Raw genomic sequence first — 262,219 nt, 5'->3', positions numbered from 1 at the left:
CAGGTCATGATCCCAGGGTATTGGGATCGAGCCTCGAATTGGGCTCTCTGCTCAGCAGGGAGCCTGCTTCCCCCAATCTCTCTGCCTGCCTCTCTGCCTACTTGTGATCTCTGTCAAAAAAATAAATAAAAAAAAAATCTTTTAAAAAAAAATTCCATCTGGGAGAGTGCTTTGTGCTGAACTGTATGGTCTCCCAAAATTCGTATGTTGAAGACTTAACCCCAAGGACCTTGAAACAGGACTGTATTTGGAGACAGGGCCTTTAAAGAGGTGATTAAGGTAAAATGACTGGACAGCTTTGGTACTGCCTATATCTGGCAATTTCTGTGGTGGGGGCGGGGAATGTGCTGCGCAGTCTCACCCAGGTCAAGTGGCCCTTCTGGAGTCAGAGGGCTGAGTGGAGTCAGTGTGTTCAGAGCTATACAGCCCTCTAAATAGAAATCAGGCCTTCAGAAGGGGGAAAAAGAAATGTCATTAGAACTTCCTATTTCCTGGGCGCCTGGGTGGCTCAGTGGGTTAAGCCGCTGCCTTTGGCTCAGGTCATGATCTCAGGGTCCTGGGATCGAGTCTCGCATCGGGCTCTCTGCTCAGCAGGGAGCCTGTTTCCTCCTCTCTCTCTGCCTACTTGTGATCTCTCTCTGTCAAATAAATAAATAAAATCTTAAAAAAAAAAAAAAATGAACTTCCTATTTCCCTTTGCATCTATCTGCATGTCTGCTTCATTCTTTCAAGTCAGTGTCTCCACGGGGTAAAGAATGTGTCTGTCAAATGATAGCTGTGCTGTGTTATGCTATCCTAAGGGGGTAAACAACATGGTTGTCAGCTCCACTTAAAAAAATAAAAATCCTATGAAAGGATGTGATTGGCCTGGTTTAGGTCACATGCTCCCCCATGACCCCATCACTGTGGCCAAGGAGAGGGCACACCAGCCTGCCACAGCTAGGGCCAGACACGGACCCCACCTTGGACAGCAGCAGGTGCTGGGGTGTGTAGACAAAATAACAGGAAACCTCCATCATATCTATAAGGCAGAGTTGTTGCAAGAAAATACCTGAAGTTTCCTTTTTTCCTTTGGCATCCAATGTGTCTTCAGTTCCTTTTTTTTCCCCCCAAGGCATTCCCACCCTCACCCAGCCCTCCAGCTCCAAATTTGCCAAGCTGAAGAGCAGGTCCTAGGAAAACAAAACAAAACAAAAAACCCACAGGTGAGTTCTAAGCAGGCTCTGGCTCCCCTGTGCATATCTCTCTTGTTTGAAAAAAGTAAATCAAAGCAGAAGGCGCTTGAGTGAGCGAGCCACCATGTCCCTGAGACTTGGATTCATCAGTTATGAGGTGGAGTCAGTAACTACCCCTAACTCAGAAAGTCCTTGTGATATGAACTGAACTGACACATGTGAAATGGGCTTGGAACATACAGTAGCTACTTAGTAAGTGTCCATCTATAGTTTTAAAAGCCCAGTCAAAAGGCAATCTCACTAAAAATAATTGTCCAAGAACATGTAAAACCTCCCCAATAGCCAAGAAAAGACCACATCACCCTCTTTCCAGGGAGCACCTGTCCCTTGGTATCACCCTCCAGTACCTTCACCTGCAATTCTGCACACCCAGGCTGAGTCCCCTCTACACCCCAGTTTCTGAGAGTTCAGATCTGCACATTCCCCTCCCAAACCACCCTCCCCACCCTCCAGTCATCTGTGCTGCCCAGCCTGGCAAGCTGTCTGTCTCTCTAACACCTCACCTTCCTTATTATTTTATTTCCCCACTTTCCTCACTCAGAGAAGGGTGGGAGCAGGAAGAATCACACAAGGCAGGAGACCCTGAGACCAGATGGACGCAGCCCCTGCCCCCTGGTGCCATGCCCCTACCCACAGCTCCCACTAGCTCACCTCTGGCCTTCCAGTGTCCCCTTTGCTCCCCATGCCCTCCCATCACTCCCACACTGAGCAGCCGGTGCTTTCCAGTCCCCACTACTTTCCCCTCCCCCTCTGCCCAAGAAGGCTCACAAAGCCAGGCCAATTTCCAGACCTGCAGGTCCACAGCTCTGGCAAAAAGCCCAATTCTCCTGCCTGGCAGGAGTCGTTAGCTAGAAGATACTCTGAAATGGGTTGAGGGGCAGTGTAGTAGGAAGACCACTCACTGAGATTCCTGACCCTCTGCAAGTTTCAGGCTCACTAGCTCTGTGACCTTGAAATTATGCTCTCTGAGACCACCTATTTAGCTTCTCCCAATACATACTTCTTTTTTTTTTTTTAAAGATTTTATTTATTTATTTGACAGAGAGAGATCACAAGTAGGCAAAGAGGCAGGCAGAGAGAGAGGAGGAAGCAGGCTCCCTGCTGAGCAGAGAGCCCGATGTAGGACTCGATCCCAGGACCCTGAGATCATGACCTGAGCCAAAGGCAGCGGCTTAACCCACTGAGCCACCCAGGCGCCCTCCCAATACATACTTCTAAAGATACAATAACACCAACCCTTACTTCATGTGACTCTGTTTCCCCTCCTGGGAACTACGAGTGCAGCACAGTGAGTGGGGATGAGACTTAATCCTTCTTAGACTGTGTGATGTTGGACAAGTCCCTTTGCCTTTCTGTGGCTAGGTGCCTTCTTCATCTGTCAAATGGAATGATCTGACACCCGCCTCACAGGCTTGCTCTGAGAAGCAAGACAATCACAGGAAAATAGGAACATACTTTGTCAAGCTGTTGGTTGTCACAGAGGAAGGTTTCTTCGAAGATGGATTTTGAAAACAAAATAATGGAATAAAAAGGTAATGAACATTTCTGCTTCCAGCAAGTTGGAATAATGGAACAGATTTAACCTCCCATCTGACAGCAACAACAACAAAACAGTGAAAATATGAAACAACCATTTTCAAGACAGTGGATATAAAGCAACAAAGGATAATGACCCTTGTGGGAGCAAATTAATGAAGTGAGCCCTCCAGTTGCCTTACCTCACTGCATGGAGGGTGAGTCTAGGCTGTGACTCAGGGAGCAGGGAGACACCGGTTGGCAGATAACTGCACTGAGGAGACAAAGCTGAGAGCTGGGAGACACTTGGGGTCCACAGGACGAAGCACAGATGCCAGAGAGGAGTGAGCCCATGAGGAAAACTCTGGAGGCCCCTAGAGCCTGTGGCAGAGCACTGAGCCGTGCATGTGAGTGTGTGAGGAAACCTGCTGAGGCCAGAAAGCACTGGCTCTCTGACAGCGCTAGAGGGACAGCTGTGGGTCCTTGCACAGGCTGGGAACAGTGCCTGCTCCTACCATCCGGTCTGTAAAGCCTCAAGCTTCAGAGTCTGGGTAGAACACTCTCAGTCCTGCCTTCATACTGAGGAACGATTAGCCCTTCACTAACATGCACTCTGGTCCTGTGTAGTAATCTTGAAAGATACAAACAATAAACTGTTTTCAAGTAATTAAACTGCTTTCCAAAGTAAAGCTCGAGACTTTGGTAAAAATATTAAAATAGCCGCAACCAACAAAGTAAAATTCACAATGTTTGACATCCAATAAAAGATTTATAGGCATGGAAAGAAGCAGGAAAATATGACCTACAATGAGAAAAATCAATCAAAATCAATCTAGAACTGACACAATGTTAGAATTAGCAAAGAAGGACATTTAAAAAATTACTGTATTTTAACATATATTATATATATTACATTAGTACTTTATAATAGTCAGTATTATGTTAAAATATATATGATTTATACTTATGTATTTATATGTAATATAATAAACACAAAATATAACATAATGTATTTGATATAGTATATTTATTTTCTTAATATTCCATATTTTTACAAAGTTAACTAGGGACATGGAAAACATATTTTTTAAATATATTTTTAAAAGGCCCTAATTTTTAAAAATGGAAACTATAATATCTAATGAAAAATACACTGTATGAGATTAAGAGAAAATCAGTCATTACAGAAGCAAATATTAGTGAACTTAAGGATACAGAAATAGAAACTATCCAAAAATAAAACATACAAAGGAAAAATAATATTTTGAAAGATTTTGATTTTAAGTAATCTCTACACCCAACATAAGGCTTGAACTCACAACATCAAGATCTGGAGTCACATGCTCCTCCGATTGAGCCAGCCAGGTACCCCAGAAAACTAATTTTAAATAATGAAATAGTGTCAGTGAACTATGGAACAATTTTAAATTATGATATATACACACGTATATGCATATGTACATATTTATATGTGCAACTGGAATTCCTAAAGAAGACAGGGATGGACAGAAAACTATTTGAAGAAACAACAACCAAAATATTCTAAATTTGAAGAAAACACACAGATTCAAGAAGCTCAACAAACTCCCAAGAACAAGAAACATCAAGAAAACTATACCAGGACACATCATAATAAAACTGCTCAAAATAAGTAAGTGAGAAAATCTGAATACAGAGAAAAAAAGCACATAACCTATAGGAAACCAAAGATAAGAACAGACTTCTCATCAGAAACAATGCAATCAAGAAGACAGACAATGGACAACATATTTAAAGTACTAAAGGATAAACTGTAAACCTAGGGATATATCACCGTGTTACTGGGTTGGACTACTCAATATTATTAATGGTCAATTCTCCCCAAATGGATGCATATAGTCAACACAGTCCAAATCAAAATATCAGGAAGATTTTATATAAATTGACAAACTAATTCCAAAATTCATACAGAATTGCAAAGGAGCTAGAATTCTCACACACACATGCACGCACACACACAACTCTGAAAAAGAAAGTTGAAGGGCTAAGACCACCTGATTTCAAAAATTATTGCATTATTCAAGACAGCATGGTATTGGCATCAAAGTAGCCACAAAGATGAGTAGAACAGAAAAGAGTCAAGAAATACACCCACACATACACAGGTTTTTGACAAAGGTGCAAAGGGAATACAGTAAAGATAGCCTTCTTGACAAATGATCCTAAAACAATCGGATATTCATATGCAAAAAAAATTGTCGATCCATACTTGTTATCATCTACAAAAATAACTCATAAATGGATTACACAGAGAAAAACAAATACTATATGATCTTCCTTGTATGTGCAATCTAAAAAAACAAAAACAAAAACAAAAAAACTGAGCCTGGGGGACTCAGTCAGTTGAGCATCTACCTTCAGCTCAGGTCATGATCCCGAAGTCCTGGGATCGAGCCCCACATCAGGCTCCTTGCTCAGCGGGCAGTCTGTTTCTCCTTTTCCCTCTACCCCTCCCCCGAGTGTGCATGCTCTCTCTCTCCCTCATAATTAAAATCTAAAAAAATTTAAAATACACAGACACACAAGCTCATAGATACAGAGAAAAGATTGGTAGCGGCCAGAGACAGGGTAGGGTGGACTAAGAGGGCAAATGGAGTCAAAAGATACAAACTTCCAGTTATAAGATACCTACGTCATTGGAATGTAACGTACAGCATGGTGACCAGAGTTAATAATTTTATATTGCATATGTGAAAGTTGCTAAGAGAGTAAATCTTAAAAGTTTTCAACACACACACAAAAATGTTGTTGTAACTATGGTGAGGGATGTTAACCAGACTTACTGTAGTGAACATGTCATAACACATACGGATATCAAGTCATTATGTTGCACACATGGGGCCAATGTAATCTTGTATGTCAGTTATATCTCAGTTTTTATTTTTATTTTTTTTTAAAGATTTTATTTATTTATTTGACAGAGAGAGATCACAAGTAGGAAGAGAGGCAGGCAGAAAGAGAGAGGAGGAAGCAGGCTCCCCGCTGAGCAGAGAGCCCAACGCGGGACTCAACACCAGAACCCTGAGATCATGAGCCGAAGGCAGCGGCTTAACCCACTGAGCCACCCAGGCACCCTATATCTCAGTTTTTAAAAAATGGGTCATAGATCTAAAGGTAAAACCCAAAAATACACAGCATCTAGAAGAAAACATAGGAAAAAGTCTTCATGGCCCTGGGTAGCACAGCATATCAAAGAGTTCTTAGATCTAACACCAGAAGCGTGACCATGAAGATCAAATACATAAATTGGACTCCATCAAAATTAAGCACTTCTGTTCTTTGAAAGACTCTTTTAAGAAAATAAAACAAGCTACACACCGGGAGAAAATACTTCTGAAGCATATGTCTGTTATCCAGAATAAATAAAGAACGCTCAAAACTCAGCAGTAAGAAAACAAACAACCCAATCTTTAAAAATATGAGCAAAACATTTGAACAGACTCTTAACGAAAGAAGATATACAGATGGCAAATAAGTACTTGAAGAGATGCTCTACATCATTAGTCATTACAGAAATGCTAATTAAAATCACAGTGAGATATTATTACATGTCCATTAGAATGGCTTAAGTTAAAAAGACTGACCACAGCAAGTGTTGGTGGAGAGGTGGAAGAACCAGAACTCTCATGCTGGTGAAATTAAACATAAACTGATCATATGATCCAGTCATTCCATTCTTAAGTGTTTACCCAAGAGAAAAGGAAATAAATATCCATACAAAGAGTAGCACATATATTCATAGCAGCTTTGCTTGTAATAGCCAAAAACTGGAAACAAAGCAAATGACCATCAATAAGTGAATGGATAAACAAAGTGTGCTACATCTATCCAACGGACTACTATTTAGCAACAAAAAGGAATGTTGTTTATACAAAGATCACCATGGCTCAATCTCAAAATAACTATGCTGTTTGAATGAAGCAAAACAAGAGCTACATAATGCTATTTACCTACAACTTTAGAAAATTCAAACTGTGGGGCACCTGGGTGGCTCAGTCAGTTCAATGTCTGACTTCAGCTCGGGTCATGATCCCAGGGTCCTGGGATAGAGTGCAGTATCAGGCTCCCTGGGTCCTGGGATAGAGTGCAGTATCAGGCTCCCTGGGAGTCTGCTCCTCACTCTTCTGCCCCTCCTCACTGCTGGTGTGCTCATTCTCTCTCTCTCTCTGTTTCTCTCTCTCAAATAAATAAAAATCTTAAAAAAAAAAAAAGGGGGGGGGAGGAAGGAAAGAAAGAGAAGAAAAGAGGGGCGCCTGGGTGGCTCAGTCGATTAAGCATCTGCCTTCGGCTAAGGTCATGATCCCAGGGTCCTGGGATCAAGCCCCAAATCAAGCTCCCTGCTCAGTGGGAAGCCTGCTCTCCCTTTCCCACTCCCCCTGCTTGTGTTCCCTCTCTCACTGTTTCTCTCTCTGTCAAATAAATAAAATCTTTAAAAAAAAAAAAAAAGAAAAGAAAAGGCAAACTAATCTGTAATGCCACAAAGTTGATCAGTGGTTATGTGGCAGAAAGTTGGAGAATAGAGATAAAGAGACATGAGGAACTGATTGTAGGTGAGGAGTATGTTCACTACTTTAATTGTGGTGATGGGTTTCATGAGAGAATGCATATGCCAAAATTTAGCAAACTACACACTTCAAATATGTGTAGCTTATTGTATGGCAATATGTACATCAAAAAGCTGTAAGAAAAAAAAAAGATAATGCATATATAAAGGATTACTGCTACATCCAGTACAATTCACTTCAGGTCTTTTTTAATTTTTATTTTTAAATAATTTTACACTTACAGAAGAGTTGCAAAGATGGTACAGATCGTTTCCAAATATCATTCACCCAGCCCCCTGATGTTAACAACTTACATAAGCATGGTACAGTTATCAAAATGCACACAATTTCACCACTCTGTCTTCCTCTCTGGGGAGCCTGCTGCAGTCCAACAGACCAGTCCTCCCAGTTAGAAGGTCTAGGCCTTGGCCTCCAGCTTTATGCTGCTCTGTAGGCAATCAACACTCCACACATTCCGGACAGCTCACCATGTCCTCCCCCAGCCCCATCTCTCATTAGCTCCAGATCCTACAGCTAACTGTATCCACCATGTCTCCCCAGCTATCTCACAGATGCCTTAAAAGCAGCATGACTAAAAATGAATGCACCCCCTAAAAATCTTGTTCCTACGGTCTTGAACTTAGCAAAGGTATGGTCAAAACCCATCACACATCAGACATCTCAGAGTCTTCTCGGACTCCTCTCTCCCTTAAGGTCCACCAAAGTAAGAGACCAATCAAATTCTGCTAACTCTTTTCCTCCTGTCATTCAAACCCCACCCCTTGGGCCCCATCTCAACTGCCACATTTTCACTCGGGCCCTGATGTCAATTCTCTTAGGGCTGTCAGAACAGACCTTAAACATTCCTGTACTTCGAGTCTCTCCTCCTGACCCTATTGCCTAAGATGATCTTTCTAAACTGCCCAGTGCCCTAAGTTACTTCCTTCTTCCTAAAAACTACAGTGATTCCCAAATACCCACAGGGTAACACCGTGGCTTCAGGTAGGATATTCAAGGTCCTTTTGAAGCAGGCTTCAACATCCTGGCTCAGCCAGTTCACTCCTCGAAGAAACCGTGATGTTAAATGGAAGTCCTCCCCAACCGAAGCCCACCAGGTATCCCTCACGCTTTTGCCCTGTTGTTCCCTCAGCCTAGAAGGTTTTTTCCTATCTTCCCCACTAGGAAACTCCTACCCAAGGTGCAGCTCTATTTTCACACTCAGAATGAGCCTTCTCTGAAGTTACAGGAAGAACTGCAAGTCCCCTTTCGTATATAACCAGAACCCATCACACATACTTCAGAGGCAGCTTCCTGTGTCCTCCTCCACAATATGTGAAACCCCACAGAATTTTATTTATCTGATTTCTACTTATCTTGATCCCTAGCACCAGAACAGGACTGGGGACCATACAGACACACTGATGGCCACACAACTGGATAAAGAGATAAGCAGATGTATTATTCAGGGATAGGTGGACAGAAAAGGAGACTGACAGAAAGATGAACAGATAACGTATGGCTGGATGGATGGACAGATGAGATCATAAGCATTTCAAGGGCAGAGATTGCTTCTTTTGTGTGTGTGTGTGTGTGTGTGTGTGTGTGTGTTAATTTAATTTTTTTTAAAAACATATAATGTATTTTTATCCCCAGGGGTACAGGTCTGTGAATTGCCAGGTTTACACACTTCACAGCACTCACCATAGCACATACCCTCCCCACTGTCCATAACCCCACTCCCCTCTCCCGACCCCCCTCCCCCCAGCAACCCTCAGTTTGTTTTGTGAGATTAAGGGTCACTTATGGTTTATCTCCCTCCCAATCCCATCTTGTTTCATTTATTCTTTTCTTACCCCCCAAACCCCCCATGTTGCACAGAGATTGCTTCTTATTCAACTCATCTGCAGTGCCTAGAATAGGGCCAGATGTTCAACTTATGTTGCTGAAAGATGGAGTGAATGATTGAAGCACTAGGTTATTGTGGTAAAGTTTTGGACTAAGAGTCAGAAGATCTGATATCTGTCTGTAGTCTCTAGTTGTCTATGTAAACACAAGCAACTTAACTAAACACCTTCAATCTACTCTTCTGTAAAATGGGTAGACTGGGTTAAATAATTTCCAGGGTCTTTTCCAAACACTCTGTGTTCCCTGACTTGAAGCTGCCCAAATCAAAGACCAAGCTATGGGATAGGAGGAGGAGCTTCAGTTAAGCAAACGTGTTTATTTACAACTTGTCCTGATGCAGAGCCGTTCCAGATCCCTGCCAACGATGAGGGAGAAAAGTTAACACACTCCAGATTAGATTCTGTGCAAACTGTCTGGCTCAGAGCCTTGTGGGGGAAACGAAAGACAGGCTGAGTGTAGAGCCTGAGGGGTAATTAACAGGGAAACGTGAACCTCTCTGGGGAGGGGTGTACCCTCCCCGTTGAAAGGAAGGACTGAAGGGCCAGGCCTCACCACGCCTCCCAAGGCCCCCGCTGATGGCCAAATGCACTCTACACAGAAGGATGGTTGTTTGTTCCCACAGCACGTGGCCTGTCCTGCCGGAGGTCACACCTGGACTCCGAACGTGCTCTGGAGAACTAACTGTGCCCAGAGCACGGCCATCATTAGTTACAGACAGGCATGTGCCGGGCGCTGTCTACGTGTCCCCTCGTCACTTCTCCCAACAACCCGGGGGGCAAGAGCGATGGTCCTCACTTCAGGGAGAAGGACAACGTGGCCAGTGAGTGGCAGATGGAGAACCTGAACCCGGAGGCCGATGGCTGCCTGTCCGCAGACAGCCGCCCCAGAACTGGCTGGGCAGCCATGCAGTGACTGCAGACTTTGTGCAGCAACCGACTGGAGTTAACACCTGCTGGAGCTCGCCTGACCCTCTACGGGGTGCTTTCACACCGATCCCAGCCTACAGTGTGATCCATTGCTCCCATTGTGGGGACACTGAGACTCAGACCGACCAGTGAGTGAGCCAGTCACACAACTTGTAAAAGCTGAACCTGGGATTCCCTCTTTGGGAACCGGAGCCACAGACCAGGGCTCCTAACTGGTGAATATCTATTCCCATGTAGTAGCTGTAATGGACATCTGTGAATTTGCCTAAACATCCATTCTACCTGCCTCCGGTAACTACATGTAGATTTCCTTGGGGATTTACACCCACACCCCACCAGCTACCAACTCAGTCCATGTGATGTGGGCAGAACTATATGCCCTATACTTCCCAACCCCATTCCCAATGAATGCATGGGACCAAAGACATCCAATGAGACTAAGTCCCATGACATCAGAGCAAACCATTGAGAAAGTGGCACACTCTTTCTGCTAGGGTTTCTGAACTGGTAAAAGGGAAGCCAGAAGCTGCCAAGAGCCACCTGAGATATCGCAAAGAGACAGCCCACCAGAGGGTAAAGACAACCAGAGAAAAACAAACAAGAAGATGGGGAGACACAATTTTCTAAGGACCTATTCTGAAACCTAGATCCAGCCACACCTTAATATATTCAAGGTACATAAGCCAATGAATCACCTTTCTACTTGAACCAGTTGGAGTCAAGTGTCTCTCACATGCACCTAAGAGGCCCTGAGTCAATACAGCCCTTCATCACACTGAACTATCACTTGGGTCCTTGGCTGTTGACCAGTTAGACCCACGTCACTTGAGGGCAAAAGTTGTCAAGGCCACCACTGGGTCTCAGTGCCTGACTCCAAGCATGCCTGATGAGTATCTGTAGAATGAATAAAAACCCAACTTGACTCAATGATCCTTTGTGAAGCTGGAAGCACTCGGGCCCAAGAAGACTGACTCCACTGGCCTGGCCCAATCTTCCATCCTCCTCTACCCACCCATCTTTTTAAAGTCAATTCAAAGGCTGTCTCCAATGAAACTGGCCCACAGCCCTTTCCAACTACGAAAGTGCTCTTACCTGCATCAGGTCTTCCATGGAATGTTTCTACCTTATGCAGTAATGAGTGCCCATGACTGACCTCTCCACTCGACTGAGGAGTACTAAGTACAGAGTCTAAAATGGAATCATTTGGGGCACCTGGGTAGCTCAGTGGGTTAAGCCCCTGCCTTCAGCTCAGGTCATGATCCCAGGGTCCTGGGATCGAGCCCCACATCAGGCTCTCTGCTCGGTGGCGAGCCTGCTTTCCTCTCTCTCTCTCTGCCTGCCTCTCTGCCTACTTGTGATCGCTGTCAAAAAAAAATAAATAAAATATTTTTTTAAAAAATGGAATTATTTATACATCAAGCTGGAACTTGGTACCCTCCAGAGCTCAGAAAATACTTCCCAAATCCAGGGGCTCATCTCATTCCACAAGCATACACCAACCTCTAGTATATGCCAAGCACTGAGAATAGAGGTGAGTATAGCATGAAGGTTAAAAATAATGACAATAGGGACGCCTGGGTGGCTCAGTTGGTTAAGCAGCTGCCTTCGGCTCAGGTCATGATCCCAGTGTCCTGGGATCGAGTCCCACATCGGGCTCCTTGCTCCGCAGGGAGCCTGCTTCTCCCTCTGACTCTTCCTTCCACTCTGTCTGCCTGTGCTCGCTCTCACTCACTCTCTCTCTGACAAATAAATAAATAAAATCTTAAAAAAAAAAAAAAATAATGACAATAGTAAGAGCTAACATTTACTGAGTTATTTATTACCTTGTGCCAGGCACTAATCTAAGCATTTTGCATGTACTAATTCATTTAACCCTCAGAACACACTAGTGAGTTAGTTACTATTACTATCCCCCATTTTACAAGTGAGGAAAGTAAGGCTCAGATGTCAAAGAATTTGTCCAAGGTCACGAGACAGTAAGTGGCAGAGCCAGGATTTGAACCCAGGTTATTTGATTCCAAATCCCTACTTTTGCTATGCTGTGGGATCATGAGTATTTAGTAGGCTGTTTTGTCGTACGCCTGGCCTTTGCCTTCCTAATGCCTTTATACCTCACTTCTGGAAAGAGCTAAAAGTAGAACTGACCATAACCAATGCTGCTGACAGAAAGACTGGGATTCTGGAGTGAGACACACTGGTCTGAATTTTTAATAGTACCATTCTTTGGCCCAGTGTATCCTGGTGTAAAGTCTCTAAGTCTCATCTTCTTCAGGATTAATAATACTTCATGGGCAGTCTGAGGGTTAAAAGAGCAAATATGTGAATATCACTTAGCACAATCAATAAAAGCAGATTGCTGTCACTGATATCTTTTATTATTCTTAGAGAATAAAGCAACTCATCAATATACAGGGCTTGGCACAAGGTATATCATCAAATACTATAAATGTGCTTCTAGTTTTGTTTTGTTTTGTTTTCCCCTCCCTCACCACACTCTATGACCTTGAAAGAGCACCCACACTTCTCTGAAATGATTCAACCAGTGCTGTTCACCAGGCCCCTAGAAAGCCCTGCTTCCAGCCAGCCTTCAAAATGGATTAAGAATTTGGAATTCCCTTTATTTCTCCACCCACGGGATCAAAGGGTGCAGGCAAGGCCTGGGGAGCGGGGGAGGAATGCAAGATGGAAAAGCCAAGTTTTAAGCTGGCAGAAGAACAACTGTGGTTCATGCTAGGCTCTCCTGAGCTGCAGGGCCCAGGCCCCCATGTTCTGCTCTGCCCGTGCCCTTGAGAAATAAACACAGCTGCCAGAAAACAGGATGCTTCAGCTAGGACTAATCCTCAGCCACAAGACAAGCAGGAACTCAGAGGGGCCCTGCGATGAGAACCAAGTGTTTTCCAAAAACATCAGCAAATACACAGAGCAGGAGGGAGGGGAGAGCACAATGCAAACACACGATTAGGCTTCAGAGCACGAATAAAGGCTGAACACACAGACCAGCGCCAACTTTCTGGACGCCCACCTCCCTCCCTGCGGCCTTGCCTCCACTGCCCTCTAGTGGCCAGACAGGGACATGCCCGCAAGTTTAAACACAGTTCCCAGGGCTGAAAGGACGTAAAGTGGGATCCCAGGGCTTGGAGCCTCTCAGAGAAACCAGATCCCCTCCTCTCCATCCCTCAGCCACTGGCCTCGTTCAGCCTCTCCCTCACCTCTCCCTAGCACCTCTGCGACACCCTGCTCGCTGGTTTTAATAAAAATAATAAACAGCCTCGTGAATGCTGACTGCAGGCACTGTGCTGAGCCTTTACACACCATTATCTCACTGAATTCTTACAACACCCTTTGGAAGTGGGCAGTGTCCCACCTAGAGATGAGGAAACACACAGAGGCTCACACGAGTTTGAGGTCTTGGCCCAGGCCCTTTGGCTAACTACAAGGGGGAGATCCGGGCCTCAAACCCAGCAGCACCCTGGGCTGGAATCAGGGTAATCAGGTAACATACAGCTTCACCAGCAGTAGCAGCAGGCCTGGGGAATGTTAGAGCTTCAAGTTCTCAGGCTCCCAACCCCCCTGCAGGGAACTAAAACTCTGGAGGTGGGATCTAGCAACATTTGCTTTAACAGGCCCTGCCAGGATGGGGACACGTCTGCATTCCACCATGCTGCTTCAAGGAACTCTCCCTGAATCAAGTCGCCATGCCACCCCAGGAGGTCTTCCTAAAATACAACTCTCAGCTGCCTAAAGCCCTTAAAACCACACTGGCAGGCCTTGAGTCTCTCTTTAGTAGTTATGCTCCTTCACAGTTGTCCCCAGTCTGCCTCTCTAGTTCCATTCTTGACACTCTTTCCTTAAATACAGAGAAGGAGAGCAGGGTGGACAGCTAACTCTGATCAAGCACCCTCTGCTATGTGCAAGCTCTCCCCTAGCACTGAGCCTGCAGGATGATGCTCACTCCTCACCAGCATTAAAATCGAAGTGCCCAAAACTGGGAACCTAAAGCTCAGAGCAGTGTCAAGAATGCCTTTGTTCATGTAGCCAGCAAGTGACAAGGCCCAGATAAGAGCCTGGACTATCTGACACCATAGACCCAGCACTTCCAAGCCCGAAAGAACCAAAATGGTTAGGAAGCTGGGCTGCGGCCCCATGCTGGAGGCTCTGATGTCTCAATGGGTAGAGGCTTCCCAAACAGGTTCTGGTCTTTATTTAATGGAGCTACCAGGCCAAGATCCACCTCATTCTACCCAAAAGCCCTTCATGAGCAAATCCCAGTCTTAACCACCTTCTCTGTGACTCTAGTAATAGGAAGACAGGAGCTTGGAGTGGCCAAAACCCTGATAAGACCCTCCCGTGACCAGACCCAGAGCTGATGAGTTAGATCATGACAGACAAAGCACAATAGTCCAAAGGTTAGGTGAACCGTTTCTCCTCGGCACAAGGACTGTTAAAGGAAAGCCTATCCCACCACGGTTCCCCACTGCTGCCCAGGCTCCTTGTCAGCCACACCAGGCCAGAATGGTCCACGCCTCCATGCCTTTGGCAATACAGCCCTGCTGCCTCAAACCCTGTCCAATGCTACCCACTCCTCTAGGACCAAACTTGTATACCTTTTACAGGAAGCCTTCCTCCTCCACACTTCCAGGCACTCCTGGGCCACTCCTGTGCCACCATCCACCTTTCTGTAGTCTGAAGAAACCACAGGGCCTAGGGTAGCAGGACCCAAGGCAGCAGTTCTCAACCACGCAGGCTGTTAGAGTTCCCTGGGGAGTCTGGTTGGGGGTGTGGCCTAACCATCAAGGAGTTCTAGTGTATAGCCAGGGACCAGAAAAACTGACCTACTGGGCAGGACCTGAGCTTCTGAGTCTCACACAGAGGTTTTAATCCTGCTCCTCCACCAGAGAGCTGTACCATTTGAGCAAGAGAACCAACCCTCCCAAACCTGTTTCATCTGCTGTGAATTGGGGGTTATACCACCCACCTCTCCAGGTCACTGTGAGGGTTCAATGAGGACTTAACCTTCTTAGGCCCCCATGATCCCGCTCCCTTCCCTCCTCTGCTCTCCCCATAGGCCCCACCCTTCACAAAGGCAAGTATTAACAGCCTGGTTGGCATTCTGCCCAAACCACTTTCCCATCAGTCATTTATTTAATAAAAATGTACTGAGCACCTGCTTGGTAGTACTTGGCACCATGCTACCGAGGATACAGCAATGAATGTGTCAGAAAAGGTCCCAAGACACTGACAGGTTAGCTGAGGAGACAGTCACAAAGCAAGCAAATGAGTGACTTCTGAAGATAAGAAATACTCTCAATTTAACAAGTGAGAAGAGATTGGGCAATGGGACAAAGCTACCTTAAAGAGGAGGTAAATTAAGACCTAGACACAGAAGGGAACACAGACTGAAATGACTGGATCTGGGTAAAGTTCAATTGGAAGTTGCTGCAGTGTTTTCAGCAAGGGAGAGGCACGATCTGACTTACTCTTCTACAAAACCACTGTCACACTGAATTATCACCATCTCCACACCAGGCTGTGGGTTCCCAGGGGCAGAGATTGGCTGATCTTCATATCTGCACCTTCAGCACTCAGCCCAGGCCTGCCACAGGGTAGGCGCTAAGTGGCTGGCTGAATGAACCTCCTTGCCCCTCATGTGTTATTTCCCTTGGTTTAGCAAGCCAAACCTTTCGTCTAGTTTCTACCTATCAGCATCATGGCAGCTTTGCCACAAAGAACCAAAATGTTGATGACGGACAATCTTCTAAGACTCCCAAGGCTTTCTATCTGTGTGGTTGGCAAGCAACATCTAGATTGGACTGAATTTAAACAGCTGGAATTCTGGACCCATGTGCAGGGCTTCAAACAAATGTACTGACCAGGGGACCCGGGGCAAGTTCCCCAACCCTGAGCCTCAACTATCATCTGTAAAGTGGGTCCAAGGTAAACTAGTCTGACTTTCCCCTTTCTCACACAATGCCCAACATTCACAGGAAGCTCAGACATGTAATCAATCCAACAAAAGACTGCTTTCTACAAACAGGGTAAGAGGGCAGGAACTCTACTATGCGTTGAACAAAGCACTTCGCCACCATCATGGAGATGCAGTCCATCATAAATGTTCAATGTTCAAATGTTCAATAAATAAGCACAGGCTTGATCATCTTCAACCTGACCTCCATGGTGCCTATCTCATTTAGGAGAGAAACTTTTCTCCAAGTTAACTTTAATCCCCATTCTGGGTATAGTTGAAGAACAGGTACAAACGGGCTTGTGCCTAGCCCAGATCTCCTTTGGTCCTCAAGAACATCCTAAGATGTTCTGTCAGATTCCTTGCCCTACCTGCACCATTGCCTGACCTGTATCCTAACAGCCTCAAGAAGGTAAAAGGAAGCAAATCCATGGTGGCCCCAGTAGTCCCCAATGGCAATGCAGCCATGGCAAGTTACACCCAGTGTGCTATGACACTGCTGGTTGGACAGGCATGTTAGCATATTCTGCCTGCTCTGCCAAAGGGAGATCCTGGATGCCTTGAAGTTCATCACCTCGTGGATCCATGTAGCAACAATTTCAAACACGTAAACTCTAGTAAATTTGCAGCTATTGGCTTAATAGTTCTCAGTTTAATATCCCTAACTACCATCGGTCCTTAGCTCTACACATGAGTATTTAAAAATAACTGATAACAGGGTGCCTGGGTGGCTCAGTGGGTTAAAGCCTCTGCCTTCGGCTCAGGTCATGATCCCAGGGTCCTGGGATTGAGCCCCGCATCGGGCTCTCTGTTCAGCAGGGAGCCTGCTTCCTCCTCTCTCTCTCTGCCTGTTTCTCTGCCTACTTGTGATCTCTGCCTGTCAAATAAATAAAATAAATAAGAAAATAAAAATAAAAATGACTGTTAAGGGGTGTCTGGGTGGCTCAGTTGGTTAAGCATCCAACTCTTGATCTCAGCTCAGGATTTGATCTCAGGGTTGTGAGTTCAAGATCCACACTGCACTCCACACTGGGTGTGGAACCTGCTTAAAAAAGGTAACAATAAAAAATAACTGTTAAATGTTCATCTTCTCTAAACCCTACCCCATCCTACTCCCCACCTTTTAATGCACAGAATGTGATGTGCTTGGGAGACAGTGAAGCTTCATAAGGTAAGGAGGTTTATATTGCACACAAATTTGGCGTTAACACCTACATAATAGTTACTTCTTCAACATCCATGATGCACCAGGCATTTGACATGTGGCAAGTCATTTAACCCTAATAAGGTTTTCATTACTATAGACATTATAATCAAACTGCAGCTCATGGAAGGGAAGTAACTGGGCCCAAGTCTCCCCGTTAGTGACAACAGAAAAAGGATTTGAACCCAGCTCTATCCAAGTCTGCCCTACTCAGCAGGCCGCACTACTAACCAGCACAGACAGACATCACTGGAGCCCAAGACCCTCTCTCCTTTTCTCTTCAACCTCACCTCACATTCCACCTGACCACCTTCTCCACAGCCCAGAACTCAGCCGCCCCCTCCGCTTTCCCCCAAGCTGCAGCACCTTCTCACATGTCCTCCCCCTCCCCTTGGCCACACCCCTCCCCCCATTCAAGACTGGCACTAAGTCCTCCTCCTCTGCCTCCAATCCTTGCCCCGCCTTCTCCCCTCCTTTAGGGGAGCTTTACCCTCCTCCTCTTCTCACTTGTCCCTCTCAAGTGCACAGCTCTGAGGCTCTGCTTATCCACATGCACACAGCTCCATCACGGCCCCGAACAGACCGCAACACAAAGCAGATGCCGTGTTTCTCCTCTGAACCCCCGCCCCGCCCAAGTGGGACAGGATGAGCCTCCTCTCTTCCCTCTCATCATTGCAGAGTCGATGATGGACGGGCCTTGCTCAGCTCCGGCGTTGAGAGCCAAGAAAGCCGACAGAGTGCCGACATGTCTCTGCAGCCAGCCTCTGTGTTCTCCTGAAAAGCGGCTCCTTCTTAAAAAGAAGGGATGTGCTAAGCATCTCCCGCACGCCAGGTACTGTGCTGGACCCTTTACAGACACAGCACGTCCTTTGAGTCTCCAAAGGACCCAAGGACAGGAGGCTGTATCACCCGCACTTTATGGGAGAAGAAAGTGGGCTCAGGTCCGTCACTGCCGGAGCCAGGACTCAAAGCCCCATTCCGTTTGCCTAGGAAACCAGCCTTCTTTTCACTGTACGGCAGGGGCACAGGGAGCGGAGAAGGCAGCACTTACCCACACACAGGTGTTTCTGAGTGTGCAAGGCTCTCCAAGGTGTACAATCTCTACTCCCCTTCTGAAAGAGAGGACTTACCTTTTAACCCTGTTCATGGGCTTTTTCCCTTCCAAAGAAGGAAGCCGTTTCGTGGTCCCTTTTATGATTAAAACCCTTAGGGAGTAATATATATCTTTGAAACAGGAATAGGAGGAAGGGTTTATCTACCCCATTCCTGATCATTCTAAAATAAAAGGCCACTGACACATCACACCCCAAGCAGCTCATAATACACACACATACACACACACACACACACACACACACACACACACACACACACAGAGTCTTTGTTCTGGACCTCATAGAATTGGCCTCTTCCTGATTCCTTTTTTACATCTAATTGCCTCTCATCAAAACTCCCTGCACTAGCCTCCCAGCCCCCTCTATCAGGATGCTATCCCCACCACAGCTTAGGGCAGGGGGATAATCCTCAAGGTATACACATACACCTTACACAAGCTTTAACATTTGGCAGGTTTCATTCTTCCCTGTATCTCATGCCACAGAGAAACCAGAATCCTAGCACAAAACATACTAAAGGCTTCACTACCTGTTTCTTAGCCTGACTTGTAACTCAAGTCTTCACAGCAATGGGTCATTGGTACAGCAAATCCCAAACCTTCTTTACCAAATACAGCCTAGCTCAGAGCAGAAGTCACCACCTTCTTTTGACTTGCTAGTGTCTGGACCAGTAACTGTATAACATGGCTAGACTGATTGAATCCATCAATTGCTGGGTGACTATAAATGGCTCCCTTCTTGCTCTGAATCAGACAACTCACTCAAGCCATAAGGGCATCAGGTCTGGGACAAATTATACATTTCTCCAAGATGGACCCAACTTCTAAGCCTCCCTAGGACTCTGAAGTCAGGGCACAGAAATGTTGTCAGCAAGGCCCTGACAGTAAGCAAAAACTGCCACAAGCTCGAGCTCTTTCCAATAAGGGTTTTTCTGTCACTAAAAGTGAAAGCCAGCTGAAAGCAACAAATCTCCTAGTGAAAAGTTGAGCAGATCATTACGTTACACAACCGCAGAGGGAAAAAATCCACATGGATCAAAGAGGAGGGAACTGATCAAATACTAAGAGCTAGACTAAAACTTGGTGTCTGATTCCAATGCTAAGGAGGATATATAGAAAAAGAGAGCAGCAACTCCAGGGATGACAGATAACCATAAAAACAAAAACAGTGTGCCACGTTTACTCCCAGTGACATGAGCAACACTGAACTTCCGACATAATGAGGTGGCATGCTGGTTTGCAACTAAAAAGACCTTCAGGGAAGGATGCAGGCAGAGGCTATTCTGGAGGCTGAAGGAAACACTACTAAGCCTGAAGACTGGACTCAACCAATCACTAATTAACTTGGGCCAAAAGTCAACTTCTCAGAGTCAAGGTTTACTCCTTGGCAAAATGGGAATGGCAAGTGGAGACAGAATGGCCACTGCAAATAGAAGGGATATGGACCTCTAAGCACATCTAGATCTGAATACTGTCAGTTAATGAATAACACTGAGTTGAACTCCCTGAGTAGTAAAATGATGATAACATCCAACTGCAGAAGGCTATTGCAAAAATTAAGTGAAGTGCTCATTATAGTACCAAGCCTAAGGAAGGTCTAATTACTAAAAATTTCTATTAAGACTTTCTGAGTGTTTTTAATACTGCTTGACATGGTATTGAGCACTTTACATGCTTTATGTTGTCACACTTGATTTGTCTACTCTGCAAGATTTGTATAAACATGTTTCTAACATAAATACAACATAGGAAAACTCTTAAAAGGATGCACACAAAAATGCTAATAGTGACTATCTCCTGGGAGGAGAAATAAGGATTTTTTTTTTCTTTTCACTTACTTGCTTTTTCCAGAATTTTCAACAAACATCACTATTTCTGTATTTTTAATGTCAAAATACATTAAAATACAATGAAAATCAAGACATTGTTCACAGGTAATCTCCTACCTGAGCAACTTCTTTTGGAAGTAAGAGCTAACAAAGTTCTGCTTTCCCTGAGGAACTGGCATGTGCTCTGCTTTTCATTAAGAATTAACTGACTTCTGGGAACCCTGGATGGCTCAGTGGGTTAAGCCTCTGCCTTCTGCTCAGGTCATGATTTCAGGGTCCTGGGATCGAGCCCCACATCGGGCTCTCTGCTCAGTGGGGAGCCTGCTTCCCCCTCTCTCTCTGCTTGCCTCTCTGCCTACTTGTGATCTCTCTGTCAAATAAATAAATAAAATCTTAAAAAAAAAAAAAAAAGAATTAATTGACTTCTCCCTTCTTCACTTTGCCACCAGGGGGCACAGCCAAAATTTTAGTTCAATCAGTCAGGTCCTCATTCTTTGCATATTTGTTTTAATTTCCCCAATTTCAACTTTCTATTCTTATCTGTATGTCTTCTCCTGATTTTGGATTTGTTTATATTTTACAATGTTTACCATAAATTTATTGTCCTCAAATCTTTTGTAGATTAAGACAGGGTACACTCAAGCTGAAGAATTTAAGGCTTGCTATTGCACTTCATGCTGGGTCCCTGCATTTCACAGAATTCTTGGTTAGGACATTAAATGATAGAATGTCAACCTTTAATCCAACCTGAAATTTTTTTTAAATGCAAAACTGCAACATCTCCCAATATCTGCAACAATAATAACAAACATACCATAACTTTTAAAGTCGTAGAAGTCCCATAATTAAAGTCAGTTTTATTAAATGCTCAAATCTCAAAATTATATACATTTCTTTTTACTGTAAAAAATCTCCAACCCCATCACAGCTTCTTCACTTGCCCCACCCCCCAAGGTAGGTACTGTCCAAGCAGAAGCAAACCCAACAAAGTCTACCACACATGCCAAGGCAGGGAAGACAGGAAGTACCCAGACAGGAAGATATTCTGGTGTTATCGTGCAGAAACCTCCTGTGGAGGGGAAAGAACGGGAAGAGTTCACATAACAAGAACGGAACTGGAACAGGCAGACTGACAAGACTTACATAATTTATACCAATTTACAAACACTTCATGAGCCCATCAACTCCAAGAGAAGAGACCAAACTAATACACAAAGGAAGGCCTCTGCCAGCGTCTCCTCTCCCTGAAGGCCTCCTATCAGGAGTCATTAGGAAGCCCAAACAGCTTCACAGTTCCTGCTTCCCGACTGCTGTCATATTTGCCATCTTTGTCATCACAGGCAAACGCCAGCAGAGGCCTTTTGGGGTGCCAAGCCACGGTGAAAGTCGGGGACTCACACTGCACCTCCCATAGCTTGTCTCCTATAAAAATCAATATAGAAAAACGAATCAATACGTTAATAAGAAACCACATTCATTATGTGCTTGCCTACATTAGCTCATTTAATCCACTTTTTTTAGGATATTTTATTTATTTGAGAGAGAGCGCGCAGGAGCGAGGGGTTGGGGGATGGGGATGCGAGGGAAGAGAATAAACATAAAGAGGGAGAGTGAAGAAGACTTTCTGCTGAGCAGGGAGCCCAACATGCAGCTCAATCCCAGGACCCTGATCATGACCTGAGCTGAAAGCAGACACTTAACCGACTGAGCCACACAGGCGCCCCTCATTTAATCCACCTACTAACCCTACAGGACAGGTACAATCATTGCCCCAATTTACATAGAACATTGAGGCAGAGAGAGAGCACAAGCCAGTAGGTGGCAGAGCAAGATCTGAATGCAGAGCATATGAGCTAAACCTATTCCATACTCCCTAGGAAAACAGTACCAGCAGTTAGTTATTTGTTGAGCACCCCTTAGGAATCAGATGCATTATACTTTAGAAATAAAGTATAATCACAATGCAGCAAAGCAAGTAATGATTTTAAACCCCATTTTATAAAGGAACAGGTGAACAGTTAAGTCATACTCATAGGAGTCAGCATATGAAGTGAGTCTGTTTCCAGAGCCACAGGTCCTTCTTCTAAATCCCAAGGCTTTGCAAACAGATTTTTCCTCCAAAAATGTCACTCTTCTTACTTGAAATTAAACATGATTTTTCTGAAGCCATTATTCCTTTAGTCCCACTTTACTTTTATGTTAAGATTCATGTAAAGAATCTAAAGATTAATGTAATAAAACATTAACAATGCAGTGTTACTTTGAAGTTGCAGGATACATTAAATTATATACTTCAAACTGGTCAACTATACAGTAAATTATATTTTAATAAAGCTGTTTAAAATATATGTATAACATGCACACATATGTGTGTGGAGAGAGCGAGAGAAAGAGAGACCCTCTTTGTTAAGTAATCCTACTACAGGGACAGTTAAACATTTCTCATGATGCTAGTATCTGGCAGTCTAGCTATATGTCTGAGCAAATTTCTATATTACACAAACATAAAGAATACTTTCACAGGCTGCTACCCTCCTTTTACTTCTCTTCTGGCCTTTATGCCATCATTTGTCCGTCACGTGGGATTGGTAAAAATAAAATTTATACAGTTCAAGAAACTCAGAACAGACATGAAGAGGCCTCCTAAAATGTTTCCTAAATAACAATGTGGCTTCATAAAATTCAACATCTTGACAGTTTTATTGGAAAGTTTAATCTCTGAATGATAAATAAGGTGCTATCTGGGGCTGACATGACTACTCCAGATCACTGAAGTTCTAAAAGACTCGGTGCAATATGTATGGTGTGTCTAAAAAGCCAAAATTAAGTGGACTGTTAAAATACATGTTATCAGGGGCGCCTGGGTGGCTCAGTGGGTTAAAGCCTCTACCTTCAGCTCAGGTCATGATCCCAGGGTCCTGGGATCGAGCCCCACATCGGGCTCTCTGCTCAGTGGTGATCCTGCTTCCTCCTCTCTCTGCCTGCCTCTCTGCCTACTTGTGATCTCTGTCTGTCAAATAAATAAAATCTTTAAAAAAAAAAATGTTATCAGAAATAAAATTAATTCTTACTTTTACATTTAACAGTTAAAAACATGTAAAACACAAAACCTTACTTAACATATGACTTCACCTATACATAGTATAGTGTATGTATACACATACAGATGAATCAATGTCTATATATAATACAGATATATAAATATCTACATATGAAAAAAGATTGGAAGGAAATATACTAGTATGTTAGGAATTAGCTATCTCCAAATTATGGACCTATGTGTGATTAATTTCTCCTTTTAATGGCCAGCATTTTCCAAGTATTCTATACTGAGCATATATACTATTTTACAAACCAACATACAAAAACATGCTTACTGCATAAAATTTAAACAGCACTAGGGTACAGAGCAGCACTGGGAAACAGCACTATGATGGAAACATTCTACATCTGTGCTATCCAATACAGAAACCATCAGCCACATGTGGCTACTTAAGTCCTTAAAATGCACCTAGGGTAACTAAAAAAACGGAATTTTTCATTGTATCTACTTAATTTCAGTAATAATACTTAAGATTATAATTTTTTTTTAAAGATTTTATTTATTTATTTGACAGAGAGAGATCACAAGTAGGCAGAGAGAGAGAGGAGGAAGTAGGCTCCCTGCTGAGCAGACAGCCCGATGCGGGACTCAATCCCAGGACCCTGAGATCATGACCTGAGCCGAAGGCAGCGGCCCAACCCACTGAGCCACCCAGGCGCCCCTTAAGATTATAATTTAAAGTAAAATTTATCTTCTCCCAATCTTCTAAGTCTGAAATAAATTCTTTCAAAAGTCTTTCTACTAATTTAGCCTTAGTTTCTTTACCTAAGTGGGAACACATCAAGTGCATTGATTGGCTACTTGCTCTGCTCATTCAGTAAAATGCCTTGCCAGTCTTGCATTTCAGCGCATATGGAACTATGTTTTTCTCCTGACACAATGTAATATGGATGTATCACAACTTATTTAATCAGTCCTTCATAATGAAATTGAGATTATTTCCCTTTTATGTATGAAATAATGCTATAACTATAACTGTGCTTCCCTTTGATAGTCATCTGACTTTTAATTTTTAGCCTAGGTCATAGAAAAGATTAAAAAAATGTTAAAAGTATATGTCTGAACTACTTAGAAAAATTAATACAGCCATATTTGATATATTCCTGAAAGAGTATATGTGAACTAAATCATATTTTAGGAGCACCTGGGTGGCTCCGAGGGTTAAGCAGCCAGCTCTGGATTTCAGCTCAGGTCATGATCTTAGGATCCTGGGATCAAGCCCTGTGGTAGGCTCTGTGCTCAGCTGGATGTCTGCTTGAGGATTCTCTCTCCTCCTGTCCCTCTGCCCCTGCCCCCATCTGTGCTCTCTCTCTAAAGTAAATAAACAAATCTTAAAAAATAAAAAATAAGGGGTGTCTGGCTAGTTCAGTTGGTTAAGCATCTGCCTTCAGCTCAGGTCATGATCCTGGGGTGCTGGAATCAAGCCCCGCGTCAGGCTCCTTCCTCAGCAGTAAGTCTGCTTCTCCCACTCCCTCTGCTACTCTCCGCCCACCCTCACCCCAACCCACTTGTGCTCTCTCTCGCTCACAATCTCTAATAAATAAATAAATAAAATCTTTTTTAAAAATAAAAATAAAATAAATCACATTTTATATGTATTAGGTGAGGCAGACAAACTTGTGCCAGGACGACATGGGAAAAACATGCACGTGCATGCGTTGTTAAGAACAAACACTGGAATAACTTTTCTGTACATGGTTTGGTCCTTCACAAAATGTCAGTACCTTGGACTCAGGGAGCAATCCCACTTCACTGGTTTCCCCAAAAGGATGACCCAAAGTGAAGACCATAAGGAATATTTCTCACAGCTTTATTTATAATGGTGCGAAGATGAAAAGCCACCAAAGAGCAGAGCAACTGAAGCACCCACAGGCATAAATAAGTAAAGACCAGCAGTTTGAGAACATCCTGACATATTCAATGGGATTCAGGACTACATTACAAGCGGCAGCAGAGCTGACATTATGAAGCTGTAACATGCTCAGGTGGAACAGGCACAGCCTAGAGCAGGAGAGGATCCACACATCACACAAAGCAGACGCAAAGGAGCTGCGTATCTGAATGGCTGGACAACACTTAGAACAATGTCATCAACAGTGGCATTTTTAAATGGTGGAATTTCAACTTTTTTACTTTGCTCTTTGAAGTCTTCTATATAGTTTAAATGCTTTTACTAAAGCATCATGTATTTCCAAAAACAATAAAGCTACAATACAAAACAAATCTGAGGGTAATGACAAGATGGGAGAGTAGGAGGATCCTGAGCTCACCTCCTCCACAGACACACTGAGGCAACAAGTGTATCTATTGCAATTAACTCTGAAAATTATCTGAAGACCAGCAGAAGAGATCTTCCACAGCTGACCATAGAGACATGGCCACACTGAAAGGGTAGAAGGGGTGGAGACATGGCCAGGAACCAAACCCCTGTACAAATAACCACCAACGGGAGAGCCATCACAAGCATGGAGGAGTGAAGGGATCAGATCCCACACGGGGCAATCGTGGCTGTAAGGACCTATGCTGGGAAGACAAGTTCCCATCATGTCTGGCTTTGAAAATCAGCAGGGCTTAACTCCAGGAGCTTTAGAATCAGTGCTGCTTAACTCCAGTTGAACTGAAAGGCAAAAGAGCCAGCAGCACACTACTAAGTATCTCAGCCAGAGATGGCACTGAAGCTGCAGCTTAAAAAGCGCCTAGAGTATACATGAAGGCGATTTAATAAGTAATTTTAGGGTGTGTGCGGGAATGGCAAACATGTGCAGATTTCTCCAGGAATAAAAAAGTGTTGATGGGTGCCATTTTTCTTGCCCACCGTGAGCCTTGATAGCTAGATGCTTGCAGAAGCCAATTCTAACACTCTCCTTGTTAGCAACACATGCCCCACACCAGCATTCCCCTACCACCCACCCTACCCAGTCCATTGGCCTCCACAGGCACCCCTCCAAAGCAGCTCTTCCCCTGCCATATCCAGCAGGCAGGCCCACATGGGACCAGGACCCCACTAAAGTGACTCCTCACCCAGGGGACAGGGGAGATAACCCTATGCACCAGCTGCCTATAGTTCCTATAGCTGGCACCCCAAAGAACAAGGCCTGCCCTTGCATGTACCTGCAGCTGTCACACAGGCTAATTACACACAGCAGACTGAGTGCCAGCCCCACCCACCACTAAGCCCATGGCAGCTGCAGCCAGGCCTCTCCACAGTACGGGAAGCAAACCCTGCCCAGTGCGCCTGTAGCAGGCAAAGCAGGTCAGCGCAGCCAACTGGGCTGAAAGCCAGGCCCCATCCCTCACCGTCAGCATGCCCATAGCAATCACAGCTCAACCACAGCAGGAGGGTGCACATAGGTCATAGAGGGGACAGCCCTGGTTCCGGTGACATAGAGGGGACAGCGCTGGTTCCGGTGACCAAGGCAGATAGCATACAGGGCACCACAGGACCTCTTCTATGTAAAGTCACTACTTTCAAGGTCAGATGTAGCTGACCTACCTAACATGCAGAAACAAACACACAGTTAGACAAAATGAGGAGACTGAGGGATATGTCCCAAATGAACAAACAAGACAAAAATCACAGAGAAAGGACTAAACAAAATGGAGGTATGTGATATGACTGATGGGAAGTTCAAAGTAATGCTCCTAAAGATACTCAACTGGACTTGCAACGTGGATGAACTCCGTGAGAACTTCAACAAAGAGACAGAAAATGTAATACAGTAACTGAAATGAAAAATAACACCAAAGGAAATCAACAGCACATTGGGTGGTGCAGAAGAACGGATCAGAGATCTTGAGAACAGGGTAATAGAAAATAACTAAGATGAACAGCAAAAAGACAAAAGAATAATAAAAGTGAGAATAGGTGAAGGAACCTCTACAACACCATCAAGCATGATAACATTTGCTTCGTAGGAGTCCACGAAGGAGGAGAGAGGAAAGGGGGCAGGAAATGTATTTGAAAAGGTAACAATTGAAAGCTTCCTGAATCTGAGGAAGGAAACACACATCAGATCCAGGAAACAAAAGAAAGCTCCAAACAAGATGAACCCAAAAAGGTTCACACCAAGACACATAATAATTAAAATGGCAAAAATTAAAGATAAAGAGAGAATCTTCAAAGCAGCAAGAGAAAAGTTGTCACATATAAGAGAAAACCCATAAGGCTATAGGCTGATCTCAGCAAAAACTCTGCAGGCCAGAAGGGAGTGGCCATGATACATTCAAAGAGCTGGAAGGAAAGAACCTACAACCAAGAATACTCTACCTGGCAAGGCTATCACTCAGAATTGAAGGAGATAAAGAGTTTCCCAAACAAAAGGAAGTTCATCACCACTAACCCAGCCTTACAAGAAATATTTAAGAGAATTCTTTAAGTGAAAAGAAAAGGCCATGATTAGAAGAAAATTATGAAAGAAAAAATTTCACTAGTAAAAGCAAACATATGATTAAAGGTAGTGGACTAATCACTTATAAAGCCATTATGAAGGTTAAAACACAAAGCAGCAAAATCAATTACATCTACAAAAATTACTCAAGGGATACACAAAATTAAAAGATATATAATATGATAGACACATAAAATGTTGAGGGGTACAAATTCAGTGCTTTTTGGAATGTGTCCAAGCTTAAGCAACTAACAATAAAGAGTGCTACACAAATAGGATGTTATTTATGACTCCATGGTAACCACAAATCAAAAACCTCTAAAAGGTATTTAAAAAATAAAGAGAAAGTAATCCAAACATAACATTAAAGAGAGTCATCAACCACAAGGAAAGAGAGAGCAAGAGAAGAAAGGAACAAAGAAGAACCATAAAACAACAGAAAACAATGAACAAAATGGCAATAAATACATACCTATGAATAATTACTCAAATGTAAATTGACTAAATGGTCCAATCAAGATACAGGGTGACTGGATAACTGAAAAAACAAGACTCAACTATATGCTGCCTACAAGACTCACTTCAGGGGTGCCTGGGTGGCTCAGTGGGTTAAAACCTCTGCCTTCAGCTCAGGTCATGATTCCAGGGTCCTGGGATCTAGGCCCGCATCGGGCTTTCTGCTCAAAAGGGAGCCTGCTTCCTCCTCCCTCTCTCTCTGCTGCCGTTCTGCCTACTTGTGATCTCTGTCAAGTAAATAAATAAAATCTTTAAAAAAAAAAAAAAAAGACTCACTTCAAATCTAAAGACACATGTGGACTGAAAGTGACAGGGCGGTAAAAGATATTCCATATAGACAGAAATGAAAAAAAAGCTGGGATAGTGATATTTTTATCAGACAAAGGCAGCCCTCTCAGGTCCCCTTCCTCCTCAGGACCTTTGTACTATCACTTTGCTATTGCCCAATAAACTTTGCCTTGCTGCCCACCAAAAAAAAAAAAAAACAAAAAAAACTATCAGACAAGATACACTTTGCAACAAAGACTATAGCAAGAGACAAAAAGAGGAATTAAATAATGATAAAGGAATCAATCCAATGAAAGGATATAACAATTGTAAGTATCTATGTACCCAACATAGGAGATAGGAGCACCTAAAAACATAGAGTGAATATTAACAAACATAAAAGGAGCAACTGACAGTAATACAATAGTAGGGGACTTTAACACCATGCTCACATCAATGGACAGATCATCCTGACAAAATCAACAAAAAGCACATTAGACCAGATGGACTTTACAGATATATACAGAACATTCCATTCAAAAATAACAGAATATACATTATTTTCAAGCACACATGGAATATACTCCAGTATGGATCATATACAGTAGGCCATAGAACAAGTTGCAATGAATTTAAGAAGGCTGAAATTTTATCAAGCCATCTTTTTTTTTTTTTTTTTTTTTCTAGAAAGAGACAGCAAGAGACAAAATACAAGCAGGGGAAGTCGGAAAGGGAGAAGCAGGATTCCCGCTGAGCAGGGAGCCCAATGTAGGGCTAGATCCCAGGACTCTGGGACCCTGGGACCACGAACTGGGCCAACGGCAGATGCCCAAAGACTGAACAACCCAGGCACCCCTATCAAGCATCTTTTCTGACCCACAATGGTATGAAACTAGGAATCAATTACAAGAAAAAAAAAACTGGAAAAAAACACAAACATACAGAAGCTAAACAATATAAACAACCAAAGTGTCAATGAATAAATCAAAGAGGAAATTTTTTAAAAAATGAAGACAAATAGAAATGGAAACACAACAATCCAAAATCTCTGGGATCCAGCAAAAGCAGTTCTAACAGGAAAGTTTATGCCAATACAGGCCTACCTTACAAAACAAGAAAAATCCCAAATAAACAAATTAACCTTACATCTAAAGGAGCTACAAAAAGAACAAAGCCCCAAGTTAGTAGAAGGAAGGAAACAAAAAAGATTAGAGCAGAAATAAATTAAATAGACACTAAAAAAATTGGAAAAGATCCATGAAACTAAGAGCTGGTTCTCTGAAATCATAAACAAGTTTGATAAACCTTTACTAGACGCATCAAGAAGAGAGAGAACTCAAATAAATGAATTCAGAAATGAAAGAAGAAATAACTGACACCACAAAAATACAAAGGGTTATATGAGAATACTATGAAAAATTATATGCCAACAAATTGGACAACCCAAAGGACTGGATAAATTCCTATAAACATGCAATATTCCAAAACTGAATCAAGAAGAAAGAGAAAATTTGAACAGACCAATTACTAGTAATGAAACTGAACTGGTAATCAAAAAACTCCAAAAAAAACAAAACTCCAGGACCAGATGGATTCACAGGTGCATTCTATTAAACACTTAAGGAACAGTTAATACCTATTCTTCTCAAACTATTCCAAAAAATCGGCAAGGAAGAAAAACTTCCAAATTCATTCTATGAGGCCAGCATTACCCTGATACCACAACCAGGTAAAGACACTACCAAAAAAAAAGCAAAAACAAAAACAAAAAGCAAAAAACTGCAGGCCAACATCTCTGATGAATATAGATGCAACAATCCTCAACAAAATATATTAGCAAACCACATTCAACAATACATTAAAAAGATCATACACCATGATCAAGTGGTATTTATTCCAGGATGGTTCAATATTTGCAAATAAATCAATATGATACATCACATCAATAAGAGGAAGGATAAAAACTATATGATCATTTCAATAGACACAGAAAAACCATTTGACAAAAATAAACACCCATTGTTGATAAAAGCTCTCAACAAAATGGATTTAGAGGAAACACACTTCAACATATAAAGACCATATATGAAAAACCCAGATAACAACACACTCAATGGTGAAAAACTGAAAGCTTTTCCCCTAAGATCAGGAACAAGACAAAGATGTCTACTCTCACCATTTTATTCAACACAGTCTTGGAAGTCCTGGCCACAGCAACCAGACAAGAGAAAAAAAAAAAAAAAAGGAACCCAAATTGGTAAGAAAGAAGTAAAACTGTTAGTATTTGCACATGACATGATACTATATATAGAAAACTGTAAGGACTCCACAAAAAGTATTAGAAAAAATGAATTCAATAAAGTTGCAGGCAACAAAATTAATATACAGAAATCCATTGCATTCTATACACTAATAATGATGTAGTAGGAAGAAAATTTAAAAAACAATCCCATTTACAATTGCACCTAAAAGAATAAATACCTGGGAATACATTTAACCACAGAGGGGAAAGACCTATACTCTAAAAACTATCAGACACTGAAGAAAGAAATTGAAGGTAACACAAATAGAAAAATAAACCATGCCCAGGATTGGAAGAATTAATTTTGTTATAATGTCCGTATCACCCAAAGCAATCCACAGATTCAATGCAGTCCCTATCAAAATACCAGTATTTTTCACAAAACTAGAACAAATAATCCCAAAATTTGTATGGAACCACAAAAGACTCTGAGCAACCAAAGCAATCTTAAGAAAGAACAAAGCTAGAAGTATCACAATCCCAGACTTCAAGATATACTACAAAGCTATAGTATTCAAAACAATGTGGCACTGGCACAAAACCAGATATGCTAGATCAATGGAACAGGAGAGCTCAGAAATAAACCCACACTTAACATGATCATTAATCTACAACAAAGGAGGCAAGAATATGCAATGGAAAAAACAGTCTCTTCAACAAATGGTGCTGAGAAAACAGGACAACTACATTCAAACAAATGAAATTGGACCACTTTCTTACACCATACACAAAAATAAGCTCAAAATGGACTAAAGACTTAAATGTGAGATATGAAGCAATAAAAGTCCTAAAAGAAAACACAGGCAGCAATCTCTTGAACATCAGCTTTAGCAATGTATTTATGGATATGTCTCCTCAAGCAAAGAGAAACAAAAGCAAAAATAAGATACTGGGACTACACCAAAATAAAAAGCTTCTGCATAGCAAAGGAAACCATCAACAAAACAAAAAGGCAACCTATTGAATGGGAGAAGATACTTCCAAATAATAAATCCATTAAGAGGTTAATATCCAAAATATATAAGACAATTCTATGTTCAACACTAAAAAACAAACAAACAAACAAAAAAAGTAGGCTGATTAAAAAACGGGGTGCCTGGGTGGCTTAATCAGTTGAGCATCCAACTCTTAAGATTTCGGCTCAGGTCATGATCACAGGGTCCTGAGATTGAGCCCCATGTCAGGATCCACACTCAGCAGGGAGTCTGCTTGAGATTCTTTCCCTCTGCCCCTTCCCCCAGGCCCACTCATGTTCTCTCTCTCCCAAATGGGTGAATCTTTAAAAAAAAAAAAAAAAAAAAAAGGTGCGGGGGGAGGGGGACAAAAAACCTAGACAGACATTTTTCCAAAGGAGACACACAGATGACCAACAAACATGAAAAGGTGCTCACATCAATGATCATCAGGGAAATGCACATACATGAAATATCACCTCATACCTACCAAAATAGCTAGTATCAAACAGATAATAAAAAACAAACGGTGAGGATGTAAAGAAGAAGGAATCCTCATACACTGCTGGTGGGTATATAAATTGGTGCAGCTACTGCAGAAAACAGTATGGAGCTTTCTCGAGAAATTAAAAATAGAAATGTATGATCCAATAATTCCACTACTGGGTAATTACCCAAAGAAAACAAAATACTAATTCAAAAAGGTATGTAAACCCCTATGTTTATTGCAGCATTATTTACAATAGCCACAATATGGGAGCAACCTAAGTATCCATGGATAGACAAATGAATAAAGATCTGAGATATATATACACAATGGAATATTAATCAGTCATAAAAAAAGAATGAGATCTTGCCATTTATGAGAACATGGGGTAGACCTAAGGGTTATTAAGCTAAGTTAAATAAATCAGGAAAGACAAATACAATATGATTTCACTTGTACATGAAATCTAAAAAACAAAACAAGTAAATAAATAAACAACAGAAACAGATTCATAATTAAAGAAAACTGTTGGGTGCCAGAGGAGAGAAAGCTGGGGTAATGAGTGAAATATTAAGAGGTACAAACTTCCAATTATAAAATAAATACATCCTGAAGATATAAAGTATAGCAACAGGAATATAGTCAATAATATTATAATGATGTTATATGGTGACAGATGATGACTACCTTTATTGTGATCAATGACTAATGTGTATGTCTGTCAAATCACTGTCATACATGAAACTAATATAATATCATGTCCGTCATACTTTGATAATAAAAAATTATTAATTAAAAATAAGTAAAGCTAAGGAAATTCTTTCATAAAATGAATACTCTCCTCTCATTTTTCTATTTTCAAATTCTACTGGTTGTTTTTAAAGCAAATCACATGTATTTTGTTAATTCCTAAGATTATTTTAAGTTCACATACAGGCAAAATACAGGAAAAAAGTATACCACAACACTAAAAGAGATTGTGTTTAGAGGTGGAACCAAAAGTACCACTTTTTTCTTCCTCCTATTTTCCACATTTTAAAAATTTCATAACAGAAGAATTGACAGTTAATGAAATGCAAAATATTTTCCTAAATTCCTTTTTTTCAGACCTGCTCCTTTCTAAACTCTTTGCTCCCTTATGACCTGACTATAATAGTCCTAATAAACAAAGCTGTCTTAAGAGGAAAATTCATTTATGCTAATGCAAGTGAAGTAGTAATGTGAAGATAAACACACATGACAGGAAAAGTCTTAATGGCCAACAGATGACAGACAGAAGACTCACTATGGTAGTGAGGGTATCAGTTACCTGTCTCTACTTCAGCAATGTCAATAAAATGATCTTCCGAGGCTGACGCCAGCATTTTTCCATCGTGACTAAAACTAAGGGTCCTCACAGGCCAATCCAGCCTGTAACAGAGTGGAGACAGGACATGTTAGAATAACCCAGTAAGTGTAGGGCACAATTTCATCCAAAATAAAGTCAAATTAATTTATCCAACAAGGAAAGTGCCAGCAGAGCTGCTTACCTAGAAAAGCACCGAACACAAACCAACTCATCCACATCCCAGAGGCTGACCAAAGCATCCGCACTTCCTGTGGCAAAGTACTTCCCCATGGGGTCAAACTTGATACAGATGCAGTTGGAAGGATGGGCATTGATAGACTGCACAGGCTTCAGCTCTGGGTAGCTAAGAAACAAGACAGACAGCAATTAAACTATGGGAAGAGGACTGTGGTACTAAGACGACAACAGGAGATACTAAAGAAAATCAAAGACAACAAACCAAGTATCAGACTGTAATTCAAACAAACTTTCCTGGACTTCTAAAAAAAAAAAAAAATTATGGGGCACCTGGGTGGCTCAGGGCGTTAAGCCTCTGCCTTCGGCTCAGGTCATGGTCTCAGGGTCCTGGGAACGGGCCCCACAATAGGCTCTCTGCTTGGCAAAGAGCCTGCTTCCCCCTCTCTCTCTGCCTGCCTCTCTGCCTACTTGTGATCTCTCTGTCAAATAAATAAATAAAATCTTTTAAAAAAAAATAGATTATCATCAGACCTTTCTGACTGTAAGACTTTATGCCAAAAGAAAATGGGATAATATATTTAAGATATACAAGCAAGAAAATAGGAATCAAGGATTTTTATATCTAGCAAAACTATCAATTACAAAGAGCTCAAATGGTAAACACAATTAAATATCTGTAAGTTTTATAGGTATATAAGTTGTAAGCATGAACTTAAAGAATATTGTCCCGTGAACCCTTCCTGAGTAATCTAAAGAATGAACTTTGACAATCAAAATGACTAGAGACTTATCAGCATGGGACTGGTGATGAGCATTACATATACAGCTTCTTGTAGAAATTATAGATGTAAAAGAAAGGCATAGTACCTAGTAGCTCTATACTCTGATAATATAATATTTTTTTTAATTTTTTATTTTTTATAAACATATATTTTTATCCCCAGGGGTACAGGTCTGTGAATCACCAGGTTTACACACTTCACAGCACTCACCAAAGCACATACCCTCCCCAATGTCCATAATCCCACCCCCTTCTCCCAAACCCCCTCCCCCCAGCAACCCTCAGTTTGTTTTGTGAGATTAAGAGTCACTTATGGTTTGTCTCCCTCCCAATCCCATCTTGTTTCATTTATTCTTCTCCTACCCACTTAAGCCCCCATGTTGCATCACCACTTCCTCATATCAGGGTCTGATAATATAAATGATTTTTTTTAATCGAAGAAAAATTAAGAAAACAATGCAAAAAGCAAAATTTACTATTTTAAGTAATCACAGTGGTGGTGGTAGTGGGAATACTGTTATTCTGAGATACCTCTATGTGTAATATGGAGAAAGGTAATAAGTAACCATGGGATATTCTAATTCTATAATCCCAGTGTCCTTGAGAATCAGAATACTCAAATATTCAGTTTGGAAGGAAAGAGTTATTTATAATATAGAAAATGCTTTGTAGGATTCTTCTTTTTTTTTTTAAATTTTATTTATTTATTTGACAGAGAGAGAGACCACAAGTAGGCAGAGAGGCAGATTGGGGGCGGGGGTGGGGGAAGCAGGCTCCCTGCTGAGCAGAGAGCCCAACACGGGGCTCGATCCCAAGACCCTGAGACCATGACCTGAGCCGAAGGCAGAGGCTTTAGCCCACTGAGCCATCCAGGTGCCCGCAGTAGGATTCCACTAGTCCTGAATTTTAGTTCAATGTTATCAACATAAATTCACTATTCACATATTTTAATCTTTAAAAATAAACACTTACATGTCCTTGCTCTGTCCACAGGAAAGGTCCAGAAATAATGACCAAACCAGCAATATGGACATCTGTAGTTCCAGTACCTTTTCTCAGAAAAAGAATCCAAGGATTCTTAGAGAATTTTCTGATTAAAGGTCTGAGCCAGGAAACATACAAGATGAACCTGGCATATCCTGTCCTATCAGAGAGCAACAAACTGAAGACTACCTGCATTGTTAACAAAAAAGAAAAAAAGAAAAAAAGACTCAGGAACAACTTGAAGAGGCTCCCATTAGCTGAAGAAGGGATACTTTGAGTTTCCATACAGATAATTACTCCAATGGACTGAAACACATCTCCCATGCTTAAGTACAAGAGTTTACAGTAAGCCTTTTTTTTTTTTAATTTTATTTATTTATTTATTTGAGACTGAGAGAGATCACAAGCAGGCAGAGAGAGAGGGGGAAGCAGGCTCCCTGCCCGGCAGAGAGCCCGATGTGGGGCTCGATCCCAGGACCCTGAGATCAAGACCTAAACCGAAGGCAAAGGCTTAACCCACTGAGCCACCCAGGCGCCCCTACACTAAGTCTTTTTTTTTTTTTAAGATTTTATTTATTTATTTGAGAGAGAGACAGTGAGAAAGAGCATGAGCGAGGGGAAGGTCAGAGGGAGAAGCAGACTCCCCATGGCGCTGGAAGCCTGATGCGGAACTCGATCCCGGGACTCTGGGATCATGACCTGAGCCAAAGGCAGTCGTCCAATCAACTGAGCCACCCAGGCGTCCCTAGTAAGTCTTAAAAATAAAACTTAGCTATTGTGGACATTGCTGCTATAAACATTCGGGTGCATGTGCCCCTTTGGATCACTACATTTGTATCTTTAGGGTAAATACCCAATAGTGCAATTGCTGGGTCATAGGGCAGTTCTATTTTCAACATTTTGAGGAATCTCCATGCTGTTTTCCAGAGTGGCTGCACCAGCTTGCATTCCCACCAACAGTGGAGGAGGGTTCCCCTTTCTCCGCATCCTCGCCAGCATCAGTCATTTCCTGACTTGTTGATTTTAGCCATTCTGACTGGTGTGAGGTGATATCTCATTGTGGTTTTGATTTGTATTTCCCTGATGCTGAGTGATATGGAGCACTTTTTCATGTGTCTGTTGGCCATCTGGATGTCTTCTTTGCAGAAATGTCTGTTCATGTCCTCTGCCCATTTCTTGATTGGATTATTTGTTCTTTGGGTGTTGAGTTTGCTAAGTTCTTTATAGATTCTGGACACTAGTCCTTTATCTGATATGTCGTTTGCAAATAGCCAAACTATGGAAAGAACCTAGATGTCCATCAACAGATGAATGGGTCAAGAAGATGTGGTATATATACACAATGGAATACTATGCAGCCATCAAAAGAAATGAAATCTTGCCATTTGCGACAACATGGATGGAACTAGAGCGTATCATGCTTAGCGAAATAAGTCAAGCAGAGAAAGACAACTATCATATGATCTCCCTGATATGAGGAAGTGGTGATGCAACATGGAGGCTTAAGTGGGTAGGAGAAGAATAAATGAAACAAGATGGGATTGGGAGGGAGACAAACCATAAGTGACTCTTAATCTCACAAAACAAACTGAGGGTTGCTGGGGGGAGGGGGTTTGGGAGAAGGGGGTGGGATTATGGACATTGGGGAGGGTATGTGCTTTGGTGAGTGCTGTGAAGTGTGTAAACCTGGTGATTCACAGACCTGTACCCCTGGGGATAAAAATATATGTTTATAAAAAATAAAAAATTAAAAAAAATAAATAAAACTTAGCTAATCGTCTTTGGAGGTGATGGAGAACTAATTCATTATCTGATGACAAAGGGAATGAACCATTTATCCTGCCTTTCCTAAGTGAACTATATTATTAAATAACAAAACAGTAAATGAGAGGAAGTATCTTATATTCCAACAAATAAATAAGCATACAGAATCAGCAAAATCCAGACTAGGAGAATCTCTGCAGGTTAACAGTCTATATTATAAGTAGAAGAGGATGAAGAGCAACTTCATAGTTTAACACATTTAAAAGACATCAAATTTTTTTAAATAGACAAATCTAGAATGTCTAGAAATGCATACTTGGTAGCTAAAACTATGAAGAAATACTATAAAAATCAAAATAGTGTTTCCTTTTGAGGACTAGAACAAAGGACATGGAGGGACTTCTGGGATGCAGCAAATATTTCTTGACCTGGGTGGGGTTACACATATAATAGTTCATTAAGCTGTATGTTGTTTTAAAGACAGTTTTTTGTTTTGTTTTGTTTATTTATTTATTTATTTATTTATTCATTTGAGAGAGAGAAAGAGAGAGAGGCAGTGAGAGAGAGAATGAGATGGGAGAAGGTCAGAGGGAGAAGCGGACTCCCCACGGAGCTGGGAGCCTGATGTGGGACTTGATCCCGGGGCTCTGGCATCATGACCTGAGTCGAAGGCAGTTGCTCAACCACCCGAGCCACCCAGGTGTCCCAAGCTGTATGTTGTTTTAAGTGGTTTTCTGTGTATGTGTTTTATTTCCTAACTGAAAGGCTTAAAAAAAAAAAAATAAGCTATAGAACACCAACTTGAATAAAATTCAAGTTGCTAAGCACAGGTTTGCGGCCTTTTCTATAATCTGATCCCAGATTATATTTCAACTTTATCTTCCCATTTTCAGGCCATCTCTTCAGATACCTTATCTGATACCATTCTCAGCAACTGTGATCTACCAACTACTGTCCATACAGGCCATGTTCATTCACACCTTTGCCCATTGTATGGTTCCCTTCTGCTGATTCTTAAAATTCTACTCAGTTTTCAAGGTCAAGATCAGAAGATGCCTCTTTCAATCCCCAACTCCCATAGTCAATTTAAGTTTCTATCCCTGGGATTCCAAAGCAAACTCCATGCCTCTCAAAAAGAACCTATTTCACATTGCCTTGCATTGCCCACCCAGACAGCAGAAAGAACAGAGTCAACAGACCTGAATTTCAATTCCAACACTTCATTCATTTACAGAATAAATATTTATGGAGATCCTAACTCTGTGTAGCAAGTATTAAGGTAGGAACTAGGGATTCAACAGGAAACAAGTTACACATGGTCCCTACCTTCATGTCATTTATAGTCTAATGGCAGATATAGATTAATTAAACATTTATTATAGGGGTGCCTGGGTGGCTCAGTCAGTTAAGCATCTGCCTTCGGCTCAGGTCATGATCCTGGGTCCCAGGATCAAGCCCCGCACTTGGCTCCCTGTTTAGTGGAGAGCCTGCTTTTCCCTCTCCCTCTGCTGCTCCCCCTGCTTGTATACTCTGTCAACTAAACAAATAAAATCTTTAAAACAAACAAACATTTAATTATAATACAGAATGAGAAATGCTGCCAACAGGAAGTACATAAAATAAGCTTTTAAGCTGGGGAGGTAGAAAAGTACTGAAGATGGCTGCCCTGGAGAGAAATTTTAAAATATTTAAAGATATTTTAAAATATCTTTAAAATTTTTAAAATATTAAATATTAATTAATTAAAATATTAAATATTTAAAATACTAAATTTTTAATCAATCAATCAATTAATTAATTAATTAATTTTTAAAAAATTTTAAGAAATTTAAGCAGAGACTTTATGGGTATAAATTAACCATAATTCAAGGTGTACCTAGTTCTAGTGCTCACCTGTTGACTAATAATTTAAACTCTCTTGAATCCCAGATCCTCATCTGTCAAATAAGACTCAAATAACAACCCCTGAGAATTTCTGAGGACTCAGTAAATATAAGGTGCCTGGCTCAAAGGTGCTCAACAGAGGTTAGGATTTTTTATTACCATTTGTCTTTTAAGCTCCTTCAGGCCAGGCTTGCATCTAATTCATTCTGTATCTATGCAGCACCCAGCACAAAGACATGACAGTCCCTAAGCTAGAACCCTCTCACCTGAGGATGTTGATACAACCATTGCCATTTGTCAGGAAGAACATGTTGTTGTCATTATTCCAGGAGATTTCATTGACTTCAAACTTGAACTGCTCCTCCGCTTTGGAACGGTGTGTCTTGGCATCAATAAAGGTCACCACATCATCCTTGTTGCCTACAGCAATGGTCTGCCCATCAGGACTCCAGCAGATATTAATGTTCTCCCCTGGAAACCCAGATATAATCAGCAAGATACTGTTTGCCTATAATCCTGCAGTTAACTTTTTTTTAATACTACGAAGACCAGAGCTATCTCCAAACCTCATTCACCAAGGTCCCAGTCAACAGAAGGAAATGACTACTTACTCACCAATTATGAGTCCAACACTTTCGTCTACAAATTGCCCCTTATTCACTCTCATAACTCTCTAAGGAATACTTTATTATCCCCATATTACATATGAAGATATGAAAGATATGAGAGATGAGCCAAAGTGTCAAAGCCATGAAGTAACACACCCAAGTTCGAAACCAGATTTGACTCCAAAGCCCCCTAGTCTTATACCACCATTTCCCAAACTCCAGTCATTCACATGCCACTTTTCCAATTTTTGTCCTATCCATGTTGGCTGCATCTTTAAGTATATATATAAATATATATAGCTATATATAAAAATAACAGCTATATTTCTTTATTCAAGACTTTTCTTAAAATTGACTCAAAAATTTTCAGTTAAATAAATTCAGTTTCCATTTATCAATAAATTCTATGGGCTAGATCTTTTTTTCTGGTAGGCATTAAAATACATACACAGCCGGTTTTTAATGTTCATCCACGTGCTATCTAACTCATTTAAGAATCACCAGTTGTCTACTTGGAGAAAGCACTACAAGATTCCACCTCCAGGGACAAGTCTTGTCAACAAAGTCCAGTGGCCCACAGTGAACATGTCAATTAAAAATCTCACCAACTTTATCAATTCTATGATGCATATATTTTCACATTTTATTTTCTACAACATATCTTAAAATGCATTAGGAGGCATCTCGAAATTTTTGGTGTATGATGCTTATCTAGAAACTTTATTTTCCTTCCTAACAACGCATAAAATATTGGTGCATGTTATAATCAATGACACGTTAGTCAGTAAAACATAGTAAGTGACCTCAAGGTTTATAGGACAATACCTGGTGAAGAACAGATTCTACAAATGTACTATACAACTTCAGGTCGTCTTCTCCCAGACCACCAAGACTATTCATTCCCAAGATCAGTCATTCTGGCCTATCAGCAGTTTCCTAAATTCTCCATCTATCTACACATGAAGCGCCCTCCTAGAGCTGCACCCCACCCCTCACCCATGCACTGTACCCTGACCACTAAATCCCTATTACCTATTCTAAGAATTTACTCAAATTCCGCTCAAATGTCCTCACAGGCAAGAGTCAGACTTAAGCATTTCCATTCTAGGTATCCATCTTGTAGACTCTTCAGTGTAAGATGAACCATATCATATCACGTTAGGTTTTTTCGTTAACACATGTCTCTCTCCCTGCACTAAACCTAGTACAGGTCCTGGGAGCTGGAAATTGTCTTATTCAGCCCAGGATGTCCCACACCTAACACGAGGCCACACACAAAGAAGATACTTGGGAAATGCTTGTTGAATGACTATAAGCTGCTCATCTTCCTACTGCCCTCTCTCTCAAGAGTCACCTTTAGTGTTCACAGTGGCAATGCATTTTGTAGTCCTCACATCCCAGATGCGAATGGTTTTGTCTCCAGATGCTGTGACAAAGAGGTCAGGATTACTCGGATGCCAACAAAGCTGGTCCACACTATCCCCATGTCCCCGATAATTGTTTTCTTTGACCTGAAAGAACAGAATCCAAATGCTACTTCACACATAAGTACCTGCCTCCACATGTGACTTCTAAACCTTATTCAAACCAAGGTACCTTGTGGCAAAGAAAAAGCCAGAAAATTTAAAAGAATTTTTAAATTTTTAAACCCCTTCCCCAAAACTCTTCCCAATACCCTCCTCCCTTCCTCTCCAATCACTCTGAATTGTTCTGAGATTTGGATTCCACAGCAATGCTCTAATCTAACTCTTTTGCCCTCCCTGGCCTTCCTCCTTCTTTCTGGTTCTCCACATTTACTCCACCAAGGTTCCCAATCTTCTTGCTCACTCTCACAGGAAGCCTCCTTACCACCATAGGGACCCCACCATCACCACAGCCTCTAGCCACTCCTCACCACCACACAACTCCTTCATACCACTCCCATACACCCTCACCTCACTCGAATCCCATCTACCCTCCTCACCACCAGTCCTCATCCTCTCCTCGCCTCCACTCCCAGCTCATCTTTACACCTCCTTACTGCTACACTCCCTCACATCCCCACCTCCCTCTTACCATCACCATCTTCCTCTCTACCACATTCCTTCCAGATCCCTAATCATTACCCTTGTCATTCCCGCACTCCTCCAGCGTGCTCTACACAACCCTCTTTTCCCCACACCCCTCCCTTCTCCTCGCCTCCATCCCGCATTCTCTCCAACACCTGGCTCTCCACACCTGGCTTTACCACAGACCCTCTCTCTGGCCTGGGCCGGTCCCTGACAGCTTACCAACCGGTCCTTCTCCAGCAGGAATACGCTGGCCGTCTTGTCGAAAGACCCCGAGGCCAAGCGACGCCCATCGCAGCTCCAGGCCACCGAGTGTACCTTGGCGCTATGTGCAGGGAACTCGCGAGTCTTGCTGTGGCCGCGGAACAGCTCCTGCATTCCCAGCACGTAGCGTGTTGGGCCGCTGGTCACTGAACACCATGGAGCCATTGAACCAGGACCGCTCTGACCAAGCGCCGAGGGCCCCATAGCCGCCGCAGCTACCGCCATGGCGAGCTCCCAGGAGGCCGCGTTCCTACCGCCACCTTAGCGCAGTCAGTCCTGCCGCCACCGCCGCACGCATGCGCCTGGACGAGAGGCTCTTCCTGCACAGCCGCAATGAGGGCCATCCGAGCAGGGACTACAAATCCCGGCATGCAGCGCGCGCGCTTCCTTTTCAAACAGGAATGATTACTATTAAGCGTTCTTCAGTTAGTGATTCTGGAGGTTTAAGGGCCTATTTGTATCGTGCTTAATTTTAAAAAGGAAAGCCAACAATATCCTCCCAAACCTCAAATCCCATTAACAAAAGACCTTTTATTCAAGGGTTGATCCCCACCACTCAGTCTCCTACCTTAGAACAGAAGGTCCTCGACTCTCCGGCTGGAGAAGGACAGGCTGGTGAACTAGAGGTTTGCAGGGATCTAGAGTGGGGAGGAGAGGGATTGAGAAGGAGTCTTTTTTTTTTTTTTTTAAGATTTTATTTATTTATCAGAGAGAGGGAGAGAGCGAGCACAGGCAGACAGAATGGCAGACAGAGGCAGAGGGAGAAGTAGGCTCCCTGCTGAGCAAGGAGCCCGATGTGGGACTCGATCCCAGGACGATGTGGGACTCGATCCCAGGACGCTGGGATCATGACCTGAGCCGAAGGCAGCTGCTCAACCAACTGAGCCACCCAGGCGTCCCGGGAAGGAGTCTTGACATAGCTTTAAATAAACAAATTCTACGGTCTTGAAAGGTATTATTGATGAGGGACAGAAGCAGAAAAAAAATGTTCACCTTTAGGGGCGCCTGAGTGGCTCAGTGGGTTAAGCCGCTGCCTTCGGCTCAGGTTATGATCCCAGGGTCCTGGGATCGAGCCCCATATCGGGCTCTCTGCTTAGCAGGGAGCCTGCTTCCTCTCTCTCTGCCTGCCTCTCTGTCTTATTGTGATCTCTCTCTGTCAAATAAATAAAATCTTAAAAAAAAATTTTTTTTTTTAAATGTTCACCTTTAGTCTGGAAGCCTGATGTATAGCCTGCATAGTTCCAGTATGGATGGAATGCATAGTGGCTGCTACATTCCCTCCATTCTCTCTCTCTCTCTCTTTTTAAAGGTTTTTACTTATTTGACAGAGAGAGCATAAGTAGGCAGGGCAGCAGGCAGGTGGAGAGGGAGAAGCAGGTTCTTCGCTGAGCAGGGAGCCTCAGGTGCAGCTCGATCTCAGGACCCTGGGATTGTGACCTGACCAGAAGGCGGACGCTTATTGACTGAGCCACTCAGGCACCCCTGGTTACATTCCTAAAAGGTCTCATGACTGCCTGTGTATCTCGCCAATAGTTAATATCAAGCTGAATGATAAGCACCAGAGAAATCTTTCAAAAATAGTTTCATGAGTAGAAATTTTTTCTTTTTTAAATATTTTATTTATGACAGAAAGATCACAAGTAGGCAGAGAGGCAGGCAGAGAGAGAGAAAGGAGGAGGAGGCAGGCTCCCCGCTGAGCAGAGAGCCCGATGTGGGGCTCGATCCCAGGACCCTGAGATCATGACCTGAGCCGAAGGCAGAGGCTCAACCCACTGAGCCACCCAGGTGCCCCCATGAGTAGAAATTTAAAGAAAACATTTCTGATCTAATACTGCCTGCACATCCTGACCTCCTTGAGCAGTAAGCATGCAACCACCAGCTTCATACAGCAAAAGAGCAAATCTTTCTGCTCACAGGACCTACCACCTATGCCACTTAAGTAAATTTACTAAGTTGCACCGCAAAACACCTCAGGAATTCTTTCTTTACCATCATGTTCTGTGATCCCACAACACTACATGCACATGATTAGATACGCAAAAACGTAAAAGATACAGAACAAAAAGTAAATGTCCATTTGTGTCACACACACACACACACATACACACACACACAGATTATTCCCAACCTTCTCACTCCTACCTTAAACCACAAGTCCTGTGGTTTCTTGCTGAAGAAACCACCGATGAGCTGCCTGCACCAACCAAGGCCCTGGAGAAGGACTGTGGGCTGGGGAAGGGTTTTGGTGGTAAGCAGATAGCTAGAGAAACAAATTTTGGGGGGATGGTCTGGGTGACTCAGTCAATTAAGCATCCAGATCTTGATCTCAGCTCAGGTCTTGATCTTAGGGTCTTGAGTTCAAGCCCCTCACTGGGCTCCACACTGGGTGTGAAGCCGACTTTAAAAAAAAAATTAAAGGTAATATGAGCACTTGGGTAACAAATGTTAACAATACAAAAGGAAGGGGTAGCTGGGTGGCTCAGTCAGTTAATCAACTGCGTTCAGCTCAGGTCATGATCCCAGGGTCCTGGGATCTCTGCTCAGCAGAGAGCCAGCTTCTGCCTCTCCCTCCGCCTGTCTTTCTGCCTACTTGTGCTCATTCTTTCTCTGTCTCTCTCTCTGTCAAATAAATAAATAAAATCTTAAAAAAAAAAAAAAGTTTCTGAGCTGAAAGCAGCCAGAGTCTTACCAAAAAAAAAAAAAAAGAATAGAGTGAAAGTAAGTTTACCTCCTGTGCCCCCAACTTTACCTTCTGAAAAATATTAACTTTTTTGTGTGGTCTTCCAGAGATAGTTTAAGTGTAAATCAGCACCTCCGGGGAGGTGTATATCCTTACAGTTCTGTGTATATCCTTCTTACACCACCAGAAAAAAATGGTAGCCTTCCTTATGTAACTTGTTTTCTAAGGTAAACACACATGACTAATTTATCAGTATATGCAAATGTTTCACTCTTCTTAATGAATGTAGTCTTTTATGATATGCATGTATAATAATTTATTCAACTGATCCCCTTAATGGATATTGAATGAATGAGGATATTTAGTGTCCATGAATTTGCTTTTAGAACAATACTGCAGTAAATATGCCTATACAAACTTCATTGTGCACATACGCACTTTTTTATTCAAACAGATATTGCCCAAATATCTATGAAAGCATTCTAACAATCTCCATTTCCATCAGCAACATAGGAGAATGTCTTAATATCCTAAATACTAAATGAGGCCACATGTAAAGCATATGTGCTTTAGTAAATGAGGCCTTCTATTTCCCCATTTCCCTTCTCTACCCCACTGCAACCACGAATTGTTATAGACTTCAAAGCTTTTTAGACTCCACGGAATATCAATGAAGCTCACTAAAATCTTAGGGTAGGAGACTATTTGGTGTCTAGTTGTCCCTCCTTAAACTTTTATTTTCAAGTATTGTCTTCATATGCTAGCATTTTTTTCCCCTACAAACACAAAGGATTTCCATCTCTGGGTTCCAGATAAGGAAACTAAAGAACAAAGAGGCAAAATGTCCTGCTCCAGATCACATGGTTGCTATTGGACAGAGCAAATATTTGGTCAGCTGTTAATGACCAAATCTACACTCTGATTCTCAGTACCTGAAATCCCCATGTTATAAACATAATTCTTAGTATTTCTATATGAATTTTGTATTTTTTTTAAAGATTTTATTCACCCATTTGACAGACAGAAATCACAAGCAGGCAAAGAGGCAGGCAGAGAGAGAAGAGGAAGCAGGCTCCCTGCGGAGCAGAGAGCTCGATCCCAGGACCCTGAGACCATGACGTGAGCCAAGGGCAGAGGCTCAACCCACCAAGCTACCCAGGCGCCCCGAATTTTGTATTTTTGTACATTATGTGTGTTCTCTATTTCACTTTCCCTTGTGTTCTTTTTCTGTGTTCTGTAAACACAAATGTTGGAACCTCATTTGTGATAAGTATAACCTGCTGCTCTTCTCTGAGACAGGAGCTAATACAACTGTTTTGAAGTTAGAATAGCATATGTGTGGGGGCTCTTTGATTGAAGCCAGAGAATCTCAAAGGAGAGATAAAATTCAGGGGAACAGGCGCATGGGCCATTTTTTTAAACTTGTATTCAGAAAAAAAATCAAATTTACAGAAAAGATGCAAAGATAATAAGAATGCTGCTAGTCCTACAGCCCGGATTCACCTAATTTTAGCATTTTGTTTCACTCACTCTCTATAGAGAGAGCATATATACATATCTTTGGCCTAAATGTTTGGAAGTAAATGGCATATGTTATTATAGTCTACCCTGAAATTTTCCAGTGAATATTACCTAAGAACAAGGATATTCTGTTTCCTATCCCCAATATGGTTATCAACCTTGGTAACTTGAACAGCAACATACCTTAATCTACTGTCTGTATCTCAATGATTTGGCCAGTAATATCCTTTACAGCATTTCTCCAGTTCAGGATTTAGTCTAGGATCTGATATTGTATTAAGTTAACCTGTCTTCTTAGTCTCCTTGAATCTATAAAAATCCCCCAGGATTTCTGTACTTATGATATTCACATTTTTTTGAAGAATATAGCTGATGGACTATCATTATAGTCCCTTTGCCACCAAAAATTCTCTTTCAGGAACTGATCTTTGCTCAAACTCCAAAGAATATTTTTACATATGGGAGTCTTTAGATTTTTGTAGTCACTCAGGGCGGAATCAGGACATAAACAATAAAACTAGAGATGACAGGATATTTAGAGGAACTATTCAGAGGGTGAGGGAGACATACTACAGTGCAGGAAGAGTAGAAAAGAAAGAGGGGGGCTGGAAGTAGAAGTCCTTTGATAGTAGGGGACCTTGGAAAGCTGTTGTCACAAAAGGAAGGATCCTGTCATTCTAAGCAAAGCCTCAGCATGTAGGTGTGTATCAGTCAGGGTTCAACCACAGAAGCAAACTAGTGGAAGATACATATTAAGAGACTTATTGCAGGAATTGGCTAACAAGACCATGGGTAGAAAACAAACAGAAAAATAGCAGAAGTAATCTCTCCTTATAATTACTTTTTTTTTTTAAAGTAGGCTCCACACCCAGTGTGGAGCCCAACACCAGTCTTGAACTCACAACTCTGAGTTCAAGACCTGAGAGCTGAGATCAAGAGTCAGGACACTTAACCAACTGAGCCACCCAGGTGTTCCTTCCTCCTTAGAAGTAATTACTTTAAGTGAAAGTAGATTAACCTCTCCAATCAAAAGGCAGAGATTGGCAGAATGGATAAAAATATATGAATCGGGGTACCTGGGTGGCTCAGTGGGTAAAGCCTCTGCCTTCGGCTTGGGTCAAGATCCCAGGACCTGGGATTGAGCCCCGAATTGGGCTCTCTGCTCAGCGGGAACCCTGCTTCCTCCTCTCTCTCTCTGCCTGCCTCTCTGTCTACTTGTGATCTCTGTCAAATAAATAAAATCTTTAAATATATATATATATATATATGAATCAACTATATGCTGTCTATAAGAACTTATTTTAGATATAAAAACATAAATATATTGAAAGGATGGAGAAAGATATTCCTGAAAATAACCACCAAAAAGAAGGAAGTTGGCTTTATTAATATCAAACAAAATGGACTTTAAATCAAAAAAGTTTATGTATTAATAAAAGTTTCAATATAGCTAAAAGACATATCATAAACATTTATGCACCTAATGAGAGACCACCAAAAACATGCAGCCAAAACTGAAATCAATTTTATTAATATCTGTGAAAAATAAAGATATAAATCAAGTAAGAGATCCCTAGACCTAAGCTCCAGAACACACTGACTCGTTTTATCTGTTCTTCCTTTACTAAAACCTTTAGTAAAACTTTACTAAACCATTTGCAAAGATAACTGAGATGGAAATTCTTCCAAAATATTAAAACATCATCCTTCTAGGGGAACAGCACAGACCAGCAGAGGTTAGAGTGGCAACTAGGGCTTCTATTCAAAGCTCACAGTAAATCTAGGGGCTCCACGGGAACATCCTCTGGTTTCTGAGGTCCTGGATTAGGTAAATAAGAAGTTTGGAATTTGTCTATTTCTTCCAGATTGTCCAGTTTGTTAGCATATAATTTTTCATAGTATTCTCTTATAATGGTTTGTCAACAAATGGTGTTGGGAAAACAGGACAGCCACATGCAGAAGAATGAAACTGGACCACTTTCTTACACTATACACAAAAATAAATTCAAAATGGATGAAAGACCTAAATGTGAGACAGGAATTCATCAAAATCCTGGAGAAGAACACAGGCAGCGACCCCTTTGACCTTGGCCATAGCAACTTCTTACCAGACAAGTTACTGGAAGCAAGGGAAAAGAAAACAAAAATGAACCATAGGAATTTCATCAAGATAAAAAGGTTCTGCCCAGCAAAGGAAAAAATCAAAAAAACTAAAAGGCAGCCTATAAAATGGATGAAGATAAACGCAAATGACGTATCTGAAAAAGGATCAGTATCCAAAATCTATAAAGACTTTATCAAATTCAACACCTAAAAAACAAATAACCCAGTTAAGAAATGGGTGAAAATATAAACAGATACTTTTCTAAAGAAGACATCCAGATGGCTAACAGACACATGAAAAGCAGCTCAACATCACTCATCATCAAGAAAATACAAATCAAAATCACAATGAGATACCACCTCACACCTGTCAGAATGACGAAAAAGAACAACACAAGAAATGACAGGTGTTGGTAAAGATGCAGAGAAAGGACAACCCTCTTTGCACTGCTGGTGGGAATGCAAACTGGAGCAGAATTCTCTCCGGAGAACAATATGGAGGTTCCTCAAAAAACTAAAAATAGAGCTACCCTACAACCCAGCAATTGCACCACCAGATATTTACCCAAAGTTTACAAAAATAGATTCCAAGAGGTACATGCACCCCAATGTTGATAGCAACATTACCAACAATAACCAAACTATGGAGAGAGCCCAAATGTCCATCGACTGATGAATGGATAAAGATGTGGTATATGGGGTGCCTGGGTGGTTCAGAGGGTTAAGCCTCTACCTTCAGCTCAGGTCATGGTCCTGGGATCAAGCCCCACATTGGGCTCTCTGCTCAGCAGAGGGCCTGCTTCCTCCTCTCTCTGCCTGCCTCTCTGCCTGCTTGTGCTCTCTCTCTCTGTGTCAGATAAATAAAATCTTTTTAAAAAAGAAGATGTGGTGTATATATACACAATGGAAAACTATTCAGTGACCAAAAAAAATGAAATCTTGCCGTTTGCACTGACATGAATGGAGCAAGAATGTAGTTGCTAAATGAGATAAGTCAATCAGAAAAACAAATACCATATGATCTCACCCTGTGGAATTTAAGAAACAAAACAGAGGGTGCCTATGTAGCTCAGTGGGTTAAAGCCTCTGCCTTCAGCTCAGGTCATGATCCAGGGTCCTGGGATGGAGCCCCGCATCTGGCTCTCTGCTCAGGAAGGAGCCTGCTTCCCCCAATCTCTCTGCCTGCCTCTCTGCCTACTTGTGATTTCTGTCTGTCAAATAAATAAATAAAACCTCAAAAAAAAAAAAAAAGAAAATAGATGAACATATGGTGGGGGGCAAGAGAAAGGAAACAAACCATAAGAGACTCTTAACAACAAAGAACAGAGAGTTGATGGAGAGATGTGGGTGGGAGATGGACTGGATGGGGGATGGATATTAAGGAGGCCACTTGTTGTGATGAGCACTGGATGTTGTGTGGAAGTGATGAACCACTGAATTCTTCTCCTGAAATTATTGTACAGTATATTAACTAACTCAAATTTAAATAAAATTTCAAAGACAAAACAAGAAATTTGGAATACTCACAGCAGGACAGAGTCCTCAAAAACTTATTTTTCAGTTCCCTTCCCATACAGAATCTTGGTCTCTCAGCCAAGTCTAAAATGTAAAGCAATGATGATCTTCTAACAGCCTCCGAGGAGATGCCAAAAACTTGGCTCTAGCCTCCAGGACCAGAATCCTACCTAACAGAGCAAACTGCACCTCTACATCTAAGAATCTGTACCCTTCTTAAGGAGATGATAACTGACTGAAATGTCATTGAGAATCACATATTGAAAGCAGTTTTTTCACTTGAATATTTCAAAGAAGGATCAATAGAAAATATTTTTACACATTTAAAAAATGAATAACAGGGAAAGAACATAGAGATCCATGAACTCAATGCAGAAGACTACTGACATATTGCTCATGAATAATAAACAGCCCTCTTGTCTACAGAGAGGATAGTGTGATTCCCAGCTGCTCATTCTCTTAGTGTAAACACGGAGTAAAGAAAAGGGTGGCCTCATATGACCTCACACTCTTTGTGATGTCAATCTCTATAAGAACATGCAAGAGTGGGGACTTCCCACACCAGTGGAAAGAGCCACCCTGCTCTGGACAGCTGATTTGCAGAGACCTTTGAAGTAAGACACCCCAGATCCTGCAACAGAAGGGGCAGGCTCTTCACAAAAGTTAAGTTCAAAGAAGGAGGCATTTGCTTCAGTGGCTTCAGTTCAAGACAAAAGGCGAATGCCAACAAAGTCCTCTGAAAAAAAAAACCACATTGATGTTAGTCTTTGTACAGAGCTCAGGCCCTTTTCAAACCAGAACTGGTTTTATGGGTCATGAGGATACTGTCAAGGCCTGATTCCAGAAGCGAGACTGTGGCTTAGGCATGTGTCTCATGGGCAGAAGGAGAGTCAGAACAGGAACCCCAGGCCCAGGCAGAGAACATAGCTGGACATTCCTATGATTACGGAACCTCCTACCTTGAACAAAGCAATTAAGTGTCGCAGCCTCTGAAGTTTTGAAATCTCTAAGCAGAAGCGAGCCAGTCATAGAAAAAGACAGAAAATCTGAGAAAATTATGGAATTTAAAGAGCAGCAACTCCTTCCATGTTCCGGGGAGTCAAAGGTGCCGGGTTCCACATGCTGCGCCAGTCACTGCACTATGCTCCGTCTCAGGGAGTGTGCATCTGCTACACTTAATCTTAGCCAAAAGGCCGAGAAATGATTGAATGCATGTCTGCTTAGCCAAAAAGTGCCCCTCCAACCCCTCCTAGGGAGAAAATCTCCCTCAGAAATCGTTCACTCCCTGTAGTGCAATTGTCAAGGAAGCTGCTGGGAACTGATTCATCTCTCTGTCCCAAATGAAAAGGGTTCACAGGTTCCCTCCTACCCACCTCAACCCCAGAGAGAGCACAAACAGCTCATTGTGAGAGCATGAGAGGGAACATGCATGTAATGACCTTGGCTACTGAGGCCTGAGCACTATGGATCTCTGGGGTGGGGTGGTAAAGCAGTTTTCCTTATTCTTCGACCCTACTCCCACAAATGATGACAAAGGGGTGGAAGGGAAGGTCTTATCAAGGCTTGGAAGGGAAGAAAAATGTGCCTTATACAAGCTTGCAAGTCTCTTGCGTAGTCTTCAAGTCTTCAGTGGGCTCTCCCAGACTGCAGTGGAATTGGATTCAAAGCTGGAGGCACGAGTACTCACTCCAGTCTTGAGTCACTTCTCCCCACTTCCCAAACTCAAAACAGCGATTTTTTGCATTTTTGAAAAATTATTGAATGTCACACAGAGCCGAGGGGGTACATGTTTAGGGTGTTATTAGAGTAAGATCTGAGATGGTGAGAACAAGACACAGTGAAAGGGTACTTGCTACTTAAGGATCTTTAATGTCTGCAGTGTTAATACATTTTAGAGCAAATGTTCAACTCATAAGGAGACCTCTTTGTTTTATACATACTTTCTGTAAAATATTCCACGTAAGGACAACAGGATGACCTAGATGCCAATGGTGGCCAGTATGAGGGAGAACAGTAGCACAGTGAGTGGGAAACAAGGAAAATGACTGAAGGGAAATCAGAATGAACCAGAAGTGGGAAGAATGAGAATATTCATCATTTCTATCATACCCACCCCACCAGACACAAACACACTCATGCACAACCAGATCAATCCCACCTCTCTGTGGCAACTGACAGCCCTGGAGTCATCCCCACAAGAAATGTGTTTCGGGTTTATCTTTGGGCACAAAGTCAGTGTCTCCATGAATGTTGTCATATCTACGCTCTGAGGAAGGTGATCTTGGGGGAGCCTCAAGCTGTGTTCCATGACAATATCTAGGAATCTTGTATTAGCTTTCTGCCCTAACAAATTACCACAAACTTTGTGGTTTAAAACAACAAAATTATTCCTCACCCTTCTATTCAGATCAAGATGTCAGCCATACTAAAAATAGAAAACCCTAAAGATTCCACCAAAAAATTACTAGAACTGATAAATGAGTTCAGTAATCAAGATGCAGCAGGCTTTGTGTGTGTGTGCGCAAAACCTGACAGACTGATTCTAAAGTTCATGTGAAATGGAAAAATCCTAGAATGGTTAAAACAACTTTGAAAAAAAAACAAAATTGGAAAGCTCATATTAACTGATTTCAAGACTTATTACAAAGTTTTGGTAACCCAAACAGTGCGGTGTTGGCATAAAAACAGCAAATAGATCAATGAAGCTGAATATATATGTGTATATACAGTCACACAAACAATGGATTTTTAAAATATAGACTTCATGGGGCGCCTAGGTGGCTCAGTGGGTTAAAGCCTCTGCCTTCAGCTCAGGTCATGATCCCAGGGTCCTGGGATCGAGCCTGGCATTGGGCTCTCTGCTCAGCAGGGAACCTACTTCCCTTCCTCTCTCTGCCTGCCTTTCTGCCTACTTGTGATCTCTGTCTTTCAAATAAATAAAATCTTTTTAAAAAATAAAATAAAATATAGACTTCATTTATAAGAATGGTTTTAAATTTACAGAAAAATTGAGAAGATAGCACATAACGTTCCTATATGCCTCTCAACAATTTCCTCCATTACCAACATCCTATATTAATATATTTGTTATAATTAATGAACCAACATCGACACACCATCATTAACTAAAGTCCATCACTTATTCAAATTCTCTTAGTTTTAACCAGTATCTTTTTCTGTTCTAGGATTCTATCCAGATTACATCTCGTTGTTATGTCTCTCTAGGCTCCTCTTAGCTATGACAGTTTCTCAGATTTCCCTAAATTTTTGATGACCTTGACAGGTTTGGGGATTACTGGACAAGTATTTTGTAGAATGTCCCTCAATTGGGATTTGTCTGATGTTTTCATTAGGCTAGAGTATGTATTTTGAGGAGGAATACTTTAAACATAAAGTGCTTATGTTCTATCAATGTTATATACTGGCAACATGATGTATCTGATGATTAACGCTCCACACCTGGCTGAAATAGGGTCTGTCACTTTTCTCCACTATAAAAGTACTCTTCCCCTCCCCAATTTCCTATACTATACTCTTCAGAAGGAAGTCACTACACACAGCCCACAGCTGGGGAATGGAAAGTTATACTCCACTTACTTAAGTGTGGATAAATTACCTGAAATTCTCTTGCAAGACAGATTTTTCTCTTCTCCCTCATTACTTATTCAATAATTTTATCAGTATCAACTCGTGGATATTTATTTTATACATTAGGTTATAATCCAATACTACTTTATATATTGTTCATATTGTTCAAATTGGCCGTTGGGATCTCCTTCAGTTGGCTGCTGTGTTCTTTTGACAGAATCCCGTCAATATAGGATTTTCTTTTTTCAGCACTTCATTTCTGGGGCTACAAAATGCTCTGGGTCCATTTTGTATATTTCCTGCCCCAGTCTTAAAATCATCCACTTCTCCAAGGATCCTTGGATCTTTTTATCAACAAATGGTATTTAAAAAAAACAAGATTTGGGCATTAGGTGTGCATTCATTGCTAATGGAGTGAATATTTGATTTTAACAAAGATGCAAAAACTGGGGGCGCCTGGGTGGCTCAGTGTGTTAAACCACTGCCTTCGGCTCAGGTCATGATCTCAGGGTCCTGGGATCGAGTCCCGCATCGGGCTCTCTGCTCAGCAGGGAGCCTGCTTCCCTTCCTCTCTCTCTGCCTGCCTCTCTGCCTACTTGTGATCTCTCTCTGTCAAATAAATAAATAAAATCTTTAAAAAAAAAAAAAGATGCAAAAACTGCCCATTCAGTAGAGAAAGCAGCCTTTTCAACAAATGATGCTTAAACAATTTTCTGTATGTGAAGGAGGGAGGGAAGGAAGGAAGGAGCAGAGGGTGGGAGGAAGGAAAGAAGGGAGGGAGGGAGGAGAGAGAGGGAAGGAAAGAAAGGAAAGAAAGAAAGAGGAAGGGAGGGAGGTAAGGAAAGAAGGAAAGAAAGAGAAAGAGAAGAAAAAAGGAAGGAAGGAATAAAGGAAGGGAGGGGAAGGGAAGGGAAGGAAAGAGGAAAGAAAAAGGAAGGGAGGAAGGGAGGGAGGGAGGGAGGGATTGGGTCTATACCTTGTTCCAGGCACAAATTTATTAAAAAGAAAGATCCATAACAGAACAGATTACTGAGTTTGACATCAAAATTCATGCACTGTTCTTTGGAAAACACTATTTAAAGAATGACGAGACAAGCCACATACGGAGGAAAAAATATTTACCTGATAAAGTGTTTATTTGAGTAAAAAAAAAAACTTTAATCCAGAATTCATATTTAACTCTAAGAACTCAATTTCTTTTTTTTTTTAAAGATTTTATTTATTTATTTGACAGACAAAGATCACAAGTAGGCAGAGAGGCAGGCAGAGAGGGAGAGAGGAGGAAGCAGGCTCGCCATCAAGAAGAGAGCCTGATGCAGGGCTCAAACCCAGGACCCTGAGATCATGACCTGAGCTGAAGGCAGAGGCTTTAACCCACTGAGCCACCCAGGTGGCCCAGAACTCAATATCTTAGATGAACAAAAGATTTGCACACACCTTCCCAGAAGGATATATGGATAACAAATGAGCACACAGAAGATGCTTGCCAACATTTGTCATAGGGGAATAACAAATTAAAACTAGACCTATTAAAATGGATAAAATTAAAAAGACTGATAATGTAAAAAATCTGAAAGACTATGGAGAAACTGGTAGAAATATAAGAGGGTAAAAACTCATTGGAAGACATTTTAGCAGTTTCCTAAAACGTTAAGTGAATACAGACCATATGATCCAGCCATTCTACTCCAAAGGTGTTCAATAAAAAGACAAGTATGTGTTCATACAAAGACTTCAGTACAAATGCTTCTTATCTCAGTCCTGAGTACCAGTCAAAAATCTGGAGCCATATAGACACTCAAGAAATTCTAGATAGATAAAGATATCTATCTATATATCGATAGATCTAGATCTATCTAGATAGATAAATTCTAGATAGATAAAGAGACCAGAGGATGGACCAGAAGAGAAGTAGACTGGGGGTGCCTGGGTGGCACAATCAGTTGAGTGTCTGGCTCTTGGTTTCAGCTCAGGTCATGATCTCAGGGTTGTAGAATCAAGCCCTCCATCAGCCTGTACTCTTGGAGGGGAGTCTGCTTGACGATTCTCTCTCTCTCTCTCTGCCTTTGCCCCTCCCCGACTCACATGTGCTCACACTCTCTCTCAGTCTCTAAAATAAATCTTTTAAAAGAGAGAGAGAGAGTAGTAGTCTGGATGGATACAGGAACAGATGATAGGCAGGAAAATAGAAAGATGAATCAATTTGTAGATAAACAATGGTGAGATAAATGGAGAAATGAATGGACAGAACAAATGTATAAAAGAATGAAGATCAATGGATGGACATGAAGATGGACAGGAAAGGTAGAAACATGGGCAGATGGATGGATGATGAAGAGACATATGCATTAGATGGATGGATGGACCAATGGACAAAGGGTTCATAAGCACTCCAAGGGAAGACTGTACCTTGTTTATCTGTTTTTCCAGTGCACACAAAAGGACAACACATAAGTAGTTAGATAACCAGTACAAATTTTATGAATGAATGAATGAGGTACTGGGTTGTTATGGAAAGAGTTTTGGACTAATATCTGATTTCTATCTCTGTCTGTAGCCTCTAATTGTCTATGTAAACACAAGCAACTTAACTAAACATCTTCAATCTACTCTTCTGTAAAATGGGTAGACTGGGTTAAATAATTTCCAGGGTCTTTTCCAAACACTCTATGTTCCCTGACTTGAAGCTGCCCAAATCAGAGACCAGGCTATGGGATAGGAGGAGGAGCTTCAGTTAAGCAAACGTGTTTATTTACAACTTGTCCTGATGCAGAGCCGTTCCAGATCCCTGCCAACGATGAGGGAGAAAAGTTAACACACTCCAGATTAGATTCTGTGCAAACTGTCTGGCTCAGAGCCTTGTGGGGGAAACGAAAGACAGGCTGAGTGTAGAGCCTGAGGGGTAATTAACAGGGAAACGTGAACCTCTCTGGGGAGGGGTGTACCCTCTCCGTTGAAAGGAAGGACTGAAGGGCCAGGCCTCACCACACCTCCCAAGGCCCCCGCTGATGGCCAAATGCACTCTATGCAGAAGGATGGTTGTTTGTTCCCACAGCACGTGGCCTGTCCTGCCGGAGTTCACACCTGGACTCCGAACGTGCTCTGGAGAACTAACTGTGCCCAGAGCACGGCCATCATTAGTTACAGACAGGCATGTGCCGGGCGCTGTCTACGTGTCTCCTCGTCACTTCTCCCAACAACCCAGGGGGCAAGAGCGATGGTCCTCACTTCAGGGAGAAGGACAACGTGGCCAGTGAGTGGCAGATGGAGAACCTGAACCCGGAGGCCAATGGTTGCCTGTCCACGGACAGCCGCCCCAGAACTGGCTGGGCAGCCATGCAGAGACTGCAGACTTCGTGCAGCAGCCGACTGGAGTTAACACCTGCTGGAGCTCGCCTGACCCTCTGTGGGGTGCTTTCACACCGATCCCAGCCTACAGTGTGATCCATTGCTCCCGTTGTGGAGGTGGGCAAACTGAGACTCAGACCGACCAGTGAGTGAGCCAGCCACAGTCACACAACTTGTAAAGGCTGAACTTGGGATTCTTTCTCTGGGAACCAGAGCCGCAGGCCAGGGCTCCTAACTGGTGAATTAATCTATTCCCATGTGGTAGCTGGAATGGACATCTGTGAATTTGCCTAAACATCCATTCTACCTGCATCTGGGTTATTTCTGAGGAATCACATCCAGCATACTACACCACCTGTCACTTCAGTCCATGTGATTTGGGTGGTAGTGACATGGCCTGGGGCATGGGGGAGGAATGCAAGATGGAACAGGCCAAGTTTTGAGCTGGCAGAAGAACAACTGTGGCTCATGCTAGGCTCTCTTGAGCTGCAGGGCCCAGGCCCCCATGTTCTGCTCTGCCCGTGCCCTTGAGAAATAAACACAGCTGCCAGAAAACAGGACGCTTCAGCTAGGGCTAATCCTCAGTCACAGGACAAGCAGGAACTCGGAGGGGCCCTGCAATGAGAACCAAGTTTTTTCCAAAAACATCAGCAAATACACAGAGCAGGAGGGAGGGGAGAGCACAATGCAAACACAGAGCAGGAATAAAGGCTGAACACACAAACCAACGCCAACCTTCTGGACGCCCACCTCCTTCCCTGCGGCCTTGCCTCCACTGCCCTCTAGTGGCCAGACAGGGACACGCCCGCGAGTTTAAACCCAGTTCCCAGGACTGGAAGGTTAGCTGGGCTCCAGTAAGGGAGGATCGCCGGGCTTGGAGCCTCCCTCTCAAAGAAACCAGATCCCCTCCTCTCCATTCCTCAGCCCCTCCATCCCTCAGCCACTGCCTTCGTTCAGCCTCTCCCTCACCTCTCCCTAGCACCTCTGTGACAACCTGCTCGCTTGTTTTAATAAAAATAGTAAACAGCCTCCTGAATGCTCTCACTGAATTCTTACAACATCCTTTGGAAGTGGGCAGTGTCTCACCTAGAGATGAGGAAACACCCAGAGGCTCACATGAGTTAGGAAACTTATCAAATCCCACATGGCTACCTACAGGTGGAAAAGAGAATCAGGGACCACTGATGGGTCGAATTTTTTGAGGAGAAGGGAGAACCTATCTCCTTGCCTTTTCCAGCTTACTGAGGCTGCCTGTACTCCTTGGCAAGTGGCCTCTTCCTGTGTCTTCTGTGTCACTTCAACCCCCACCTCACATTCCACCTGACCACCTTCTCCACAGCCCAGAACTCAGCCGCCCCCTCCGCTTTCCCCCAAGCTGCAGCACCTTCTCACAAGTCCTCCCCCCAGTTGATCACACTCCTCCCCCCATTCAAGACTGGCACTAAGTCCTCCTCCTCTGCCTCCAATCCTTGCCCCGCCTTCTCCCCTCCTTTAGAGGAGGTTTACCCTCATCCTCCTCTCACTTGCCCTGCTCAGTGCACAGCTCTGACTCTGCTTGTCCACATGCAGACAGCTCCATCACGGCCCCGAACAGACTGCAACACAAAGCAGAACAGACCGCAACACAAAGCAGATGCCGTGTTTCTCCTCTGAACCCCCGCCCCGCCCAAGTGGGACAGGATGAGCCTCCTCTCTTCCCTCTCATCATTGCAGAGTCGATGATGGACGGGCCTCACTCAGCTCCGGTGTTGAGAGCCAAGAAAGCCGACAGAGTGCCGACATGTCTCGACAGAGTGCCGACATGTCTCTGCAGCCAGCCCAGCCTCCGTGTTCTCCTGAAAAGCGGCTCCTTCTTAAAAAGAAGGGATGTGCTAAGCATCTCCTGCACGCCAGGTGCTGTGCTGGACCCTTTACAGACACAGCACGTCCTTTGAGTCTCCAAACGACCCAAGGACAAGAGGCTGTATCACCCACACTTTATAGGCGAGGAAAGTGGGCTCAGGTCCGTCACTGCCGGAGCCAGGACTCAAAGCCCCATTCCGTTTGCCTAGGAAACCAGCCTTCTTTTCACTGTACGGCAGGGGCACAGGGAGCGGAGAAGGCAGCACTTACCCACACACAGGTGTTTCTGAGCGTGCAAGGCTCTCCAAGGTGTACAATCTCTACTCCCCTTCTGAAAGAGAGGACTTACCTTTTAACCCTGTTCATGGGCTTTTTCCCTTCCAAAGAAGGAAGCCGTTTTGTGGTCCCTTTTGTGATTAAAACCCTTAGGGAGTGATACACATCTTTGAAACAGGAATGGGAGAAGGGTTTATCTACCCCATTCCTGGTCAATCTAAAATAAAAGGTCACTGACACATCACACCCCAAGCAGCTCATAATACACACACACTCCTCTGGTCCCTCCCAAACTGTTGTCTCCTCCTTCTGCTGGTATTCCACATGGCACTCTGCCGCTGAGGAAAGCTTACCCATAGAACTTACTGCTTCCTGCTCACCGAATGTAACTGCCTCTCGCCAGTTCTCTGCCCTTCTGCTCTGGTCTCCCAGTTGCGCTCACCAGGCCCTCCGCCAGGTGTCTCAGCTTCACCCCCACGCAGGTTAGCATGAAGGAAATAATCCACAACGCACAGGCATGTATCTCATACCTCATATTTGTCAGGATGAATGATTCATCCTTTACTGGATCTTAGACTACAGAGATACTTGGGTCTCAGCAGAAGACTAGGAATAACAACAAAAAACAAAACAAAATGAAACAAAACAAAACGCCATCCCTCCTAGCTTCCTAGCTAAAGGTTTAGAGGGGAAATGATGGGGTATGCTTAGACTTACCAGTCAATAAATAGCGAGATGTGGGGTGCCTGGGTGGCTAAGCGTCTGACTCTTGATTTCAGCTCGGGTCGTGCTCTCAGGGTCATGAGACTGAGCCCTTCGCAGACTCCATACTCTGCAGGAGCATGCTTACGATTCTCTCATCCTCTCTGTCTGTCTCCTCACCCACGAGCTTTCCCTCTGCCCCTCCCTCTTCCACGCCCTCTAGCCCCCACTCTCTCTCTCTAAGAAGAAAATTAAATAAATAAGTAAATAAATAGCCAGATGTGACTGTGAAGAAATTGGACAACTGGGGCGCCTGGGTGGCTCAGTCGGTTAAAGCCTCTGCCTTCGGCTCAGGTCATGATCCCAGAGTCCTGGGATTGAGCCCCGCATCGGGCTCTCTGCTCAGCCAGGAGCCTGCTTCCTCCTCTCTCTCTCTGCCTGCCTCTCTGCCTACTTGTGATCTCTCTCTGTCAAATAAATAAATAAAAATCTTTAAAAAAAAAAAAAAAAAAAGAAAAGAAAAGAAATTGGACAACTGACCAAACTGTAGAATTCTGAGTCTGAGTTGCTGTAAATAATTTCTCTGGCAGAGTCTCAAGCTCCAAACTCTTTGTTGGCTGCTCTCTAGGGCTGCATATCAAGCCATCTAGGATTGTGTAGCCGAAAAAAGAGGGTGCTGGACCCTGACCCTGACAGCCACAAGTGCAGGTTTTCTTCACTGATGTGTGTATTAATAATTTTCCTATTGGTATATTTGCTCCTTTAGCAAAAGGTGATGGCTCTCTTCTTGTTTAAGTGAGAAGGGACAAGGTTTGCTACTTTTGCTTATCACACAGTCAGAAAAAGAAAATGAAAGAATCCATATTGATGGAAAATTGCTGTTAATAGATCAAATAATACCCGGACCAAACCCTTGAAACCACCAACAGAATTAAGTCTGCAGAAAGCCACATAGCCCATAGTTAAAGATTATTGGGGGGAAAAACACAGGATGCGTTACTTGAAAGAACAACAATGTAGCTCAAGAAAATAAGAAATTAAATAGACTGTACAGTCTTCAACAGTCACAAGGTGAACAACCTCTGCTTTTGCTGACAAAAATAGCACCACTGCCATTTCACGTTGTTGAGATGTTTTGCCCACCCAGACCGGGAAAAGGAACCCCTCACCACCTGACCACAATCTTGATGAAACCAAATGGACCAGCTCCGGAAAGACGACTCAATCAATCTTGAAGTTTATTCAATCTCTGACCCTTAGAAAAACCCGTGACACCAAGTCTCTTACTCTTGATTTTTGCCCTTAAAAATCCTCACTGGCTAGCTATTGGGGAGTATGGGACTGTTCTGGGTGGGGCCACACAGATACATCAGCCTATCCTTCTGCACTACAAAAGCTCAGGTCAGTTTGTTTTTGTTGTTGTTGTTTAAATTGGCTTCCTGCTCTTCAGCAAGACAAACTCTCCTTTGGTTTGGTTACACCCTTTGCATTTTCCAAAACCAAAGGGATATTTACAGGAATGGAACAATAGCAGCCATCATAATGGTGGATAACTGCAAAAGCAAGACAAACACCTAACAATTTCATTGGCCTTTCAGGGAAACAGAAGAGTAAGTGCTCCACCTGCATCGGAACAGCAATATCCTGCCAATATAAAATGGTCGTGAGCTAGTTTACAGCATTCTTCGGGAAAGGTAGGAAGGAGCTATTCTGCAAAGTCGGTACTCACAGACCAGAAACATGGCTCCAGAGTTCGTTAGCCTAGGCCAACAGTCAACTTCTCAGAGCCGTGGTTTACTCATCTGTAAAATGAGAATGGTCATACTTGCAGAGACAGGTTAACCCACTTCAATAGAAGAATATAGACTTTTGGGGGCACCTGGGTGATTCAGTTGGTTAAGTGTCCAACTCTTGATTCAGCTAAGGTCATGATCTCAGGGTCATGAGATCAAACCCCATGTCGAGCCCCATGTTGAGCCCTGTGTCAGGCTCAGAGTCAAGTTTTATGCTCAGCATGGAGTCTGCTTGAGACTCCCTCCACCTCAACCCCTCCCCCACCAAAAAATAAATAAATCATTTTAAAAAAGGATGAAGAATATACACTTTTAGACAAACCTGATTCTGAATACTGTACCTTACAATGTAACCTTTAGTTACTTAATTTCCCTAAAGTCATAAAATGGTGGTAACAATTGAGTTTGAGAGAGATAGATCTGTTGGGACAACTGGATGGCAGCTTATATAAAATGCTTATTATGATGAGGGAGCAGGAGGCTGGCTGAAGACAAAGCAAAAGTTGGCACTTTGCATCCCCTCTCCACTCGCTCCCCTCGGAAATGTGTGTGACATTCCTCACGCACCCCTGACTGCCATAAACGAGAAACGAATAGTTAACTTGCAGAGATCACATCCAGCAAGACAGAGTCTCCCTTGGTTTACAAATGTCCTAGAGATCTACAAACAAGTTACCTTATCAATAGCACAATTTCCAGAGGCAAATAACTCAGTTCCTTAAGTGCTAAATAAAGTTAAATTTCTTCCCCAAATCTCACTAACAAAGATGCTTGATAGCAGAAATGTGAATGGCTTGCTGAAAGACAACATTAATCAAGCCGCAAGGCCTCCGGTATCCCAGCACCCGTTACCTGGTAGGCCCTCTTTAGCATATGAAAGCTCTGTTGAAACCTCCCTTCCCCTCACCTTCCCCCAACTGCAAGGTACAAAACCTGCCATCTCTTACAATGCAGGGCCTCAGCTCTTCCTGCCCACAGGTCCTGTCCCCGTGCTTTAATAAACCACCATTTTGCACCAAAGATGTCTCAAGAATTCTTTCTTGGTCATCGGCTCCGGACCTCAGTCCACCGAACCTCACCTAGGTTCTAGAACTTCATCAATTATAGTCCAAGCACATAGGACATGCCCAATAAATGAAAATGGTCTACTAACAGTTACTAGATTTTTGCTTATATTTTGGCTACAGATTGCTTACAATTGTATTGAATACTTCCCACGATTTACCTTGTCATACTTGATTTGTCTACCCCTCAAAAGACAAAAAAAACTAAAACTAATATTTTTTTATATGCAAATATGAGCACAGGAAAAATCCTCAAAGGATATACACCAAGAGGTACTGTTTCTTTCCTTTGGTTTTTGGGGTTGTTTTTTTTTAAAGATTTTATTAATTTATTTGTTAGAGAGCGCACAAGCAGGCAGAGTGGCAGGCAGAAGCAGAGAGAGAAGCAGGCTCCCCGCTAAACAAGGAGCGGGATGCCAGACTTTATCCCAGGACTCTGGGATCACGACCTGAGCCAAAGGCAGCAGCTTAACTGACTGAGCCACTCAGGCGTCCCCAAGATGTAGTGCTTACCTTTGAGAGTTGTATTTACGGATGATTTTTGTCTTATTTTTGCTTACCTTTCTTTTCAAACTTTTCTACAAACTTCACTTATGCATACTTTGGTTTCTTTTTTATGCCAAAATGCTAAAAAGCAAACGAACCTGCATGAGCCATTTCTTTTGGAAGTAAAAGTTAATAAAAGCTTTGCTTTCTTTTAGGAGCTAGTATGTCTTTTTCTTTTTATTTATTTATTTTAAAGATTTTATTTTTAAGTAATCTCTACACCCAACATGGGGCTCAAACTCACAACCCCAAGGTCAAGAGTTGCATGCTCCATCAACCCAGCCAGCCAGGTGCCCTGTATTTTTCTTTTTAATAGTAAGAGTTAGCTAACTGACTTACACACTTTTCACTTTGCCAGGGGAACCCAAAGCCCAATTTTTATTTACCTATTTTTTTCAGAGCCAAATTTTTAGTTCAATCATTCAGTTAGGTCCTCAATGCTTTATTCTTCTCTCCTATTTCTCTGCTTGCCCCAGTCGTGACTTTCTACTCTAACTTACATTTATGTTATCTAGGTTTCATATTTCTAATTTACATTTTACTATGTTCCTCAGTGTTTGTCATAAGCCACCACAAACCCCTTAGAGAAAGAGGCCTGGTATACATACACACACACAGACAACTGACAACTCTCAAGCATCAAATGAAATGTACTTCATTTCACATTTCTTGGGTTCCACAGAGTTCTTGGTTACAACATTAATAACAGAAATATATAGTCATCTTTAAACTCTATTTCCAATATTTAAAAAAAAAATAATGTAGGGCACCTGCATGGCTTAGTTTGTGAAGTGTCTGACTTTGGCCCTAGTCATGATTTTAGGGTCGTGAGATTGAGCCCCGCATGAAGCCCAGTTAAGATTCATTCATTCTCGGGGCGCCTGGGTGGCTCAGTGGGTTGGGCCGCTGCCTTCGGCTCAGGTCATGATCTCGGGGTCCTGGGATCGAGTCCCATGTTGGGCTCTCTGCTCAGCGGGAAGCCTGCTTCCTCCTCTCTCTCTCTGCCTGCCTCTCTGCCTACTTGTGATCTCTCTCTGTCAAATAAATAAATAAAATCTTAAAAAAAAAAAAGATTCATTCATTCTCTCTCTCTCTCTCTCTCTCTCTCTCCCTCTCTCTCAACAGGGTGGGCGGTTGTGTGGGGTAGGGAGGGGAAAAAAAAATGAAACAAGATGGGATCGGGAGGGAGACAAACCATAAGAGATTCTTAATCTCATGAAACAAACTGAGGGCTGCTGGGGGGTGGGGGGGGTAGGGCGAGGGTGGGGTTATGGACATTGAGGAGGGTATGTGCGATGTTGAGTGCTGTGAAATGTGTAAGCTTGATGATTCACAGACCTGTACCCATGGGGCAAATAATACATTACATGTTAATTTCTTTTTAAGATTTTATTTATTCCTTTTGATGAGGGAGCAGGAGGCTGGCTGAGGATGGAGCAGGGGCTGGCGCCTTGCACCCCCTCTCCACCCACTCCCCTTGGTAATATGTGTGACATTCCACAGGCACCCCTGACTGCCCTAAAAGAAGAACAAATAGTTAACTTGCAGAGATCATAGTCCTGCAAGGCAGGAGTCTCTCTTGGTTTATAAATGTCCTTGAGATTTACAACAAAGAAGTTACCTTATCAATAGCCCAATTTCCAAAGACACATAACTCAGTTCCTCAAGCCCTAACGTCACCCTCCCCTCCATAAAAAAACGAAGGAGACGGAGGTAGAAGGAAAAGTAAATAAAGTTAAATTTCTTTTAAGACCTAAATCTCACTAACAAGGACGTTTGATAGCAGGAATGTAACATTCCACCAGGAGACTCCCAATTGTCTTTATGTTAGTGCCTCATTAGAGGGAAAGTGGCCTTGGCTTGATAGTAACCAGGCCTTCAATATCCTGACAGTCTTCTTTACCCCAATAGCCCTTCTGAACAACCCTTTGTCCTCACCTACCCAACTCCTGTGTATATAACCAGCCACTCCTCACATGCCCGGGGCAGCATCTCCGTCTGCCCACGGGTCCTGTTCCCGTGCTTTAATAAACCACCATTTTGCACCAAAGATGTCTTAAGAATTCTTTCTTTAGTCGTCAGCTCCGAACCTCACCCCACCGAACCTGACTTAGGTTCTGGGACTTCATCACTTTGACAGAGACAGATCAGAAGTAGGCAGAGAGGAAGGCAGAGAGAGGAGGAAGCAGGCTCCCTGCCAAGCAGAGAGCCTGATGCGGGACTCGATTCCAGGACCCTGAGATCATGACCTGAGCTGAAGGCAGAGGCCTTAACCCACTGAGCCACCCAGGCATCCTATATGTTAATTTTTTTAAAAAAAGATTCTCTCTCTCTGCCTCTGCCCTTTCCCTTCCCCTCTCTCTCTCAGTAAATAAATAAATAAATATGAAAAAATTTTTAAACGCAAAACTACAAAATCTCCTTGTAATGACAAAATTTTAAAAGCCTAAGAATTAGGTCAATTTGGGTGGCTCAGTGGGTTAAGCCTCTGCCTTCAGCTCAGGTCATGATCTCAGGGTCCTGGGATCGAGCCCCGCATCAGGCTCTCTGCTCAGTGGGGAGCCTGCTTCCTCCTCTCTCTCTCTGCTTGCCTCTCTGCCTACTTGTGATTTCTCTCTGTCTACAAAATAAATAAAATCTTAAAAAAAAAACAAGAATTAGGTCAATATGTGGCATCTGGGTGCCTTAGTCATTAAGCATCTGCCTCCAGCCCAGGTCATGATCTCAGGGTCCTGGAAAAATCCTCCAAGGATTCCACATCAGGCTCCCTGTTCAGCGGGAAACCTGCTTCTCCCTGTCCCACTCACTTTGCTTGTGTTCCTTCTCTCGCTGTCTCTCTCTCTCTCTGTCAAATTAAGGAAAAAAAATCGTTAAAAAAAGGTCAATTTTATTAATGCTTAATTCTCAAAGTTATACATATTATATAGTTTATATTTATATATAACATATTTTATAACATGTAAAATTTTGAGAATATCTTTCTTAATTTTAAAAAGACCACACTTAATTCCTTCCCCTTCCCTACCCACTCCACTAAATGTTCATACATGCAAGTAGTAACAAGCCCAGCAAATTCACTCCTGAGGAAAGAACTCGGAGGCACTAATAAAACCACTCTCTCAAAACCCTGGAATAGGGGACGCCTGGGTGGCTCAGTTGGTTAAGCAGCTGCCTTCGGCTCAGGTCATGATCCCAGCGTCCTGGGATCGAGTCCCACATCGGGCTCCTTGCTCAGCAGGGAGCCTGCTTCTCCCTCTGCCTGCCATTCTGTCTGCCTGTGCTCACTCTCTCCCCCTCTCTCTCTCTGATAAATAAATAAAAATCTTTAAAAAAAAAAAAAAAAAAAAAAAAAAACCCTGGAATAGAATTTTAAGAGGTCCTCAGTCAGAACCTAATGCTGCAGCCAACCAATCATCACGCAGTAACATTATGCCACCATTCTCAAATGAGGGGCCTCTGTCAGTCTGGGGAAATAGGAAGTTGCAATTTCCGACTCCTGGAACAGATATTCAGGCAGCCAATTTTTAAATACTTAAGATCCCTACCAACTCTAAGAGAACGGATCAAATACACAAAGGAAGGCCTCTGCCAGTGCCTCCCCTCCCTACATAAGGGCCTCCTATCAGGAGTCTATTAGGAAGCCCGAATAGCTTCACACTTCCTGTTTCCCAACTGCTGTCATATTTGCCATCTTTGTCATCACAGGCAAACGCCAGCAGAGGCCTTTTGGGGTGCCAATACACGCCAAGGTCAGAGACCCAACACTACATTCCTCTATTCCACTACATGCCTCCTATGGAAATCAATATAGAAAAACCAATAAATAATGTTAATAATAAAAGTGTGCATCATTAAGTATTTGCCTACACTAACTGATTTAACTTGCTTAGTAACCCTGTAAGATAGAGACAACATTATTTCATTTTACAGAGAACACTGAGGCACCGAGAGAGCACAAGCCAGTAGGTGACAGAGCAAGACCTGAATGTAGGCCAGTTAAGAGCCCATGCTCTGAACCCCTATTCTCTACTCCCCAGGAAAACGGTAACCACAGCAGCTTATGTCTATGGAGCGCCCTTTATGAATCAGACGAATCCTATTTCATTGAACACCAATGATGACCCAGCAAAACAGCTTTCTTTTTACATTTTTAATTGCAAACAGTAAAATTAGCTTTTTTTCGTGAACAGTTCTATGAGATATTAAACATGCATGCATTTTTATAACCATTGTTACAGATAGGATGTAGAATAATTCCAACCAAGGAAAATACTCCCTTGTAGGTGACCCTTCATATTCAAACTCCCGACCCTAATTCCTGGTAACCACTGATCTGGTCTCTGCGCCTATATTTTTCCCTTGTCCAGAATGTTATACACATAAAATATTATGTAGCCTTTTGAGACAAGGTTTTTTCACTTAACTAACACATCTAAGAGTCATTCATGTGGTTGTGTGCCTCAGTACATGCTGTGTTCCTCTTCATTGTTAATTCCATGGTGTGAATATACCAGTTTGTTTATCCATCCACTGACAGACATTTGGGTGGTTTCCAGTTTTTGATGATTGTAAGTTACTCTGCTATAAACACACACACACACACAGATGTTTGTGTAAGCATTTCATTTCTCTAGGATAAATCCCTAGAAGTAAAATTTCTAGGTCACATGATAAATATATGTTTTACTTGTTGAAACAATTGCCAAGCTCTTTTCCAAAATGGCAGCACCGTCTGCATCCTTACAAGAAATGTGAGTGTCCTAGCTACTCAGCATCAGCACTTCATGTTGTATTTTTTAATTTAGCCATTCTCATGAGTATGTAATATTTCATTGTAGTTTTAATCATTACTAATGATGTTGCACCTTTTCAGTTGCTTATTTGCCACCTTCTTATCCTCTATGGTGAAAAGTCTGTTCAAAGCTTTTGCCCACTTTTTAAATTGGTTTGGTTAAGTTTTATTGGGTTTTGAGAGTTCTTTATGTACTTTAGATGCAAATAATTTTTCTTATGTGTGTTTGCAAATATTTTTTCCCAATACGGGGCTGGTTTTCTAATCTCTTAAGAGTAATATTTGCAGGGGCGCCTGGGTGGCTAAGTAGGTTAAAGCCTCTGCCTTCAGCTCAGGTCATGATCCCAGGGTCCTGGGATGGAGCCCAGCATCAGGCTCTCTGCTCAGCAGGGAGCCTGCTTCCCCCCACCCCCTGCCACTCTCTGCCTGCCTCTCTGCCTACTTGTGATCTCTATCTGTCAAATAAATAAATAAAATCATTTTTTTTTAAAAGAGTAATATTTGCAAAGCAAAAGTTTTTCATTTTCGGGGCGCCTGGGTGGCTCAGTGGGTTGGGCCGCTGCCTTTGGCTTGGGTCATGATCTCGCATGGGCTCTCTGCTTGGCGGGGAGCCTGCTTCCCTCTCTCTCTCTCTGCCTGCCTCTCTGACTACTTGTGATTTCTCTCTGTCAAATGAATGAATGAAATCTTTAAAAAAAAAAAAAAGGTTTTCATTTTCGCTAGGTCCAATATATCAACTCTTACTTTATGGATCAAGCTTGTGTTACCCTATCCAGGAAAAAGATTTTCTGCTATGCTTCTTTCTAAGAGCTTCACAGTTTTATGTCTTGCATTTAGGCTTATCATCCCTTTCGAGTTAATTTTTGTAGGTGACATAGATGTAGGTCAAGACTCACTTTTTCGCATGTGGATAGTCCAGCACCATCGGCTAAAGACTGTCTTTTGTCCATTGGACTGCCATTGCACTTTTGTCAAATATCAGTTGACTGCTTGATTTTATATCATATATATAGTTCATTTGTCTGTATGACTTTCCTTTCATCAATATCATGCTGTGCTGACAACTGTTGCTTTACATGTATCTTAAAACAGGTAGTGAAATCCTCCAATTCTGTTCTTTTTTCAAAACTGTTTTGGCTTTCTAGTTTCTTTCCATATAAATTTAGAATTAGCTATATCTACAAAGAAGCTATCTTAGTCGTTTCAGGCTGCTTTGACAGAGTATCATAGCCTGGGTGACTTACTAACAACAGAAATATATTCTTCTCAGTTCTGGAAACTAGGAAGTCCAATATCAAGAACCTGTAGATTCACTGTCTGTTGAGAGCTACTTTCCGTTTCATAGATGGCTGTCTCCTTGCTATGTCCTCACACAGCACAGGGCAGAAGAGGCAAAGGAGCTATCTGGAGTGTCTTTTGTAAGGGCACTAATCCCATTCATGGGGGCTCCACACTAAACAACCTAATCCCTTACCAAAAGCCCCATCTCCAGATACCATCACACTGAAGATTAAGTTTCAACATATGAATTGTGGGAGAGTTGAGAACATAAATATTTTTCTATAGGAGAAGTTTCTGGGACTTTGGTTGGGATTGCTTTAAATCTTTAGATCAGTTTAGGAAGAACTAACAATATTGAGTGAGTCTTCCAGTCCATGAACATGACGTGTTTCCATATTTATCCAGGCTTCCTTTAATTAGTGTTTGGTAAGGCATTAATTTCAACCTCACTATATAAATAAATAGGTGATTTAACTAAGGTCATATTTTGCAGTGGAGCCAGCATTCTGAAATAAGTCCCATCTGCCTCCAAGGACATAATTCTTTCTACTAATCCGCACTGCCTTGCAAATTGATTGATTTTTACCAATATTTTATTTCTTTGGTTCATTGAAATAATATAGGATTTGTCCTTCCTTCAGTTGTTTTTTTTATCAGTATCAGGATTATCATTAAAATTAAAGTAGAAAAATGCTCACAGTATGCTATTATGTTAAAAAATGCAGGATATAAAATTATATCTACTATATGATTCCAACTACATCAAAAATACATACACAGGGGCACCTGGGTGGCTCAGTGGGTTAAGCCGCTGCCTTCGGCTCAGGTCATGATCTCAGGGTCCTGGGATCGAGTCCCGCATCCGGCTCTCTGCTCAGCAGGAGCCTGCTTCCTCCTCTCTCTCTCTCTGCCTGCCTCTCTGCCTACTCGTGATCTCTCTCTGTCAAATAAATAAATAAAATCTTAAAAAAAATACATACACAGGAAAAATACATTAAAATATATTAAAATGTTTAATGCTTCTGACACAGGTAGGCCAGGTCCAGGTCCCACAGGACTACCCAGGAAGATACTTGGTTTCACCTAGGATAGACCAAATGCAAGCCAGGAGGAAGTGAAAGCAGAGTTTATTGAATAACATTTGTAAGAGAATATAGCAGACAAAGTGGCTGGGAGCCTAAGAAAGGGGGAAGTGAGTCTCCCTGTCACGTGAGGTTAGGGGGTTATATTCGAAAAGGGTCCAAGGTATGTGTTCCTTCAGGAATCCAGGGTAGGGTCCAATCCAAGGTAATTGTCAGGGGAACATAAATTGCCCAAACTGAAAACAACCCAAGTGTTCTTTAATTAGGTGAATGAATAAACTGGTACATTCATCCAATGGACTATTACTCAGCATGTATCAATAGTGTCTAGATAAATCTCAGAAGGTATACTATTTGAAAGCTCATCTCAAAAGGTTATAAACAATATGATTCTATTTATATGATGCATGTGCTAAGACAAACTACTGAAGGATATCAGTTCAGTGGTTGCCAAATCGGTCCCAGGGTAGGCTATCTCTTTTAAAGAGGTCCATAATGGAGTGTTTCAAGGTATGTGTTAGTTTCCTAGAGCTGACATAAATAACAAAGTGCCACAAAATTGGTTGTCTTAAAGTAACCAAAATTATTCTCTCACAATTCTAGAGGTTAAAAGTCTGAAATCAAGGTATTAGACTGAAGATAGGTATTATCTTCCTTCTGAAACCACTAGAAGAGGACTTCACTTATCTCTTCCAGCTTCTCCTAGCCGCATCCTTACATTCCTTGGGTTGTGAGAGCATAGCTCAAATCCTGTCTTTACATGGCCTTTACCCATGTGTGCTTCTAACTTCGAATGGTATTTTCCTCATTTTTTAAAGGACCTTTTTTAAAGGACTAGTGGTTAGAATGGCTAAAATTAATAGGACAGGGAACAATAAATGTCAACAAGGATATGGAAAAAGGGGAACCCTCTTGCCCTGTTGATGGCAATGCAAGCTTGTACAGCCTCTCTAGAAAAGAGTATGGATGTTCCTCAAGAAGTTAAAAATACTGGGGATAAAAATACATTATATGTTTATAAAAAATAAAAAAAAATTAAAAAATAAAATAAAATATACAAATAAAAGCAAAAAAAAAAAAAAAAGAAGTTAAAAACACAGCTACTTGGGGCACCTAGGTGGCTCAGTCAGTTAAGGGGCTGCCTTTGGCTCAGGTCATGATCCCAAGGTTCTGGGATTGAGCCCTCCATTAGGCTCACTACTCAGTGGAGACTCTGCTTCCCTCTCTCCCTCTGCCTGCTTGTGCTCTCTCTCTAGCTCTCTGTCAAATAAATAAATAAAATCTTAAAAAAAAAAAAAAATACAGCTACTCTATGACCCAGCAACTGCACTAGTGGTTTCTACCCCAGATACAGATGTAGTGAAAAGAAGGGGCACGTGCACCCCAATGTTCATAGCAGCAAGGTCCACAATAGCCAAACTGTGGAAGGAGCTGAGATACCCTTCAGCAGATGAATGGATAAAGATGATGTGGTTCATATAAACAATAAAATATTACTCAGCCATCAGAAGGTATGAATATCTACCATTTGCACTGATATGGATGGAACTGGAGGATATTATGCTAAGTGAAATAAGTCAATCAGAGAAAGACAATTATCATATGGCTTCACTGATATGTAGAATATAAGGAACAGCACAGAGGAACCTAGAGGAAGGGAGAGAAAACTGAACGGGAAGAACTCAGACAGAGAGACAAACCATGAGAGACTCTTGACTCCAGGAAACAAACTGAGGGTTATGGAAGGGAGGAGAGTGAGCAGATGGGGTAACTGGGTGATGGGCATTAAGGAGGGCAAGCAGTCTGATGAGCACCATGTGTTATACACAACTAATGATTCATTCAACAGTACCGCAAAAACTAATGATGTCCTATATGCTGGCTAATTGAATTTAAATTATAAAGAAAGAAAGAAAAGAAAAGACGCTGCAATGCCTTGTTGGTTCAGTTAGTTGGGTGACTGACTCTTGATTTCAGCTCAAGTCACGGTCTTGGTGTCCTGGGATCTAGCCCTGCATCAGGTTCCATGCTCAGTGGGGAGTCTTCTTGAGATTCTCTCTCTCTCCCTCTGTCCCTCCCTGCCCCTCCTCCCCACACCGTGTGTGTGCTCACACATGCATGTGCTCCCTCACTCTCTCTAAAATAAATAAATCTTAAAAAAAAAAAAAAAGACACTGGGATGCCTGGGTGGCACCGTCAATAGAGCACCCAACTCTTGATTTCAGCTCAGGTTATGATCCCAGAGTCATGGTATCAAGCCTGGTGCTGGGGTCTGCTGGGGTCTGCACTCAGCATGGAGTCTGCTTGTGCTTCTCCCTCTGCTCCCTGCCCTGCACCACCACCCCCCTCAAATAAATAGATAAAATCTTTAAAAGACACCAGTTATATTGGATTAGAGCCAACCCTAATGGCCTCAATTTCACTTGATTACATCTCCAAAGACTCTTCAAATACAGTTACATTCACAAGTACAGGAGGTTAGGACTTCAACATATTAGTGGGGGGTTGGAGGGGAAGGAAGGATTTAATTCAACCCATAAAAAAAGTGATAGAACTGGTCTGATTCTGATTACAATGGTGGTTTCAGGAATCTTTTCGTATATTAAAACTTATAGAATTGTACATTATAAAAAGCTACTATAAATTTAAACACAAAACAAAAAAAGGTAAAGTACAGTTAGAGGGATGTCAACTTTCATTTTGCCAAGTAAAAGATATCTGAAATATATATACTGTCATCATTTACTATTCTCATCATTTTGTTGAAGAAAGGATTGATGAATACCAAAAAGTAAAAACAACATAACCTCAAACTAGCATCAATCTGTTCATTACAATAAATTTAGAGTGAAGATCAGTTCATTGCAAACAAGAGAGCATTATTGCTCAAATACATAATATAAAAACTGAAAGAACTGAAGGTAGAAATAGACAGGTGGACTTGTCTAGTTGGAGACTTTGATACTCCACTTTGAATAATAGAACAAATAGATGGGAAGATCAACAGAGAAAGAGAAGACTTGAACAACACTGTAAGAAAATATATCTAACAGATTCCGTAGAGAACACTTCATCCAAACCAGAGTACAAAATCTTCTCAAGTGCACATGGTACATTATCCAGGATAAAACATACATTAGGTCATAAAACAAGTCTCAACAAATTTACAAGGACTGAAATCATACAAAGTATGTTCTCTGACTATAACGGAATAAAATTAGAAGTAACAGGAAAAAACTGGGATTCATAAAGATGTGAAAATTAAACGAACTCCTAAGAAAAGAAAACCAATGGGTCAAAGAAGAAGTCACAAGGAAAATTAGAAAATACCTGAGCTGAAGGCAGAGGCTTTAACCCACTGAGCCACCCAGGTGCCCCCCTCTTAAGGTTTTTATTGTCTTCCACATTTGGGGACCACCCTTCACAGCTCTGTAATCAGAATTATTACCTAACAAAGTATTTAAAGGACACTGTTATGGAACATGGAGAGGATATTACATTACAATAACAAATGAATGTAAAGTGAACAAGTGAAAATTTAACTTGGGAAAATTTTCGGAAGCACATAAAAGCTATAGTCTTTCTTTTTGCCTGCTGAAGGATGCCAAATTTGGCAACTACGTAAGCACAGTATACAATTCATCCGGCCTGCTAGTTTTGAGATTATGTGATTCTTGGCAGATGTTTTAAATTGGGGTGAGGATTGGATTACTTCTATTTTCTGCATACAGTGAGACTTCATTAATATTTTAACTATGGTACTATCTCAGGGTATATCATTTTTTTAAAAGATTTTATTTATTTATTTGACAGAGAAAAATCACAAGTAGAGAGGCAGGCAGAGAGAGAGAGGGAAGCAGGCTCCCTGCTGAGCAGAGAGCCCAATGCGGGACTCTATCCCAGGACCCTGAGATCATGATCTGAGCCGAAGGCAACGGCTTAACCCACTGAGCCACCCAGGCACCCTCAGTTTGGATTAAAATCCAAAAATTTTAATTCAAACATAAACTAACTGCCTTCTTTATGAAATGAGAATAGGAACAAATCGCTTAGAGAACAGCATGGAGACACTGACCAACTTTCCATCTTCAGCCAAGTCTGTGAATACTGAACACATTTAGAAATGGTTCCTACAAAAAAAAAAAAGAAAGAAAGAAAGAAAGAAAGAGGGCGCCTGGGTGGCTCAGTGGGTCGGGCCGCTGCCTTCGGCTCAGGTCATGATCTCAGGGTCCTGGGATCGAGTCCCGCATCGGACTCTCTGCTCAGCGGGGAGCCTGCTTCCTCCTCTCTCTCTCTCTGCCTGCCTCTCTGCCTACTTGTGATCTCTCTCTGTCAAATAAATAAATAAAATCTTTAAAAAAAAAAAAAAAAGAAAGAAAGAAAGAAAAGAAATGATTCCTACAAGTGAATGGGTAGTGAAATGTGTACATTTGCAGGACCAAGAGATTTTTCTGGATGGGACAGTCTCAAATCATATAAAGATAACTTGTAGGAATAGCTTAAAAGAGTATTGGAGTGCAGAAAAATAGGGCTGGGGTGCCTGGGTGGCTCATTTGGTTAAGCGTCAGCTCAGGTCATGATTCCAGGAGCCCCCCATCTGGCTCCCTGCTCAGCGGGGAGCCGGCTTCTCCTACTCCGACTGTCTGCTGCTCCCCTGGCTTGTGCTCTCTGTCAAATAAATAAATACAATCTTAAAAAAAAAAAAGAAAAGAAAAATAGGATAATTTCATGATGTTAGAGAAAAGGAATCCAAACTCTACTTACAAGATGTTGAATTTCTGATATCTGTTATGAGAGTTTGTTGAATGAAAGAGGTATTTATAGTGTATTCCTGTTTTTTGGTACGACGCATCCATTAAAGTCAGGAAGTAGATCTATGTGTGGTGAAATGAAACAACTTCCAGGATTTATTATATTGTGAAAACAGTGAGGTACAGTATGCCACCCTCTATGTGTGTGTGTGTGTGTGTGTGTGTGTGTGTGTGTAAGTGTGCACATGCATGCACCACACATATGTGACCATCGAGTAGAAGAATTTCTTGGGAAGTTTGCCAGAAGATTGGTAGCAATGTGGTCTCTGGGAAAAACTGATGAACTGGGTAGCAGGAGAGGAAGGGAGACTACTTTTATGCAATATGTTTCTGTTTTACTTTAATCTAATTTGCCTACTTGAAAAAGCAGACAATTTTGTATCTTTTTTGCTTCGTTAGCACTTGGATGGGAGACTTTTGTAGATAATCTACGGCAAGCCAGTCAGAGTCAATGAAACATTTGCTGGATTTGTTAAACAAGCATGCTTTAATTAATTAATTAATTAATTAATTTTTTACTGGAGTTGCTGAGAGGATAGAATATAAGCCTGAACTTGGTGACAACCATTTTTTCACCGTGGCAAAACTGCTTGATAATGAGACGACTGTGGAGGAAATCAGAGAACAGAGAGATAAAGAGAGCAAGGCTAATTCCTGAGGATGTCATTTGAACATGTGGATCTAGCCATGCCTGATGGGTCCCATTCCTGAACTTTACAATTCTGTGAGTTCATAAATGCCCTTTTGTGATAAATCAGATGGAAATGGGTTTCTGTCACTTAGAAATGAAAAAGTGTTGACAGATAGAGAAAGAATGCTGCCTGGACGTTGTATATGTCCATGTGACATTTTTTTTAATATTTTATTTAATTTATTTATTTATTTGATAGAGAGAGACAGTGAAAGAGAGCATGAGGGAGGAGAAAGTCAGAGGGAGAAGCAGACTCCCCGTGGAGCTGGGAGCCCGATGTGGGACTCAATCCCAGGACTCCAGGATCATGACCTGAGCTGAAGGCAGTTGCTTAACCAACTGAGCCACCCAGGCGCCCCTGTCCATGTGACTTTTATATAAGTTCAGAATATTGCTTAAACCTTTCCGAATGTCCTAGACCTTTTTTATTAAATAATACTTTTGTATTTTGAAAAACTTTTAAAGTTTTAAGAATGGTGTCATAATTTGCAAGAATGGGGCAAAGAGCTCTCACCTAGACTCACCAATCAATATTTTGCAAACTATTAACTGCCTCATTGACTCATTACATTTTATTATTATTTTTGTTGAAGCATTTGAGAATTAGTTATAAATATTATGAACTTTTACCTCTATATATTTCAGTGTGTTTCTCCCAAAAAGAAGAAAATTCTCTTCTATAACTACATTGTAATGATCAAACTCAGGAGAATTAATATTGAACAATATTGCCATCTGGTATAAAATTCATATTCAAACATTGTCTGTTGTTTTAACATCCTTCTTGAAAGTTGGAATATAATTCAAAGACTATAAAATCCTCCCTTTTAAAGTGTATATTCAGAATTTTTACACTATTTACTCTACTTACTATACTGTCTCCCAGAATTATTTCATCATTCCTAAAAGAAACTCTGTACCTATTAGTAGTCACACCCCATTTCCCTCTCCCTTACCAGCCACTAATCTATTTTCTGTTTCTATGGATTGGTCTATTGTGGACATTTTATCTGAGTGGAATTACATAATATGTGACCTTTCATGTCTGGCTTTTTTCAGTTATGTTTTCAGGGGTCATCCACATTGTAGCATGTGTCAGTACTTTACTCCTTTTTATGACTAAATAATATTCTATTATATTGATATACCACATTTTGTTTATCCATTCCTCAATGACAGACATTGGGTTGATCCCATTCTATTGCTTCTTGAGTCACTTTTGGTAGTTTTTGTCTTTCTAGGAATTTGTCCATCTCCTTTCATCTAGCTCGTCTAATTTGTTGACATAAATAGTATTTCCTTATCATTGACTTTGTTTCTGTAGGGACAGTAGTAATGTCCCCTCTTACATACATGATTTTAGTAATTTGGATTGTCTTTCTCTTTTTTCTTGCGCAACCTAGCTTTACTTATCAATTTTGATGGTCTTTGCAAAGAACCAACTTTTAGTTTCCTTGATTTGCTCTATTGCTTCTTATTCTCTGTTTCATTGATCTTTTGCTCTAATTGTTATTTATTTCCTTCTGCTTTCCTTAGGCTTAATTTGCTCTTCTTTTTGCAGTATTTTAAGGTAGAAGGTCATTGATTTGAGATTTTTCTTATTTTTAAATATACACATTTATAGCCATGTAAATCCTGTAAGCAGGGCCTTAACTGCATCTCATAGATTTTGGTATGTTGTGTTTTTGTTTTCATTTTACATTTACAGAGATCAATTAGGGGGCACCTGGGTGGCTCAGTGGGTTAAGCTTCTGCCTTTGGCTCAGGTCATGATCTCAGGGTCCTGGGATAGAGCCCTGCATCGGGCTCTCTGCTCAGCAGGGAGCCTGCTTCCCTCTCTCTCTGCCTGCCTCTCTGTCTACTTGTGATCTCTCTCTGTCAAATAAGTAAATAAAATCTTTTTAAAAAATTATATACCCTGAGATAGTACCATAGTTAAAATATTAATGAAGTCTCACTGTATGCAGAAAATAGAAGTAATCCAATCCTCACCCCAATTTAAAACATCTGCCAAGAATCACATAATCTCAAAACTAGCAGGCCGGATGAATTGTATACTGTGCTTACGTAGTTGCCAAATTTGGCATCCTTCAGCAGGCAAAAAGAAAGACTATAGCTTTTATGTGCTTCCGAAAATTTTCCCAAGTTAAATTTTCACTTGTTCACTTTACATTCATTTGTTATTGTAATGTAATATCCTCTCCATGTTCCATAACAGTGTCCTTTAAATACTTTGTTAGGTAATAATTCTGATTACAGAGCTGTGAAGGGTGGTCCCCAAATGTGGAAGACAATAAAAACCTTAAGAGGGGGGCACCTGGGTGGCTCAGTGGGTTAAAGCCTCTGCCTTCAGCTCAGGTCATGATCCCAGGGTCCTGGGATTGAGCCCCACATCGGGCTCTCTGCTCAGCAGGGAGCCTACTTCCCTTCCTCTCTCTGCCTGCCTCTCTGCCTACTTGTGATCTCTCTCTCTGTCAAATAAATAAATAAAATATTTAAAAAAAAAAAAAACCTTAAGAGGAAGCCCAGTCATCATGATATACCATGCTGACAATTTAGAAGAGTACACTCTGCTGAAGAATATAAATCATGCTAAGAAATTTTTAGAAATCAGCATTAAAACAAAAACAAGTGATGTCAGTTATTAATTTAGAAATGGACATGTTTTGAATTATATGAAAGTTATAGATCTATGTCCCCCTCATAAAAAGAACTGGATTTGAAATTCCTTCAAAATTTTCATCTCTGGTCTGGGTCTTAATAGCTGTGAAACACCTGGCAAGCAACTTAACCTCCCAGAGACTCAGTTTTCTCATTGGGAAATGCGGATGACATGGAGCTCTCCTGACGATTAAATGAGAGAATTCACATAAAGTGCTTTTTGAAGTGATTGTTACAGAATAAATAATCAAGAAAGGCTCACAGTAACAGTAGTGTAGTAGTTTTCTTGTGGCTTATTTCAAAATATTAGCTGGATTATCACTCCCTGGGACCTGATATAGCTGCCTTATCTAGGAGCTATAACCACCAATTTCAATAATAATAATCAGAATAGCGGTTGCCTATTGAGAGAAGAGGGTTGAGGACTGATTATAATAAAGCATGAAGGAACTTCCTGGGGCAACAGAAATCTATATCTTTATTGGGGTATTGGTTGTCAAATTTCATTGAATTATACCCTTAAGATTAACACATTTCACTGCATGTAAATTTTCAATTCAGTTTTTAAAAATTAGCAACTTAAGCTAATGACTGCCCTAAATTTCATTGAATTATACCCTTAAGATTAACACATTTCACTGCATGTAAATTTTCAATTCAGTTTTTAAAAATTAGCAACTTAAGCTAATGACTGCCCTATTGGAACAAAAAGGTACCACTTCTTAGTGTTTAGTGGGTAAGAGACAGAAATTTTTGAGGCCATGCAAACAGGGAAAACTGGCTTTTCTTCCTGGCCTAAGACTACCAAGTCCCACAGATGGGAGAGTGTAGAAAACAAATAAAATTAGAAGCAATCTAGTAGCTTCAAGCTCCACACCATCTTCCCTATATCTAAGTTTATGGCAGAGGGAGAAGGCAATGAAGTGCCGATTGAAATCTGAGGGACCCAAGAATAAGACAGGTACCACCTCCTGTCTGGCATTTGAGAGTAGTACTCACAGATGTCCACAGATGTACCAGTGGACAGGGGCATACAGTAAAAAGGACAGGATGCTACATCTGGGCAAAGAGTCAGGGAGACTGCTTCAGTCTCTAGAGGCTCCCAGACTGGTCAAGGCAGAGATGACAACAACAACAGTAACAGTACACTTGAAGGCTTCTATGTTCCAACTACCTTCCTAAGTGCTTTATATGTATTATCTCAGTTAATCCTCTCAAAAATCCGGTGTAAGTGGATACTATTATTATTACCTCTTTACTGATCAAGAAAGCAAGGTCAGGATGGCAAAGAAGTTTGATCAAGGATTTATAGCTAATAAGTGGTGGAAATTGGCTACCTGGATGCAGATCCCTCTATCTTCCAACTTTTCTTTTCAAAAATTATTTTTGCTATTCTAAATCATTTAGAATCAGTTTATCATTCTATAAAAAATGACTGCCAGGATTAGGGTTGCATTGATTCTATAAATCTATTTGGAGAGAATTGGCATCGTAATAGTATTGAATTTTTGAATTCATGAATATAGTGTATTTCTCCATTTATTTTTATCTTCTTTAATTTCTCTGTAATTTTACACTGTTCAAAATTTTCAGTGTACAGTTCTAGCATATATTTTGTTAAAATTTATCCCTTAGTATTTCATATCTATTGATGTTACTATACATGATTTTTTTACTTTTTCAATTTCAATCATTTATTGCCTCTATATAAAAATACAATTAAATGTTCTTTATATTGAGATATAATTCACATACCATAAAATTTTTTATATTGAGATATAATTCACATACCATAAAATTTGTCCTTTTAAAGAATATAGCTCAATGGTTTTAGTATATTCACTACGTTGTACAATCATCACCACTATCGAATTCCAAAACATCTTCATCACCCCAAAGAGAAACTCCACCCATTAGCAGTTGCTCCCCATTTCTCTCTCTCCCAGACCCTGGCAACCACTAATCTGTTTCTATTTCTATGGATTTATCTGTAGAATTAATTTTTATGTATTGACCTTATATCATGAGATCTTGTTAAACTCATTTATTTTTATAAAATAAAAGTTTTAGTTTTAGAGTTTAAAAGGACTTAAAGTTTTTGTAAATTTCTCTAGATTTTTTACATACCTGTTCACATTGTCTGAGGGACTGACTATACAGACAGCAGCCAGACCATATATGACAACAGAACTGTGACCCACCACCCTAGGCAGCAACCGCTCTAGGAAGCCAAATTGCAACCTCTGAAGCAATCAACCCAGTATGGTCAGAACTTGATCAGTGACTTCTAGGGTCCCTATTTTTTGACACAGCTTCCAACTCAAGATCAAGCAAAAAAGCACAAACATGCTCCCCAAACCATCACATAAGACACCACTTCTAGTTAACCCATGTCTAGCCTCCCTATGATAATAGCCTCTAATCAGTGCAGACCTGAAGCTTTTCATTTTATCTACAGGCTCTCCCTCCCTCCTACCTGATCTGAGTCTCTGTCACAGGCAAGTGTTAGCGACTATCTGCGATATAACAAACTCTGAATAAACAGCCTATTTTCACTTGGGTGGTCTTCATTTGTGAATAAAGACAATTTACTTCTTTCTTTCCAAACTGTGGCCCTTTTATTTCCTTGCCTCATCTTACTACTCTGGATAGGAACTCAAGTATAATGCTTAACAAAAGTGGTGAAAGCAAACACCCCTAGCTTGTTCCTCATCTTAAAATATTACAACATTTTTAACAAAATTAAACTGCTATAGTGTTTAGACTTCTTTGGATATATTTAAAAGTATGGGATAATAGTTTTGTTTTTAAAAATCAATACATGCATTATGTTAATAAATCTTTTTTAACTATTTAAACTTATGATGAAAAAGTTTAAATGTCAACTAAAAATTGGGCAAGGAGTTACTTAGATGTTTGAGATTTTTTTATAGGGCAATGAGCAAAGTTTGAAGCAGGATCCAGTAAAGGCTATCACTGAATCTGGGGAAGAGATACTGTCCAAGTTGGTCAGCAGAGACTGACCAAGAGGATTGAGGTCAACTGGGACCAGCAAGTAGCTATCTGCCATTTTACAGAATGAGGATGCAGAGTCAGAAATTAAAGAGGTATTAAAAATAAATAAAATTACACTTTATGCACACCTGAGATTGTGACTGAAATTTAAATTCACATTATGATTATAATAATTATTATGACAATTAGAGAGCATGGAGCCTTCTAAGACAGATGCTGTGTTTTGAGAACCTCCTGCTGCTGGCAAAAATTACAAAATAAGAAAAAAATCGTTCCTTATTTGGCACAATTCCTTCTCTCCCTGGGCATTACCTTACTAACAAGAACTGAAAAATCCTATTTACAATGCTAATACCTGGCCTTGGGGAAGGCCCACAGTTACCCATCTGGCCTATTTACAATTTCAACTTCCCAAACAAAAAGCTGCCCAAGTGTCAGCTGCAGTTCCCAGTAACCAAAATGCAAGGGTCCCCCAAAGAGAAGAGCAAACCCTGCAGGCTGGCATCAACTTAGATGGGAGTCATGTCTGCTGAGAAGTCACAGAGATGCAGCTGGAGAAACAGGGACAAGGCAGGAAAAGTGCCCAGTCTTCATCTTTCCCCAGGAAAACATATGTTACCAAAACAAGCCACATTCTGCACACTTGGAGTACCAGGTAGAGTTCCTCAGTTCCCAGGGAGCTGGAGTAGAGTTTTGGAACAAAATCCAAGAACCTTCAGATTCCCCCAGGGGATCCAGATCCTGGGACTGCTCAAGTATGGAACTGGGTCAGAGAGGTTGCTGTTCAGTTTTAACCACTGACTCTTTCAGCATCTTAGTCCTTTCCCTGGTAGGAGGCATCCCAGACTGCATTTCCAACCCTGATGAAAAGGAGGATTAAAAGTAGGGAGATGGTTAGCTATACTCCCCCTAATGAACTTTGCATTGGCTCCTGATCAGGCTGAGTGGTCTGCAAACAACTGGGGGTTCCTTATTGACAACAGAAATGGCACTGGAATTTGTCAGGACAAGAGCAGATGGGCATTTAGTGAACTAGTAATACAAGCACTAACAACAAAACTCAGTTAAATAAACAAATAGTGTGGTACAGATAATTTCAGCAAGATCAAAGACTATAACATCAATATGTAAGAATCAATGCTTTTTCTACTTAGTAACAATGAACGATCTGAAAATGAAACAAAGAAAATAATTCCAGGGACACCTGCATAGCCTAGTCCATTAAGCATCTACCTTCAGCTTGGGTCATGATCCCAGGGTCCTGGTATCAAGTCCCACATCAGGCTCCTTGCTCAGCAGGGAGCCTGATTCTCTCTCTGCCTGCCATTCCCCCTGCTTGTGCTCTCTCTCGCTCGCTCTGTCTCTCTGACAAATATATAAAAATAAATTAAATCTTTAAAAACTAAAAAAAGGAAATAATTTCATTTACAATAGTATAAGAAGATAAAACACTTAGGGAATAAATTTAGCAAAAGAAAATAAGACTTATACACTAAAATCTACAAAATATTGTTAAGAGAAATTAAAGAAGATTTAAATAAATGGAGAGACATTCCATGTTCATGGATTGGAAGACCCAATCTTCTTAAAATGGCTATTCTCCCTCAAATTGATCTATATATTTGATATAATCCTATCAGAATCTCATTATTATTGCAGAAGCTGACGAGATGATCCTAAAATTCATATAAAAATTCAAAAAACCTGGCAGAGTCAAAACAATTTTGCAAAAGAACGTAGTTGAAGGGTTTACAATTCCCAATTTCAAAATGAATTATAAATCTATGGAAATTGAGACAATGTACTGTCATAAAGATAAACATATAGATAAGTGGAACAGAGTTGAGAGTCCAAAAATAAACTCTTCTATTTATGCTCAGTTGAGCATTTTCAACAAAGCTGCCAGAACAATTCAATAGGGGAAAAACTTTATTTTCAACAAATAAGGCTGGGATACTTGAATATTCACATGCAAAAAGATGAATTTATGTCCTTTTGTCACACCATTCACAAAAAATAACTCAAAATGAAGTGTAGTTCTAAATGTAAGAGCTGAAACTACAAGATTTATAGAAGAAAACACAGGAGAAAACCCCTATGACCTTGGACCAACAATAAGCATGACCCATAAAAGAAAAATTTGATAGATTCCATCAACATTACAACTTTTTTTTTTTTTTTTTTTGCTTAAGAAGATACTACTTAAAACAGAAAATAACGAATGTTGGTGAGGGTGTAGAGAAATTAGAATCCTTGTACACTGTTGGTAGAAATGTAAAATGATACAGCCACTATGAAAAACAATGCAGGGTTTCCTTGAAAAATTAAAAATAGTATTATTATATGATCTAGCAATTCCACTTCTGACTATAGACAAAAGAATTAAAAGCAGGTCTCAAAGAGATATTTAAATACCCATGTTCACAGCACTGTTATTCACATCAGCTAAATCATAGAAGCAACCCAGTATCCATCAGTGGGTGAATGAAGAAGCAAAATGTGATATATATATATATATATATATATATATATTATACACACACACACACACACACACACATACATACACACACATACACACACACACATACATATACACACCCAATGGAATATTATTCAACCTTTAAGAGGAAGAAAATTCTGACACATGATATAACATAAATGAATCCTAAGGACATTTGCTAAGTGGAAAAAGGCAGTCATGAGAAGACAAATACTGTATGGTTTCACTTAAATGAGATACTTAGTCAAAATCATAGAAATGGAAAGTAGAATGGCGGTTGTTGAGAGCTAGGGGAAAAGGGCAATGGAGCATTATTGTTTAATTGGTTATAGAATTGCAGTTTTAGGGGTGCCTGGGTGGCTCAGTCAGGTCATGAGATCGAGCCCCGCATCGGGCTCTCTGCTCAGCAGGGAGCCTGCTTCCTCCTCTCTCTCTGCCTGCCTCTCTGCCTACTTGTAATCTCTGTCTGTCAAATAAATAAATAAAATCTTTTTTTTTTAAAGATTTTATTTATTTATTTGACAGAGAGAGATCACAAGTAGGCAGAGAAGCAGGCAGAGAGAGAGGAGGAAGCAGGCTCCCTGCAGAGCAGAGAGCCCGATGCGGGACTCGATCCCAGGACCCTGAGATCATGACCTGAGCCGAAGGCAGTGGCTTAACCCACTGAGCCACCCAGGCGCCCCTAAATAAATAAAATCTTAAAAAAAAAAAAAAGAATTGCAGTTTTATGGGATAAAAAGAGTTCTGGAGATGGATGGTGGCAATGGTTGCATAACATTATGAACATATTTAATATCACTGAACTTTTCACTTATACTTTAAAATGGTTAAGGTAAATTTTATGTTATGCATGTTTTACCACAATAAAAAAAAAAAGAAAAGAAAAAAGGCACTAGACTAGAGAATTATATCTGCAATCCTTCCAAATTTTCAAGGAACAGTTAGTCCACACTTGTTTATCAAAAGGCCAACATGTGTTGGGCCCTGTGCCAGGCACCATACTAGTCTCAGTGCTCTCATGGCACTTATAATCAAATGGAGTGAGGCAAATATTAATCAAAGGGTATTGTTTCAGGGCACCTGGGTGGCTTAGTGGGTTAAAGCCTCTGCCTTCGGCTCAGGTCATGATCGCAGGGTCCTGGGATCCAGCCTCGCATCCAGCTCTCTGCTCAGCAGGGAGCCTGCTTCCTCCTCTCTCTCTGCCTGCCTCTCCGCCTACTTGTAATCTCTGTCTGTCAAATAAATAAATAAAATCTTTTTTAAAAAAGGAGGGTATTGTCTCCAAGCTCAATTATTAATTAGGCAATGCTCTAGAGAAAAGGGCCCCAATTCTCCAGGAGAATATGAAAAAGAACTTGATGTAGCCTGGAAGTATGGGAAGGGGGAGTCCTTCCCTGACCCAGGGATACTTGTGCTGAGATCCACCATCAAGGAAAGCATTTCAGAAAGACCCCTACAAAAGCTATGACACATCAGAAAGGCTGAAAGTTCAGTATGGCTGAATTTCAACAAGTAGGAAATGGGCATAATTAGGCTAAAGATATATATTGTGATAAAAGGATGCAGAGACAGGCAGGTCATACTAAGAAATTGAGGTTTCATTAAGTATCCATCGATTGATGAATGGATAAAGAAGATATGGAATTACACACACACACACACACACACACACACACACACAGTAGAATATTATTTGCCCATAAAAAAGAATGAAGTCTTGCCATTTGCAACCAAATGGATGGAGCTACAGAGTATTATGCTAAGCAAAACAAGTCAGAGAAAGACAAATACCATATGATTTCACTCATATGTGGAATTTAAGAAACAAAACAACTGAATAAAGGAGAAAAAGAGAAAGGCAAGCTGAGAAACAGACTCTAAAGTCTAGAGAACAAACTGATGGTTACCAGACAGGAGGGGTGGGGGATGGGTAAAATAGGTATCAGGATTAAGGAGTGTACTTGCTGTAATGAACACCAGGAGATGTACAGAAGTGCTGAATCACTGTATCATACACCCAAAACTAATATAACACTATATGTTAAATAACTGGAATTTATTTATTTATTTTTTAAAGATTTTATTTATTTATTTGACAGAGAGAGAGATCACAAGTAGGCAGAGAAGCAGGCAGAGAGAGAGGAGGAAGCAGGCTCCCCACTGAGCAGAGAGCCAGATGTGGGGCTTGATCCAAGGACCCTGGGATCATGACCCAAGCCAAAGGCAGAGGCTTTAACCTACTGAGCCACCCAGGCACCCCAAATAACTGGAATTTAAATACAAAGTTAAAAGGGCACCTGGGTGGCTCAGTTGGTTAAGCAACTGCCTTCGGCTCAGGTCATGATCCCACAGTCCCAGGATCGAGTCCCGCATTAGGCTCCCTGCTCAGAAGGGAAGCTTCTTCTCCCTCTGATCATCTCCCCTCTCCTGCTCTCTCTCTCTCTCACTCTCTCTCTCAAATAAACAAAATCTTTAAAATAAATAAATAAATACTTGAATAAAAAAGAATTTGAGGGCTTCATTCAAAGATGGATAGGAGAACATTAAAAGACTTTTAAGCAGAAAGGAAACATGACCAGATCTGTGTCATAATTTTAAAAATACTGAAAATCTCTCAGACAATAATGTGGAAAACAGACGATAGAGACAGCCTTACCATACATGTAAAGAAATGGGTTTGGAAGCTACTGCAATGGTCCTAGCAAAAAAGAATGACTTGGATGGCAGAGATTTACAAGACATTCAGAAGCTAAAAATCAACAGTCTTGGTAATTGATTAGGTAAGTATGAATAGGAAGAGGGAAGTACCTAGATGGTCAAAAGCAACTGGACAGATGGTTATGGTGCTCTTCACTGAAATAGAAAACACAAAAAGAAAACCCAGTTTTGAGAGGAAAAATAGTTGGTTCTTAGAGTACAGAGATTTGCTTTGGGGATAATCAAAAACAATGACAAGCAAACAGTTAGATATATAGGTGAACAGTCCTGGGGAGAGGTCTGGGCTGGGTGAAGAAATTGGGGGTCAACTGCATATTTACTGAGAGGCTGAGTGAAACCCTTGGGGAAAGAGAAGATTAAAAAGAGAAGACAGCCTAGGACTGGATTTTAAGGAGCACAATGTTTCACATTAGCTAGCAGAAGAGGAAAAGCCTACAAATGATTCTAGGAAGGTAGGTAGGAGACTTTGGAAATCAAAGGGAAGAGTGCTCCAGAGAGGGAGAGATCAACAGCGTCCAATGCCGCTGAGAAGTCAGAGTTTTTTAGACTTAACAAATGGAGGTTATATGAGTTATCTATTGCTGTGTAACAATACCGTAAACTTCAGCAGCTTACAACAACAAATGTTTATTAACTCACGCTATTCCTGAAAGCCAGAAAGCCAGGAGCTGCTCAGCTGGATGGTTTTGGCTCAGAGTTTCTCACAAGGCTGCGTCAAGATGTCAGGCAGGACTGCAGTCATCTGAGGGGTTAATTGTGCTACAGGATCCTCTCCCAGGACAGAGCTGGCTTCCCCTGAGCAAACAATCCAAGGGAGAGAGGTTGAAGCTACAATGTGACTCAGCCTTGGAAGTCGCACACCATCACTTCCAGAATATTTAATGCCCTGGAAGCAAGTACAATCCACCCTTAAGGAGAGGGGGATAAGACTCTACCTTGTAAAGGAGGAATATTAAAGAATTTGTGGCCATATTTTAAAACGACCACAGGGGCGCCTGGGTGGCTCAGTGGGTTAAAGCCTCTGCCTTCGGCTCAGGTCATGATCCCAGGGTCCTGGGATCGAGCCCCGCATCGGGCTCTCTGCTCGGCGGGGAGCCTGCTTCCTCCTCTCTCTCTGCCTGCCTCTCAGCCTACTTGTAATCTCTGCCTGTCAAATAAATAAATAAAATCTTAAAAAAAAAAAAATAAAACGACCACAGATGGCGGGTCATCTAAGTGAGCACTTTATCTGCAGAGTATTGAGGAACAGACTGGAGTGAGTGGAGAAGTCAATGTGAGGCTGGGAAATGGAGGCTGCTAATGTAAATGACTCTCTCTGAAAACTTATGAAGGGGGCGCCTGTGTGGCTCAGTGGGTTAAGCCGCTGCCTTCGGCTCAGGTCATGATCTCAGGGTCCTGGGATCGAGTCCCGCATCGGGCTCTCTGCTCAGCAGGGAGCCTGCTTCTCTCTCTCTCTCTCTCTCTCTCTCTCTGCCTGCCTCTCCATCTACTTGTGATTTCTCTCTGTCAAATAAATAAATAAAATTTAAAAAAAAATGAAAACTTATGAAGGAGAAAAGAAATGGGATGGGAGCTAGAGGAGAGAGTGAGTGGAATGAAAAGAAAGTTCAGGTTGTGGTTGTTTTCATAAGTTTTTTTTAAAGGTTTTTATTTATTTATTTGACAGAGATCACAAGTAGTGAGAGAGGCAGGCAGAGAAAGAGGGAGAGGGAAGCAGGCTCCCCACTGAGATGAGAGCCCAATGTGGGACTCGATCCCAGGACCCTGAGGTCATGATCTGAGCCGAAGGCAGCGGCTTAACCCACTGAGCCACCCAGGCGCCCCAGGTTGTGGTTGTTTTTAAGGTGGGACAGACTTATTCATGAGCATGGGAAGGGCAGAGATGGGAAGGAGTAGCAGAATATATGGGTAAGGGAAAAATCATGTGAGATTGTAAGTTTTAGGGACAATGGGAGGGAACTGCGAGTAGAGCACCCCTGTAGAGCCCAGCCTTAGATGCGATGAGAAACAGCACATCTAGTGCCACAAGAGGGCAGAAGAAGAGGATGGATGTGGTTGTGGGCACTACTGGAGTGTGGCTTGGGGAGGATGAGGGAGTTCCCATCTAATGGTTTTACTTTTCTTCGTGTGAAAAATAGCAAGGTTTCTGACAGTATGAAGGGAGCTGGAACAGTCAGAAGTTTAAGGAAGTAGTAAATGTGACATAAATAACTGCAGAGAGTAGAAAATCAAACCAATTAGATGCAGAATCATGCAGAGGGTTGAGGGCTGATATGATATTGATAATCATATTAGTCTGCGGAAATTATAAGGAAATCTCTCAAAAGGGAAAGCAAATGGTATCAGATTAAAAGAAAAAAATGATAGGGCATTTGTCTGGCTCAGTCCGGAAAGCATACAATTCTTTTTTTTTTTTTTTAAAGATTTTATTTATTTATTTGACAGACAGAGATCACAAGTAGGCAGAGAGGCAGGCAGAGAGAGAGGAGGAAGCAGGCTCCCCACTGAGCAGAGAGCCCGATGTGGGACTCAATCCCAGGACCCTGAGATCATGACCTGAGCCGAAGGCAGCGGCTTAACGCACTGAGCCACCCAGGCGCCCCAAGCATACAATTCTTGATCTCAGCATCATGAGTTCAAACTCCATGTTGGGCATGGAGCCTACTATTAAAAAAATAAATAAATAAATAACAAATAAACAGACAAATAAATAAATAGATAAAATTTGTTTAAAAGGAAAAAAAATCGCGGCACCTGGGTGGCTCAGTGGGTTAAAGCCTCTGCCTTCGGTTCGGGTCATGATCCCAGGGTCCTGGGATGGAGCCCTGCCTTGGGCTCTCTGCTCAGCAGGGGGCCTGCTTCCTCCTCTCTCTCTCTCTGCCTGCCTCTCTGCCTGCTTGTGATCTCTGTCTGTCAAATAAATAAAATCGTTAAAAAAAAAAAGGAAAAAAAATCATAACCTCAAATTTCCAGAGGAAGAAAAACTAAAACAAAAATTGATCAAAAGGTTGAGGACAACTTGGGAGTTTCTCAGACTCAGAGGCAGGGGATATGTGGAAATAGGAATGAGACATGGGCCGCTGAGGAGGATTACCTTCTTACCTTTGTCAAGCAACTGGCAGTATGAGAAGTGAGTGTCCCTATAAGCAGCTCAGCCAAAGAGTCAAGGCATTGCCATGGCCATGGCAATAAGGTGGTTGTCCCCAGTTCCAGTTCTAGATATTAAAGAATATTCCCCCACAGAGCAGCAAGTCCAAATTCTTCCCTGTAATTAATGGCAACAAGATGTGATAAATGGATGCAGCACTCACATGTAGGCTAATAGGGAACAAAAATTAAGATGAGCACCCAACCAAGAATGACAAAACATTTGAGGAATATTTTAATATCAAAAATGAGAAGCACCACACCCCACAAAAGAAAGAAGTAACACCTTAGGAAACAGAACAGGCCAAACAGAACATGACTCTCCTATGAGCCAGGGGGGAAGAAACTGGCTCAGGGTGTCTTACACCTGAACTCCAGCTTCAAAATCCACAAGTCAAGAATTTGCCTCTTTTGTATTCTGGTTCTATTAAGACAATCTCCCTTAAGGCAAAGGATGACTCAGAGTCTAGTCATCTGAATAGAGAGTTACATACTGGATAAAAACACATGGTTTTAAATATCAAAATATTTTCCCAGCACACCAAACAAAAGATTATGTTATATGTGTTACAATGTTAATGTAACAAACAGTGGAATCCGAGATGGAAAGCACTAAAAGGAACAAACAGTGATATTTCATATCAGTAAAAGAACAATTAACAAAGAAGTACTGAATTTTTTACATATCTCACATCAGAGCTTTTAAGTAAATAGACCAAAATCTAATATAAATGCCAGACTTCTGAGTTAAGAGGATGAATATTCTCCCTTAATACCTAATGAAATGAGCAATAAATGGTACACACACACATGTCGTCAACATTAGCCAAACTGGACTGGTGGTCAAGAAAATAACCAGAAGGATCTGGAGCAAATGGAGAGGTCCAACTTTACTTAGCTCCCAGTAGCATTACTGGTGAATTAATAAGATCTTGAAGATTCTTGCTAATAGTGAACCTTGAGTGATCCAACTCAGATAAGAAGAGTTATCTTTTGGGGGTGCCTTGGTGGCTCAGTGGGTTAAAGCCTCTGCCTTCGGCTCAGGTCATGATCCCTGGGATCAAGCCCCACATCGGGCTCTCTGCTCAGCGGGGAGACTGTTTCCTACCCTCTCTCTCTCTCTGCCTGCCTCTCTGCCTACTTGTGATCTCTATTTGTCAAATAAATAATCTTAAAAAAAAAAAAAAAGAATCATTATCTTTTACCTCTTCTTAAAAAAAAAAAAAAAAGATTTATTTATTTATTTATTTGAGAGCTAAAGCATGCTCACGTGAGCAGAGGGAGGGGCAGAGGGAAAGGGAGAAGCAGGCTTCCTGCCCAGGGAGTCCAATGTGGGGCTCTATCTGAGGAGTATGGGATCATAACCTGAGCAAGTGCCTAACCAACTGAGCCACCTAGGTGCCCCTCTTTTACCTCTTCTAAGAAAGTAGAGCCTATGGCTCCTAGAGAAGAATGGGGGGGGGGGGTAAACAGAGGTACTGACTCTCAAAAGGGAAAATTTCAGAAAACCCACTGAATTGGGAGAATATCCCAAAGAAGAAATAGACAATAAACATTCAAAAAGCCCAGTAGGGCTTTTTTCCTCTAGGAACATATCTATATAAAAAAGTTAGATTTACTTTCCTACAAGAAGAGAGAAAGTACTCTAGAGGAACTGTAGAGGCCTCAGCAAGAGGACCTTGGAAGAGGCATCTCACAGTATTGGGACTTGTGCTGGATTATTCCCAGAAAAGAAAAAAGTAGGGACCAGTTATGGATTGAAGGTTGTCAAAAAGTTAGGGCAATTTAGTAACTGGATAAATGAATAATTTTTTTTAAGGTTTTGTTTATTCATTTGACAGAGATCACAAGTAGACAGACAGAGGCAGGCAGAGAGAGAGGGGGAAGCAGGCTCCCCGCCAAGCAGGGAGCCTGATGTGGGACTCAATCCCAGTATCCTGAGATCATGACCTGAGCCAAAGGCAGAGGCTTTAACCCACTGAGCCACCCAGGTGTCCCTAAATGAATAATTTTTATCTAGGAATTAGGAGGATTAAAACAAGGCTAAAGTTGTCACTAGTAAAGGAGCTGCTGTGACTCAGAAGTGGGGGATGTTCTATTGTTTTTATGGTTGCAAAGCGGTCATTCTCTGTCTTGTTCTAGAAACAGTCACTGAGTGGTCTTGTGTACAGTTTATTTATAGCCTAAGAAGTATTTTTTTAATAGATTTTATTTATTTATTTGACAGAGAAAGATCACAAGTAGGCAGAGAGAAAGGGGGAAGCAGGCTCCCTGCTTAGGAAAGAGCCCAATGCAGGGCTCGATCCCAGGATCTGGGATCATGACCTGAGCTGAAGGCAGAGGCTTTAACCCACTGAGCCACCCAGGTGCCCCATGGGTTGTTTTTTTTTTTAAGATTTTATTTATTTATTTGAGAGAGAGAGAGAGAGCATGTGAGAGACAGAGCATGAATGGGGACAGGGAGAAACAGAGGGAGAGGGAGAAGAAAACCCCCCACTGAGCAGGGAACCTGAAACAGGGTTCCATCCCAGGACCCCAGGATCATGACCTGAACCAAAGGCAGACGCTTAACCAACTAAGCCACCCAGGGTCCCTTAGTATTGTTTATGTTAATTTAGGAACACCATGGCCTGGCCGCTAGCTGCTTTACACTTTTTCAAGATAATCAACCTCCTTAATAGTAAGGTAAATACAAACTAGCAACAAATATCTTTTTTTTTTTTTTAAGATTTTATTTATTTATTTGACAGACAGAGATCACAAGTAGGCAGAGAGGCAGGCAGAGAGAGAGGAGGAAGCAGGCTCCCCGCTGAGCAGAGAGCCCGATACGGGGCTCGATCCCAGGACCCTGAGATCATGACCTGAGCTGAAGGCAGAGGCTTAACCCACTGAGCCACCCAGGCGCCCCGCAACAAATATCTTTTGTCATACATCAGTTTGACAAAAATAAAAAAGTATTAACACCCAGTGCTATGGGAAATGTAAGGAAATACGTTTTCTCATACATTATATAGCATGAACTGTTACAGCTTTCATTATCATTATTATTATTACGAAGAATTTCAAACATATGTAAAAGAAGACGATGGTATAATGAATTCCATTATATCAGCTTCAATCCACTTCTCTCCCTCCAGTACTTTTCTGAACCAATTTACTTCATCCATAAATATTTCAGTATGTATCTCTACCAATATCACATTTTTAAAAAAAACCCACCATTCCTTAATTTAATGAAGTAACTAGTCAGTGCTCAAATTTCTAATTGTCTTATAAATACACCTCTTAATTTTATAGTTTACCTGAAGCAAGGTCTAGACAAGATCCACGTGCAGCTCTTAAAAGTAATATGGCATTATATATTAAAAACAAGAAATATAGGGGTTCCTGGGTGGCTCAGGCAGTTAAGTGTCCGACTCTAGATTTCAGCTCAGGTCATAATCTCTGTGTCAGGAGATCAAGCCCCCAAGGGTCGGGAGATCAAGCCCCGTGTCGGGCTCCAGTACTGGGTGTGGGGCTTGCTTAAGATTCTCTCTCTCCTTTTCCTCTGCCCTTCCTCCCACCCCATTCCTTATTTAAATAAATAATTAATAAATAAAATGTATATATGTATATACACATCCCCCCCATCTAGTGATCCCACTACTAACAATCTAAGAACAAGTCTATGAGAATATTTATTGTGGCATTGTTTATAATAACACAAAAACTTGAGAACAACTTAAAAGTCTGTCAGCAGAGGGATTCTCTATTGATAAATAATGTGTATGTCTACAGTATGGGTAACTAGGTTGCTGTTAAAAAATCGACTTGGATCTGTGGCAACTGACCCAGCAGTCTGCCCTGACGAATTAAAGATGAAAAGATATAAGTTAAAAATACATACAGTTTATGATCTCGCTTTTGTAAAAGCGAATGACAATTCACAACTTTTTATATGTATTTTATATATTTATTTATATGTGTACACATGTATCTGTATATCTTTTCTACTAGGCTTACATGGTTATGGAGAAAAATGAGTGAGCTCACATACCTGCACAAACACTGGGCACACGATGGTGGACAAGGGGAAATGCATGAAAGCAAAGAGAAACAAGAATAAAAACAGATTTGTAAAACGGGAAAACATTTATGGTATATGTTAAAAGAAATGCCATGTTAACATAACATAACATCGTTGCAAATATGTAAAACTGAATATGCTGGTAGAAGTAACAAAGATAAAAGAAAACTTAATTTTGGTAGGGTTTTTAAAAAAAGCTTTTATTTATTTATTTACAGAGAAAGACACAACAAGAGAGGGAATACAAGCAGGGGGAGTGGGAGAGGGAGAAGCAGACTTCCTGGAGAGCTGGGAGCCCTAGCTGGGGCTTGATCCCAGGACCCTGGGATCATGACCCCAGCCAAAGGCAGCTGCTTAACAACTGAGCCACCCAGGTGCCCCTAAATGGTAGATTTTTATCTAGGATTTTTTTTTCAAAAGAAAAAAATATTAACATTACATGTATGTGCATATTTATATTCATAATAATTACATAAATGCATATTAGAACAAAAATGAGAGCAAACCAATTTTCGTCTATTTATTTTTGTCTGTCAAAATACTAATGCAGAAATTGTCTGTTTGGATAATTATGTTGTACAAAGTGGTGTTGATGTAATTTTGGAATGTTGGTGAGGTCCAGAGCTGACGGCCAAGAAAGAATCCTTGAGACGTCCTTGGTGAAAAAAAGGGGGGGGGGGTTGATTTCGATTAAAGCACCGGGACAGGACCCGTGGGCAGAAAGAGCTGTTCCATGGTGGTTGTGGGGGAATGGCTGATTATATATTTGGGAGCTGTGGGAGGTAAGGAAAAAAGGGAGGTGTTCAAAAGAACTTTCAAATGCTAAAGAAGATTTACAGGATGCTGGAGGCCTTGCTATTGTCAAGCTAAGGTTGTTTTTCCTTTCAGTAAGGCACTAACATTAGGATATGTGGGAGCTTTCTGGAGGAATGCTATACTCTTCCAATTACAAGTCCTTGTTAATAGGTTGCAGGTCATAAAGAAACTTTTGTTTACTTTCTCTTCTGCCTCTGTTTCCAACAACACTCCTAGAAGAGACTGTGATGTTAGGGCTCCAGGAAATTGAGTTATGGGTCTCTGGAAGCTAGGCTATTGATCAGAATGCTTTTTCCTGGTAAATCACGAAGACATTGGTAAACAGATGGAGGCTCATGTCTTGCAGGACAGTGATCTCTATCAGTTACCTATTTGTTTTTTCCTTCCCTTAGTTTTAGGGCAACGAGGAGTACCTGAGGGGTGTCCTACAGATTCCACCTGGGAGTGGAGGGGGTGGGGAGGCCGCACGGTGTCAGCCTGTGCTTTGCCCTCGGCTCGCCTTCCACTCCCTCATCAGTGTGACTCACTTCGTTTCTTTAACTTTGCAGATACGGAGACAGACCTCATACTTGGTCAAAGTAGCCCAAGCAATCCTGGGATGCCTGGTGTAATGCAGTGTCACCTAATAAACCTAGTAAAACTAAGGCTGGCTTCGTGGTCATTAATGCAATTTGGACTGAATGGGTGTCCTAATCCAATTATTACTCCAATCAGAAAGGTAAATTTCTTCACTCTCTTTTCTAGGACACTAACTACTAATGAACAAGTTGTTAGTTGTTACAAAGTTGTTACATAAATGTTACATAGAAGTAACAAAGATAAAAGAAAACTTAATTTTGGTAGGGTTTTTAAAAAAAGCTTTTATTTATTTATTTACAGAGAAAGACACAACGAGAGAGGGAATACAAGCAGGAGGAGTGGGAGTGTCTTAGTTGTTACAAAGACAACATTTATGCAATTCATCCTTCCCCAAATCATTTCCTATGTTATTCTAATTTAATGGATTGCTTTGTTGCACAGGTTCTTTGTGAATTCAGCTCAGCAGGAGGCCACCAGTCTTGTAGGTAGGCTGACTCAAGTCTCCCACTACTTCCTTCCATTCAATTTAAATTCATGAATTACCAGAATGCCAAATGTTCTTTCAAACAGTATGCACCACTCAGATAATTGTAAACAGAAATGTAAAGCCAGCACCAAAATTGCATGGCCATACAAGGATTCAAAAATGTGCTTATAATTATGTTTTAATACTATTATTCATTTGGAAATTACTTTTTTTTTCTTTTTCCCTTCGCAGAATTTGCAGACTCCCAGGAGGTCTAGGCACCAAATAGGGGAGGAGATTTAGGATTTTAAGAAGCTTGTGATGAAAGCAGCTAAGACGATAACATCACCAATTAGCCTTTTAGTTCAATTCTAATTTAGAGCAGATTAGCCTTCCAATCAGAAGCTCCTATTTAGTTTCTTTCTTTTCCCCCACTCCCCAAATTGGATGAATCCCCCATCAAACAACGCTATTTTGAAAATTTTGACAAGGAATTTGGCTTTCTTTTTTTTTTTTTTTTAAGATTTTATTTATTTATTTGACAGACAGAGATTACAAGTAGACAGAGATGCAGACAGAGAGAGGAAGGGAAGCAGGCTCTCTGTGGATGTGGGGCTCCATCTCAGGACCCTGGGACTACTACCCGAGAAGAAGGCAGAGGCTTCAACCCACTGAGCCACCCAGGTGCCCCAGGAATTTGGCTTTCAATGAGCAATTCTACTTCTGGAATCTAACTTAAAGAGATATTTGATTCAGAGCACAAAGATGCAAGTACAAGAAGTTTGAAACTATAGTATGATATTGTAAACATTCTAACTGTTCATTATTAGGGAACTAGTTGAACACATTACCCAAGCAATGTAATATTCCCTTGCTCAATAATATCTTACCTATTCACATAAATTCTACTGATAGCTATTAAAAAAGATGAACAGTCTAGGAAAAAAAATAGTGAATGTGTATGAACAATTTCAAGGAAAAAACTACATTCAGTGCACATTTGAAAAGTGGAGGCCAAGAAAAACAAGGCTGTACCCACCTCGAGTCTAGCCCTGACATAAGTACAGCCATCTTGGCAAAGCAAAAGCTGGCACCTTGCACCCCCTCTCCACCCGCTCCCCTCCCCTTGGTAGTATGTGTGACATTCCTCAGCCACACCTGGCTGCTCTAAAAGAAAAACAAATAGTTAACTTGCAGAGATCACAATCCTGCAAGACAGGAGTCTCCCTCAGTTTACAAATGTCCTAGTGATTTACAACAAAGAAGCTATCTTCTCAATAGCCCAATTTCAAGAGACAAATAACTCAGTTCCTTAAGCCCTAATGTCGCCCTCCCCACCATAAAACTGAAGGAGGCTGAGGCAGAAGGAAATGTAAATAAAGTTAAATTTCTTCTAAACCTAAATCTCACTAGCAAGGACACTTGATAGGAGAAATGTGAAACTTTATCTCTAAACCTCCAAGATAGTGTCAGCGATCATTCCCAAGCATATGACCCACTGATATACATCTAAAGGGTCTCACGAGAAGATTTTTATTACTGATAATGAATAACCTTTTCCCCAGACAATAGCTAGCTTCTCAAGGTCCTGGAGACCTCGCTTCCAAAATTCCTTAGAGACTTACATCATCCATAACCCCCTTTTGTCCTCACCCACCGCTGAGTCTACCCCTACTCTGCCTTTTAAAAACCCTGACTGTAATCTGGCTTGGGGTCCAAGTCGCTACTAGGCTGTGCTGGGTATACTTGGGCCTAAGCTTAAGCTTGTCAAATAAACCCTCAAGTGATTGCATTGGTGCTTGGCTCCTTGGTGGTCTCTCAGACACGAAAACTCAGGCATAACAAAAAATATCTCAACTTCATAATAATAAATGCAAATCAGAACAAAAAAACAATTTTAATTCATTTGATTGGCAACAACCAGAAAGTTTGATAACTAATGCTTGTGGAATTTTAGGAAACAAGCACTCTCAAACGCTTGTCATAATGTTATTTGGTGCAACATTTCTGGATGATGATTTGGCAATTTCTACCCACACGTAAAACACATACACCCTTTAACCCACTCCCCAGTGCTTAAGATTTTCTCTGTGGATATGTTGGCAAGCCTTGTTAAGGTAAGTACAGAGATGTTCTTGCAACATTACTGGTAATAGTAAAATCAAAACTGCATAATAAACAAACAAGCAAAACCCTGGAAACAATAAAAATATCTACTACAAGGAATTGGTTAAATAAATTGTGGCGTATCCTAAAAATGACTTTTTTTAAATGCAGGTATTAAAAAAGATCTATTTACCTTACAGTTAAGAAATGATCCCCAAAATAGATCAAATGAAAAAAGCAAAGTAAAAAAACTCTATATAATACTGTGATTTTGTGTGTGTGTGTGTGTGTTAAAACACACAAAAAAGAAAAAGAAATACAGATATGTAAGTAATTTTGTATGTTTTGAAGGATTTGCAAGAAACTGAGAAAAGCATTTGGCCTTGGGAAGACTGAACTAGAAAAGGGAGGGTGGCTTTCAACATGCACTTTTTATTTTGTAACTTTCTGTAGCATGAATTTGCTAATCTCATAGATATGTTTCTTTTAATTTTACAAACTGTTCAATGTAGAATATCAGGGTTGAGAGAATGTGATACACTTTTTTGTTTGCTTCTTTGTGCTTTTCTATTAAATAAGAAGAAACATGTCATACTATTTAAAAAAAACTATTATTATGAGCCAATGGATACTATTGTAGATTATATTCACTGACACAGCAAACTGTAAGGAAATATTTTTTGAACTAAGAAAGCCAATTCCAATACAATATGCATAGTATGATCCTGTTTCTGTAAAATTGCATGCACCTGTGAGTAATCACCATTCAGAGATGTCTAGAAAGATGTTATGCAAGTGCCTGATGCAGTTACACATTTTGTTTTATAAGCATTCTAAATTGCTTTAAATTTCACAAAATGAGGATGTATCATCTTTGAACAGAGAGGATAAAGCAAAATTTTTATGAAGATTTTGACATTTACTTGGTATCTCAGCAAATTAGAAACAGGAATGTAAACGGAAAGGATAAGAAAATTATTTAAGTTATGTACAATGAGAGGTTGCCTACTAAAGCAGTCCAGTGGAAAAGCTAGGAGTGACCCAAAACTGGGAGATTATACCTGGAATCCAGCAGGAAGGACACAGTGTTCTCTAAGGCACAGGAGAAATCTGAGCTGGCTAGCTGTAGCGTAAACAAAAGAGGTCCACAGGCACTGACCCTGCAACATAATGAAAAAAAGAAAAATGAAAGAAAATCACAACTTTGGAAAAAGGTACATCCATCAAAAAAAAAAAAAATCCCCAATAAGGCAGAAAGCCCTACTGCTCAGAACATTTTTACTACAAATGATGGTTCCAAATCTCCACGATAAAGCAGACATGCACTTTGGATAAAGCTAAAAATATATGTCATTTTTTCTAAGTACTTCTGAATGCAAGCAAATACATAGAAAAGCTCTAGAGAAGGAAACACAGAACCAACGAAGAGGGGGAACTGGGATCAGGATGGAGGTGGTGGTCAAAGGAGGTTTTAACATTATCCATAATGTTTCAGTTTTTTGATAAAAGGAAAATATTCACATATTTTTATTGTAGTAAAATATACATTAAAATTTACTACTCTAAGCAGTTTTTCTTTCTTTCTTTTTTTTTTCAAGTAGGCTTCAGGCCCAGCATGGAGCCCAATATGGGACTTGAACTCACAACCCTGAGATCAAGACCTGAACTGAGATTCTGAGTCAGATGCTTAACTGATTGAGGAACCCAGGTGCCCCTTAAACCATTTTTAAGTGTAATATACAATGGTATTAGGATATAGTTACAATATCTTGCAACCATCACCACTATCCATTTCCAGAACTTTTTCACCTTCCCAACAGAAACTCTGCGCCTATTAAATAGCACCCATTCTCCCTTCCCATACCCCCAATAATTTTATTCTATTTTCTCTTTCCATGAATTTGTCTATTCCAATTAGCTCATATAAGTAGAATCACACAATAATTGTCCTTTTGTGACAGGCATGTTTCATTCAGCGTGATGTCCTCAAGTCTCCTCCATATAGTAGCATGTGTCATAACTTTCATTAAGGCTGAATAGAATTGTTTATTCCTTCAACTGCTGATGGACACAGGTTATTTCCACCTCTTGGCTATTATGAATAATGTTGCAATGAAGATACATGGAAAGGTATTTGTCTCCCTGCTTTTAAAGCTTTGGGGTAAATATCCAGGAGTGGAACTGTTGGATCTTATGATAATTCTATGTCTAACTTTTTGAGGAGCTGCCAAACTGTATGCCATAGCAGCTGCATCATTTTATATTCCTACCACCAATGAGCAAGGGTTCCAATTTCTCCACATCCTCGCCAAAACTTGTTTTCCGTATTTTTAAAATAATAGCCATCGTAATGGTTGTGAAATGGTTTTGACTTCCATTTTCACAAATTTTTTTCATATTCAAGTTTTTAAATAAAAGAAAGTAAGGGATTGAGATTTGTTTTCTGCACTCACAAACTAGGGCTGCTACGCTCTCTAAGAAAGAGGGCACACCTGTCTTGCTCAGTTTTATTCCCAGCCCCTAACAAGGTGCCTGGCACCCAGTGGGCACTCAGGACTACAAGTTTCTCCTGCCACCCAAAACTGGAGTGCTCCTGTGAAACCTTTTGTAAAGTGAAGTTGCATAAAGCAAAGAAGCAATTATCATTAATTTATATGGAATTTTTTGAGTGTTCCCAGACCCAAAAAATAACCTCTCTTAGGCTGTATTATTACCATAGGACACATCTTGGTACGAGTTAACCGAATAAATTGAGAGAAAACACAGATGCTCAAAGATATAGTTCGAAGCTGCAGTGGCTGGATGCTGGGATGCTGAGTGTGGCTGCCGGGGACAGAGCTCGGCAGGGTGACTCTTGGGTAGATAAATGACTGCACTAGCCTCTCAGTGTACATGGGATTGATGCATGAGTGAAGAGGAATAAGTCTATGAAGAAGTATCACCTTGAAACCCACACGCAATACTATTCAGCCATAAAAAAGAAAGAAATCCTACCATTTGCAGTAACATGGATGGACCCTGAGAGCATTATGCTAGGTAAAATAATTCAGAGAAAGACAAGTACTCTATGATCTCACTTATATGTGGCATCTAAAACATTAAACTTACAGAAACAAAGAGGCGAGTGGTGGTTGCTAGGTTTGGTGGCGGGGGTGGAAATGGGGAGCTATTAATCAATTGGAACAAAATTTCAGTTTTAAGATGAGTAAGTTCTGGACATTTAATGTACAGCGCGTTGATAATGTTAGTAATACTCTCTTGTACTCGGAAGTTGCTATGACAGTAGAGCTTTAATGTTCTCACCATAACAACAACAATGATAATTATGCAAGGTAAAGGATGTGTTAACTAACCTTATTATGGCAAACATTTCATAATATATGTATATATCAAAATATTACATTATACATCTTTTTAAAAAAGATTTTATTTATTTGAGAGAGAGAGAGCGAGAGCATAAGCAGGGGGGAGGGGCAGAGGCAGAGGGAGAAGAAGACTCCCTGCTGAGCAGGGATCCTGATGCAGGGTTCCTTCCCAGCACTCTGAGGTCTTGACCTGAGCCCAAGGCAGACGCTTAACCGACTGAGCCACCCAGGCACCCCAAAATATCACATCTTAAACGTATACAACGTTATATGTCAATATCTCAATAAATATATGTCTGTATCTCAATAAATCTGGAAAAATAAAATAAGACAAATCACCCAGAAAAAAAGAAGAGGAAAATACACACACATACTAGTTTTTGAAAAAGACGCCATCCTTTTGGAAGCCTTGAGTAAACAGAATATTTCAAGACAGATCCAGGATGACCAAATAACACTACTCATTAAGAAAAGCAGCTTCAGAGCTTCCATCTGTGTTGTCAGATAAGGTCAGGGTACTTTTCAAGTATACTCTTATTACACAACCAGGGACTCTGTGTTTCCTGAATTTCAGGCAGGATGGCTGATGAGAAAGGTATATATAATCTGAACACTGTTGTACCCCTAAAGTCCTATCACTTTTTTTTTTTTTTTAAGAGAGAGAGAATGTGCGCTCAAACTGGGGAGGGAGGGGCAGAGGGAGGGAGAGAGAATCGTAAGCAAGCCTCATGCTCAGCACAGAGCCTGATACAGGGCTTGATATCATGCCCCTAACCTGAGCCAAAATCAAGAATTGGAGGCATTAGCTGACTGAGTGACCCAAGTGCCCCAGTCCTATCTCTGTTGTTATGCTTGAAAGTTACTAATATTAATCACTTATCATAAATTCTGCAACAGAAATAGAATTTAAATTTGTTTCCAATTAGTTCAAATATCCATGGAAGAATATTACTTATGGCAGATGGCAACCACCCATTACTTCTGCCTAGCCGAAGAAGATAGGGCCATTCAATTTGTTCCTCCCATTCCCTTCCCACAATTTGAAAGTGCAGCAAACTATCTCTTCCCGTTCCCCAAGCTGAGAACTTGTCTGAAAGTTGCTGAACCACTGACTTGAATGAGCCCCTGCTGTTGGGTGTGAAGGAAGAGAGAAAAGAGCTAGTTGATGCTGAGATAGGGTCATCAAGCATGTAAATTCTCCATGTGTGAGTCGACTAGAGAGCTCAGAAGATCACTGAGGCTTAAGGCTCTTGCTGGCACTCCCCAAGAAGCCCTTCCAGACAAGGACCCCCCCCCCAAAACAAAAGGCTATATATTAAATTACCCCTGGCAGGGACCGGAGGGGATGTCTGGGAGAAAGAAGTTGATACCGACTTCTATGTTGGGAAGTGCGCAAGGCAGGCTCCAGAGAGCAACTGTGCCCAGTCCAAGTAAGACTGCTGGCATATGGCCTCCTGACACACTGAGAGAACTGCTACTGAAGTAGCAACAACCAGCAGAGAGAGAACAAACAACTCTGGACAGTCTTGCAGAGAACACTCTCTCTCCTCCTCCTCATCCCTGCCTGGGAGAAAACAAGAGCCACGGAGGAAGAAGGAACTATTACCACTCCCTCCACTAATCCACTTATAACCACAATTCCAGTCCACTGGCACCAGGAGAATGGGAAGAGCTATGAATTAAATATGAGATTAAAGATTTTAAATGGGCCTGACTAAGACATAATACTTAGAATGAGACTGCATTGGTTACTGAAAGTAACTTCATAGATAAAGGACCAAAGTAGGATATTCTTTTTTTTTTTCTTTCAAGATTTTATTTATTTATTTATTTATTAGAGAGACCACAGGGGAGGGACAGAAAGGGAGGGAGAGGGACAAGCAGATGCTGAGTTAAGTGCAGAGCCCCACGTGGGGCTAGAGCCCATGACCCGGAGATCATGACCCAAGTCAAACTCAAGAGTTGGGGGGCGCCTGGGTGGCTCAGTGGGTTAGACTCTGCCTTCAGCTCAGGACGTGATCCCAAGGTTCTGAGATCAAGCCCCACATCCGGCTCTCTGCTCAGCAGGGAGCCTGCTTCCTTCTCTCTCTCTCTCTCTCTCTCTGCCTGCTTCTCTGCCTACTTGTGATCTCTGTCTGTCAAATAAATAAATAAATAAAATCTTTAAAAAAATTTTTAAAAATCAGGAGTTGGGCACTTAACCCACTGAGCCACCCAGGTGCCCCCAGAGTAGGATATTCTTAGGGGAATTCACTGTCAGAGAGCAAGAGGATTTCTAGGGACAGTGGTAATGGTTATTGGAGAAACAATAAAATCGTTCATATTTATATCTCACAAGTTAAGATATTTCAAAGCGGTTATTGTCATATTTTATTAGTTTACTAGTTTATTATCAGTTTACTAGTTTATTGTTTGTCTCCCTTATAAACTATAATCACCATAAATCAGAGACCATGTCTACCTTGTTCACCACTGTATCCCTTGAGTACAGCATATGTGCTCGACAAATTGTTAAATGAAGATTCCTTATCTTTTAAAGCTAGAAACTGAAATGTCTCTAGAATAAACCGTGTGATGTCTTGCATTTACTTTAAAATAATTCAGGAAGGTGGGGATGAGAGAATGGGTGAGAATATAAGTGGAATAAGATTGTACATTCTTGAAGCTGGATGATGGACACAGAGGGTTCACTATAATCTTCTCTCTCCTTTTTTAAAAAAAATATTTCATTTATTTATTTGACACAGAGAGGGGGGGGGACACAAGCAGGGGGAGCAACAGAGGGAGAGGGAGAAGCAAGCTCCCCTCTGTGCAGGGAGCCTGACGTGGCACTTGATCCCAGAATCCTGGATCACGACCTGAGCCAAAGGCAGACACTTAACCAAAACAGCCGCCCAGATATCCCTTCTTTCACCATTTTAGAAAAAGTTTTTAAATTGTGGGAAAATCACAACTCACGTTCTTAACTTTAGAGTTTTTTCTCAACATAATACAAAAACATACAAATTTACATAAAAGTTAAAATAAACATCTATATAACTACCATGAAGATTTGACAATGTTAACATTTTATTATATTTGCTTTATCCATATTTAACCATCTACACATTCACCTATCTTATTTTAGATGCATTTCAAAGTAACTTGCAGACATCAGTATACTTCATCCCTTCACTATAGCATATATATCGTAGAGTTCAAAATTTTTTCCATGTCTCTTTTTTTTCAGGTAAAATTTACTTACAGTGAAATAATATATTTACTATGTATAAATATAACACATAACTTACAATATATATATATATATATATATATATAATCTTTCTTTTTAAAAGTTTATAGTATTGTTTGTGTTCCCCTAAAATTCATATGCTAAAACTCTAACCCCCAATGTGATGGTTTTTGGAGATGGGATCTTTGAGAGATAATTAAGGTTAGATTAGACATGGAGATGGGGCCCTCATGCTGGGTTTAGTGGCTTTATAAAGAAGAGATTTCTCTCCCTCCCCCTTTCTCTATCCCTTCTTCCCTCCCTCCCCTCTTTTTCCCTCTCTTTCTCCCTGTATGCACCCACTGAGGAAAGACCATGTGAGGATATAACAAGAAATCTGCAATCCAAAGAGAGAGGAACCAAACCAGCCAGCACCTTGATCTTGGACTTCCCAGCCTCCAGAACTGTGAGAAAATAAGCTCCTCTTGTTCAGTTAACCCAGACCATGTCATTTTGTTATGGCAGCCTAAGCCAACTAAGACTTACAGCTAGACATAGTGTTATTAGGAACCCACTAAAGGCGGTTTGATTACATACTCTCTTAAAGATCATTTTGGCTGGGTCGCCTGGGTGGCTCAGTGGATAAAGCCTCTGCTTTTGGCTCCGGTCATGATCCCAGGGTCCTGCGATGGAGCCCTGTATCGGGCTCTCTGCTCGGCAGGGAGCTTGCTTCTCGCCCCCCTCTGCCTGCCTCTCTGCCTACTTATGATCTCTCTCTGTCAAATAAATAAATAAAATCTTTTTAAAAAAATCACTTTGGCTGGGGCGCCTGGGTGGCTCAGTTGGTTGGACGACTGCCTTCAGTTCAGGTCATGATCCTGGAGTCCTGGGATCAAGTCCCGCATCAGGCTTCCAGCTCCATGGGGAGTCTGCTTCTCCCTCTGACCTTCTCCTCGCTCATGCTCTCTCTCACTGTCTCTCTCTCAAATAAATAAATAAAATCTTTTAAAAAAATCACTTTGGCTGAATGTGGAAAAAGGAATGAAAGAGAGCAAGAATAGATTCAGGAAGACAAGATATGAGGCTGCTATAGTAGACTGGGCCAGAGTTGATCTCTTAGTTTGCCCAAAGTCCTAAGAGTAGAGGCCAAAAGAAGTGAAGGGGTGCAAAAAATATTTAGGAGATAAAAAGAGACAGGACTTGTTGGTGAGAAAGAAGTAGAAGTCAAGCATAATGCTCAGATTTCTCACTTGAGCATTTGCGGGCTGGTGGTACCATCATGCAATGAGATGGGGAACAAAGAAGAAGAATCAGGTTTTTTTGAGGGGACAGGGGTTTGGTTGTCAACTTGAGTTGCCTGTGAGATTTGATACACATTTGGATATATTCATCTAGAGCTTTGAGAACAGGCCTGAGATAAACCTAGGGAGTCATCGGCATGAAAATTATCATTTAAAGCCCCAAGAATAGCTGACATTGCGTAGGGCAAGGTGTGTGCGGGTGGCCTATGTCAGACCTCTGAGGAACATCAAGATTTAAGGAGTGAGTAGTGGAGCAGGAGTCATCTAAGGAGACTAAAAAGAAGTGGTAAGAGAGATGCAGAGTCACAGAAGCCTTGTGAAGACAGTGTTTCAAGAAAAAGGGAGTTAAGGGTACCTGGGTGGCTCAGTCGGTAAAGTGTCTGCCTTCTGCTCAGGTCATGATCCCGGAGTCCAAGGATCGAGGATGTGTCCGGCTTCGGGCTCTGCAGGGAGTAGTCTTCTCCCTCTGACCCTCTCCCCTCTCATACTCTCTCTCACTCTCTTTCTAATAAATAAAACTTTGAAGAAGAAAAAAGAAACAGGGAGTTAAATAAACCAAATGTCTAATGGCATTTGGTGAAGACAATTTAATGAAGCCCTTCACAAAAGGGATGATTTCAGTCATTTGACCAGAACTTGAAATCCATTGGCCGTGGACTCCTCACCCACCAAAGCTGTGATTTTCAGTGCATGGTCCCCAGAACAGCAACATCAGTGTTACCTGGGAAATTTCAGAAACACAAATTCAGAGCCTCATACCTCCTACCCCAGATTTAGAAACTCTGGAGTGAGGCCTAGCAATTGGTGTTTGAGCAAGTCTCCTTCGTGATTGTGATGCTCTCTAAAGTTTGAGAATCACTGCCCTAGACACTGCTTAGGTAGCATATGACAAGCATTCCTTGGAGAACCAAACCCTCTTCAGGTAAATACAATTTCCCATTGGATCTGTCAACACATATTATCAAGTTGCTGGTGCATGAGCCACAGGATTTTTGTCAATACCCCACATTTCTTGTAACACAGATCCTATCTTGATTTTAATTTTGGTAACCTACAACTAGCCAACTACCTACCACTTCACCCTCTATGGGGTATATCCTTCTTTTTATCTTTATAGCTTTGCTCATTCTTTTTTTTTTTTTTTTTTTAAGATTTTATTTATTTGTCAGAGAGAGAGAGGGAGAGAGCGAGCACAGGCAGACAGAATGGCAGGCAGAGGCAGAGGGAGAAGCAGGCTCCCCGCCAAGCAAGGAGCCCGATGTGGGACTCGATTCCAGGATGCCGGGTTCATGACCTGAGCCGAAGGCAGCTGCTTAACCAACTGAGCCACCCAGGCGTCCCAGCTTTGCTCATTCTTAACACCTTATTATTCCAGATGTGTGCCACCTCATGGCTTCCCTTTGTGCCTTTTTTCAAGTTTCTGACCCTGCTACCAACTGTACAAGTGTCTAGATCTCACAGCGTAAATTCCTGAGTGACACAGATTGTTGGTGAAACTGCCAATTGGTACAACTTAGGAATAATTTGGCATCATTTATCCAAACAGCAGAAACATCACCTTTGACCCACTAATTCTAATTCCACTCTAGGAATTTATCCTACAGACCAACTGCACATGTGCATAAGGAAGTGGGGCCTCTGTGCCCCACCTGGCCACAAGCCAGGCCATCTACCCTCAGTCAGTCAGGGTCTCCTCACCCCGTCTGCCGGAGGCCAAATCCCACCCCTGGGACGCGGGCTCAGTCAGAGGCCTGTTCACACCTCACTTCACACTTGGGTCGGTTGGAAACAAGTGGGGAAGCCCTCGCAGCCTTAGCGTCACGCAGGCACACCCGCAACACTGGCCCAAGCTGGCTGCGACTTGATTTTCTCTCTCTCTTTTTTTACTCCCCGGGAAGGGAGGGCGAGTGCCCCCGCCGAGACCGGCGCCCGCCTCCCTGACCCGGCCGCCAGCCGCCTGCCGCCTGCCGCGGGGGTTGGGGACGGAGTGGGGGCAGGCTCAGGAGGGGCGGGGCCGGCCGGCGGGGGCGGGGCTCGGAGCGGGAAGGGGCGGGGCCGGCGGGGTGATGGCTCCGGTTGTCGCCGCCGCCGCCGCTGCCGCTGCCGCCGCCGCCTCAGCAGCGGGAGCCGAAGTCGCCGACGCTGCCGCCGCCACCCCGGTCGCCAGCGGCCCGCGCGCTGCCTCGGCTAGGGCCCGTAGCCATGGAGGACTTCATCGTGATCTCGGACGACAGCGGCTCCGAGAGTTCCGGGGGGGCCCGCTCGGGCAGGGCACGGAGGCTCCGCCGGGCCCTGTCCCGGACCCCCGGCGCGCTGCCCCGCCGGACTGTGGTGAGTGAGCGAGCCGCCGCTCGCCAAGCCCCACCGCGGCGGGGGTGCCGCCTCCCAACCCCGGCTTGGCCCGTTGTCCCCTGCGCCCCCGCCTCCCGCCCCTTGGTGCCTCACAGCTGCAGCCGCTTCCCGCCTCCCCGCCCGCCGGCCTCTCCCGCCCGGAGCAGCGCGGCGGGCCAGGGCCGCGGCCGCCGGGCCTCCCGGGCTCCCCGCTCCAGCCGCAGCGGGCCGGGGCTGGCGACGGCGGCCGAGCACATGGACGGCGTCTGGCGTGCCTGCGGCTGAGGGTGCGGGAACCCGCTGCAAGAGGCGGCCTCAGGCCGGGCCGCGGGCTCCCCCGGACACAGGGTTGGGGGCGGGGAGCTGAGGGGACGCGGTCCTGGGGGCTGTCCCGGATCTCGAGGCAGGGCCGCGGGAGCGTGTAATTGTTGGGCCTGTTGTGAGTACAGATGTGTGCAGGGAGGTAACAGGAGCCTGGGCTGGGAGAGAGGGAAGCGCGGGCCTGAGCCTGAGCCAGATGGTGGCCGGGCTCCAGGGCCTGGCAGCCGAGCCAGGGGCCCGATTTTGGAGCTGTGCAAGAGGGCGATTAGCAAACATTTACCAACCTCTAAAGGAATAGGGAGGGAAATACCTTGCACTGTTTCACCTCGAGCCCCTTAGTCTTTGTCCTTCTTCCTGAGACGATGAATGAAATATCTATGGTCCCTGCCTTTCTCGAATCCTCCACAGATATTTACTGAACCCCTAATGTGGGCTCCATGTGCTAGGCGCTGGGGATACAAAGGAGAACACAACATCCGTGGTCCCTCTCATGGAAGGTGATAGATTCAACAAGTGACTATTGAGTCTTCAAGGGATGGGAGGTGGACAGGCTTTCTCTCTATCAGAAGACTCTCAACCTCAGATTTAAGCGGTCTTCCCAGCCTCCTATGGCCACACCCCAAAAATAAAAGAATTCTGACGCTGCTGTTATTTGTACAGATCTGTAACCAAGACTTTAAGGAAGACATCTTTCTTTCTTCGTATGCAAATACTCCTTCAAGCCAAATCTCCTAGCTTCTCCTCCAATCCCAACTAGTTTGCAGTCCGTAAGTCTCCACTGCGAGCCCCTTCTGTGTCTCAGGTATAATGCTATTCGCACTAGGTGGTCATTACAAAATGGAGGGCATGCAAAACCAATTAACTTAGAGTCCTGTGTAGCCATGGCTGAAGCATGAAGGATTTCTCAGTAAATCTCAGGTAAGAATTTAGATGAGATGGACAGACAAGATTTTCAAAGTAGAAGTGAGCCCACTTGGTAAGTTAATGGCGGTGTGTAGGACATAATAGAGCCACAGTAAATGTTTGTTGGATGAAAGAATGGTTGAAGGAAGAGAAGAGAGAGAACATGTTTGATTAAGTGAGAGCAAGTACAAGGGTTGGAGCAGGCTTGACGTAAAAGGGATGCTGCATTCATTTTGGACCTCAGAGGAGGGGACTCTGGAACTCTCGAGGAAGGTCAGGACTGGAGAGATTTGGTAATCATCCAGATAGAAAAGAGCACTGAGGGCTGAATTATGACTGAGATCAGCAAGGAAGAGACTAAAGGGAGAAAAAAAGGTGGAGGGAAAAAATACTACAGAATAACTTGTAACTGCCTTTCCTCCTAGTTCTTCCTCTTTCCTATTGCTCCTTCTCTCTATCCCCCTTTACACTTTGTCAGTCTACCAGCTCCTTTTCTTCCCAGGTACTGTCCAGCTTCCCTCATCATGGCCCAGCTCCCTTCAAGTGCATAGATGTCATTCTTATCCCATTCTGTGGTGTCTCTTGTGGCCCTTCATACACACATACATGGGTACACTCTCAAACTGCTCCCCTCCCCTGTAACTACCCAACCAAGCATTTTGACCTTGAGCCTTTTGAATAGTACCCACTGTAAATCTTGCTTCTCCATATATTTACTCCAATTTTCTTAAAAACACCAGGCTCGTTCTCCTTTTATTGTTCTTGCAAATTAAATAGAGCAGTGGGATAGTCATGTAAGCAATCAGAGGCATTAAGAGACTTGCAAGGTTAAAGCCTAAAGCTCCTTTTTCTAACTTTCCCTGAAGGCCTTCAGGTCAGATAGACCTCTTCTTCTTCTTTTTAAAGATTTTATTTATTTATTTGACAGATAGCAAGAAAGGGAATAAATATAAGCAGGGGGAGTGGGAGAGGGAGGAGCAGGCTTCCCTGGGATCATGGCCTGAGCTGAAGGCAGACCCTTAACGTCTGAGCCACCCAGGTGCCCCCAGAGAGACCTCTTCAAATCAAGATCTTCCACATAGCAGCTGGGAGAACTTTGACAATTTCTGTCACCTCTCTCAGCTTTTGCACTTGAGAATGGCAGGACCATTAGAAGGCTTTCAATGAGGCAGTACAAGGAAAATGCCTAGTTATCAGTGGTAGCTTTTGCTACACTTTGTGTTATTTCTCAATCAAGCCTGACCTTCTCAAGCTTGGCAGGCAATGAAATAAACAAGTTTTATTTATTTTTTTTTCTTTTTTACAACTTGCTTGAACTCAGGAAATCAGAAAATCATCTCCAGTACTGTAGTTAACATTTCTGAACCCATGGTTCTAAACCTGGGCTCTAGTCTTCATTAAGTTTATGAAGTGTGTCTGTGTTTTCCATAATACTTAATTTCTTTTTGTTTCCCATCTAAAAACCAGAACATAGGTAATTTTTGTTGACCTAATTATGAAAAGTTTAGGAATGTATGTAGAAGAAAATTAAAATTGCCATTATTCTCACCATCCAAAGATCACCAGGGTTGACATTTTGAAGTCTGTCCAAACTTACCTGTAAATGCCTGTGTACATTCATACATAATGCCATGTGTCTTCCCCATACATTGGTTTTGCAAAAATGAAATTTTGCTCTACATGTGGGGTTTTCTTTTAAGATTTTATTTACAAAGTTTTACAGAGAAGGAGAGAGCAGGGGAAGGAGAAGAGGGAGAGCATTGCAAGCAGACTCCACTTTGAACGAGGAGCCGAACACAGGGCTCCATCTCAGGACCCTGAGACCATGACCTGAGCCCAAACCAAGAGATGGATGCTTATCCAACTGAGCCACCCTGGTGCCCCTACATGTGGGGTTGTTCAGCTTGCCCCTTTTTTTTTTTTCTAAGATTTTTTTTTTTTTTAAATTTGACAGAGAGAGATCACAAGTAGGCAGAGAGGCAGGCAGAGAGAGAGAGGAGGAAGCAGGCTCCCTGCTGAGCAGAGAGCCCGATGCGGGACTCGATCCCAGGACCTGAGATCATGACCTGAGCTGAAGGCAGTGGCTTAACCCACTGAGCCACCCAGGCGCCCCAGCTTGCCTTTTATTTATTTTATTTTTTTTTATTTTTAAAGATTTTATTTATTTATTTGACAGAGAGAGATCACAAGTAGATGGAGAGGCAGGTAGAGAGAGAGAGAGAGAGAGAGAAGCAGGCTCCCTGCTGAGCAGAGAGCCCAATGCGGGACTTGATCCCAGGACCCTGAGATCATGACCTGAGCCGAAGGCAGTGGCTTAACCCACTGAGCCACCCAGGCGCCCCCCAGCTTGCCTTTTAATATACTTTTTATCTCTTGCTGCACCAATACATATGTGCCTCCCCAATATTTTTTTTTTTTAACATGGAGGAACTTTTTTATGAAGATTTATTTATTTGAGAGAGAAAGAGAACATGAGCAGGGGGAGGAGCAGAGGGGCAAGTAGTCTCCCTGCTGAGCAGGGAGCCCATCAGGGGCTTGATCCCAGGACCCTGAGATCATGACCTGAGCCATCCAGGTGTCCCTCCTCTGAAATCTTTTTAATGTATTTCATTGTACAGATTTATAATCATATTTATAACCTCCTATTAAAGGATATCATGCTGACATTTCTAAATTTTCTGTGTCATAACACAGTATAAAGTCCCTCATAAGTAATCTTTGTACCCTTGTTCATTTGCTTGTTTAGGATAAGTTCCTCTTAGAAGTGAAAGTGTGAAGTCAAGAGGTATGCCCCCTTTGAGAGCTTTTGATACACATTGCCAAATTTCCTACAGAAATTATGCACCAATTATATTCTCACCATACCCTTTTCTCTACTATCTAGTCACCCCAGATATTGTCAATTTTGGGGGTAAATATTTACTGAACATTTATTATATGCCAGGCACTTGTAGGTGCTAAGAATACAGATGTGAATAAAACCAAGTCCCTGGCTTTGTGGAGGTTCTATTTTAGTGAGGGGAAGTCAAATAATAAATAATCACATAAATGTAATTTCAGACAATATGCAAAGCATTAGAAAGGAAAATAGGCATTTTTGTTCTTTTAATTGTTTTAATTGTTCATTTTTGTTCTTGCTGATATGATAGCCAAATTCTTTGAGCTGTTACGGTTTTAATTTTTTTCTTTGGTTGTAAGTCATTCTTTTAGTAAATACTTATTGAGCACATGCTCTGACCCCGGGGACCAGAGGTAAACAAGATAACAAGGGACCTACATTCTAGTGGGGAAATATAAATAATAAACAACTGTTAAATAGTGAACAATGTAATAGTAACTTGGGTGGGGTTGGGAACGTTTTGATGTGTTTTCAAAGAAGACCTCTCTCTGAAGAGTTAATATTTGATCTGAGAACAAAATTACAGAACAGATTTGTTATGAGAAGTTCTAAGGGAATAAGGTAGCAGGAAAGGGTGCAGCTAAAGCAAAGACTTGGAAGTAGAAATGACATGACCAGTTAGAGGAATCAAAAGACCAGTGGGGCTTGAATGTAATGGTTGCACAACAGAGTCCTAAGAGATGAGAAATAGGTGGACTAGGTCATTTGGGGTCATGTAGACCATAATAAGGAGTTCAGATTTTATCCTTATATAATAAGAAATCTTTGAAGGGGTTCAAGGCACTGGAATGACATGATCTGATTCATATTTTTAAAAGGTGACTTTAGCTACTGTGAGAAGATAGGACTCTAAGGCAAGGTGATCATAAAATGTAGTATTCAAATGGGAATCATTTTGAAAATGAAGCGGGTGTTGACTGGAGGGAAGGTCAAGCAACAGGTAAAAATTGGAACTTACCCAAACAAACCAGAAGTATAATCATGTTCCTGTAAGAGGACCAAGGTGGAATCAGTGAAATCATTTTTAGAGGTTGCTGTAATAGTCCATACCAAAAATAATTGTAGCTTGGAATAGAATGGGCTGGGTTACTGGAAGTATTTAGTAGATATTTAGGAAGTAAAATCAAGTCCTGAGAACTTGGATGGAGATAGTGAAAGAAAGGGAGGAATCAAGAATGATACCCTGGTTTTGACCTGAGCCACTGGATGCATGTTGTTGTCATTAACAGAAATGAAGGAAGACTTGAGGAGGAACAGGATTGGAAGAAAGATTCAAGAGTTCTGGTTTGAAAGTGTTAAAAGTTAAGATGCTTATGGAATAGCCAGCTGGAGATGCAAGGTATATTGTTTGTACTGAGTTTGGAGACCAGGGGAGAAGTTCTGACGTGGGACACAATTTGGTGTCATTGGCACATAGACTGTAATAAAATCATTGATCTGGGTGAGATCACCTAGGCTAAGAATCTACAAGAGGAAGAACATCTGGACCCAGTGGTAGGACACACCACAGTGTCTGCCTCAGGTAAAGGCAAGGGAAGGAGGAGCAGCTAGTGAGGTTGGAGATCAGAGTGTGTGCTCTGCACATAGTAGAGCTGCAAAGCTCTATCGCCAGCAGACATGTTGGAGATATATATATATATATATATATATATGTATATATATGTATGTATGTATATATATATATGCATACACATACATACACACATGGCAGTGGAGATGGTGTGTGCGTGTGAAAATTACCTGCTCTTTTTTTGGGGTGTTATTTGTACATTTTCCTTACATATTAAAGACTTTTTATGGGTTAACTTGGGTCCTCCAAAAAGATAATGTTGAAGTTCTAACCACCACTACAGAAATGTAACCTTATTTGGAAATGGGGTAGTTGTAGATGTTATAATTCAAGATGAGATCATACAGTGTAGGGTGGGCCCTTAATCCAATATGACTGCTGCCCTTATGAGAAGACATGAAGACAGGGGAAGAACACCATGTGACGGTGAAAACAAAGATGGGAGTTGCAACTGCAAATGAAGGGATGCCAAGGATTGCTGGTGGCACCGGAAGCCAAGAGAAAGGCTTGGAACAGATTCTCCCCTAGCAACTTCGAGGGAGTGTGGTATTGCATACAGCTTGATTTTTACTTTTAAGCCTCCAGAACTGTGAGAGGAAAAATTTCTGTTTTAAGCTAGTTTGCAATAATTTGTGCTAGGAAAATAATACAGCTCCCTGTGTCATACACATTGTTCCCCCCGCCCGACTTTTGACTTCTTTTTGGTTCTTTACAGAAGTTATATATTTTTTTAAGGCTTTATTTATTCATCAGGGAGAGAGAGCACAAGCAGGGAGAGTGGTAGGCAGAGGGAGAAGCAGGCTCCCTGCTGAGCAAGGAGCCCAATACGCGACTAGATCCGAGGACCCTGGGATCATGACCTGAGCCAAAGGCAGATGCTTAACCAACCGAGCCACACCTAGGCATCCCTTTATAGAAGTTTTAAGTTCTTTTTTTTTTTTTTTTTAAAGATTTTATTTATTTATTTGACAGAGAGAGATCACAAGTAGGCAGAGAGGCAGGCGGAGAGAGAGAGGAGGAAGCAGGCTCTTCGCTGAGCAAAGAGCCCGATGCGGGACTCGATCCCAGGACCCTGAGATCATGACCTGAGCCGAAGGCAGCGGCTTAACCCACTGAGCCACCCAGGAACCCTAGAAGTTTTAAGTTCTTATGTAGTCAGTCTTATCACTTTTTTCCTTCAAAAGGCTTTTTTCTTAAGATTATAAAGGTATTTTTACATTTAATTTATTAATCCACCTGGAATTAGTTTCAAAAAAGAGAGAGAACAGTAATCTAATAGTTTTCTTTTCAGATGGTTAGCTATTTGTCCCAACATTGTTTATTGGATTTTTTACTCTGTCTACTCAGTGGTTCGAAATATTACCTTTATCAAATGGTAAATTTTTATATATTTTATATCTATTTTTGGACCTTCTCTTCTGGCCTTGGTACATGCTACTTTATTTTTAAAATATTATTTATTTATTTATTTATTTGGCAGAGGGAGAGGAATATAAGCAGGGGGAGTGTTAGAGGGAGAAGCAGGCTTCCTGCTGAGCAGAGAGCCCAATGTGGGGCTCGATGTGAGGCTCCATCCCAGGATCCTGGGATCATGACCTGAGCTGAAGACAGACATTTAACAACTCAGCCACCCAGGTGCCCCAGTGCTACTTTAATAATAAGCAGAAGAGGGGTTTAGAAAACCTGGCTAGCTCAGTGAACAGAGCACATGACTCTTGATCTCAGGGTTAATAGTAATAATAATAATAATAAATAGAAAAAACTCTTCATTGTTCTTTTTAGAATTTTTTTGACTAGTTTTTATATATTTACTCTGGTCAGATAACTTTAAAGTCCTTTTGTCAACTTCCAAACAATTTCTACTTCTAAAATTGGGATTACACTAAATTGAGAAATCCATAGTTTGTGGTGTTTTACTTAATGAAGTTTTACACCTTTATGTATGTATTTGTGCATCTTTTATGGGTTTTTTTTGTCTGTTTGTTTTATGTTTAGAGAGATCTTTGTTGTCTTAAGATTACTTTCCTTTTATTTCCTTATTATTGTTCCTTTACCATCTCATTCTTAACATTTAGGTCTTTAATTCATCTGAAATGTTTTAGATGGTGTGAAGTATACTCACCATTTTCCACCTACTGTATTACCATATTTCTAAGATAGCACCAAATCTAAGATTTGCTGTCAACTTAAGATAAACAGCTTTTCAGGAAAAAAGAAACTAACACATGAAATGTGAGAGCAACTCTTAGATGTACCCTGATTCTAGATGTATGGGGGAAACATTCTAGATGTTAGAGTTTATAATATATGGTATTAATCAATTGTCTGAGAATAATTTCTCAAATAATTATCTTTTCTCCACTTATTTGAAACACATATTTTAAAAAGATTTATTTAGGGGCTCCTGGATGGCTTAGTTGTTAAATGCCTGCCTTCGGCTCCAGTCATGGTAACAGCATCCTGGGGTCGAGCCCCTAATCAGGCTCCCTCCTCAACAGGAAGCCTGCTTCTCCCTCTCCCACTCCTCGTTCTTGTGTTCCCTCTCTTGCTGTCTCTCTCTGTCAAGTAAATAAATAAAATCTTTTTTATAAATGATTTATTTATTTATTTTAGAGAGAGTGAGCATGTGAGCGAGCAGGGGGTGGAGTAAGTGGGGTGGGGTAGAAGGATAGAGAGAATCCTGAAGCCGACTCCCTGCTGAGCCTGCAACCCAACTCAGGGTTTGACCTAAGCCAAAACCAACTCAGGGCTCAACCAACTGCACCACCCAGGCAACCCCTGAAACATATTTTTAACACCAAATTATTTTACACACTTGTGTCTGTTTCTTGGGGTTTTTGTGTGTGTGTGTGTAAGTTTTATTGATTTGTCTATTCTCAGTGACAGAATTCTAATGTTTTATTTTTGTAGTTTGATAATATTTTTTGTTATCTAATAGAGCAATTACTTCTCCTTATTTTTTTTACCCAAAATTTCTTGGTGATTTTGCCCATTTAGTCCTCCAAAAGAATTTTACAATCAGTTTGTCAAGGATTACATTAGATCAGGGTTTCTTTGGGTCAGATAATTCTTTTCTGTGGGAGGCTGTCCTGTGCACTGTGGAATGTTTAGTAGGATCTTTGGTCTCTGCCCACTAGATGCCAGCCAGCAGCGGCCCTTCCCTCCCCTCACTTGTGACAACCAAAAATGTCTCCAGACACTGCTGAATGTCTCCTGGAGGGCAAAATTGCCACTGGTTCAGAACCACTACATTAGATTCAGAAGTTAACTAGGAAAGAACTAATATCCTTTTAATACTGTCTTCCTAATTAGAAACATGATTTAACTTTTATTTTATGGGGTTTACTTTTTGGCAATCAGTAAAACTTTCTTTGAATCCTGTGCCTTTCTTTTCCTGGAGCTAATGTTTTGATTCTGAATGACTGGTTGCCTCTTAGGGTTGAACATGTTAATCACAGTGAGCCTCACATAGTAAGAATAGCTGGCATTTATGCCAGGCAGCATGTTAATTAAGTACTTTGCATGGATTATCTCATGTAATCTTCACTGCAGCCCTATAAGGTTGATAGTGTTGTTACCCCTATTTGATAGATGAAGAATCTGAGGCAGGCGACCAGGTGCTAACTGGTAGAGATGGTTTACCATGGCTACTCTCAATCTTAAAAATCCTGGAGTGAGCTTGCAAACCTCTTACCAGGTTTCCAAAGGTACATCCTCTGGAGATGCTAGAAATAAATGGATAGTTGAAAAAAGGGAATTAAAAAATATAATTCTATTCTTTAAATGTGTCATTTAAGAATAGACCCATTGGGGTTTGTTTGTTTGTTTGTTTTAATTTTATTTATTTATTTATTTGACACACAGAGAAAGATAAGTAGGCAGAGAGGCAGGCAGAGAGAGGGGGGGAGCAGGCTCCATACTGAGCAGAGAGCCCAACGCAGGACTAGATCCTAGGACCCTGAGATCATGACCTAAGCCAAAGGCAGAGGTTTAATCCACTGAGCCACCCAGGCACCCACCATTGGGGTTTTTTAATCCAAAATTGTTTTTTAAAACTCTATCATCTACTTGAAAATATTTTTTTAAATTGTCATCTTTTTCTCAGTCTCTTCCCCCTAAATAATAAGTTCACTGTTGGACACATCCATTTCCCTAGCAAGTAGCTTAATGCCTTGAACAGAATAGGTGCTCAGTAACTGTTCAAGGAGAAATAGAATTCTTTTTTTTTTTTTTTAAAGATTTTATTTATTTATTTGACAGAGAGAGATTACAAGTAGGCAGAGAGGCAGGCAGAGAGAGAGAGGAGGAAGCAGGCTCCCTGCTGAGCAGAGAGCCCGATGCGGGACTCCATCCCAGGACCCTGAGATCATGACCTGAGCCGAAGGCAGCAGCTCAACCCACTGAGCCACCCAGGCGCCCAGAAACAGAATTCTTATTACTGGTTTTCTGAGGAATCTTTTTCTCCTGGTAAGTTTTGTTACAGTTATATCAAACTAACCTTCTGTAATGGGAAAGCCAAAGGATAAATATGGAACCTATCCCAGGCTAATTTTTTCCCCAGACTAATAAAGATTTTTGGAACAAAAATAAATGTATATGTCTAGAGTAAAAGGCAAAGTTCACCTACATTTTGAATTTAAAACATCAAATGCCAAACTAATTCAAATCCTAAATCAGGGTCAGGTCCCACACAAGCCTAAAGATCATTTCCCCCATTCTCCATTAACAGCTTTATTAAGATATAATGCCATACCTTACATAAAAATCACCCATAAAATTCCCTGAGTTGTTTAAGCCTTACCACTGTCTAATTTTAGAACATTTTCCTTACTCCAGAAAGAAACCCTATATTTGCCAAGGTTCTCTTTGTTTTTGTTTGTTTTAAGGTACTCAATCATATCATTTGAAAAATAAAATTTCCCCATTTTAAATTATAAAAGGTATTTTTAAAATTTTAAATAGATGTAAAAAAAATTCAGGGTATCAGAAAAAAAACTCCCCCATCCACTGTTACTCCAGAGATAACTGTTTTTGTGTATTGTTCCAGAAAATTTCTCTGTGTACACAAAAATACATAAATGTTTTTTTTTCCTAATAAAGTTACACTAATTTTTTTATGTCTAAATATATTTTAGGCATTAAAAAATACATAGGTTTTAGTACATTGGAGCACCTGGGTGGCTCAGTCAGTTAAGCATCTAACTTCGGCTTAGGTCATGAACTCGGGGTCCTCGGGGTCCTCCTGCTGAGCAGGGAGTCTACTTGTCCCTCTCCTTCTGCCCTTCCCGCCGTTCGTGCTCTCTCCCTCTCAAATAAATAAAATCTTTACAAAGTGGGGTGTGCTCCAGGGTTTCTCAGTTGGTTAAGTGGCTGCCTTAGGCGCACGTCATGATCTCAGGTTCCTGGGATCCAGCCCATATGAGGATCCCTGCTCAGGAGGAAGTCCGTTTATCCCTCTCTCTCTGCCCCTCCGCCATGCTCGCACTTATTTCTGTCTCTCTCAAATAAACAATTAAAATCTTCAAAAATATAAAGTAAAAGGGACACCTGCGTGGCTCAGTTATTAAACATCTGCTTTTGACTCAGGTCATGATCCCAGGGTCCTGGGATTGAGTCCTGCTTTGGGCTCCCTGCTCAGCAGGAGCCTGCTTCTCCCTCTGCCTGCAGCTCCCCCTGCTTGTGCTCTCTCTCTTTCTCTGACAAATAAATAAAATCTTCAATAAATAAATTTAAAAAATATTAGTATCTCACTCAGACTACTGCCCATTTTGCTTACAGTGGTATTCCTAGTGTTTAATATGATACTTGACACATAGTATTCATTTAATATTTTATGAGCTTTCTGTTATCTAATATTCTAAAAAATACCATAATTTATGGGACCAGCCTCTTACTGATTTTAATTTTTTTGCTATTATAGACTATGATGTGATAAGCTCTCTACATGTTTGTAGGACAAGTTCCTTACAGCAGAATTTTGGAGTTAAAGAGTAGTATGTATTTATAATTTTAATGTATACCATTTTTGTGGATATTGTGTCATTCTTTGTGGGATTCTTTTTTTTTTTTTTAAGATTCTTATTTATTTATTTATTTGACAGAGAGAGAGAGAGAGATCGCAAATAGGCAGAGAGGCAGGCAGAGAGAGAGAGGAAGGGAAGCAGGCTCCCTGCTGAGCAGAGAGCCCGACGTGGGGCTCCATCCCAGGACCCTGAGATCATGACCTGAGCCGAAGGCAGCGGCTTAACCCACTTAGCCACCCAGGCGCCCCACTTTGTGGGATTCTAATATCAGAACCCCACAACTATGTTTGCAGAACTCCCACCTTTAGAGATATAGTCTGTTTCTTTCTAAAGAAGCTGAAATGCCAGATACATTCTCATGCTTCAGCCTCAGATACCAGTCAGACATACTTACTCCAAATTTTAAATTAGAGATTGGTGATGAGAAGAAGCAGAGTCAATGCACTCCATTTTGGGTAGGTGGCATCAGCAATGACATATAGCAGTTATAAAGGTTCTGGTGGCAGGGTACAACACTGTGCTGCTGGCCATACAAGCTGGGGTGTTTATGCCCAGTGACCGTGATAATGGGGTATTCAGTTGTGCAGCATGGTTCAGAGTACCAGATTTTGGCTATGTAGATTCCAAGCTTAATTTTTAGGCTCTTGTCTGGATTCTAAGTTCTACCCGTTATCCTCTAATAAGTTCCTTTTGTGGTTAAATTAGAGGGGTTTTGGGGGGGGTGATTTGTTTTGTTTTATGCTTGCAACCAAAATCACTGATTGATATATAGCCATCAAATTACACTTCCAAAAGTTTATAACGTATATTCTTATACAAACTGTATATGAAAATACCCATTTTCTTATACTGTGGCCAACCTCGATATTATCAAACTAATTAGATTTGTGCCAAATCTAATAGTCTAACATTTTAATCATCTAGAATTATGCGGAAAGAAAAAACTCTTCCCAATCAAGAGATTGTTCTCTTAATCTTCATACTGATTCCAGTTGTTCAAGATATGTTGAAGCCAATCTAGTTGTGTCCAAGGGAGGAGGCAAGCCCAGGATCCCTTCCACTAATCTGCCATCTAAACTCCTCCCACTCTTAATTGATTTTTAGATATTGAACTAGTCTTATGTACTTAGGAAAGACACATGACTTATAGGGAAACAATAGTAAGATATTCTAATAACTTCTCACTAGCAATCCAGGAGAAAATGGAACATTTTTAAAATAAATAAAGAGGGATGCCTAGGCAGCTCAGTCAGTTAAGCATCTGCCTTTAACTGAGGTCATGATTCAGGGGTCCTGGGATTGATTCCCACATCAGTCTCCCTGCTCAGAGGGGAGCCTGCTTCTCCCTCTCTCTCTGCTGCTCACTCTGCTTATTCTCTGTCTGTCAAATAAATAAATAAAAATCTTTAAAAATAAAAAGACAGGGGCGCCTAGGTGGCTCAGCGGGTTGAGGCCTCTGCCTTCGGCCCAGGTCATGATCCCAGGTCCTGGGATCGAGCCCCACATCGGGCTCTCTGCTCAGTGCAGAGCCTGCTTCTCTCTCTCTCTCTCTCTGCCTGCCTCTCTGCCTACTTGTGTTCTCTGTCAAATAAATAAATAAAATCTTTAAAAAAAAAAAAAATAAATAAATAAAAAGACAAATTTTAAAAAATACATGAAACAGAAGAAAATGAAAACACAACAGTACAAAACCTTTGGGATGCAGCAAAGGCAGTCATAAGAGGGAAGTATATAGCTCTATAGGCTAAAGTATATAGCTCTATAGAAGCAAGAAAAGTCACCAGCACATAGCCTAACTTTACACCTAAAGGACCTGGGAAAGAAACAGCAAATAAAGCTTAAAACCAGAAGAAGAAGGGAAGTGATAAAGATTAGAGCAGAAATAAATGATATCGAAACCCAAAACAAACAAAAACCACAGTAGAACAGATCAACGAAACTAGGAGTTGGTTTTTTGAAAGAATTAATAAAATTGATAAACCCCTAGCCAGACATATCAAAAAGAAAACACAAAGGACCCAAATAAAATCATGAATGAAAGAGAAGAGATCACAACCAACACCACAGAAATACAAACAATAATAAGGTGATATTATGAGCAATTTTATACCAATAAATTGGACAATCTGGAAGAAATGGATAAATTCCTAGAAACATATAAACCACTAAACTGAAACAGGAAAAAATAGAAAATTTGAACAGACCCATAGCCAGCAAAGAAATTGTGTCGGTAACCAAATATCACCCAACAAACTAGAGTCCAGGGCCAGACAGCTTCCTAGGGGTATTCTACCAAACATTTAAAGAATTAATACCTATTCTTCTAAAACTGTTCCTAAAAATGAAGTGGAAGGAGGGGCACCTGAGTGGCTCAGTGGGTTAAGCCTGTGCCTTCGGCTCGGGTCGTGGTCTCAGGGTCCTGGGATTGAGCCCCACATCAAGCTCTCTCCTCTGCGGGAGGCCTGCTTCCCCCTCTCTCTCTCTCTGCCTGCCTCTCTGCCTACTTGTGATTTCTCTCTGTAAAATAAATAAATAAAATCTTAAAAAAAAAATGAAGTGGAAGGAAAACTTCCAAATTCATTCCATGAGGAATAGTTCCAAAACCAGACAAAGGCCCTACTAAAAAGGAGAATTAGAGACCAATACCCCTGACAAACGTCAATGCAGAAATTCTCAATAAGATACTAGCTAATCAAATCCAAATGTACATTAGAAGAATTATTCACAATCCTGTGTGATTTATTCTTGGACTACAGGGGAGGCTCAGTATCTGCAAATCAATCAAAGTGATATACCACATTAATAAAAGAAAGGATAAAACAATATGATCCTCTCAGATACAGAAAAAGCATTTGCCAAAATATAACATTCTTTCTTGGTAAAAGCCCTCAAGAAAGTAGGGATGGAAGGAACATACCTTAACATCATAAGGCCACATATAAAAGACTCACAGCGATATCATCCTAAGTGGGGAAAAACTGAGCTTTTCCCCTAAGGTTAGGAACATGACAGAGCCGTCCCGTCTCACCACTGTTGTTCAGCAGCCTACTGGAAGTCTTAGCTTCAACAGTCAGATAACGAAAATAAATAAAAAGCATCCAGATTGGGACGCCTGGGTGGCTCAGTTGGTTAAGCAGCTGCCTTCGGCTGAGGTAATAATCCCAGCGTCCTGGGATCAAGTCCCGCATCAGGCCCCTTGCTCAGCAGGGAGCCTGCTTCTCCCTCTGCCTCTGCTGTCCCTCTGCCTGCCTGTGCGTTCTCTCTCTCTCTCTCTGACAAATAAATAAATAAAATCTTTTTAAAAAGGGGGGGCATCCAGATTGGCAAGGAAGAAGTCAAACTTTCACTCTTCACAGACAACATGATATTCTATGCAGAAAACCTGAAATACTCCACCCAAAGATTGATAGAACTGATACATGAATTCAGTAAAATATAAAATAAATATATAGAAATCTGTTGCATTTGTATATATTAATAATGAAGCAACAGAAAGAGAAATTAAGGAATCCATCCCATTTACAATTGCACCAAAACAAGAGAATACCTAGTAATAAACCTAACAAAGGAAGTAAAAGTCCTATACTCTGAAAACCATAGAACACTATAAAAGAAATTGAAGAAGACCCAAAGAAATAGAAAAATATTCCGTAGTCATGGGTTAGAAGAAGAAATATTGTTAAAATGTCTATACTACCCAAAGCAATCTACAAATTCAGTTCAATCCCCATCAAAATAGTGCCAGCATTTTTCACGGAGCTAGAATAAACAAGTCTAAAATTGGTATGGAACCACAGAAGACCCCAAATAGCTAAAGTAATGTTAAAAGAAAACCAAAGCTGGAGGCATCACAGTTCTGAACTTCAGCTATATTACAAATCTCTAGCCATCAAGACAGAATGGTACCAACACAAAAACAGATACCTAGGTTAATGGAACAGAATAGAGAACCCAGAAATGGACCCATAACCATATGGTCAACTATTCTTTGACAAAGCAAGAAAGAATATCCAGTGGAAAAAAAAGACAGTCTCTTCAACGAATGGTGTTGGGAAAGATGGACAGGAACATGCAGAAGAGTGAAACTGGACTACTTTCTTATGCCATACACAAAAATAAATTCAAAATGGATGAAGACTTAAATGTGAGACAGGAATCCATCAAACTTCTAGAAGAGAACACAGGCAGCAACCTCTTTGACCTCAGCCATAGCAGCTTCTTACAAGACGCATCTCTGGAGGCAAGGGAAACAAAAGCAAAAATAAACTATTGGGACTTCATCAAGATAAAAAGCTTCTGCACAGAGAAGGAAAGAATTAGCAAAACTAAAAGGCAATCTGTGGATTGGGAGAAGATATTTGCAATTGGCATATCAGATAAAGGGCTAAAATCCAAAATCTATAAAAACTTTATCACACTCAACACCCCAAAAACAAATAATTGAGTTTAAGAAATGTGCAAAAGACATGAAAATAAATGTCATTTTGTATTATAAGATGTATTTCTATACATCTCTTATAAGACTATAAGATGTGGTATATGCACAATGGAATATTACTCATCCTTCGAGAAGAATGAAATCTTGCCATTTATACGGGCATGGATGGAACCAGAGTGTATTATGTTAACTGAGAAAAGTCAGTTGGAGAAAGACATATACCATAGAATTTCATCATATGTGGAATTTATGAACCAAAAGAAATGAACATAGGGGAAGGGAAGGAAAAATAGAATAAGTTAAAAACAGAGAGGGAGGCAAACCATAAGAGATTCTTAACTGTAGAGAACATGCAGTGGCATGTTACTCGCTTGTCTTAAGAGTGCATCCCAGAGAAACTGTCAGTGGAGAGACCTCTCCAGAAAACAAAGGAATTGGCTGGTACCATTTCCCTCCCCTGCCCCTCAACATAAACACAGAGCCACATGGAAGAACCAGAGCAGTGCCAGCACTCACTACACAACTTGCTTACAACAAGCCCCACCCACACACACACTCCAGTGGAACCACCACTTCCAGTCACGCTTGGCTCACTCCCAGCACAGTGGGCTCCCTCCCCAGGAAGACTGGGCCAAACCCCTCTTTACAGTGTGTCTCCCAACTCAGAAGTTTTGCAGAGCCTCAGTTTTGGTGCCAGTGGTGACAGGTCTTATCTCACAAACAGACCAGAGCACACCGAGCTAAAATGAGCCATATTCAGGCCACGGACAAAACACTGCCCACTACAGGCAAAGAGAGCCCCTGCAGATGACTGGCCTGAAGGATAAAGTGGCCAGGATAAAACAGCAAAGCATATACAGCGCATGGTAAAGACAATCCCAGAAGCCCCAGGCCCTGGAGAACAGAGGACCACTACATGGCAGGACACTACAGCACCTCTTCTTCTTAAGGCCATTATCTTCAGGACACATAGGTCCTTACAGGAGTTATAACTGCCTTACCTAATACACAGACACAGGCACAGAGACTTAGATAAAACGAGAAGACATTCATCCCAAATGAAAGAACAGAACAAGGCCATTGCCAAAGTTCTAAGTGAAACATAAAATCAACATGCCTGATAGAGAATTTAAAGTAATGATCATAACGATACTCACTGGACTTGAGATTGGAAGACATAACTGAGACCCTTAACACAGAGATAAGGAATAACATAGCAGAGATAAAAGGCTCAATAAATTAAATGAGAAACATTCTTCATAGAATGAGCAGTAGGTTGGAAAAAGCAGAGGAAAGAACTAATTACCTAGAAGATAGAGTGATGGAAAGTAATCAAGCTGAACAAAAGAGAGGAAAAAAGAATTATGCAAAATGAGAACAGACTTAGGGAACTCAGTGACTTCATCAAACATAATAACATATTATAGCAGTCCCTGAAGAAGAGAGATAGAAAAGGGACAGAAAACTTTTTGAAGAAATAATAGCTGAAGAAATAGCTATCCTAATCTGAGAAGGGAAACAGATATCCAGATCCAGGAGGCATAGAGAACACCCAACAGGATCAACAAAAGCAGATCCAAAGCAAGACATATTGTAATTAAATTGGCAAAATAAAGTGATAAAAAATTTTAAAAGCAGTGAGACAAAAGAAGACAGTAACTTACAAGGGAAAAATCCATAAGGTTAGTAGGGGATTTTTTAGCAGAAACTTTCCAAACCAGAAAGGTGTGGCATGATAATATTCAAAGTGCTGAATGGGAAAAATGTGTGGTCAAGAATACTCTACCCAGAAAGACTATCAATCAGAATAGAAGGAGAGACCAATCATTTCCCAGACAAATAAAAACTAAAGGAATTCATGACCACTAAGCCAGCCCTGCAAGAAATATTAAAGGAGACTCTGAGTAGAAAGGAAGGACCAAAAATGACAGTGTAAAGGTAGGAAACACAAAAGCAGTAAAAATGAACATTTCTTTAAAAAAATCACATAACTCACCCAACATAGGAGCACCCAGATACATAGAACAGTAAGTAACAGAGGTAAAGGAACTAATCAATAATAATACAATAATAGTAGGGTACTTTAATACCCCACTTAGATCATTAAGCAGATCATCTAGACAGAAAATCAACAAGGAAATAATGACTTTGAATGACATACTGGAACAGATGGATTTAACAGGTATATTCAGAACATTCCATCCTAAAACAGCAGAATACACATTCTTTTCAAGTGCACACAGAACATTCTCCAGAATAGATCACATATTAGCCCACAAAACAAACCTCAGCAAATTCAAAAAGATTGAAGTTATACCATGCATCTTTTCTCACCACAACACTATGAAACTAGGAGTCATCCACAAGAAAAAAATCTGGAAAGACCACAAATACATGGAGGCTAAACAACATGCTGCTAAACAATGAATGGGTTAACCAGGAAATCAAAGGAGAAATTAAAAATTACATAGAAACAAGTGAAAGTGAAAACACAGTGGTCCAAAACCTCTGGGACGTTGCAAAAGTGTCTCTAAGAGGGAATTAGCAATACATGACTACATCAAGAAGCAAGGAAAAAATGAAATAAATAACCCAACTTTATACTATGGCAGCTAGAAAAAGAAGAACAAACAAAATCCAAAACCAGCAGAAGGAAGAAAACAATAAAGGTTAGAGCAGAAATAAGTGATGCAGAAACTAAAACAAAACAAAACACAACCAGTAGAACAGATCAGTGAAACTAGGAGCTGGTTCTTTGAAAAAAATCAATAAAATTGATAGAACTCTCGTGCCAGCTTATAAAGAAGAGAAGAGAAATCACTCAAACAAAATCGTAAATTAGAAGTAACACTGCAGAAATAAAATTACAGGAGAATATTATGAAAAACTATACGCCAACAAATTAGACAACCTAGAAGAAATGGATAAATTCCTAGAAACCTATAACCTATATGCAAAACCCAAAACTGAAGCAGAAATAAATAGAAAACTTGAGCAGACTTGATAACCAGCAAAGAAGTTGAATCAATAAACGAAAAACTCCTAAAAAAAAAAAAAAAAAAAAAAAAAAAACCACAAAAGTTCAGGACCAGGTGGCTTCATTTCAGATGCCAATTGTGAGTAGTTGGGCCCTCCTTCCCACCATTCTGTCCAACTTGGCTATAAATTGGGGGTTCCCATGACTCTTTTTCTTAGTTTTGATAATAGCAGCTCACAGAACTCAGGGAAACACTTTACTTACTATTACCACTTTATTATAAAGGATGCAAATGAACAGCCAGATGAAGAGGGACATAGGGCAAGGTCCAGAAGGGTGCTAAGTGCAGGAGCTTCTGTCCCCCCTGGAGTTTGGGGTACACCTCCCTACTGGTACATAGATGCATCCACCAACCTGGAAGCTCTCAAAACTGTTGTTTTGGATTTTTATGAATAATCCATGACATGCATCATTGATTAAAATCATTAGCTGTTGGTGATTACCTCAGTCTCCACCTCCTCTCCCCTTCTCAGAGATTAAAGGAGTGGGCCTGAAAATTCTAACCCTTTAAACACATGGTTAATTCCTGTAACAACTAGCCCCAATCCTGAAGCTACAGAGGAGCTTTCAGTCATCAGTCATTAGCAAACAGGTATGGTTGAAAGGGGCTTATGAATAATAAAAGACCCTCCTCTTTTATTCAGCAAATTATGTTTACTGGAGTTCTGCTTGGAGCCAAGGATGAAGACCAAGACAGTAGTCCCCTCTTAATCTGTGGTTTCAATTTCCAAGGTTTCAGTGACCCAGTCAACTGCCATTTCTAAGCAGATGACCCCCTTCTGACATATCATTAGAAGGATGATAGTAACCTACCACTACCATCACAATGCCTATGTCTGTCACTCATCTCACTTCATCTTCATACAAGCATTTTATCCTGTCACACCATCACAAGAAGGATGAGTATAATACAAGAAGATATTTTGAGAGAAAAACCACATTCACATAACTTTTATTACAGCATATTGTTACAATTTTTTCATTTTATTGTTATGATTGTTGATCTCTTACTTTACCTAATTTATAAATTAAATTTTATCTTAGGTATGTATGTATAGAAAAAACAGTATGTATAGGCTTCAGTATCATCTGTGGTCTTAAACATTCACTGGGGGTCTTGGAATGTATCCCCAGCAGTCCAGTATCACAGAATTATATTGTACGTTACTCTCTTTTGTTTTTCTTTTGGCCTCAATATTAAGCTTATAAAGTTAATCAATGTTATTGCATGTGACTTTAATTATCTTCTTCTCTACATAGTATTCCCAAATCAGGCTACCAAGAACGTTCTAGTTTGTGGCTTATTTTACAACTTCATGGTGCTTTTAATAAACAGAAATTCCTAATTTTAATGTAGCCATTTATTCTTTTATGGTTTCTACTTTGTATTTTAAGAAATTCTTCCTTACACAAAGATTATAAAGATATTCTCTCGGATTTTTTTCTAAAAAATTTTTAGTTTTTTTTTTTTTTATTTTAAGTCTTCAATAACTCTGAAACTGATTTATGATTTTGGCATGAAGTCAAGATCTTATTTCACTTTCTCCCCAAATGCATAACCAGTACCATTAATGGAAGGTTCCATCTTTTCCTCCTAATCTTTAATACCACCTCTGACATAAATCAAATTTTCTTATATGTATAGCTCTATTTGTGAACTTGCTATCCTATGCCATTTATCTGTTTGACTGTCTAGTGCCAGTACCACACTGTCTTCTTCAGAAATGTCTTAGCTATTCTTGGTCTTTTGTTTTTCCATTCAAATTTTGAGTTAATTTCTCAAGTTCCTTAATAAAACCTGTTTGGACTTTGAAATTGTATTGAATTCATACATCAGTTTGGAGAGAATTGGAATATTTATGACACGGAGTCTTCTAATTCATGAACAATGGTATATACTTTTATTTAGGCCTACTTTAGTGTTCTTCAGTACATTTCTGTAATACTTTTTCACACAGGTCTTACACATTTCTTGTTAAATTTATTCCCAAGTACTGTGTGTGTCAGGATAAGCTAGGTTATACTGTGGTTTAAAACAAGGTTTATTTTCATTTACATTACCACATGTCCTTTACATGTTGGTTAGAGGAAGAAGTAGGTCTGCATATCATAGTCATGTGGGGACACAGGCTGACAGAGCTGCCATTATCTTAAACATGGGCATGAGACATATCAGAGGAAAAAGAAGGCTTTGCAGTATTTGTATCCAGAAATTAAAGGGCCGAGCCCAGAAGTAATACATGTTACTTCCACTCATAATTTATTGGGCAGAATTAATCACATAACCCCACCTAATCATAGGATTCAGGAAGTACAGTCTACCATGTACCATTAAGGAAATAACTGGAAATGTTTGGCAACCCACAAAAATAACTGCCACATGTAGTGTGTGTGTGTGTGTGTGTGTGTGTGTGTGTGTGTGTGTACCCATGTACATGCATGTGTGTGTACACATAGATGTATATACATACACACTAATATGTAGTGTACATATTGGGGCACCTGGGTGGCTCAGTGGGTTAAGCAGCTGACTCTTGATTTTGTCTCAGGTGGTCTCAGGGTTGTGAGATCAAGTTCTGGGTAGGCTCCATGCTCAGCATGGAGTCTGCTTAAGACTCTCTGTCCCTCTGCCTCTCTCTCTCTCTCTCTCAAACAAATAAATCTTTTAAAAAGAAGCAAACATATGGAATGCCTGGATGGGTCAGTCAGTTTAAGTGTCTGTCTTCGACTCAGATTGTGATCTCAGAGTTCTGGGATCAAGTCTCACATTGGACTCCCTACTCGGAGGAGAGCCTCTGCCTGCTGCTCCCCCTGTTGGACTCAGTTAACTCTCTCTCTCTAGCAAATGAATAAATAAATAAGAATTTTTAAAAAAACACATGTATGCATGTATATAAAGATTTCTTATTGTTGCTGTGTGGATTGCCTAGAATTTTGCTCTAGAGGGTGCAATTCATATAGAATATAGGAATGATTTCCCCTGAAGTTGTGTGATGTGGGAGTTATGCAACATGGTGGTACTGGTACTGTTGTTGAATTGTAAAAAATTGTAATTTTTATATCCAACAGTCATGATAAATGTTCTTATTCTGATACTTCTCTATAGATTGAGTTTCCCATATAAATAATCATATTCATGAAGGATATTTTTAGTCTTTATAATCTTTCTACTTTTTATATCTTTTCTTATTTTCCTGCATTGTATGTATAGCCTTGGCGCAGTACTAAATAGAGTTAGTGGGGGCGCCCGGGTGGCTCAGTGGGTTAAGTCTCTGCCTTCGGCTCAGGTCATGATCCCAGGGTCCTGGGATCGAGCCCCGCATCAGGCTCTCTGCTCAGCAGGGAGTCTGCTTCCTCCTCTCTCTCTGCCTGCCTCTCTGCCTGCTTGTGATCTCTCTCTGCCAGATAAATAAATAAAATCGTAAATAAATAAATAGAGTTAGTGACAGTAGGCACCTTTGTTGTGCTCCTAAAGGGAATATTTTCAGTGTTTCAGTATAATGTTTACTGTGTGTGATTTGTAAGTAAATTTTAATAGTTAAGGATGCTTTCTTCTGTTTCTATTTCGAGATTTTTTTTTTTTTTTCTTTAGAGAGGGAAGGAGAGGGAGAATCTTAAGCAGGCTCCACGCCTAGTGCAGAGCCTAGCGCACAGCTCTAACTCAGGACCAAGATCACAACCTGAGCCAAAATCAAGAGTTGTATTCTTAACTGACTGAGCCACCCAAGTGCCCCAAGAATTTATTTTTTCTTTATAAAACTGGAGTTTGAATTTGTTATCAAATGCTTTTTGGCCTCTTCACATGATCATTTGATTTTCTTCTTTATGTGGCAAGTTATATTAATTTTTTTAATGCTAAACTAGGTATGGTTCCTAGGTAGACTCCTGTTGGTTTTGCTGGACCAAGTTTATAGTATTTTGTTTAAGATTTTTATGTCCGTGTGCAGAAGTGATATTGACTTATATTTCCTCCTTGTACTTTCAGATTTTGGATCAAGTTTATGCTAAGTCATAATATGAGTTGGAGGTATCCCTTTGTTTTTTTAATTCTTTTAAATAGCTTATGTAAAGTAGAATCATTTTTTCTTTGAGTTTTTAGCAGAACTCTCCTTTTAAAATCACCTTGGTCTGGAATTTTTTGAAGGAAAAAATTTCAACTACTGATTTCATTTCTTTGGTTAAAGGGCTATTTTGATTTTTCATTTCATTGGTTAAAGGGCTATTTTGATTTTTTCTTTCTTCTTAAGTCAACTTGAAAAATAACTTTCCCCTATGAAAAATTTCAAACATGAAAAATAAAGCAACCTGTATAATGATCACCCACATACTCATCATCCAGTTTTCTGAGTCAGTTTTGGTAAGCTTTATTTTTTCAGGGATTTATCTATTTCATCCAAGATCCGAAGCTTTTTTGCAGAATTGTTCATAACATCTTCTCATCTTTTTTCTTTTTATCTTAAAAACGTATGTAATTTTGTCCCTTTTTCATTCTTAATATTGGTTATTTGTGCCTTTGTTGTCTTAATTTTCTTACAATGTTTGCTAATTTTGGTAATTTTAATAATCTTTTAAAAGAACAAACCTGTGACATTGTTGCACTTCTCTTCTGTGTTCTCTGTTTCATTCATTTCTGCACTATTATTATTTCTTCTTTTCTGCTTTCTTTGGGCTTATTCTGTCCTTTTTCTGCTCTCTAAATATATGTGGTTAGAACATTAATTTACTTCCATTTTCCTTCTCTAATTAAATGTCTAAGTGTAAATTTTTTCTATACAGTTATTTTGCTGCATGTAACATTTTAATACCTAGTATTTTTGTTATTGTTCAGTTCTAAAATTTTTCTAATTTCTATGATTTCTTTTTGACCTATATGTTATTTGGTCATACTTCTTAATTTGCAATATGGAGTTTGTCCTAGTTACTTTTTTTTTTTTAATAAGATTTTATTTATTTATTTGACAGACAGAGATCACAAGTAGGCCAAGAGGCAGGCAGAGAGAGAGAGAGAAAGGGAAGCAGGCTTCCTGCGGAGCAGGGAGCCCGATGCGGGGCTCGATCCCAGGACCCTGAGATCATGACCGGAGCCGAAGGCAGCAGCCCAAACCACTGAGCCACCCAGGCGCTCCCCTAGTTACTTTTTTGTATTGCTTCCTAACTTAATAGTATTTTGATCTGAGTGATAATCTTTTGATATTGATTAAGATGTACTTTGACTCCTGGTATCTGGTAAATTTTATAAATGTTTTATGTAATTGTGAATATCTGAGTCCTGTAGATGAAGCTTGTTAAAGGTGTTCAGATCTTCTGTATCCATAATAATTTTTTTATTTGCATGATCTACCAGTCAAGAAAGACATGTAAAAATTTCTCACAGTGACTATGAATATTCCTTTTTCTCCTTGTACCTGTATGTTTTTTTGTTTTATGAAGATTATGTTATTAGGCATGCAGTTTTAAAGATTGATTGATCAATTGATTGATTTGACAGAGAGAGAGGAGTGAGCATGAGCAGTAGGAGTAACAGGCAGAGGGGGAGTGAGAAGCAGGTTTCCTGCTGAACAGAGAGCTCTACACAGGACCCTGGGATTATGACCTGAGCAGAAGGCAGACACTTAACCAAATGAGTTACCCAGGCACCCCTAGGCTTACAGTTTTGAAATTATTATATCTTGATGAACTAAGTCTTATTGTACAGTGGCCTCTTTATCTCTAGTAATGCTGTTTTCATTGAAATCTAATTTGTCTGATACTGGCTTTCTTTTGGTTGTTTTTTTCTTGTTTTATCTCCTCCCATGTTTTTACATTTATATATCAATTCTAACTTTTATTTGGTTGGTAATCAGAGTATCTAGCTAGCCCTTCTGATCAGAAATGGAGTTCTTTTTTTTTTAAATCCTGGAATCAATTTGCTAATACTTTATGGAGGATATTTACATTCATATTTGTCAATGAGACTGATCAGTAATTAGGGTGATATTATTTGTCATCCACACTGAGACAATTTTGAGAATGAAAGGGAGTATAATATTTTTCCAGGCTTATGGCATAGAGATTGATTATAGTACTGTTGGCTGGCATCATCAGGATTTATGAACTGCCTAATCATTTTGGCAAGGAATGAAGGTAAAGATAGGAAGTTTTCCAGTAACTAACCTAGTTAGGATTCAGACTTAACCCTGTTGATTTTGCAACAGTTATTGTGTTATTCTATATATCTGACTGGTTATATGTTAAATGAAATTGTACAGAGAAAGAAGGATACAGACCTGAATTTGAATGTCTGTCTTTGTGACTTAATTATATAATCCTTAGGTAATGACCTAACCCCTCTGAACTCCATTTTCCCGATCTGTGTAATGGAGATTATAATGCCTACCTGGTAGGAATATTATGAAAATTAAAGATAGATGAAAACACTCAATATGTTCTTAGTACATAGTAGATTCTCTTATGTTAGCTTACCTCCTTCTTTAGTCCCTGTCACAAATTATCCTGTGTGTTCGGTTTTCGAAACAAAGGTTGCTTTTTCCCTTGTGACTTATGGTTGAAATCTTCCCAACTTCTCCTCTGTTTACTTTGGATCAGAGAAAATTTCCCACTATGCCCTCAATTACATGCATGTGGCACTTGGATAATTTAGGAAGGTATAGAAATTGACAGCAGAATTTCGACCAAAGGAAATAAATTAATGCTTATGTTATATAAAATGTATAAATTATCAATGAATTGAAAAGGTAAAATATGGTTATCCTTAAAAGCTCAGATGTAAATCTTCTTAGATAAAGCAAAGCATACTTGACCTTTTATATTCTCACAATCCTTTAACAGGACTTCATTGACTTAACTAGAGAAACCAGACCAAGGGCAAAGGATCGCAATGGACTCTGTGTGATTGACCTGACAAGAACTGAGGAAGAAAACAGACCTATCGCCACTCTTGACTTGACTCTAGAACCTGTTGCTGCTTCCCAGAAAGAGCCAGCCAGTCTTCAGACATGTGCCAGCCTCTCCAGCAAAGAGGTGACAGAAGGGCGGGTAGACAGAAGCTCTTGGCCTACAGCACGGAGAATCATTAACAGCGATCCTGTGGATTTGGACCTTTTGGAAGAAACCGCATTTGAATGTCCACAACCCCCTACATCCATCAGTGGGGACTCTGTTTATCCAGCAGAGCCAAATTGTAGCTCAACATCATTCAAAGGTGACCTTGGCTTCTTGGCAAGCCTACAGCTATCTTCAGATATTTGCTCCCTCTCCCCAACAAGCAATCAGAGAGCACCCTTGCCATGCCCACAGCAAGATGTGCCTTGCCCACCTCAAGCCTTGCCATGCCCACTGCGAATCTTGCCATGCCCACTGCGAGCCTCACCATGTCCACCACGAGCCTCCTCATGCCCACCACGAGCTTTGTCATGCACATCACAAACCGTGCAGTGCCAAGTACAAGCTTTGACTCACCTGCCTCAAGAAGTTCCATGCCCTTCTCGAGATATGCCATGCCTTCAGCAGAATGTGCCAAGCCCACCTCCAGACTCATCGTGGCAACCTCAGCACTCACCTGACCCACCTCAAGACTCACTGTGCCCACCTCAAGACTCTCAGGGCCTACCTCAAGATGTACCAGGCCCACCGCAAAACATATCTTATCCACAAAATGTGGCACATTTACAAAATGTGCCACAGTCACAAAATGTGCCACAGTCATCATTTGATGTGCCACAGTCACCAAGACACATACCACAGTCACCAGAAGATGTGCCACAGTCACTAGCAGACGTGCCACAGTCACCAGAAGATGTGCCACAGTCACCAGAAAGTGTGCCGCATTCCCCTGGAGAAGTCCCAGACTTCCCAGGAGATACAGTCCATTCACCTGGAGACATGCCATGCTTGCCAGGAGACATGCCACACTCACTTGGAGACTTGCCTCACTTACCACGAGACAGGTCTTACTCTCTCCAAAATGATATACAGAACCATGACGCTCCTATGGAAGTCTCAGCTCCATCCTCACCAAGGTTCTCTCCCAGCCCACAGTCTCCACAGTCTGAAACTTCCTTTCAGAAAGTTCCTTGGCTCCCCATCACAGAAACTCCAGCCAGAAAAGAGAGATCACTGTCAGAGCCTGCTAATGCCGGGTCTGCCCAGGTACAAGCACGAACACCACAAGGTGGGTTATACAACAGACCATGCCTGCATAGACTGAAGTACTTCTTACGACCTCCAGTGCATCACCTCTTCTTCCAGACACTAATACCAGATAAAGACACAAGAGAGGTGAGCTAACATATCTTCCCCAAGAAATTAGGTGTCCTCTGTATAGGCCTCGCATGAAGTCACTATGCTGTAAGGAGTCCATGCATGAGAGAACAGGCCCAGGATAAATTTGAAATTTTTATCTTTTTTCTTGTGGAATCATCTAGTGTAGAGTCAGACCTGGGTTCAAGTTTCAATTAGCAATTGGCACTGTAGAAGTCACTATACCTTCCTGAGTCCTAGCTTTCCTAAATGTAAAATGGAGATAAGAACACACATCACAGGATTATTAAATGACATAACATATATAAAGTGCCTATTAGAGTGTCTGGCTCCTTCTAGGCCTTCATCAATTACTTCTCTTCAATTCTTCTGCCTTCCCCTTCCTGATGCCCTTTTTACCACTCCCATATCACAGAGATAGTGATACTCTGGATACTTCAGTACCTCCAAAATCATTACTTCCTGATTTGGAGGAGGAAATTCAATTTTAAGATTTTAATGGGAATGCTACTTCCCATTGGTCTTTATTTAGTTATGAGAACTAAACCAGATGCTTGTCTTAGCAGAGGGAAGGGAAAAAAATTGTGCCTGAGTCCTACAATATGAAGCTATTTTTTCATTATTCATAACCTTATTATCAACATTAAGAAGACTGGCTTGAGGTAGGACAGGAATTCAAAAGGTGCGTTCTTGGAGCAATCAGCAATCCAGCATAATATGTATCAGGCATTCACGTTGATTTGGTTTTGAAGAGTGAATTTTTTTCTCTCATTTTTATTGTTGTTACATCTTCTGATATGTTTTAGGTCTTCTTCTGAATGACTCTCCCCAGCCACTAGCTCATTCTCTTTTTTCCTGTGGGTGTGCCTGGTGTATATCAGGCCATTATAAAGAGCATTTGGGGGACTTGAGAGAGGTAGTGTTTCCCTAGTCAAGGCTGTAGTGCTTTTTAGGTGCTGCACAACTAGAGAAGCCACCAGTAGATGTAATGGGGATACCACATTCCCTTTCTATGTAAACATAGCTTAGGTAAAAAGATGGCAGTTAGGCCAAACAAAAGGGATTTTTTTGTCTCTGTTTCTTACTTTAAAGAACCTTGGCTATCTGATTACATTCACCTGTAAATCTTTTCTGTCCCATGTTTTCTTTTGGGCTTTTTTTTTTTTTTAAGATTTTATTTATTTATTTGACAGAGAGAAATCACAAGTAGATGGAGAGGCAGGCAGAGAGAGAGAGAGAGGGAAGCAGGCTTTCAAGGCCTAAAGAAATGTTTTATAAGTATTCATTCCCCTTAAGTATATGGGCATCAAAAGATTTTGTAAACTTTATCTATTTGTAGATGTCCCCATTTGTAGGCAAGAAATGAAAAAGTTCAAATATAGGTAAAGTGCCTCACAAGTAAAATAGTCACCAAAGTAAGATTTTTTTGTTTTTCTCTTCTCTGGTTCTTAATTTTCATTACCTGCCAGATACAGTATTGGTCTTTGGTCAGTGAGATCAGGGTTACCTTCAGGAGATTTGAGACATAAGGAAAGCTCAGTGGACTTCTGCAGATTTTCTGAATGGACAGGTCTAGCCATCACTGTTTTACTGTTATACATAAGCTATCAAATCTTTAGTTGATGTTTTAAATTTAATACTTATTCTCAGATTTTTTAAAAAAATGCTTATTTAATATAAAACATTTTATTTTATTTTATTTTTTAAAAAATATTTTATTTATTTATTTGACAGACAGAGATCACAGGTAGGCAGAGAAGCAGGCAGAGAGAGGAAGGGAAGCAGGCTCCCTGCCGAGCAGAGAGCCTGATGCAGGACTCGATCCCAGGACCCTGGGACCTTGACCCGAGCTGAAGGCAGAGGCCTTAACCCACTGAGTCATCCTTAACCCAACACCCCTAATATAAAACATTTTAAAACATAAATAATTACTTACTGTGCTATCAGTCAGCATTTATTATTGTTAATAATTTTGGTGTATTTCCTGCTAAGTTGCCTTTTTATACATAAGCATTTTAAATTTCTTAATAATGGGGGTTTTTAACAAAATTATAGTTATTGTTATTAGATCTGGGGTTATATCACCCCATATGTGAAATCAGGTTCTGCCATTTGCTACATGCCAAATGGTTACTCTCTAAATCTGTTTCCTTATCTATAAAATAGGAATAATAGTAGTATGTATTTATTAGGTTGTTGTGAGAATTTAAGTGAGGATAAGTCAAATGTTCAAAAATTATTCTTATTATTGTTATTATATTCCAATATCAAAAAACTTTTAAACTTTTTCCCTCTGATTATGAAATTAATAGGTATCTATTATGGAAAAATGCAAAAGGGCATATAAAGGAAAGTCATCCATTATTCCACCCACCACCCAGAAAATAGAAAACCACTTTTCACATATTCTTTCCCAATCTTTTTAGATACTTACTTTTAGGGGGTGGAAGGGAAGTAACTTACCATTTACTGTTGATAGTAAATCAACTAAATGGGATTCTTTTTTAACAATAAAACATATTTAAAACATCTTTCTTCACTCTTTATTTCAGTATCTGATATAGTATCATAACTACCCCTAACTATCTTCTCACCCTCACTCCGAAATCAACTTAGGCTAGCTCTTGACTCTTTTGTACTTTCTTTGCTATGCTATATTTTAGCACAGATGCAATCATATTATATGTACAACTTCAAATTCTTATTTTTTAACTTAATATTAAGTATTTTCCCATGTCCTTAAAAGTTTTTTAGATAAGGCTTTTCAGTCTTTTCCTTTTTAAATTATGAATATTTCAAATGCATGGAAAATTTTGCTGTCTTCAATCTGTTTCAGAACCTTTTGTTTTTATGTCTGTAGAAACCTATCCTAATTTCTTCTTTTTATCTCTACAGAGTAAGGGTCAAAAATTAGAACCCATTCCTCATCGAAGACTAAGAATGGTAACAAACACCATTGAAGAAAATTTTCCCCTGGGGACTGTGCAGTTTTTGATGGACTTTGTGTCACCCCAGCATTACCCACCCAGAGAAATTGTGGCTCACATCATCCAGAAAATCCTGCTCAGTGGCTCCGAAACCGTGGATGTCCTAAAGGAGGCCTATATGCTTCTCATGAAAATTCAACAGTATGAACCTTAGATGTTGGTGACTCTCCTAGGGAACCTGGACTCAGGGCACAGCTTTCTCTTGCCTAAGCTTGACTCAGCTAACCATTCAAGAGTGTGACGTAGTATGTCAGTGTTATTTGGGTTGCAAGTGACAGGAAACCCAATCCAAACTAGCTTTAACATCTGATAACAGAGAATTTGATTATTCATGTTACTAGAAACCTAGGAATAAGATTTAATTCAGTTCAAAATTGTTACCAGGATCCATTTTTCAGTCCTGCTTTGCTCTTCTTTTCAGGATCTACTTAGTAGTCTTTTCAGCTTCCAGCTTTTATGGGACAGAGAGTCCACTTCCTTTATAATCACACAAGATTTCTGAAGTTGAGTCTTACGGGCTTTAATTGCCATAACATAGGACATGAGCTCTTTTTTAAACCAATCACTGTGAACTGAAGGATAGAATATCATGATTGGCTAAATATGCTTCATAGGCTTCATCATAAGATCCTAATAGATAAAACTAATGGGCTAGAGTAATAAAGTATTGATTTCTTCAAGGCAAAATTGGGTTACTAGTGCCTTCCAAAAGAGAAGTGGATAGTGAAAGTTGCACTACTCTCAGGTGACATGGTATCATGTCAAAGGATGGGCAAGAGTAGTGAGAATAAAAGGAGGTTTCTTGTTTCTGTCATCTTCCACATCCCATTCCCTCTTCCACTGAACTCTCCAGAATTCTAATTGGTGTCATTTGACTTTCAGGCTACATCCAGCTAATGCCAAGACAGTGGAGTGGGACTGGAAGCTGCTCACTTACGTCATGGAGGAAGAGGTAACATAACAATTATGAGGGTGTGTCTTTTGCGCAAGTCTTAATTAGAAACAGAAGTGATGGCAAATCTAGTAGTAAAGTCTTTGACCTTATTCCCTCCTTGTACTCCCATACCCACCAAAAAATCCCTGTTAAAATGGTATATGCTGTCTTCTAATTCAAAATTAAGTACATTCACTTATCCCTCCCCTTCTTAAGATTCCATTTAAAAGAATAGTAAAGGAATAGATAAAGATATAGATATAAATCAATGTCAATGAAGATAAGGGGAAGGGCAACAGATCTGAATGAAAACTAAAAGAACTAAAGGAAATGTAAGATTGTTACTGGTGAAGCTAGACAGAGAAAGCCACAGGCTATAATACACGCAGCCAAGGAGTGAGAAAATCTACCCTTTAGAGCAGAGAGTTTTCAACTCAGAAACACAATATATATAAGAGGGTTGAATTCAGAGATAGGCCATAACTTTGTTAAAAATTTGTAGATAGAACTGACAACCTCTCCATTCTTGAGTACAGAAATTTCAGTCATCAGGCTACCTAATTTCAGGGGGAAAGTCAGAGGGTTTATTGTCTAAAAACATTGAATGAACTATCTGTCATAAACAAAGGCACCTAGTATAGAGTTGGTATTCCAGAAAAACTCTTCCGCATTCTGATTTCTAGGGATCCTTAAACTTAATTGCCAGCTTTCTGTCTGCTCACCCAAAGCACTTGGATGGAACAAATTACTTTCAACTTAGAATTCTAAACTCAACCAAACTATTATTCAAGTGTGAGTGTAACATAAAGACATGTAGGAACATGAAAAAAATACCCCCTCACCCCATTTCTTTGGTTACCTAAAGGTATGCATCAAAAGAATGAGAATGGAGGAGTAATAAAGAGGGAGGCACAGGATCCAGGGAACATGAGATTTCTCCAAGAGAATAATAGAATTCCTAAAATTATGTTGAATAGTAGACCTAGAGAGCATTCACTCCGGATTGGAACAAAATAATTTAGGACTTTAAGAATTATCTGGGAAACATCACCAAGATGATAGACAAAGGAGCTCCAGGCTATTGTTCTCCAATGGAAATGCCAAATTAAGAAAAATATATGGACCAGTATACTTCTGTGAAAACTTTGGAGATAACTGAGAATCTCTAGTACCCAAGAAAATGCATAATTAAGAAAGGACTCAATGAAAGGAGTAGGAAATCAGGGTTATTTTGTGTGTCCATGCCCCTCCTCTACCTACCGTAGCATGGTGCAACTGGTAGGAAACCTCACACATCTCAGCTCCTCCCTCAGGGTGGAAACAAAAGAGTCGACTTTGAGTCCAGTGCCTTGGCTTGTTAGGGAGCTGCCCAACGGATAGTTTTTGTCTCACATGACTCAAATCACTAATGGGAATAGTGGAATAATTTGAAAGCTGCTGAAAAGAGAGGTGAGCACTGCCACATGTTAGAGCTTCAGGAATTTTGTAGTTCCACAGGCAGTACCAGGGGAGCAGGAGGCTGCATTCCTGAGAAGAAACAAAGGCAAGTCATTTAGGAAATTAAGACAGATAAAAGCACAGATACAAGCCCAGAGAAAACATATCCCCAGGAAAGTTCTAAGAAAATCCAGGACCTTTATTCAGGCTAATTGGTGAAGATCTCACCCTGCATGAACTCAGTGAATAGACTGAGAAGGGTGTTTGTTTTTTCCAAATGCTTAAACCTCAACTAAAGATTACAAGGCATATGAAGAAACTGGAAATTATGTCCCAGTCAGAGGAACAGAATAAAACTCTAGAAACCAACCATAAAGTAACACAGATCTCTCAACTTCCTAACAAAGAGTGTTTTTAAACTATCTCAAAAATGCACAAGGAGGGGCGCCAGGGTAGCTCAGTCAGTTAAGTGTTCAACTCTTGATTTTGGCTCAGGTTGTCATGGGATCAAGCCCTGCAACAGGCTCTGTGCTCAGCACAGAGTTGGCTTGGGATTCTTCCTCTCCCTCTGCTCTTGCACGTCCCTCCTTCTCATGCATGCACACGTGTGCACACACTCACTCTCTAAAATAAATAAATAAATCTTGGGACGCCTGGGTGGCTCAGTTGGTTAAGCAACTGCCTTCGGCTCAGGTCATGATCCCAGCATCCTGGGATTGAGTCCCACATGGGGTTCCTTGCTCAGCAGGGAGCCTGCTTCTCCCTCTGCCTCTGCCTGCCATTCTGTCTGCCTGTGCTCGCTCTCTTTCCCTCTCTCTCTCTGACAAATAAATAAAATCTTAAAAATAAATAAATAAATAAATAAATAAATAAATAAATCTTCTTTAAAAATGCACAAGGAGCTAAAAGAGAACAGGGATAGACAACTAACTGAAGCATGAAAATGATGCACGAACAAAATGAGAATATTAAAAAACTATTAGAAAGAATCAAACATTCTGGAGCTGGAAAGTATAATAACTGAACTGAAAAATTCACTAGAGGGATTCAACAGCAGACTTGACAGATAGAAGAAAACAGTCAATGAATTTGAAGGAAGGGTATTTGAAATCATTGAGACAGAGGAACAAAAAGAAACAAAATGAAGAATATTGAAGAGAGCCTAAGGGACTATGGGATATCATTAAGTGGACCATATATGCATTATGGGAGTCTGAAGAGAAGAAAGAAAGGAGCAGAGAGCTTATTTGAAAAAATAGTGACCCTGAACTTCCCAAATCTGAGGAAAGAAATAGACATACAATTTCATGAAGCTCAATTCCAATGAGGTTAAACTAAAGACTCACACCAAGACATGATACAGTCAAAGTGTCAAAAGTTAAAGACAGACTCTTGAAAACAGCAAGAGAAAAGTGACTTACCATATACATGAGAGGTTGCATAAGATTTTCAGAAAATTCTTAGCAGAACCTTGGAAGCAGAAGGCAATAGAATGATATATTCAAAGTGCTGAAGGAAAAAAAAAAGCTATTAGCCAAAAATACTATATCCAGCAAAGCTATCCTTCAAAAATGAGGGAGAACAGGAGAGAAGCAACACATCCCATCAGGATCTCAATAAGATAATCAGCAGATTTCTCATCAGAAGTTTTAGAAGCCAGAAGGTAGTAAGCTGATATAGTCAAAGTGCTAAAGAATAAAACTCAACCAAGATTGCTTTATTCAACAAAATTATTTTTCAAAAATGAGACAGAAATAAAGACATCCCCAGATAAACAAAAGCTGAGGGAGTTCATTTCCACCAGCCATGCCCAGCAAGAAAGCCTAAAGGGAATCCTGCAGAGTAAAACAGAACACTGATAGTAACTTGAAGCCATACGAAGAAATAAGGATGTCAGTGAAGGTAAATATATGGGCAATTATAAAAACTACTATTATTATAACAACATTTTATAACATTTGGTTTTGTATATGGTTAAGTGACTAATTCAAGTTTCATAATTATTAGTCTAAAAGCTAGTATTATTAAAACTTTGAAACTCCACATTTTGCTTTCTACATAATTTAAGATAATCATTTAAAAGAATTACTAATTTGTTTGTATGAAGGTATAGTTGTGTGACATCAACAACCAAATGGGTGACAGACCTATAAAGGAACAGTTTTTATGTTATTGAAGTTAAACTTGTATGAATTCAAATTAGAGCATCAGAATATTAAAGTCAGTCATGATGGTAACCACAAAGACAATAGCTATAGAAATACACAAAAGAAAATGACAAAAGAATTTAAAACTTTCACTATAAAAATATCAACTAAGACAAAAGACAATGATATAGGATATAAGGAACAAAAAAGCTATAAGGCATTTAGAAAACAGCACAATGACAGAAGTGCATCCTTCCTTATCAGTAATTGCTGTAAATGTAAATGAATTAAACTCTCCAGTCAAAATACATAGATTAGCAGAATAGATAAAAACACATGATCCAACTACATGCTATCTGCAAGAAACTCACTTTACATCAAAAGACACAAGTAGGTTGAAAGTGAAAGAATGGGAAAAGATATTTCATGAAAACAGTAACCAAAACTGTACTAATATGAGACAAAATAAACTTTAAATCAGAAAATGTTGCAATACACAAAGGAGTACATTATATATTAATTACAAGATTCAATACAGCTGTAAGATACAACAATCATAAATAATTATATACCTAATAATAAGCAGTCAAGATATGAAGCAAAGACAGAATTGAAGGGGAAAATATAGAGAGTTCTATATTAATAATTGGAGACTTCAATACCCCACTCACATTAATGAATAGAATAACCAGAATAGAAGATAGGTAAGGAAAGAGAAAAAATTAAATAAACTTTGCAATAAACCAACCAGGTCTAACAGTTATATGCAGAATATTCTACCAATAACAGCATGCTCCTTCTTCTTAGTGCACGTGGGACATGTTCCAGGATAAACCATGTGTTAGGCCACTAATTAAGTCCCAGTAGATTTTTGTTTTGTTTTGTTTTAAGATTTTATTTATTTATTTGACAGATAGAGATCACAAGTAGGCAGAGAGGCAGGCAGAGAGAGAGGAGAGAGGAGGAAGCAGGCTCCCTGCTGAGCAGAGAGCCCGATGCGGGGCTTGATCCCAGGACCCTGGGATCATGACCTGAGCCAAAGGCAGAGGCTTTAACCCACTGAACCACCCAGGCGCCCCCCCAGTAGATTTTTAAAGATAGATATCATATAAAGTATCTTCATTTTATGAAACCAGCAATCACCCTAATAATTAAAGCCAGATAGACACTAGAAGAAAACTGCAGTCCAATATCCCTATGAACATGGATGCAAAATGTTAGTAAACCAAATTGAACACCATGTTGTATGGATTATACATCATAATCAAGTGGGATTTATCTGAAAATACAAGGATGGTTCAATCTACAAAAATCAATCAGTGAAATACACTACATTAACAGAATTATAGACAAAACTACATGGTCACCTCAGTTGAGGCAAAAGATGCATTTGATAGAATTCTACACATTTCCTCATAAAAACTCTCAACAAACTAGGAATAGAGGGAAACTATCTCATAAAAGTACTATATGGCCCACAGCAAACATCATATTCAGTGTTGAAATATTGAAGCTCTTCCTCCAAGATTAGGAATAAGGTAAGGATACCTACTTTTGTCTCTTCTATCCAACATAGTATTGAAAGTTCTAACCAAAGCAGTTAGGCAAGGAAGGGAAATAAAAGACATCCCAATTGAAAAGCAAGAAGCAGAATTATCTCTATTCATAGACAACATGATCTTATATGAAGAAAGCCCTAAAGATTCGACACAGAAAAATTGTTAGAGCCAATAAACAAATTCGGCAAAGTTGCAGGATACAAAATCAAGACACAAAAAAGCAATTGCATTTCTGTATACTAGCAATCTGAAAAAGAAGTTAAGAAAACAGTTCTATTAACTAAATTATCAAGAACAGTAGAATACGTTCTTAGGGGTGAACCTAACCAAAGAGAGAAATAATTTGTACACTGAAAACTATAAAACTTTACTGAAAGAAAATAAAGAAGACATAAATAAATGATAAGATATCTCATGCTCATAGACTGAAAGAATTAATATTGTTAAGATGTCAGTAGTACCCAAAGTAATCCACAGAATCAGCACAGTCCCTATCAAAATCCCAACAGCACTTTTTGCAGAAATAGAAAAATTTATCCTAAATTCATGTGGAATTTCAGAAGACCCTGAGTAACCAAAACAACCTTGAAAAAGGAGAACAAAATGGGACTATTCATACTTGTTGATTTTAAATATAAAGCTACAGTCATCAAAACAGTGTGGTACTCTCATAAAGACAGACATACAGACACATGGAATAAAATGGAGAATCCCCCTCCAAAAAATTTTGTGAGTATGGCCAAGTGACACTCATCAAAGGTGCCAAGACAATTGAGTGGAGAACAGATAGTCTCAACAAATGGTTTTGGGGAAACTGGATAGCCATATGCAAAAGAATGAAGTTGGATTCTTCTCTAATACCATATACAAAAATTAACTCTAAATGGAATGAAGATCTCTGACATCAGACCAAAAATGATAAAACTGTTAGGAAAATATAGTGGAAACCTTCATGACAATGGATTTGGCTTTGTTTTCTCTGGTATGACACCAAAGACATGAGCAAATAAAAAGACAAATGGAGTTATATCAAAGTTTAAAACTTCTGTGCATCAGAGAACACAGGAGTGAAAAGGCAGTCTATGGAATGGGAGAAAATGAAAGTCACATATCTGGGGGTGCCTGGGTGGCACAGTTGGTTAAGCATCTGCCTTCAGCTCAGGTCATGATCTCAGGGTTCTGGGATCGAGCCCCACATCAGGCTCCTTGCTCGGCAGGGAACCTACTTCTCCCTCTCCCTCTGCCTGCTGCTGCCGCCCCTGCTTGTGCTAGCATGCTCTCTCTCTCAAATAAATATTTTTTAAAAAGTCACATCTGATATTAATATCCAGAATATCCAAAGAACTCCTATAACTCAACAACATTTAAATATTTCACTACAAAACTGACAGAATTAAAGAAAAAATTGAGCAGCAAACTAACCTGATTTTAAAATGGGCAAAGGACTAGAATAGACATTTTTCCAAAGATGATATCCAAATAGCCAATAAGCATGTGAAAGGATGCTCAACATCACTAATCACAGAGAAATGCAAATCAAAATTACGATGAGATATCATTTCACACTCAACAGTGTGTTGGGCCCCATGTTGGGCTCTGCGCTGGTCGTGGAGCCTACTTAAAGCAAACATTTTTAATGAAAATAAATAGTGGCAAGGATGTAGAGAAATTAGATCCCTTGCCTGCTGTGGGTAGGATTATAAAATAATATAGCCCCTGTGGAAGATTATATAGTGTTTCTTCAAAAAATTAAAACAATTACCATATGATCCATTAATCCCACTTCATATATTCCCACAGGGGTATATATGTAAAAGGATTGAAAGAAGGGTCTTGAAGAGATATTTGCACACCCATGTTTATAGCAGCATTATTCACAATAGCCAAGAAGTGGAAGTAACTGAAGTGTCCATCAACAGATGACTAGGTAAACAAAATGTGGTATATACAGATAAGATGAAACATTAATTTTGCTTTAAACAGGAAGGAAATCCTCCCATATGCTACAACATGGATGGTAGCATATTGAAGACAAAATACTAAGTGAAATAAGCCAGTTACGAAAATACAGTATATAATTTGATGTACCTGAACTGTCTATAGTAGTTATATTAATATAAAAAAGAAATGGGAGCACCTGGGTGGCTCACTTGGTTGGGTGTCCAACAGCTGATTTCACCTCATGTCTTGAACTCTGGATTGTGGATTCAGGCCCTGTGTTGGGCCCCATGTTGGGCTCTTCGCTGGTTGTGGAGCCTACTTAAATTAAAAAAAAATTTTTTTTAAGCAAATAGAATTTGGGTTACCAGGGTCTAGGGGAAGGGGGAAATTGGGTGTTATTTTTCAATGTGTGTAGAGTTTCATCTTGCAAGATAGAAAAGTTCTGGAGATCTGTTGCACAATTATGTGAATATGCTTCACAGTACTAAACCATACACTTAAAAATTGTTATAATAGTAAACTTTGTTACATGTTTTTTACCACAAATTTACAAAGAAAACAGGAAATAGGGGTGCCTGGGTGGCTCAGTGGGTTAAGCCGCTGCCTTCGGCTCAGGTCATGATCTCAGGGTCCTGGGATCGAGTCCCACATCGGGCTCTCTGCTCAGCAGGGAGCCTGCTTCCCGCTCTCTCTCTCTCTCTGCCAGTCTCTCTACCTACCTGTGATCTCTCTCTGTCAAATAAATAAATAAAATCTTAAAAAAAAAAAGAAAACAGGAAATAACAAATGTTTCCAAGACAGTAGAGATACAGGAAGTCTCATAAATTGCTGGTGGGAATGTAAATGGTACAGCCGCTTCAGAAAACAGTTTGGCAGTTTTTTAAAAAAAATTAAACATAAGCTTTTCATATGACCTAGCTCTTCCACTTCCAGATACTGACCCCCCAGCTGAAAATATATGTCTAATAAAGGCTAACATGTGAATGTTCATAGCAGCATTATTCATGATAACTGAAAAGTGGAAACTGGCCAAATGTCCATCAACAATTGAATGGGTAAGCAAAATGTGCTATATTTGTACATGGGAATACTATTCAGTAATTTTAATGAGCTCTTGATAACATGCTTATGACATGGACAGACCTCAAAATAAATATTAAACTAAGTAAAAGGAAGGCACGTACACAAGGTCACATACTGTATAATTCTGCATATATGAAATGTCCAGAAGGGCAAAACAGTAGAGCCCAAAGTAGAGAAGTGTTTTTACTTGGGGCTAGAGGTGGGAATGGGAATTAACTAAATAGGCATGAGAGATCTCATTTCAATAATGAAGATGTTCTTTTTTAACATTATTTTAGAATGAATGAGCACTCATGAGTATGGGGAAAGGCAGAGGGAGAGAATTTTCAAGGAGACTGCACACTGAGCATGGAGCCCATCATGGGACTCAATCTCATGACCCATGAGATCATGACCTAAGCTGAAACCAAGAATTGGACACTTAACCAACTGAGTCACCCAGGTACCCCATGAGGATGTTCTAAAAATTGATGCTCATAGCTGCCAAACTCAATAAACTTACAACAAATCATTGAATTGTATTTTTTAAATGGGTAAATTTTTGAGGTTTAATAATAAAGTTTTAAAAATGAAGAAAATTGGAAAAGACAGGTATTCTCAAGATTCAACACCATTCTTGAGGAGTTGAAAGAACCAAAGTGTTCACTGTAGGCAGTGTACAGAGAATAAAGAAAGAAACTTTGGGAAAAACAAAAAGCTTCAGAAGAAAGGAATGATTTTCTTAGTATACTATTATATGGATTTCCATCATCAGTCCATGGAAGACTGCTAGTCCCCACATAAAGAGCTTTGTAACCCAGATGTTTCTCTCTCTCAAAAGCATAGCCACCAGTCTCTCTCCTGTGCCATAGTAAATAATTTTAACGTAGTATTCATACTGTAAATACTATTTATTTATAATATTTAGAATCAATTTATATACAAGGCATAAAGGAATTTTATTAGCCTTGACAGAAAACAAAAGCATAGAAGATAAAGATTAGGGGATGAAAAGGGATAGGATCTCTGAGAATAGTAGGGTTGCTATAACATCTTTATCTCAATCCCAAGTGGGGAGTCAAGAGATACTATCTATAGATGTTGGAACATAAATTGAGATAGTTATTTTAGGAAGAGCAGGAAAATGGCACAGTAAGTTAAATCCTTATCTAGCACAGCAGAAGCCAATAGGTAACGTCTAAAGTTAATAAATCAAGAAATAGTGATCAGAGCACCTTTTTTTTTCTTTTTCTATTTGACATTGTCCCTTTTTAAATTAACATATAATGTATTATTTATTTCAGGGGAACAGCTCTATGAATCCTGTCTTAACACAATTCACAGCACTAACCATAGCACATACCCTCCCCAATGTCCATCACCCCACCACCCCATCCCTTCCATCCCTCTCCACTCCAGCAACCCTCAATTTGTTTCCTGAGACCAAGAGTCTCTTATGGTTTATCTACCTCTCTGGTTTCATCTTGTTTCATTTTTCCTTCCCTTCCCTGTCTTGTTTCTTAAATTCCTCAAATCAGTGAGATAATATGATAATTGTCGCCCTCTGATTGACTTATTTCACTTAGCATAATACCCTCTAGTTCCCTCCGCCTTGTTGCAAATAGGAAGGTTTTGGGTTTTTGGTGGCTACATAGTATTCCATTGTGTGTATGTGTGTGTGTATATATGTATATATAAATATATACATACCACCTCTTCTTTATCCATTCATCTGTTGATGGACATCTAGGTTCTTTCCACAGTTTGGCTACAGTGGTCATTGCTGCTATAAACATTTGGGTGCACGTGCCCCTTTGGATCACTACATTTGTATCTTTAGGGTAAATACCCAGTAGTGCGATTGCTGGTCATTGGGTAGCTCTATTTTCAACTTTTTGAGGAACATCCATGCTGTTTTCCAGAGTGGCTGCACCAGCTTGCATTCCCACCAACAGTGTAGAAGGTCTTTTTAGAGATGATTAGGTTAACTTTCAGAAGAAAGAGTTTAAAATTTCCCTCTAAGGTACTGCAGCGGGCAAGCAGTAGTGGAGAGTGAGGGGTGTTAGTGGAAGACTTCCATCATAAATCTAGCACAAGTACTTGATTTTTTAAAACATCATTTGCACCAATTAATAAAGATAAGAGAAAAAATACACACATTTGGAAGACAAGGTTATCCATCCCCACCTCCTCTTTAAAAAGGAAAAAATTATTTGTGCCTACCATGTTTATTCTTCTTCCTGCTGACTAAACCATACCCTAGTCCCTGAGTATATATTCTCAGAGTATATGCTTACCCCGTAGTGTTTGAAAAGCTTCTTAAGAGTCCAACAATGGTTCAGGGCCTCGTTCTTTGAATTTTCAAAGCCTGAGCTCCTGGACCTGGGTCCCAGCACTTGTCTCCCAGTAAAGGGAAACCAGCAAATGGTGTTATGTCTGCCTGGTGTGTCACAGGTCCTTACAGTGATTTTGGTATGGTTATGGTTATCACCACGTAAATCACAGAGACACTGAGACTAAGAAGGACAAGTTGAATAAGGTGTGGATCTGAGTTTAAAAACGTCAAGCAAAAATAAATACATAAGGTCTGTGTGCCATCAAAGCCCACATTCTTACCTACATCAGTTGGGCTTTCTCAGTTAGGATCATTTCACTGTAACAGAAAACCCAACTTAGACTTGCTAGAACAATGAAGATATGCATCAGCTCACATTACTAGAAGTTTAGCAGTGGTATGGATATCTTGACTGCTCAATCAGCAGCCCAGCAGGGTCATTTAGGAACCAGTTTTTGTCTTTCTGTTCTGATAGCCACAGTTTGGGGTTTATCCTGAGACTGATAGTCAAGTTCAGTGAGAGACTGACTTCTCATGGCTATATGTCTCTTAAAATTAGGAAGCCTATAGTCCTGAGGCTCCAGGCTCCAAGACTGCCCTATTTTCCCTTTTTTCTAATGACGTAGACTGCCTGCTCTCAGGAACTTCTTTTAGGTACAAACTTGTTGCCGCATGGCCTTCTCTTGGTCTGCATATTTATGAGAGCCCAATACTCACTGTCATCAGGAAATTGAGAGGAAATACTTCTCTTTTTTTGCCCCCACAGGGACAGAATCTGCCTGGGCGAGTCCTTTTTCTACGTTATGTGGTACAGACCCTGGAGGATGACTTCCAGCAGATCCTGAGGAGGCAGCGACAGCACCTGCAGCAGTCCATTGCAAGCACTGTGCTGTCCTGCGACAAGCAGCCCCACAATGTCAGGTAACCAGGGTCTGAGCCCGGGGCTGACGAGAGGTTGGGAGCATAGGTGGGCAGCGACTCAAGCCTCGAGAACATTGTGGGGATGAGACTAGAGTCACTTGATAGTATAACAGTGATAGCTATTAAAACTGTTCCCTCTCTCATTGTATGTGTCTGTCTCTCTGTGAAATAAATAAATATCTTTTCAAAACAAAACTATAGGTGATACTAAAAGAAAAACCTCTCTGCACCAGCTCTGTGCTAGGCACTTCAGCCTTCGTGGTTTTTCTCAAGATCATCAGATGTTCTTTGGTGTATTTCAGAATTGTCCAGACAGCCTCAGGAGACCCAAGGGGAGATCTTAACTATGCAAAACTTTTCACAGCTTTCATAAACCTCGATTTATTTTCATATTCCTGAGTAACTCAAAATAACTTACTTGTCACTACTAGTTTCTAAAAAGTAATATATGATAATAGGTCATGTGGCTAACAATCCAGGACAAAATAGTAGCTAGGAAGCATGTGTTCTTTTTTGTAGAATCAGGGCAAGAGAGAGCTTCTGGAAGCTTCAGAGCAGGGAGACACCGATATATCCTTATATCGGTGGGAGAAATTGTGATTTCTGGGGTGGTGATCTCAGGCTGGAATTTTCCTCTGCGAATTACAACTCTTGCTTTTTTTGGAAATGGTTTTCACCAGACTAAAGTACCAGCATCCTTTGAAACTCTTCCATTCATGTATGTTCCCATATGTTCTTGCATGTTTGTTAAAAATAGTATTCTGTGGGCCAATGTAGGATATTAACTGTTATAACTACTTCAGTAGAAAAGGAGGAACCTTCATATTGTTTTGAGCATCATCCAGCTTCTCTGCTTAGTTTGCATGGCTGTCTTCATTTTCCGAGACATGGCATTTTATGTAGCTTAAATGTTAATGACTGTAGGATAGAAAACCAGTAAGTAGAGAATCTACAAAAAGCACAGAATAGCATAGTTGTGGTTTTTTTTTTTTAACTTATTTATTTATCAGAGAGAGAGGGAGAGAGAGCGAGCACAGGCGGACAGAATGGCAGGCAGAGGCAGAGGGAGAAGCAGGCTCCCTGCGGAGCAAGAAGCCCAATGTGGGACTCGATCCCAGGACGCCGGGATCATGACCTGAGCCGAAGGCAGCTGCTTAACCAACTGAGCCACTCAGGCGTCCCGCATAGTTGTGTTTTGAATGGAAAAACGACAGTTTAATTAATGAGAGCAACTCTAGCAACCATTCTGCTCTGTGAGCATAGGCACTGGACTGAGTGGAAGACGAGGGACAGACCTACTTAACCCAGTCATGTCAGTTGCTTTCATTTCTACTTTGCACTATGCAGAGTGTGATCTCGGGTTTAAGGTTTAAAGGTAGGCATTTGTGGCTTCATAGTCAAGCCAGATCCTCTATTTTGCTTTTTATCAACAAGAATAATCATCTGTTCAGATGAAGGAAAAACTTGTTGTTTTTGATTCACTAAGAGATGGATATTAGATTGAGGTTGTGTTTACACAGATGTATACATCTATTTATCAAACTTATCAGGTAAAAACCTGTGTGCAATTTATTGTACATAAACCTTAGAGATGAGTTTTTGTTAATTGGAATATAGCTGATACATGTTGTATTAGATTTAGGTGTACAGCGTACTGATTGGACACAACTGTATGTTGTGCTTTGCTCACCACAGTGTGGCCACCATGTGTCACCACACTACATTGCTATAATATCACTGATTACATTCCCTATGCTGTACCTTTCAGCCATGTGACTCATTCATTCCATAACTGGTAGCCTGTGCGCCCTAACCCCCTCCGCCCGCTTTCCTCATCCTCCCACCCCTTGTGCTCTGGCAACCACCAATTTGTTTTCTGTATTTATGAGTCTGTTTCTGGTTTTTTCTTTTGTTTAGACTCCACAAATAAGTGAAATCAAATGATATCTGTATTTCTGTGACTTACTTCATCTAGCGTAATACCCTCTTGGTCCATCCATGTTCTCACAAATGGCGAGATCTCATTCTTTCTCCTTTATCCATTCTGTTGGTGGACACTTGAGTTACTGCCATGTCTTAGCTACTATAAATAATGCTACATAGAACATAGGGGTGCTGTTCTGAACAAAAGATTCACATCAGCCATGTTTCCTTCTCAAAAAGGAAAGAAAACTCTATTATTAATATTATTATTATTATTATTATTTATTATAGAAGCCTAGTAGAAACAGAAAAGGAAATGGACCTATGCATAGATGAAGGTAATAATATACAAAACATGAGAATAAGGCAAAGTCACATCAAATCAGGTACTTAACAACATCCAGCCTCAGCAGCTGGGGAAGCCCCGTGGACAGCCAGGCTGAAGTCCCGACTGAGAAGCCTGGGCAGAGCATCCTCCCCTCGGGCGAGACTTCTAACTGACCATTCCCATAAGGGCCATATTTTTTTTTTTTTTTTTTTTTTTTTTTTAAGATTTTATTTATTTGACAGAGAGAGATCACAAGTAGGCAGAGAGGCAGGCAGAGAGAAAGAGAGAGGAGGAAGCAGGCTCCCCGCTAAGCAGAGAGCCCGATGTGGGACTCGATCCCAGGACCCTGAGATCATGACCTGAGCCGAAGGCAGCAGCTTAACCCACTGAGCCACCCAGGCGCCCCAAGGGCCATATTTATAGGGTAAATGACAGGGTTTGAAGTTAAATATTTGTTTGCCTAAATGCAGTTCGGAGCAAGCTGCATTTCCATGTTACAGTATTTCTATATTTTCAAGGAACCTGGGCTCTGTGTGTCTGCCTCCCCTCCAGGATTCCATTCCAGGAAGTCAGCCCAGCATAGAGTAGGAGGGCATGTGAGACATGAATTGTAGCCCTTGGTGTCCAGAACAGAAGGGCCAGTTCTGACCCAGAGGCCAGAAAATGTATTTCAAACAACCAGGCTTCCAAGGCTATTCACATAGCATAAGCTCACAAACAACATTCCTTAGCCTACCTGTGTACATGCATGTCCATATGGTCGGTTATGTGGGAGAAATCACAAAAACATCTATCCATATGGAACAGGTGTATGTATCTTTTTGAATTCATGTTTTCATTTTCTTTAAATATCCAGTAGTGGGATTACTAGATGATAATGGTATGTCTGTTTTTAAATTTTGAGGAACCTCCATTCTGTCTCCCCAGTGGTTGTACCAATTTACATTCCCAGCAGTGCATGAGGATTCCTTTTTCTCCACAACCTCACGAGCATTTGTTATTTCTTGTCTCAAAGATAGTAGTTTTTAAAAAGAGGGAGAGATAGCAAGTCAGTCCCTGTAGTACCTGTTCATATGGGGCTTTCTTTTCTTTTCTTAACTGTGCATACAGAGTAAACTAGTTCTATAAGATTTAAGAAATACACTAGTTCCCAAGTCCCTTCACCTGTATTTTCCTTTCCCACAAGGGTAATCACTTTACTTGTTTAAGTGATTTTTTGGATATTTACCTCTGTATGACTAAATAACGTGCTTGTGTTGCTAATTCTTGATTTTCCATTATTAGCTATTATTTGTTGACTTTCTACGTGAAGGATAAGAAGTTAGCTCATTTTCCTCCCTACCTCCTCCCTGACACACACATTTCCCAGCCCCCATACTAATTGATTTATATCATAATTTTCTTCAGATCAATATTCAGTGTTTCTATTACTGGACTATGTGTGCTAGTCAGAGTTGAGCCAAGTACTAAACTATGATTACTTTTCCTTTCATTTATACCTTTGTGTTTCCTTAGAGTTAATAATTGCCTTACTTTTAGTTCCCCTGTATTCTTTGTGCATATTGGAAGTCAACCCTAAATTCTCTGTTTGGTCTAAATCTCCCCTAAAGATGTTCATTTGCACTGGGTAGTCATCTTCTTCTTAAAGACCTCCTTCAGGGGGCACCTGGGTGGCTCAGTGGGTTAAGCCTTTGCCTTCGGCTCAGGTCATGATCTCAGGGTTCTGGGATCGAGCCCTGCATCGGGCTCTCTGCTCAGCAGGGAGCCTGCTTCCCTCTCTCTCTCTGCCTGCCTGCCTGCCTTCTGCCTACTTGTGATCTCTATCTGTCAAATAAATTAAAAAAAAAAAAAAAAGACCTCCTTCAGTCTGGATTGGTTGTCCTTTTTGCCAGTTTTTATCATAAATGTGAGAATTTCCTTTACTTCTTTCCAAAGTTGCATCTTTTGTGTGTGTTTGTCCTATATCTTCTCTTTCTTGGTTTACTCCATCATTTTGATGGATCAGTCTCCAGTAGCTTCCTTTTTTTTTTTTTTAAGATTTTATTTATTTATTTGACAGAGTTCACAAGTAGGCAGAGAGGCAGGCAGAGAGAGAAAGGGGGAAGCATGCTCCCTGCTGAGCAGAGAGCCCAATGCGGGGCTTGATCCCAGGACCCTGAGATCATGACCTGAGCTGAGGACAGAGGCTTAACCCCTTGAGCCACCCAGGCACCCCAGTCTCCAGTAGCTTCTTAGAAATGGATGTAGGAAGTAAAATTTTTGAGATCTTATATGTCTGAAAATATTTATCTTCTCATATGTTGATTGATGACTGTATAGATATTTAGGATGGAAATAGCTTTTCTACAGAACAGTGAAGGAAATCTTTGATTTTCTTCTAGCTTCCACAATTGCTGGTTAAGAAGTCGTAAGTTACTTTGATTACTGGTTTTTTGTATATGCCCTAATTTTTAACTCTAAAAATTTTTAGAATCTTTTTGCCCAGTATGCTTGTTGTAGGTCTGTAATTCATCCATTGTTCTGGGCATTCAGTCTAGAAACATCCTTTATTCCTGAAAATAGAGTTTTTATTTCCATTGTTGTGTTTTTAATTTCCAAGGGCTTTTTTTTACTTTGTCTCTAAATGTTCCTTTTTTTTTTTTAATATTTTATTTATTTATCAGAGAGAGAGAGGGGAGAGAGCGAGCACAGGCAGACAGAATGGCAGGCAGAGGCAGAGGGAGAAGCAGGCTCCCCGCCAAGCAAGGAGCCTGATGTGGGACTCGATCCCAGGACACTGGGATCATGACCTGAGCCGAAGGCAACTGCTTAACCAACTGAGCCACCCAGGCGTCCCTAAATGTTCCTTTTTAAAATTAATTAATAGTATTCTGTTCTTTCTTCTTTCATGGATCCATATGTTCTCATATCTTCAATGATACTAATGATGGCTTTTGTTTTTGTTTATTCTCTGCATAGTCTTATTTTCTCCCAAGTTGCTTTTTTAGGGGGAGAGGAGAGTTGGCGTTGGTTATTTTGGTCTTTGTCTCTCATAGTAGAACATTTCCATACATGTCTGGTATGGATAGACCTTGGTAGTCTATCCGAGTTTAAGGGTGACAGACTCAACCGCTGATGAAAGGTCCAAGAACATGGGAGGACTTGTCATTTCTGTACTTCCCTGTAGGTGGAACTGACTGCCCGTTTCTTAGAAAATACCTTTGGTGTCTAGGTCTTTCCTCTTGGGCTGGATGGGTTTTTCAGAGAAGACTTCCAATCTCCTACAGAAAGGGTAAAGACTGGGATGCCAGGTTTTTGGAAGACAAGTGTGGGGAAATAGTCTCTGTGTTCAGCATGTGTGTGTTCACTTCGTGCTGCTCTTTTGCTTTGGTGCCCTTGCCTCCCAGCTGTGCCTGGTGTCCTAGTCCAAAGACCCTCTGTTTTATTGCTCCACAGTGTTAACCTGTAGTGTAGAGTCTAAAATGTTCTTAAAGAGCATACAAACCATCCATGCTTATTTTCCCTTATATCCTTTCATTCTCCTTCAAAGAAGCTTTGCACTGCCATTTGCACAGCTTTTTGAAGATTCTTTTTTTCTTTCCTTTTTTTTTTGGTAAATAGGACTAAATAGAATAAATAGAATTGCTCTTCTCTATTGCTGGTTTAGGCTTCAGCTTTCTTAATTCTGCTAAGTCAGTTAAAATCCATCCCTTTTCTAAAGTCATACACTTAGATTCTAAGAATCATCCTTAGGGATGCTTGGGTGGCTCAGTCGGTTAAACATCTGCCTTTGGCTCAGGTCATGATCCCAGGATCCTGGCATCAAGCCCCACATGAAACCCCTCATCAGGCTCCCTGCTAAGCGGGGAGTCTGCTTCTCCCTCTCTCTCTTCCCCTGGTTGTATTCCCTCTCTTGCTGTCTCTCACTGGGTGTTGTGTAAGACTGATGAATCACAGACCTGTACCCCTGAAACAAATAAAATAATACATTATATGTTAATTTAAAAAATAAAAATGATCCTTAAAGGGGAAGCTGGGTAGCAAGGTCGGTTAAGCATCTGATTCTTGATTTTCAACTAGGTCATGATTTCAGGGTTGTGAGATTGAGCCTCACATCAGGCTCTGTGCTGGGCGTGGAGCCCACTTAAGATTCTTTCTCTCATTCTCCTTCTGCCCCCATCCCATTTCTCTCCCTCTCTTAAAAAAAAAAAAAAAAAAAAAATCATGGGTTAAAGCCTCTGCCTTCGGCTCAGGTCATGATTCCAGGATCCTGGGATCAAGCCCCACATCAGGCTCTCTGCTGATTTGGGAGCCTGCTTCCTCCTCTCTCTCTCTGCCTGCCTCTCTGCCTACTTGTGATCTCTGTCTCTCAAATAAATTTAAAAAAGATCATCCTTAAAACATGACATACTGCCTTACCTAGTTAATTGGTCACTCCTGGTTTTATAATCAGCATCTTTTAAGCCACCCCCCAAATTAGAGGCTGGGACCTTGACAATTACCTGCATCTAACCACACATTCATCCCCCATCACCTACTTTTGCACCTTCCTGCATCCAAAGTGATCAGCATTCTGTATGTTCTTCATTTCCTTTCCACTTTTGTGTAGTTTTATTATATCTATATGCCTGTAAAGTATATGTTTATATTTTAGTTCCTTCCTACTGTATATTACAGGATATCATGCTATACATAATCTGTTGGGACTTTTATTTTTCACTTTATATTATGGAGTATTAAGGTTTGTCCATACTGTTACTTATCACTGTAGCATACTCATTTTCAGTACTATGTAATATTCTATTGTGATTATACTTCATTTCCCTTCCATCTTCTAAAATTTCACTGTTTTTGTCTCTCTTCCTTTTCTCCTCTTCCTTGCGGATTTTTGAAAGAATTATTGACTCTAGCATCAGTGGGATTTTAGGAAGGAACAAAAGTAGAAGTATGTATTAAATCCACCATTTTTACCTGGGTCACCTAAATGATCTTCAAAAGTAATTTTGAGGGACACCTGGGTGGCTCAGTTAGTTAAGCAGCTGCCTTCGGCTCAGGTCGTGATCCCAGCGTCCTGGGATCGAGTCCCGCATCGGGCTCCTTGCTCCGCGGGGAGCCTGCTTCTCCCTCTGACTCTGCCTTCCACTCTGTCTGCCTGTGCTCGCGCTCTCTCTCTCTCTCTTACAAATAAATAAATAAAATATTTTAAAAAAAATCACTTTAAAAAAAAAAGTAATTTTGACTATATGAGATGTTTTTACCTTACTAACTTTTAGAGCCTTCACTCTGCATAAAGTATGACTCCATTGCACATACTGTAAACTTCTATTATTAGCATTAGTAGATGACATGTAATCATAAAAAGCCAGCAAGGATCTCTGTGGTCATCCAGTCTAACTTTCTGTCTGCTCAATGCATGTTCCTAATCAGGAAGCCACGGATAGTACTCTTTGACCCTAGAGGTACCTTTCAGTAATAACTCAGAAAAATGTTGATATTTCTTTAGCTTTTGTAACCTTACTACCACTAAATGTGGGGTTTCCATTAGACTGTTTAAATATTGAAAATCACCTCAGAACCCTTTTTGTTGCCTTTGGGGAAATCTAGGGGCCTCGGAGCCCAGGTTAAGGCTGTGGTTTTGAGCATCATACAATAAGACAGAAGTTTAAGGGGTGCCTGGGTGGCTCAGTCATTAAGTGTCTGCCCTTGGCTCAGGTCGTGATCCCAGAGCTCTAGGAAGGATCAAGCCCCACATTGGGCTCCCTGCTTGGCGGGACCCTGCTTCCCCCTCTCCCTCTGTCCCCTCTTGTGTTCCCTCTCTCTCTGTCTCTCTCTGTCAAATAAATAAATAATTTTTTTTTTTTTAAAAGGACAGAAGTTTAAACTTTTTTTTTATCTTTTTTCTGTTGCAGGGATGTCATCAAGTGGCTGGTCAAAGTAGTAACTGAAGACGGATTAACTCAGCCCACAAATGGGAATCAAACCTCTTCAGGAACAGGAGTCTTAAAGGACAGCAGTAGCCATCCTTCTCCCCAGCCCAACCTGACAAAGAACACCAATCAGCTGTAAGGGGCAGGCACAAGTTTTCTTTCCCAGGGCTGTTGGAATTTATTACTTTAGAGAACAGCAGCATTTCTTAAGTTTCCACAAAATTAACAAGCTCTTGTAACATAGGCTGATTCTTACTAAAGACTATCTTAGTTTGGCTACAGGCTCAATTCTAATGCCAAATTTAAACAAGCAGATGCTTTCCCTCTCAGATGAATAAGACTTAACTAAATGAACGTAAGTTTACAAAGTTAAAGTGAAACCAAAAAAAGGGGGGTGTTCCATGAGACAGTACCAGCTCACAGCTCCTCATCACTTCAGCTGACCACTGATAGAAAAGGAGGAGTCATGGATAGTGGGTGTTCTAGCAGCCTCTAGTCCTCAAGGACCTTCAGGTCTCTCCTGCAGTCCTAGGAGAAGAATAGCAGTTTAACCTGCAGATTCTAACAGATTATAACAGCAATGGCTCAGACCAGGGAAGGTCCCACCACTTTAGACCACACTGAAAAGAGATTCCTAGCATTTCTTTTGGGGGTTGAGAGTGGTTTTGGCATTTTTTGAGACATGCCAGGATTGTAGGATTCAGAGCTGTCCTTGCACAAGTAACCTACTGTGCCACGTCGGTCATATTGTTAAAAGCCAGTCACACTTGGCACTTCAAATACAGCATTTGTGCCTAAATGCACAACACTATTTTATAATCTAGTTGCACCAAAATGATTTTCATATAAGGTCCATGGGTTTTAACTAAGAGAAAATCTCATATATGAAAGGAGAATGTTTAGAACAATAAAGCATCTGCTTGACAGAGTGGGGGAGGCCCTAAAGTTGGGTTATCCTAGAACCCCAGTATACAGACCCAAGAGAGAGACAGACACTGCTCCTTCAATGGGAGAAAAATCTTTATTATAATCTAAATTATTTTATTATAATATAAATTAATATTTGTATTTATTGTAAGTAAATATTACTAGAAAAAATAAGGCCCTCTATAAGTCAATTTATCATGATGTTAACAACAATAGACACTACCATTTACTATTAATGAGTGCATATCTGCCAGTATCTCACATAGCGCTCACAACTTTATGGAATAGGTGGTATTATTCTCCCTTTTTTAGAGAGGAGAAGACTTGGGCTCAGAGCAGTTTAGTAATTTGTCAAAAGCTGACCAGCTTGTCATTGCAGACCCAGAATCTGATGCCAAAGCCCCTGGGCCACCTATTGTATTACTGACTACAGTTTTTCTGAAAACAGAGCCCTTTCTTTTGTCACAGATAATAATGCATGTTTAAAAAGGCTGACTTCAGGCCAGGCCCACCTTTCTGAGGGGTAGCCTAGATTCTTTCTGCTACATCAGCCTGGCTTTCTCCCATATTTAGGTCTGATGAGAGAGAGGGTCACAGTCCACCAGTTGAAGCTCTGAGACTGAACTTAGTAAAAGATAATTGTAAAGGAACCAGTGACAGGAAAACCATATGGTAAATATGTATTTTCTTCTGTATCAAAGAAATTTGAATAACTAATAGTCATTCTGGACCAGTTTTTTCATCTGGAAAATAGAAAAGTTATAGACTAGATGATCCTTAAAGTTCTCTAGGTCCTTAAGATCAGATGTTTCTGTTTTTGAATTTAAAAGTAGCTTGCTTTTCCAGCTCAACCACAGGTTCTGAGAGGTTCAGATAGTATAATCTGACAAGAGGGATTCAGATAGGTGAAAATGCTAAATAAAAGCACGCTGATGGCTTGAGTAGTTCTTTGTGACCTAGTTTGTGCTTCACAAGATCATTTAGTACAGGGGTGGGGACCTCCCAGCTGGCCAGGTGGCTCCTGCCAGATTCTCCCACTCACTTGTGTTCTGTGTTCTGGACACAGGATTGTGTGTCAGCTGCAGAGGATGCTGTCCATAGCTGTAGAGGTGGACAGGACCCCCACGTGCAGCTCCAATAAAATTGCCGAGATGATGTTTGGGTTTGTGCTGGACATTCCTGAAAGGAGTCAGAGGTGAGTCTTAGTTTTGTTTCTTAGTCTTAGTCAGAGGGAACAGAACAGTTCTGGGAACAGAAATTCTTTCTTTCTTTCTTTCTTTCTTTCTTTCTTTCTTTCTTTCTTTCTTTTTAAATTTACTTACTTATTCTAGAGAGAGAGTGAGCAGGGTGGTGGGTAGGGGCAGAGGGAGAGGGAGTTTCAGACTCTGCCTTAAGCGCAGAGCCCAACTGAAGGATTGATGCCACGATCCCGAGATCACAACCTAAGCTGAAACCAAGAGTCAGATGCCAACTGACTGCACCACTCAGGTGCCCCTGGGAACAGAATTTCAAAAGAAAATTCCAAACAGTAGTTAAATTGGGGGAAAAAAGAGGTGGAGAGATAGTTTCTGTCTCTTTAAGCTTTTGAAAAAAAGAGGTTCTCAACAAATTACTGGCAACCAAGGCATAATTTCTTGAAACAGGCTAGATACCATAACTGGAGCCTACAGTTTCTTACTTTATTCATTTGGCTAAAAACTTTATCATCCCGTAAGTTTCATCTATTTCTTGATCCACAACTACAGAGCCTGATATAAATGTTCATTAAAGTCTTGATGGGTGAATGAAATAGGCATGTCCCCTATTAGGGGAAGAAGTGGTGAGCCAAGAAAGAAAGCAGATGGAGCTTAAGAAGAAGGAACCCAGTTTCTCTACCAGTGAATTAGTAAAGTATTCCCTTAGGAGATAAAGAAACAGAGTTCTAACCAATGATTCCTTCTTTTAACCAGTAATTTTAGAATCTAGAGAGGAAAATAAATGAATATGAATTCATGAATAGTTGCTAGCACAGGAAATAACTATAAGAAAGCCACTGTACAATAGTGATCCTCAGGGAAGTTATCACCATCAGCTCTATGTTAGACTTCTCACGCCCATCCCCTAAACTCACAGTTGGCAGCCAAGACTATTAAGACTATTACATAGTTCAGGTTCCTCTAGTAGAAGAAAATGTTAAATTATATAGTACCGTAATAGAGATTTAATGAAAATACCCCCACTAAGATTAAGAAAAACATTTATTGGGTCTCTGCTGTGTGGCTGTCATTGTCACATTAACTCTCATATTTTCATGAAACTATGATGCTATTCCTATTGAACAAATGAGAAAAATACTCAAAGTTGTGATATAATTAATCCAAGTTTGCATAGCTAATTAGATTCATAATCCAAATTTAAAGCCAGGACTTTTTAATCCCAAATTCAGTGTTCAAAGAAGAAATATGCTATAGCAGTCAGACCAAAAGAAGTGTACATAAATGTCATGCTTGCTCTGTCACTTTGTCATGAATATTTCATTTGGGTCCAAATCCCATACCGTTCATTCAAGCCCAGATTCTTATGAAAGACAGGAAATCTAAGGAATGGGTAACTATAGACACATTTAGACTTAACATTGACAAAAATAATTTAAATAAAGCCTGACCTTATTTTAAAACTCAGAGAAGATAAGGCGCCTGGGTGGCTCAGTCGGTTAAGCCTCTGCCTTCGGCTCAGGTCATGGTCTCGGGGTCCTGGGATCGAGCCCCGTGTTGGGCTCTCTGCTCAGCAGGGAGCCTGCTTCCCTTCCTCTCTCTCTCCCCCTGCCTCTCTGCCTATTTGTGATCTCTGTCAAATAAATAAGTAAAATCTTTTAAAAATGAATAAATAAATAGAAAACTCAGGACAAATTGGCAAGCACCCAAATTATACTAGAATATACTTTATATACCCTTTGCCTTGGTTTATTTAAAATTTTATTAAGTTTAGGTAAATGTATGTACAATTAAATCACATAACTAATTTACATAAGTATTCCATGGATTTTGACAAATGCATAACCCATGTGACCTATCATTTTCCAGTGGTTTATTGATAGTACATGGAAGCCCTGAAGCCTTGCCAAGTTCACTTATTATATCTACTAGGAATTTTTTTGTGGGTTTCTTGGGATTTTCTACATACACAATCATATTGTCTGCAAATAAAAAGTTTAACATCTTCCTTTCCAATCTATATGCCTTTTGTGTTTTTTTCCTGCCTTATTATATGGACAAGTGATCCAATAGAATGTTGAAGAAGTGGTAAGAGCAGACATCCTTGCCTTATTCCTGCTCTTAGGGGGGAAACATTCAGTCTTTGACCAGTAAGTATAATGTTAGCTGTTGACATTTCAGAGGGGTCTTCTGTCGGATTGAGGAAGCTTCCTTCTGTTTCTAGTTTACTGAGTGGAGTGTTTTTATGAAGAATAGGTATTGAAATTTGTGTAATACATTATTTTCTGCACCTATTGAGGTAATCATAATTTTTTTTCTTTATTCCATTGATGTGATTAATTACACTGATTAATTTCCTAAATTTTCCTTTCCTGGAATAAAGAAATTATACTTCATTGTGATATGTTATCCTTTTTGTGTATTGACAGATTCCATTTACTAATATTTTGTTAAGAACTTTTATATCTGTGTTTATAGAGATATCTATTATGTCCTTTTCTTTTTTTTCTTTCTTTTTAAAGATTTTATTTATTTATTTGACAGACAGAGATCACAAGTAGGCTGAGAGGCAGGCAGAGAGAGAGAGAGAGGTGGAAGCAGGCTCCCCCCGAGCAGAGAGCCTGATATGGGGCTCGATCCCAGGACCCTGGGATCATGACCTGAGCCGAAGGCAGAGGCTTTAACCCACTGAGCCACCCAGGCACCCCTATTATGTCCTTTTCTTATAATGCTCAACTTCATCCATCTTTAAAGAAATATAAACTAAAACTATAGTGAGATGCCATTTCTCACCTATCCAAATAGTTTAAGAATTTTGAAGAACAATAAATACATTCCATCACAGAGGTTTTAAGAAAGCAGATACACATTGCTGATAGGAATGCAAAATGGTACAAACCTATCAGGAAAATTAAATGTACATTTACCTCTTGACCCAGCAATCTCATTTCTAGGAATTTGCCCTGAAGACACCCTTCTAACAGTATGAGAATACAATATGTAGGATATTCACTACAGCATTATTTGTAATTGTAAAATACTAGAAACTACCCAAATGCCCATCCATAGGGCAGTTGAATATCTATAGTACATCTGCACAATGGAGTATTACACAGCTGTAGAAAAAAAAATGTTTTTTAATAGGAGCAAAATTTCTGAGCTGATTCCAAAACATATTGTTAAGTCAAAAAAGCAAAATACAAAAGAATATGTATAGTCAATACGAGTATCTTTTTGTATGAAAGGAGAATTTAAACATGTACCTAATTATGATCAGCTGTGAGAAAAGAAACAAAGTTTAGATAAATGGCAGACTATTCAAATTGCCTACATACAGGGGGTACATGGGAATGGGCTGGAAAGGAAAAAAGGTACTGGGCCAAAGTGGTGATGGTGCTAATGATGGCATAATACTTCCAAGTGTACTTCTTTGTATAATTATAACTTTTAGAATTTGGGAACCATGTAAGTGTTTATAGTCTCAAAAAAGGAAAATAAATCAACAAGGGAGTTGAAAGATCTATCAAGGGAGGGCCTAACATTTACTACAGATGCAAAATTAACCTGTGCTTTAATAAATAACATAACTGGGGTAAGGGAAGGGATATGAGGGAGAACAAGCCCAAGTAACTTTTTTTTCAGTTTTTATTTTTAAATAATTATGGATTCACAGGAAGCTGCAAAAACTAATACAGGGAAACCCTATGTACCTTCACCCTGTTTTCTCCCAGTGATTCCATCATACATTACTATGGTACAGTATCACCAACAGGAAATTAACATTGGTAGAATCCATAGAACATATACCGATTTCACCCATTTTATATGCACTCATCTGTGTGCAGTGTGATCGCACGTGTAGATGCATGTAACTACCAGCACAATCCAGATATACAGAACTGTTCCATCACCACAGGGAACCTTTTCCTTTTATGGCCACATCATCCATCTTCCGCAATTCCTGGCAACCACTAACCTGTCCAACTAACTTAAAACACAGTATTTGGACTAAGTATTCTCAGGCTAAAGAGAAAATGAACTGTAAATAAATACTGAACTCTAGTTAGTGGATTTCTTTTTCACAGAGGTATGAATTCAAAAACTACCTTATGAGTATTCTAGGATTAAACAAATATATTGTGGATAATGAGAACCAGGTTTCTCACTGTCAGAGAAGAGAATTACGCATATGAAAAGGGGGAAGGATAGAAGGAACCCTGTTGTGCTGGATTGGAATTGGAGATACCAACATGAACTTGGGGTTTCTAATAAATATAGGTAAATAAAGGAATTTATGTATTCATACATCTTGTTCCTACTACTACCCATTGAGAGAGTACAGAAATAATTACACCTTGTAAGGTCACCTTGTACCCAGAATTTGTTTCTAAATACCACTTTACACTAGAAGGAACCAGAGTTCCCTTGAAGAAAAGGATATTTGCCCAGGTGAGGTAGGGAAAAGTACAAGATGAACCCGGAACATCTCATGCTAAGAAAGTAAGGAAATGTTCAAAGAATGTTCAGAACATGTCAAGTTAAAGGGCTTCTGCTGACCAAATCTGGGATAATTTGAGTGTCAAAATAAATATTGACAATAAAAGACTGTAAACTATTAAATAAAATAAGAAACTACGGTTCTAATACAAGTAGGAAGGAAGAGAAGGGACGCTCTTCCTTATAGTTGAAAGCCAACTAATAAATGTAAGAAGAAATCATGAGTTCAGAAAAAATGTCATTTGATAACCATCATGATAGTTCATTCAGGTGTGAATGGATATTAAAATGGTGCAAGTTCGTGGAGTACCAAGGTATTTTCATAATCTCATAGTGTATTGAGATACTCATTAATTATAATAGGAACAGTATTGTTCCTATTATTCCCTAATATTGAGATACTCATTAATTATAATAGGAACAGTAATTACTTTATGGTGAAGGCACTACCTTCGTCACTAAGTGTTCAAAGTTAACACCAACAATGTGACAAGTTGGCATCACATGCCTTTTAATATGATGCACTGAGAAAAACAAAATACAGTTCTTGCAGTACCCTTCCCCAAAAACGTATAACCTCAGTCTAATTGTGGAGTAATATCAGACAAATCCCAAATGAGAAATACTGTATGAAAACACCAAACTGCACTTTTTAAAAATGTCACCGTCATGAAAGACAAAGTAAAGTTGAAGAACTGTCCCAGATCAAAGGATTTTTACAAAAGCAGACAACTGAATGCAATGTGTAATCTGCGATTTTCTTTTGCTATAAATAGTATCATGCGGACAATGAAAACAATCTGCTTAAAATCTGTGGATAATAAAATAGTAGTGAATTGTAGTAAAGTTAATTTCCTGATTTTTGATCATTGTATCTGGTTATCTAAGAGAATGTCCTTGTTTTTCAGAATTATACACTGACGTATTTAAGGGTGAATGGGCATCATGTCTACAACTTACTCTCAGGTAGTTCAGAGAAAACAGCTGAAAGACAAAGAGGATAGAGAAGATGTGATAAGCATTTGGTGAAAAGTATGAAGGGGCAGAGGGAGAAGCAGGCTTCCCACTGAGCAAGGAGGCTGATGCAGGACTTGATCCCAAGATCCTGGAATCGTGACCTGAGCCAAAGGCGTACGCTTACCCAGCTGAGCCATCCAGGCATCCCTCTTTATTTATTTTAAAGATGTTCCATCTCCTCCTGGCTTGCTAATGAGAAGTTATTAGAATATCTTGCTGTTGTTTCCCCATATGTCATGCGTCTTTTTTCTCTGGCTGCTCTATTTTTGATTTTCAACAATTTGATTATGATACCTACATGTAGTTTCTTTACATTTATTCTGGTTGGGATTTATTGAGTTTCTTAAATCTGTGACTTGATATTTTTCACCAAATTGTGAAACATTTTTGCCATGGTTTTTTTGCCCCAAACTCTTACCTTATTCCAGGGATTCAAGTACATGTATGTTGGGTTGCTTGACACTGTTCCACAGATCACTAAGGTTCTGATGATTTCTATTGTTGTTTTGCTTTGTTTTGTCTTGATTTTTTTCTCTCTTTCAGTTTGAATAGACTTCGGGATTCCTGACCTTTTATTTCACAGTGCCTTATTTGCTGTTAAGCCTATCCAGTGGTCTTTCTTTTTTTTTCCCCCCATGTCAGATACTGTATTTTTCGGATCTGGAGTTTCCAGTTGGTTCATTTTTATAGTTTCTGTTTCTTTCTGCTGATAGTCCTCATCTAGTCACTCATTATATACGTCTTGGTCTGTTGGTTGGTTGGTTAATCTTAAACATATTTACAATAGCTGTTTTTTTTTTTTAAGATTTTATTTATTTGAGAGAGAGATCACAAGTAGGCAGAGAGAGAGAGGGGAGGAAGCAGGCTCCCCGCAGAGCAGAGAGCCCGATGCGGGGCTCAATCCCAGGATCCTGGGATCATGACCCGAGCCAAAGGCAGAGGCTTTAACCCACTGAGCCACCCAGGCGCCCCTATAATAGCTGTTCTAAAGGCCTTGTCTACTAATTCCAACATCTCTGGATATTGTTTGTTTGTTTCTCTGGAAATTTTCCTCCTGGTTATGGGTCATATTTTCCTGCTTTTTCCCTCTACTTATTTTTTTTTAAAGTCAGACATTATAAATACTTTGTTGTTGAGGATCTGAAATTTGCTGCCTGTTCTTTTAGAGTGTTGAGTTTTATTCTGGCAGGCGATCAGTTTGTTGGCAGATTAGTTTTCTCCTGTTGAGGCTTGTTTCTAGGATTTGTAAGGGTGCTTCTAAAGCAGCCCTTATTAAAGGGCTTGAGTCTTGAGGCCTAGTCCTTTTGGGGCCTCAACTAGAGGCCCGAGGTGTTCAGTGGCTCACTAAAACCCCAGTGTCTCTTCGCACTGGAAGATCTCCAGAATCTCCTCTCGGCTCCCAGCCTTCCAGTTGCTGTTCTCTCTCAGGTTTTTGAGCTTCCTCCTGCACGTGTGCCAAGGGCCCCTTTATATACTCTTCTCTAGCTCCTCCTCCACTAATTCCAGCCTCAGCTGTCTTGACCATCAGTCTCTCTTTGCTCTGCCCAGCAAGCCCACTGCTTTGTGTTTGGGATCTACACTTTCCTCCGCCTTAGAAAGTACCCCCCTTAAGAAATCTGGGATAAATGTGGGGTTTGCCACTTTTGTTTCCCTTTTAAGAACAACAGTACTTTAAAGCTGCTGGTCCAATGCCTGAAAATAATTATTGCATATATTTCTCCAGTTTTATAATTGTTTATGACCCGAGGGTAAATCCAATGCCAAGTATTCTGTAAATCTGGATGTTGGCCTTCCTCTGTATCTTGGTTTTTTTTTTTTTTTAAAGATTTTATTTATTTATTTGACAGAGATAGATCACAAGTAGGCAGAGAGGCAGGCAGAGAGAGAGAGAGGAGGAAGCAGGCTCCCTGCTGAGCAGAGAGCCCGATGCGGGACTCGATCCCAGGACCCTGAGATCATGACCTGAGCCGAAGGCAGCGGCTTAACCCACTGAGCCACCCAGGCGCCCCTGTATCTTGTTTTTGAAACTCAAATTTGAATTGCTATGGATTTTCGAAGTCCATTTCCTACTATGGCCAATGCACTAAAATTAGTTTTTTGTCCTTTGTATATCTCTGAGTTTGCCACCTGTGGATTATAAAACTAAGACAAACGGGGTGCCTGGGTGGCTCAGTCGGTTAAAGCCTCTGCCTTTGCTTGGGTCATGATCCCAGGGACCTGGGATCGAGCCCCGCATTGGGCTCTCTGCTCAGCAAGGAGCTTGCTTCCTCCTCTTTCTGCCTGCCTCTCAGCCTACTTGTGATCTCTATCTCTCAAATAAATAAATAAACTCTTAAAAAAAAAAAACAAAACCAAAAACTAAGACAAACACAGACACCGGAAATAAAATTAGAAGAGAAAATACAGTTTGAAATAAAAGGTTATTGAATAGAAAAACTGTCCTGTGAGAGAAATAGGCCAAATACAGAATAGAAATTTGACTTTTTTAAAAAAGATTTTCTTTATTTATTTGACAGAGATCACAAGTAGGCAGAGAGGCAGGCGGGGGAGGGGGGAAGGAGGCTCCCCGCTGAGCAGCAAGCCTGATGTGGGGCTTTATCCCAGAACCCTGGGATCATGACCTGAGCCAAAGGCAGAGACTTGAACCCACTGAGCCACCCAGGTGCCCCGAAATTTGACTTTTTTTTTTTTAAGATTTCATTTATTTATTTGAGAGAGAGAGAGCAAGAGCACACAAGTAGGGGGAGAGGCAGAGGGAGAGACTCTCAAGCAGACTGCTCATTGGTCATGGAGCCCAATGTGGGCCTCGATCCCACAACCCTCAAGATCATGACCTGAACCAAAACCAAGAGCTGGATGCTTAACCAACTGAGGCACCCATGTGCCCCTAGAAATTGAAATTTAAAAAGAATTTGGGGAATATCTTGAAAATCTCAGTCTGGGTCTTGATCTTGCGGTTGTGAGTTCAAGCCCTGTGTTGGGCTCCACAGTGGGTGTGGAGCCTACTTATAAAAGAAGAAGAAGAAAATTTGTCAGAGAAAGTATACAGTGGTTTTTGCATCATTAAATAAAATGGATTTTCACAAAATTTTAGACTTTTCAAAACTTTTGAATAGTAAGAGGGAAAGGTTAAAAATACTCATTTTGCTTTATAAACTTTGCTTTTCTACAAATAATATATGTGCTTGGTGCAAAAGCAAAGGGAAAGGGAGAAAAGAGAAATGAATAGATACTTTACGATTTATCATTTTTGTAAATGGCAGTGGCACAAAGAATCCCTTATTTTTCCAGAGGTTGCAAAACTACAAAGGGGCAAGATGTTACAGGAGAAAAACCTCTTGGATCAGGGCTAGCTCTGTTCCTCATCGCTGCACCTCCTTATGTACTTACAAGCTGTCTGCTCCTGGAACTACTGCTATGACCAGTAGACCTGACAAGGACTGACAAACAGACCTGTAAGCTTACACCTTCGGGCAGTCCAGAGATACACGATTTCTAACATTCCTTTGGAAGCTAACATTGCTGTTAGAACAATGAGCTTGAGAGCCACCTGGGTGGCTCAGTCAGTTAGGCAACTGACTCTGGATCTCAGCTCAGGTGTTGATCTTGGGGTCAGGGTTCAAGCTCCGTGCCAGGCATGGATCCTACTTTAAGAAAAAAAATAATTAAAAGACCTTAGAACAATGAGCTTGATTAACCTTCCTGAAGCACAGCTGCAGTTTTGTAGCTCTTCCTTTCTGAGGTTCAAAATATACTGAATATACTTCAGCCCACCACTTGCTGGTCAAGTTCTGCACTGGGTAAAGTGACAAATTCAAGGGCAAGAGTTCCCTCTGGGACTCTTAAGTCCTAGACTTGAAATTTAAGAAGGTGCAGTGCCCACAGCTGTGTATTTTTTTAACTTACTTCTTTTTGTCCGGGCTTTTCCCCCTCTGGTGAAATGCCTCCTGCCTTGAGCCTTTTCTCTTCCCACTACACCACCATCCCGTGCCTCTTCCTCCCTTAGAAGGCCCCTTCTGGTCCCCCGACCAAATGTGCTCTCTCCCGTGCGTCTCTCTGGAACACCACAGGCAGCCCACATGCCCGGGCCTGCACTTTATTTCAGTTAACACTGCATACCTTTTGCCTCTGGTCAACAGTCAGATTTTTGAGAGAAATGCCTTCTTCTACTTATCTTCATATTCTTTGCTGTGCCAAACATTTAGAAATATTTATTCCCAGTATTAATTCTCTGCTAATATGAAGTTAATCTTTTTAATGTGTCCTAAACTTTTCTTTTCCAAATATCAAGGACCCTTCCCTCTTTCTGGCAGTTGTTAATTCAAGAACAAACCCACCTCTGTCCTGTTCACAAGGTTTGCGAATTTGTAGGTCTCTATCATATTCCTTCTTAGCTGTCTGGTGTAGGGCAAAGGTCAGAGCTTTCAGAGGGAACTGTGGTGTGTATTCCTTGAAGTGACAGCGGTGGTGGTTAACCCTCTTTGTCTTCCCCACTCAGGGAGATGTTCTTTACTACCATGGAAAGCCACCTTCTGCGCTGCAAAGTGTTAGAAATCATATTCCTCCACAGCTGCGAGACGCCCACCCGCCTGCCCTTGTCTCTGGCCCAGGCCCTCTACTTTCTGAACAATTCCACATCACTGCTCAAGTGTCAGGTACGAGCTTCCCTGCCTCGGGCAGGCCTAGAACACCTTCCCCATCACCCTTGAGCATGTAACTGAAGAAGGCACCCCCACCAAATGCTTTCGCTTCTCCGCAGTCGGATAAAACCCAGTGGCAGACATGGGATGAGCTGGTTGAGCACCTGCAGTTCCTGCTGTCCAGCTATCAGCACGTGTTAAGAGGTAAGCAGCCAAGATTGTAGGGGAGTCTCACAATGGCCACTGTCATGAATTGAAGTTACACAGGAGATTCTAATTTGTTAGCCTAAGGAAAGCATCGTTCCTTGGTTATAACTATAGGAGCAAGGAATGACTTCTTTGGAATCATTGCTATAAAACAGAAGAAATCACGTACTTTTTTTGTAGCAGATAATATGTTGGTCCTTGCAATTATTAGGCTGTACCAGCAAGCAGCAGCCATCATACCAGAAGTACTTTGTGATGACCTGATTAGACCTAGCATTTTACCCTGGCCCGTCACTGCGAAGTCATTGTTGGGTCATTTGCTCAGTGACTGTGGACATTATAAACATCGGTCAGTAGGATACAAACCCAGAGCCAATCAGTGGGAGGGAAAAAGCATACACCTCGCGGAAGTTGTAAGATGCTCTACAGATTGTGAAAGTGGCTTTGCTCCAGTCCCAGGCAGAGCCAGTGATCAAGGGGGATCCAAGAGGGTTAGACTAATTAACACTCAGGAAGCGAATATTGACCAGGATAATAATGGAATAGCTGCTTCAAATGAGAATGATTTTATTAGCCAAAGATTAATAAGACCCTTGTTCCCAATTACTGATGTAATTATTTCCAAAAGGAAAAATAGTGACTTTTTTTTTAACAGATACTTTTTATTTACTTGAGAGCACACATGAGCAGGTGGAAGGAGAGAGAGAATCTCCAGCAGACTCGCCGCTAAGCACAGAGCCCAAGCTGGGGCTCGATCCCATGAGTCAGGGCTGAAACCAAGTTAGGTGCTTAACCAACTGAGCCACTCACATGCCCGAAAAGATAGTAACTTTTTAGGGGAGAAAACACATTCCTCTCAATCCGATGTCCTGAGAAGGACGTGTCATTACTTAAGCAGTGTTCTTGCCAAAAATCCATGACCTGAATCTTACACAAAGAAGCATCAGATAAATTCGCACAGGAGACACCTTCTACAAAGTAATTGGTTTGTGCTCTTCAAAAATGTCAGTGTCTTAAAAACAAAGACAGACCAAGAAACTGTTCCAAATTAGAAAGAAACTAAAGCTCATTAATACTAAATGCAAAACATGATCCTGGATGGGCTCCTGAACCAGGGAAAAGAAGCTATGAAGTATGTTATTGGGACGACTGATGAAATCTAAATAGATTAAATAATATTATACTAATATTAAATTTCCTATTCTTGATAACAAACCTGGCTATGAAAATAATTGTCCTCAGTCTTAGGAAATCCAGAGTGAAGTACTGAGAGGTAGAAGGGCACAATGTTCAACTTCTTCTTAAACAGTGAGGAGGGTCAGTATGTATTTATATGTAACTATGTGTAAATTTATGTATTTCTATATAATCCACATTATATATATATATTTTTTTAAATTTATTATTTGACAGACAGAGATCACAAGTAGGCAGACAGGCAGGCAGAGAGAGAGAGAGGAGGAAGCAGGCTCCCCACCAAGCAGAGAGCCCAACGCAGGGATTGATCCCAGGATCCTGGGATCATGACCGGAGCTGAAGGCAGACGCTTTAACCCACTGAGCCACCCAGGCGCCCCCACATTTTATATTTACTTGCCATCATCATGTTGAGGTTGATTTTAGCTCAGTAATGGTACTGGAGAAGGTACAATGGCCCTTATACCCTTTTGGGCCTAAAACTGAGGAAGCTGTTGCAGAGAAATAAAAAAATACAGCACTGAATTTAAGACAGAAGGTCTGGGTTTGAATCCCAACTCCACCACTTACTCTGCTAACTTTATGTCTCTAAACCTCATTTTCTTCTTTGGAGTGGGGATGGTAATATAGAACTTTTCAAGACTGATTGTTAATGGATGTGAGAAAAAATAGTGAGCACTCAGTCAGTGTTAGTGAAATCTCAGACTGCCTATTTGCCCAGCCTGGAGTAAGCTACGAGATCTTTACATTTCAGGCTCTTGTAACTAAAACTTAAAAGTGCATTTTCAGAGCGCTTGGGTGGCTCAGTTGGTTAAGTGACTACCTTCGGCTCAGGTCATGATCCCAGAGTTCCAGGATCAAGTCCCACATTGGGCTCCCAGCTCCATGGGGAGTCTGCTTCTCCTTCTCATGCTCTCTCTCACTCTCTCTCTCCCTCAAATAAATTTTGTTTTTTAAGTGCATTTTCAAGGCCATGACCTTTGTGGTTGTGTTGTTTGTGCATTTTTTTAGCACCCTCAAAGAAAGGTACAGGGACTTCTCAGAGCAAAGCCCCAGAGGCAAATTCCATGTTGTACTTAGCCTCATCAAGGTTTACATAATTGTTCTTTTGGAAATCAAACAGAAAGGTTAATATTCAAGCAGCTTGGTTTCACTGAAAGTTCACCTTTAACACTCCTGTTTTACTTCTGTTTTGCTTCCCAGGGAATACAACTGGTCCTTGGGCAATAGTAATTTAACATGGACATGGGACCCACTTTCATTTCAGAATATTTTTATGCTTCTAACAAGGGAGAGGAAAGCCTAAGACCAGTGTACATTGACCAAGAATAAATAGGTGTGTTCCAATGCTATTTTAGCCTTACCATCCTCTCCACTTTCTTTGGAGACCAAAAGTTAAGAAGGAGAAAAAATATTTGGAGCCAATAGTTTGGAAACACTGTCCTCCAAAGAAGACAGCTAAATGGTACTCTGAAAATATCAGTATCCCTGTCAATAGGCTTTTTACTGTGAGGGCTCCTTAGTCATCCCTGCCCTCTGCAAGTGGTCTAAGGACATCGTTGAAGGCATTTTGGGTCAGCCTGAGTTGTCCAGCTCCGCAGGAAGGAGAAGAAGGGAAGAGGCTGGGCAGCCCAAGCTTGTCCTTTGTTTAGGGGAACATCTTAGCATGGGGGAAGAGAAGAAAGGCTAGGGAAGGGGCACCTGGGTGGCTCAGTGGGTTAAGCCGCTGCCTTCGGCTCAGGTCATGATCTCGGGGTCCTGGGATCGAGTCCCGCATCGGGCTCTCTGCTCAGCGGGGAGCCTGCTTCCCTCTCTCTCTCTCTGCCTGCCTCTCCGACTACTTGTGATTTCTCTCTGTCAAATAAATAAATAAAATCTTTAAAAAAAAAGAAAGGCTAGGGAAATTCACACACCCTGGCATATGTAATTCAGTAACCTGGTGAAGGTATCATCCCCTTTTCATAGATGGGGAAACAAAAGGCTGAGAGAAAAGTATGTGCAGAGCCAGGATTCAAACCTAGGTCTGTTGCCAAAGTCTGTGTGCAGTGAAAACACAGTGGAAGGAATTACTGTTCTATGAAATCACTGGATGGTATTAGAAGGTGAGAGTCTAAGGAATTTCCAACTCCCTGTTTTCTAAACTCTCTGTATATGGTTAAACTACTTTTGCATGGGGAAAACTATATCCCATACTTTGTAAATATTTCCAAAGAAGGCAGAGCAGCCCCGTGGAGCCATAGATGCTAGGCTGCCAGGTAAGCTCACATTCTCTGGCTGAGAGTAGCAGTCCCACCGCACCTCAGTTCCATAGCCATGCAGCTCAAGTGTGAGCCTCAGCGAAATTGCAAATTGCTTTATGCCATCAGTTTTCCTGGTATTTGTGAATTATTAATGTCTCTTATTTTGAAACTATGAATGCTAGGAATTTTAACATACAGTATTTAAAGGAAGAAAAACATCTGCTTTTCCTGTATTCCACTTGGCTAGACAACTTGGGCAGGATGGCCTACAGAAGTCAGACCTCAGTTCATTTTGAGGAGAGACACACACACAGCCTTTCTACAAGGAGCCCTATCCAGAGAGAAGAAAAAAAGCAGATGCAGGCAAGATCAGGTCAAGTCATATTCATCAAGGCAACAGATACAAAATACCTTCTGGTTGCCTGGCTCATTGGGAAAACTTCAGTGAATAAGACCAACACGCCACTGCCCTCACAGAGCTCACTATGAAGAGATTGACCCTAAACAAATAATCACATAAGTAACATATAATCACAGTTAAAATAAATGCTCTGAAGGAAAGGAGAAGTGCACAAAAAAGTGCACCTAATCTATTTTCGGAGGGACCTGCTCTGAAGAAGAAAGGCCTCTCTGAAGAAGTGATACTTCAGCTGAGCTAAGAAGTGCTGGTGGGGCGCCTGGGTGGCTCAGTCAGTTAAGCACTGCCTTCAGCTCAGGTCATGATCTCGGGGTCCCAGGATGGAGTTCCACACGGACTTCCTGCTGAGCGGGACATCTGCTTCTCCCTCTGCCTCTGCCCCTCCCCTGCCCCCTCCACCCCCCCTTGCCCCCTCCACCCCCACTCATGCTCTCTCTCTCAAATAAATAAATAAAATCTTTAAAACAAACAAACTGGGGTGACTGGGTGGCTCAGCGGGTTAAAGCCTCTGTCTTCAGCTCAGGTCGTGATCCCAGGGTTCTGGGATGGAACCCCCTGTTAGGCTCTCTGCTACACCGTGAGCCTGCCTCCTCCTCTCTCTCTGCCTGCCTCTCTGCCTACTTGTGATCTCTCTGTCAAATAAATAAATAATTTTTTAAAAAAATTAAAAACAAAAAAACAGTACTGGTGTTAGCCAGACACATAGGGCAGAGTTTTCCAAAAAAACTAAAAATGGCATGTTTAAGGGCCCTGAGGCTAGAAGTTATTTAGTGAGTCTAAGGAACATAGAACAAGCTAGTAGTAAGATTGGAATGTAGAGAGCAAGGAGAAAATAGCACGATGAAACTAGAATAGTAGTAGGGCCTTCTGGGCCATGTTAAGAAATGCCAACTCAATTCCAAGAGTGAAGAGAAGCCATCAAAGTGGTTTTGCATAAGGTTGCTCTGCCCTCAAGCTGAGTAGTTTGGTAGACCAGAGATGTGTGGGGGTGGGGCGTGGATAATGTTGGTGAGGGTGTGGGTTGTGTGCAGTAGGGAACGCAGTGAATGGGACAGAAGCACTTTGAAGATCAGTTTCTCAGGCCTTGGGTGACTGAGTGTGAAACGTGTCTCCAAGGTTCTACCATTGCAGACACGGACATAAATGAAGAAGGATCTACAGAGAAGATAAGCAAAGATAAAGAAGATACAGATCTACAGAGAAGTGGGGTGTGGCTGTTGTGGAGATTCCTATAGTGATGATGATGATGATGATAAAATAGTAATAGTTACCTCTAGGGGGCGCCTGGGTGGCTCAGTCAGTTGAACTTCTGACTCCGTTTCTGCCCATGTCCTGAGCTCAGATCTGTGAGCTCATGCACCTCGCTGGGCTCTACACTCAGCATGGAGTCTGCTTGGGAGTCTGTCTCTTCCTCTCCCTCTGCCCCTCTCCCTCTTCCCTGCTATAAATAAATAAATAAATAGCCTAATTTTAAAATGGTAATAATAATAGTTATCCATGGTAACCTGATCCAGGAACCTAACAGTAATACTATGAGCCAGAACATCTTGTATAAAGCATTGTGCTAAACCCTTTACATAAATCACTTCACACAGTTTACCAACAGCCTCTGATGTTAAGACCTCCCATGCCTACCGAAGCATTAAATCCAAGGCCTTGCCAACTGGAGCAGAATGGCTGAAGTCCACTTTCCCTTCTTCCTCCCCTCCTTTTTTATTTGTTATGGACTCGGCACTTTTTAGAATTTAATGTGTATAATCCGTATTTGTCGTTATTTTTTATGATCATGCCCCAAACATAGCCAACCATGGTCGTGCTGGCTTCTTTATCCTTTTGACGTATTCCCGTGTGTGTGTGTATGTGTGTGTGTGTGTGTTTGCTTTCCTCCCACCTTGTTTTTAAGCATTCCTACTTTCTTATAAAAGATGTTCCAGGTTCACCTTATAATTTCCTTTTCGTGGTCCTAGAATCACCCTTTTCTCCCCAAAAATTCTGGTTTCTCTTAGTAGGGAGTGAGGAAGAGCATTTTAGAAATCAAGATCTGGGTGCTAAGTATGCTGATTACTACTGGGGTTCCTGCTTCTAGGCCCTCTGACAACAGAGCTAGAAAATTACATAATTTTTAGAGAACTAGGTGTTCATAACAATACCTCAATTTCCACTCCCTCAGAATTCTTCCTCTCCTCCTATTCCATAACTGAATCACTCTTCTCCCACAGCAAGAACCCCTATTTTAAACATGGATATATTTACTTGGTCTCTCATACAACATACACATATTGTAGTAATTCTGTTTGAAACAATTTTGTGTATGTTTTATGAGAGACCAACATTACAGTAAACTAAAAAGCTAATTCAATATTTCTTTGCAATTCTTCTTATACTCAGAATCAGTCTCCCAGAAGATATTAAAAACTCACATGGGTCTTTTTCAAGTGGTTATATTAAATTGAAGTATAGTTGTATTGTTTAATCTAGGTTCATTGCTTAAGTCGAAAAAGGGAAAAAACTAAGAGTTTTAATTTGTACAATTTTAATGTGTAAAACTTGAGGACCAGAGAGAACCAAGAACAGAGACCTTTTAAGAAATTGAGTGACCACAGATATTCAAATGGCCTTTGACTTATACTCCAGTAACTACCAGTTAAGTCTTTGCCTAGACCCTACCTGCTAAAATTGGAGTTCATCGTAAGTCGTAAAGGAATAAAAAGCAGTTCAGAAGATTCCACTGACTTTTTCCCCTCTTGCAGAGCACTTGCGGAGTTCAGTGATTGATCGGAAAGACTTAATCATCAAAAGGATTAAGCCCAAGCCCCAACAAGGGGATGACATCACAGCGGTGGATGTGGAGAGGCAGATCGAGGCCTTCCGTGGCCGCCTGACCCAGATGCTGGGGGAGCCGCTGGCACCCCAACTCCAAGACAAGGTGCACTTGTTGAAGCTCCTGCTCTTCTATGCCGCCGACTTGAACCCTGACACAGAGCCTCCTCCAAAGAACTGGAGCAACCCCTGAGGTCCTTCGAAGCACTGAACACCAAGAATACCTCCTGAACTCTAGCTCCAGCTACCTGGAAGTTCTAGAAGTATCTGAAGTAGTTAAAAATCTTACAGGACCAAACCTGTCTTATTTATCTGTAGGTTATAATGACTTTCTAACTCTTTAGTAAATATCTTTTTTTGATATTCTATCCTAGCCCATTCTCCGATATGGCTTAAATATACAAGGTGTATATATTTTTTCATAAATTATTTATCTATACTTTTTTTGAAACAGGTAATACTATATGCACTATATGTTTAACATTTCCATTCAATATGTGAAAAAAGAAGCCCTCTGCTGAACAAATTCGGACATCAGAGTATGTCATTTGAGGTACAGACAACCTGTTTCAGAAGAGAAAGAGAGACTCATTTCTCCCTGATGAAACACAAACATCTTCTATTAGAGCTGTTATATTGCCTATGAATTTGACTTTGTGGCCAGTCTGTTAAGATCTAATGAAATGGGGGTGGGGGGTAGAAACAAAAGGACTGAGTGTATTACAAATAATTTGATGTTAAAAGGATACAATAAAAAGGCAATGGTTTTTCAAAATACCAAGTTTACCGTGCTTAGGTTCTATGGCTGTGAGTAGGCAAAACGTAACAACAACTCTTAAATTTAAAAAAACAAAAACAAAAAAAAACTATCCACATTTGAGAAAGCAGTTTAAGAAGTTTGTTTATTGTCAAAACAAATAAGAGATACAAGCATAACAGAAGACACAAATAAATTAATTATTTTGATCATTTTAGACTCCAGGGCTTCTCTATGGAAAGGTCAGCTCAGCTCCTTATGTAGACATGATAGTATCCAAAAAAAACACAACAGTGGGAATTTGAGACCGCATTTAAGACAATGACTGAACACATACATGGTGAAGAGAAATAAAGTGGCTTTCTTAGTTCCTTCCCTCAGTAACTTACATATTTATAAAAGTATGCAGCTCTTTATTGGGGGCAATGATTTCATACAGAAAAATTTTAAATTCTTGCACTTTCCAGGGGAAAAAAAAAAAAGTTTTATGTCTGACCTGAACAAGAAAATCAAAATAGGATGACGCTAGTTTCACGTGAACCTCAAGACTACCATCTAAATGTAGGTGCCGCCTTGTGCATACTTGAAAAAAGTTTAACATCTATTTATCTATACCAAACCAGTAGACTGAATTTTCTCCCTTAGGAAGTCTTCAAATTGGAGATAAATTATTTTCATTTTAAAAGTGCAAAATAGAATATGCAAGACTAGTGTTTATTCTGTGATACAGAAAAACAAAGCATCCCTCCCAATAGCACTGGCCAGAAGTGCTCTTGTAAGAAGTGGCTACAGGTGAGGTGACCCGGAAGGCTACCAAACACAAGAATGCTCCAGTTCCGGCCCAGGAAGTGGGGGGTCCCTGCCAAGTCTGGCCACCAAACAGATCTCAGGTCCCCCAGCTGACAAGACTGGAGCACACAGAAGTGCACAGTCATGAGGGTCAAAGTCTCAGCTAGTTCGGGCACAGCTCTACTAGGCCACGCACATGTTTACAGTGGTAAAGAAGTCGAGAAACCTACGTTCCGGAACAACACAAACGTTATTTACCTAGTAAGCAATGATCAAAGTTCTTGTCTAAGGTAAATGATAACAAAAATGGTCATGAGATCCCCCATACATCACTTAAACCATATAACATGGTTTCTTCCACACAAGGATAAGCTTTGCACTAACATTTCTCAAAAACCAAGTATACCTCCAGCTCTAGCGTTGGTTTAAGAGGTTTTAAAAGAAAAAAAAAAAAACCCTTTCCTATGTCAAAGCCAAGGTAAAAGGGGAGTTGGGTACAAGATACCCTCTATCCAGAGTTTCTGGAATACAAAGAGCTCTAGAAGCCAGTGGGTGTGAGCACATTTAAGTCACGGGGTTTGAGGTTATGGGTCCGTGCCTGTGTTTTCTTCCCTTCCATCACTGGGATGTCCATCTTTGGTGGCTTGAAGGTTGCTGGATCTTCGGCCATTCGGGTGGCCTGGACACGGATCAGTTCCATTGGAGAAGGCTTCTGGGCTCCTCTGTAAGCCTGGGTGGCAAAACCTCCTACAGAAGTAAACCAAAAAGCAAATTATTTCAAATTAGTAGGCAACCCCCAATGGACATGGTAAAATGCCATCCACATGGGTGTTTTTGGAAGGAGCTGCATTACCTGAATCAGACTTCTGGAGGGATCTCGGTCCAAAGAGGCTCCATTTATCTGCCATGTTTTTGTCCTTGTCCCCACCTGCAGAATCCATGGTGCCAGGATTTGGGCCAGGTAAGGCTGTGGAAGGACCAGAATTGAACCAGCCTCTGGAAGACAAAGAATAAGGCATACCATTATATCCTCTTCCTATGCCTCTAGAAGCATCTCATGCTGAGAGACGGAGAACTACACTCCCCCTGTTCCCCCCGAAACCACTAGGCTTAAAGTCCACTTTCGTATGCAGCATTAACTTTTCTAGAAGCACACTGCAGCTCAGGAGGCTCATGAGAAGGGCTCACCTGGACTTCTGTTTAGGGGAAGGGTGGGGGCTGCTGCTTGGGGTGGACTGAGCTGAGGCGGACTGCTTCTCTTCTCTCGTTATCTCTCCACTCTGTAGCTTTAGTTTCTGTCCAGATGGGTAAGAAGAGAAACTCTTTTAAAATGAAAGCAAATATAAAATAGCTCCTTTGGGTGTAAATAACTTGGTTCACACTTCACTTCAACTTCAGGCAAAAGGAACCATGTTAGTACGTAGAATAATTTTGAATTATAGAACAGATATTCCTTGATGTTGCCATACTAGACAAAATTCCATCTTTAAGAAAATCTATTCATTCTACAACATATCTCAAACAGCTCTGTACTAAATATCACACTAGAGCTTTTACTTTTGGAGAAGTAATTTTTCCATACTTGCCCAGTAAATGGAAGAACAAGAACTCAAGCTGGAGACATTGCAGGCCTTTTAAGTAGGGCCTTGAACTCTTAGGCTGCTTCTTCTACCAGGTACAAGCACTGACCTTCCCAGTGTCTTAAAGCCAAGAAGACTCAGGCATGCTATTCCTCTCCAGCTAAATGCTTTCTCTGTGGCGCCTGTCCCCTTCTCTCTCTCTTCCCTCCCACAGCCAGTGACTCTGGGTTCCCTGGGCATTGTAAACATGCCTCTGACATACAGACTAGCTGTCTAGAAAGAGAGAGACAAGTCAACCTCTCAGTTCTTCTAGATCAAGCCCCCGCCCCCACTGTCTCTGTGCTCCATGTCTAGTAAGTCCAAGCTATATTTCAAACAAATGAACATGTCTAAATGTTCTCAAACATGCACCATATCAATTTACATGAGATGGCATTTCAGCCATCCTCATGTTCTACTCGTGTGGCCAAGATGCAGAAAATGAGCCAAAGTCAACTCTACCATTATACAGAGAGAACTGCCCAACAAAGGAATTCTGACTCACACCTCTCCTGGGAAGTTCTCAAAGACTGAGAGTACCCCTCTCCAGAAGTTTCTGTCTTGTCTGAGAGATTGAGCTGGTCACCAACCCAACCTTGATCCCCTGCGGCAGTGGTTTCTAAACTTAGAATGCAAAGAATCATCTGAGATGCTCACTGTGAAATGCAAACAGTCCACAATGTCTTCTATCCTTGGCCATGGGCCACCAGATCCGTATTATTGCAGAGCCTTCTATATGTTGTGTATTGGGAGCCCCTTCAGGATCCAGACTCTCAGACAACTTTGGAATATGGGGGGAAAAACACCAGGAAATAGGGAAACAGGAGACCTGAGTTCTAGTACTATGACTGGTTAAATATATGACATTGGATTGGTCTCTGCATTTATAAGATATAAACAATAGTATCTACCTCCAGGATCAATACAAAGATTAAGTGTATGCAAGTACCTCACAGATCACTATGAAGTACCAACTGGCATTCTGCGACAGAAAATGCCTTGAAACTACGTCATCCATCGACTGTTTGGTTGTTATTGACCTTACCAAAAATCATTCTTCACTCGTTTACAATTTTAGAAATGAAAAGGCAGAAACATTTCCATTCTACATCTGATTTTAATTTTGTAAAAAGGAAACACAGAGCCTGATCTTCCTTTCCCGCTAAAGTGTTACCTCTGTTAACATTACCTAGTTCTCCTTTCTCCCTCAAAGTTGGTCACTCTGGTACACCAAGTACCCGCTTTGTGGGCCCTAATTGCTCACACACAGCATACCTATAAGCTCCAAGTCTCAGCTGCTCCTCCTAACCATAAGGAAACAAAGCATATCCCCCCACTTTATAGACAGGTAAGCAGAAACCACAGACTAAGAGCCCTGGAGCTTTCAAACAGAAAGCACCCCCACGTGGGACTAAACCAGAGCTGAACTGCTCACCTAATGCTTTCCACTGCTCTCCACATCCCCCAGCTAAGCAAGCCAGTAACGTCTAAGCCACAGCCGCACCTCAAGCTATGAACAGGGAGGGCTTTTTTAAAGTTCCTAAGAAACAAGCTTACGTGGAGCGCTTCTGCCACTCGAAGGTACTTGGTCTCCTCGGTGGTAAGGCCCTTGTGGGGTGTGTAGCCAGCATCGCTCAGCCCTGCCTGCTGCTCAAAACGCTGAATGCTCTCCTGGGTCTGTTCTGGGAACAGAGGAGATGATGGTCATACCCATCCCCCCTCCCACCACAAACTGGGCGAGTTCAACACAGACAGCCACTCTTCTCCCCAGAAGCAAGAGACCAACCACACTGACCACCTGAGGAAGAGGGGTTCCCCAGACAAGCATCACAGCAGTAATGCTGAACCTTGTACAAAAGTTCTCTAATGAGAAGGAAGCCCTCCCTTACACCATGCTAAGAACAGGTTACTCCTGAAGGGAGTGTCAGGTAACCTCCAGGGAAACACTCCTCACCCTCCTTTACTTGTGCACTGACATTTTCTTCGTACTGAGAAACTCAGCATGGAGAAGGCAGCTGACATTCCGGAAAGTCCAAGTTCTCCAAGCGCAAAGCTTCCTCAGCTTCAACTCACCACCCACACACAGACTTCCACCAAAGAGAAACGTGCCACATTTTGGCTGCGTGGCACCAACATGCCAAGGAGATCCAAACCACAGAGAACATGCCTTGGACTGGCCAATGTTTCTCATGTATGAGTTCTGCCATCCCAGCACCTGGCGTAACAGACAGGCCGAACTCAGTGTTAGCTCAGTCTGGCCTGACAAGCTCACCAGTAAGTCAGTGAGCCTGTGGAATGGCAGACAGCTGCATTTTTGCTTCCACGGCACCCACACTACGTAATCCACCCCTTCACACAGGAATGTGGCGGCTGTGGACCCAAAGCCTAGATGCTAGATGTCCTTTATGACTTAGTCATTCCCCTCCTAAGGAACTCTTTTATGATCATTAGAAATCGAAGCAAAGGGAAAAAAATGCATCAAGATGTTTTCCAGTCTTACCAGGTAGCCACCTGAAGATGCAAAAAGCAGGAAAGGATTTAATGAGTACCAGGATTTTAAATTCAAGTTATTTTTTTGTTTTTAATTTAAGACCAGAGCAACAAAGTTCATGGAAATACTAGTTAAGAAAAATAGGATGGGGGACGCCTGGGTGGCTCAGTTGGTTAAGCAGCTGCCTTCGGCTCGGGTCATGATCCCAGCGTCCTGGGATCGAGTCCCACATCGGGCTCCTTGCTCTGCAGGGAGCCTGCTTCTCCCTCTGATTCTGCCTTCCACCCTGTCTGCCTGTGCTTGCTCTCGCTCTCTCTGACAAATAAATAAATGAAATTTTAAAAAAAAAGAAAAATAGGATGGTATGTCTACTCTACCTGTGACCATATAAAAATACATTTAAAAGTGGAAGCGACGAGACCAGGCAAGTGTCTGAGTGACACAGCACACTGGGCTGCCAGCACATTCCGTACAGTGAGGGACAGTGTTTTCAATGACCAAGTGACCCTGTACTAAGAGAGCGTAGGCTGAGCTCTCGAGCCCTGCCACAGTATGTCCTCAAGCTGGCAACACACAGGGAGTTATCTGCCGAGTCCAGTGGTCCTTTACGTTGGAAAAAACAAGAGTCTGAGTAAGAGTCTGGACTCTTAGTTCTTCAGTGAATTCTCCAGAACTGCCCGAGACAAGCAGATGCCCTCCTGGAGCGGATGAACAAGAGCTTCTGACCTGGAAACTGAGCCAACCAAAGCACCTCTATGTGCCACGCGAGCTACTGCAGACAGGCAGGGCTGCGCATCTGATAGATGGTAACTTCCCACAGCTTCCAGAAGCGCCCTCCAGAACTGACAAGTTCCCTTAATTTGTTACAAGGTTTTAAAAGAGAGGAAGAAAAAAAAAAAAAAGGGAAGAAAAAGAAAAGCAAGCTCTCTTATTCCTGGTCTCATTAGAACCGCAAACCACACATTCTTAAGGCGAAAGACGCTTGAGGCACCAAACTTGCCTCAGGTCCAGAAAGAGAAATAACTTGGAGCCTTTCAATTAAACAAAAAAAAAAGAAGAAGAAGAAGAAGAAGTAGTAGTGCAGGCAGGGCAGGTGGGAGATGCTATGGTGTGTATGGTGTGTCTCCTTCTCCAGGACGGACTGGGAGTCATGGCAGTGGCTCACAGCCACCAAGCACCAGATTCCTTACTTCATGGAGAGGGAAACAGCCTCAAGAGTTAAGTCATTTGCCCAATGCCACACTGACACATACGGGAAAGTAAGACCATCACCGACAGAGCAACGAGAGGGAACCTAAATTAACCGAGATGATTCATATAGGGCCAATCTTCCACCTAAATGCATCTCCAGCACCGGTGTGTCAGCGACCACGCTGACAAGCGCCAGGCTGTCAGGCCACGTCATGCAAAGGTGCAGACGCTGCGCCATCCCCCAGAGCCAGCTTGCAGGAAGCCCCAACTCCTCCCACCCCCATGGCCCTCTATTCTGAGGATGCAAAGTGCTTACTTGTGATCAGAGAGTTCATGATGACATGAGTCGCTTTAGCCTTCACCACAGGGGCCTTGTCCGCACCGTCAGTGGCCGATGACAGGGTCACGGCAGGGGAGGAGACACTGGCCTCCCCTTCCTCCACCTGTTCAAGAGAGGTAAGGAGACACTTAAGCTGGGCAGGGGAGTCACACAACCAGATTTACTCCTTTGGGGAAGAAGTACTGAACTAGGGTGCCTGGGTGGCTCAGTGGGTTAAGCCCCTGCCTTCAGCTCGGGTCATGATCCCAGGGTCCTGGGATGGAGTCCCGCATGGGGCTCTCTGCTCAGCGGGGAGCCTGCTTCCCCTGCCTCTCTACCTGCTTGTGATCTCTCTCTCTGTCAAATAAGTAAATAAAATCTTAAAAAAAAAAAAGTACTGAACTACCTTTCATCTGATACATAAAGAAATAGCTGAAGGGGGGTTGGCTGTCTCCAACTAATTACATAGGTATTATCTTTAGTGACAACACACAAAGACATTATAAGCACAGTGTGAATCTATAAACATGGGAAAGCCAGAATTTGAAACTCTTGAGGTCTACTACCTTCCCAGCCCCTGTCTGTCCAATATCCTATACTACTGTGTCCCTAAGAATGCAAAAGAAACTCTTATTACTAAGCCCTGACCATGTACCAGGCACTGTGCTGGCTTTTGCTTCATCACTGCATTTACTAAGTGGTTCTCGAACTTTGCTGAGCATCAAAATCCCACAGGAGGACTTGTTAAACAGACTGCTGGCCGCAGCCCAGAGCTGATTCGGTGCGAGGGGAGGATGCAGCTCAAGAATTCATGTTTCTAACAAATTCCCCGGTGATGCTAATGCTACTGGTGCCCAAGACCAAAAGGTTCAATAGTCTTTTAACACAAACCAAAATAATGATCATGATCATCATCATCATCATCATCTAAGTAGCTCCCAGTCTTTCACATGAGAGAACTGAGACATAGCACCTTCTGTCATCTAAACACTGGACACTAGGCTCAGGAGTAGCAGGGGGAAAAAACTGTGTTTATTCCGTTCTCTGCTTCTCCAAAGGAATTGAGGAGAAAGATGGTCCAAAAGGAGGACAGCAGAATAAAGTCCTGAAATGCTGCAACCCTGTTACAAAATAGGATTTACATCTTTTAGCTGTAACCCTACTTGAATAAAAGGGATCTCTGCTTCCTTACTTGCAGCGTGGTTGTGTTTGGGAATGGAGCATCAGGACTAAAAGAATGCATGTAATGAGTCAAGCCAAGCTTTCCTCTGAGAGAGCAGCTGTTCCAAACTGTCAACGGTTCCAGCTAGGGCACGAGAGAAAACTGGAAGCCCATCCCTTGCCCAGTGGAATAAGCAGCAGCCTTTACCATGAAATGCGTGTGCTCCGCCAAAGCACTCTAAGAAGCCAAGCTTGGGGCGCCTGGGTGACTGAGTCACTTAAGCATCTGACTCTTGGTTTTGGCTCAGGTCATGGTCTCAGGATCACGAGGTCAAGTCCCAAGTCCAGCTCCATCAGCACTGAGTCTGCCTGAAACACACTCTCCCTCTGCCCCTCCCCCCACTCATGCCTCTCTCTCTAAAATAAATAAATAAAATCTTTAGGGAAAAAAAAGGAAGAAGCCATGCTTGTTTTCTGCCCTTGTCCCTTGAGTCTGCTGCTCTGGCCTCGCAGCCAGGCTGCCAGGCCCCTTCTCCCTAGCACTACCTGGACTTTCAACACTGAATGGTTTCTCTTCAACAAATGACTGGGTCAGATTTCCGTAGATAACTGATCTAGAAAACTTCCCCCAGAGCTGTAGGGGACGCTTTCGTAGAAAGAAGCTCCCTATTTTGAGAGCTTCCTGGGCAAGGGAAGGGGGCCTCTTTGGAAAGGAAGGATTAAATACAGCTCTACAAAGTGAAAGTTTAGTAAGGAGCCAGGAGTCACACTACCCAGTATATCAAGCCTTCTAATCTTCTTCTATGTAATCCCCACAACACGTCCATGCCATAAAGTATTCTCAGCTCTCAGATGAGAAACACTGTGACTCAGGGGCAAAGCTGTGTCCCCAAGGTCATTGCTAGTACACAGTCCCTTAGGGGATTCACACCCAAGTCTGCTTGAGCAGCTGGTTACTGTGTACTTCCTGCCATGCCCTAAGCTGTCACGGGGCTCAAAGTTCAGTGAAACTAGCTGCAGGTTAAATGGCCTCATGGAACTTGGTGGGCCTAGTTTATTCAGGCATGCTTGGTGGCTGGAGAGTCAGAGGTGAGGGAGACACACAGCTTCTGCAGTCAGGAAGCAAGTCTGCCACAAGCATGTGAGAACCTATGAGGCCAAACTGCACAAAAGCGCTGGAGAGCAGATCAAGGTGCAGTTAGGGTGTATGTGTGGGTGTGTATGTGTGGGTGTGGGTGTGTGTGTGGTAGGCCTTAGGAAAAATGCAGCCTTTTTTTTAAAGATTTTATTTATTTAGTTAGTTATTTGAGAGAGAGAGAGAGAGAGACAGAGAGCGACCATAAGCAGGAAAGCAGAATGCAGAGGGAGAAGCAGACACCCCACTGAGCAGGGAGCTCCATGTGGGGCCCGATCCCAGGACCCTGGGATCATGACCTGACTCAAAGGCAGACTCTTAACCAACTGAGCCACCCAGTTACCCGAAAGAAGAAGCTTTTACGGAAGATGGCAGTGGAAAGAGGCATCTATCTGAGGCAGGAGGAACAGCATGAGGAATAGCACAGCATGTGTTCAGAAAAGAGCCAATTTTCCCCCAGTCACCCAATGAAGATTTTTTTAGAAACCCACTTTATGCCAGGTCCTCTGTTAGCTACTGCCGATGGGAGTACAAAATGGGCCATGGCCCTGACCTCAAAAAGCTAATGGGAGGTGATAAAGTAATATAGGGATTACAACAAGGGTCTGCGGTATAGGGAAGAGCTCAAAGGGAAAGGTAGTAGTCTTATCGGGAGGATGGAGGAAAACCCTCACAGAAAAGACGTCTGAGCTGAGACTTAAAGGATACCACTTATCAGGCAGCTGGAGTGAGAAGAGGGGTAAAAGAACAGGATTGGGACTATTAACATGCCAGGCAACGAGCAGTGTGACACCAGACTTAGAGGCGTAAGATACTCAGTAAGTGCAAGAAATCCTAAATAATTTGCGTGGCTGGATCACCCGGCAGAGGGATGACACAGAAGAGTCTCAGGTAGCAGACATGACCATTCTCATTTGAATTCACAAGAAAAAAAAAGCCCACCAACTCCAGCTGAGGCACTGAACACATACAAGAATTGGTGACCGCCCAATTCTGTGAGGGCCAGAGCCACTGAAGGCTTCTGGAGCAGAGGAAGGAAAACAAAGAGGTCAGGCTTGCCAGAAGCAGTCAGTGGCGTCAGGTACCTTGGCGAGGTGCTGATACTTGCGCTCTGGAATCACTGGCTTCCAGGGGATGCTGCCCATGTCCGATGGAGGAGGAGTCATGGGTGTAGGGTCCTCGAGGGCATCATCATAGCTGAATGCCCGGCGGTACATCCCGATGGGCAGGGACATCTTGCCTAGAGGCCCACTAGGCCCAAGAGCTAAGAACAGAGATACCTGTCAGGACGGGTTCAGCAGTTGAACACGCTAATATCTTTAAATTCATCTCTAGGCAGGAAAGCTCTGAAACACTTATTCTTGGACAGAGCCATAGCTCATTCTGGAATAGCTAATCCACTCAAGGAAAAGTAACAGTACTAAGTCCTTTCTTTATGAAGGACACCTTGAATTCTCCACTTTACCCATTCAGAAGCCCTAATCCATTTTTATGGAGTAGAATAACAAAGTTCAATTTAAATTTACTTGAGCAAACTCATACAACTTCAAAGTACAGTTTGGAATCAAAATCTAAACCTATCTGACTTCAAAGCTTATGTTCTTTATGCCACAGAAGCCACCCCACACAATGCCAAGGTTCTCAATTCACGCAGGACTAAAGATATGAAGTTGTTGATCCCATTTAATAGATAAGGAAACTTAGCTCCAGCGGTATAAAGTGATTTGCCAAAGCTCATACAGAAAGTAGCCAGCGGGGGCTCAACTGCAAATCTTCTGCCTTCCCTATCTAACTCTACCAAAACAAAACAAAACACAAAACAAAAACCCAAAAACAAAAGTGCTATTACAAGAAATATTTAAAACAATTTGCTGTCCAGTGTCACCTCTAGTTTCAAGTATTCTGTATGATTTAAACACAGAGCCAATTTCCGTCACTGAAATTGTTGGCAACCACTCTCACTGAACGCTGGCAGGCGCTCCTGCCATTCCAGTTCACTGGAAAGGACTGGCGGAATGTCCCGCAGTGACGCAGGCACCCCACTTCAAGGGCACTCTCAGTTCTGCCAGGCCAGGGAGCAAAGTTCATTTTGCTTGCCCGCTAATCCTTTTATAGCAGAACATCAGTCCAGATCCTGCCTTCAGCATGTTTTCCTGCTTAAAATTATACCATAACTCTCCAAGGCATCAACTTCAATGGCAGTAAGTCCCAAACCCACAAAGACACTTCATTTAAACAGCAAGGGGAACAAGCAGCTATTATTTTTATTACTATTAATAATAATTACTAACAAATCCATAGAAATAAAGAACTGGTGGTTGCCAAGGACTGGCACGGGACAGATAAGGAGTCATTGCTAATGGGCACAGGCTTTTCTTTTTGGAGTGATACAATGTTCTGGAATTAGATGGTAGTGATGGTTGTACAACCATAGGAATATACTATATAATATACTATATTATACTATAGTATAGTATAGTAGTATAGTATATACTATACTATACATCCATGGGAATATACTAAACATCACGAAATTGTTCACTTTAAATGGGAATTTTATATGACATTTGTATTCTCTCAATTCAAACAAAGGCATCAGCAAAGAATGATTACCAAATACCTCTCCTTGCTGGCCAGCCACAGCCCTCGTCTTACCTGATCCTCAGTAAGTAGTTATTCTTCCCATTTTCCAGCTCAGGAAACTAAGCATAGGTTTTAAGTGACACCCGGCATAACAGATCTAAGCCAGTGCTCACATTCTACAGGCAATACTCCGCACTCCCCACACTACAACGCTTTAACCTTCTGAGCATAACTCTATGGCCCAGGGGGTTACAGGGAGTTTATGGTAACCACAGCAACAGTGAAAGACAAACTAAAACACAAACGGATGATGTCAGAGACGAGAGATGGATACACATCAGGAGACATGGGGGAAATGCCGCTATTAATCCACTTAATTTGGAAGCAATTTTGAAATATCCTAAAGCCTCCTCCCAGCAGCCATCTGACAGCCCTCCTAAAAATAATAAAGCCAGCTAAAATTCAGTAGGTAATATACTCCTACAGACAGAGACCAAAAAAAATTGAGCAGTAAATATATATTCATCATTAAATTTTAACTCAATTTCCACGTATGTAATGCTTATCTTCAGAGCAACCTTGAGAGGCACTATCTTTACTGAGAATCAGAATTTGAGTGATGCAGATTTCATTAAAAATCACTGGCCCTTCCCACTAAAATAGTCCTGGGAGGAATCAATGACTTCAGTAACGCAGAAAGTATTGCCCTACACAGACCCAGGATTCATTAAACGTTACCGTGAGCATTTTCCCAATTCCCCAAGTTTAATCTGCCTTTCGATCAGGCTGGAGACTTTTTGCCCAGACCTCTGTTCTGCCTACCCCCAATCCCCTCCAAAAAGGGGAATACGTACGTATTACAAGAACTACACAACTTATTCTGTATTCTTATTTGATATCTGTAGGAAAGTGACAAATCTGGCATACCTTTAAGTATGAAATGACTGTTCTCTTTCAGTTTAGGGTTTGGGTTCATACACTGCCTGGGTGGTTAATAAAATAATGTTTAAATGATGCCAATCTATTAGATTTAAGTACTTGCCTGGTGGCAGAAAGTAACCACTAATACACGGTTGAGGAAAAAAAGTGGTTTCTATTTAGCTTAAAACATTAAGGGCAAAGTAAGACTTTATCAAAAAGAATTAAGTTTACCAGGCACTTCTGGTTGTCTCGAAGCCATTGAAAGACTGGGATCCAGATGCTTTTTCTATATAGAATTCGGAGCTGAGTCCCTGCCACCTAATAAAAATAACAAAGGGCATTTTCTTACAGTGAACACCAAAGAATAGCTCCAGTGCTGTTCTTCTGACAGGCACACAGAGTTTTATGGCTTGTTTACACGGCTGAAGCACACATAAAAGAGCCAATGGGTGACAAACGTGCCAAAGGAGATTAAGAAAATTTTTTTAAGGAGAAAATCAAAGGTCTCACCTGTGGCTGATATTAACACCTGTGATATGACAAAGACACTATATGTGGTAGAAAGGTCACCTTACCAGAGTGAAATGATGTGATGATTGATTATGATGACAGACAGGTATTAACGAGGAACATTGTCCAGCTGCTGCACATTAGTAAAGCTGTTCAGGAAGAGTCCATCCATTTCAGAGGTTCTAAGAGTGACAAACAACTAGCATTGGTATAGCCCTTCAGAGTCTGCCAAACACCTTCCTGACCTTCATGTATTCCCCACAACCTTGCAAGAGTGATTATACACATCATTTTTAAGTAAGTTAGGACTTACTTAACCAACTGTAAGATGCTATTTACCATAATGGGTAAATCCATCCTTTGTTGCTAACACTAATACTCCTAGGGGTTTTAGACAACACTTATCTTGTGTTTTAACCCTGCCACAACTCTGCAAGGCACGTATTATGTATCCCCTAAAATTTTAAAAGAAGGAAACTAAAAATCAGGAGATGTGATTATGTGATTTATCCAAGGTCACAGATAAGTAGCCGATCTGCAAGGCTTCACCCCCATTTTTAGGGGTATTAAAATAATGCCCTGAAAAAGCCAAGTTATTTGCTTTTCAGCTTGCAACACTGTCCCCTCCACCTGATTAAGTTCAGGGGACAAACTAGTTAGTTCTTCATTAAAGAGCATCGTAGAAACCAAAGTTCAGCCATCCTCCGTGTCCAGGAAGCATTCCGACCCACATACATCCTTTCAACTTCCCTCTCCCTTTCTCTGTTCCCACTCCCCCGCAGAGCTCACGCGACTCCACGGTATACGGAACAGAGCCACCAGGATTTGAAAAGCCAGGTCTGACCCAACCCCACTCCCACCCGGCGAGACTAAGGAAAAGATTAAGGCCCGGCCCTGGCACAAGCTGAAGGTCCTCCGAGGGCAGGGCAAGGCGGAGGCATAGGGGTGAGGGCGAAGAGGTCCCGGCCTAGGCCAATCTGAGGAAGCCGGGTACAGGGGATGCAGGGGGACCCGCAGAGAGAAGTCCCACTGGGAGACCCCAGAAGGCGGGACAGGAGAAGAAAGGGGAAGTCGGGCCGAGGTCTGCGTCTGGGGAAGAAAGAAAGGAGAGGGACCGAGAGGCCCCGGGTCGGCTCCTTGGTGAAGGATCCAGAGACGCGCCCCTTCGGATGCTCGAAGGACAGAGCCCCAAGGAGGTCCAGGTCCCGTCCGTCTGATTACCTGTTCTTCCGCCGCCGCGAGGCTGCCTGCGGCCCGAGCTCTGGCACTAAAGAGGCTCTGAGGACCCACGTCTCACGAGACGCTGCGGCGCAGTATGGACCCAAGCCATGGTGTGAGCAGCGTTATGCCGGTGGCAACACCGAAGGCCCCAGGTACCAACAAGGGAACACAGGCCGCCGGGCCAGCCGGCAGCTTTTCCGTAAAGCTTTCCGAGGTCTCTTCACATCACGCGAGACTTGGCCCAAGAGGCCCTCAGGGCATGCTGGGAGCTGTAGTCCAAGGTCGGGAAGGCTCCGCGACTTCATTTGCAGGGTGAGTTGGGGGACTAGTTCCGAGTGTAGAACCAGCCAACTCCCTGAAGAAAAGCCACCCTTTTCCACCATCCTCTGCCTTGGTCCGCAACAGGCTGAGGAAGATGGAGATGGCACTGCAAAGTGACACCCTCAAACACGTTTCGCGGAGGTGAATTTGGGGCCCAGAGAGATGAGAGCTCATGTGACCGAGAAGAGGTGAAGTGAGCAGGCACCCCCTTCCAGAAACAGCTGGGTTAGGCAGGGTTCATACTAACAGCACAACCGAGGAGCGCCTGCTCTCCTTTCGGTGACGTGGTCCTAATATCATTTCCCTTTTACACTAAGAAAAGTGACACTTGGAGAGATGACATATCAAATGTCACATCCCGAAGGAAGAAATCTTTTTCCCCCCTAATGTGTTTACAAATATGACAAAACAACAAGGTTGAGGAAGTAAAAGAAGATGAAAAAAGAAATCTATCCCCTTTTCTTTTTGCTTGTTTGTTTTTTTCAAAGATTTTATTTATTTGACAGAGAGAGAGATCACAAGTAGGCAGAGAGGGAGGCAGAGAAAGGGGGGGAAGCAGGCTCCCCTCTTAGCAGAGAGCCCGATGCGGGACTCAATCCCAGGACCCTGAGACCGTGATCTGAGCTGAAGGCAGAGGCTTAACCCACTGAGCCACCCAGGCTCCCCTATCCCCGTTTCTACCCCACGTCCAAAGCTTGTCGTCAGGGCTCATCTCAGGGGGCCTCTGAGGACTGAAGGTGGATCTCTCGTTTGGACTCTGCCTGGGACCTTTGCTGGGCCTACTGGAAGGCCCCACAAGCTTTGCTCCTGCAACTTTAAACTTTGAGTGCCATTACCAAACACAGTGCTTGAGCGCACCATGAATCCAAGTCTTTTATGATTCTAGAATTAGTTTATGAAAAGCACAATTACACTGCAGTGTGACATTTATTTATTTATTTATTTATTTATTTATTTGCAGTGTGATTTTTTGTGTGTGTGTTAAGTGTTACTTTGGGAAAACAAAGTGTTACTTTGGGCATGGCACAGTGAGTTAAGCAGCCAAGTCTGGATTTGGATTGAGGTCGGGTTCTCAGGGTTGTGGGATGGAGCCTCCTATCTGTGCTGAGCGCAGAGTACGCTTGTCGTTCTCCCTCTGTTCCTCCCACCCCCCTCGCTCACTCTCTCTCAAATAAATAAGTAAGTAAATAAAATCTTTTTTTAGAAAACAAAACCAAAAACCTCCCAAAATAAATAAATAAATAAAATGTTTTAAAAAATTAAAAATGTTACTTTTGTTAATCTGGAACTTTTAAAATATGCTATATTTTTTTACGTTCTGCAGAAGTAAAGCTGTCCCCTTGCACTCCTCCATCAAGAGGATAGGCTACAAGTAACATTTCAGTCAAGGGGGAGAAACAGGACTTTGCACTCTTATATAAATGATAAGCATCAGCTTGGGATTTTTTTTTTTTAAGGATTTTATTTATTTATTTATTTATTTAACAGAGAGAGATCCACACTGGATCTGCCAATGCATCTTTTTTTTTTTTTTTTTTAAAAGATTCAGGTTCAGGACTGAACCTGCCTGCCTGCCTTTCTCTGGACATCTGCCCTCCCTGGCCAGTCCAAGCCCTCAGAAAGGCCCACGCCTTAGACAGACTTGCCAACACTCTCAATGACCCATCAGCAGACAGGAACTTGTTTACTGAGAAGGAAGCAAGTGGGGCATTTGCATTTCTGAGGTTTCTAGACGGGGAGCTAGCTCCATCTGGAAGCCTGCCCTGCATATCATCACAGATGAGGCATTCCCATTGCCCACTCAGCAGCAGAGAAAACTAACACTCTCAAGGGGGACCTTGGCAAAGATACCTCAGCCAGGAAACGGCAGAGGTGAAATTCAAGCCCAGGGCTGAACACCCTGCTGATAGCTTGGCTGCCCGGTGTCCTTGGCCTCAGTTTCTCCACTTTTAATATCCCTGGGACAGGAGGGTTGAAAGGCACCACCCACAGAGAAAAAAATTAGAAGTCACATCTCCCTCTAGTGGTGAGGGGGAGAGATTTCACTGAAGAGATTAATTAAAGGAAGTTATGTCAACTGTCAAGAAGGTCCTTAGAGAACAACTTCCCCAGCCTGGTATTATCACAGGTGGCACAACTAAGGTACAGAGGATAGAAGAACCAGGCCAATGTCACACAGTTAGCAGTTAATTAAATATAAAAAGTGTTCTTGTGTCTTACTTAACGTCAGGCATGATGCTCAGAGCATGAGATCCACCAGGGAGGATATGCTCGCTTTGGCAGCACATATATTAAAATTGGAATGATACAGAAGAGATGAGCATGGCCCTGCACAAGGGATACACTGGGAAAGAGGACACTGCCCCTGCCTGTTATGAGCTGAATTGTGTCCTTCCAAAAGTCACATGTTGAAGTCTCAAAGCCTGGTAACTCAGAACAGAACAGTATTTAGGGATAAAGTCTTTAAAGGGTAATTAAATTTAAATAAATCTGGGGGAGGCACCTGGGTGGCTCAGTCAGTTAAACGTCTGCCTTCAGCTCAGGTCATGATCCCAGGGTCCTGGGATCAAGCCCTGCATCAGGCTCCCTGCTCAGTGGGAGCCTGCTTCTCCCTCTCCCACTCCCCCTGCTTGTGTTCCCTTTCTCACTGTCTCTCTTTCCGTCAGATAAATAAAATCTGAAAATATGTATATAAAAAGTTGCTCAGCCTCACTCCAAAGGCGAAAAATCCAATAAACAAAGAGATTTGAGTTCATTTCTGTCAGATTTACAAAAGATTTTAAGTTTGATGATACTATATGTTGGCAAGAATATGGGGAAATAGAGACTCAGTAGCTTCTTAAAATGGATTACAAATTAGGACAACCGTTCCGAAGAGCAAATTGGCAATCTTAACTTTGAAGATGCACAACAGAATTACAGCAATTCCATTCCTCAGGATACACTTTATTTTATTTAAAGACTTTTAGAAAAGATTTTACTTATTTATTAGGGAGACAGAGAGAACAAGTAGGGGAGGGGAAGAAGGAGGGGAGAACCAGACTCCCTGCTGAGCAGGGAGGCCAATACAGGGCTCGATCCCAGGACCCGGAGATCATGAGACAAAGGCAGATGCTTAACCAACTGAGCCACCCAGGCCTCCCTTCCCAGAAAATACTTTGGGAAAAGTTCTCACAAATATGCTCAAGGAGACGCCTATAACAACCTTCACTGCATCACTGCTCCTGAGAGCAAAAATATGGTCAGCCCAAACATTTCAACGACAGAAAAATAAAAAAGTAAACTGTGATATAGTCACGCAAGGGAATACTACATAACGTTAGAAACGAATGAACTAGATCTCCAGGTATCAACATGGTCAGTCTCAAAAACATTATGTTGTGTTAAACAAAGATAATAGTATGTTACCAGCAGAGGCCACTTTTTTTTTTTAAGATTTTATTTATGTATTTATTTACTTATTTATTTTGCAAGATTGAGAGCACGCAAGCTTGAGTGCTGGGTGGGGAGCACAGGGAGAGGGAGAGAATCTCAAGCAGACTCCACACTGAATACGGAGTATGGAGACCCACGTGGGGCCAATCCCACGATCCTGAGATCATGACCTGAGCTGAAATCAGGAGCCAGCCGCTCAACTGACTGAGCCACCCAGGCACCCCTGCAGAGCTCACTTTAGGCAACAGGTTTGAGCAGTGGGAACATAAACAAGGCAAAAGGGCCCACAGTGACCACCAAGCTGAAACAGGCTCATCAAGCGACCCACCTCAAAATAACCATAGGCCCTAACTGACCAATTACAACCAGGCGCAGTTCCAGAGGTTACAAAAAAAGAGAAAATTCCATACAGTCCCTTACTTCTTCGCCCCATCCTATAACTATAGCCCCACATGACCGCCTCATGGCAGACAGTCTCTCCTTTGCTGTCCTGCCTTCTGCTCCCTTGTGGTATATTCAACTTTTCTCTCTTTGGTTCTGCCTTGGGTATATTCTTTCACCGCCTGCGCCAGCCCCCATTCAATCAGAATATGCCACATTACCATTTACGTATATTATTAAGCCAAAAAACATTTTGATAAGTATTAATAAAATAAAAGCATAAAAACATAATGGGAATGATACACATCAACTTGGAGATCACGATTATCTCTGAAGATAGGAATAGCATCTCATTTATGCTTGAAATTTTTTTAATAAAAAGTACAGCAAAAGGCTAATTCTCAAGTTTCGGTCAATACATGGGTATCTGAACATGTTTGTTTGACACATTTAATAATTTTAAAAACATTAAGAGCCGATTTTTTAAAAATTTATTACTTATTTGACAGACAGAGATCACAAGTAGGCAGAGAGGCAGGCAGAGAGAGGAGGGAAGCAGGCTCACCGCTGAGCAGAGAGCCCAATGCGGGGCTTGATCCCAGGACTCTGGGATCATGACCTGAGCTGAAGGCAGAGGCTTTAACTCACTGAGCCACCCAGGTGCCCCCATTAAGAGCTGATTAATTAAAATGATGAACAACTCAAGAGCTCATCTATGTGAAAATGAAACATCCTAAAATCCAACCGAGGACCCATGTGAGAGACTTCAAAGCCAATCCCTTGAGTTTTCCTTCTTTTTCAGAAGAAGAGTTTGATATAATGAGTGGACCTAGATTCCAGGGTCTGTATAGGGGGATACAACATATTAAGAGCATGGTTTTCAAGACACACAGACCTGGTTCAAATCATAGCTGCCTCATTTATTCATTAAATGATCTTGGAGAAACCATCCCCCCTCTCAAGTTGGTTTTCTCTTTTATAAGACGGGGATAAGCTGACCAGAAGGCAGATAGCACAAACCAGCCCCAGATCCAGGGATACCTGAGAATCAAAGGGAAGCTGGCAGATCAGAGAGAGCAGCCCCGTGGCCATCAGCAAAAGGCTGGGCTTGGGTGTGGACAATGGCAACCCAGAGCCAAAGACAGAGCTCCAAGAAGGGAATCAGGCCCTGTTGGTTCTCGGACGGATAGACCCTTACTTCTTCCCTGCCTTTCACTGGGCAGCCCTTGGCCAGTCCTGTCATCGTTACCAAGGGCTGAGAAGGCAGCGGCTGGGTGGGGAAGTCAGTAATAAACTCCAGTGCAGTGAACTGGCCGGCACCTCAGCAGCCTCTCCTACCACTCCTCTTCCCTCTCCCTGTACCCTAAGCACTAAGTTATGGCAATGGGCGTTAGTAAGAGATTTACCTGGGCCATGAGGAACAAGGACTTTCTCCAGAGATGCAGGCGTCTGCTCAGCGCAGTACGAATTAGGGGTGCGGACTGTACCCCAGAGAGTCTCCTTCCCAACTCACCAGCAATACACTACACTTGGGCTATGCCACCTCCCCAGGCACTTAGTCCTGGCCCCAAGGAAAGGAGCTCACAGGGGCAGATAAGAGATGTCTGAGGGGCACACACCCAATGAGAGAAAAGATGCCATACAGGACTACCTTATCCAAACACACCAGAGTTAATGGACTTGGCAGGACAACGAATGAAAATAAGCATTTAAAATATCACTCTAAAAAAGAAGAGAGAGGATTTTGGAAAGATGAAGGGGGAGACAAGAAATCATAAGGAACCAACTACAGAACCAGACACGAAAAATGTTATAGATGAAATAAAGCCCTGAAAGCCTGGGGTGAATAGCAGTGTGGGTATAGCCAAAGATCAAATAAACAAGTGGAAGACCAGGTTCAGAAAATTCCCTAAAAGGCATGACAAAGGTATAAATAACTGAAAAGCAAAAGGTTAAGCCAGTGTTCTGTGAAGCTGGCTATCCCTGAATAGCATGGCACATGATCTAACCAGGGGACACCGTGGTCAGGGACCCACTCCTGCACCTCTCACTGTAAAGCAGTTCCCCTCGTTGGATGCTATGTTGTTTGTGACTGCACCCTGTGGATGGGGCATACTTGATTCCCCAGATAGTGATGAGAAAAGAAGGAAGGAAGGAAGGAAGGAAGTGGGGAGGGAGGGAGGCAGGAAGGAAGGAAGGAATTACAAAAGGGTTGAACACAAATATACCCTGGACTTTAGGAATGACAGTACCCATGGAAGCAAATGGCACCAGGATTCCAGCTCTGCCTTCTGACTTTGCCTTTCCTGCTCTATCTCAGCCCCTTTGACCTCAAGCCTTCTTCTTTAAATGCGGGGAAAATGGTTACCTATAGCTGGTAAGTTTTACTTCTTAATCCACCCAAGACAGATGGATCTCAAGATGCTGGGTACCACATTTAAGAATCCCATGGAACAGTCTCCTTGGTTCAGCTTGATCTAATTATTACTGACTATATTATTCATGCCAAGTGTCATATAAACATAGCAAGTTTTCAGGATGCCTGGGTAGCTTAGTTGGTTGGGCCACTGCCTTCAGCTCAGGTCATGATCCCAGCATCCTGGGATCGAGTCCCGCATCGGGCTCCTTGCTTGGCAGGGAGCCTGCTTCTCTCTCTGCCTCTGTCTGCTTGTGCACTTGTGCGTGCTCTCTCTCTCTGATAAATAAATAAAAATCTTTTAAAAAGCCAAAAACATGGCAGGTATTCAGTTAATTCAATCATTAGGAAAACTATTCTCAGAAGATGAAGACAGACAAATGTTTGCACAGCAGTACATTTTATACCAGAACAAAGCCTAATGTACAGTTGATGTCTAGTTGGTTAAATGTCAGTTCCCTGCTGCCCTTCTTGCTCCATCATCAGAGACTTGTAGTACTTATCCTGGTGGAGGTGGGAAGCCACTGAGGAATTTTAACCTGAAAATGACATTGCCAGGTTTTCTTTTGTAAAGACAGCTGTGTAGCAATATGGAAGTTGGACTGTATAAGTAAAGTTGGCAATAGTTATCTTCACAGTTTAATCTTTTTATTTTTTTAAAAGATTTTATTTATTTATTTGACAGAGACACAGCGAGAAAGGGAACACAAGCAAGGGGAGTGGGAGAGGGAGAAGCAGGCTTCCTGCCAAACCCAATGTGGGGCTCAATCCCAGGACCCTGGGATCATGACTGAGCTGAAGACAGAAGCTTAACGACTGAGCCACACAGGCACCCCATTTAATCTTTTTTTTTAAAGATGTATTTATTTATTTGACAGAGAGAGAAACCATAAGAAGGGGGAGCAGCAGGCAGAGGGAGAGGGAGAGCACATGGAGCTCGAGCCCAGGACCCTGGGATCATGACCTGAGCTGAAGGCAGATGCTTAACCAACTGAGCCATTCAGGCGCCTCTATAATTTAATCTTTAATTGTAGAATATCCAGATGGGGTCATGACTGAAGAGGAATTAGCATCACCCAGAAATGGATATATTGACATATGGGGCCTTGTCTTCTCTTTTTTCAGAAGGTAAAGAGTGACTATTTTTCTAAAGGATATTGCATCATGGAATGTGGAAACACAAAGTTAAAAATGGATATAAGAGTAAAACTGGATGCAAAGGAGTCGACTGTGCTGGCCACATGCCTGTTTAATCACAGCTCCATTCCTCACCCTTCACCTGCTCTGCTCTGCATGACAGGGGGCTAAGTCCTGACAATTCCATTTCCAGAGTTTCCTTGCCAAATGGTCCAGTTAGTTTCAGCTAATGGCAGCCAATGCCAGGCAAAAGGAGATTGAAAGGGATTGGTTAGAGAGGAGGGAAAAGATTCAAGAAAAGAATGTGTCATAGAAGCCAAGGGAGGAGAACATGCAATTGATTCAATTCTCCAAATATGTTAAGTGTGAACTCTGGGCCTCATTCTTATACTGAACACATCAGACCCCCAAGAAGACAAAGGCCTGGTCTGTCATCTTCAAGTGGAAGGACAGACATCTTCAGGCAGAGACTGTGACCACCCAGGGTGACTGCTGAATTCCAGGAATTCCAGCTGAGAGACAAGGGGATGAAAGGTAAGGTAAGGTAAGGTAAGGTCAAATTAGACCTCCAGGAGCCTTCAGCGCTCAAGGGATTAAGGTTCTCTCTTTTGAAACAACATAAAACTTACCAAGACTAAATCCCTTAATTTTTTTTTTTTTTTTTTGAATGCCAAGACTAAATCCCTTAATTTTTTTTTTTTTTTTTTTAATTTTCCAACCACAAAGTTTCGGATACTCACTAGTGCTAATTTTTCTCTTTGGGAGCCTTGCACTCCTGTTTCACTAGGAAGGTGATCCCTCAAGGAATGAGCTGGCACCCTGGCCAGGTTTTGAATGGCATCTCTGCTAAGATTTAACAGTGTTAAATATTGCAAGGTCAAGCAAAATAAGAACTAAGATGTTACCAACGGATTTAACAGGGAAGCATTTGTTAGAGACCAGGTGAGAGCAGTTTCCCTGGGTGGGTTGGGTGAAGAAGAGGAAATGAACATTATCCAAAGTAGCACTGCAATGAAAAGGAAAGGTAGTACCAGTGAGGGAGGACAGTTTCCTGAAACAAAAGAGATCTGAGCATTACCGGCAAATGACCAGAAAAGAACCCAGAGTCCCTCCTGGTCATCAAGATGGTTTGGGTTTGCTTACAATAAAAACACCTATCCATTCTGCAGTCCCTCATCTAGCCCTCCTTTGAAGGACTCCAGACTGTTTCTCCTGCTACACCTGGAAACCTTGGCAGCCACTGAAGTCAAGTAGGCAATGAGATCTAAACACTGACCCCCTAATCCTACCTGCTTCATTAGCATGCCCAGGATCCCAAGAGAGCAGAACTCCTGGGGTCTGAGAAGCAGCCCAGAGAGGGTAGAGTCCTAAAAGTCAGGGACCCGGGTTCCAGTTCCGTCTCTGCCACTCCATAACCTGACACCCTATAGCTGTGTGACTTGCCTCAACTTGATCCCCGAAGTCTTGAGATGCCCAGGAAACATCGCTTGGGATTTGAGTGCCGGCTACACCAATGCACTACGGTGCGAACTGGGCCTCCGCTTTCCATTCTAGGAAACACCGTTTTACGGAGTAACCGAGAACATTGGTCAGCTAACCACTAGGTATACAGCAAGTGCTCGGGAGGTGCCAACATCACCGACTCCCGTCCTGCCCAGGTACATCCTTTAGCTCTCCGCGGCACGTAGCAGTGGGAGTGGGACGTGCCAGCGCTCGGGTCAGCGCCCCCCACTCCAACAGCCCTGGCGCGAGCCGCCAGTCGCGACCGCAGTGGTGCATTGTGGGGCTTGTAGTGTGGGGCTGGGGTTGGGTGGGTGGGCGCGGCCGCCGCAGTCGCAGCGGGGCCATCTTCGGCGGGCCGGCTGGTTCGGCCTGTGCAGCCCGCACCCGTGCCCCTCGCCCTGTCCGATGGCTCCGCGGCCGCTGAGCCCCTTGGTGCTGGCGCTGGGCGGCGCCGCGGCCGTGCTGGGCTCCGTACTCTTCATCCTCTGGAAGGCCTACTTCGGGCGCGGACGCGAGCGGCGCTGGGACCGGGGCGAGGCCTGGTGGGGCGCGGAGACTGCCCGCCTCCCTGAGTGGGACGAGTGGGACGTGAGTGCCGGGCGAGGGTCTGGGCCTCCGCGTGTGCGGCTGAGGGGTGTGATGCCCGGCGAGGGCAGAAGCGCCTAGGTCGGGGCTCGGCGCCGCAGACCCTGGCGAAAGGGCGCGCAGTGGTAGCCGGGCCGTCGTGAGTCCCACAACCTAGTGATGGGTGGGCACTTCGGAGGGTGTGCGGCACCGCCCTGCGCGGCCTCGGGACCCGGGCCTCCTCGTGGGCGCCGGAGCCCCGAGGGCGCGGCCCCGGAGCTCAGTCGAGCCCGCGCCCGGTCCAGCCCGCGCTCGCCTGGCGCCTGCGCAGTGCGCACAGCCCGCGGCCCAGGGCATGTCGGGAGAGGCCGCCTCCCCCTTCCCCGGCGTGGGGCGGGGATGCGAGTTTATCCCCTTCGGTGTCCCGGGAGACCCTGGGACGTAGGGACTCTCAGTCTGAGGAGGCTGAGGCTTCGCGAGGGGAAGAAATTTCACCGAGGTCACTCGGGAGAAGCCAGAAGAACGGGGTTTGGGATTCAGGACTCCGAAGGCAGCGCTGGTCCCACTGCACCCGGCCTTGCCTTCCTGCCAGTTGACCGGTGGAGGGCGGGGATGGGTGCTTTGGTGTCTTAGGTCTTCCATTGGGAAGGGTCCGGCAGGAGGGTGCCGGCCGCAACCTGACCTGTGCCCACAGCCTGAAGACGAGGAGGACGAAGAGCCAGCGCTGGAGGAGTTGGAGCAGCGTGAGGTGCTGGTGCTGGGGCTGGACGGCTCGGGGAAGAGCACGTTCCTACGGGTGCTGTCCGGAAAGCCACCGCTGGAAGGCCACATCCCCACCTGGGGCTTCAACTCTGTGAGGCTGCCCACCAAGGACTTCGAGGTGGACCTGTTAGAGAGTGAGCAGACCCCCCCCACACACACGCCGTCTCCCCCATCACCTCAGTTGGACCCAAGCCGGGTCTTTGCTTGGGTGTGTCTCCAGCATGTATATCTCACAGGACACATCCCTGTATGATATTCTTTCCCTGCCTCTCTGGGGCACAGGATACAGTCCACGCTCTGTATTCTGACATGATGGGCCATTCATGATTGTGCAATTCCAGCCTGGTCACTGCCTGTCCCTCACCCCAACTGAAGCTCACATGCCTAACACTGAGATTCCAAAAGCTAAAGTTTCCAAACATCTGTCAGGCATTACTTAATAAAACCCTCCCAACAACTCCACAAAAAACTGGAAACAGTTATTACCCTTGTTACATGCATGAGGAAAGGGAGGCCCAGCAAGTTAAATAAAATCCTGGCTCACCCAGCTTGCCAGATGGATAATACAGACTCTGGCTGGAGGCTCTGGGTTTTCAGCAGCATGCTGCTACATTGCTTGTTTCTGAAAGGTACTTGCTGTTTTCTTTCTTCTGTCTGTGCTTGCACTCTTCCCTCAGTCTGGAAAGCCTTTCTTCCCTTCAAAAACTGCTATACCTCTTTTCAGGATTTAGATCAGAGGCACGTGGGTGGTTCGGTTCACAGAGCATTGACTTGATCTCACGGTCATGAGTTCAAGGTCTGCATTGGATGTGGAGCCTACTAAAAAATAAAACAATAAAGAATCTTCAAAAAAAAAAAAAAAAGATTTAGATCAAACATGATATCCTTATGAAGCCTTATCTGATTCCCAGGCTAGGTTAAGGGCTCTTCCTCTGAGCTGGCATTTGCCACATACCAGCCTATGTCCCTGACGAGGCTTCTGGGGCACAGATGAGTCTGATCCAGCTTTGGTCCCGAGCGCCCAGCCTCAAGCAAGTAACTGGGAGAGCTTGTTGAGTGAGTGATCAGAAAGGGTCTGGGCCGCCCCTGACCTCAGTGTTAGGCTTCTTGGGATTCTAGGAGAGGTTGGCAGAGGGGCTATTCAGAAGACAGCAGTACTTGGCCACCTGTGTCCAGCTGCAGACTGGGTGTGAGAGAGTAGTGGACTTCCTGCCAACCAAAGGGCTCAGACCATAAAGACTAGGTGGGTTTAGTTAAGCAGCAGCTTGTGGGATCAGACTCTGAGGGCCTGGCTATATCTTTCCTCCCTGCTTGTGGTAAACGTTGATATTCACCTGGAATATGGTCCTTTAAACAAGGTTTTACTGGTCTCCCTTTCTTGTGTCAGGGATGCAGAAGGGTCAAGTGGTATTCTGCACTTGACTCCCACTCTGGCAGAGATAGTACCCCCCAAACCTAGGAGAAGGGGGTTGGTGTTTTCATGTTACCCAAGAGTCTAAGGTTCAATAGAGTCACTCCTGGATTCTAACCCAGATCTCCCATTCAAGCCCTGGAACTCTCCCTTCCCATGACACTTACTTGGCTATAGTCTACAGTGCCTGGCCTGGAGGCCACCCAAGCATGAGCCCTTTGTTGATCTTTGATGACTCTTCCCTTCCTCACCCCCCACTTCCTATATCCTATCCATTTGATTAGCTAGTTCTTTCAGCTTTATTTTCCAATAGACTTTGCATCTCTCCACTTCTCCCCACTTCCACCACTGCCTGCTTGGTCCAAGCCACCATCATCTCAGTACTATAATTGCCTCCTTGCGAGTCTTCCTGCTTTCACTTTGTCCCCTACTGTCAGCCAGCAGTATATTTCAGAAACCCTTTAAGGGGTTCCCCCACAGTTTCACTGTAGCCTGACAGCCCTCATGTGGTCGAGCCCTGGCCAGCTTTGTTAGCTGTGGCTTCTTCCCCTCTCCCTCTGGCACTGCCGTGGCCACCCTGGCTGCCTTCTGTTTCAGACACATTGAGCTTGCTCTTCACTCTGCTTGTAATGCTTTCCTCTGCCTCTTCCCGTAGCTAGCTCCTTCTCATTATCCCAGACTCCGCTCACATGCTGCCTCCTCAGGGAGACCTTCCCAGACTGCCCAATCCAAAGCCACCCCAAGCCATTTTCACTTTTTCTTTTTTATTTCCTTTCTGAAATGTGCTTATGTGCTATTGCTGTGTCTGTCTTGGTTACAGAGGGAGCTCCTTGAGAGCAGGGCCCTGTCTGCCTTGCTCACCTCTGTATCCCCAGCACCCAGATCAGTGCTTGGCACCTAGTAAGCACTCAGTAAATATTTGTTGAGTGCCTGCTATGTGCCAGGCATTGTGCTGAGGGCTTTGGGGGGATCCAGATGTAAATAGCTCTAACTCTCAAAGAGCACAGAGTCCTCAAGTGTTAGAAGTATATCCAGAAACTCTAGGATGCAATGTGGCTAATGGGGACTGTGCAGAGGGAAAAGAAGGCAACCCAGGTTGGGGGTACTATGTGGGCAGCCATGTGGTGGTAGGACTGAGTATGCTGTTTTCAAGGAAAGAAAATGGGGTGACCAGACTGAACATGAAACACTGAATGGGGAATGGTTATGTATAGGCTGGGCATGGAGTCTTGGCTTCTGACCACGCCATTACTGTCTGGGAGAGAAAGCTAGGAACTGGCAGAAAGCAGCTCAGGAAAAAGAACCAGAGAGTACAGTTTAATGGGCACCTTGTATGCTAGTCTGTGTAAGGCACATTGCGTGTGGTACCTTTGGGTTTTCCTGCAACCTGTTAGTAGGTAAGTTCAGTGAGGAGAACGCTGCTACTCGAAGGTAGTGAGTTGCCTAGGAAGCCCCAGCTATTAGAGCCAGAGCTAAACCAGACTGGCTCCAGAACCTGTGGTCTTCCTTGCCCCTGGTTGGTGGAGCCTTGGGAAGCTGTAAATGGGGTGGTATGGGGCTAAATATAGAGAGCTGGGGCCCAGGGAGGCTCTGAGCTGGCCCCTGGCCTCTCCTCAGTCGGTGGCAGCCAGAACCTACGCTTCTACTGGAAAGAGTTTGTGAATGAAGTAGACGTGCTGGTGTTCATGGTGGACTCAGCTGACCGGTTGCGGCTGCCCTGGGCCCGGCAGGAACTGCACAAGCTGCTGGACAAGGACCCTGACCTGCCTGTCGTCGTGGTGGCCAACAAGCAGGTGAGGATAATGGGAGGGAAGCTGGCTTAGACCAGTTGGGCTTGATCCACTGATCCCTGGGCAGGGGCAGGGAGCACAGGAGAGAGATTCAGGCCCAGGCCTGTGATCTGGAGCACTTGGGTGAGATACTGTCCCCAACTCTTCTACCTCTGCTTTTTCCTCATCCCTGATCCCCATTCTCTGTCTGCCTTCCTCCTCGCCTCCCTGTCACCCACTATCCTGAAGAAATGAGAAAAATACTAAGCACCCACTATATATAAGGTATGGTTTTGAATGACATTTCACATTATGCTTCTAATTGATCCTACAGGATCCATTTTACAGATTGGAAATCTGAAGCTCAGAGAGGTTCTGTAATCTCCCCAAGGTTAAACACCTTGAAAATAGTGGAATTGCAATGTCTAACTCCAAAACTTGTGCCTTTTCCACTCTGCCATGTCCTTGTCCATGTCCCATGGCTCTAGATCAAAGACCTAAGCTAGGAAGTGATAAGTGGAACATATTCCAATAACAATAACAAATAACATTTATAAGTGTGCTTACAGTGTGCCAGGCTAAGCACCTGACCGTCATGACTTCGCTTAAATCCTATAAAACCCCATGGTAGGCCTTGTTATTATCCTCAGTGCCCAAAGTTAAAACTGGTATGTGGCAAAACCAGGACTTGAACTCAGATCTTCCTCAAAGATTCTGCTCTTAACCATGCTCTACTTTTCTTGGGCCTTTGGCCCAGCCACCCTCAGCATCACAGACTGAAGGTGCCACTCTCAATACATGCCAGGTAAAACTTAGCAACAGTACAGAGTTCTGTCGTTTTTTTTGTGGCCTGGCCCACGTTCCTGAGAGCTGTGGCATTTGTTTCCAACCTGACTTGGAAAGAAGCTATACGTCTTTGATCCCAGTTTCTCCTGCCTATCAGGATATCCTTGACAATCACTTACAAGCATGTAACCATATGTCCTGGTCTGCCTGGGATGGCCCTCATTTATGGCTGTTGTTCTGGTATAATTATTAATAGTGTCCACTTTAAGTCTCAGAAGTACCCTGGTTTGGATGATGAATTACATCATCATTCTACTTATAAACTATAATTATGAGGATAACTCTAAGTGCCTCTCAGCAATGCCTGGCTTATAGGAAGAGCTATTTCTCACCGCAGTGGCTAATGGTAGTATGAAAAGAGGTTGGTACGAAGGAAAGTCGGAGATGAGAGAATTTAGACCAAGAGGCCCAGAGGTCACTTCTGGGAACTTAGGCCCCAGTGTTTCCCAGGATAGCCAAAGAACAGTTCTTCTCATGGATGACAGTGTGGGTGCTGGGAAACTGTGAGCTCTGTTCCAACCGGCTTCTCCATCTCATCCCAGGACCTGAGTGAGTCCATGAGTATGGTGGAGCTACAGCAGGAGCTGGGCCTGCGGGCTATCGATAGCCAGCGGGAGGTGTTCCTCTTGGCAGCCAGCATCGCCCCTGCAGGACCCGGCTTTGAAAACCCTGGCACCGTGCATATCTGGAGACTGCTCTTGGAGCTTCTCTCCTAGGCCGGCTATCACCAGCTTGCCACCCAACCCTGAAGACCCTAGTCCTGTCACTCCTCCTGTCTACTGCCAGTGTGGGCCTGAGGCAGGAGCCATGTAGCAGGACTGCCCTTCTCTTCACCCACCCTCCAGAGCAGGGCCTGGGCAAGGCCAGGAACCGCACAGAAGCCTTCCAACGGTGAGGTGGCCATGAGGCTGAAGTGGGGAGGCGGCTGAGGCAGATAGTGGAAGAACATAGTGTCTGGCTCACTCCAGGCTGGAAGTGGATCAGGCTTTCACCGCTGAAGGCACCTCCTTCTCTGATGCGTACAGTAAGGTGCTCAGTGGGCTTGGTTCTCCTCTCTGCAGGTCCCAGTGACTGAGAACCGGGACAGTGTCAGAAGTACTCCCAGTCTAAAACCGTTCCCTCCTGGTGACCTCATGCCCATCACACAGGCAGGTTCTGGGCAGCACACAGTGAGCCTTGGCTCTAGGGCCCACAATGTGCAGCCCCAGCTCCGCCCCAGCTCCGCCGGACTGGCTCGAGGCCTTGTGCTATCTCTGCCTCTCTGGCCCTGTGACCATCAATTTTAAAGAGATGGCTTCCTTGGTTTTTTCTCACTTGGAGATAGATTTTCCAGCCATGAAGATAAGAAGGGCTGGGATGAACCTGGAGACAAGGAGTTCTCTGAAACCTTCCTGCTTCTGCAAGCTAAGACCTGCCTGCCAGACTACAGCATCAAGTGGTGTTCAGCCCTGAGCAGAGACACGGAGGGCTTTCCTCCCCCTCATCTGGGGACAGAAACTGCTGCTCTGTGCCAGTGCCTGTGTTTACAGAAGAATGGGGAAGGAGCCTGTGTCCCTGGGGAGAAGACCGTCACCTGAAGCTCGGTGTTGGCCTCAGAACTGCATTCTAATTATTTATTTATTTATTTATACAAGGAACAGACCAAAGTCTCAGGTTCTGTTTCTAGGTGCTGTTATCAAAGCCCCAGATGACTGCCATGGAAATATTTGTGTCTTTGAGGAAAACAGCTGGAGTTGTGAGACGTGTGATAACCTGCACTTGTCAGTGGAAACAAAGCTCTAGCTTTCCCCCAACATTTACAGCTATAATCGGCATCCCCCTTTACGGTGACCCACATGAACTTAAAACTCTGCCACTTGGCCCAGTATGTCAGAAGGACACAACCCCCTCCCGTGTAGCTGGTAGTCACGAGCTACAGAAAGGATATTTCAATCATGTAAATCCAAGTAAACAAAAATGGGAATTAGCAGATCAGCCAACAGGATACCTGAGGCTTTGGGTACCTCAGTCTTTCTGGACCTGCTGATTCCCCAGCCAAAAGTTGGACAGAATTTCTATTCTCTCCAGTGCACACTCACAGTTTATTTATATGCTGACACTTTAGTGGAGGCCAAGGACGGAGACTTTTGTCTGCACTGAGTAATCAGTAGCCACAGATGGATTTTTTTTTTAGCAGAGATAGCCAACGCAGTTTGCTTTTTAATTGAGAATAGAGATGATGTGCCTTCATTTCACTTGACATTGACTCAGCGTGCCTCAGTTCCATGCTGTGGCCTACACAAGAGGCAGCACAGGGAGGAAGGTGGGATGGACACTCTAGAAGTCCAGAAGTGTGACGAGTTACAGTGGCCGGCTGTGCTCTTGGGCTGTGGGTGTATGACAGAATCACTGTCCTTTGAAATTCTAATTAACTTTCTGCAGAAAAAAGATTTGTCTGCTTTTATCTTAAATATTTAAGGAATGACTTGACTTTTAGAGTACCCTTTGAACTTTTGCCGACAGCTTTTCATTTTGACATTTAAAGAATGTGAAACTTTATGTCTTTGTTCTATAAACTTCACCTTGTTCTCCAGTGCTTGACATTTACCTCTGGAACCAGCATTGTTGTAGGGGACCCTTTTCTAATTAAGATCTCCCTTTGGTCTAATGAGTATCGTTATGTAATACAGTTTTCAAAGTCTGCAGTGAGGGGAGTGAACTTGAATAGTTATATCCACGAGTGACCTCTGAAGACCACTCCCAGAACTGACGGGTCTCAAGGGTACACCGGAAGACACAAACCACTGAGGGGGCCTGAAGGTCCAGAGTACCACCCTGATGCTTGTGCAGAAAATAGATGTTCTCTTGACCCGTGGGTGTGCCTCATCACATTTGTGGCTGACTGCTACACTCCTCTGGTGGGACTGCTGGCCTGTCGTCCAGGCAGAGTGTCAACACTGCTCAACCGCTCTGGTTTCTGCCAGGACTGGGCAAAGTGGAGAACGGGCCTCTCATGAATAGCCGAGTGCCTGGCCCGTGCTGCTCTTACCCAGTTGCTCCTGAATGTGACTTTCTGATTCACCAGCCCAGATCACCTGCTCCTGGAAACCAGCCATTATCTGTGGAGTTCATCTCAAAGTGAGTTTTCTGAGCTAGCCTGGATGACACTGCTCCCCCAAGACTGCCCCAACACTATAGCTCCCAGCCTGCTTGAACATGGGATATGGGTCAAATGTCAGCCCCTCTCCTTTTCTAAGGAAGGCAACTGGAAGGCAGGCTCTGGATCTGACTGAGCAGGTGGGCATTCCACATCAAAAGGAAGCTTCTGCCTGCCTGTTGAACCGATGCCTGATCATTCACCCTGGCACCAACGGCTTCTGATCTTAAGAATTAATGCAATGTGGCTTCTGATTTTCCATCCTCTCACCTGCTGCCAACCCTCTGAGAGGCCGACTTGGCCCAAAGCTTGGTCATGTGAATGGTCTAAGCAAGAAGGCTCCAAGACCACCACCTTGACTGGCTGCTTATTCACAGGAGCCTCTTCTGGTACCTCTTGCCCTGACACACTGGTATCCAGCCGTAAGGACGGGGGTCGATGGTGAAATCAGCCTGTCACAGCGCTCCCCTCCCTCCACAGAGGTGCTGATGAAAATCTGAGGACCCTTGCCTGTCTGTGTGGATGAAACGCTAGATTGCAAAACCTGTCTATGGAAAACATTTTGTTCTTAAGCTTGCTTAATAGCAACTGCCAGCACTTTGAACTAGCTGCTGAAACTCACCTGTGGTATTCATCCTGGTGCACCTGCCCACATCTCAGGCCTGGAATAGTCTGAGCATCTTCCTGTCACATTTGTTGGCTCACACATCTTCAGTCGTTTCTAGTAGCTGTGCAAAGAAAACCAGCTTTTCCTCATTTGCTGCCTCTGCGAGGTGGGCCCACGAGGTACATAAAGAGAATTCCCATCAAAGATCTGGAAGTGAAGAGGCCTTGCTGTCCCACCCCGAGCCCTGTGAACCCAGACCCACAGGGTTGCCAAGGACAGATTGCATTAAGGGAGACCCAATGGCTGTTTGAGACACAAAATAAATGCCAAAAATTCAAATATGGTTTCACTTGAATTCTGATTTTGAGGAGTATATCCTGGGTGCTCATAGTTCCAATGAGGGGCAGGTATGGGGGATGGTCTCAGAAGTTTCAGTAACACGATCATTTGTATCTGTACCTGGCGGCCATTTCTTGGGAGTTCTAGCTGATGGGGCCAGAAGTCAGAATGGAGCGTTCCCCCTGCACCTGCCTTGGGCTCAGCTCCGGATGCCCAGGGAAGATTCATGCACTCAAGCGCAGTCGGCCAGGGGATGTCAAGCTGATTAAAAAGCAGTTGTAACTGGTATGTATTGCTACAGGAAGGCTGGGGCATAGGGAAGACGGGACACTTACATAGCATAAGGATGGGGGATAGTGGCAGAAAAGGCTTTCCAAAACTGGCACCTGAATTGGGTAAAGAAACAAAGGGACAGCTGTCAAAGGCGTGAATTTGGAATACCATGGAGGATGTTATAAGGCCAAATAAAAGCCCTCATGAGTGGGATGCCTGGCTCGCTCAGTCTGTAGGTACAGCATGTAATTCTTTATCTCAAGGTCATGAGTTCAAGCCCCAAATTGGGCATGGAGCATACTTGAAATACAGAATCCCCTACCTGGAGACTAGATTCCAAAGCCTGTGTGCACACTGCTACAAGGGCCAGTTCACTGCTGGGGGCTAAGCCAGCATAGGAGGGCTTTCTGGGGCCCCGTTTCCAGCCTGCCCTGATAGCGTGGGACAGAAGGCTGCCTTCAGGGGCTCATGGAGAGGATATAGCAGGTGAAAACCCAGGCTTAGTACTTGTACTGACTTGACTTCAGACCTTACGCTGACCTCTCAAGCCTGTTTCCTTACCTGTAAAATGGTGAAGCCAGACACCCTGCAGGACTTTATGTGAATTGATCTGCATAAAAACACCAAATCTTTTTAAAGAGGAATAAGGAGGGGCGCCTGGGTGGCTCAGTGGGTTAAGCCGCTGCCTTCGGCTCAGGTCATGATCTCAGGGTCCTGGGATCGAGTCCCGCATCGGGCTCTCTGCTTGGCAGGGAGCCTGCTTCCTCCTCTCTCTCTCTGCCTGCCTCTCCAATTACTTGTGATTTCTCTCTGTCAAATAAATAAATAAAATCTTTTAAAAAAAAAAAAAAAAAAGAGGAATAAGGAGAACCAGAGTTGAGGTGCCCTTCTAGGCGAAACATTAGGAATGAGAGGGTTGTTTTTTTTTTAATTTTGGGTAAAGGTTTTATTTATTTATTTGACACAGAGAGATCACAAGTAGGCAGAGGCAGGCAGAGAGAGAGGAGGAAGCAGGCTCCCTGCTGAGCAGAGAGCCTGATGCAGGGCTCAATCCCAGGACCCTGGGACCATGACCTGAGCCAAAGGCAGAGGCCCAACCCACTGAGCCACCCAGGCACCCCAATGAGAGGGGTTTTGTACTACAATAGCTCAAGATAAAGTATCAAAAGCAGAAAATGCCCAGTGCCCACCCCACAGTGCCTGTGATCCTGTTGTGTGTCATCACCTCACATAGCCAAATTAGGCAGGCCTACCCCAGAGAAGGGCCACACAGTGTATACCCAGTACCTGGCGGACAGATGCTATTCAGCAGTTCACCAGTCTCAGTGGACTTGGGGGCCTCAGGTTCCTTTCAGAGCAAGCAATCTCAAGACGAGTAGTGAAGGCCAGTCCTAAGAAGGCAGCAATCCAGCTACTTCCCCCTCTGGCCCTTGAGCCAATCTACTGAGACATACCTCCTAAGCAGCCCAAAGTTAGCAGCAGGCTTATGTAGAAGGCTTAATCCTGTGCAGGAAACCAAGAAGAGCAATGCAACCGGAACAGAGGACAAGAGGAGGGAGGCCACACCTAAGAGGGGAGGACGACTGTGGCACATTAAGGGCTGGATGGCCTCTCTGCCCTGCCGAGTGGGTTTTCACAGGGACAGTCCCAGAGCTTGGTTGGGAAGGGAACACACAACCAGCAGAAAAGTAAAATAGTCTTTTTATTATATACAGGCTATACGTAAACCACCCACCCACTCTGAAAACAGTAGGTTCTGGCTTTTCTCAGGGCACTCAGAAGCTTCTTGGAAACCATTCCTTCCCTTCAGAAAGGGGAGCATGAGTGTGTGCATGCATGTGCATGTGTATGTAACCTGATTCCAAGAGGTTTGACCAGCCTCATCTAGCCACATGCCCCTCCTTGCCTTAAACCCTGGCTTTGAGCTTCTCTGGTCCAGAGGAGACCTCAGCCTAGGGCAGGCATAAGCCAATCATTCAACCTCCATCTTGTTCTTCTGCAAAGAATCAATGAAGGTTTGCCACTCCGCTGGGTAAAAACGCTTATAGACGTTGATCTTATTCCGAATCTGTTTCGGCGTATCTTGGTAGTAATTCTTCTCATCCCGGGCCATAGCCTAAGAAGGGAGAAGCCACTTGAGGAGGGCTGGACAGGCAAAGTTTCAAATCCTAGTACTGCTTGAGCTGGGCTGGGCAAGCCACTTAGTGTCCCTGAAGTCCACGTTCCTCACCTCAAAATCCATGGTGTATGTGGGGAAATGGATGCAAATGCCCTTGGGAACAAGGCAGGAGCTGCGGCCAGATATGAATGGCTAATGCTCCATCCATAGCTCACTGATCACATCTGGGCACCAGAATCCAGTGCAGCCAGATCTTCCAATTTTTAAGAGAAGTCAAAAATAGTAACTTTAATTCAAAAACTCTCATAATTAAAATGGCACCTAGTTCAAGTTCTTTAAAAATACCATGCAAATAAAACTACATGTCTGAGTGGAATATGAACCACAGGCCAATCAGTCTGTTCTGGCTACAAGCATCTGTCCATGAGATCAATTTCCTAAAGTCTCTCTTTCCTTCGTTTGCACTCAGTCTCAGGCAAGAGATAAGATCAGACCCCAAATGGTCCAGGGCACCTTCCTAACAGACCTAAGTGGTTCTTCCTGCCAGGCCTGAACCACTCACCTTATAGTCCTCCCCATGATTCTCCACCATGTAGCGCACATAGTCAATGAGGTCTCGAGACAGCGTGTTTCCTTTCTTTTCTGGAAGGCTGGCTTCTGCCTCCAGGTCTAGGGTGAGAGAAACCAGGACACAGAAAATGACGTTTTGCCTCCCGTACTTTTTGAGTTGCCCAATCACCCTTTCACCCATCCCAAACCAAGGCCATCAGATGGGCTTTGCCTCTCCAGCCCCAAATTCAGTGCTCTTCAGCCCCTGGGATTCCAGGCCCTGCCTATGACACAATCATCTATCACTATGGCAACTACCTAAAAGGTAAGTCATCTCTCTTGGGTCTCAGCTGGGTAAGAGCAGGGACCAAATTAATAATCTCTACTTAGTACTGGGTCCTGGGGACAAAGGTGAAGACACATTGCCTACCACAAGTTGTGCCTTCACTGTTAAAATATCTAGGCAGGAGTATCCGGGTGGCTTAATCAGTTAGACATCCGACTCTTGGTTTCAGCTCAGGTCATGATCTTATGGGTCGTGAGACTGAGCCCCATGTGGGAATCCATGCTGACCATGGAGTCTGCTTGTCCTTTTCCCTCTACTCCTCTCCCCACTCTCACTCTCTCCCTTACTCCCTGGAATAAATAAAATCTTTAAAACTAATTAGGGCGCCTGGGTGGCTCAGTGGGTTAAGCCACTGCCTTTGGCTCGGGTCATGATCCCAGGGCCCTAGGATTGAGCCCCGCATCGGGCTCTCTGCTCAGCAGGGAGCCTGCTTCCCTCTCTCTCTCTGCCTGCCTCTCCGTCTACTTGTGATTTCTCTCTGTCAAATAAATAAATCTTTAATAATAAAATAAAAATAAATTAAATTAACTAATTAAATTAAATAGGTAGGCAAATACTCCCCATTTCTCAAGTAGGAGAAAAACAGCTCAGGGAAACAAGGTGGTCAAATGTTATCCAGGGATTAAGTGCTTATAGTCAAAATTATCTTTGACTTGGTTGCCAGAGGCTGGGGTGGGAGGGAGGCAGGGAAATGGGGAGTTGTTTAATGTGTAGAGTTCCATTTCTGAAGATGAAAAAGTTCTGAAGATCTAATGCATGACAACATAAACATTCTTAACACTACTGAGCTATATAATTAAAAATGATTAAGATGGTAAACTTGATAAGTTTTCTACCACAATTTAAAAAAATTCTTTAAAGAATGAGAAGTAAAAAAATAAAATAAAATAAAATAAAATAAAAAGAAGTAAAAAGTTTAGAAATTTGGCAGAAAATACACCTAATTTTATTCATGCAATCCTTTGCAGTAATTCTTACGAGAATTCTTATGAGAATCACTGATAGGAACTCAAGAAATTCTCTTATCAAATGCCTGGCCATTTAAAACTCTTTTAAGGAGAACCGTTAACATCTTGGACAGGTAAGAGGAAGATGAGTGGAGAATTTCAGAGTATTCCTGCTTCCCTGTAGAATTTACTCTGTTTTAATATTCAGTCTCTATAGCATTAATAAATATGAAACTGATTTGTAACTGAAAAGATTAAAGATGGTGGAATCTATAAAAATCTGTTCATCCTTAAATTCATGACAAGCTAAACATATGTCTGAGACACTGGTTTCTTTTCTATCCTCTTGGGCACCTGGCTGCATCCTCCCTGAACATTTCTGACCTCACTTCACATGTTTGAGTTTATTAAGTAGACTAAAAATATCCCAGTCAGAGACAGTCTTAACTTTGTGAGCCCTGGACCAGCTCCCTTCTTCCCTCCGAACCTCAGTTTTTCCATCTGTAAAATGAAGACATCTGAGGGCCCTTTCTGGCCCTGACTGTGCAGAAAGGTGAACTAGAGGAATGTGGACAGCACCCACCGTTTAGCACATAGGGCTTCCGCACAAGCTCCTTAGGCCTCTCCTCTATGTCTACCTCCATGGCCTTTACCTGCAGAGAACACAGCCTGTGAGACCAGTAGACAAAGGAAGAATCTTAGGGAAAATTCTAGAGGCTCCTGCCCATCCCAACACAACTGATTATCCATAAGAATCCCTACACATACTCAGGCAGGAACAGATGACGGAGAGAACCAATGCCCCGGAGGCCTTATGGTTTCTAAAAGGGACTCAAGGAAGCAAGTCATCTTTCTGTGCCTATCTAAAAAATGGGCATAATGCTACCTCACCTCATGTGTGCTAATCAAATGAAACAATGCCCTTGAAAGCTCTTTATAATTTACAATGAAAAGATAGCAGATATCTTCTCTATGAAGAGGAGCAACTTGACAGTGCTTGGCTATAGCTTCACATTTGATCAAGAAACAGTACTGCCATTTTCCTCTGGCATGAAGGGATAAGAAGAAATTTATCTAAAAGCAATGGCACAGGGTGCCTAGTTGGTTCAGTCTGTTAAGCATCTGCCTTCAGCTTAGGTCATGATCTCAGGGTCCGGGGATGGAGCCCTGTGTCAGGATCCCTAAGCAGCAGGGAGTCTGCCTCTTCCTCTGCCCTTCCCGTGCTCCACTCTCAGCTTGCTAATAAATAAATAAAATCTTTAAAAAGTATTCAAATAAATAAATAAAAGCAATGGGACAAATCCAATCAGCAAGTCCATTCATTAGGTTAACTACTGAGCACTAGTCACATTCTAACCACCACTGGATAAGACACAAGGTCCTTGTCCCCAAGAAGATTATGTTGAGGGAAAGAGGCACATGCAATAAACAAATACATATATAAAACACCATCAAGTATTTACAAGTGCTACGAGTTAAAGCTGGAAATAAATTACTGGGTAAAAGAGTTCTATTTTTTTAAAGTATGGTGCAGAAAAAGACTTATTTGGGAGAAACTAAGGAAGCCTCAGACCAAGGATATTAGATGACTGGGGGAAGGTGTAAGTAAGAGTAAGTAAAAATCCCAAACTCTGGGGAGTCCTTACTAGGAAAGTGAAGGGCAGAAAAAGATAAATCCTGAGACATACCATTGGGATCCCAAGGGACCCAAACAAGCTCATTTCGGAGGGATAAAGAAAATGAGTGGAGAAGAAAAGAGGGGAGCTCCAACCCAGGTCCAATGTGTGCTGGGAAGTAGGAGGAGGTAGTAAAGAGTTCTTCAACCACAGTCAGTGCAAGCTGCCGGAGCTGGCAAACCCAGGAAAGGCGTAGTAAGCGTGGCAATGCACAGAAAGAAGTTCTTAAACTCAGCTAAGTATGGAAGCAAACAGGGATGAAGGGCGAGGACCCTGCCACGTCAGTACCTTTCTCTTACGGAGGGGAACCGCCTTGTTGGGGTCCATAGCCAACCCCATCTCGGCCAGGTTCTGCCGCACGGATTTGGCGTGGTCCCAGGCATGTCGGATGTGGGAGCTATAGGCAAAGAGAGAGAGATCACGGAACCGTCATCTCGCAGGCCGTCCTAGCCGAGGTCCCCTGCCTTCCAAACCCCGGTCCCCTCACCATTCGATCCGTGGCGCTGCTTTCCGTCGAGCATTCCGGTTCAGCCGCTTCCGGTTAACATTGTAACCGAACTTCTGTCTCCTGGTCTTCCCCTTGGCTTTGGGCATTTCCTTGACCACCGCACCGACAACTAGAACTGGATGCCTCTCACACGCAGCGCCACGTGTTTCCGACTACTTCCTGTGGATGCTCGCAAGGGTTTGCGGGCTTCTTCGGGAAATGTAGTCCATCCTATAGAGACCTCATGCATCTTACTATAATGACTACGACTCCCAGAATGCAACGACCGGTTGGCGTCTGCGTACAAGCTCAGCAAAGCCCTTTCGCCCCTCCCCTTCAATGACTTCATCAGAAGGCGGAGCTTAGCGTTCGCATTTTTCCCAAAGCAGCTTCCCGGGACATGGCGGCTCCTGGTCCTGTGACTCCGGGGCCACCCTTTGAACCAGCACAGCCCCCAGTCATTGAGGGCTTTAGCCCCAGTATCTACCGCACTCAAGAAAGCTTCAAGGAAAAATTTATTCGCAAGACCCGCGAGAACCCAATGGTACCCATAGGTAAGCAGGTGTCATAGGAACTGTAGACGGAGAGGATAGTGATGTCTGAGGGAATGAATTAGGTGAGGACCGGGAATGCCAAGGGGGAAGGGAGTGAGAGCGGACCAGAGTTGTGGCGCCGAGGCCGGGGGGTGAGAGGTGATCCTGATTGGAGCAGGAGTTGGGCGGGATTGGGGCCCTGAGATAGGGCGAGCGCTGTAACTGGGAGGACCCTTCCTCCGCCAGACCCTCCCACTAGGCCCCCTCTGCCTCCGCCGTTACTCAGAGCTCTGGACTCCGAGTACTGGAGGCCCACGGGGGGGAGGGGCCTCCAGGGCCGGAACGTGCTACTCCCCCACTTACTTTGTCCCCTCCTCAGGCTGCCTGGGCACGGCGGCCGCCCTCACCTACGGCCTCTACTGCTTCCACCGGGGTCAGAGCCGGCGCTCTCAGCTCATGATGCGCACTCGGATCGCTGCCCAGGGCTTCACGGTCGCAGCCATCTTGCTGGGTCTGGCTGCATCTGCTATGAGGTCTCGATCCTGAGTCCGAGACCTGGCCTTGAACGTTACACAGAGATCATTCCCGGCCCCAGGAGCAACCACCGGCCCCGCTACCTGACATTCCTTCGTCTCCCCTGACAAGGCCCCTATCAGCGGGCGAGGAAGTGGCCAATTGTGTAACTGACAGGTGTTTTTTCGGGAATCTCGGATTCGTTTCAGTTTGAGTGTTGCATACTTGTATTTGTGCCCCACTCTCTTCACTTCCTACTTAATAAACTGATCCACTTGTAGTTTGGTGAATTCATTCTCAATCTAGCACCCCCAGGGTTTTTGGTCTTTGGTTTTAGGAGATTGTCTAAAGACTATAGGGGCCCTTAGAAATCTTGCAGTCTAATGATTACCAAACTTTTCTGGTAACAATCACCTGGGGGAACTTGTTAAAGTTAGATATTCGGTAGAGTGATGCTATTTGAAAAGACAACAACAACTGATCTTTCCAACAATCTTCAGACCTTCAACTGGAAACCCTTCCTTCAGATGAGGCTGGCCATGGCCCTGCCCCAGGCAGGGAGGTTCTGCCCTCCACTTTGCTTCTGCTCCTCACCCCACTCCCACCTCCTGAGAGCATCTAGACTCTACTGATGTAGACTACCCCCACTTGGTTCTTGATGCATCTTAAAGAACAGGAAACTGAGCCTCAGAGAAGGCAGCATGGTGGAGTGGTAAGAGTGTAGTCACAAAGCTTGCCATTGTTCTGTGTATCTAATGTTTTAGGATTAAGGAAGAAAAGGGGCTGGAGACCTTGAGTGAACTCTACAAGAGGCAACCTGTGAGTTTCTCATTCATGTAAAGCCTCAAGTATTCTTGGACTGTGGTCAGATCTAAAGTCTGATTCGGTGGGAATCCTTCCATGTATGACTCCATTCAGTTTCAACACCAGCTGCAAGCTGCCAGAAAGGAAAGAGGAAGTAAGGAAGACACGCTTTTGGGGCCCCCTAACAGCCTCTAGCTTTCTAAGTGGAGAAGTGTATGAGTAGGGGCCCACTAAGTTTCTTGCTCTCATCATGGTCTCTCAGTTGCAAGGCAGAGATTATAAATGTGAAGCAGTACATTTTGGTGATGGATTCAAGAACTAGATAGGAAGGGGTGAGGACTATGGCACCTCTAAAGAGGAAGGCCATTATTTTTAGCTGTTGGTGCTATTGTGTTCCCCTAAAAAAGATATGTTGAAGTCCTAACCCAGTATCTCAGAATGTGATCTTATTTGGAAATAGGGTCTTTACAGTGATAATTAAGTTAGAATGAGGTCATTAAGGTAGGCCTTAATCCATTCTGGTTGGTTTCCTTATAAAAAGGGGAAATTTAGGGGCACCTGGGTGGCTTAGTGGGTTTAAGCCTCTACCTTTGGCTCAGGTCATGATCCCAGGGTCCTGGGATCGAGCCTGCATCGGGCTCTGCTCGGCGGGGAGCCTGCTTCCCTCTCTCTCTCTCTCTGCCTACTTGTGATCTCTGTCAAATAAATAAGTAAAAATCTTTTTAAAAAATAAATAAATAAAAAGGGGAAATTTAGACACAAAGATAGACTGCATAGATGATATGAAGATCAACTCGGGATTGTAGTGATGCACAAGTCGAAGAATGCCTGAGGCTGCCAGAAGCTTGGAGAGAAGCCTGTACAACAGATCCTTCCCTAGTGCCTTCAGATGGAATGTGGCCCTGCTGACACTTTGATTTTGGACTTCAGACCTCTAGAATAGTGAGACAATAAATTTCTGTTGTTCTGTGCCAGACACTGCGGTACTTTGCTATGGCATCTCTAATAAAATAAAGTTGGCAATTACTCAAATTTTTTTAAACATTGTACAGGTCACAGTGGCTTAAACACAGTCTGTTTGCAACCTCTGCTGAAGAAGGTATGATCACTGAGTATTTATCCCAGATCTACAAGGCAGGGGACACTATCTGAAGGAGGGAAAGCATTGCGTCTTCCACATCCAGAGGGTACTGGCCAGACCCAAGGAAAGGAGTCTGGCAGTAGCAACCTTCACCAGCCTCAACCCGGGCTTAGAGAGAGCCACCACAGGGAACCTCTGGTCTTGCCTCTTTGCTCCCACTTAAACATTCTTACTCTTTGGGAGCCTTGGTATCCATGGCTATGTGATGACGACAACAGAGTCCCTACCTCACAGGCTTATTCAAAGATCGGAAAGGATTAAGATTGCAAAAGCATTCCACTAGAGGTTGTCTTTCTTCCTGGAGAGGGAGGCAGCAGACATACACAAGTTGGGACACCTACTTCCAGGTGGGACGGTTTCTAGGGGGCTAGCTTCACCTTCTCTCAAGGCCATGAAGCTGGGAAAATTCTAAGCACAAACAGCCCTGACACCAGTTATGGCTTCCAGAGAAATGAGAATGATAATAAATAAGTGTAAAAAGAGTTAACAACACACCCTTTAAGCCAAGAAAAAAAAAAATACATCAGGAGGGACAGTCACAATTTTGTGGACTGAGAGGAGGTGTGAGGGGCTGGGCCACAGGGCCAGGAGGGAATGGGGTGAGAGTGGGGAGGGCTCCCCTTCCCAGCCCCGGGAGATGGGGAGGAACAGATAGGCTGTGTGTAGCAGCTGCTGGAGGCGCTGTCCCCCAAACCTGGCCGAAGCAGCTGCTCCTCCTATGCCCAGGCCCAGCCCATGCTTTGTGGCCATGCTTGTGACAGGCACCTAGCGGGACAGTGGTGTCTGCTTCAGGGACATGAGCACCGAGCGCAGGCGGGACACATCTTTGCATTGCTTGCTGCTCTTGGGGTTGAAGTCACAGAGCTGAGCCACCTTCTCCCACTCTGTGCCCGGCGTCTCCTCCTTGGATTCCTTCACGAAAGCCTCCTCAGATGCCCTGCAGGTAGAGACAGGACAGAAGTTTCATTGCTGTCTGCCTTTCTCCTGAAGCAGTTATGTTCTGCTCCTACTGAGGAAGGCTGCTTTGCCTGGCCTACTCTGAGGTAGTCTATCCAGAGTTCTTAGCCCTGTGCCCTGTGACCTCAGGCCCCCAGGACAGCCTTGGCATCAGAGGAAGCCTACTCTGGTCCTGCCTCAGGGCCTTTATACTAGCTGTCACTTCTCCCTGGAATGCTTTCTGCCAGATCTGCTCATAGCTTGTCACTTCTTTTCATTCAGGTCTGAGTGCACGACTCACCTCAGAATGATCTTCCCTTGCCAGCCTCCCCTACCCCTGCCCAGCGTAGCACTCTGTTCATTACCTCTCCAGCCAGAGTTCCCAACCTGGGAATCCCAACACCTAAAGACCCTTGGAGAAACTAATGCAGTACCTCAGCTATTTTATTTTATTTTATTTTATTTTATTTTATTTTATTTTTTTTAAGATTTTATTTGTTTATTTGACAGAGAGAAATCACAAGTACACTGAGAGGCAGGCAGAGAGAGAGAGAGAAGGAAGCAGGCTCCCTGCTGAGCAAAGAGCCCGATGTGGGACTCGATCCCAGGACCCTGAGATCATGACCCGAGCTGAAGGCAGTGGCTTAACCCACTGAGCCACCCAGGCACCCTACCTCAGCTATTTTAAACATTTCCAGAAACTTAGCAGAGGTAGGACATTAACTAACCACCTTACTAACTGAAGTACCTGATTCAGCATTGCCTCGGTGTTCTGTGGACCCTGTAAGTGTTCTCCGGAAAAGGGTTGTGGTCAAATACACATGGAAATTTCAGTTAAAGAGGATCTTTAAAGCAAAACTTCCAAAGCCTCTACTGTGCCAGGGTGCACCCCGAACCTCCCAGGCAGACTGTAAGAAGCAGACAGAATCCACCACACTCCAAGTTTATTTGACTATAGCACTCTTTTTAGCCCAGAATGACTTATCTCTCTGGAGCCACAGCCTGGGGAATGCTCCATGGAAGTATCTGCTTTTGGTTGGAATCAGGTTAGGCTGAAAACTGGGGGTTTGTTCATCAGTAGCTCTGGTGGACAGTTAAGCCACTGATTAAGGAACAATGGAGAAATAGAACGTAGAGTGCAAACCCAAATGCGGGACTCATTAAGAGGAAAACAATTAAAATATCTTCCATGAAGAGGGCTGGTTCTGCATCCTCTGGCCATCAAGAGTCCCTGAAAAGCCTCTTTCTCCTTACGGCTCCTTCTGTGTATCAAGCAGGATCAGCTCTGCCACATGCCAGGCAGGGAGCTCTACCAGTGATCTCCACTGATCCACTGATCTCCTTGGCTGTGCCAAGGATGAGCTGGCTCTGGGGGGGGTGGGGGGGGGGTGGCCTGACCTCTGCCTAGTGATCTTCCTTTCCCTCTGAGTCCTCATTTCCTAACCTGTAGAGAGAAGAGCAGAGCCTCCGCCTTGGTGATCCGTCTCACCAGCTTGAGAATCTCACAAAGTGGCAATGTGTGTGCAGGCTTGGAAAGAGTAAAGCACTGTGTGGAGCTGGATGACCGGTGGGATGAAGGGTGCTGTCTTAGGAGCTGTCCCTGCTAGATCAGCAGGAGACTGTCCTCTACACTGCCTGTATAGTGTATGGTACATGGACCAGTGGTATTGGCCTCACCATGGAGCTCATTGGAAATGCAGACTCAAGGCCTCGCCTCTGCCCTACTGAATCCCAATCTCCTTTGAATAAGGTTCCCTTGTGATTTTAGGGCACAGAAAAGTCTGGGAAGCACTGGTCCAGGCTCTTCCCCTCTACAGGACCCCCTGGGTGCTACTTCCCCAAGTGCAGCAAGAGCACTGAACCCCCCCCCCCCATATAGCATATTCCCCAGCACCAATATTCTGGTCACCCTGACTCTTCTGTCGGAAGCCTCCCGTAGATCTTCACTGCCTTCAGGATTGAGCCCCGGCTGGCAGACCTGGCCCAACAGGCATTTTGCATCTAGCCCCAAGCTGACCTGTCCTCAGCTCCCAGCCATCCCCATAGCCCCACGCCCCACTCACAGAGGCTGCCCCTGCCCTCTTCCCACCATCACCACTAAGCTCATCCCTTCTCACACTGTAAGGTCCAGCTGAAGGGCCTGCCTCTCTGAAGCCTGCCCTGGCTCCCCCCGCAGACGGTGGCTCCCAGGCCTTGGTGTGCCCTTCCACACGGCCCTTAGGACAATGCTGTCCTGACCATGAGCAACTTATGGGGACAGGCCATGTCTTATTCCTGTTCCAGCAGAGACTGGCATTGGGCAAGTCCCACTAAGTACTGGACAGAAGGAAGGAACACAAGACTGTTTCTCTGATGGGCCCTGTGCCCTGCAAGAGAAATGCCAGCCTAGACGGCATCAGAGGCCTGCTAAGGGTGACCCCAGAGTGGTATTTGGTATTTGGGACACCAAATACTTGGCACATGCACCTGTGGCAGGAACCACTTATTCATCCCTGCTTTTCCTTCCCCTTCACCATCCCAACATACCCTCAGGCTGTCAACCACCCATCAACAGGGACCCCATCTTCCATCTCAGATCCAGATTAGGCATAGTCCTGGCTAGTCTGCAAAACAGGAACATGAGAGAAGGGCCCACAGTGGTCTAGGCAGGGTCTGGTCACCAAACTTGGCCTGAGGCTTTGAGAAGGAGCAGTGCATTGGGGGTAGGAGTAGAATATGGGGGGGATATTTGGGGGAGCATCTCTTCTTTATGCCTCTGGCACTCGACGTTTTGTTCAATAGAAGATTCCTTCACCCTGCTTCCCAACCCTAAGAGGCATCTCAGAAGGACAGAGCTGGGCTGTTTGCCATTTGCCCCTCCCACCTGAGATAGCCAGTGCATTCTTTTTCTTTGCTCTGCTTTGATGCAGCAAAGCTGACTTCAGGAGGAATAGATCCTCAATAAACACTTGCCGCAGAGACAGAGGTGAAGGTGGGTGCCTGTACTACCTCCTGCTCTGATCTTTGCCCCATCCCCACCCCACTCCCCGCCTGGCCACACTCATTTATACCCCACAAGCAGGACACTCAAAGCATACACAGGGGCCCCTGCCCTCTCCCACTCCCCCTGACAGAGGAGCAAAGAAGACACGTACACATAGCCGATGATATCAGCATCTGGCTGCTGGTAGAATGCTTTGTCAGCGATCCTTGAGGAGAAAGGGTTAGGTGGGGGAAGACAGATGGCAGACAGACAGGCAGAGGGTTAAAGAGAAAGGGAGACAGCATTAGTATTTCCAGTTGGAGAGTGTTAGGAAGCATAGTCCTGTGAGTCTCAGCAGTCATCCACGACCCAGAAAGGAGAGCAGGGATCCTGGGCCAGCTTGAGCACCTTTTCTAAAACTGCCCTGATCATGTTACTTCTCCTGTTCACAAGCCTTCCAAGGCTCCAATCCCCGTCTGTCCAACACCATTATTGGAGGCCCTCCCCATGGGGCTCTTCATTCCTGCCTTCTCTCCTACCACTCCCCGGTGCCCAAGACAATAGCCTTTCACACTATGCTGTTCCCTGGTCTAGAACACCCTTCTCCAAGCCTGCCCTAATGAACTTCCAGTCATCCTGCAAAGCTCAGGTCCTAGACAGAGGTCCCTCCCCCACCCATACCGCCTGCTTCCACAGCCTTCCTGTAGAAAGTCCTACTGGTGAGTTCATGTGCACATGTGTGCTTCTCTCCTCTGAGCTCTTCAAGGATACAGACTACATCCTTCCCCGATCAGTCTCCCCAGTGCCCAACCCAGAGCCTGGCCCACAGCAGCTTCCCAGGGCCAGCCTTGCCTTCCTAAGCCAGCCACTACCCCGAAGGACACAGTTCCAAGGGCAGAGCTGCTCAGACCACTTCTGAGACCATTTCCCTGAAATTGCTCTCTGGTGGGCATCCACTGTCTTTGCCTGCCCAGCATCCAGCCCCTTCCTCCCAGGAAGGGCAACCTCATTGCCTTTGGGAGGATCAGGCTGGCCCCACTTCAGTCCCTGTGGTTTGGGTGAGACTGACCTCATGCACAACCCAGGAAATGGGACCATTGTCCAGGCGGGATCCATCAGAGAGTCCCTCACCTGGTATAGTCTCAGGGACAGGCACAGGACCCATACCAAACCAGTGAGGATCAGGTCGATGATTCCAGTGGAGCCATTGGGAGCAAGATGCTATTTTCACAGAGGTTGCCAAAAGAGTATAGCAGAAGCCTGGAGCTGATGGTGGCCATCGGCCCCCCCAGCCCCCTGTCCCATTCCAGATAAGAGAGGAAAGCGGTGTCGAGAGACAGTAAAAGTGAGTGCCAGTTGACTTCGTCTGAGCCCCCAAGTCTAGTCCTGCAGTCCCACCGCTGGCCTTTTCGGTCATACAGGCCACCAACCTCCTTTTATTCTTTAGCCTCTCTGGGTTGAAGTGTTGCCACTTCTACAAGCAGTAAAATCCTGTCCCCAGGTTAGTTCTTCACTCCCGGCCAGGCCTGTGCTTTCTGTGAAACTAACTGTGGTGCCCTGGGCAGTCTGGCTCCCATGCCAGGGTCCCAGGATCTCTTCTGCTCACCGCAGAACTTGCTTCTCTGTGTCATGCTGAGATGACAGCTCAACAGTGTCCCGCCTCTGGAGGGCTCTGAACTCCACAGGCAACTGAGGAAGCAACCCTGAGGGGTTCAGCTTCTCTTGCCTCTATGTTCTTGCCCCCAAATCACCCATCCACAAGACAGTCCCCATCCCATAACTTCTGTCACTGTCCACATGGCCTCATGTCTTCATAGTCCCTCATGTCCCCACAGCGCCTCTCACCGGTTATTGATCTTGTTCTTCTCAACCTGTTCACTCTGACGCTGGTTCCACTCCTCCAGGTCCTTCTTGGCTTTCTCCCGCCACTCCTGTTCTGTCACCTTGGAGGCAGCATCTGTGACCCCAAAAGGAGAGTAAGTGGCAGCTTTCCAGTAGGAATGTGAGGACACAGCTGTCCTGGCTAGTCCTCCCCTCGGCCCCTGCCAGGCAGCCTCAGGGCCCATGCTCACCAAACCCACATTAAGGCAGTGAGAGCAGGGGGCCAAGGGGGTGACTCTGTACCCTAAGGCTGCCCCAGTCCCACATGTGCCAAACAGCCAATACAGCTGGGAGCCGCTCCCAGCCTCAGGCCTGCTCTTACCCAGCTCCTGCAGCCGTTTCCTCTGCTCCTCTCTCCACTTGCGGATGCTCTCGGGTTCCTGAGTCAGTCTGTCAGCCTGGGCAATCGCCGCATAGCCATCTGCTGGACCGTTGGCCTCCTAGGGCACAAACACACAGCAGTGTGCACAGCCTGTGCCTGGCCCTCTTGCCACTGCTGCCTGAGCACCGGATACCCCCACGTGTGCCTGCCTCAGCCTGGCTCCAACAGCCTCCCACCTGCTGCCTCCTGGGACCATACCCTGCCTTTATACCTGCTGTGCCCTTTGCCAACAACGCTCCCCCATGGGGGACCTGGGCGAGTGACGGGGCCTCTGTGTGCCTCACCTTCCTGGTCAGGAAGCGGGCTTGGTAAGAGCAGCCACCTCTTCACGCTGATAGAAGAAGGCAAGGAATTTAAATATCTAAAGAACCTTGTATACTTCTTGGCACACAGTGAGTCCCCTGTGTTACTGTTCTTAAAGTCTCTGTTGCTGTCTTATTAACCCGCTAACACTTACACAATCTGAAATGACCTCACTTTATGTTTGCTTGTCTACTGTCTACCTTCATGACAGCAGGGTCCTTGTCTAGCCTGCTCATTGCCATGTCCCCTTTGCCCAGCCTGGCACACAGAAGACACTCAGTGAACATCTGCTATGTGAGTGAGCAGCCCTGGGACAGGCAGGATGGCCGTGGCTGAGACCGCAGGCAGATGGTCTGGGTCCACATCCCACCTCCATGGCTGACTAGATGCCCGTATACCAGGGACAAGTTGCTCCACCTTGCTGAGCCTCAGCCTTCTCATCCCCAAATGAAAATAATAATAAAACCACCTCTAAGAGCTGTTCTCAGAGTTCCACAGGACCGTCTTTGTAGGACATCTAGAAGCGGGCCCAATGTGGAGTGATGGCTCCGTGAGTGGTAGCTAGAATTATTATTATTATTCATTCTCATCTTCTAGGGGAGGAAACTGAGGCCAGGAGTGATGGCGTGATGTCGTGGCCGGTGTCCAGGCCTCTGATTCCCAGGCCGGGGTTCTGCCCACTTCCCTCAGCAGCCCTGCCAGAGCTAGGCACTCCCAAGAGCTGGGGACTAAGAGCTCAACCCAGCAAGGCTGTGACTCCCCTCTGGTCTTGCAAAGCCACGGACTCTTTCCAGTCTAGCCCCATCTCCTGCCACCCCACGCTCCCGACACTCCGCCCCTACACATTCCAGTCTGCACACACCCCACACACTCCTGCGGCCCCAAGCCTCTGGCTCCTCCTGCTTTTGCTGCAAGTGTTGCCCTCCCCTCCCTTTTGCAGCTGATGAAATCTTCTATCGTCTAGAGTTGCCAGCTCTAGGATATCCACCCCCCTCGGCAGATCTCACACTCCTTCTCTGTGCTTCTGTTACAGACTTCACGTTCTGCTCGAGTCTCCCGGCTGGACCAGGAGCTCCTGGTGGGCAGAGCAGGACCTCATTTATAGCCTCTGAACCCCTGCCCCATCCTTTCACCACTCCTTGTGCTCCTCCTTCAATCCCTCATCAAAACTATCAGCAACAGGGACCGAGGGCTGGCTCGGTGGGTTAAGCATCTGCCTTTGGCTCAGGTCAGCATCTTGGGGTCCTAGGATAGAGCCCTGCACCAGGCTCCCTGCTGAAGGGGGAGTCTGCTTCTCCCTCTCCCTCTCACTTTGCCTCCTCCCCCCAACTTGTGCTCTCTCACAAATGAATAAAAAAAAAAAAATCTTAAAAAAATAAAGTCAGGAACATTGGTATTTAATATCCTCTCCCCACAAGACAGTGTCTGGTGCCGCCCCCCACCCAGGGATGCTCCCCACTGTCCTTGGCACACAGCAGTGCTCAGTAAGCAGTGGCTTCATAGATGCATACCCCTGAAGCCAGATGTGCTGGGTCAATGCCTGTCCAATGGGGTGTGGGCAGCCCAGTGAAGGAGCACACAGCGGGAGGATTGCTGTCTCCAGCTGTCTCTGGGCAGAGGGAAGGATAGGCCCAGGGCAGGGGGGGTAGCCTGGCACTCCCTGGGGTCAGGCCTACCCCTGGGTGGGACAGTTGGACCACCACCCTATTCTTTCTGGCACAGCACTACACTTCATTTCAGACAGTCTCTCACCACACCCAAGGGGCCCTTCCAGGGCTCTAATCTGGAGAACACAAGTTGGTCACTGACAATGAGTGTGCCCCACCCTGCCCCCTTCCGGGAACAACCCTGTCCTGAGGCCAGGCGCAGGGTGGGGGGTGGGGGTGTAATCCTAAAGGATGTCCCATCTGCAGACAACTGCAATTACCTCTGTGTATATGTGTTTCATGTTCTTCATGGCACTTCTGGCTATCTGAAATGACTTGTTTACATGTTTACTCTCTGTCTCCACCGACCTCCCACCCCAGCCACAAGTAAGTGAGCCCCATAAGGACTGAGACCACCTGTCTCTGTATAGTATCTAGAACAGGGAAGGCCTGGCTGTAGGAGGATCTCTAGAACATTTCGTGAATGAATTAGCATCTGCTCAGGCTTGGGCCATGGATGAACAAGACCACCTGTCCCCCAGGACTCTGGCAGGAGGAGTGTCTCACAAGCAAGGGCCATGGCTAGAGTACATGCTATAAAACAAGCCAGGTAAAGAGCAGGCACAAGGTCATTCTAGTCTGGGGCAGAGTAGGGCGGGAAGAGACAGGGAAAGACCATTTCAGATTAGACTGAAATGGTAAGATGGGGGGTGGGGGGTGGGGGGCAGTGCCTTTGGGAAACTCTTGAGTACAGTGATGTTTCCAGGTGTGGGAGGGAAAGGGGTGGGGGATGTGGGCTGGAGAAGGGTCTCTTCTCCAGAAGGGTGGGAGTTTGGTCACACTGGTGTCCTTCAGGCCCACCATCCCTATAAAGCCTACCCTAAAATTAAGATGCCCAGGTTATAGTGCTTTAAAGCTTGCAGAGAAATCACAATTAAACAGTTCTCTTTGATCTTTATAGCTCTGCATGATGGGTTTTATCATCAGTGTTTTATAGGTAGAGAAAGTCTAGCTCCAGAGTCCCAAGGTCACTGGGCTGGGAACTGGCAGAGCTGAGACTCCAACTGAATTCCCGGATGTGAAACATACTGGCCACATAGCAGCAGGGACCAAAGTCACTTCTGTGTCATATGATTTGTGACACACTCTCTGTCTCTCTGCTAAGTCTATTTCCCCAAGATCGGAGAGGGTGCCTGCTCCTCCAAGTGTCCCCTGCCACATCTCCCATGTCTCACACCCACATACTACCACCCCTCAGCTCACTGAGAAGCATGTCCAGGAACTTAGAAGAAGCTTCCCTGGGCATCAGAGCACTTTTCCCAGCAGCCAGTGGAGGACAGCAGGGCAGGGCCTCTAATCCCCTTTCGACAAGTGAGAAATCAACTCAGAACAATCTAAGAGTAGTCCTTCTGGTTGGGAAGAGCCAGAAACTGAAGCCCAGGCCTTCTAGTTCACTCCAAATTCTTCTGCCACAGCCCACCACAGCACCCCAGCCTGGGTGCGGGGGCAGCCTCAAGGAGCCACTTGGACCCCCATGGGTGCTTCTCCTGGGCCCTGGAGCAGCACATCCAAGGGCACCACGTATCCCTGAGCACTGCTCAGTGTAGTTTCAAGCACACGGTGCCCAGAGGCAGCCATGCCTGAGGCCCACGTTGTGAAGCTTGGCCAAGCTAGATGGGCCTCCCCTATCTGTGCATCAGCAGCAGGGCCCACTAACAGGCTCTGCATGGTAGCTGTGCCCAGCGCTGCCGGTAGGGGTGAGGGGAACTCCCCTCGCATCACATGAGCTGTGATGCTTTGGCTTCTCTGGGATCCCCCAGCACTCCACTGGCCCCAGGCCAGGCCCACAGAGAGTGCCTGTGACCCTCTGTACCTTTGCACGTTCTTTCCTACCAGCCAAGACCACCCATGTGCCCCTGGGCAGCCTGGAAACCCACTTCCAGGAGCCCCTCCCGGTGGCACTCACTGAGTGAGTGAGTGTGGCACCTGGAGCAGGATCCCGGTTCAAGTCGCAGCTCTTCCCCGCAGAACGAGCGAGCTATGAAAGCTCCCTGGGCATCCTCCTCTTGGTCTGTGAAAAGGGGGTAAAGACGGAACCTCCATCACGGGGGTGCTGGGAGGATGAAAAGAGTTCATCTGCGGAGAGCTCCTGGGTGATGCCTGACACATTGTGAAGAACTCAAACGCCTAGCACCTGATACCACCCCTGTATCTGAGCCGATACCATCCTGCACTACCATCAGTTCCTTCCAGGGCTCTGTCCTCTGTCAGAAGCCAGCTCTTTGAGGACAGTGGGGGATTTGCCTACATCCACCGCCCCGAACACAGTGGGTGGCACTCATGTCTTGGGAGCTGAGGAAATGAAGGGGCCAGCGGCTGTCTGCAAAGCCCACGGCACACAGCATCAGAGGGCCTGGGCTTTAGGTCCCCTCCTGCCACTCAGTGGATATGTGACCTCTGAGAAGTCCTTTCCCCGGGCTCCTTGTGTCTCATCGCCTATTAAATGGGAGTGAGAAGTGGGGTCCGCTGTAAGCTGCGGAGAACACGCACCGCGGCGGGTCCGCGGGGCTGAGCCGCTCACCGTTTGCCCAGGAGACTCTGCGCACGCCGGGCTAGGAAGAACACAGCCACACAGCCGTGTGGGCGGCGCCCTGAGTCCTGAGAAGCTGTTTGCTGGCTCCTCTTCTTTGGCCCCGCTGGACTCATTTTCCTGCTCCAAACCCCTGCCAGTGAGCACTGGGGTCCGAGGGCCACAGCAGGGCTCCTCTTGAATCACTCAGTGCCCCCGAGAGGAAAGCGGGTCAGCTACAGGCTGGCAGCCCAGGCGGGCTCCCCAGGGACTGCACGAATGCTCTGAGCACTGTGCCCCCTCTCCCCTCAGCCCCCAAGCTCGACAGGGAAGGGGGCAGGGACCAAAAGGCTACAGTCAGGCCAGGCTTATCTTGATCCAATTCCCTGGCACCCCCCCTCCTGGGGGACCCCTCTGCTGGACATGACCCTGAGAGCCTCCGTGGGGCAGGCTGGAGGCTCCAGAGACAGCCAGAAGGATGAGGCATCTTTGGGATTTTCCAGCTAAAGCTAAGCTGCGCTCTTGATTCCCCTAAGTAGCTCAGAGGAGGATGATGGCAATGCATGGGGGGGAGAGAAAGTTTGTGCAGGGAGAGGGAGGCCTGCAGGGGCTTTCTATCCCTGTCCTTGGCAATGCCAAATGGGACTGGAATAGGTGTAGGCAGACTTACCCTTACAACTCGAGGACCAGGTTTATAGCTGAACCCCCTACAAAAGTCTGCGGGGGCTTTCTACGAAAGATCCAGCCGCTGTGGCAGGCCAGTTCCAGCACAAGGGGTGGAACAGAGGGCACCACATCAGGGGCAGGAGATCTAAGAGAACTTGAGCTTGGTCACTAAGTGACTCACCTCATTCTTGACCCCTCCCCTGCCTGTAAGGATTCTAGGATGGCATGGAGTGGAATGATTTGCAAATAAACACACATGGGTTATGAGTAGCAGTGAGAATAAGAGTTCCCACTGACACTGAAAGGAGGCATGGGGCTCCCTGTATCTACCAAATACAAAGTGAGGCTGGCAGGGGATGGTCAGGGTCAAAGAAGCCTCAAGATCCTTAGCTACAGAAAGGGGAAACTAGGTTGATCACCGTGTTCTAGATATTTCTGCAGTTCTAAGTGTATCTTCACTTTAGGATATAGACCTTCTTGGTCAAGTGAAGTCCTTCTGAGTGTGCCCAGGATAGGGGCTGTCCGGGTCTCCATGATCTACCGGATTGTAGAGGAGTAAACACAGCTTACTGGGTGTTCTCAGGCCTAAGGAGACACAAAGCCCCCGAAGTCTTGGACACTGACTTTTCTAGCTTGCTGATAGTTGAGTAATTTTCCAGAAACGGGACTTGGCTAGGTTCCCCGTGTAAGGTACGAGCCTAGCCCTCTTACATAAGAAAGTATTGTTTATTCCCCACTGAGGATTTGGGAGGCCAGCTCCTCAATGGGGTGGGGCTCGGGAGATCCTGAAGCTGCAGCCCCAGGCGCCAAGGGTCTTTGGCCCAGCCCAGTGGGAAGTAAGCCTCAACTAGCGAAGACTTTATGTTGCCCAAGCATGGGGGAGGGGGAGACTGTTCCGTCTGCAGGATACTGGGGGTGCCATCTGTGGTCCAAGGTCTCCCAGTGTAAAGACTCTTAAATCCATTTGTGTAGGAATGTGGGGAAGGGGGAGATGGGTACAGATAGAAGTAATTTTAACTAGAAACAGCCTTACTAGGAGGTGTGTGTGTGTTGGGTGGGGGGTAGTATAAGATCATTATGAGGAACTTTATTTATTTATTTTTAATATTTTATTTACTTATTTGACAGACAGAGATCACAAGTAGTCAGAGAGGCAGGCAGAGAGAGAGAGAGAGAAGGAAGCAGGCTCCCTGCTGAGCAGTGAGCCCGATACGGGGCTCAATCCCAAGGGCCCTGTGATCCTGACCTGAGCCGAGGGCAGAGGCTTTAACCCACTGAGCCACCCAGGCACCCCTCATTATGAGGAATTTTAAGACAATCCAGTGAAAGTGAAAGCCTTTTCCTTTTCTTATCTCACCCCTCCCCACCTCAACGTGGGGGCTAACCACTCTTAACCATTGTTAACAGCTGGGGCACATCCTTTCAGAGATTTTGTGCAAATATATTTCTAAAATAAAGAACTGGCCCAATAAAAAAATAAAAATGGGATGCCTGGGTGGCTCAGTTGGTTAAGCCACAGCCTTCGGCTCAAGTCATGATCCCAGAACGAGTCCCACATCGGGCTCCTTGCTCAGCGGGGAGCCTGCTTCTCTCTCTGCCTCTGCCTGCCATTCTGCCTGCTTGTGCTCTCTCTCTCTCTCTGTCTCTCTCTTTCTCTGACAAATAAATAAATAAATCTTTAAAAAAATAAAAATAAAAAACTGGGGGCGCCTGAGTGGCTCAGTGTGTTGGGCCTCTGCCTTGGAGCCTGCCTCCCCCCTTCTCTCTCTGCCTGCTTCTCTGCCTACTTGTAATCTCCGTCTGTCAAATAAATAAATAAAATCTTTAAAAAAAAAAACAAAACTGTGTAAGTTATTCTGCAAGATACTTTTCCACTTGTTATATCGTGGGCATCTTTTCATATCAATACAGAAAGCTCTGATTGCTCTTTTGAATGGCAGAGCGGTTTTCCAATTTACCTGCCCAGGCCCTTGAGGCTGGATACTTAAGTCATTGCAGTTTGTCTGTTTTTTGTTGTTGTTGTTGTTGTTTTACCTTTTTATTTGAATACTGTAACATACAATGTTACATTAATTGTATGTAGGACATAGTGACTCAACTCCTGTGTATGTCATTCTATGCTCACCACATTATCTGCTATTGTAAATAATCCCACAAAAATCTGGGAGTCTTTGTCTAATTCTTTCCCTAGGGAAGATTCCAAGTGGAATCTCTGGATCAAAGACCTGCCCACTTAAAATGCTCAGACATGGCCACTCAATCCTGCTTCCCACCAGTGGCATGCAAGCGTGCCAGGGCCCAGTGTGCACTGTGCCACTCTGGGCCACTTTATCTCTCCCTGCGAGACATCACCATGGGCAACCTATGGCCACATGTCATCAATCCCAGTCTATAGTGGTACTTATTCTTTGTGCCTTTCCCCTACATAACAGGAAAGAGAGGAAGGAAGGAAGGAAGGAAGGAAAAGAAAGAGAGAAAGGGAGAGAGAAGGAAGGAAGGAAGGAATAAGAGAGAGAAAGAAGAGAAAAGAAAAGAAAACATGTCAAAACCCTTGCCGATGCTCCCATTCTAATGCAGAACAGAATAACCAGAGCCCTAATACTACCGGTGATGGGGCCATAAGTTACCGAGGCCCAGCTGTCAGTCCCTACGCTGCTACAACAGAATTTTGCTTACCTGAAACACGTCTCCATTGACCGTGGTCCCCAAGTCCTCAGAACCAGCTGGAAAGAGAACAAAGAAATGGCATTACTCATTGCGCAGCTTAAAGCAAACACAGACGGTCCTACATTAGTGCCCTGAGCCAACCTCCATCTATGTCCAGGCGTGCCATAACACCCGCTCCCCATGTAGACATACTGGATACATAAATAAGCTGGAATCAAGCCATGACTGTTGACAAAGCCTTCTCACAGCCGTTGTCACATCTGATTTTCACCACTACTCTGTGATGAAGTTATCTACCCATTTTACAGATACTGGAATTGAGGCCTGAGAGGCTAGATGATTGCCAATAGCCACCCAGCCAGTAACAGCCCCTCACCTACCTGAAAGTGATTTACGCTTGGCCATGGCTAGGAATGGCCTGACTGTGTGTGGGGCCTGGGCCCAGTGAGCCGGCAGAGGGCTGTCGGCTCAGGGCGGTGTCTGCGTGCGCTATGGAGAGGGGCCTAGCAGGCCGCTGCCTGTCCCTGCCATGCCTCGAGCAATTGCTCCTCCTGGGAGAGCAGGAACGGCAGCCCCCACCAGGCAGCACCTGGCCTATTTTTCCTCCCTCTGCTCCTCCCAAAAGGATTTTCTTTTGCCCTCAACAATAACTCCTCCCGATCCCTTTCCCTGATAGCTGATTAGTCACAAATTCCTGTGGCTTTTGCTACAACGGTGACCTTCCAATTTGCCCTCTGCTCTCTGTCCCCTGTCCAGTCTGCCTACCCTGCTAGTGGCAGATACCTAGAAGGCCAGACCTGGGTCCTTGCTCCTCACCACAGCCCTTCCCAGACGTGTACCCAGTGCCCGCTACTCAGTAAGAGCTCGGAAACGTATGTGTTAAATAAACATGAATAAATACATCAGAAAAAGAACAGAAGGCTTTTATCCACTCACAGGCCTCCCTGACACCAACTTCACCCTCTCCCAGCCCTCTTTCAAACCAACCAGCAGCACTGATATTTTGTAAAGCATACAGTTACCTATGGCACTACAGCAAGCCAGAAAGAAACCCACTTCCCACGGACCACAGTGGCCTTTAGGGTCGGCTCCTGCCTTGGGGACCAGCAGGTTCTTTCCCTCGGCCTGGAAGGCCTTCCTACCCACACCATGCGGGTTGTTCCCTCACTCCCTTCTGCCTTTGCTCAAACCTTATCTCAGCAGAGGCCTCCCCGGACCCTCTGGGACACCTGCCGCTCCGCGACCCTCCCTCCCGCCCCTGCAGTATTTCTTTATAGTACTTACCACTGGCTGGTATGCTTATTTGTGTAGGGGCTTACTATCTATCCTCCCCACATGAATGGCCCCTCGTGAGGGTCAGGGACTTGGTTTCACTCAGTGCTAGTGCCCAGTGTCGGAAACAGTGCCTGGCATATAGCTGGGCTCAATAAATACTTGTTGAGCGAGTACATCAAACCTCAGACTATAGCATGTGAGAACCTCTACCCTTTGGCCCTGCCCATTTTCCTGCCTCGCTTCCCACAAGTCCCTCTCACCAGCTATCCTGGGGATGGGTTGGGGGGGTGCAGTCGGTTGGGCATCCAACTCTTGGTTTCAGCTGGGGTCATGATCTTGGGGTCGTGAGATTGAGCGCATCAAGCCCAGCATCCTGCTCTGTGCTCAGGGCAGAGTCTGCTTGAGACTCTCTCTCCCTCTGCCACTCCCTGCTAAGCGTGCATGTTCTCTCTCTTTAGTAAATAAATAAATTGTAAAAACAAAACAAAACTAAACTAAACTAATCTGGGGGGTGCCTAGGTGGCTCAGTTGGTTAAGTGTCTGCCTTCGGCTCAGGTCATGATCCCAGCATCCTAAGCTCGAGTCCCACATCGGGCTCCTCACTCAGCAGGGAGCCAGCTTCTCCCTCTGCCTGCCACTCCCCCTGCTTGTGGTCTCTAGCTCTCTCTCTCTCTCTGTCAAATACATAAATTCAAAAACCTTTTAAGCAACAACAACAATAACCTATTCTGGTTTCCTTCTTCCCCACACACACCAGTCTGCTCCCCATGCCTTTTGTTCTCCTTCTCTCTCAACACAATGCTCTTTTGGAGTCAGTTATTGTTCAAGATTCAGTTCACAAGTCACCTCCTCTGGGAAGACCTCCATTACTTCCCCTGCTTCTCTAGGCCCTGAAGAAAGGCCTCACCTCTAGGATATCCCACAATAAGGCACAGCATTTCCCCACCCTCTTAGGCAATTATCTGTGAACTCCCAAGGGTCATACACTCCCTATCAAGCCCGGTTCTATATCCTATTCAGTTCCTAAGGGCTCCTGAGCAGAACGGGTGAGCAGGGCATGCTGGCTAAATGGACAATGAACAGCTCTTTGGGAGTCTACTGTGACCTGGAAAGCCTTCCTAAGGCCTCTCAGAAACTGTGATGCTTCCCAGCAAAGAGCCACAGGAAGTGACATGAGCTTCCAACAGATGGACAAGCATCCCTTCTCCAGCCAGATAGGGAGTTACACTGATTTCGGCCTGGGGACTGAAGGGAGGGATCCTTAATCTAACGGAAATAATCCCCGGCTGACAGAAATTTTCAAACAGTGATTGATTCTAACCAACTATGTCTCCTGTCATCCCTGCTCACTCAGCTGGGGTGACTCCTGCACGGGTGGCCTGGTCCCTGAGTCAGGGGGCGAAGGGGGGGGGCACCATGGGATTTTAGTGGCAACATCTGCAAAGGGGCTTCTTCTCCTGGGGCACCTCCTCAGGGCCTGAAATTATCAGTGTCCATTCACCATGATGTGCCAGGTGGGACGCCTGGCCTTCTTGAAGTGCAAGCTGCCCTACCCCACCCCATTTTGACCGGACCAGTCTTGGGCCCCTGGTCCACAGTCTTGGTGCCTCCCCTGGTCTTCAGAAAGTCTCTCTGCCTCGGTTTCTCAGTCCTGTGGACATTCCTCTGGAGATGAAATCTCAGCCGCTTTGAGAATCCACACCTACCCACACATAGAATCGAGTATCTGTTCTCACAATGCTTTCTGATTATTGCACATTTACAATCACATGTCCACAGTCAGAGGCCTGCAGAACAGGACCGCGGCAGATACGAGTGCCACGGATAACCCTGTGGGCGTTGCTTCCCTCGGATTCCTGACCCCTTTTGGCAACAAGGGCAGACAGGGTCCAGAACATTCCTGGGAGCTTACTTAGGCCCAGCAGGGGAAACAGGCTTGCCAGGAACTGACTGGGCAAGTCAGAGGCAGAGCCAGGCTGGGGCTCAGAAATCTGGGTGTGAAAATGTAAACCTGCTAGGCCCTCCCCAAGGCTGATGAATGGAAACAAAGTGTCCATTGCTTTGACTGGCCCCAGATGCAGCCCCAGAGGAGAGACTCAATGCGGCTCTGGCTCAGATCTAGACCAGACACCTCTTCCCCACACCCCGGGGTAGCAGGGAGCCCCATAGGGGGGCACTTGGCATGGGAGCATCGTCTAGGAGAACAGACTCAGACATGTTGATGGGCAGCAGCTCTGGAAGCCAGCTTCTCCCAGCTCCCAGCAGGCCTAGGCACTGACTCTCCACCCCATCTGAGCTTCTGACATTCACCACTGGTCAGAGAAGATTACTTGCTCAGCACCATAGAGGCCTAGGTAGGTCAGATCAATTCCATCCTGTCTGGCCACCTACTGAGCCACCATCTTGTAATACCTCCCTGACCCAGAACTTTGGCAGCTTCAGCAGGTATAGGTCTGGAAGACCTTCAGAAGGCCGTGTCTCTGCTTCTCCCCCGGCCCTCTGTGGTCTGGGGCCAATTCTGCCACAGAGGGAAACTCCCATCTAGACTGTCACCCCCTGAAACCCCACTGACCTGGGAGAGGCCACAATCTGCTTAAACTTCCAGATGCCTCTGGCTGCGTTCAGCCTAAGCTCTACCTGTCCCTCTCTGTCAAGGGCTTCTGGTATCAGTTCTTCTCAGTGGGGCCTCCTCGAGGCCAAGCTAGACCAAGAAAACTGGTGGTTTCAGAGGCAGTGTGGACTAGTGAATAATGAATAGAGGCAGGCGTTTCCTCCGAATTCCCTGGGATGTGTGCAAATCTTGCTGAGGGTCCAGGAGCTGCTGCCACAGAAGCCCTCCACTTCTGGCTTGCTTGGGTAGCAAAAGCCACCTCCCCTGCCCATCACCTCCTAGCGTGACTGCTATAGCGTTTGGAAGAGTGTGGGGCCCTGAGTTGGGAAGGCTAGGCTCAAGTCCCAGATCTGTCACTCATGGCTGTGTGACTTTGAGTAAGACACTCAGGTTTTCTGGGCCTCCAATTTCTTAGATGTTACAAAAAGCTTGTTACATTTCTTTTCCTTTTTAAAGATTTTATTTATGTATTTGACACAGAGAGAAAGAGAGAGCAGAAGCAGGGGAGCAGCAAGCAGAGGGAGAGGGAGAAGCAGGCTCCCTTCTGAGCAGTGAACCCAACATGGGGCTTGATCCCAGGACTCTGGGATCATGACCTGAGCCAAACGCAGAAGCCTAACTGACTGAGCCACCCAGGCGCCCACACTTGTTACATTTCTTATATCAACGGATATAAAGATATATCAAACTCCTCAAGCCACAGAAACTGTCGTATTCATTTCTGTACCCCCAGGGGTCCTGGCACACAGTAGGCACTCAATAAAGGTTGAATAAATACAAATATGATTATAAGGAACCTAACTTATAAACGTTTTTTTAAAAAAAAATGTAAGCTATCACTCATTCCAACAGGCCCATAAACACCCACCAAAACAACAACATTAACAAGAAGCACAGGCTGTTTTGGTTGCACCCATGAAGGTATCTACTCTTTAACTAAATATTTTAAGAAACTGTCTTTTCAAGCCAGAACAAGAACAGGAAAATCCTTGATAAACATGCTATCACAGGGAGCAGGCCCTGAGCTGGGATCTAAAGCTAACCACAGTAGCCCTGCACCACCTTTAGACAACCATTAATGGACAGTTAGAAACCCCAGGAGGGCAGGACCACATCTAACTGAAGCCCTTGCCCCCCCCCCACCTTGGTCTCTAACCCAGAGCCAGGCATATGGAAGACAGAGTGGTCAAGAGGAGACTGAGTTTCTGGTCTGACAGAAACAGGTTAAATCCTCACTGCCCACTTACTAGTTGCTTCAGTAGTGTACCCTTTGAGCCTCGGTTTTGCCTTCTCTGAAATGGGTTTAATAACGCATATGAAGTGACTAAATGTAAATAAAGTGCCTAGTCCAGCAGGATGCAGGTGGTCTCCCAAAGAAGGTTTGTGAGTTCTTGGAGCACCCAGTGTCCTGTCCCCTGCTTTGCCAGCTGTAGGAAAGAGCTAAAACTGAGGGGCTGGGAGGTCTGTGGCTCTGCCCATACCCAAAGGGCTTAGGTGGGGACCTGGGACGACCAGACCAAGGGGCGGCTGGGGAGGGACTCTGAGAGCCGGACTGTGTTGGATTTCAGAGCCAGGCAGCGGTGGAGCTGGCCCTGGGTTGAAATATCATGACAAATTCCTGTGCGCAGAGCCACGGTGTTCACGGCCCCAGGAAGGGCCTCAGATGAAGCTCTCCAAGAAGATTCCTCCCTATTTCCACCAGGTCCCTCTCAAACACACGCAGCCCCAGGCCTGCACCTGACCGGCCACACCAGGCCCTTTTCACTCGGCCGCGGGGCCCTGAGGCCGGGTCTGCGCCGCCAGGTACCCGGGGGCGAGCCCCAGGCCCTTCAGTTCCCAGGCCCGTGCACTGACTCACCCCCACTCGCGGGTCCCGGCTGCGCGAGGCCCCCATGGCTGCCGGCAGGTGCCCCGAAGCCCTCGTCATTCTCTATGCCCGCGATCTCACTCTCCTGCTGGGCCAGGAAGGCAGCCGCCGGGTCCTCCTCGGCCGCCTCGGGGGCCCCGCTCTCCGACGACGAGAAGAAGCCAAAGTCATCAGCCATTTTCCCCGCGTCTCTACTGAAGCGTCCTCCTGGCGCTCGGCTCTGCCCGGCGCGTGCCCCGCGCTGCGCCCGGCGGCCGCGACACTGTCACCCGAGCCGCCCGGGGAGCCGGCCTCGGCTGGGACGGGCTCGGCGCGGCGGCCCCACACTTCCTCTCCGCCACCGGGCCCGGCTCGCCTGTCACTGCAGCTGCAGGCGGGAGGAGCCGGGACGGGAATGCGGTGATGTCACCGGCCAAGGGAGGGGGCCCGCAGCGCGGCCGGAGGTCGCCTCGCAGCGGCCACAGGAGGGCGGCAACAGGACGGCGGCGCAGCCCGGGGGACCCGGAGGCCGGGGCAGCTCTTTGCCAGGACACCAGGATGAGACACAGCACCCGCTGCGTCTAGGGACAAGCTGGCCGGGGCGAGGTGGCCGGGACACGAACAGCTCAGCCAGCCAGAGTTTGTATGAGCCGCCTGGGCCCCGACTGAGAGGCTGGGCCCCTTAAAAGTCCCTTCGGTATGAACTGGCCTGAGAAAGACCAAATTTATTCACTGCGGGCAGGCGACCCCGGCCTGGGGAGCACCGAGGCGGGTGAGGCGCTGCCTGGATCTCGCTCCTGAGTCATTCTACAAGTTTCTTTGCCTAAGCTGGGCAAATGTTATGAATCCTATTATTGTGAGCCTCCCCTCTATAGGAGGTGGAGAAGGAGGCTTAGAGAGGTGATGCTGTGTCCTACGACCTCTTGCCTCCTTCCTGCAAATCCAGGGCTGTCCCCTCTGGGCCTTGTTGCTAACGTACATTTCTTATGCATTTTTCTGCACTTAGGGTGGCTTCAGCTCAGACTGCCAGTTTGGATGACCTGACTGGGCCTCTATCTTAGAGGCTGCGTCCCTTAAATATCCCTAAAGTATGAAACTGCTGGAGAAGGGCACACCTAGTTTGTCTAGGAGCCTGCCACTCTTCCACTTAGCAGCCCTCAGAACAGTCTCTGCCTCCTCCCCGCCAGCTCCACGGCAACAAAATGGAGTAGTAAGGCCAGCCTTGGTCAAGGAGAGATTACAGTCTGTGGGACCAATAGATGGCAAATGGCCCATCACAGCATCCTGGGTGAGGTGCTCTGACATGTCAACATTAAACATTTAAACACATTAAAAAACTCTTCCTGGGAAACCCAGAGAACCACCATCAGATTTGGACTTGGGGATTTTTCTCTTTGTGATTTCGAGACTTGAAGGTCAGCTATGAACTAGAAGAGAGAAGGAAAAGATGTGCCCTAAACTGTGAGTAGTGGTTTTCCTAATGGGGTTGGGGTGGAGGGAATTTCTGTTTGGCTCAGTAATACTTTGATGTAGGTCTCAATCTTACAAAAATATAGTTGTTTATGAGGAGTGTAAAAAAGAAAAACACTTAAGGCCCTGCACAACCCCGTCCAAGCATACTACTTCATGATCATCACACATCTTTCTCCAGCTGCAAGCCCAGGGGCTGGAGAGACCTAGAAAGTTTGCTAGTTTAACAAATCAGCCCTAAATATCAACTCCAGGTTTTGTGGAGACAGAAGGACTGTGAACACTGTGCCCATTGTGACCTCCATAGGCTGTTCTTAACCTGATTCCTGGAGACTTCAGTCAGTAACTTGGGCAATCCACGAGCAAATCCACCGTAGATGCTCTTCCCTCTTCCTCCTTCCTTTTCCGGGCCAACTAATTTAGCCATCAGCAGCATTGAACTCCATGCTCGAGTTACGCAAGTTACTGGTCCAAATTATTCTGCATCTGTGCTTTTGCTGTTGTACATTACCCCAATTTTCTGCATTAATATATTAAAAGTCATTATTAAAGCTATATTTTGGACCATATAGCATTTCTATGGGCTGGAGATACCCAGCACCTTGACACCTCCATCTTTGTAGACCTCTAAAGACAATCCTAGTTTTTTAATTCTCCATTTAATTGTGAAACTTAGTGATGGTCAAAAGACATCAATAAATAAAGTTGAGTAAAACATATGGGACAAGCTCACAAAATCTGAGTTTCAATTTATGTAGTCTGAAGTGGAGAAGTTTTTTTTTGTTTGTTTGTTTGTTTGTTTGTTTTATAGATTTTTATTTATTTATTTATTTGACAGACAGAGATCACAAGTAGGCAGAGAGGCAGGCAGAAAGAGAGAAAGGAGGAAGCAGGCTCTCTGCGGAGCAGACAGCCCGATGCGGGGCTCCATCCCAGGACCCTGGGATCATGACCTGAGCTGAAGGCAGAGGCTTTAAACCCATTGAGCCACCCAGGCGCCCCTGAAGTGGAGAAGTTTTTTAAAACTTTTTTTTTTTTTTACATTTTATTGAGGTGCCTAGGTGGCTTCGTGGGGTAAGCCTCTGCCTCAGCTCAGGTCATGATCTCAGGGTCCTGGGATCAAGTCCCACGTGGGGCTCTCTGCTCAGCAGGGCAGCCTGCTTCTCCCCATCCCTCCTGCCTATCTGCCTACTTGTGACTTCTTTCAAATAAATAAATAAAATTTTCTTTTAAAAGATTTTATTTATTTATTTGACAGTGAGAGACACAGTGAGAGAGGGAACACAAGCAGAGGGAGTGGGAGAGGGAGAAGCAGGCTTCCTGCCAAGCAGGGAGCCTGATGTGGGGCTTGATCCCAGGACTCTTGGATCATGACATCAGCCGAAGGTAGATGCTTAACGACTGAGCCACCCAGGCATCCCTAAAACTTTTTTAAGGGAAAATTTCAAGTATACATAAGAGTAGATTGAGAGTCAAATACTCTGCTGACTAAGCCAGCCAGGCACTACTATTTTAAGTTTTTGAAGAACTGCCATACTGGTTTCCATAGGGACTGTACCATTTTACATTCCCATTAATAATTTCTTTCTTGTTTTGTTTTGAATTGGTTGATTTTAGTTTCAAGGGTTGGGTTTTTTTTTTTTCTCTCACTTTTTTCCAACTTTTTATTTTGACATAATTTCAGACCTACAGAAAATTGCAAATAATCCCCATCTGCCTCTCATCCAGATTCCCCAAATAATAACATTTTACCACACTGGCTTTATCCTTTTTTCTTCTCTCACCTTTTCTATTTTCCTCATGCTGTTGGACAGTGAATTGCAGGTGTGATGCCCCTTTATTCCTATTTCACAGTTTTCCTAGAAATAAGGACATTCACTTACATAACCACTATACAATGATCGAAATCTAGATATTAATATCAATGCAAAACCATTATCTAATCAACATAACTTAGATTTCACCAAATGCCCCAACAATAGAGGAAGAGAAAATCCCAGATTACGCCTTGTATTGCTATCTACTTGCTCTCTTTTAATCTTTTAATCAGTTCCTCTCTGGGTCTTTCATGACCAGTGATGTCTCAAAGATTACTAGCCAATTACTTTGTCCTTCAACTTGAGTTGTCTTGTGTTCCTAATGGTTAGATTCAGGCTAAACATTTTTGGCATGATTAGCCCTGAATTATAGATGCAGGCTAAACATTTTTGGCATGATGCTGACGTCTAGTTACTGATGATGTTAACATTGAGCATTTGATTAAGGTGGCGTCTGTCAGGTTTCTACACGGCTAACTCACTATTTTTCCTTGTATAATTCGCAAATATCCTGTGCTATCTACTTGCTCTCTTTTAATCACAGGTGCATTAAGACTATATAAATTTTATGTCACTCCTCTGACTCTCACCTATTCATTCCTTAGCGCATCTATTGTTTTTTGTTTTTTCCCATGATTCAGGGATCACAGTGATAGTTGCCAAATGGTAATTTTCCAGCATGGTCATTCCATATACAATTATTAATTGGCTCTCTACTACAAGGAGAACATTTATTTGTTTCAGTCTCCATGGGTTCACAGACTTTTTTAATTATCCCCGGGGCTGCGATACTTTGCTATCATGATTTCTTTTAGTGTTTAAATTGTCAAGATTGGGGCAGTGGGAGCCCCTTCAAGCTGACTCCTACGTTTTTATGTCCTCATCATCTTGGAATGCTTTCTTACTTTCTGGCACCATAAAATGTTCCAGGTTTAAGAACAAGCCATTTCTACAAGGACTCCTGGTGGAAAATGAAGGAACCAAGCTCTGGGTGCCAGGTGGGATCATTGTTACAGTTGCAATTTCTTCTCTTCCTCTTCCATCTTCATCTTTACCTTCTTTTTTACACACCCATAGAACTATGATAACATCACAAACTTTCTTCCCCAAATCCCTCAGTGTCAGCTGAGGAATACTCAGGAATACCAGCCAATACTGCTGGCCAGTATTCAGATTTACCCAGTTGTCCCGTAAATATCTTCCTATTGTGAGTTTGCTCAGTCAGGACCCAGAGAAGGTGAACACATTGCAAATAAGTATAGCCACATGTACAAATGTGGGGATGGTAGCAAAGTTAGTGCAACAAGGAAATTTTAATTGTAATAACATAACATAATTAATGTCGGTGTGCCCATCCCCTAGCCTCAATAGTTACCAATATCTAGCCAAACTTATTTCACTGCCCTGTGCTTTAATTCTTTCAAAGAAAATCTCACGTGTTCTATCAAGTCATCTGTGAGTACTTCTCCAAAAGAGAAGGACTTCTTTTTCTCTCTGGCAATATAACCACAATATAATGATCACAGATCAAAAACCGTCACCAATACCCTTACCACCAAACATCCAGTCCGTATTCAGGTTTTCGTGCTCCACATTGCATTTATTTATGCTTCTTAAAGCTATCAGAAAAATCAATTTTATGAGGTAAGATTTATAATCAATACAGTGCACCGTGTTAAGTGTACAATTCCCGTTTTGACAGGTATATATACTTGTGTTATTACCTGCACACTCCAGATATGAAACACATTCATTGCCCTGAAAATTTCTCTTGTGCCCCTTCTCAGTCAACTCCCCCTGCTAAGCACAACCTCTAGCTCCAGGTGACGAGTGTTTCTGTTACCACAGATCACTTCCTGTATGTTCATCCATGTTGTTGCGTGTGTCAACATTTCTTTCTTTCTTTCTTTCTTTCTTTCTTTTTTTTAGAGAGAGAGAGCAAGATAGAGCGAGAGCACGCACAAATAGGGGAAAGGGCAGAGGGAGAGAGAGAAGCAGTATCCCTGCTGAACAGGGAGCCCGACATGGGGCTCGATCCCAGGACCCTGGGATAATGACCCGTGCCGAAGGCAGACACTTAACCGACTGAGCCACCCAGTTGCCCCGCGTGTGTCAACATTTCACTACTATGTGGAACTCTGTAGTATGAATATAACCTAAATTGTGTATCTTTTCAGCTGTTGATCGACATTAGAATTGTTTCCAAGTTTTTGCTATGATGCCTAAAGCAGTTTTGAAAGTTCATGTACAATCTTTGTGTGGACAGATTTTCAATTCTCTCACATAAAAATCTAGGAATGGAATTGCTGGCTGCGTGAAAGTGTATGTTTGACTTTATGAGGAACAGCCAAACTGTTTTCCAAAGTGGTTGTACCATTTTACATTATTGGATTGTTTTCTTATTGGTGAGTTATGAAGTTGAATGGGTGGACATTATATAGAAAAAAAAAAGAATCTTAATTCTTATCTCACACCACACATATACATTATCTTGAAATGGATCATAGACCCAATTTAAAAGCTAAAACTATAAAACTGTAGCTGCATCTCACAAAGGTTGATGTATTGTATTTTAATTTTAATTTAGTAAAAATAAGTTTTAATTTCCCTCACGAGTTTTCCATTGAGTTAGTCATTGAGAAGTGTGTTATTTAATTTACGAAGATTTGGGAGTTTTACAGTGAATATATTTTACATTATTTCAGTAATTTGAAATATTATGAGGCTTGTTTTATGACCCAGCATAGAATCTATCATATGCTTTTGAAAAAAAAAACAAAAAAAAACATGTATTCTACAGTTTCGGGCAGCGTCTTATATTACTTAAGTCAAGTTAGTGGGTCATATTGTTTGTCTTCTATATCCCTACTGGTTTACATTATAGTTGTTTTATTGATTCCTGACACAGAAGTATTCATGTGGGTTTTTTTTTAAGTTTTTTTTTTTTTTTTTTTTAAGTAATCTCTGCTACACCCAACATGGGGCTTGAACTCAGGACCTTGAGATGGAGAGTCACAGGCTCCTCTGACTGACTGAGCCAGCCAGGCGCCCCCAAGAGAGAAGCATTCAAATCTCCAACTGTAATTGTGGATTTGTCTTTTCCTCCTTTCAGCTCTCTCTCTCTCTCTCTCTCTCTCTTTTTTTTTTTTTAAAGATTTTATTTATTTATTTGACAGACAGAGATTACAAATAGGCAGAGAGGCAGTCAGAGAGAGGAGGAAGCAGGCTCCCTGCTGAGCAGAGAGCCGGATGCGGGGCTCGATCCCAGGACCCTGGGATCATGACCTGAGCCGAAGGCAGAGGCTTTAACCCGCTGAGCCACCCAGGCGCCCCAATTCTCTCTCTCTTTTTAAAAAGATTTTATTTATTTATTTGACAGAGATCACAAGTACGCAGAGAGGCAGGCGGGGGCGGGGGAAGCAAGCTCCCCACCGAGCAGGGAGCCCGATGCGGGGCTCAATCCCAGGACCCTGAGATCATGACCTGATCTGAAGGCGGAGGCTTTAACCCACTGAGCCATTCAGGAGCCCCTTCCTCCTTTCAGTTCTATTAATTTTTGCTTCTTAGTATTTTGAGACTCTATTAGTAGGTACATATACATTTTGGACTGTAAGATCTCCTGATGAATTTAACTCTTTATCATGATGATAAGATATTTTTTTTTTTATCCTTGGTAATACTCTTTATTCCCAAATCTCTTTGGTCTGATATTAATATAGCCATTTCAGCTTTTTTACAATTACTGTTTGCAGGGTATCTTTCCCCATGCATTAAATGTGTCTTTATATTTTAAGTGATTTTTCCCTCTCTGGTGTGCTGAAGCCACCCCAACGGTGTTTTGGTGCTCTGCTCTAGATCTGGTTCAGTTTTTCTAACTTTATCCTCTCCCCTCCTGGTTTTGATTGAGTCTTTTTTTTTTTTTTTTTTTTTTTCAATTGCTTGGTCACGGAGTAGATTGATCACGGAGTAGATTGATTTCTGTTTTGATTCTTTTTTTTTTTTTTTTTCAATTGCTTGGTCACGGAGTAGATTGATTTCTGTTTTGATTGAGTCTTTTTTTTTTTTTTTTTTTTTTTTTCAATTGCCTCTCCCCTCCTGGGAAGCAGATTGTGGACTCTGAGGTATGATCTTGAATACTATCATTGTAAGTGGAATCATGTAGTGATGTAAGTGGAATAATGAGTATCTTCTTTTTTTAAGATTTTATTTATTTATTTGACAGAGAGAGACAGAGATCTCAAGTAGACAGAGAGGCAGGTAGAGAGAGGGGGAAACAGGCTCCCCACTTAGCAGAGAGCCAGATGTGGGGCTTGATCCCAGGACCCTTGAATCATGACCTGAGCTGAGGCAGAGGCTTTAACCCACTGAGCCACCCAGGTGCCCCATGAAGTATCTTCTTATGACTGGCTTATTTCATTTAGCATAGTGCCCTAAAGATTCATCCATATTGTATATACGTTGGAATTTCCTCCCTTTTTAAAGCTGCATAGTATTCCATTGTGTGTAGATACCATATATGTATTTGCTTATCCATTTATCTGTTGATAGGTACTTGAGTTGTTTCCACTTCTTGGCTACTGTGAATAATGTTGCTATGTATATAGGTGTGCAAATATCACTTCAAGACTCTTCTTTCAATTCTTTTGAGTATATACCCAGAAGTGGAATTTCTGTGTCATCTGCAGTTCTATAGCAGTGATACCATTTTACGTTTCCATCGGCAGTGTGCAAAGGTTTCAGTTTCTCCATGTCCTTGACAGTGTGTTTTGTTTTATTTATATAGTAGCCCTCATAATGGGTGTGAAAGGGCATCTCATTGTGCTTTGATTTGCCTTTCTCTAATGTTTAGTATCTTATGTGCTTATGAGCTATTTGTATATCTTCTTTGGAGAAATGTCTATTCAAGTTCTTCACTCGTTTTTGAACTGGGTTTTTTAACCTTTTGCTGTTGCATTTTAGGAATTCTTTCTGTATTCTGGATATTAATCCCTTGTCAGATATATGATTTGCAAATATTTTCTCCCATTCTGTGGGTTTCCCTTTTACTCTGTTGACAGTATCTTTTGACGCACAAAATTTTTTTAAAAAGATTTTTTTTATTTATTTGACAGAGATCACAAGTAGGCAGAGAGGCAGGCAGAGAGAGAGGGGGAAGGAGGCCCCTCACTGAGCAGAGAGCCCGATGTGGGGCTCAATCCCAGGACCCTGAGATCATGACCTGAGCTGAAGGCAGAAGTTCAACCCACTGAGCCACCTAGGCACCCCTGATGCACAAATTTTAAAATTTTTATGAAGTCCAATTTGTCTGCCTTTTTTGTTGTTGCTTGTGCCTTTGGTGTCATATCCAAGAAATCATTGCAAAATCTGATGTCAGGAGGCTTTTATGCTATATTTTCCCTTAGGAGTTTTATTGTTTTAGGTCTTGGATCCATTAGATCCATTTTGAGTTAAATTTTACATATGGTGTTAGATAAGGGTCACACTTTATTCTTTTTTTTTAAAAGATTTTATTTATTTATTTGACAGAGAGAGATATCACAAGTAGGCAGTGAGGCAGGCATAAAGAGGGGGAAGCAGGCTCCCCGCTGAGCAGAAAGCCCGACTCGGGGCTCAATCCCAGGACCTTCAGATCATGACCTGGGCCGAAGGCAGAGGCTTAAACCACTGAAACACCCAGGTGCCCCCACTTTATTCTTTTATATGGGAATGTCCAGTTTTCCCAGGACCATTTGTTGAAAGATTTTTTTTCCCTACTTTTTTCCCTCTTGTCACCCTTGTCAAAAATCATTTGAATATATATGCAGAAGGTTTATTTCTGGGTTGTATATTCTATTCCATTTGTCTGTATGTCTCTTTATGCTGGTATCACTCTGTTTTGATTATTTTAATTTTGCTGTAAGTTTTAAAGTCAGGAGGTGTGAGTCCTCCAGTTTTTCAAGATTGTTTTGGCTGTACAAGACCCCTTACGAGTCCATATTGATTTTATAAATGTTTTTCTTGTCATAGTTCTTTTCTATTTCTGCCAAAAATACCATCGGGATTTTGATAGGAACTGAATTTACGTTGAACCTGTAGATTGCTTTGGGTGGCATTGCTATTTTAACACTGTTAAGTTTTCCAATCTATGAACATTGGATGTCTTTCCACTTATGTAGGATTTCTTTAATTTCTTTCAGCAGTGTTTTGTATTTTTCATCGTAAGTAGTCTTTCTCTTCCTTGATTAAGTTAATTTCCAAGTATTTTATTCTCTCTCTCTCTCTCTCTCTCTCTCTCTCTCAGGCAGTGGGGAAGAGGCAGAGAGAGAGGGAGAGAGAGAATCTTAAGCAGGCTCTATGTCCAGTGTGGAGCCCAATGCAGGACTCAATCTCAGAACCCTGAGATCATGACCTAACTGAAATCAAGAATCAGACGTTTAACCAACTGAGCCACCCAGGCACCCCTTTTAGTCTCTTTGATGCTAATTATTCTTAATTTCTTTTTCAGATTGTTTGTGGTTAGTAAAAGAAATACGAATGAACTAATGTGTTGACTTTGTATCTATCTACCTTTTGAATTCATGTATTAGTTGTAACTGTGTGAGCGCGCGCGTGTGTGTGTGTGTGTGTGTGTGTGTGTGATCTTTAGGGTTTTTTACATATAAGATCACATCATTGCAAGCAGATTATTATTTAGCCAAGGATTCATGGGGACCATCCATGCATATTTCTGGATACTTGCTCTGCCTCGCTCCCTCTTCCCAGTACTCTGCCTTGTAAACCATAGGTACTTTATCCTTCCCAAACTCTTTATCTCTGTCTCCTTGACTCTTGAGACCATGGGCCTGTCTTTTAGTTCCCCTTTCTTTTTTTTTTTTTTAAGATTTTTTTTTTTTTTTTTGACAGAGAGAGATGACAAGCAGGCGGAGAGGCAGGCAGAGAGAGAGGAGGAAACAGGCTCCCTGCTGAGCAGAGAGCCCGATGCGGGGCTCGATCCCAGGACCCTGGGATCATGACCCGAGCCGAAGGCAGCGGCTTAACCCACTGAGCCACTCAGGCGCCCCTAGTTCCCCTTTCTTACTCAACAGTTTAGAAATTCCTTCAGGGAGAAAGCTTGAAAAATCACAGGGCTCATCTTTGTTTCTCTTCTTGCAGGGATCACAGTTCTGTGCTATCTCTTGTGAATATCTTAAAAACAATTCTACACATAGTTTGTCCAGTTTTCTAGTTGTTTACAGTGGGAAAGTAACTTTGAACCTTTTTATTCCTTCATGGTCAGTGTGGAAAAGTAGCTATCTCCTCTTAAGTCTTTCTTTTTTTTTTTTTAAATGGGAAAAAAAACCCAAATGTGTTTGTAAAGGATTAACATCATTGTTTATGAAGAGCAGAGTTAATTCTTCTTAGAGGATGTGTGAGAGTTAGTGGAGTTGCTGAAACTAGACAGAGACTTTTTTTTTGAACAAAAATTTCTTCTCCAAAGGAGTTTGAGGACAGCTTTCTGGTTGACGATGAAACACACATCCCCAGGGATGGCAGAGAGCATTCTGAAGTCCTGGCACTTTTGGTGCATCCTGGCAGGTTCTAGATGGGGCACAGGGTCCTAAGGGGGCAGGGAAGGAGGAATCCTCGACCACAGTTGTTGGTCTTGGAATTTCACAGTTTTCCTGTGACATCCTTGTTTCTGAACTGCCTGTTTCTGCCTAGAAAATTCAGAGCCACATGAAGGCTGCAGGGATATCCAACCGAAGGATCTGCCTGCGCTGAGACTCTCTCCTTATGCCTGAGCACTAAGCTGACATTTTCTCCTCCAAGATCTGCAACTGCCTTTCTTGTTCTCCTGACTTTCAGCTTCTTTACTACCCCAAAATAGATTTCCCTCACTTAAACCAAGGTTGATTTCCACTTTCTCCCCCCTCCGCTCCCCATGTCCCAGGGACCATATGGCAATATCTGGAGACTACTCTCATTGTCACAACTTGCAGAGGTGCCACTAACATCGTGAGAAGAGGCCAGGGACGCTACTAGACATCTTGCAATGCATGGATCAGCCCCCACACGAAAAAAGAATTACCCAACTTAAAATGTCAGTAATACCCAAGTTGAAACCCTGATTTAGAGACTTGATCGGATTCCACATCTTTTTTTTTTTTTACAAGCCTATTTCATATTTAGTGTTGGGAAACCCAATTGCATCATGGCCCATCTAGTTACCTCCTAGTGACACTAAGATCGATCAGCAGATTTAAGTGTTGTCAGCCTGATCCATCAATAGCAAAGCTCCAGATCAGCTTTTCCCCTCAGGTTTTTGCAGCCTTTGTGATCTTCATCTAAATCAATTACTTTATTTGAGGCTTAAAAATTGTGTGATCATGGGGCGCCTGAGTGGCTCAGTGGGTTGAAGCCTCTGCCTTCAACTCAGGTCATGATCCCGTGGTCCTGGGATCGAGCCCCACATCAGACTCTCTGCTGGGCGGGGAGCCTGCTTCCTCCCCTCTCTCTGCCTGCCTCTCTGCTTACTTGTGATCTCTGTCTGCCAAATAAATAAATAAAATCTTTTTAAAAAATTGTGTGATCCTACTTTTGTCAACATCTCTACATTAGCTAGAAAATTTTTTAATGAAGTTTTCATTTTAATCCCAGTGTAGTTCACATTCAACAATTCTATACAATTCCATTCCCAGAGCTCACTGTAACAAGTGCCTTCCTTATTCCCAATCCCTTTGTTTCTCCTTATTTCACCTATCCCCCTACCCGCCTCCCCTCTGGTAACCATCAGTTTGTTCTCCATAGTTAAAAGTCTGTTTCTTAGTTTTTCCTCTATCTCTTTCTCCTTTGTTCATTTGTTTTGTTTTTTAAATTCCACATATGAGTGAAATCAAGTGGAATTTGTTTTTCTCTGCCTGACCTGTTTCGCTTAGTGCTTTACTCTGTAGTTCCATCCATGTCATTGCAAATGGCAGTACTTCAATTTTTTTATGGCTGAGTAATATTCCTTTGTGTGTGTGTGTGTGTGTGTGTGTGTGTACATACCAATGTGCCACATCTTCTTTTTTTAAATTGTATTTATTTATTTGACAGAGAGAGACACAGTGAGAGAAGGAACACAAGCAGGGAGAGTGTGAAAGGGAGAAGCAGGCTCCCCGCCGAGCAGGGAGCCTGATGCGAGGCTCGATACCAGGACTCTGGAATCATGACCTGAGCCCAAGGCAGACACTTAATGACTGAGCCACCCTGGTGCTCCTGTACAACATCTTCTTTATCCACTCATTTGTTAATGGACACTCGGACTGCTCCCATAATTTGGATATTGTAAATAATGTTGCTATAAATGTAGGGGTGCATGTGTGCCTTCGAATTAATGTTTTCTGTTTTTATTTTTTTTTATTTTTTTTTTAAAGATTTTATTTATTTATTTGACAGAGAGAGAAATCACAAGTAGGCAGAGAGTCAGGCAGAGAGAGAGAGAGAAGCAGGCTCCCGCTGAGCAAAGAGCCCGATGCGGGGCTCGATCCCAGGACACCGAGATCATGACCTGAGCCGAAGGCAGCGGCTTAATCCACTGAGCCACCCAGGCGCCCCGTGTTTTCTGTTTTTAAAAGATGTATTTATTGGGGTGCCAAGGTCGCTCAGCCGATTAAGCATCTGCCTTCAGCTCAGGTCATGATCCCAGGATCCTGGGATGGAGTCCTGCATTGGGCTCCCTGCTCAGCAGGGAGTCTGCTTATCCTCCTCCTTCTGCCCACCCCCTGCTCGTGCTCTTGCTTTTTCTTTCTCACTCTCTCTCAAATAAATAAATAAATAAATAAATAATCTTTAACAAAATAAAGATTTATTTATTTTTTTATTTTAGAGGGAGAGAGCCAGAAATTGCAGTAGTGAGGGGCAGAGGGAGAAGAGAGAAACTCCAAGCCCACTCTGCACTGCTTGTGGAGCTCCATGTGAGACTCACTCTCAAGATTCTGAGATCACAACCTGAGCTGAAACCAAGAATCGGTCGTCCAACCAACTGTGCTACCTAGGGTCCTGTGTTTTTGTATTTTGGGGGTAGATACCCAGTAGAGCAATTACTGGATTGTAGAGCCGTTCCATTTTTAACTTTTTGAGGAAACTCCATACTGTTTTTCAGAGTGGCTGCACCAGCTTGTATTTCCACCAAAAGTGTAAGAGGGTTCTTTTTTCTCCACATCCTCGCCGACACTTGTTTTCTGTGTTTTTTATTTTATTCCTTCTGACAGGTGTGAGGGGGTATATCTTTGTCATTGACTAGAAATTTTTGAAGAACTTTCATTCATTATCAGTTTGGTTACCCAGAGGTAGAGTTCATAGAGGATGAGTAAAATGCTTGACTACTTCTCTTAATGCGCCAGCATTCAGAAAAAAAAAAAAAAATGACTTAATATGCTGACAGTCTTCAAAAGTGATTAATGAGCTATTTGTTTTGGGGTTGTTGTTGGGTTATATTTTTTGTTTGTTTGTTTTTTGGGTTTGGGTTTGTTGTTGTTGTTTGGGTATCATAATGAACTCCTGTACATATTTGATGTGTTCCAACTCAAGCTGAGGTCATCTGGGCATGTCTTATTCCTGGCAACCGAGGCTGGCTGGCTGCTGGAACTTCCACTGGGTCTGATGGCCTGCCCCCTTCCCCCCATAACTTCTTCCTGTGGTGGTTTCTTCTTTCTTTCTCCCTGTGGTTTCTTCAAGCACGGTGTTTGAGTTCCAAAATCAAATGTAGGTATTATACTTTTTAATACCTTTTTTTTTTTAAAGATTTTATTTATTTATTTGACAGAGAGAGATCACAAGCAGGCAGAGAGACAGAGAGAGAGGAGGAAGCAGGCTCCCTGCTGAGCAGAGGGCTCGATGTGGGGCTCAATCCCAGGACCCTGGGATCATGACCTGAGCCGAAGGCAGAGGCTTTAACCCATTGAGCCACCCAGGCGCCCCTTTAATACCTTTTTTTAGGTATAATTGACATGCAATAAACTGCCCCTATGTTACGTTTCCAATTTGATACACTTCAACATATGCATAACTGAGGAAACCCTCACTGTGATAAAGATAATAATAATAGTAATAATAATAATAATAAAAAGATAATAAACATATCCAATCCTTGGAATTTTTGATGCTTAAACTTTCCCATCTTCATCCCCTTGTAACAATTTGATAGCTTCTTTGCTTTTTGGTAATCTAGGTGTTCATGGCTCATCATGTACGTTTCCTGTCCCAGACTGGAATCAGTCATTTCTTCAAAGAGTTCTACAACCTTTTAGTGGGGGAAATATTTGGAAACTATTGTCAGCGCCCCTTAGTAGTTAAATACTTCTTATAGTCCTCTTTAGTCAACAGATCTAGGAAATACTTTTTTTTTTTTGAAAAAGAAAAATGCACTGTGTTTTTACCAATATTTATTTATTTATTTATTAAAGATTGTGGTTTTGAGTAATCTCTACTCCCAACATGGGGCTCAAACCCACAACCCTGAGATCAAGAGTTGCACGCTCTACCAACTGAACCAGCCAGGTGCCTCGACTAATATTTCTTTTTCTCTTTTTTTTTTTTCAAAGATTTTATTTATTCGTTTGACAGAGAGAGATCACAAGCAGGCAGAGAGGCAGGCAGAGAGAGAGGAGGAAGCAGGCTCCCCGCTGAGCAGAGAGCCCGATGTGGGGCTCAATCCCACAACCCTGAGATCATGTCCTGAGCCAAAGACAGAGCCTTTAACCCACTGAGCCACCCAGGTGCCCCTCAACTAATATTTCTAATTCAAATTTAATAGTACAATGTTTTTACTTGATCTCTTTGATTTTAGATGCATTTTCCCTTCCTTTGGAAAATCTTTGTCCTAATGCATAACATACACTTTTTTGCTCTATTTACATATATGTATAGTTTTATTTTTTTCATTTATTTATTTTTTAAAGATTTTATTTATTTGACAGACAGAGATCACAAGTAGGCAGAGAAGCAGGCAGAAAGAGAGAGGGGGAAGCAGGCTCCCCACTGAACAGAGAGCTCAACACGGGGCTTGATCCCAGGACCCCAAATCATGATCCGAGCTGAAGGCAGAGGCTTTAGCCCACTGAGCCACCCAGGCACCTCCATATATGTATAGTTTTAAAATAACAATATCAGGGGCACCTGGTGGCTCAGTAGGTTAAAGCCTCTGCCTTCGGCTCAGATCCATGATCCCAGGGTCCTGGGATCAAGCCCCACATCCGGCTCCCTGCTTAGCAGGGAGCCTGCTTCCCTTCCTCTCTCTCTGCCTGCCTCTCTGCCTACTTGTGATCTCTGCCTATCAAATACATGAATAAAATCTATTAAAAACCACAATATCAATATTACTATTGACACTGATTACTGAGTATCATTTGAGATTTCTTTGCTAATCTTTGTGTTCTTAGAATAAAACCTATAGGAAATATATAAGCAAATTATGTGTTTTAAATTCACCTGAAATTGTTATTTTTCCTTGTAGTTGAGCCACTAAGTTCATATATAGTGTCACAGCCCAGGTTTCATAGAAAACATAGACTGAATCAAAAGCTTTCTTATTTACTGGGGAGTGCAATCCCAGGGAATCAAGCATGACAGAACCGGCGGGAATAGGGCAGGGAAAGGGCAGGGAAAGATGGAGGGCAAGTACAAGGGGCTGGCTACTGTTTGGTAGCAAGTGTGTTGCTCCATCCCAGAGAGCCCACTTGAATGACTGCATCTCAAGATCGCTCATTATGGGGCCGGAAATGGGCTCTTATTTGCTGGATCCCATTTCTTATTTGTCAGGGTTTTGCTCCCTCGGGACATTAATTCCCCTGCACTTCTGAGTTTTGCATGTATGGCGATTGTGCTGGCCTGTGGTGTCTTGTGCTTTAGTCGCAATAGGCAAGCTGTAGGGTAGAAGGCAGGAAGCTTGTGGTACGTGCATGCAGTGAGGTGTTGATGGGTTGTGTCTGGGTAAGCTGGTCACCAGGGTGGTGGCCAGACAGAATCTATGTAGAGTTGGTTACCATAGAAGTGGCTGAGGTAAAACAAGTGGCCAAGAGCCCCAGAGACAGCTGAGTGCAAAGATGGGAGGTAAAATCTAAGAGGTGTTAGAGACAGTCACCCTCCTTGTACTGTTCAGTGATGCTTCTTCCCCTCACATGTCCAGTCCCATACTACAATATGGGTTCTCTCCCATCATGGGGACAAAATGCCTTCACTCCTCCCAAGAGGAACTATGGAAGTCCAATCACTTACAGAAGTCCCTTTAATGTAGTAACCAGCCACAATCTCTGTGAAGACATAAGGCAAGTGAGTTAAGGAAATAAACTACAGTTCTCTGATGCCATAGCTGTCCCCAAGGCTGTAAATGATAATCATAGCATCTCTTTCCTCCATTACTTATTCTAGATTCCCTCATTATTGTCTTAATACTTCAGTTGGCCTGATTGCTTTCCAGTGTACTAAGCCAGGCTTTCATTTCTGAAGGGTCTGAACCTTTAGTTGCCTTTCCCTTGTCAAATTGTAGTTGTTACAATTGCTTATCTTCTGTTATCATTGGGTATGGGAGTACCCAGAGATGTTCCAGTGAATCCCCTGGACTCCAGGCATATTCTTCATGACTCCATTGTGCATATCAGGAACACTGGCCCCTCATTGTAATCAGGGGCATTAGCTGGCCAATATGGTAGCTCCACCATCTCCAGGTTCACAGGCATAAGGACCCCAAGGTGTCCAGATGGTAATCGGAGTACCCAGTTCAGTGAAACCCACACTCTGTCCCCTGAGAAACATGCTCCTCCTCTCTGAATCAGACAGAGTCTGATTGTAGGGACAATTTAAATGCATCTGGGTTATTTAAATCATCTGTAAATAGGTCTCCTGCTTTCCTCCCTTTTTCATTCTGCCAGCTGAGGTGTTATTTGAACTTGTTCACAGTTCACAAATCATGTAATTTTTTATGGGCATGGGGGTTTTAAATGAGCAATAAATATCTCTGTTTTAAAGGTCACCTGTTATCAGCACTCTTTTCCCCCATCACCCAAAATTGATATGGTCCCTCTTTTGTCTTTTGATTTAAAATGCTCTAATTAAAGACCATCCCTTTATATGCTACAGACAGTCACTTAATTTTCACATTTAGTTCTCATGACTTTAATCCCATAAGCGCCCCCCCCCCCGACACCATCCGTGAGGCCCTGGTCTAAGGATCTGGCCTGTGCCAAATATTTACAGATCTTGTACTCCATGCCAACCGCAATCCTCAGCACTACAGACTTAGTGGTGGCTCAAGTCAACCTGGCCTCTGTCACCCTCATGGAATGCAGAGCTGGGAAATAAAAAATAAACAGGTAAACAAGATAAGAGCATCTAGTGATAAGTGCTTCAGAGGAAACACAATATATTTAGGTCTTCACTGAGGATACAGCACACATGTGCTGAGATTGGAACGTCAAAAGGGGCCAGCCATGTGAGGACTCAAGGAGAGTGTTCCAGGCAGCAGGCACTGCAAATGAAAAATCCCTGAGGTATACATGAGAATAATGAGGTGGAAGTTTGAAAGTAATAAGTTCCCAGTAATGAGGTCAGAGAACCAGTAGGAGCCAGATCACAAAGGGCCTTGTAGGCCACATTAAGGAGCTTGATTCCATTCCAAGGACAATGGGAAGCCAATAGAAGGTTTTGAGTCAGGGAACAATAGAATCTGATTTACATTTGTAAAAAGATTCCTGGGGCACCAGGGCGGCCCAGTTGGTTGAACATACAACGTCCAGCTTTTTATCTCAGCTCAGGTCTTGATCTCATTGTTGTGAATTGAAGCCCTGCTTTGGGCTCCATGCTGGGCATGGGGCCTCCTAAGAAAAGGAAAGGAAGGAAAGGAGAGAAGGGAAGGGAAGAGAAAAAGAAGAGAAGAGAAGGAAAAGATTCTCTGGCAACTGTGATGAGACTGAATTAGAGAGGGGTAAGAGTAAAATCAAGGAGACCAGTAGGTTAATAGGTACCTACAGTGATCAGGTGAGAGATGAGATGGGAGCTCATAGGGCCTATGTTACTGATACAGTCCACTACCAACTATATACTTCTGGGTCTCTTATCACTTCCTGCCTGATACTGCAGTTAACTTCCTGCTAGACTAGGAGATTCCTACCTAATACCAGGTCATCCTGAGAATTAAGCAACTGTAAGACAGTAACAAATGTGTGTTGAATCAATCTAAAGTGGTAATTTCTGCAAAGGACTTTAGCACTGACAAAGCACTTCTTTTTCTTTTTAAGATTTGTTTATTTTACAGAGAGAGAGAGAGAGTGTGTACACATGCATATGCAAGCGGTAGAAAGGCAGAGAGAAGTAAACTCTCCACACTGAGAGCACGGCTAGACACAGGGCTCTCTATCTCATGACCCTGAGACCATGACCTGAGCCAAAAACATTTTGCAGATGTAAAAAGAGTCTGATGCTTAACCGACTGAGCCACTCAGGTGCTCTGACAAAGCCTTTTTTTTTTTTTTTAAAGATTTTTATTTATTTATTTATTTGACAGAGAGAGATCACAAGTAGACAGAGAGGCAGGCAGAGAGAGAGGGAGGGAAGCAGGCTCCCTGCTGAGCAGAGAGCCCGATGCGGGCCTCGATCCCAGGACCCTGAGATCATGACCTGAGCCGAAGGCAGGGGCTTAACCCACTGAGCCACCCAGGCGCCCGCCTTTTCTTAATCCATTATTTCATCCTATTCTTTTCTCAAGTCTGCAAGGTAGCTATGATTAGGCCATGGACTTTACATGCCCTCTTTAATACTTGCCATGACCTTGTAAGATAGGGACTATTAGTTTGCTTAGAGCTGAGAGATGAGCAAACTGCCAAAGTCACACAGTCAATTGATGGTGGCATCAGTTTGTACTCAGGCCTCCCTGGAGAGCATGAGATGGATGTATTTGTGACTTATGTAAGGCAAAACTTTGCCTCCAAGCCTAATTTGTTTCATCAGTCCAAATAACCCCAGCAGAAGCCTGAAGATCTATAATATACTAGAGGGTGCAGGTATTACCTTTCTCAGTAATTTGATGGGGCAGGAGACCAAACAAACAAAAAACTATTGCTGGCATCTCAATAGTCTGCTTTACTCAGCAATCAAGATACTGTGTCCCCGACTGGTAGAAAATATCTTATGTTCCAGCCACTTAGAAATTGAGGGCTTGTTCTAGGATTTCCATGACTTGGCAGGACAGAATTTGTCCTTTATCAGGAACAAAATGGTAATGTATTAACAAAGGCCTATTACTGTGATTAGAGAAACACATATATTCTTTAGATTCTCTAAAGTAGCTCTCAGTTACAAATCCTAGTATGTGGCATAAAACCAGGACTCAAGAACCTATCTCACACACACATACACACACACACACGCACACACACGCACACAATCCTTCCAGAAAATGATGAAATCCATTTAATTGACCATTAAACTGTGTGTAGTATGTTGTCCAGAGTCTGGCTCAACATAAGCACTCAAATATTTGCTGAATGAATTCCTAAAATCTAGAGACTAGTATAATTAGTAAATCTATTAAAAAGATCTTTAGAATGTTCTAGAACTTCACTATCCAATACAGTAGTCATTATCCACATGTGACAACTCAATACTTGAAAAGTGACTAGTCCAAATAAAGATGTGGGATAATTGATGTAAATCTGATGTAAAATACACATCAGATTTTAAAGACTTAAAACGTTTTAAAAAGAACATTTTGGATATATTGTGTTAAATAAAATACACTACTAAATGTAAGTTCACCTGTGTTAACTGTGACTGCTAGAGTATTTAGAATTATACATGTGACTTACATTATATTTTGATTGGACAGCACTGCTACAAAAGGCAGAATAAATTTCAGGCGGAAGAATTGTTCTTAAAGGAGAGGGCAAGCCATTAATTAATTAATTACACTTTCTATAGGTTTCACCTTGACTATATCAAGAGATCAAAGGTTTTTTCCAAGGCCACTTTCTTTCATGGCAAACAGAGCACATCAGGATTCTATCTAGGTCAGAGGGGGCTGACTGACAGCTCATAGGGAAGAATGTGGCTGCTGGGGCGCCTGGGTGGCTCAGTGGGTTAAGCCTCTGCCTTCGGCTCAGGTCATGATCCCAGCGTCCTGGGATCAAGTCGCACATCAAGCCCCACATCAAGCCCCACATCAAGCCCCCTATCAAGCCCTGCATCAAGCCCCGCAAAGCATCGGACTTTCTGCTCAGCAGGGAGTCTGCTTCCTCCTCTCTCTCTCTGCCTGCCTCTCTGCCTACATGTGATCTCTGTCAAATGAATAAAAAAAATCTTAAAAAAAAAAGAATGTGGCTGCAATTATGGTTGACAGAGTAATTTTCTTAAAAACTGAGTAAGTTATCATTTTAAAATGGGGAAATTTCATACGCAGCTCCAAATTTGTAGGCACTCTTTTTTCTTTAATTTAAATTTTAGGTAGTTAACATACGGTGCAATATTGGCTTCTGGAGTAGAGTTCAGTGATTCATCACTTACATACAACACCTAGAGCTCATCTCAAGTGCTCTCTTTAATAATCACCCATCTAGCCCATCCCCCAACCACCTCTATCAACCCTGTTTGTTTTTTGTCCTTAAGAGTTTCTCTCGATTTTTTAAAAAAGATTTTATTTATTTATTTGACAGAGAGAGACACAGCAAAAGAGGGAACACAAGCAGGGGAAGTGGGAGAGGGAGAAGCAAGCTCCCTGCAGAGCAGGGAGTCCAGTGCAGAGCAGGGTGGGGGGCGGCGGGGAGAGGAATCCCAGGATGCTGGGATCATGACCTGAGCTGAAGGCAGACACTTAGGAGCTACCCAGGTGCCCCTGTCATTAAGAGTCTCTTATGGCTTGTTTCCCTCTCTCTTTTCTTTTCCCCCTTCCCATATGTTCCTCTGTTTTCTTTCTTAAATTACACATATGACTAAGATCATATGGTATTTGTCTTTTCTCTGACTTGTTTCACTTAGCATAATACATTCTAGCTCAATCCACATCATTTCAAATTTCAAGATTTCATTTTTTTGGTGGCTGAATGATATTCCACTGTGTATGTGTATACATATATGTACACACACGCATGACCACATCTTCTTTATCTATTCAGTTGTACACATATGTACACATATGTGTACATATATGTATACACATGCATACACAACATCTTCTTTATTCATCAGTTGATGGATTTGTAGCTATTCTTTTAAAAATGGGAACTTCTTGGGGCACCTGGGTGGTGTAGTCTGTTAAGTGTCCAACTCTTGGTTTCAGCTCAGGTCACGATCTCAGGGTTGTGAGAAGAAGCTCAACTCAGTGCAGAGTCGGCTTGG

The 262,219-nt window shown here is 42.8% G+C and overlaps 7 protein-coding genes and 2 long non-coding RNA genes across 16 annotated transcripts; 4 read left to right on the top strand and 5 right to left on the bottom strand.

The window, feature by feature from the left end:
• Nucleotides 1–21,093: 21,093 nt before the first annotated feature.
• THOC3 (THO complex subunit 3) lies at nucleotides 21,094–42,508 on the bottom strand. Its single transcript, XM_082723201.1, has 6 exons — nucleotides 42,106–42,508; nucleotides 41,190–41,346; nucleotides 39,494–39,698; nucleotides 33,819–33,980; nucleotides 33,599–33,699; nucleotides 21,094–21,695 (listed from the first exon to the last, which is right to left on the bottom strand). Exons 1-6 carry the CDS (start codon nucleotides 42,370–42,372, stop codon nucleotides 21,532–21,534), a joined length of 1,056 nt encoding a protein of 351 aa, XP_082579327.1. The 5' UTR covers nucleotides 42,373–42,508; the 3' UTR covers nucleotides 21,094–21,531.
• A 23,292-nt stretch (nucleotides 42,509–65,800) lies between these two features.
• Nucleotides 65,801–107,694, bottom strand: LOC309860757. The gene is made up of 4 exons (XR_014309605.1): nucleotides 107,569–107,694; nucleotides 106,092–106,457; nucleotides 98,921–99,019; nucleotides 65,801–65,968 (listed from the first exon to the last, which is right to left on the bottom strand). It is a non-coding gene; the product is annotated as an uncharacterized lncRNA (long non-coding RNA).
• Nucleotides 107,695–107,759: 65 nt separating this feature from the next.
• SIMC1 (SUMO interacting motifs containing 1) lies at nucleotides 107,760–178,927 on the top strand. 2 transcript variants are annotated; one of them, XM_082723189.1, is made up of 11 exons: nucleotides 107,773–108,067; nucleotides 134,087–135,535; nucleotides 138,413–138,645; nucleotides 139,387–139,456; nucleotides 150,686–150,840; nucleotides 158,980–159,132; nucleotides 160,498–160,596; nucleotides 160,991–161,119; nucleotides 171,130–171,286; nucleotides 171,391–171,475; nucleotides 178,083–178,927. In XM_082723189.1, exons 1-11 carry the CDS (start codon nucleotides 107,939–107,941, stop codon nucleotides 178,343–178,345), a joined length of 2,922 nt encoding a protein of 973 aa, XP_082579315.1. In that variant the 5' UTR covers nucleotides 107,773–107,938; the 3' UTR covers nucleotides 178,346–178,927. The 2 variants fall into 2 exon arrangements, with proteins under 2 accessions (XP_082579316.1, XP_082579315.1); XM_082723190.1 differs by lacking the exon at nucleotides 160,498–160,596 and having other exon boundaries at nucleotides 107,760–108,067.
• A 109-nt stretch (nucleotides 178,928–179,036) lies between these two features.
• KIAA1191 lies at nucleotides 179,037–193,089 on the bottom strand. 3 transcript variants are annotated; one of them, XM_082723191.1, is made up of 9 exons: nucleotides 192,850–193,076; nucleotides 191,694–191,810; nucleotides 191,350–191,436; nucleotides 188,700–188,878; nucleotides 185,316–185,442; nucleotides 182,875–182,999; nucleotides 180,887–180,993; nucleotides 180,552–180,694; nucleotides 179,037–180,445 (listed from the first exon to the last, which is right to left on the bottom strand). In XM_082723191.1, the coding sequence occupies exons 3-9, from the start codon at nucleotides 191,375–191,377 to the stop codon at nucleotides 180,237–180,239; spliced, it is 918 nt and encodes a 305-aa protein (XP_082579317.1). In that variant the 5' UTR covers nucleotides 191,378–191,436; nucleotides 191,694–191,810; nucleotides 192,850–193,076; the 3' UTR covers nucleotides 179,037–180,236. The 3 variants fall into 3 exon arrangements, with proteins under 3 accessions (XP_082579317.1, XP_082579318.1, XP_082579319.1); XM_082723192.1 differs by lacking the exon at nucleotides 191,350–191,436 and having other exon boundaries at nucleotides 192,850–193,089; XM_082723193.1 differs by lacking the exons at nucleotides 188,700–188,878; nucleotides 191,350–191,436 and having other exon boundaries at nucleotides 192,850–193,075.
• Nucleotides 193,090–202,213: 9,124 nt separating this feature from the next.
• ARL10 (ARF like GTPase 10) lies at nucleotides 202,214–211,476 on the top strand. The gene is made up of 4 exons (XM_082723194.1): nucleotides 202,214–202,630; nucleotides 203,301–203,502; nucleotides 206,397–206,572; nucleotides 207,937–211,476. The coding sequence occupies exons 1-4, from the start codon at nucleotides 202,448–202,450 to the stop codon at nucleotides 208,108–208,110; spliced, it is 735 nt and encodes a 244-aa protein (XP_082579320.1). The 5' UTR covers nucleotides 202,214–202,447; the 3' UTR covers nucleotides 208,111–211,476.
• Nucleotides 211,477–213,433: 1,957 nt separating this feature from the next.
• On the bottom strand, nucleotides 213,434–218,154 carry NOP16 (NOP16 nucleolar protein). 3 transcript variants are annotated; one of them, XM_082723197.1, is made up of 5 exons: nucleotides 217,874–218,154; nucleotides 217,675–217,783; nucleotides 216,294–216,363; nucleotides 214,431–214,537; nucleotides 213,434–213,865 (listed from the first exon to the last, which is right to left on the bottom strand). In XM_082723197.1, the coding sequence occupies exons 1-5, from the start codon at nucleotides 217,978–217,980 to the stop codon at nucleotides 213,722–213,724; spliced, it is 537 nt and encodes a 178-aa protein (XP_082579323.1). In that variant the 5' UTR covers nucleotides 217,981–218,154; the 3' UTR covers nucleotides 213,434–213,721. The 3 variants fall into 3 exon arrangements, with proteins under 3 accessions (XP_082579323.1, XP_082579325.1, XP_082579324.1); XM_082723199.1 differs by having other exon boundaries at nucleotides 216,294–216,379; nucleotides 217,874–218,013; XM_082723198.1 differs by lacking the exon at nucleotides 216,294–216,363 and having other exon boundaries at nucleotides 217,874–218,007.
• A 96-nt stretch (nucleotides 218,155–218,250) lies between these two features.
• Nucleotides 218,251–219,199, top strand: HIGD2A (HIG1 hypoxia inducible domain family member 2A). The gene is made up of 2 exons (XM_082723200.1): nucleotides 218,251–218,427; nucleotides 218,786–219,199. The coding sequence occupies exons 1-2, from the start codon at nucleotides 218,274–218,276 to the stop codon at nucleotides 218,950–218,952; spliced, it is 321 nt and encodes a 106-aa protein (XP_082579326.1). The 5' UTR covers nucleotides 218,251–218,273; the 3' UTR covers nucleotides 218,953–219,199.
• A 2,143-nt stretch (nucleotides 219,200–221,342) lies between these two features.
• CLTB (clathrin light chain B) lies at nucleotides 221,343–241,009 on the bottom strand. 2 transcript variants are annotated; one of them, XM_082723195.1, is made up of 6 exons: nucleotides 240,621–240,957; nucleotides 234,886–234,932; nucleotides 226,966–227,083; nucleotides 226,608–226,719; nucleotides 224,935–224,988; nucleotides 221,343–221,801 (listed from the first exon to the last, which is right to left on the bottom strand). In XM_082723195.1, exons 1-6 carry the CDS (start codon nucleotides 240,805–240,807, stop codon nucleotides 221,630–221,632), a joined length of 690 nt encoding a protein of 229 aa, XP_082579321.1. In that variant the 5' UTR covers nucleotides 240,808–240,957; the 3' UTR covers nucleotides 221,343–221,629. The 2 variants fall into 2 exon arrangements, with proteins under 2 accessions (XP_082579321.1, XP_082579322.1); XM_082723196.1 differs by lacking the exon at nucleotides 224,935–224,988 and having other exon boundaries at nucleotides 240,621–241,009.
• Nucleotides 241,010–241,111: 102 nt separating this feature from the next.
• On the top strand, nucleotides 241,112–246,200 carry LOC309860756. 2 transcript variants are annotated; one of them, XR_014309603.1, is made up of 4 exons: nucleotides 241,112–241,305; nucleotides 241,615–242,069; nucleotides 244,826–244,893; nucleotides 245,827–246,200. It is a non-coding gene; the product is annotated as an uncharacterized lncRNA (long non-coding RNA). The 2 variants fall into 2 exon arrangements; XR_014309604.1 differs by having other exon boundaries at nucleotides 241,112–242,069.
• The last annotated feature ends 16,019 nt before the right edge of the window (nucleotides 246,201–262,219 follow it).

The sequence above is a fragment of the Mustela nivalis genome, assembly GCF_964662115.1.
Source record: "Mustela nivalis genome assembly, chromosome: 3".
Lineage (NCBI taxonomy): Eukaryota > Metazoa > Chordata > Mammalia > Carnivora > Mustelidae > Mustela > Mustela nivalis.
The sequence above is the reverse complement of the archived record's forward strand: the minus strand, read 5'-3'. Positions and strand labels throughout refer to the sequence as shown.

Coding starts and splice junctions, on each gene's coding strand:
- HIGD2A (XM_082723200.1), top strand. CDS start 218,274: ATGGCGGCTCCTGGTCCTGTGACTCCGGGGCCACCCTTTGAACCAGCA. Junction 218,428..218,785: donor GAACCCAATGGTACCCATAG/GTAAGCAGGTGT, acceptor TCCCCTCCTCAG/GCTGCCTGGGCACGGCGGCC.
- NOP16 (XM_082723197.1), bottom strand. CDS start 217,980: ATGCCCAAAGCCAAGGGGAAGACCAGGAGACAGAAGTTCGGTTACAAT. Junction 217,784..217,873: donor GCAGCGCCACGGATCGAATG/GTGAGGGGACCG, acceptor CTTTGCCTATAG/CTCCCACATCCGACATGCCT. Junction 214,538..216,293: donor GAAGCCCTATGTGCTAAACG/GTGGGTGCTGTC, acceptor CTCTCACCCTAG/ACCTGGAGGCAGAAGCCAGC.
- KIAA1191 (XM_082723191.1), bottom strand. CDS start 191,377: ATGGCTTCGAGACAACCAGAAGTGCCTG. Junction 188,879..191,349: donor GAGACAACCAGAAGTGCCTG/GTAAACTTAATT, acceptor CTCTGTTCTTAG/CTCTTGGGCCTAGTGGGCCT. Junction 185,443..188,699: donor AGTATCAGCACCTCGCCAAG/GTACCTGACGCC, acceptor TCTCTTGAACAG/GTGGAGGAAGGGGAGGCCAG.
- CLTB (XM_082723195.1), bottom strand. CDS start 240,807: ATGGCTGATGACTTTGGCTTCTTCTCGTCGTCGGAGAGCGGGGCCCCC. Junction 226,720..226,965: donor GAAACGGCTGCAGGAGCTGG/GTAAGAGCAGGC, acceptor TTGGGGTCACAG/ATGCTGCCTCCAAGGTGACA. Junction 224,989..226,607: donor AAGAACAAGATCAATAACCG/GTGAGAGGCGCT, acceptor TTTCTCCTCAAG/GATCGCTGACAAAGCATTCT.
- ARL10 (XM_082723194.1), top strand. CDS start 202,448: ATGGCTCCGCGGCCGCTGAGCCCCTTGGTGCTGGCGCTGGGCGGCGCC. Junction 202,631..203,300: donor CTGAGTGGGACGAGTGGGAC/GTGAGTGCCGGG, acceptor CTGTGCCCACAG/CCTGAAGACGAGGAGGACGA. Junction 206,573..207,936: donor TCGTGGTGGCCAACAAGCAG/GTGAGGATAATG, acceptor ATCTCATCCCAG/GACCTGAGTGAGTCCATGAG.
- SIMC1 (XM_082723189.1), top strand. CDS start 107,939: ATGGAGGACTTCATCGTGATCTCGGACGACAGCGGCTCCGAGAGTTCC. Junction 150,841..158,979: donor AAGCAGCCCCACAATGTCAG/GTAACCAGGGTC, acceptor TTTCTGTTGCAG/GGATGTCATCAAGTGGCTGG. Junction 160,597..160,990: donor AGTGACAGGAAAACCATATG/GTAAATATGTAT, acceptor TTCTGGACACAG/GATTGTGTGTCAGCTGCAGA.
- THOC3 (XM_082723201.1), bottom strand. CDS start 42,372: ATGGCGGTAGCTGCGGCGGCTATGGGGCCCTCGGCGCTTGGTCAGAGC. Junction 33,981..39,493: donor GGTTGTATCAACATCCTCAG/GTGAGAGGGTTC, acceptor CTTGTTTCTTAG/CTACCCAGAGCTGAAGCCTG. Junction 21,696..33,598: donor CATTGCTGAAGTAGAGACAG/GTAACTGATACC, acceptor TGATTTTTATAG/GAGACAAGCTATGGGAGGTG.